The following is a 278,426-nucleotide window of genomic DNA, read 5'->3' on the forward strand; positions in this document are numbered from 1 at the left end:
TCAGTGTCCCCACACGCTCCCATGACCCTGTAGGAGTCCCCAGAGGTGACACCTGTGTCCCTGTTAAAGTTCCCAGGGATGTCCCCAGGTGTCCCCAAGCATTCCCATGACCCTGTAGGAGTCCCAGAGGTGACACCTGTGTCCCTGTTAAAGTTCCCAGGGGTGTCCCAAGGTGTCCCCACGCACACCAGAACCCTCATGGAAGTTCCCACAGGAGTTCTCCGTGTCCCCACATGCTCCCATGACCCTGTACAAGTCCCCAGAGGTGACACCTGTGTCCCCGTTAAAGTTCCCAGGGGTGTCCCAAAGTGTCCCCAAGGGCTCTCATGTCCTTGTACATGTTCCCAGGGGTGTCCCTGCAGTGTCCCCACACGTTCCCATGACCCTGTACAAGTCCCCAGAGGTGACACCTGTGGCCCTGTTAAAGTTCCCAAGGTCCCCACACACTCCATGTCCTTGTAAAGTCCCCAGGGATGTCCCCAGGTGCTCCCACGACCCAGTAGAAATCCCCAGAGGTGACACCTGTGTCCCTGTTAAAGTTCCCAGGGGTGTCCCAAGGTGTCCCCTGCACCCCTATATCCTTGTAAATGTTCCCAGGGGTGTCCCAAGGTGTCCCCAGGCATTGCCATGACCCTGTTAAAGTCCCCAGAGGTGACACCTGTGTCCCTGTTAAAGTTCCCAGGGGTGTCCCAAGGTGTCCCCACGCACACCAGAACCCTCATGGAAGCTCCCACAGGAGTTCTCCGTGTCCCTGCAGTGTCCCCAGGTGCTCCCATGACCCTGTACAAGTCCCCAGAGGTGACACCTGTGTCCCTGTTAAAGTTCCCAGGGGTGTCCCAAGGTGTCCTCAAGGGCTCTCATGTCCTTGTAAATGTTCCCAGGGGTGTCCCAAGGTGTCCCCAAGCATTCCATGACCCTGTTAAAGTCCCCAGAGGTGACACCTGTGTCCCTGTTAAAGTTCCCAGGGATGTCCCAAGGTGTCCCGATACACACCAGAACCCTAGTGGAAGCTCCCACAGGAGTTCTCAATGTCCCTGGAGTGTCCCCACGTGCTCCCATGACCCTGTAGAAGTCCCCAGAGGTGACACCTGTGTCCCTGTTATTTTTCCCAAGGGTGTCCCAAGGTGTCCCCAAGCATTCCCATGTCCCTGCAGAAGTCCCCAGAGGTGGCCCCTGTGTCCCCATTAAAGTTCCCAGGGGTGTTCCAGGGTGTCCCCACATGCTCCCATGTCCTTGTAAATGTTCCCAGGGGTGTCCCAAGGTGTCCCCAGGTGCTCGCATGTCCTTGTAGAAGTCCCCAGAGGTGACACCTGTGGCCCTGTTATTTTTCCCAGGGGTGTCCCAAGGTGTCCCCACGCACACCAGAACCCTCATGGAAGCTCCCACAGGAGTTCTCCGTGTCCCTGCAGTGTCCCCAGGTGCTCCCATGACCCTGTAGGAGCCCCCAGAGGTGACACCTGTGTCCCTGTTAAAGTTCCTAGGGGTGTCCCAAGGTGTCCCCAAGGGCTCTCATGTCCTTGTAAATGTTCCCAGGAGTGTCCCAAGGTGTCCCCATGCACACCAGAACCCTCATGGAAGTTCCCACAGGAGTTCTCCGTGTCCCTGCAGTGCTCCCATGACCCTGTACAAGTCCCCAGAGGTGACACCTGTGTCCCTGTCAAAGTTCCCAGGGGTGACCCCCGTGTCCCCTCATGTCCCCACAACAGTTCCTGCAGGTGCTCCACAGTGACACCCCCGTGTCACCCTGCAGCTGCCCATGTCCCCACACACCCCTGTGTCCCCACAGATGTCCCCACAGGTGCTCCATGATGTCCTGCACCCCACGACCCTGTACAAGTCCCCAGGGGTGTCCCCACACACCCCTTGTCCCCATAAAAGTTCCCAGGGGTGCCTCCCCATTCTCCCCCCCACACTTGTGTCCCCATAAATCTCCCGGGGGTGTCCCCACGGTGTCCCCACGTGTCCCTGTGCCAGTTCCCACAGCTGTCCCACAGTGTCCCCATGCGCCTCCACGTCCAGGAGGAGTTGCCAGGAGCGTCCCACGGTGTCCCCAGGCACCCGTGTGTCCCAGCAGAGGTTTCCACAGGTGACCACCCCTGTACCCCCGTGTCCCCAAGCACCCTCGTGCCCTCCTGGAAGTCCCCAGGGAATGTCCCCACACAGCCGTGCCCCAGTTTAAGCTCTCAGAATTGTCCCCTGTGTCCCCGCCATGTCCCTGCAAAAGTTTCCAGGGCTGTCCCCCCACACCCCACACCCAGTGCACGTTCCCAGGGGTGTCCCCATGTGTCCCCCTGTCCCCCTGGTGTCCCTGCAAGCGTTCCCAGGGGTGTCACCCCACGTCCCCACACACCCCAACATAAATTCTCAGAGTTTCTCCCCGTGTCCCTCTGTGTAAATGTTCCCGGGGTGTCCCCGTGTCACAGTCCTCAAACTCTGCGAGACCCCAGAGCTGTCCCCCGGTGTCCCTGTGCCCCTCCGTGTTCCCCGTGCCTCCCGTGTCCCTGCAGATGTTCCTGGGGGTGTCCCCCTGTCCCTGTACAAGCTCCCAGAGGTGTCCGTGTGTCCCAGTGCCAGTTCCCAGGGCTGTCCCGGTGTCCCGGTGCCATTTCCCAGTGGTGTCCCCTTGTCCCAGTGCCAGTTCCCAGGGGTGTCCCCCATTTCCCAGTGGTGTCCCCTTGTCCCAGTGCCAGTGGCCGAATATGTCCCGGTACAATCACTCGGGGCTGTCCCAGTGTTACAGTGCCAGTTTCCGGAGGTGTCCCCATGTCCCCGCACAAGTTCCCGGGGTGTCCCAGTGTCACTTCCCAGGGCTGTCCCGGTGCCCGTTCCCGGGGGTGTCCCAGTACAAGTTCCCGGGGTGTCCCCATGTCCCCGTGCCCGTTCCCAGCCATGTCCCGGTGTCCCAGTGCCAGTTCCCGGGAGTGTCCCAGTGCCATTTCCCAGCTGTGACCCAGTGTCCCAGTGCCATTTCCCAGCTGTGACCCAGTGTCCCCGTGTCCCAGTGCCAGTTCCCAGAGGTGTCCCCGTGTCCCTGTGCCGGTTCCTGGGGGTGTCCCACGTGTCCGTGTCCCAGTGCCACTTCTCAAGGGTGTCCCCCTGTCCCAGCGGCAGTTCTCGGGAATGTCCCCGTGTCCCTGTACAAGTTCCTGGGGGTGTCCCCCTGTCCTGGTGCCACTTCCCAGAGGTGTCCCCCTGTCCCAGCGCCAGTTCTCGGGAATGTCCCCGTGTCCCTGTAGGACTTCCCGGGGTGTCCCCGTGTCCCAGTGCCCGTTCCCGGGGGTGTCCCAGTGCCAGTTCCCGGGAGTGTCCCCATGTCCCTGTAGGAGTTCCCGGGGCTGTCCCGGTGTCATTCCCCAGCCGTGTCCTCGTGTCCCCGTGCCCGTTCCCGGATGTGTCCCGGTGTCCCAGTGCCATTCCCCAGCCGTGTCCCGGTGCCATCCCCAGCCGTGTCCCGGTGTCCCCGTGTCCCGGTGTCCCCGTGTCCCGGTGCCATCCCCAGCCGTGTCCCGGTGTCCCCGTGTCCCGGTGTCCCCGTGTCCCGGTGCCATCCCCAGCCGTGTCCCGGTACAAGTTCCCGGTGTCCCCGTGTCCCGGTGCCATCCCCAGCCGTGTCCCGGTGTCCCCATGTCCCGGTGCCATCCCCAGCCGTGTCCCGGTGCCATCCCCAGCCGTGTCCCGGTGTCCCCGTGTCCCGGTACAAGTTCCCGGTGTCCCGGTGTCCCGGTGCCATCCCCAGCCGTGTCCCGGTGTCCCCATGTCCCGGTGCCATCCCCAGCCGTGTCCCGGTGCCATCCCCAGCCGTGTCCCCATGTCCCGGTGCCATCCCCAGCCGTGTCCCGGTGCCATCCCCAGCCGTGTCCCGGTGTCCCCATGTCCCGGTACAAGTTCCCGGTGTCCCGGTGTCCCGGTGCCATCCCCAGCCGTGTCCCGGTGTCCCCATGTCCCGGTGCCATCCCCAGCCGTGTCCCGCCGTGTCCCCTTCCCCCCCCCCCCGTGTCCCCCGTCGGGCGCGCGCTGCGCGGCCCCGCCCCGCGGGCCGGGGGGGTCCCGGGGGGGGGCGGGGCGGTCCCGGGGCGGCGGCGCGGCCGGAGCGGAGCGGAGCGAGCGGGGCGAGCTCGGCGGGGCCGTGCGGCGATGGGGCGGCGGGGCCCGGCGGCGCTGCGGACCCTCCTGCTGCTGCTGCTGCTGCTGGGGAGCCTCGGGCCGGTGAGTGCGGCTGGGGGCGCCCGGGGACCCCGGACCGGGCTGGGGGGGCCCGGGGAGGAGCGGGGAGTTGGGGTCCCGCCGAGGAGTTGGGGAGATCTGAAGGATTTGGAGGGGTGTGAAAGGAGCCGGGGTCTCCACGCGCGGATTTGGGGGCTCTGAAAGGAGTTGGGGGCCCTTGCAGGAGTTGGGGTCTCCTCACACGGAGCTAAGATCCCCAAAGGAGTTGGGGGTTGGGGTCCCGCCAGGGAGTCGGGGAGATCTGAAGGATTTGGAGGGGTGTGAAAGGAGTCGGGGTCTCCACCCGCTGATTTGGGGGCTCGGAAAGGAGTTGGGGGTCTCCCCCTACGGAGCTGGGATCCCCAAAGGAGTTGGGGGTTGGGGTCCTCAACAGGGTCCCGCCGAGGAGTTGGGGAGATCTGAAGGATTTGGGGTGCCTGAAAGGAGCCGGGGTCTCCACCCGCGAATTTGGGGGCTCGGAAAGGAGCTTGGGGGCCCTTGCAGGAGTTGGGGGCCCTTGCAGGAGTTGGGGTCTCCTCACACGGAGCTGGGATCCCCGAAGGAGTTGGGGGTTGGGGTCCCGCCAAGGAGTTGGGGAGATCTAAAGGATTTGGGGTGCCTGAAAGGAGCCGGGGTCTCCACCCGCGGATTTGGGGGTTCTGAAAGGAGCTGAGGGCCCTTGCAGGAGCTGGAATGTCCCCATACAGAGCTGGGATCCCCAAAGGAGTCGGGGTCCCGAAAGCTGGAATTCCTATAGGAGTTGGGGTCCCCTACAGGAGTTGGGGTCCCCTACAGGAGTTGGGGTCCCCGGAGCGGGAGATCCATGGAGCAGTTGTGAGCCCTCTGTGGTTTTGGGGTGCCTTGAAGTATTTGGGGCCCTTATAGGAGTTGGGGTCCCGCCAAGGAGTTGGGGAGATCTAAAGGATTTGGGGTGCCTGAAGGGAGCCGGGGTCTCCACCCGCGGATTTGGGGGCTCTGAAAGGAGCTGGGGGCCCTTGCAGGAGTTGGGGTCTCCTCACACGGAACTGGGATCCCCAAATGAGTCGGGGTCCTGGGAGCTGGAATTCCCGTCCCCTACAGGAGTTGGGGTCCCCGGAGTGGGAGTTCCATGGAGCAGTTGTGAGCCCCCTGTGGTTTTGGGGTGCCTTGAAGTATTGGGGCCCTTAAAGGAGTTGGGGTCCCCACAGGATTTTGGGATCCCCTAAAGGATTTGGGTACCTCAGAGCTGAGGTCTCCTGAAGGAGTTGGGGTCCCCTGCAGGAGTTGGGGTCCCCTAGAGTAGTCAGGAACCCCTCTGGGAGTTGGGGATCCCTCTGGGAGTTGGGGTCCCTCACGGAGTTTGTGTCTCTCGAAGGACTTGAGGATCCTTGTGATCCCGGAATTGGGGTCCCCCAGGACACCAAGGAGATGTGGGGGTCCCTGTTCCTGAAGGGATTGGGGGTCCCCCCCTGTACCAGAGTCCCGTGGAGACCCCAGGGCCCACCCTGGGAATTGCAGTGTCCCCCCAAAGTATCGGGGGGTCCCTCTCCCCATGCCCTGCCCCATCTGGGCATGGGGGATTTGGGGTCCCCCTGCCTGTCCTCTATGGGGTGTGAGGTCCCCCATGGCCCGGGGGTGCATGGGGTCACCCACCCCATATCCCCGTGGGAGTGGGGTCCCCGTGACCCCCGTGTGAGGGCCCCAGTCTGGGTGGGGGGGCTCTGTCACCCCCCGTTCCTTCAGGGAATTGGGGTCCCCCACGACCCCGGAGTGGGGATGGTTCCCATCACCCCACAAACCCCCCCATGGCGGTCCAGCCCCCCTGTCCCCCCACCCCCTGCCCTGGCTAGGGGGGTCACCCCTAGGGACACTCCTGTCCTGCTTTTGGGGTCCCCCCCGTGCGCACCGCACCCCATCCCTCGCCCCGGCTAAATTTAAAGGGTGATGGTGGCGCCGCTCACCCTAAAAATAACCATCCCAAAATACCCCTGGGGGGCTCCCCACCGCGCTGGGGGCAGCGGGGCGGGGGTGGCACCTCGGGGTGGCACCGATGGGCGGGGGGGGGGTCCCGGTGGGTGCGGGCTGGGGGGCCCGGGGGCGGTTTGGGGTTGGGCGGGTGCCCGGCGTGGAGAACAGAGGGGGCCTTGTGCTCGGGGCCGGGCTGCCAGCGCGGCCCCCCCGCTCTCCGTGGGGCTCCCACCCACGCCCGGGGGGGCACAGAGGGGGGGGAGCCCCACTTTGCAACCCCCCACCCTTCATTCTGCTGAGAAACGGGGGGGGGTTTGGGGACGGAGCGGCCCCATGACCCCCCCTGGCCGCGATGCTGGCCCTACATCCACGTGGGGGGGGGGGTGTTCCCATTCCCACGCGGCCCACGGAGGGTGGGCGCCACCTGCACGGGCTGCGAAGGGTTAATGCGGTGGGGGGGGAAGGGGAGGGCGAAGCAGGAATGCGCGATAAGATCAGCGTGCCCCGGGGGGAAGGGCTGGGGAAAGGGGGGGACACCCCACGCACGCTCTGCACACGCGTGTGCCCGGGGCACGCACGGCCACGGCGCTGCTGGGGGGGGGCTCCTGGCACACCTGGGGGCGTTTGGGGACACCTGGGGGCATCTGGGGCCACTCGGGGACCCTGCGGGCCCGCGGCTCACATGGCCTCTCGCCTCCGGCTCGTTCCCATCGCCAAAGATGGCCCGGCTATGGGATGAGGAGGAGGAGGAGGAGGAGGAAGGCGGGGAGGAAGGTCAGCTCAGACGCTGGGTCCCTGCCAGGACTCCTGGGTTTCCCCTCTTGCCGTGAAAACCCGACACTGCCCCAAAAAGTCTCGTTATGTCACAAATGAACCTACTCCCCACCCAAAAAAATCCCTCCTGAATATCTGCCTATACCCCTGCCCCCCCAAAACCCATCTCCCCCCATACCCACCTCCCCCCCCAAAAAAAACCCCCATATCCCTTCCCCTAAAAATCCATTTCCCCCCCAAAAAAACCCTGCTGCCACTCATCTCCACCCTCCAAAAATCCATCTCCACTCTCCAAAACCCATCTCCCTGCCCAAAAACCCATCGCTCCCGCTGCCCAAAATCCCACCTCCCCCCCAAAAAATCCCCCCTAAAACCAAACTGTCCCCTCCAAACCCCATTCACCCCAAAGCCTCCCGTTCCTCCCCCCGCTATCCCGAGCCGTCCCGGGATAAATTAGGCAATGCCAGCCGGGAGGAATGCAGGGGGGAGGGGGCAGGGCAGGCGCATATTTGGGGCCCCCCTTTCTGCCCGGCCGTGCCGGTGACCCCGCAGCTGTTTCACCCCCAAATCCCGGGGGCGGATGGGGGGGACGGGGGGGGGGGTCAGAGCAGCTGTTTCTGTCCCCCCCCCCCCTTCCCTCGGGACCAGCATCCCACAGCTGTGCTGGCAGCCCCCCCAAACCCTGGGGTGACCCCAATGCCCCCCCCAGCCCTTGGGCACCCCCGGGAGTGGGGAGAGGGGAATTTTTTCATGGGGGAAGCACCTTTGAGCATGACCTTGGGGGGAACAATGAGCCAGGGGGGGACTGCTATTAATAACCCCCCCCCCCGGTTATTATTCTTGTGCTGCGTCACCTCCTCTTCCTCACCCGGATGAATTAACGGGGGGGGGGGGGCACATCCAGATTTGGGGGCCACTTGGACATTTGAGGGGCCACATCCAGATTTTAGTGCGGGAACACCCAAACTGCCGGGGAACACCGAAATAAGGGGGGGCGGGGAGGGGGGGTGAGGTTTTTTCCCCCCAATTTGGGGGCGGGGGGTTGGCAGCGTGGTGCTTCCTCACCCTCCTCTTCCTCGCCCCCCTTCCCCGCCGAGTTTTCCCCAGGGTGCGGGGCAGGATTTGGGCCGGGGAGTGGAAAATGTGAGCGGCGGCGGGGCCGTGGCGTCCGGCCGGGCGCGGTGCCCCGGCGGCAGCGGGGGGGTCCCGGGGCTGCGGGGCCGGGCAGCGGGAGAGGCTTCCGGTAACCGGAGAGGGGGGATCGGCCCCGACCCTGCGCCGACAGCGCCGGACACCCGGCCCGCGGCTGCGCTTCCTGCGGCCGGGATGGGGCTGGGGAGCGGGGCTGGGCAGTGGGGCACGCGTGGGGAGCGGGGCTGGGCAGTGGGACACGGGTGGGGAGCGAGGCCTGGCACCCACGGGCTCGGGGCACGAGTGGGGAGCGGGGCTGGGCAGTGGGGCACGCGTGGGGAGCGGGGCCTGGGCAGTGGGGCACGCGTGGGGAGCAGGACCTGTGCACCCACGGGCTCGAGGCACGAGTGGGGGAAATTCCAGGGGCTGGGGAGCAGGGGTGGCACCCAGGAGCTCAGTGCACGGGTGGGGAGCGGGGCTGGGCAGTGGGACACGAGTGGGGAGCAGGGCTGGGCAGTGGGGCACGGGTGGGGAGCGAGGCCTGGCACCCACGGGCTCGGGGCACGGGTGGGGAGCAGGGCTGGGGAGCAGGACCTGTGCACCCACGGGCTCGAGGCACGGGTGGGGAGCAGGGCCTGTGCACCCACGGGCTCGAGGCACGGGTGGGGAGCGGGGCCTGTGCACCCACGGGCTCGAGGCACGAGTGGGGGAAATTCCAGGGGCTGGGAAGCAGGGGTCTGGCACCCACAGGCTCAGGGCACGAGTGGGGCAGATTCCAGGGTAGCCAGGGGCTGAGGAACAGGGGTGGCACCCAGGAGCTCAGTGCACGAGTGGGGAGCGGGGCTGGGCAGTGGGGCACGAGTGGGGGGCGATTCAAGGGCATCCACGGGCTGGGGAGCAAGGGTGGCACCCACGGGCTGGGGCCACGAGTGGGGGCGATTTCAGGACACAACCAGGGCAGGGGCTGGGCAGCCAGGGGCCCAGGGCACGAGTCGGGGGCGATTCCAGGGGCTGGCGAGCAATGGTGGCACCCACGGGTTCGGGGCACGAGTGGGGAGCAGTGACTGACACCCACGGGCTTGGTGCATGAGTGGGGAGTGATTCCAGGAGCTGGGGAGCAGGGGTGGCACCCAGGGGCTTGGGGCACGAGTGGGGAGTGATTCCAGGACATCCAGGGGCTGGGGAGCAGGGGCTGGGAACTCACGGGCTTGGTGCACGCGTGGAGGGCAATTCCAGGACACCCACGGGCTCGGGGCACGAGTGGGGAGTGATTGCAGGAAACCCAGGGGCTGCGGCGCCCGGGCTGGGCACCCACTGGCTCAGTGCACGAGTGGGGGGTGATTCCAGGACACCCACGGGCTCGGGGCACGAGTGGGGGACACGGTGGCAGTGCCCCCGCACACTCCATGTGGGGACTGAGCAGCCACCCCCGCGGGGACAATGGCAGAGCCCCCACTCGCTGGAGACACGCGTGGGGATGTGGGGCGAGCACCCAATGCGCATCTGGGGAGCGGCAGAGCCACCCCAAGCACACGCGGCCCCGTGCCTCAGTTTCCCCTTGCACGGGGGCCGGGCTGGCACCCACGAGGGACCCCTTGGGGTGTTGAGTCCTCCGGTCCGTGTGACAGCGCGGCCCCCCCGTGTCCCCCCCGTGTTCCCCCCGTGTCCCGTCCCCCCCTTGTCCCGCCTAATCCCCCGGCGCTTGTTTGCACAGCAAAGTGCTGCAGCGACGGATTCCTGCCGGGGCCGGGGCGGGGGCACCGGGCTGGGGCACACCCGGCTGGGGCACACGCGTGTGCATGGCCCCGGGGCACCGGGCACACCCGGCTGGGGCACACGCGTGTGCATGGCCCCGGGGCACCGGGCACACCCGGGCACCGGGCTGGGGCACACCCGGCTGGGGCACACGAGTGTGCCAGGGCGCGGGTGTGGCAGTGCCAGCGTTCCCTGGCACCTGGAGGTGTTCACAGCCACCTGTGGGTGTGACTGTCGCCGTGTGTGCGCTGTCACACGCGTGGTGCTGCAAACACGCGCGTGTGCACGGCCGGCCGCGGGCGCGCCTCGGTGCTGGTGCAAACGCGCGTGCACGGCCACGTGTCAGCGTGCACGCGCGTCCCCGTGTCAGCGCACACGTGGAGCAGTGCAAACACGCGTGCACACGCTTCCCGTGTGGCTGCACACGCGTGTGCACACCGGGCTCCGGGCCACTCTCCCCAGGGCCTGCACATGCACGTCCCGGTGCCGGCGGTCCCGGTGATCCCGGTGTGGTCCCGGTAATCCCGGTGCAGTCCCGGTGATCCCGGTGCAGGCAGTCCCGGTGATCCCGGTGATCCCGGTGATCCCGGTGCAGTCCCGGTGATCCCGGTGCAGGCAGTCCTGGTGATCCCGGTGATCCCGGTGATCCCGGTGATCCCGGTGATCCCGGTGATCCCGGTGCCGGTCGGGGCAGGAATGCCGGGGGTGTGTGATGAGCTCATCCCGCTCCCTTCTCCCGGTGACGCCACCGCACAGCCACGCACCCCCACCCCCGTCCCCCCCGGGGTGACGTGTCGCATTCCATGGTGGCCCCATCCCGTGGTGGCCCCGTCCTATGGTGGCCCCGTCCTATGGTGGCCCCATCCCACGGTGGCCCCGTCCCATGGTGGCCCTGTTCCATGGTGGCCCCATCCCACGGTGGCCCCGTCCCATGGTGGCCCCGTCCCCTGGTGTCCCCATCCCATGATGGCCTCGTCCTATGGTGGCCCCGTCCCATGGTGGCCCTGTTCCATGGTGGCCCCGTCCCATGGTGGCCCCGTCCCATGGTGGCCCCGTCCCATGGTGGCCTCGTCCCATGGTGGCCCCGTCCCCTGGTGGCCCCATCCCATGACGGCCTCGTCCTATGGTGGCCCCATCCCATGGTGGCCCTGTTCCATGGTGGCCCCATCCCACGGTGGCCCCGTCCCATGGTGGCCCCGTCCCACGGTGGCCCCGTCCCATGGTGGCCCCGTCCCATGGTGGCCCTGTCCCCAGGTCACCAGCAGTGCCCGTGCCTGGGCCGACGCCTTCCCCGAGGACACGGTGGCCGATCACGTCGGGGACACGCAGGGACGGCGCTACTACCGACACCTGTCAGATGACGAGGACCTGGTGGCCTCTGGAGGTGAGGGGACAGCAGGGTGGGTGGGTGGGTGCTGATGCCACCCTGGGTGCCACTTGCACAGTGGATGGCACTGGGACCCTGTGGGAGTGGGAGTCACTTTGGCTGAATGTCACCGTGGATGGGTGTGACATACATGGGGGTTGTTACCATCAGCTGGTGCCACCACGGGTGCCACCTGTCCCCACTGCAGATGGGAAAGGGACCTGATGGCACCCAGCACCAAGGTGGCACTGGGTGTGTGGGTGCCACCCTGGGTGCTGCTTGCACTGTCCTCATTGTGCTTGATGCCACTGGGACTGGTGGCATCTGGTGATAAGGTGGCACTGGGTGGGTGGATGTCACAACGAGCGAGTGCCACTCGTGCTGCCCCAACAGAGATGCCACCAGAATTTGGTGGCAGACAGCGGCAGGGTGGCACTGAGGGGGTGAGCATCGCCGTGGGTGTCACCGTGGGTAGAACCACCCTGGGTGCTCCCATGTTGTCCCCATGGTGGATGGCACTGGTGTCATGTGGCAGTAAAATGTCACCAGGTGGTGGCTACCATGGATGTGTGGATGACCACATGGTCCCCATTGTGGGTGGCACTGGGATCTGGTGGCATCTGGCGGCAGTGGGTGCCACCATGGGTGGGTGGATGTCACCATGGGCAGGTGGATGTCACCGTGGGTGGGTGAGTGCCACCATGGGCGGGTGGATGTCACCATGGGCGGGTGGATGTCACCATGGGTGGATGGGTGTCACCGTGGGTGGGTGGGTGTCACTGTGGGTGGGTGAGTGCCACCATGGGCAGGTGGATGTCATCGTGGACGGGTGGGTGTCACCAAGGGCAGGTGGATGTCACCATGGGCGGGTGGGTGCCACCATGGGCGGGTGGATGTCACCATGGGTGGGTGGGTGCCACCGTGAGTGGGTGAGTGCCACCATGGGCGGGTGGATGTCACCATGAGCAGGTGGGTGCCACCATGGGAAGGTGGATGTCACCATGGATGGGTGGATGTCACCGTGGGTGGATGGGTGTCACTGTGGGTGGGCGCCCACGCATGGGGACCCCGCGGGCGGGTGCCACCCTCACGCTGTGCCCGTGGCAGATGGCAGCGGGGAGGATGGCAGCGGTGTCCCCTGGCCACCGAGCGTCAAGGCCCCGCCTCCCAGCAGCGGGCTGGCACCCACCGGTAAGGGGACACTGTGGATGGCACCTGGCCCCGGGCTGGGCCCCACTGCTGGCACCGCTCTCAACCTCTGTCTCCTCTTCATCCTCCTCCTCCTCTTCCTCCTCCTCCTCCTCCTCCTCCCCGGGGGCAGCGCCCGGGCCCCGCCCCGCGCCCGCGGGCATGGTGGTGGCCGAGCCCGAGGACGACCCCCCGATCAGTAAGTGACACTTTTTGGGGACCCCCCTTTTTGCTGCACCCCCACTTTTCCTCCTCCTGCGCTTTACTGGGTGGGATCTCAATCCCTGTGGGGATGGGGTGGACACAGCTGGGGATTACAAGGAACATCTGGATGGGGGGGGGTGTCACAGCTGGGCGGGGGTCACAGCTGGGCGAGGGGGATTTTTTGGGGGGTGCAGGTGTCACCCCCCCAAGTTTTGACACCCCATCCCCAACTTTTGCAACCCCCACCCCCAGTTTATTTCCGGGCTCTGGTGAACTTCACCCGCAGCATCGACTACAGCCCGCGGCTGGAGGACCCTGACTCCGAGGAGTTCCGCGAGATCTCCGAGGCCGTGGTGGACACGGTGAGCCCTGGGGGGGCCCTCGGGGATGGTGCAGGGGTGGGGGGCACCCGAGGGACCCTTTGGGGGAACCCGAGGGACCATCCTGAACCCTCATTCCCGACAGCTGGAGTCCGAGTATTACAAAGTGCCTGGGGACCAGGTGGTCAGCGTGGTCTTCATCAAGTGAGTGAGGGGGATTGGGGGGCTTTGGGGGGGCTTGGGGGAGTCCAGGGGGGTTCAAGGGGTTTGGGAGGTTGGGAAAAGGTGGGGCAGAGTGGCCTGGTGGAGCAAGGCATCATCTGGGGAGATTTTGGGGTGCAATGAGGAAGTTTTGGGGTGTAGAAGCAGCTTTTGGGCGTTTTGGGGATGATGGAGATGTTTGGAGGCCATGGGGCAGATTGGAGGTGAAGGGGATGTCTTGGGGTGCAATGAGGGGCTTTTGGGGTGCAATGAGGGGCCTTTGGGATGCAGTGAGGGCTTTTGGGGTGCAATGAGGAGATTTTGGGGTGCAACAAGGAAGTTTTGGGGGGTAGGAGGAGCTTTTGGGCGTTTTGGGGATGATGGAGATGTTTGGAGGCCATGGGGCAGATTGGAGGTGAAGGGGATGTTTTGGGGTGCAATGAGGGGCTTTTGGGGTGCAATGAGGGGCCTTTGGGATGCCGTGAGGGACTTTTGGGGTGCAATGAGGAAGTTTTGGGGTGTAGAAGGAGCTTTTGGGCGTTTTGAGGATGATGGAGATGTTTGGAGGCCATGGGGCAGATGGGAGGTGAAGGGGATGTTTTGGGGTGCAATGAGGGTCTTTTGGGGTGCAATGAGGAAGTTTTGGGGTGCAGCAAGGAGCTTTGGGAGTGCAGGGATTTTTGGGGTGACTGATGCATTTGGAGGTGACGGGGTGGATTGGAGGTGAAGGGGGTGTTCTGGGATGCAATGAGGGGCTTTTGGGGTGCAATGGGGGGATTTTGGGATGCAATGAGGAAGTTTTGGGGTGCAGCAAGGAACTTTTGAGTGTGCAGGGAGGTTTTGGGGAGGATGGAGATGTTTGGAGGTGATGGGGCAGGTTGGAGGGGAAGGGGATGTTTTAGGGTGCAATAAGAGGCTCTTGGGGTGCTATGAGGAGATTTTGGGGTGGAATGAGGAAGTTTTGGGATGCAATGAGGGGCTTTTGTGAGGACAGAGAGGTTTTGAGGGTGTTGGGGTGGCTTGGCAGGGATGGGGATGTTTTGGGGTACAAAGAGGGGCTCTTGGGTCACAGTGAGGACGTTTCAAGGCGCAGCGAAGAGCTGCTGGGGTTTTTGGGCTGACTGAAGCATTTGGAGGTGCTGGGGTGCATTGGAGGTGGCGAGCAATTCTCGGGGTGCAGTGTGGGCAGTTTGGGGGCTCAGGGCCGGTTTGGGGGTGCAGTGAGGCCGCTCTGGGATGCTGACCCGCCGTCCCCCAGGCAGCTGGACGGGGACGTGTTCGTGGAGCTGGACGTGGGCTCGGAGGGCAACGGGGACGAGGCGCAGCTCGGGGGGGTCCTGCGGGACCTGCTGGCCGGGGGCTCCATCGCCTCCTACCTCACCTCCCCCCTGGGCTTCCAGTTCCGCCGCCTGGGAGCCGGTGAGACTGGGGGGCTCTGGGGGGCTCTGGGGGGTTTTGGGGTGCTCCGCAGCAGTTTGGGGTTGGAAAGCTCAGAGCGGCGCATCCTCCCAACCTGTGTCGCTGTGCTGGCTGAATTATGGGGTGGGGGGGGGATGTTTTGGGGTGCCCCCCCTGACCCTGCGCCCCCTCCCTGGCCGCAGTGAGCCCCCAGCCTCGCGCCTGCACCGCCGGGGAGTTCTCCTGTGGCAGCGGGGAGTGCGTGGCCCTGGAGTATCGCTGCGACCGCCGGCCCGACTGCCACGACGCTTCTGACGAGGAGGGATGTGGTGAGGCAACGGGGCACCCCAGAACCTCCTCTGTCCCCTCCAACCCTCCCTGCCCTCATTGCCCACCCCATGGCTCTGATACTCCCCCTCTGCACCCCCCTTTCCTGCCTATAACCTTCCTGTTGTCTCCTCCTGCACCCCCAGTTCCCCCTTTAACCCCCTGCTCCTATTTTAGCCCTACACCCCCATAAATATTCCCTGCAATCCCTTTTTAGCATATACCCCCTTATACTCTACTGCCCCCTCATTTCCTCCCAGCCCTCCTGCACCCCATGAACTCTCCCCACACCCCTTTTGCCCCCTATACCCCTCTGCACCCCCATTTCTCACTTTAATTCCCCCCGCACCCCCATTTTACCCCTATGCCCCCATAAACACTCCTCACACCCCTTTTCCCCCCCATATAACCCCCCTGCACCCCATTTTGCCCCTACACCCTCCCATAAAGCCCCCCCTTGCACCCCTCGCACACCCCTTTTGCCCTTTATACCCCTCTGCACCCCCATTTCTCACTTTAATCCCCCTGCACCCCATTTTACCCCTATGCCCCCATAAACACTCCCCACACCCCTTTTTTCCCCCATATAACCCCCCTGCACTCCATGTTATCCCTATGCCACCATAAACACTCCCCACACCCCTTTTCCCCCCATATAACCCCCTGCACCCCATTTTACCCCTATGCCCCCATAAACATTCCTCACACCCCTTTTGCCCTTTATACCCCTCTGCACCCCCATTTCTCACTTAATTCCCGCTGCACCCCCATTTTACCCCTATGCCCCCATAAACACTCCTCACACCCCTTTTCCCCCCATATAACCCCCCTGCACCACATTTTATCCCCATGCCCCCATAAACACTCCTCACACCCCTTTTTTCCCCCATATAACCGCCCTGCACCCCATTTTATCCCTATTACCTCCATAAACACTCCTCACACCCCTTTTGCCCTTTATACCCCTCTGCACCCTCATTTCTCAATTCCCCCCGCACCCCCATTTTACCCCTATGCCCCCATAAACACTCCTCACACCCCTTTTTTTCCCCCATATAACCCCCCTACACCCCATTTTATCCCCATGGCCCCATAAACACTCCTCCCACCCCTTTTGCCCTTTATACCCCTCTGCACCCCCATTTCTCACTTTAATCCCCCTGCACCCCGTTTTACCCCTATGCCCCCATAAACACTCCCCACACCCCTTTTCCCCCCATATAACCCCCCTGCACCCCATTTTATCCCTATGCCCCTATAAGCACTCCTCACACCCCTTTTTTCCCCTTTATAACCCACCTGCACCCCGTTTTATCCCTATGCCCCCATAAACACTCCCCACACCCCTTTTTTCCCCATATAACCCCATTTTGCCCCTACAACCCCCCCATAAACCCCCCTTGCACCCCTCTCCTCCAGCCCTAAATCCCTCTTCCCCCCCTAAACCCCCCCCCTAACCCCACTTTTTCTGCCCCCAGAGCCGTCCCCGCGGCCGCCCCCCAGCACCGCCCGCCCGGCCACCACCACGCGCCCGCCGAGCACCGCGCCCGTGGGCACCACCCCGGCGTCCCCCCTGCGCCCCTTCACGCCCCGGCCCCCCAGACCCGCGCCCGGGGGGTGCCAGGGGGGCGAGGCCGCCTGCAGGGACGGGCGCTGCGTGCCCAGGGATTACCTGTGCGACGGAGAGCGCGACTGCGCCGACGGCTCCGACGAGGACGCCTGCGGTGGGTCTGGGGGTGCACAGGGGGTTTGGGGGGGCTCTAAATAGCTGGCAGGGCATGGCTCGGGGCTGGTGTGCTCTGTGCCAGGCTGGGAAGGGGTGGTGGGAGATGGGGCGGTCAGTGTTGCGTCAGATGTGTCCCTGTTGGGCCCAGTCGTGGTGAAGGGAAGTAAAAATCAGCTTTAATGATGGTCTGGGTGAGGGCGTTGAGGTCCACACCAAGCTGGGTGTGAGTGTGGATCTGCTGGAGGGTTGAGGGCCCTGGACAGGCTGGATCCAAGGGATGAATCCATTGATGTGAGGTTTAACAAGACCAAATCCCAGGTTCTGCACTTTGGCCACAACAACCCTGCAGTGTTACAGGCTGGGGACAGCAGCCAGGCAGAAAGGGACCTGGGGACACTGGTGGGCAGCAGGCTGGACATGAGCCAGCAGTGTGCCCAGGTGGCCAAGAAGGCCAACGGCTCCTGGCCTGGCTCAGGAATGGTGTGGCCAGCAGGAGCAGGGCAGGGATTCTTCCCCTGTGATGGGCAACACCTCCAGTGCTGTGTCCAGTTCTGGGCCCCCCAATTTAAGGAGGACGTGGAGGGGCTGGAGCATGTCCAGAGCAGGCCAACAAGGCTGGTGAGGGGTCTGGGACACAAGAGCTATGAGGAGCAGCTGAGTGAGCTGGTGGGCTCCTGACCCTGGAGAAAAGGAGGCTCAGGGGGGACCTTGTCACTCACTCTACAACTCCCTGAGAGGAAGGTGCAGCCCAGTGGGGATGAGCTCTGCTCCCAGAGAATGAGGAACAGGAGGAGAGGACACAGCCCTGAGGTGTGCAGAGAGGTTTAGGCTGCACATTAGGAAGAAGCTCCACACAGAAAGGGTGGCTGGGCACTGGAAGGGGCTGCCCAGGGAGGTGGTGGAGTCACCATCCCTGGGAGCGTTTGAGGAAAGCCTGGATGTGGCACTTAGTGCCACGGTCTGGGTGACAAGGCGGCGTTGGGTCATCAGTGATCTCCAAGGTGTTTTCCACCCTGGGGTTTTGGGGTTCTGGGTGCTGACCTGCCCCGTGCCCCCCCAGGCACGCCGTCCCCCTGCGAGCCCAACGAGTTCAAGTGTGCCAACGGGCACTGCGCCCTCAAGCTGTGGCGCTGCGACGGCGAGAACGACTGCGGCGACGGCTCCGACGAGAGCGACTGCCGTGAGTGCGGGGGCTCGGGGACACCGTGGGGACACCGTGGGGACACGGCTGACACCGCGTGTCACCCTCTGCAGCCACCAAGGCGCCCGGTGCAGCCTGTGGGCCGGCGGAGTTCCGGTGTGTGTCCAGCGGGACCTGCATCCGAGCCAGCTACCAGTGCGACAGGGAGCCCGACTGCCCCGACCGCAGCGACGAGGTTGGATGTGGTGAGTGACACCAGAGGGGACATGGGGACCACGGCTGGGCTGGGGATGATGTGCCAGGGATGCTGTGGCACCAGGATGGGGACACTGCCCGGGGGCCTCGTGCCACTGCAGAGGGCTGGGGACATTGCGTCATGGTGTCAGGCTGGTGGCACTGTGTTTAGGGACATTGTGCCATGGCACTGGGCTGGGGACTCTATGCCCAAGCCAGTGCCACAGGACCGTACTGGGGACACTGTGTTTGGTGGTGCCCGTGGTGGTGACAATGACTGGGTAGCAGTGGTGGCAGTGTCCCTGTCCCCCGGTGTGGGTGGTGCCCGTGGCAGTGACAGTGACAGGCAGTGGCAGTGTCCCTGTCCCCCAGTGGTGGCGGTGGCGGTGACAGTGACTGACTGGGTGCCAGTGGCAGTGTCCCTGTCCCCCGGTGGTGGCAGTGGCAGTGACAATGACTGACTGGGTGCCAGTGGCAGTGTCCCTGTCCCCCGGGCGGTGACAATGACAGACTGGGCGGCAGTGGCAGTGTCCCTGTCCCCCGGTGGTGGCAGTGGCAGTGACAATGACTGACTGGGTGGCGGTGGCAGTGTCCCTGTCCCCCGGTGGTGCCCGTGGCGGTGACAATGACTGACTGGGTGGCGGTGGCAGTGTCCCTGTCCCCCGTGGTGCCCGTGGCGGTGACAATGACAGACTGGGTGGCGGTGGCAGTGTCCCTGTCCCCCGGGCGGTGACAGTGACTGACTGGGCGGCGGTGGCAGTGCCCCCACAGGTGGTGACGCTGCCGCGGGAGTCGGTGAGGGCGGTGCCAGGCCAGACCGTCACCTTCACCTGTGTGGCCACCGGTGTCCCCACCCCCATCGTCACCTGGCGCCTGAACTGGGGACACACCCCCAGCAGCCACAGGTGGGCGGGGCCGGGGGCGGGGCCTAAGGGGTGCCTGTTGCTGATTGGAGGAGGGGGCGTGGCTTGTCATGGGAGGAACTTGTGATTGGCTGCGGTCTGTGAAGGGAGGAGCTTCTCTTTGGGGTGGGGTCTGTGTGGGTGGGGTTTGTTTGGGGGCTGAGGTGCTGGGGCCAGCCTGGGGGCGGGGCTCCTGTGCAGGGCGTGGTCTGAGTGGGCGGGGTTTGGCAAATGAGCGTGGTAATTATTGTGTGGGCGGGGCTTTTGAGGTGGGAGGAGCTTGAGATTGGGGCAGGGTCGGGGTGTAATCCGGTCATGCGGTGGGAATAGGCTGCTGGGCTTGGGCTGGGCATGGGGGTACTGGGTGTGCAGGGCACTGGGTGCCAGGTATGCAGGGCACTGGGTGTACTGGGTGTGTGGGGCACTGGGTATGCAGGGCACTGGGTATGTGGGGCACTGGGTGTGCGGGGCACTGGGTGTAATGGGTGTGTGGGGCACTGGGTATGCAGGGCACTGGGTGTACTGGGTGTGTGGGGCACCAGATGTGCCCAGTATCAGGTGGTGTGGGTGTGCAGGGCACTGGGTGTACTGGGTGTGTGGGGCACCAGATGTGCCCAGTATCAGGTAGTGTGGGTGTGCAGGGCACTGGGTGTGTGGGGCACCAGATGTGCCCAATATCAGGTGGTGTGGGTATACAGGGCACTGGGTGTGCAGGGCACCGGTTGTGCCCAGTATCAGGTGGTGTGGGTGTGCAGGGCACTGGGTGTACTGGGTTTGTGGGGCCCTGGGTGTGCAGGGCACTGGGTGTCCAGGCTATTGGGTATACTGGGTGTGCAGAGCTCCAGCTGTGCCAGGTGCTGCGTGTGCCGGGCACAGGGTGTGTGTGGCTCCTGGCTGTGCCGGGCTCCGCTTGTGCCAGGCTCTGGGTACCAAACGTGCCCCACAGGGTGTCGATCGTGAGCGAGGCTGGGCAGGGCACCCTGACAATCCGGGACGTGAAGGAGGCCGATCAAGGCGCCTACACCTGTGAGGCCATCAACACCCTGGGCATGGTGTTTGGCATCCCTGACAGCATCCTCACCGTCACCCGCCCCGGTGAGCCACCCCTCCCTGCTCCGTGCCACCAACCCCACCGTGGCACTGTCACCATCACCCGCTGTCTCATCTCCCACAGGGCCGTGTCCCGAGGGCCACTTCCAGGTGACAGGGACATCCCGCTGCCTGCCTTGCTTCTGCTTCGGTGTCACCACCTCCTGCCGTGCCACCACCCGGCACCGCCACCGCCTCCACCTGCGCTTCAACCGCCCCGACGACTTCAAGGGTGAGCTGTGGGGACAGGGGACAGGGGCTGGGCAAGGACGAGGGACGCAGCAGGGGCTGAGCGTTTTCCTTGCAGGTGTCAACGTGACGGTGCCAGCAGCGCCATCCGCACCGGTGCTCTCAGCCACCCAGCTCCACGTGGATGTGGGCGCTGAGGAATTCCAGCTGCTGGACCTGTCTCGCCGCTTCCTGGCGCTGGACGCCTTCTGGGCACTGCCAGAGCCCTTCCTTGGGGACAAGGTGATGCCGGGGCAGGGGCAGGGCTGGGCACACCGGTGGCACGGCCGCTGACAGCCCGCTGTGCTGGCAGGTGGACGCCTACGGGGGAGCGCTCAGCTACGGGGTGCGGTACCGGCTGGGCCGGGGGCCCCCCGAGCCCACCGCCCACCCCGACGTGCTGCTGCGGGGCCACGGGCGGCAGCTGCGGGCACGGGCTGGGGACACCCAGCCTGACGTCCTCAACCGGCGGCACGTGCCCCTCACCGAGGTGGGTGTGAGAAGGGGTGGTGGTGGGGAGGTGGTGTGGGTGGTGATGGGTGAGTGATGATGATGGTGGTGCTGATGGGTGGGTGATGCTGGGGTTGGGTGGGTGATGATGAGGGTGGGTGATGATGCTGGGGATGGGTGAGTGATGATGAGGATGGGTGGGTGATGATGGTGGTGGTGATGAATGAGCAATGGTGATGGTGGTGACGCAGAGAGGGGGTGGGTGACACTGGTTTTACTGGTGGGTGGCTGAATCCAGGCATGGGAAGGAGATAGTGATGAAGGGTGGGTGGTACTGGTGGCAAGTGGGTGATGCTGGTGGTGGTGACGGTGGTGATGAAGATAAAGGGTGGGTGGTGCTGGTTTTACTGGTGGGTGGATGAATCCAGGGAGAGGAAGGAGATATTGATGAAGAGTGGGTGATGCTGGTGGCGAGTGAGTGATGCTGGTAGCAGTGATGTTGATGATGGGCACTGATGCCGGTGGTGGCAGGTGGGTGATGCCAGCATTACCATCACCCTGCTGTGACACTGCTGTCACCGTCCTGTCAGGACCACTGGGAGGACGAGCAGGGTGCCCCTGTGAGCCGGGAGCTGCTGCTGCTGGTGCTGCAGGGGCTGGAGGGCATCTTCATCCGGGCGGTGTATGACGGGCGCATGGCCAGCGTGGGGCTCAGCGACGTGGCCATGGACATCACCAGCACTGCAGACACCAGCCTGGGGCCGGCTGGGGACGTCGAGGAGTGCAGGTGAGCACTGGCAGCACGGTCAGGGGCTCAGTGGCACTGCTGCTGTGATGCCACTGTCACACTGCTCTGTCCCCAGGTGCCCCGTGGGCTACACGGGGCTGTCGTGCCAGCGCTGTGCCGCCCGTTTTGAGCGGGTGACAAGGGGACCCTACCTGGGGACCTGCTCTGGCTGTGGCTGCCACGGCCACTCCAGCACCTGTGACCCCGTTTTTGGGCACTGCTTGGTAAGGATGAGGGGTTGATGAGGTGACAGGGACACAGCACAGGATCACCACTCCCCTCTGACCTGTGTCCCCCTCCCAGAACTGCCAGCACAACACGGAGGGTCCCCAGTGTGAGAAGTGCAAGCCTGGCTTCTTCGGCGATGCCACCAAGGGCACAGCCACCGCTTGTCACCCTTGTCCCTGTCCCTACACGGAGCCATCTCGCAGGTGGGTGCCGACCCCAGGGACCTGCCCCTGATGTCCCCGCCGTGGTGTCACCATCATTGTCACCCACAGGTTCTCGGAGTCCTGCTTTTTGGACACAGATGGCCAGGCCACCTGCGATGCCTGCGCCCCTGGATATGCCGGTCGCCGTTGTGAGAGGTGGGTTGGGGGTCCCTCCCCATGACCCCCCACCCGACACCCCCAGCCATCACCCACCCATCACCCACCTATCACCCCACCCATCCACAGGTGCGCCCCAGGCTACGAGGGAGACCCCATCCAGCCAGGTGGCAAGTGCACCCCGATCGGTGAGTGGAGGGTGCTGGTTGGGGGTTCCCTGCACCCTTGGGTGCCCCCCACCCTCACCCTCGCTGCCTGCAGGCCAGGAGCTCGTCAAGTGTGATGCCCGCGGGGGCCAGGACGAGGCGGGTGGCACTTGTCGCTGCAAGGTGAGGGCAGGGGGCTGGGGGACGGTGGGGCAATATTGGTGGGGACAATGAGGGGGAAAACAGGGGGCTGGGTGTTGCCATCCCCCACTGCACCAGCCTGGTCGCAGGTACCCAGTCCCTGCCCTAGCAGCCATCTTAACTCTACCCCATGGCACCCAGATTCCCTGAGGCAACCAGTCCTGTTCTCCCATGGTAGTGAGTCCCACCCCTATGGTGCCCAGTCCAATCCCTGTGGTGCCCAGTCCAATCCACCCAGCACCAATCCCATCCCCTGCCCCATGGCACCCAGCCCAACTTCCCCAGAAGGACCCTCTCGAATCCCCCATAACACCCAGTCCGATCCCTGGGGCACCCAGTCCGATCCCTGGGGCACCCAGTCCAATCCCCCCAGCACCAATGACAATGGCAACCCCCCCATGGCACCCAGTCCATCCCCCGTGTGACCCACTCCAATCCCCCGTAACACCCAGCGTGACCCCCATGGCACCCAGTCTGCTCCCTGGGGTACCCCATCCCACCCCCTGCCATGCCATGTTGTACCAGTCCCACCCATTTCCCTGCTCACCCGTGCCCACCCTGTGTCCCCAGCCCAACGTCCGTGGCCGCCTCTGTGACTCCTGTGCCGCTGGCACCTTCCACCTGAGCGCTGCCAACCCCGCGGGCTGCCTGCCCTGCTTCTGCATGGGGCTGTCCCGCTCCTGCGCCAGCTCCGCCTGGCACCGACACCAGGTACCCACGGGACAGGCCGGGACAGGCTGGGCCATCCTGGGCCATGGCCTGCCAGGTCTTGTCATTGTCTCGATGTGCCATTCCATGCCATGGCATGTCTTGTCATTGTCTTGATGTGCCATGCCATGCCATGGCGTGTCTTGTCATTATCTTGATGTGCCATTCCATGCCATGGAGTGTCTTGTCATTGTCTTGATGTGCCATGCCATGCCATGCCATGCCATGCCATGCCATGCCATGCCATGCCATGCCATGCCATGCCATGCCATGCCTTGTCATTGTCTCTGCGTGCCATTCCCTGCCATGGTGTGTCTTGTCATTGTCTCGATGTGCCATTCCATGCCATGGCGTGTCTTGTCATTGTCTTGATGTTCCATGCCAGGCTATCCTAAGCCTTGTCATTGTCTTGACACATCATTCCATGTATGCCATGTCTTGTCATTGTCTTGATGTGCCATGCCATGCCATGCCATGCCATGCCATGCCATGCCATGCCATGCCTTGTCATTGTCTCTACGTGCTATTCTATGGCATGGCGTGTCTTGTCATTGTCTTGATGTGCCATTTCATGCATGCCCTGCCTTGTCATTGTCTCAATGTGCCATTCCATGCCATGGTGTGTCTTGTCATTATCTTGATGTTCCATGCCATGCCATCCCATGCCTTGTCATTGTCATTGTCTTGATGTGCCATTTCATGTATGCCATGTCTTGTCATTGTCTTGACGTTCTATGCCATGCCATGCCATGCCATGCCATGCCATGCCATGCCATGCCATGCCATGCCATGCCATGCCATGCCATGCCTTGTCATTGTCCTAACATTCCATGCCATGGCATGCCATGCCTTGTCATTGTCTTGATGTACCATGCCATAGTAGTGCCATGCCATGTTGTGCCATGTTGTGCCATGTCTTGCCATGTCTTGCTGTGTTGTGCAGTGGCGTGCCATTATACGTTGCGCCATGCCATGCGGTGCCATGGCCATGCCATGCCCACCACAATCCCTTTGCCAGGTGCTGCTCAGCTCTGAGGACTCGGCCCCGCTGCCCCTGGCCAACCTGTCGGGGTCGCGGCTGGCGGGGGCAGTGCCACACTTCGTGTCCCCGCGGGAGCTGCGCTTCGACGCCTTCCGAGAGCTGCCACGGGGCGCTCACTACTGGGTGCTGCCCGCGCCCTTCACCGGGGACAAGGTGACACAGCCGCTCTGGGGACACCTCTGTGCCTCTCCGTGTCCCCACCGTGCAGCTCAGGGAGCGGGTGGCCCCGAGCCATGCTGAGTGTCCCCACAGGTGACAGCGTACGGCGGGGAGCTGCGCTACACGGTGACACACCGGGCCCCAGCTGGCGCTCCTCTGCCCTCTCGGCACCCTGATGTGCTGCTCCAGGGCAATGGCATCCTCCTGGAGCACTTCTCCAGTGCCACCCCCCCGGCTGGTGTCCCCACCACTGTCACTGTGCCCGTCCGTGAGGTGAGAGGGTCCCTGTGTGACACCCACAGAGGGGTCATGGACGGGTGCTGGGGATGGGTGGTCTGGGGGCCCCAGGGTCAGACTGGCTGCCATGGGGAGGTCACCCTGGATGCCCCAGGGTGCAGTGGGGGATGGCAGCCCCCATGTCACCCTGGTGTGTGGCACAGGCCGCCTGGCGCCGCGCAGATGGGCACGATGCCACCCGCGAGCACCTCCTGATGGCCCTGGCCGACGTGGACCTGTTCATGATCCGGGCATCCTACTCAGAGCAGCCAGAGGAGAGCAGGTGAGCTCCTGGTGGGGACAGGAGGGGACACAGCAGGGTGGCAGGGCAGTGCTGACAGCACATCCCCTCTGGCCCTGCAGACTGGCCGATGTCACCCTGGACGTGGCAGTGCCACACGCCACCGGCCGCCCGCCCGCGCTGGAGGTGGAGGATTGCGCCTGCCCCCCTGGGTACCGCGGGGCCTCGTGCCAGGTGAGACCCTCGGGTCCCCTCACTGCCACCGCGGGGATGCTGAGCCGTGTCCCACCCCCTGCCACTGTCCCCTCTAGGACTGTGACACCGGCTACACCCGCAGCAGCGCCGGGCTCTACCTGGGCACCTGCGAGCCGTGCCAGTGCCACGGCCATGCCAGCGAGTGCCACCCTGACACCGGCGTCTGCCAGGTCAGCTGGGGACACCCAGGGGACTGCCCAGGAGCTCCCATGGCAGGGACACCGGTGCCATCACCCCCTTTCTTTACAGGGCTGCCGGGACCACACGGAGGGTCCCCAGTGTGACAAGTGCCAGCCTGGCTACTATGGTGATGCCACCCGCGGTGACTGCCAGCCCTGTCCTTGCTATGGACCCCACGGGGACACCCAGTAGGTGCCATTCCCTGGTCTGTCCCATCCCTGAGGACACTGCCTGGGTGTCACTTGTCCCTTTGTCCCCTCCACAGGGTGACAAAGATCTGCTTTGAGGACACGGACGGGCAGCCCACGTGCAGTGCCTGTGCCCCAGGGCACAGCGGGCGCCTCTGCGAGAGGTGACAGGGACACTGGGCTGGGGCACGGGGTGTTTTTGGGGTCACTGCTCCTCTCACTGCCTCATTTGGGTTTGTCCCCCCATAGGTGCTTGCCCGGGTACGTGGGGGACCCGCTGCGGGGAGAGCCGTGCCGAGGTGAGTGTCACAGGGCAGGACAAAGTGGTGGCACTGTGGTGGCACTAAGAGGGGTTGCGGCTGACCGTGTGTCACCCCTCAGTGCCAGGTGTCCCCGGTGCACAATGCCAGTGCGACCCACGAGGCAGCACCGGCGAGGGCTGCGACGCCAACGGGCAGTGTCACTGCAAGGTGAGCCTTGTGCGTGTGTCCCCAACCCCGGGCAGGGTGACAGGGCAATGTCACCGCGCTGCCTTCCCCCGCAGGCCAACGTGGAAGGTCCCCAGTGTGCCACGTGCCGTCCCCACCACTTCCACCTGAGCGGGGATGAGCCAGCGGGGTGCCTGCCCTGCTTCTGCATGGGCATCGTTCAGCACTGCGCCAGCACTGCCTACGCCCGCGGCACTGTGAGTGAACCCTCCTGTCCCCACGCGTCCCCAGGGCGTCCCCACCTGTCCCTCACCCCTCTCACCCCTCGATCCCGCAGATCCGGACGTCCTTTGCCGCGGGGGATGCGCAGGGGTTCGCCCTGGTGAACCGCCAGCGCAGCACCCGCGTGGACGGCGGCTTTGGGGTGCAGCCGGGGCACCCCCAGCCCCACCTGAGCTACGAGCGCTTCGGGGAGCTGCCCCCTGACTCCTACTACTGGCAGCTGCCACCTCCCTACCAGGGGGACAAGGTAATAGGGTGACCCTGGGAGGACAGGGGTGCCCATGGGAGCCATGGGAATGCCCCACAGGGGCTGCACCCCATCCCCATGGGCACCCCGGGCACTGTCAGGGAAGAGGTTGGGCACAGCCTCCTTGTCTCTGACCTTCTCCTTTTTTTTCTTCCTTTTCCCCTTTCCCTTCCCTTTTTCCTATTTTTACCTTGTCTTTTTCCCCTTTGCCCCTTCTGTTTTCCCTTTTCCCATTTTCTCCTAATTTTTGCCTTTTTCATCCCTACCCTGTGCCATCCCCTGTCCCCATCATCATCCCCGTTCTATTCTTTCTCCTCTTTCCCCATCCCCTCCCCTCCCCCATCCTCTTCCCTTCCTCATCCCTACCCTCTCTCTTTCCCTTTTCCCCTTCCACTTTCCCCATCTCTTTTCCTTCTCCTCTTCCTCATCCCTATTTCATCTCATCACCTTCCCCATCCCCATCCCTGTCTCCATCATGCCCATTCTCTTCCCTTTGCCCATCCCATCCCATCCCATCCCATCCCATCCCATCCCATCCCATCCCATCCCATCCCATCCCATCCCATTCCATCCCAATATCCCATCCCATTCTCTTCCCTTTGCCCATCCCATCCCATAATCCCACCCCATTATCCCATCCCATCCCATTCCATCCCAATATCCCATCCCACAATCCCATTATCCCATCCCATTTTCCCATACTATTTTGTCTCATCCCATCCCCCCATCCTATCTTGTCTCATCCCATCCCTTAATCCCACCCCATTATCCCATCCCATCCTACCCCATAATCCCATCCCATTTTCCCATCTCATTTTCCCATCCCATCCCATTATCCCATCCCATTTTCCCACACTATCTTGTCTCATCCCATCCCCCCATCCTATCTTGTCTCATCCCATCCCATAATCCCACCCCATTATCCCATCCCATCCCATCCCATCCCATCCCATCCCATCCCATCCCATCCCATCCCATCCCATCCCATCCCATCCCATCCCATCCTACCCCATAATCCCATCCCATTTTCCCATCTCATTATCCCATCCCATCCCATCATCACATCCCATTATCCCATCCCATTATTCCATCCCATTATCCTACAATCCCATAATCTATAATCCCACTATCCCACTACCCCGTTATCCCGTTATCCCTGTGTTCCCAGGTGGGCTCCTACGGCGGTCGGCTGCGCTACACCCTGACCTTCACCCCGGGGGGACAGGGAGCGCCCCTGCCCGACGCCGACGTGCAGATCACAGTAAGGGGATGCTGGCTGGGGTGGCACAGGGGCACACCGGGTGACACCAGCACCCCCTGACCCCCTTGTCCCCATTGTCCCCCTTGTCCACAGGGCAATGACATCACGCTGGTGGCCTACCAGCCTGACCTGTCCCCGCGGACCCCCCAGGCCTTCGAGATCATTTTTCGGGAGGTAGGAGGTGCTGGGCAGCCTTTGTCCCCAATGTCCCCCTTTGCCACAGCGTGTCCCCTGCTCACCCCCTGTTCCTGCAGCAATACTGGCAGCGGCCAGACGGGCAGCCAGCAACACGGGAGCACCTGCTGATGGCACTGGCTGACCTGGATGAGATCCTGATCCGAGCCACCTACTCCACGAGCACGGCCGCGGCCGCCATCGCCGACGTGGCCATGGACACGGCCGTGCCCCCCCAGCCCGGCCTGCCCCCCGCCCCCGAGGTGGAGGAATGTCGCTGTCCCCCCGGGTACCACGGGCTGTCCTGCCAGGTAAGCCCAGCCCAGCCTCCCCAGTGTCACCCCGACACCCCCATCACCTCCCTACCCTCCTCCCCAGTGTCACCCCGACACCTCCATCACCTCCCTACCCTCCTCCCCAGTGTCACCCCGACACCCCCATCACCTCCCTACCCTCCTCCCCAGTGTCACCCCAACACCCCCATCACCTCCCTACCCTCCTCCCCAGTGTCACCCCAACACCCCCATCACCTCCCTACCCTCCTCCCCAGTGTCACCCCGACACCCCCATGACCTCCCTACCCTCCTCCCCACTATCTCCTCATCATCCCCCAGCAGCCCAGGGTGACCCTCCATCACCACCATCACTCCTTTCATCACTGTCCCCATCATCAACCCCAGCATTCCCCGATCATGGCCGGTATCACCCTCCATCCCCCCCATCCCTCCATCATCCCCCATCATCGCACCCCATCATCATCCCTCCACCCTCTCATCCCCCATCAAACCCACCATCACCCCACCAGCCTCACCCCTGTGACCCCTCCATTCTCCCCACAGTATCATCCCCTCATCACCTTCCATCACCCTCCATCATCCCTCCATCATTGCACCATCATCATCACCAGCAATCCCATCATTGCCCACCAGCCCCCAGCATCCCCCCAGCACCCCCTATCACTCTCCCATCACCCCCCATATCACACCACATCATCACCCCCCATGACTCCACATCATCCCCAGCATCAACCCTACATACTCCCACCCAGCACCACCCCCAGCACCCTCCATCAACCCCCCCACCCAGCCCACCCATCATCATCCATCTGCCCCCAGACCCCCCATCACCTCAGTATCACCCCCATCAGCCCCATCATCCCTCAATTCTCCCTTCAGCAGGGAGGATTTATCCCATCATTCTCCATCATCCCATCAGCCTCCCATCATCACCATCCTCCCCCCAGCATTGCTGCCATCACCCCCATCACTCTTCATCACCCCCAGCACCCCCACCATCATCCATCTGTCCCCCCAGCCCCCTCCCAGCCCTGCCCAGCCCCGTGCCCAGGCTGTGGGGGTGCCAGCTCTGTCCCTCCTGCAGGACTGTGCCCCCGGGTACACGCGCACGGGCGGGGGGCTCTACCTGGGCCACTGCGAGCTGTGCGAGTGCAACGGCCACTCCGAGAGCTGCCACCCCGAGAGCGGCGCCTGCTCCGTAAGTCCCCACACCCCAAACCTCCTGGGGGGAGCTGTGGTGTTGGCCCAGTCCTGACACCCCCGATCTGTGCCCCCACTGTCCCCCAGGGATGCTTGCACAACACGGCAGGGGACTTCTGTGACCAGTGCGCCCCCGGCTTCTACGGGGATGCCACCGCCGGGACCCCCGAGGACTGCCAGCCCTGCGCCTGTCCCCTCCCGTACCCCGAGAACCAGTGGGTGCCTGCACGGGGCTGGGGGAGCTGGGTGCCAGGGAAGGGAACTGCCCTCACCTTGGTCTGTCCCCGCAGGTTTTCCAGGACCTGTGAGAGCCTGGGCGGCGGCGGGTACCGCTGCACCGCCTGCGAGCCGGGCTACACCGGGCAGTACTGCGAGCGGTGAGGCTGCTGGCACCCCAAAACCTGCCCCACAAACCCACCCCGTGGGCTCACCCCCAAACCCCATCCCAATATACCCCTCACCAGAACCAACCCCAATATACCCCTCCAAAAACCTACTCCATGGGATCACCCCGATATACCCACCCCAAAACCCCATCCCAATATACCCATTGCCAGAACCAACCCCAATATACCCCTCCAAAAACCTACTCCATGGGATCACCCCCATATACCCACCCCAAACCCCCATCCCAATATACCCCTCACCAGAACCAACCCCAATATACCCCTCCAAAAACCACCCCATGGGATCACCCCCATATACCCACCCCAAAAACCCATCCCAATATACCCCTCGCCAGAACCAACACCAATATACCTTCCAAAAACCCACTTCATGGGCTCACCCCCATATACCCACTCTGCTCTACCTGCCCTGATGTGTTCACCCCCATATATCCACCCCAAAACCTCACTCTGATTGAGTCACCCTTATATACCTATCCCCAAAGCCCACCTTCATTGGCTCACCCTCACATACCCTGATGGGCTCACTCCCATTTATCCACCCACACGTTCCCACCCCAATGCACTCCTACTGTACCCACCCAATGTGCTCACCCCTACGAGCTCACCCCAATACATGCATCCTAAAGAACTTCTGTGTACTCACCCCGACATATGCACCCCAATTTATGCACCCCAATATACTCACCCTGACAGCCTTCCCCTTACAGACCCACCCCAAAGTGCTCCCCAATATACCCATCCTAATACACCCACCCCAATGTTCTCCTGCTTCACCTTCCTGATGTACTCACCCTTATGAGCTCACCCCAGATTTTTGCCTGACATAAGCACCCCAATACACAGCGCACCTACCCTGATGGCCTCACCCCAGTGGAGATATCCCAAAGTGCCCACCCTTATACCCACCTTGATGCACCACCACCCTGCTATACCCATCTTGATGTGCTCACCATGATGTGCTCACCCAAAATGCTCATCCCCATACACACCCCAAAGCACCCACCCCACCTTGAAGGCCTCACCCCAGTGGAGACACCCCAAGGTGCCCACTCTCATACCCACCTTGACACAGTCACCACCCCGCTATTCTCATCCTATGTGCTCACCGTGACGTGCTCATCCCGATATACCCACCCTGCATACCCCAAAATGCTCATCCCCAAAGCACCCATGCCAGCCCACCCACCCCATCTTGATGGCCTCACCCCAGTGGAGACACCCCAAAGTGTCCACCCTTATACCCGCCTTGACACAGTCACCACCCCACTATTCTCATCCTGATGTACTCACCTTGATGTGCTCACCCCAATATACCCACCCAAAATGCTCACCCCGATATACCCACCCAAAATGCTCATCCCCATACACATACAAAAGCACCCATCCCAGCCCACCCACCCCACCTTGATGGCCTCACCCAAGTGGAGATACCCCAAAGTACCCACCCTCATACCCACCTTGACACAGTCACCCACTATTCTCATCCTGATGTACTCACCTGGACGTGCTCATCCCATTATACCCACCGTGTGTACCCCAAAATGCCCATCCCCATACACACCCCAAAGCACCCACCCTGCCAGGCTCCCTCAAACCCCCATTGTTGCCCGCAGCTGCGCCCCCGGTTACACGGGTGACCCCACGGTGCGGGGCCAGGGCTGTGTCCCCGCGGGGCCGCCCCCGGCGCTGGCCGTGCGCGTTCACCCCCAGCGCACGGCGGTGCCGCAGGGCAGCGCTGTCACCCTGCGCTGCCACGCCGCCGGGGACCCGCCGCTCTACTACCACTGGGTGCGAGAGGACGGGCGGCCCCTGCCCGAGGGCGCCCAGAGCCGCCACCAAGGTACTGGGTGGCTCCCGGGGTGGGGGGACATCGGGGTGTCCCCAAGGTGTGGGGTGTCACCTGCGTGTCCCCCCAGGTGAGGAGCTGCACTTCCCCAGCATCCAGCCCTCTGAAGCCGGCGTCTATGTCTGCTCCTGCCGCAACCTCCGGCACAGCAACGCCAGCCGCGCCGAGGTCATTGTCACAGGTAGGTCGTTGTCACCGAGAGGGGGGGACATGCACGGAGGGGAGGCAGGAGCGGGGCTCACCTCTCTGTATGGGCGCAGAGACCCCCGACAAGCCCATCACCGTCACCGTGGAGGAGAAGCGGGTGCAGCGGGTGCAGCCCGGCGCCGATGTCACCTTCGTCTGCACCGCCAAGAGCAAGGTGAGGGGAAGGGGGCACAGCATGGCAGGGGGGCTGCAGGGCACCCCTGGGTGTGTGCAGGGATATTCAGGGTGTGGAGACGCCCCTGGGTGTCCGCCTGGTCCTACAGAGCAAAAGGACACCCAAGAATGTACTCATGGGGACATCCAGAGCACAGGAACCACTGTGCCCATATGGGCCTCCCAAGCCCTCTTGGATCCTTATGTAGCTCCATGGGACATCCTCTTCCCTTTGCCCATCCCATCCCATTATCCCATCCCACCCCATCCCATCCTCTTCCCTTTGCCTATCCCATCCCATTATCACATCCCATCCCATCCCATCCCATCCCATCCCATCCTCTTCCCTTTGCCCATCCCATTATCCCATCCCATCCCATCCCATCCTCTTCCCTTTGCCTATCCCATCCCATTATCCCATCCCAGGTGCCACCCGTCCCACAGCTGGGCGTGTGCCCTGCCATGTGCCCATCCCAGCAGCTTCAGACCTCCCCATCTTTGCCCCCCAGTCTCCTGCCTACACCCTGGTGTGGACACGGCAGAACCACGGCACGCTGCCGGCGGGCGCCGTGGACTTCAACGGGATCCTGACGCTGCGCAACGTGCGGCCCCAGGACGCCGGGGTCTACGTCTGCACCGGCTCCAACATGCTGGACATGGACCAGGGCACCGCCACGCTCTACGTGCAGGGTGAGCGCCCACACTGTGCCTCACCCCGTGCCCGTGGGGTGATGGGCAGCACCAGGGTGATGGGCGCACACAGTGCCAAGGCAAGGTGTGGTGGTCGCACTTGGCCCCCAGGTGCTGGGTTTGATGGGCACGCTTGCTGTTTGGAGGTTGATGCCCAGATGCCAGGGTGATGGACACAGTCAATGCCTGGATACCAGGCTGATGGGTTTGCTTGGTGCCCAGTCCTTCAGGTGATGGGCACACTCACCACCCTGGCTCTGTGGTGATGGTTCCCAGATGCTGGGGTGATGGGGACATTGAATGCCCAGACACTGGAGTGGTGGGCACACTTGGCGCCCAGACACTGGGGCAATGGGCAGGTTTGGTGCCTAGATGCCAAGGTGATGGGTAGATTTGGTGCCTGCATGCCAGGATGGTGGGCAGGTTTGAGGCCTGGACTCCAGGGTGATGGTCACACTCCCCTGAGACCCACTCCCTCCTGCAGCTGCCTCAAAGACTCAGATGTTCTATGGACCCGTTGAGTTCATGGAGGGGCACAGACCGGGTAAGTCGCCAGGGGACAGTTCCTGGGGGTCCGCATGCTCCCTCACCCACTGCATGCCAGGGCTCCACGTGCACCCTGCTGCTGGCTGTGCCACGCCGCCCCGCTTCCAACCGCCTGGGGACAGCACTGGGGGGCCTGGCCAGCCCTAAGCTCCCAACCCGGATCTCACCGCAGCTGGCACCGCCAGCGCTCCCACCGCCACCGTGGAGCCAGCCCAGCTGAGTGTGGCACCGGGGCAGCCGGCCGAGTTCCGCTGCGTGGGCACCGGCAGCCCCCAGCCCAGCCTTGAGTGGCTCGGTAGGTGCCCGCTGGGGACGGGGGGACACCGGGAGCGGGTGGGGGGACGCAGCGAGCAGGGGTGATGGCAGCCCGTGTCCCTGCAGGTGCGCTGCCACCACAGGCCGTGGTTCAGGGCGGGACGCTGCGGTTCCCGGCGGTGGAACCCGCCAATGCCGGGCAGTACGAGTGCCGGGCACGGAGCAGCGCCGGGCAGCACACGGCACGCGCCTTCCTCCACGTGCAAGGTGAGCGGCATCACCATCGCCCCTTTTATCCCCGTTATCTTCATCATCAGTCACCCCACTGTCCCCATCATCCCTGTCATCTCTGTCATCCTTGTCACCCCATTGTCCCCTGGTCACCCCCATCCCCATCACTTCCATCATCTCCATTACCCCAATCATTCCCATCACTGCTGTCATATGCATCACCCCTGTTGTCCCCATTGGCCCTGTCACCCCTCTTGCTCCCATCATCACCCACCATCTGTATCATCCCCATCATCCCCATTGTCCATCTACATTGTCTCCATGGCGTGCGTCATTCCTGTCATCCTCATCATCCCCATAACCCTCATCTCCCATTGTCCATCCCCACCATCCCATCATCTCATCACCCCATCATGACCACCATTGTCTGTGTCACCTCCCATTCACACCCTTCATTGTCCCCACCACCCCTGTTGCTCTCATTGTCCCCACTGTTCTCTTCTTCCCCTTCATCCCCCATTGTCCCCTCATCTCCATCATCCCTCATCATTCCGTTGTTCCCATCACCCTTATCATCTTCATCATCTCCATCATCTGTGTCCACCCCATTGCCCCCATTGCCCCCAACACTCCCATCACTCCCATAGTCTCTGTCATCACCATGATTCCACTGTTCCCATCACCCTTATCATCGTCATCATCTCCACCATCTCCATCACTCTCATTGCCCCCTATCGCCTCCATCATCCCCCGGTGCCCTTCACCCTCACCGCCTGCATCACTCATGTCACCCCCATTGTCCCCATCCCGCCACTGCCCCCAGCACCTCCCTGATCCCCCTCCCCACAGGAGCAGGCACCCCACAGGTGCAGGTGAGCCCGGAGCGGACGGAGGTGCAGGAGGGCTCCACAGTGCGGCTCTACTGCCGGGTCTCGGGGACCCCCACTGCCACCATCACCTGGGAGAAGCAGGGGGGCACTCTGCCGCCGCAGGTGAGCGGGGTGCTGCCACCCGTGGGTGCTCCAGGGGGTGTGGGTGCACCACAGGTGCCACTGACACCCACCCTCGTGCCACAGTCCCGCGCTGAGCACGGTGACATCGCCACGCTCGTCATCCCTGCTGTGACACTGGCTGATGGTGGCATCTACCTCTGCGTGGGCACCAGCGCTGCTGGCACGGCCCATGCTGCTATTGAGGTGGCTGTGGTGCCAGGTGAGGAGGGTGAGGGACACCAATGGTGTTTGGGGATGGTTTTCGGGGGCTACAACCCACCCTTGTTGCCCCTTTTGCTCCCCACAGGGGCGGCACCGCCTGTCCGCATCGAGTCCTCGTCCCCATCCGTCACCGAGGGACAGACCCTGGACCTGGACTGTGTGGTGGCAGGACCCAGCTCTGCCACCATGTCGTGGTACAAGCGTGGTGGCTCCCTGCCCGCTGGCCACCAGGTAGGGCACAGCAGGGTGGGCAGCACCCCAAACACTGCCCTGTCCCCTGCTGTGTGACACCAAAGCGTGATGTCCCCAACTGCAGGTTTCAGGGTCCCGGCTCCGTGTCCCCCACGTCACTGCAGCTGATTCAGGGGAGTACGTGTGCCGGGCCAGCTTGGGGACCGCTGTCCGGGAGGCATCTGTCATTGTCACTGTCGTGGCTGCGTCAGGCGCATCCTATGGTGAGACTGGGCTCAGCAGCACTGCAGGGAGCTGCTGGTTCCCAACAGACGGTCACAGCTCTGTCCTCCCCTGCAGGACCACCTGCTTCAGGTGTCCCTGTCCGGATCGAGGCATCCTCATCCACCGTGGCCGAGGGACAGACCCTGGACCTCAACTGCATTGTGGCCGGGCAGGGACAGGCCACTGTCACCTGGTACAAGCGCGGGGGGTCCCTCCCAGCCAAGCACCAGGTAGGGGACACAGAGGGTGATGATGTGAAGGGTGGCTGGGGTTGATGCAAGCCCTGTGCAAGCCCAGGTGTCTCTGGTGACCTCTGTGTCACCTCCCCACAGGTGTCTGGCTCCCGGCTGCGGCTGCTGCAGGTGACAGCGGCCGACTCGGGCGAGTACGTGTGCCGGGTGACCAGCGGGGCCACCAGCAAGGAGAGCGCGGTCATGGTGACCATCCAGCCCAGCAGTGCCAGCGCCTACTGTGAGTGGGGACAGGGGGTGGCAGTGCCAGCGGGAGGTCCTCATGTGTCACAGCACTGAGCCATGGCTCAGGTGTCCATACTGGTGAGGTCCTCATTGGTGTCACCTTCCTGTCTCCATCCCCAGCCCCGGGCAACACGACCCCTCTGCGCATCGACTCTCCATCCTCTGCCGTGGTCGAGGGACAGACCCTGGACCTCAACTGTGTCATTGCCAGCCCTGCACAGGCCACTGTCACCTGGTACAAGCGTGGGGGAACCCTCCCAGCCAAGCACCAGGTAGGGGACACGGAAAGGGGATGTCACCAAAGGGGGTGGGTGCAGTTGACCAACAGCTCTGGGCAAGCCGAGGTGGCCCATACAAATCCTGTTGGCCCATGCAAGGCCAGCTGGCCCTGGGCAAGCCTAGGTGACCTGTGTGAATGCAGATGGTCCTATGGAAACCCAGGTGGCCCCTATAAGGCCAAGTGACTCCATACAAGACCAGGAAACCCCATGCAAGTCCTGGTGGTCCATGAAAAGTTAGGTGACCTATGGAAGCCCAAGTAGCTCATGCAAGTCCAAGTAGCCCATGAAAGGTTCAGTGTCCCCATTCAAGCCCTGGTGGTCTCATTCAAGCCCACGTGGCCCCATGGAAGCCCAAGTGTCCCCTGTGACCGCCATGTCCCCTCCCCACAGGTGTCTGGCTCCCGGCTGCGGCTGCTGCAGGTGACAGCGGCCGACTCGGGCGAGTACGTGTGCCGGGTGACCACTGGGGCCACCAGCAAGGAAACCTCCATCATGGTGACCATCCAGCCCAGCAGTGCCAGTGCCTACTGTGAGTGGGGACAGGGAGCACGGGAGGTTACCCACGGGGGTGTGACACCGCTCCCAGTGTCCCTGGGAGGGTCACACACGTGGTGGTGGTCACGGTCTCTAACCCACCTCCTGTCCCCAGCCCCAGGCAGCACGACCCCACTGCGCATTGAGTCGTCATCCCTGTCATCCCCTGTGACTGAGGGACAGACCCTGGACCTCAACTGTGTCATTGCCAGCCCTGCACAGGCCACTGTCACCTGGTACAAGCGTGGGGGAACCCTCCCAGCCAAGCACCAGGTAGGGGACACGGAAAGGGGATGTCACCAAGTGGGGAAGATTGGGATGACATACAGCTCTGGGCAAGCCAAGGTGGCCCATCCAAGTCCTGGGGACCCCATCCAAGTCCTGATGACCCCATGCAAGGTTGGCTGGTCCAGGGCAGGCCCAGACGGCCCCATGGCTATGGAAGCCTGAGTGACCCCATGAAAGACCAAGGGACACCAAGGAAGCCCAAATGACCCCATATAAGCCCAGGTGGCCCGTGCAAGCCCAAAGTGGCCCTGTGCAATCCCAGATGACCCCTTGCCAGAGCTGATGGCCCCTGTGTCCCCTCCCCACAGGTGTCTGGCTCCCGGCTGCGGCTGCTGCAGGTGACAGCAGCTGACTCGGGTGAGTACGTGTGCCGGGTGACCAGCGGGACCGCCACCAAGGAGATCTCCATCATGGTGACCATCCAGCCCAGCAGTGCCAGCACCTACCGTGAGTGGGGACAGGAGGAGGTGACTGAGGACTGGGGGGCAGTGCTGCAGTCCTTGAGGTGACCCTGCTGTCTCTGTGTCCAGCTGTTGGTGTCACCCCTCCGGTGCGCATCGAGTCCTCGTCCTCCTCCGTGGCCGAGGGACAGACCCTGGACCTCAACTGCATCGTGGCCGGGCAGGGACAGGCCACTGTCACCTGGTACAAGCGCGGGGGAGCCCTCCCAGCCAAGCACCAGGTAGGGGACGCTGAGGAGCATTTTGGGGTGGAAAAGGGATTTTTGGTGGTGTTGAGGGGTTGATGTGCCCGTTCTCACGTGTGTCACCCCTCCAGGTGTCGGGCACCCGCCTGCGCATCCCCCAGGTGACAGCAGCTGATTCAGGGGAGTACGTGTGCCGGGTGACATCAGGCGGTGCCACACATGAGACGTCCCTTATTGTCACCATCCAGACTGGAGCTGGCTCCTCTTACGGTACTGGGATGGGTGAGGGGTGACATAGGGATGTGGTGAGGACACAGTGGTGACCCTATGGACCCCACTGCCACCCCCAGCTGTTGGTGTCACGCCACCAGTGAGGATCGAGACCTCCTCTGCTGCCGTCACCGAGGGACAGACGCTGGACCTCAACTGCATGGTGGCAGGACAAGGTCACCCCCAAGTCACCTGGTACCGGCGTGGGGGGGCTCTGCCTCCAAACAGCCAGGTGGGACATGGGGGAGGTGGCTTTGCCCTGCAGGCCACAACCCTGCATCAGGTGCTGATGTGTCCCCAACTTGTCACGTCCCCAGGTGTCAGGGACCCGCCTGCGCCTTGCCCAAGTGGCAGTGGCTGATTCAGGGGAGTATGTGTGCCGGGTGACCCTGGGGAGCGTCACCCAGGAGGCATCTGTCATTGTCACCGTGCCCAGCAGTGCCAACAGCTATTACAGTGAGTGTGAGAGAGGGCAGCGGCTTGGGGACAGTCAGGTGTCACCTTGGTGATGAACGTTCCCTTTCCCTGTCCTCCCCCAGCCTCTGGCATCTCCCAGCCCCTCCGCATCGAGTCCTTGTCCTCGGCCATCGCCGAGGGACAGACCCTGGACCTCAACTGTGTGGTGGCAGGGTCTGGCCCCACCACCGTGACGTGGTACAAGCGTGGTGGCTCCCTGCCTGTTGGCCACCAGGTAGGTGGCAGGGGAGGGTCACTCTGAATTTGTCCCATCTCCTGCTCTACGGTGCTGACTTGTCCCCTAACCATTCCCTCCAGGTGTCAGGCACTCGCCTGCGCATCCCCCAGGTGACAGCAGCTGACTCAGGGGAGTACGTGTGCCGGGTGACATCGGGTGGCATCACGCAGGAGACATCCCTCATTGTCACCATCGATGACGGAGACAACCCATCCCACTGTGAGTGCCACCCTCCTGGGGACAGGGTCCCACTGGTGTCAGGGACCACTGGGGCCATTCACCCTCAACCCTGCCCATGCAGCCACCGGCATCACGCCACCCATCCGCATCGAGTCCTCGGCATCCTCTGTCACCGAGGGACAGACTCTGGACCTGGACTGCATGGTGGCCGGCCAGGGACAGGCCACCATCACCTGGTACAAGCGTGGTGGGGCCCTGCCAGCCAAGCACCAGGTAGGTGGGGACACCGGTGGGGTGGGGGATGCTGGTTGCTGTGCGTGGCTGGGTGATGCCACCACCTTCTGCTATGATGTCCCCAGATCTCGGGGTCCCGGCTGCAGCTGTCCCAGCTCTCGGTGGCCGATTCAGGAGAGTACGTGTGCCGGGCTGACACGGGCAGTGTCTTCCGTGAGGCCAGTGTCTCTGTCACTGTCACCTCCCGTGACAGCTCCAGCTACCGTGAGTGCGGCCACAGGGTGAGGGAGGATGCTGAGGGGAGATGGGTGATGTGAGTGACCTCGTGGCCTCTCTGTGCCTTTGTCCCCCACAGGTTTGCAGAGCCCCATCATCTCCATCGACCCTCACAGCATGGCGGTGGCACCAGGTGAAGATGCCACCTTCAAGTGCCGCGTTCACGATGGCGCCCGGCCTGTCAACATCACCTGGCGTATGGGGCCTGGCCAACACCTCCAAGGTATGGCGGTCCCCAGGGTGGCCCTGGCGTGGTCCCCAGGGTGGCCCTGGTGCTGATGGCTCCTCCTTGCCCAGACAATGTGAAGATCAGTGCCAATGGCTCAGTCATCTCCATCAGCGGTGCCCATGTGGGCAACCAGGGCGCCTACCACTGCGTGGCCTCCAACCGCTTTGGCGTCGCCAGCAGCGTTGTCAACCTCGTGGTGCAAGGTATGAGGCGTCCAGGGTGGCCCTGTCCCTGTCTCCATGTGCTCCAGGTGTCCTCAGAGCACATGTGTCCCCATCCTCATGTCCTCCTTGTGCCCTCAGGGTGGTCTCCCTGTTACCATGCTGGTATCCTCCATGTCATCCATGGTGTCCCTGTCCCCCATCTCCTTTCCATGCTTCAGGTGCTCCTGGAGTGGTGGTGCCCATGTCCCCATGCTGGTGTCCTTCTAGGGGCCCCAGGAGTTGTGATGTCTCCATCCCCATGCAGATGTCCTCCATGGGCTTTGGAAGCTCCTGAGATGTTGTGTCCCCATCCCCACACTCGTGCTCATTTCCTCCCATGCTCCCAATGCTCCCAGGGTGATGGGTGCCCCTGTGGCCAGGCTCCTTCCAGCTGTCCTTGATGGTGGTGTCCCAATATCCACTCCAATGCTCTCCTTCTTCTCCAGGTGCCCCCACGGTGTCAGTGATGCCACCAGGCCCCGTGACAGTGAAGGAAGGAAAATCCCTGAGCCTGGAGTGCCTGGGCCGGGGTGAGCCACGGCCGCTGGTGCGCTGGAGCCGGCTGGGCTCCCGGCAGAAGGTGGAGCACCAGACGCTGCTGCACATGGACAGCCAGGCCATCCTGCAGGTGAGGGGGCACCCAGGGGCACCGTGGGGCACTGTCTTGGTTTGGAAAGACAGGAGTCTGCTAAGGAAGGCAGGAGCCTCCCCTGAAATGGAGAAAGTAAACCCTCCGCACCCCTCTGAATTGCTATAACTTCAATTAAGGGGCTCTCAGGCAAAAAATATGGGAGCAGGAAATAACAGTTTTTTAATAGGGAAAGGAAAAAAAAAAAAAGGATAAAATAAACAATGCAGTAAACCAAGACACTGACAGAGTCAGAACCCAACCTGACACCCTGTGGGTCAGAGTGTTGGTGGCAGTCCCATTGGAAATGTGGCTGCAGCCCTCCTGCAGTGTCAGGGGTGGTTCTGCTGGAGCAGGGATCCTGTAGAGAAGGATGTATTCTTCCTCCGAAGATCCAGTGGAAGAAGAGGCAGCTGCTGTTCCTCTGGGGAATCCTGGGGAGAAAGCTGTGCTGATGTCTCAAAAACCTCTGGATTATATCTGGGTAGCAATGCTTGGCTCCTCCCTCTGGGCGGAGCATCTCCCGATGGGATGTTATAGTTCTTATCAGTCATGCAGTGACATTCAATAGTCTGTTATCAGCAATGTCCCCTCCAGAGGGAGGTGTGATTGTGGTCACTCAAAGAGAGAGATACGGCAAACTGCCCACTTGACAAAGATAATCTGCCATACAGATGGTAATTGAAAACAACTTGCATTGCAATCTTCAACAGGCACCCAGGAGTGCCTGGTGCTCACCCCTACCCTGTTCCCCCCAGCTCTCACCAGCCAAGCCGGAGCACGCCGGCACCTACGTGTGCACAGCGCACAGTGCCCTGGGCTCGGCACAGGCACGGGTGGATGTCAGCGTGGAGTCAGCAGAGCGGCACCCTGGGGCCCCCAAGGTCGACGTGCCATCCGCCGTCGTCGTGGTGGCTGGGGACACCGCCATGCTGGTCTGCGTTGCCAGAGGTATGGGGAGCCTGGAGGGAAATGTACAGACATCCCTGGAGAGGGGATGTTCTGAGCAGTACCTGGCACCACGGTGATGGGCACGGTGTGGTCGTAGGTGACCCAGCGCCTCGGATCGAGTGGTCGAAGCTGCGGGCACCCCTGCCCTGGCAGCACCGCGTGGTGAATGGCAGCCTGGTCATCCCTCGTGCTGCACAGCAGGACTCGGGCCAGTACATCTGCAATGCCAGCAACCCCCTCGGCTCCACCGAAGCCTTCGTCACTCTCGATGTGATGAGTAAGAAGGGGACAGTCAAGGGTTGGGGTGCTCCTGGGCTCCTGCTGCCACCTCCGCTGTGGCCATCACCTGTCCTTCCCCCGCTTGTGGTCACCTCCATCACCACCTCCACCCTTACATCCAGCCCTTCCTCGTGGGACCATCCTGCTCCATTGCAGCACTCATCCTTCTCCTCCTCTCAAGTTCCTCTCAAGCTCCATCACCAACCCTTCCCATGGGTGTGTCCACCTGCCTGTCCTATCCCTGTGCATGTCCCTCTCCACTTCTGCACTCTCATCCATGCATCTATCCATTCATCATGGATCCATCCATGGCTCATCCCAGCTCAAACCCATCTCTCTATCTCTGTTCATATCTCTCCTTCCATCTTTTCCTCATGGATCCATCCATCTCATTCATCCCAGCACACACCCATCTCTCTGTCTCCTTACTCTAACATCCTTTGTTGTGGACTCACCCATCAGTCATCCATCACAGCTCATGTCCATCTCTCTATCTCTGCTCACACCTTTCCATCTATCTTTTTCTTGTGGATTCATCAATCCCAGCACACACACATCTCCCCACATCCTTTCTCTTCCATCCATTTTTTCCTCGTGAATTCACCCATCCCTTATCTGTCATAGCTCACATCCATCTCTCCATCTCCTCTCACACCCTCCATCCATCCCTTCCGGGTGGACTCACCCACTCCAGCTGACATTCCTCTCTCTGTTTCCTCTCACACCCCTCCATGCATCTCATCCTTGTGCATCCACCCATCTCTCATTCATCTTAGCACATGCCATCTCTCCATCTCCTCTCACACCCTTCCATCCATCCCTTCCTAGTGCATCATCCATCCCAGCACATGCCCAACTCACCATCTGCTCTCAAACTCTGCCAATCACTGACCCATCCACCCACATACCTACCTCTTCCTTGTGGATTCATCCATCACTCAACCATCCCAGCTCACATCCATCTCCTGACTCTTCTACCCATCTCTTCTTTGTGCATCCATCCATGTGATCCATCCCAGCATACACTAATTTCTCAATCTCCCCTCAAATTTATCCATCCTTCCTGGTGCATTCGTCCATCATTCAATCCTTCCATCTCACATCCAACTCTGCATTTCCTGACTCCTGCATCCATCTTTTCCTTGTGTATCATCTATCTCATCCATCTCAACACACACCCAACTTGCCATCTCCTCTCAAACTCTCAAATCATCCATCCATCCATCCATCCATGAATTCCATCCATGGTTTCCATCCATCCATCCATCCATCCATCCATCCATCCATCCATCCATCCATCCATCCATCCATCCATCCATCCCTTCCTTCCTGGTGGATTCGTCCATCACTCCTGCCGATCCCACCCATCCATATCTCTGTCTCCTCTCACTCCTCTATCCACCCTTTCTTCATGGATCCATCCAGCTCTCATCCACCCCAACACACGCCCACCTCCACACCCCCTACACCCCTCACCACCACCCTCCTTGCACCCTTCCACCATGGCTGACATCTTCCCTCATCCTGCAGCACCTCCGTATGCCACCATCCTCCCGGAGGACGCGGCGGTGCGGGCCGGTGACGCGGTGCAGGTGCAGTGCCTGGCCCACGGCACGCCCCCGCTGCACTACACCTGGGACAAGGTGAACGGCAGCCTCTCAGCACGCGTGGCCCACCGTGCCGGCCTCCTCCGCCTCAGCCCCGCCGCCCCTGCCGATGCTGGCACCTACCGCTGCCTCGTCACCAACAACTTCGGCACCGCCGAGGCCTTCGCCCGCCTGGCTGTTCATGGTGAGCCCATCCCAGCCTGGGTACTGGTTGTGCTCCACATTGGGTGCTGGCAATGCTGATGGGTGCCCTTGGAGCTCTGCATCCTGCCCAGGTGATCCCAGTGCTCTCCGGTACCACCGGGGCTCCACGTACCCCTGGGTGCTGCCGTTGGGTCTGCATCCCACCCCAGTTATCCTGGTGTTGCTGGGTACCACTGGGATTCTGCACCCCGCAGTGCTGCTGGGTACCACAGGGGCTCTGCATCCCTTCCAGGTGATGCTGGTGAAGGTGGGGACATCGCTGGTGGTCCCTTGGTGGTGCGAGTGACACCAGGGAGCCTCGTCAAGGGGGTGGGTGGCACTGCCGAATTCGCCTGCTCTGTCTCCGGGGACCCCCGTGCCCATGTGGAGTGGCTGAAGGAAGATGGGGAGCTGCCCCCCACCCACAGTGTGCGGGATGGGGTGTTGAGGTAAGGAACATGGGATAGGGAGATGGGGCCCCCTCGCTGGTCCCTCGTGGAGTCCCTCACCCTGGTTGTGTCCCCGCAGGATGCCGGAGCTGGCGCCGGGGTCACAGGGCGTGTACGTGTGCCGGGCCAGTGGCCCAGGCGGGCAGGCAGAGGACAGGGCCACCCTCACTGTCCAGGGTAGGAGCATCACCCCGGCACCAGGGGACACGTCTACCCCCTGATCTGCCCCACACCACCAAGGGCACCCCAGGACCCCCATGTCCCCCCACTGAGGGGCAACCCAGCACCTTCCATCTCTCTACACACACACAGGCACCCTGATAGCCCCCAATGCCCAGGGTGACCTGAAATCTCTCCTCAAGCCTACAGGCACCCCAGTACCCCCACCCTTCCCCATGCCTGTGGACACCCCGACACAATCAGTCTCCCTCCACACCCAGGTACACCCCAGTGCCCCCTATCTCTTACCACAGCCATGACCACCCTGGTACTCCCCAAGTCTCACATTCTTACAAGGACTCCCAACACCTCTGACCTCTCCCCATTCCCACAGCCACCCCAATTGTCCCACATCCCCACAGGAACCCCTTTTCTCCCTATCTCCCACTCTGTTGCCAGACTGCAGTGCTTCCCTGTGACAGGGGTTCACCCCAAATCCCCACTGTCCCCCAAGCTCTCCCCAGGGCCCTGATCAACATCCGGACCGCGGTGCAGACGGTGCTGGCAGGGACAACAGTGGAGCTGGAGTGCCTGGGCCTGGGGGAGCCCCGTCCCCACGTCACCTGGAGCAAAGTGGGGGGCCGCATCCGCCCCGGGGTGCTGATCCGTGCCGGAACCCTCACCATGGAGCAGGTGGAGCGGGCGGACGCGGGGCAGTACCGCTGCACCGCCACCAACGCCGTGGGCACCGTCCAGTCCCACGTCATCCTCCACGTGCAAGGTGAGCACGGGGACGCAGAGGTGGGGACACACAGCGTGTCCCTGCAGGTTGGTGACTCCTCTGTGTGTCCCCAGCCGCTCCTCAAATCGCCGGGCAGCCAGAGGTGAAGGAGGTGTCCCTTGGATCAGCAGCTGTTTTGCCGTGCTTGGCATCTGGCTTCCCAGTGCCAGAGATCACCTGGAGCAAGGTACGGTGGAGGGTGGGCCTGGCAGGGGTTGTGGGGGCTGTTTGGGGGTGCTGAACCCCTCTGTTGTGCCACAGCTGGATGGGGAGCTGCCAGCGGGTGCCAGGGTGCAGGGGAACGTGCTGACGCTGCCGGCCGTGCGCCCCGAGGACGCTGGTGTCTACACCTGCGTGGCTGCCAACCACCGCGGCCAGCAGACAGCCTACTACGTGCTGAAGGTCCAAGGTGAGGACAGAGGGATGGATGGATGGATGGATGGATGGATGGATGGATGGATGGATGGATGGATGGATGGATGGATGGATGGATGTTGGATGATGGATGGACGGATGGATGGATGATGGATGGATGGATGGATGGATGTTGGATGGATGTTGGATGATGGATGGATGGATGGATGTTGGATGATGGATGGATGGATGGATGGATGGATGGATGGATGGATGGATGGATGGATGGATGGATGGAGGCACACCACCCCTCCTTACCCTCCCATTCCTGCAGAGCACGTGGTCCCCTATTTTGGGCAGTCGCCCCGCTCCTTCCTCCCCCTGCCCACCATCAAGGACGCCTACAAGAGGTTTGAGATCCTCATCACCTTCCGACCTGATGCTGCTGATGGTGAGCCTGTGTGCCCCAAGTGTCCTCTGTGTCCTCCTTCATGTCCCCTCCATCATTTCCCCCTCCCTTCCCTGCCTTCATCCTCCCCTCCTTTCATACTCCACTTGCCCTGCTTATCTCCCATTCTCCATTCATCTGAGAGCCTTCAGTTTATGGCGGATTTCTGCTCCATTCTGGGAGGATTTCGGGGTCCCCTAGGATGTGTCCCCCATCTCAGGATGGGGACTGTCCCATCTGACCCCCTGCCACCCCTCAGGTCTTCTCCTGTACAACGGGCAGCGGAAAAACAGCGGCGCCGACTTCATCTCCTTCGGGTTGGTGGGTGGACGCCCCGAATTCAGGTAAGACCTATGAGACGGTGTAGGGGAGAGGTGGGAGATGGGTGCCAGCACATGCCCACACCCCTTGTACCCTCATAAAACCAGGTTTGATGCTGGTTCGGGCATGGCCACCATCCGGCACCCCACGGCGCTGCGGCTGGGCGAGTACCACACGGTGCGGCTGCTCCGCAACCTCACCTGGGGCTCGCTGGGCCTGGACGGGCACCCGGCCGTCAATGGCACCTCCCAGGTACCACTTTGGGCGGTGGGGAGGGGGTCAGGGGGCTGGAGCTGGTGCCCACCCTCGTGTGCCTGCAGGGGAAGTTTCGAGGGCTGGATCTGAATGAGGAGCTGTACCTGGGCGGGTACCCCGACATCGGCGCTGTGGCAAAGACGGGGCTCAGCCGGGGTTTCATGGGTGAGTGAGGGGTTTTGGGGGGCACCAGGGTGAGGGGGTGCTGGGCATCATGTGACAGTTCTGCCCATCTCCACCGCCCCACAGGCTGCGTGCGCCAGCTCCGCATCCAAGGCGAAGATGTGGCCTTTGGGGACATGGACCTGCAGGCACACGGTGTCACCAATTGTCCCACCTGCCAGGACCGGCCGTGCCAGGTGAGTTTGGAGGGGAGGAGGTGATGCCCACCCATCCCTGCCCATGCTGACACCCGTGTCACCCCTCACCCAGAACGGCGGCGTGTGCCAGGACGACGAGAGCGGCACCTACGTCTGCCGATGTCCCCACGGCTTCACTGGCAGCAACTGCGAGTACTCACAGGCCTTGCACTGTCACCCGGGTAGGTGACGCCACTCCCTCCATGGGGACATCATTCCAGGTCCCTTCAGGATGGGTGCTCATGGCTTCTCACCCCACAGAGGCGTGTGGGCCTGATGCCACCTGCGTCAACAGGCCGGACGGGCAGGGCTACACCTGCCGGTGCCACCTGGGCAAGACTGGGGAGAGGTGCACCGAGGGTGAGCAACACAGGGACACTGCTGGCACCATCCTGGGACATGGGGACATGGTGGGGACCACCCAGGGAAATGAGGACATGGCTAGGACCACCTTGGTGAAGTGGGTGTGGGATTGGGGACCACTCCAGGGAGATGGGGACATGGCTGGGACTGCCCTGGTGACATGGGGATGGCATGGGGCTGGGTACCACCTTGGGGACACTGGCAAGAGGTAAGGACCAGCCAGGAAAATGGGCACCATGGGGATGGAGGCTGGGGTCCCATCCTGGGGATGTAGGTTGGGTCTCACCATGGGGTTGGACGTTGGGTGACACTGTGGGGTTGGAGGTTGGGGATAGAGGCTGGGGAGGGATGGATGGATGGATGGATGGATGGATGGATGGATGGATGGATGGATGGATGGATGGATGGATGGATGGATGGATGGATGGATGGTGGATGGATGGTGGATGGATGGATGGATGGATGGATGGATGGATGGATGGATGATGGATGGATGGATGGATGGATCGTGGATGGATGGATGGATGGATGGATGGATGGATGGATGGATGGATGGTGGATGGGTGGATGGATGGATGGTGGATGGGTGGATGGATGGATGGATGGATGGTGGATGGATGGGTGGATGGATGGATGGATGGATGGATGGATGGTGGATGGGTGGATGGATGCATGGATGGATGGTGGATGGATGGGTGGATGGATGGATGGATGGATGGATGGATGGATGGATGGATGGATGGATGATGGATGGATGGATGGATCGTGGATGGATGGATGGATGGATGGATGGATGGATGGATGGATGGATGGATGGATGGATGGATGGATCCATGGATGGATGGATCCAAGGATCCATGGATGGATGGATGGATGGATGTTGTCCCACCCTGGGGATGAAGGCTGTGGATGGGTGTTGCTCTGAAGATGGGGCTGGAGGTCTCACCCTGGGGATGGTGAGGTCCTACACTGGGCGCTGACTGGGATGTGCAGGTGAGGTGGTGAACGTGCCGTCGTTCGATGAGGAGGGAGCCTTCGTCTCGTACCCGCCCCTCACCAACGTGCACCACGAGCTGCGGCTGGAGGTTGAGTTCCTGCCCCTGGCTCCCGACGGGCTCCTGCTCTTCAGCGCTGGCAAAGCCGCCCCTGTCGAGGACTACGTGGCCTTGGCCATGATCGGTGGCCACCTCGAGTTCCGCTACGAGCTGGGCTCAGGTGGGTGGCACGGGGCAGGGGACACTGGGGACAGGTGGCACCGAGGACTGGGGGAGTGAGGGGGTGATGTGAACGTGTTTACAGGGGTCTTAGGATGAGGGAAGAGATGAGGATCTGACTCCATGTTTCAGAAGGCTAATTTATTATTTTATGATATATATTGTATTAAAACTATACTAAAATAATAGAAGAAAGGATTTCATCAGCTGGCAGCTCAGAATAGAAAAAGAATGAATACCAAAGGCTTGTGGCTTGGACAGAAAGTCCAAGCCAGCTGACTGTGATTGGCCATTAATTAGAAACAATCATGAGACCAATCACAGATGCACCTGTTGAATTCCACAGCAGCAGATAATCAATGTTTACATTTTGTTGCTGAGGCCTCTCAGCTTCTCAGGAGGAAAAAATCCTAAGGAAAGGATTTTTCATAAAACGTGTCTGTGACAGGGTGACACAGCATTACCAGGGTTCATGAAAGAAGTCCCTGAGCCACAGAGGGGTCCCCTGGCACCATTGGGGTCCCCAAATGTCGCTGGGGCCCTTGGGAGTCATTCTGGTCCCCAAGCATCACCCAGGGCACATCTCAGGTCCATGAGTGTCCCTTGTCACCCCCCATAACAGTACCCCCTGTCCCCACAGGCCCGGCCGTGCTGCGGAGCACAGAGCCGGTGGCCCTGGGCCAGTGGCACTGGGTGACAGCTGAGCGGATCCACAAGGACGGGACACTGGTGGTGGACGATGCCGTCCCGGTGAAACGCTCCTCGCCCGGCAAGAGCCAGGGGCTCAACCTGCGCAGCCCCCTGTACCTGGGGGGCACCGAGCCCCCCCTGCGTCCCCCCACCAACGCCTCCTTCCGCGGCTGCATCGGAGAGGTGAGACCCCCTTGTGTCCCCTCGGAGGGCAGGGGAACCCTCAGGTGGGGAGGGGATTCCCCCATACTGGGGACATGATCCCCTTGGTGGGGAGGGAGGTGGCCCCCACTGATGTCCCCTTGTTGGGCTGATGACCCTGTGGGGAAGATGACCCTGTGGGGCAGATGACCCTGTTGGTGGTGTCCCTTTGGTTGGGTGGTGACCCCTTTGTTGGGGAGGTGACTTCCCTTCATGTCCCCTTGTTGGAGTTCCCTCACTGGGTTAGTGATGCCTCTCCTTGGTGTCCCCTTGGTTGGAAGTGACTCCCATGGCTGGGGGATGGTGCCGTTGGTGTCCCCTTGTTGATGTCCACTCATCGGGTTGGTGACACCTCTCCTTGGTGTCCCCTTGGTTGGAAGTGACTCCCATGGCTGGGGGATGGTGCCGTTGGTGTCCCCTTGTTGATGTCCACTCATCGGGTTGGTGACACCTCTCCTTGGTGTCCCCTTGGTTGGAAGTGACCCCCGTAGCTGGGTGACGGTGCCATTGGTGTCCCCTTGTTGGTGTCCCCTCATTGGAGTGGTGCCCCTCACTGGTGTCCCGGTCGGGCAGTGCTGCCGGCGGCAGGGCAGTGACAGTGACGGTGGCGGTGTCCCCGCGGTGTCCCCTCAGGTGTCGGTCAGCGGGAAGCGCCTGGAGCTGCGGGAGCGGTTCCTGCGCAGCCGGGGGGTGCGGCCCTGCGGCCACCGCGCCCCGTGCCGGCCGGGGAGCCGCGGTGAGAGCGGGGACACGGGGCTGGGCTGGGGGCGTTTGCACGCGGGTGTGCAGTGCATGTGCATTACTGCATGTGTGTGCTGCACGTGTGTGTGCGTGCGCTGCATGTGCATTACTGTGTGAGCTGTGTGTGCATTACTGCATGTGTGTGCTGCACGTGTGTGCATTACTGCGTGTGTGTGCTGTGTGTGCGTTACTGTATGTGTGCATTACTGCGTGTGTGTATGTGTCTGTGCAGTGTGTGTGCATTACTGCACGTGTGTGTGTTGCACGTGTGTGTGCTGCACGTGTGTATGTATGTGTTCAGTGTGTGTGCATTACTATGTGTGTGTGTGTGCACAGTGTGTGCATTACTGTGTGTGTGTGCTGTGTGTGCATTACTGTATGTGTGCATTACTGCGTGTGTGTATGTGTCTGTGCAGTGTGTGTGTGGTGTGTGTGCATTACTGCACGTGTGTGTTGCACGTGTGTGTGCTGCACATTTGTGTATGTATGTGTTCAGTGTGTGTGCATTACTATGTGTGTGCGTGTGCACAGTGTGTGCATTACTGCATGTGTGTTCTGCACATGTGTGTATGTATGTGTGCAGTGAGTGTGTGCAGTGTGTGCATTATTCTGTGTGTATGTGTGTGTGCATTACTGCATGTGTGCTGCACATGTGTGTATGTATGTGTGCAGTGCGTGTGCATTACTGCGTGTGCATTACTGCATGTGTGTGCTGCACATGTGTGTATGCATGTGTGCACTGCATCTGCATTACTGCATGTGTGTATGCGTGTGTGCAGTGTGTGTGTACTGCATGTGCATTTGTATGTGTGCACATGCACTGCACCTGTGTGTGTGTGCGCTGTGTGTACATTTTGTGTGTGTGCACACAGTTCACACCTGCTCACTGCACACACCTGGGCCATGTGCACATGCACATTTCACACTGCTCACTGCACACTCCTGTGCATTTGCACACAGTTCACACCTGTTCACTGCACACACCTGTGCCATGTGTGTGCACACTCAGTTCACACTGTTCACTGCACACGCCTGTGCCCAGCGTGCCCCATGGGCCGCGCCCATGTGTGCCGTGCACACTGACCTGTCACCTGCAGTGACCGTGTCCTGCTGTCCCCAGGCCCGCGCTGCGAGGATGAGGAGGAGGAGGAGGCCGAAGGCTGTCACCTGTCCCGGCCCTGCCTGCACGGTGGCTCCTGTGTCCATGGCTCCTGCCACTGCCCCCCGGGACACAGCGGGGCCCGCTGCCAGCACCGTGAGGGGACAGCACAGGGACAGGGGGGGACAACTTGGGGACACCTGGGGACACAGGGAGCATGCAGGGACACTGCCAGCACAGTGAGGGGGAACACATGGAGGGGCATGGGGGGACACCTGGGGACTCTTGAAGACACGGTGGGACATCTCAGGTCACTGGAGGACATGGGGGTGACAAAGGAAAGACATGGGGACACCCAGAGACACAAGGGACACAAGGGACACGCACACTTGGGGAATGCTTGGAAATATCTGGGGACACTTGGAGATGGTTTGGGACATGTGGGGAAACTTGGGGACAGGGGAAGACATCTGGGGACATGAAGGAGGTCACTTAGGGACATACATGGGGACACATGACAACATTTGGAAACACCTGGGGACATGGGGGGGACACCTGGGGATACCTGGAGACCCTTGGGGATTGACTGGGGACACAGAGGGACACCTGGGCACATGGCAGGGACACACGCTTGGGGAATACCTGGGAATAAGTGCAGCCACCTGGGGACATGGGGGACACCTGGGGACACTGCTGAGGATATACACTTGGGGGATACTTGGGGATGCCTGGAACAACTAGAGACACATGGGGACGTGTTGAGGGGGACACTTGGGGACACCAAGGTGATTCATGTCCCCCCTTTACCCCTTTTTCTCCTGCAGGCTCGGCGCTGGCAGAGCTGGAGCAGGACTGGCAGGAGGGCAGCGGGGGTGGCGGTGGGTCCCTGTTCCCATTTCCCCTTTTTCCCCCCAAAATGCAGGTGGGACCCCCTTCCTCCCATCCCCCCTGACCCCCCATCTCCCCGCAGACGCCCCCGGGCAGTTCAGCGCCGCATTCCAGGACGGCTCCTACCTGGCCCTCCCCGGGCACCTCTTCCCCCGTGGGTGAGTGACACAGGACACCCCGAGTGGGTGCTGCACCCCCCCCCCCTCATAGCACCCCCATTTTTGGGGTGCTGCGCTCCCCCCCACGGCACCACCCCCATTTTGGGTGCTGCCCCCCTCACCTCCTCCCCTTGCAGCCCCCCCGAGGCTCCCGAGACCATCGAGCTGGAGCTGCGGACGCGCAGCGCCCAGGGGCTGCTGCTGTGGCACGGCGTGGTGAGACAGGGGACAGGGGGACAGGGGGCACAGGGGGCACCACGTGTGGGACCCCTCGGGCTGGGGGTCCGTGTGCCCCCTTCTCACCCCCCTCTGTGCCCACAGGAGCCCGGTGAGGGCGGAAAAGCCAAAGATTTCCTTGGCCTAGGGCTGAAGGATGGGCACCTGGTGTTCAGGTGAGGGGGGACCATGGGGTGACGTGTGGCACCCCTGAGCCCACGGGGTGCCCCCCGAGGTGCCCTGCACACTGACACCGTGCACACTGACACCGTGCCACCCACAGCTACCAGCTGGGCAGCGGCGAGGCCACCATCACCTCTGAAGACCCCGTCAATGACGGCGAGTGGCACCGGGTTACGGTGACAAGGTGGGCAGGGGTCTGGGGGTGGCACGGGGCGGGGCAGGGGGTGCAGGTGCTGATGGTGACAAGGTGGGCAGGGGTCTGGGGGTGGCACGGGGTGAGGCAGGGGGTGCAGGTGCTGACGGTGCCCCGCAGGGAGGGCCGGCGTGGGCAGCTCCAGGTGGATGGAGAGGAGCCGGTGAGCGGGGAATCACCCGGATCCAACGTCATGGCCAACACCGAGGGCAGCGTCTACGTGGGTACGTGGGACTGGGGACACGGGGGGACATGGGGTGGCATGGGTTGGGGCACAAATGGACACGGGGTGGGTGTGGGATGGACGTGGGATGGACACGGGGTGGATGTGGGGTAGATGGGGTGAGGCGTGGGGTGGGACAGGGGATGGACATGGGGTGGGACGCAGGATGGACATGAAGTGGGATATGGCATGAGCACAGAATGGGACATGGGATAGACATGGGGTGGGACACGGGATGGACATGGGGTGGGACACAGATACAGGATGGGACACAGGATGGACACAGAATGGGACACAGGATGGACATGGGGTGGGACACAGATACGGGGTGGATATGGCATGGACATGGGGTGGGACATGGGATGGACATGGGAGGGGACACAGAAACAAGGTGGGATGTGGCATGGACACAGAATGGGACATGGGATGGGCATGGGGTGGGACAGGGGCTGGACATGGGGTGAGACACAGATACAGGGTAGATGTGGCATGGGGTGGGACATGGGAGGGACATGGAGTGGGACATGGGAAAGACGTGGGGGGGGACACAGATATGGGGTGGGATATGGGACACAGGATGGACATGGGGTGGGACACAGATACGGGGTAGATGTGGCATGGGCATGGGGTGGGACATGGGAGGGACATGGAGTGGGACACGGGAAAGATGGGGGGTGGGACACAGATATGGGGTGGGATATGGGACACAGAATGGACATGGGGTGGGACACAGGATGGGCATGGGATAGGACAGGGGCTGGACATGGGATGGGACACAGATACCGGGTGGGACACAGGATGGACACATGATGTGACACTGGATGGACATGGGGTGGGACAGGGGATGGACATGAAGTGGAACATGGGATGGACATGGGGTGGGACATGGATACAGGGTGGGATATGGGACACAGAATGGGACACGGTATGGACATGGGATGGGACATGGGATGGATGTGGGATAGATGGGGTGAGGCATGGGGTGGCACAGGGGATGGAGATGGAGTGGGACAGGGGATGGACATGCGATGACACTTGGGATAAGACACCAGTGGAACATGAGATGGGACACGGACTGGACACGGGGTGGAGCAGAGGATGGGGGGCAGGGAGAGGCTCAGGATGGGACACCTGGGTGGTGGCACATGGGGTGGGGACACCTGGCGGGACACAGGACAGACCTGGGCAGGTGTCCCGGCCCGGAGGGGGCCGGGCCCAGCCGTGCCTTCACCCATCGCCTCCCGTACCCGCAGGCGGCGCCCCCGACCCCCGCGCCCTGACCGGCGGCAAGTTCAGCTCCGGCATCTCGGGCTGCGTGCGGGGACTGGCGCTGGAGTCCGCCGGCATCCCCCGACACCCCATCGACCTCCGGCACGGCGCCCTGGGGGGCTCCCCCGTGCCCCCCTGCCCCTCCTAACCCCCCCGAAACAGGGTTTGGGGGGAATTTGGCCAAGTTTATTCTTTTCCAAAAACAAACCACCAGGAGGAAACGGTGCTTCGCTGCCCCGGGGTGACTCTGGGGGAGGGGGCCGGGACCCCCAATAATGTTTACACCCCCCTTCCACCGGCCCCCCGAAACTGTTTGCCGGGGCGGCCGGGCCGCCTGGGTGCCCCCCGGGGTGGCGGCGGGGTGGGGGCGCGAGGGACAATCGGGGTGCCGCGGGGACCCCCCCGCGGGGACAGCAATTAAAGGAGAGACAACCAGTGCGGCGGCCGTGTTTGGGGGGGCTGTGGGGGCGGTGTGGGGGTACGGGAGTGATGGGATGGGAGCGTGAGGGGTGGGGATGTAGGGGGGCTGTAGGGGCGTGGTGTGAGCGGGATGGTTTGGGGGGGCTGTGGGGGTGCAGGGGAGGGGTGCAGTGGGAGGATTTAGGGAGTGCAGGGGTGTACGAGCCCGGGAGGTTCTGGTACAGGGAGGATTACGGTATTGGGGTGCGGTATGGGGTGTGGGATATGGTTTGGGGGTGTGGGAGCTCAGGGGGTCCTATGGCGTGGGGGGCTGCGGGAGATGACACAGGTGCAAAGGGGTCTGGCAGGGGTGCAGGGCTGGGGGGCTCAGAGGGGTCTGGGGGGGTGCAGGGGGCTGGGGAACTCTGGGGGGGCTCTGGGGGCGCGGTGCGGGTGGTGGGACCCAGCGCGCCCCGCGTCACAGCCCCCACCCACATGACACAGGCCCCGCCCACAATGCATCGAGCTCCGCCCGCTGTGCAATAGGCCACGTCCGTCTGGCCACAGGCCACGCCCACACCGCATCAGTTTCGCCTCATTACAAGCGAGCCCCGCCCCCTACGCGCACAGGCCACACCCCCTCCGGCCGCGCATAACAGCCACGCCCCCTAGGGCTCAAGCCCCGCCCCTTGGGCCCGCACCTGGCGCGCCCAAGCCACGCCCCTATGGCGAGGCCCCGCCTCCAGCCCCGCGCGTCGCGGCCCGATATCGTCAGTGCCTCGCGCCGTCACCGCGTCGCGCTCGTGGCGTCAGCGGCCCTGACGGCGGCGGGAGGGGCCGGGCGGGACCGGGACCGGGCCGGGACCGGGGCGAGGAGCGGGACGAGGAGCGGGACGAGGAGCGCGCCGGGCCGGGGCAGCCCCGGGGCGCCGGCGGGAGCGATGGCGCCGCGGCTGCAGCTGGAGAAGGCGGCGTGGCGCTGGACCGAGACGGTGCCGCCCGAGGCGGTGGCGCAGGAGCACATCGAGGCGGCCTATCGCGTCCGGCTGGAGCCCTGCCAGCGCGGAGCCTGCCGGTACCGCGGGGCCGGGCCGGGCACACAACCCTCCGAGCCCCTGCTCCCTCCCGCCATGAGGCGCGGGGCGGTCCCCAACCCTGCCGGGCTCCCGCGGGGTCGGTGGAGGCTCCCCCGTGTTCTCTTCTGGGGGATCCCATCCCCGGGCTGGGCCCTCAGCGCCCTGTGTGTCCTTGTGGGGCTCCCTTGCCTGGGGGGGAACTTCTGTCTGTCTGCTCAGACACAGGGCACCGACCCTCCCCGGGCTGTGGGGAACCCCTCTCCTTCTCTGGCTCCTCTGATGTAGGGGAACTCCCCTGGGGTGGTGGGAGACCCTCATGCCAACCTGGCTCCCAGGCAGATCCAGGGCACCACCCTGGTGTTGTGGGGTGGGTTCTTCAGATTTAGGGGAGCTCCTATAGGGTGGTGGGGAGCCCCGCTCCTTGCTTGTCCCTCCCCATTTTTAGGATAACCTTGAGGTTGTAGGGAATCCTTCTTCTTACCTGGCTTCTCAGATGTAAGGAAATATTCCCACCCCAGGGTTGTAGGGACCCCTCTATGCCTGGCTCCCCATTTATGGGGGATCCCTGTGGGTTGAAGGGAACCCATCTCCTTGCCTGGAGTTGGGGCAAGCCCTGTCCCTGCCTGGCTTCCCTGATACAGCAGATCCCCTTGGTCCTGGCATCCCCTTTTTTTACCTAAAACCCCCTCTGGTTCTCCACCTCCTTCCTCACCCACGACCACTGTTTTTGGGGAGGGGGGGTTTTCCGTGTCTCATCCCATTCAACGTTAGGTGCTTCCCCATATCCCCCTCCACACTGTCACCGTGCCAGCCCTTGGGGGACATGGGGGTGACAGCTGGGGTCTGTAGGGGACATGGGGGTGACAGCTGGCGTCTGTCTCCCCAGGAGGAACTGCCGGGGGAACCCCAACTGCCTGGTGGGCATCGGGGAGCACGCGTGGCTGGGCGAGATCGATGAGAACAGCTTCCACAACATCGACGACCCCAACTGCGAGCGCCGCAAGAAGGTACCCGACCCCTGGCCACGGGGCCAGGGACACGCTGGGGACGGGGCAGGTGACCTCAGCTGGCTCTTTCTCTGTCCCCCCAGAACGCCTTTGTGGGCCTGACCAACCTGGGTGCCACGTGCTACGTCAACACCTTCCTGCAGATGTGGTTCCTGAACCTGGAGCTGCGGCAGGCGCTCTACCTGTGCCCCAGCGCCTGCGGGGACGGCGTGCCCAAGGACACGGGTGAGTGGCACCTGTGAGGGGTTTGTTGCCACCCTGAAACCCCACCTTGGCGTTAGGCTGGTCAGGAGGATTCGTGGGGGAAGCTGTGGCTGTCCCTGCACTGTTGGTTTGGAGCTATCATCTGGATTTTGGGGATGAACTGACCTTAATCCAGGTGATGTCCTGTGACCGTGTTTACAGGGGTCTGAGGATGAGGGAAGAGATGAGGATCTGACTCCAGGTTTCAGAAGGCTTGATTTGTTATTTTATGATATATATTACGTTAAAACTATACTAAAAGAATAGAAGAAAGGATTTCATCAGAAGGCTGGCTAAGAATAGAATAATAAAAAATGATAACAAAAGCTTCTGTCTCAGACAGTCTGGGTCAGCTGACTGTGATTGGCCATTAATTACAAACAACCAACATGAGACCAATCCCAGATGCACCTGTTGCATTCCTCAGCAGCAGATAATCAATGTTTACATTTTGTTCATGAGGCCTCTCAGCTTCTCAGGAGGAAAAACCCTAAGGAAAGGATTTTCCATAAAAGATGTCTACGACAGTGTCCTAGGTCAGAGTGATCTGAGCTGGTTGAAAATGGTTTGGTTTGGTCTTGCTTGCCAAGGCTGCTGGTGGTGCTGGGGGTGGAATGTGTGGGTCAGGGTTGGTCTGTGCTGTGGCAGGGCTGAAATTTGGGCCCCACACAGGATTAAGTCTCCTAGATTTTTCTGCTCTTGGAGATCTGGGTCAGCACAGCCACCTCAGCTCTTTCATGGTGGTTGTAAATGATGTTTCACCTTCTGGGGTAAATAAGAAGCTGTTTTTGGGGTAGTTGGTGCATGCTGTGTAAACCCTTCACTCATAGCTCATGCTGGGCACTGCAGGATGGAATCTTGGGATCCCTAAGGTTGGAGAACTCCTCCAAGATTATCAATCCAACCATTCCCTCAGCACTGCCAAGCCCACCATCAGCCCATCTACCCATTTGCCACACCCAGACAGGTTTTGAGCACTTCCAGGGATGGGAACTCCACCACTGCCCTGAGCAGCTTGTTCCAGTGCCTGACCACCCTTTCCATGGAGGAATTTTCCTTTAAACCCTACCTAGACCTCTCCTGCTGCAACTCAAGGTCATTTCCTCTCATCCTGTCCCTTGCTCCCTGGGAACAGAGCCTGGCTCCACCCTCCTATCTGAAAGTTGCAGAATGTAAATATTTACAGTTGGACTTGATGATCCTAAGGGTTTTTCCAACCTAAATTATTCTCTATTTAGCTTGTGCTGGGATGTGCTATCATCACCTACACGATCCACTTCAGTTTTCCTGACAACTCAAAACTACTTTCCCTTCCAAGCCCATCACTTTTACTGGTTGTGAAACACTTGGAGCGATCCCTTCTCCCCCTGAATTCCTGCTGTGCCTTGTGTTTTTTCCCAGACTATGAGCCCCAGACCATCTGTGAGCACCTGCAGTACCTGTTTGCTCTGCTGCAGAACAGCAAGCGGCGCTACATCGACCCCTCAGCCTTTGTCAAGGCGCTGGGGCTGGACACGGGGCAGCAGCAGGTGTGTGTGTGTGTGTGGGGGGATTCCTGGCACTTCCAGAAACTGGGAATCACCCCTGGGAATCATCCCAGCTGGGTCTGGCTGCAAACATGAAGGGGGAGGTGGGGCTGTGGGCCCCTGATAGAGTGCAGGGGGAAACAGGAGGGGACCAGGACATCAGAAAAGCCCAAGGAGGGATGGGATGGGGCCAGGGAGGTGAGGAGTTCAAGGGGTGATGTGATGGGGACAAGGAGATCAGGAGGAGAACAGGGAGCAATGGGATCAGGAGGGTGCCAAGGAGGAATGGGATGAGGACAGGGAGACAAGGAAGAGCCCCGGGGGTGATGGGATTAGGACATGGAACAATGGGATGATGATGCAGAGATAAGGAGGAGCCCAGGGGCAGTGGGATGGAGACAGGGAGATCAGGAGGAGTCCAAGGAGGGATGTGATGGAGAGAGAGAGATCAGAAGGGTCCCAAGGAGGAATGGGATGAGGACAGGGAGATGAGGAGTCCAAGGGGTGATGTGATGGGGACAAGGAAATCAGGAGGAGAACAGGGAGCAGTGGGATCAGGAGGGTCCCAAGGAGGAATGGGATGAGGACAGGGAGATGAGGAGTCCAAGGAGGGATGTGATGGGGACAGGGAGATCAGGAGGAGATCAGGGAGCAATGGGATCAGGAGGGTCCCAAGGAGGGATGATGGGATGAGGACAGGGAGATAGGAGTAACCCATGGAATGATAGGATGGGGCTAAAGAGCAATAGAATGAGGCCAGGGAGATCAGGAGGAGTCCAGGGAGTGAGGGAGTGAGAATGGGGAGTGATGGGATGGGGCCAGGAAGACAAGGAGGATAACAGGGAGCAATGGGATGGAGAGAGGGAGATGAGGAAGATCCCAAGGGAGGGATGAGGACAGGGAGATAGGAGGAACCCATGGAATGATGGGATGGGGCTAAGGAGCAATGGAATGAGGCCAGGGAGATCAGGAGGAGTCCAGGGAGTGAGGGAGTGAGAATGGGGAGTGATGGGATGAGGCCAGGGAGATGAGGAGTCCAGAGAGTGATGTGATGGGGACAGGGAGATCAGGAGGAGAGCAGGGAGCAATGGGACAGAGAGGGAGATCAGAAGGGTCCCAAAGAGGACTGGGGTGAGGACAGGGAGTTAGGAGGAACCCAGGAATGATGGGATGGGGCTAAGGAGCAATGGAATGTGGCCAAGGAGATCAGGAGGAGTCCAGAGAGTGAGAATGGGGAGTGATGGGATGAGGCCAGAGAGACAAGGAAGAGCCCTGGGAGTGATGGGATCAGGACCTGGAACAATGGGATGATGATGCAGAGATAAGGAGGGGCCCAGGGGCAATGGGGTGGAGACAGGGAGATCAGGAGGAGCCCAGGGAGTGATAGGATCACAACATGAAACAATGGGATGAATACAGGGATACAAGGAGGAGCCCAGGGAGCAATGGAATGAGGCTAGCAAGTGCTAAGTGCAGATCAGGAGGAGCCAGGGGAGTGGTGGGATGAACCCAGGAGGGATGGGATGGGGCCAGAGCTGCAGTGAGGGTCCCAGTGAGCTCCATGGGCTGCTCCTCCTGGGGGTTGGGTGGTGAGAGGGCCTCCCAAGGGTGAGGAGATCCTCAGGGGGAGGTGGATCACAGGAGCCAGCCAGAATTCCAGGGCAACATGTGGGAGCTGAGAGCTGCAGGGCCCTGTGGGGCTGCAGCTGGAGACAGCCTGGGAGAGGGGCAGGGCTGGGAAATCCACTTGGAGAGGTAATGGGAGGTTTTGGAGCAAGAGCAGAGCACTGGCAAGTGTTCCTTGGGAGGGTCAGGAGAGGAAGGAAGCTGACCAGGGACACCAAAGGGCAGCTGAGAGAGGCCAAAACGTGTTTATTTGTGGAAGAGAAGAACCAGGGCAGAAGAGAAAGGCCCTGGGCTGGGTGTGGGGAAGCTCTGGAGCATTGCTGGGATCACCCAAAGGACAGCTTCTCATTTTTGGGGTGTTTTTATTTCTCTTCTCAGCTCTGATCTGAGCAGGGACAGCTGCAAAGAGGAGGATCAAGGGGCTCGAAAGCTCCACAGGAGGGTTTTTATCCCTTCCAGAATCCTGGGAGGAGCAGGCCAGAAGTCAAAGCCCCCAGCAGGGCTGGCAGGGAGCCAGGGCAGCTCCTGCTGTGCTCCCACACCGAGGGCCTCACTCTCCTTTTAGCCAAATTCCTCTGTTTTCCTCAGTTCTCCTGCCTGTTCTTTATTTTCCATGCTGCTCACGGAGCCTCAGCTCAGCCTGTGTGGAGGGCTTGGGGTAATTAGCAGTGAATTAGTGACAGGGCTGGGATTGTGCTGTGGTGGATTGTTAATGAACTTGGTTTTCTCTTTCAGGATGCCCAGGAGTTTTCCAAGCTGTTCATGTCCCTGCTGGAAGATACTTTGTCCAAACAGAAAAACCCAGATGTCCGGAACATTGTGCAAAAGCAGTTCTGTGGAGAGTATGCCTATGTCACAGTGTAAGTAATAATTCTGGGAAGACCCTTTCTGTAAATATTTAAATTTTTAGATGGATTTAGGAGGAGACTATCCCTCCTAGCAACAGGAGCAGGCAGTGAAGCTGCAGCAGAAACACTTTCTGGGAAATATTTACCTTTTCCTTTCCTGTTCCTGTGTGTGTGGTGTCGCTGTGACAGTTCTGCAGCTGCTTTTACTCCTTTAATGAGAATTCACCAACTAAACCTGCAAGTGAGTTAATGGAATGGCAGGTCCTGCAGCCAGAAAACAGCACCATGGGTGTTGTATTTTCATTCCTGTCTTCTCAGAGCTGGGAATTTCACCTTAAAAATAAAATATAATGGTACATGCAAGTTGTGACAGGTCCTGGTAGGTGCTGTTAAGTTGTTTAAACCTTCTCCTGGAGTTTTTATGGTGTGGAGGTGTGAATCTCCTTAGCCCTGACTTCACTTTTTCTCCTGGTTTTACACAAGGAATGTTTTATTAAAGACTTGGGAGCCTCAATGCATAAGCCCTGACCTGTCCTCAGATATATTTTTGTCTTCTTTCCCATCCCAGCTGCAACCAGTGTGGCAGAGAATCTAAACTGGTGTCTAAATTTTACGAGCTGGAGTTAAACATCCAAGGACACAAGCAGTTGACAGACTGTATAACAGAATTCCTCAAGGTATGAGCTCGTTGGGGTTGGATTCCTGCTATTTTTAGCAAGGAATTTCAGTTCCTTCCTCCAATTCACAGCCTTCGAGGTCAGTGTTGGGGTGAAGCCACTGACTTGGCTCAGGGAGCTCCATCCAAGTGAAAATGTTTTTTCCTGCAGACCTAAAAAATGAGGATTGAGGCACAGAGCAAGGAATAACTCTGTGATATCACATGCTCCTGTTATGGCTTTAAAAAGCACTTGAAAATTGCATTTTTAGTTAAAATACTTTGCCAGGAAAGTTAGGGGAAAGTCTCTGCCTGCTTTGTCACGGATAGCACTGGGAGAACGGCTGCTTTCCATGTTTTCTGTGTCAGTGCTCATCTGCATAGCAACAGGAGACATTCCCTGCTGAAAAATGTGCTCTCAGAAGTACCAGGGAGTGCTGGGAATAGCTGCAGGAACAGCTGCAAGTGCCCTTGATTCAGCTTGAAAATTTCTCTGGATATGAAATTCAGCTCTGGCACACTAAGGTGTGGATTCCACTCCCAACTATTTAGGACAGAACTGACCTGAACCCCTTCCTTGAGCTCCTTGCTTGCTCTGGTGCACTCAGCAAACCAGTTGCTCTGCCTGGGAGGTCTGCTATGAAAAAAAACTGGTTTGGGTGCACAGATTGAATTCCTGAATTGGAGAACTTGACATTTGTCTGCTCCTCCTTCACACAGAACAACCCTGTGACGTTTTCAGAGGGGTTGGAATTTTCCTCTGGCCTAACCCTGCCCTTGGATCTGCTTAGGCAGTGAGTGACTCCTGCAGGGTGATTTTGGGTGGCTGAGCAGAGGGTTGTAGTTTCCAGGCTAAAATGTGGCTTTACATTAACTGGGTCCATGTGAACTCATAAAAGGGGTGATTTAATTATTTTCTTTGGTATAAACCAACTCAGCCAAGCAAGGAGCAAGAGTAAGAGATCTGAGAACTTGGAATGGGGCTTGATTCAGTCTAAACTTTGCCTTAAAGTGAGAGCAGCCTGCTGTGGCCATGGTGTAAAGTGCAGTCATTAGTGTGTCTTTAACTCAGAAAAATTCGGGCAGCAGCTGAGAAGAAACTTAAATAGTTAAAATAACTTTGGTGTGCTTCTCATTCTCCAGCTGTTGAGTAGCTCAATTGACTTTTCAGTGCTGACACGTTCTCACGACCTTTCCCTCTGCCTCTCCACACTCAGGAGGAAAAATTAGAAGGGGACAATCGTTATTTTTGTGAGACTTGTCAGAGCAAGCAGAATGCCACGAGGAAGATCCGGCTGCTCAGCCTGCCCTGCACCCTCAACCTGCAGCTCATGCGCTTTGTGTTTGACAGGTGAGTGAGAACACCCTGGAAGCTCTTGGGGAAGTCACCACCCTGCTCTTCCTGCTTTAATTTGAGGTGTCTGAGCCTCTCAGGGTGGTGTTTTGGGATGGGAGCTGTTGTTGCTGTGCCCTGAGCCACAGCTTTGCCTCCACACAGACAAACTGGCCACAAGAAGAAGCTGAACACCTACATTGGCTTCTCAGAGCTGCTGGACATGGAGCCTTTCATGGAGCAAAAAAGTGAGTTTGGGGCAGTTTTTTGTTATCTTTGCCCATTGCCTTTAGACAGATCTCTAATTCTATTTAGAAGGAAATTCCCTGTGAGGGTGATGATGCACAGGGTGCCCAGAGAAGCTGTGGCTGCCCCTGGATCCCTGGAAGTGTCCAAGGCCAGGCTGGACAGGGCTTGTAGCAGCCTGGGATAGTGGAAAATATCCCTGCCCATGGCAGAGAGGTGGAGCAAGATGAGCTTTAAAATCCCTTCCAACCCCAACCATTCTGGGATTCTGTGATTACTCTGAATTTTTGATGGAATTCCTCTCGAATTTTTGATGGAATTCCTCTCGAATTTTTGATGGAATTCCTCTCGAATTTTTGATGGAATTCCTCCCGAATTTTTGCTGGAATTCCTCTCGAATTTTTGCTGGAATTCCTCTCGAATTTTTGCTGGAATTCCTCTCGAATTTTTGACGGAATTCCTCTCGAATTTTTGCTGGAATTCCTCTCGAATTTTTGACGGAATTGCTCCCGAATTTTTGACAGAATTGCTCCCGAATTTTTGACGGAATTCCTCCCGAATTTTTGACGGAATTCCTCCCGAATTTTTGACGGAATTCCTCCCGAATTTTTGACGGAATTCCTCCCGAAATTTTGACGGAATTCCTCCCGAAATTTTGACGGAATTCCTCCCGAAATTTTGATTCAATTCCTCTCGGAATTTTGATTCAATTCCTCTCCAATTTTGATTCAAAATTCTGTCCAGACTTGTTTGAGGCCCGTATTTCAAACAACATCCCTGTTATTGAACCGCAACCCTCTTAGCAATGTCCTGAAGCGCTGTGAGTTCAAGTGCAGGCTTTGCTGCCTGGTGGAAACAGGAGGTTTTAGGGCAGGAAGGATGAATGCTGTTGGCTGCAGAGCTGTGTGTGAGTGCTGCCTGCCTTGCAGACGGGGTGTACGTGTACGAGCTGAGCGCTGTGCTCATACACCGTGGAGTAAGCGCCTACTCCGGGCACTACATCGCCCACGTGAAGGACCCACAGACAGGAGAGTGGTACAAGTTCAACGATGAGGACATCGAGAAGATGGAGGGGAAGAAACTCCAGCTGGGAATTGAGGAAGATTTAGGTAAAACCTTTCAGTTGTGAGTGCCTTTTTAAAGTAACTCTTTCTACCACAAGCACTGGCGTCCTGCTCCTCCTAACAGCAATCCTGGTGATTGCAGCCAGATTTGCTTGTTTCAGCCCCGTGTGAGTGTTTACACCTCGTGATCAGCTGCTCTAGTATTTTTCTGGCTGCCACATGGCAGATAAGATGCTGATAACACGGGCAGAGGGTTCCTATCAGGGAGCAACAGGCGGCTGCCATTTCCTTGGAACAGATAAGGAGAATGCTTTCAGTTTTCCTTAACACATTATGGTTCTGTTTCCACTGAGGTGTTTTACTTGGAGGCAGTAAAAAAGGTTTTTGATCCAAATAACAACTTGGAAGCTAAAACTGCCTTTTTACTCTGAGCTTTTTCCTTGGTTCTTTTCTGTTTTACTGGCTCATTGTGTGCTGCCCATATCACTGTGTTCCTGGATTGGAGAATTTCTTGGAGATTTCTTGGAAAGCTTGGGCTGAGGATGTGAATTTCTTACTCTGCAGTCAATAAATAAGAAAAGCTCGTTTTGGAGTTGAAATGGTTTTGTAGTGGCTCAGTGTTCTCTAGTGCAGGTGCTCACAGGGAAATGATGAAGAAATTCACTTGCAGTGCAAGCAATCCATTCCCAGGAATTGTTACCTACCAGGATGCTTTGCTGTGGTTAGAATTTATGGAATGTTGTTTTTCTTTAAGAGAAAAAAAAAAAATCTGCAGATTTAAGTGCTCTCTTAAGCCCTCTCCCATTTCCTTGTTCTCACCTCCTCGATGCTTCTTGAGGTGCTGGAATGTGTCCAGAGATGGACAGTGGAGCTGAGGAGGGGTCTGCAGCACAAGGAAAAGAGTCTGGAGAACTTCTGAGGAGCAGCTGGGGGAGCTGGGAAGGGGTTCAGCCTGGAGAAAAGGGGGATCAGGGGGCCCTTGTGGCTCTGCACAGCTCCTGACAGGAGGGGACAGCCAGGCGGGGTTGGGCTGTGCTCCAGGGAACAGGGACAGGAGCAGAGGAACAGCCTCAGGCTGGGCCAGGGGAGATTTAGGCTGGACATTGGGAAAAATCCTTCATGGAAGATGCAGTCAGGCATTGGAGGAGGCAGGGCAGTGGTAGAGTCACAATTCCTGGAGGTGCTCAGGAAGTGTGTGACCATGGCACCTGGGCACAGGGTCAGTGGTGAGCCTGGCACTGCTGGGTTAATGGTTGGCTTTGATCATCTTGGAGGGCTTTTCCAGCCTTAGTGAGTCCCTGATCCTGCCTGTGCCACCACTCTGTCCCATTCCTCTTGGAATGAGGACATTCCTTCCTCTGCTCAGAGCTGGCCCAGGCTGGAGCTGGCCGGACATCTAGTGGTGCACAGGGAAACTGAGCCCTGAACAGCACCAGGGCAGCTCAGCCTTTGTTTTTACCCTCCCCACTCACCCAGTGCAACAGATGAGATGCAAGTAAACTGCTGTGCCCCCAGTTTTATAAACTTTCATGACCTCAGTTTTATTAAGTTACATGCTTAACTGTAAATATTCTTATTTCTCGTATTTCAATTCAAGGCTGTTTAGAAAATAGAAGTAAAGTGTGTTTAGGAGCCTCTTTAAGCTTGGAGCTCAATATTTGTATCAAGTTTTGATGTAATTTGCCTGTTCCAGGCAAAACTGAGGCTTTTCTTTGTTACAAATACATGTAACAGCAGGAGAAGGTCAGTAACATAAACTGAAGGACTGTAGGGGGGAGAGTCTTGGCCATGCAGATGGGAACAATTCTGAAAATTCTTGGATAAAATGCAAATAAAGAGAGTCTGGGAAGTCCCCTAGATGGTGTTGGGGGAAAGGCACAAGATTTTTTTCAGAATTTGGGGGAAAGAAACTTAATAATTCAATGGCCCACTTAGAGTTCAATTTATGGAACGTTGTCCCTTTAATTTATTTCCTTCTTTTGAATGGTTTGATTTTTGAAGCTGCAGCTGTAGATAAGTGTTTTCCTTGCCTCAGAATCCATCTGGAAAGAGCAGCTCTTGCAACACAACTTTACATCCCCCAGCAGCTGCTCAAAAACAACCCTTTCCATGGCTCTTGGCTTCCTAAAAGCTTTGCTGTGTTTTTTTTCATATCCACCATCACCTGTAAATACCATTTTCTTCCCTGAGGATTTGACTCTTTTCTTTGGAGTCAGGACAGCAGAACAAGAGGCAAAAGGGAGAAATGATGTTTTTCCAAGAGTGGCTTTTGGCTCAGAGAAGTTCCACTGGGGAGAGAAGAAAGGCTCTTGAGAAGGGAGGTTCAGAACAGGCTCCTAAATTTAGTCCCTTTGATTTACCCAGAAAGGCTGGAGAGATTTGGGGCTTTCTTTGGGATACAATTTAGAGCCGTGCCAAGCCCAGAGCTTGGCACAGAGGCCTGGCACAGAGAAACTGGCTGGGTGGCACACTCATCCCGTTAATGGAGGGCCAGGGGAGGAGCTGGTGTGTTGCTGAGGCTGTGCCTTTTGTTCCCACAGCGGAGCCGTCGAAATCCCAGAGCCGCAAGCCCAAGTGCGGGAAGGGCACGCACTGCTCGCGCAACGCCTACATGCTGGTGTACAGGCTGCAGGCCCGGGAGAAATCCCTCTCTGTGCAGGTGCCAGGTGAGTCCTGGGGTCTTGTTTGTCCATCCCTCACTGTGCAGGTGCCAGGTGAGTCCTGGGTGCTGCTGCTCCATCCCTCACTGTGCAGGTGAGTCCCTGGGGTCCTCCTCTTCCATCCCTCACTGTGCAGGTGAGTCCTGGGGTGCTGCTGCTCCATCCCTCACTGTGCAGGTGCCAGGTGAGTCCTGGGGTCTTGTTTGTCCATCCCTCACTGTGCAGGTGAGTCCTGGGGTGCTGCTTGTCCATCCCTCACTGTCCAGGTGAGTCCTGGGGTCTTGTTTGTCCATCCCTCACTGTGCAGGTGCCAGGTGAGTCCTGGGGTGCTGCTCTTCCATCCCTCACTGTCCAGGTGAGTCCTGGGATCTTGTTTGTCCATCCCTCACTGTGCAGGTGAGTCCTGGGGTCCTCCTCTTCCATCTCTCACTATCCAGGTGAGTCTCTGGGGTGCTGCTTGTCCATCCCTCACTGTCCAGGTGAGTCCTGGGGTCTTGTTTGTCCATCCCCCACTGTCCAGGTGAGTCCTGGGGTCTTGTTTGTCCATCCCTCACTGTCCAGGTGAGTCCTGGGGTGCTGCTGCTCCATCCCTCACTGTGCAGGTGCCAGGTGAGTCCTGGGGTCTTGTTTGTCCATCCCTCACTGTGCAGGGGCCAGGTGAGTCCTGGGGTGCTGCTCTTCCATCTCTCACTGTGCAGGTGAGTCCTGGAGTGCTGCTCTTCCACCCCTCACAGTCCAGGTGAGTCCCTGGGATCTTGCTCTTCCACCTCTCACTGTCCAGGTGACAGGTGAGTCCTGGGGTCCTGCTCAGGCATCCCTCACTGTTAGGTGAGTCCTTGGGGTGCTGCTCATCCATCCCTCACAGTCCAGGTGAGTCCTTGGGGTCCTGTTCAGCCATCTCTCGCTGTCCAGGTGCCACCTTAGTCCCTGGGATCCACAGGGTCCATCCCTCACAGTGCAGGTGCCAGGTGAGTCCTGGGGTCTTGTTTGTCCATCCCTCACTGTGCAGGTGCCAGGTGAGTCTCCCAGGGGTCCTGCTCTTCTGTCTCTCAATGTCCAGGTGAGTCCCTGGGGTCCTGCTTGTCCATCCCTCGCTGTCCAGGTGAGTCCTGGGGTCCTGCTTGTCCATCCCTCACTGTCCAGGTGAGTCCCTGGGGTGCTGCTCTTCCATTCCTCACTGTCCAGGGGAGTCTTGAGGTCCTTGCTCAGCTATCCCCCACAGTCTAGGTGCCAGGTGAGTCCTGGGATGCTGCTCAACCATCCCTCACTGTGCAGGTGCCAGGTGAGTCCTGGGGTCTTGTTTGTCCATCCCTCACTGTCCAGGTGAGTCCTGGGGTCCTTCTTGTCTTCCTGACAAGGACCCCAAGTCCTGAGGTCTTCCATCCCTCACTGTCCAGGTGCCAGGTGAGTCTCTGCAATGCTCTAGGTGGACCAGGAGGCAGAATTTTGCTTGAAGACCCCTTTAGAGCTAGGAAGTTCCTGGAGCCCCTCTGCTGTGGTTTCAGGCTGGAGAAGGCCCCAGGGAGATCTCAGAGCCCTTTCCAGTGCCTAAAGGGGCTCCAGGAGAGCTGGAGAGGGAACTGGGACAGGAGATGGAGTGCCAGGATAAGAGGGAATGGCTTCCCACTGCCAGAGAGCAGGGTCAGATGGGATATTGGGAAGGAATTCCTGGCTCTGGAGGTGGGCAGGCCCTGGCACAGGGTGCCCAGAGAAGCTGTGGCTGCCCCTGGATCCCTGCAAGTGTCCAAGGCCAGGCTGGATGAGGCTTGAAACAACTGGGGATAGTGGAAGGTGTCCCTGGGTGAAAAAAACAAAAAAAGATCTTCAAGGTCCCTCCCAACCCACTCCAGGATTCCATGATTTTTCACTGTTTGCCATGAGCCCCAAAGGTGTTGTCAGCACCTTGGTGTCTTAACCAGTGAAACCCCTGGATTTTCCCAGCACTTAATTAACATTAAACTGCCAATCCCTCCCATGTGCCCACTCAGACATTGCTTTGTTACCCAGCTGGTCAAGCTGGGAAGGGGTCAGGAGGAGATCATCCCTCTGGGATTCACCATCCTGCCTTGATCCCAAAGGAGCAGGAGAGCAGTGTGGTTAAATGTCATCAGCAAGGCACGAGGAGGTGAATAATCCTGACAGATGTCAGGTTCCCTCTGTGACTGCTTCAGCTTTGCCACATCAGGAATAAATGACATGAAAATAAAGAGGCTCTGAGCCCCCAGTGGGAATTTGGGCCAAGTGCCTTCGTGTTGTGCTGTAGAATTATGGGGGTGCCAGAGCTCCCCGTGGGCTTTGCCCTGTGGGTTTCATGTTTCCTGTTAGGCTGCTCCTTGATTAGAAATACTAATTAGGCCCCTGGTGCTGAGGTGTGTTCCCCCTTCCCTCGTTTTCTGTGGAGTGGGGACAGCAGAGGTGGCAGGTCCCTTTGGGTCTCTGCAGAGGGGGTAAATCATACACCTAATTCCCCTCTAATAAACACCCCAAACCTTTCCCAGGCCCCCCCCCGTTTAAAGCACACCCTCCAAGACATAAAACTTCAGGAATTAGCACTAATTCCTGCCTGGATCTGTATTTTCAGCCTGTTTCCTGAGCTTTCTTGCTCTCCCTTTCCTCCTACCCCTCTGCCCAAAACAATAACTCAACAAAAACCTCCCCACCCAGCTCCAAATTCCTGCACAGCCCCGCGGTTGCCTTTGTTTCCCGTGGAATCCTGCCAGGGAACAGGGAGTGAAGGGCAGCAGTCGAGCTCTGTGGTTGTGGGGAGGTTTCATGGAACTGTAAATTTGAGGCATTTTGCTTTGATGCTGTTAAAAAGCTGCTTTTCCGGGACAGTGGAGAGACGTAACTTTGGCTCTGATCTCAAGGAGGTCAAGCTGGTTAGTTTGTAATATTGGATATTCTCCCAAGGTGGATATTTTGGTCAAGAATTAACCTTTTTGCAGCTATTTTAGCTCTTCAGAATAATTCTAAATAGGAAAAGGCCTCAGATAAGCAGAGCTTCCCTCACTGCTCCCTCACACCAGCCCTCTGAGGGAAGTGGTTTATCTTCTTTTTTCCTTGCTGAGGTTTGGTTTGCTTGGGGTTTTTCCATCAGTGGCAGCAAAAATCCCCATTCCCTTCACCTTTCTGTTGATCTGCCCTGGCTAATCTCCCATCTCCTGAGGGCTCTTTGCCCTTGGGTTTGCAGCATGCTGGATCGCAGGTCGTGACAGGCTTTGGGTGTATGCAGAGGGTGAAAATTTGTTTCCCTCTCAGAATGATGAGGAAGGACAGAGGAGCTGCACCTTAACATTGCAACCAACCCCAAGTAAATTATTTTCTTGGGTGCAAAACTTTGCTTTTAATAATTTGCAACCTTCAGTATCAGAGAGGGCAACACATCCACGTGCTTGGCTTGGGGAAAGACCTCGCCCAGCAAGGCTGCGGGAGGGAATTTTTAGGTTTGTTGTCCCCAGATAACCCATGGTAATTAACATAGCTGGCATTTTCCCTTCAATTCCTGTTTTTCTTGGTTTTTTTTTTTCTTTCCCAGCTTTTCTGCAGGAGCTGGTAGAGCGGGATAACTGCAAGTTTGAGGAGTGGTGCAACGAAATGGCCGAGATGCGCAAACAGAGCGTGGCCAGAGGCAAGATCAAGCACGAGGAGGTGAAGGAGCTCTACCAAAGGTTACCCGCCGAAGCTGGTCTGTAAGACATTGTGGAGTATTGCTGTAGTAGAGCTGTTAAGCTTAGCAATGATTTGTGATTAACCCCCAACTCCTGTGGCCGTGCTGGAAGGCGTTCCCGCAGCCTTCTGCAAGGGGAGAGCTTCATGCGTGCTTACATTTGTTTTCCTTTGCTTCTTCTCCTGCCTTAACCTATTTTTCTCCTTTCTTTGCTCATTCTCATGGCCTCTGGCATCGCTAATTCCCCTCCTGCTCCTTCCCCATCCGTCAGCCTCATGCTTTGTGACTCTTTTCTTCTGCCTGGTGAGCAGCTCAGCTCGTTAGGATCATCGAGGCGGAATAACTGCCTGCTCCCAAATTGCCAGCTCACAGCAGGTTTGGGAGCTGGTGAGCCCAATTCATCAGCAGGTAACAGGCTGAGAGAATGCCTGACCTCCAGCAGAAAATTACTGGATCCATCCCTGCCAGTGCTTCCCTGCTTCATGTCTCAGTTTTGTAGGGAGACTGGGGTTAAGCTTTTTCTCTTCTCCTTGTGTCTTGTTGCCTCAGCACACTGAGTTTTATTTCCCACTTTGTTTTTCTCACCCATCTCCCACAAAACTTGTTCTATCTATCCAGCCCTGAGAATTTGTCATCACTATATACCTCTCCTAAAAACTGCAGAATAATTACAATTGAAGACTTAAAAGTGGGTTTAATTGTGTGGCCTGTAAGAGAATTCACTGTTCAGCTTTTATTATTGGATGCTCAGAGTCCACCATGAGATTGGAGTAGCCCAGCAGCAACTCCTGTTCCTGTAAGCATCTGCCTCTCCAGTTTGGGAATGCAGGTGTCAGGAAGGTGTCACAGCTCCTTGTGAGCCCGAGCAGCACTCAGATGTCACTGTGAGATCAGAGTTGTGCTGGAGGGATGAACCTGCCCTGAGTCACCCGTGAAAAGGAGCAGCAGCACAGTTCCCGTGTGCTTTCCCTCAGCAGGAACAAAAGAGTTTGCTCTTGGCAGTTCTGATGTGACAGAGGAATAAATCTCAAAAAAATATGATTTTTACAAGTGCAGGTGAAGCTCTTCTGCCCCAATTTAGAGATGACAAGACCTGAAACTTTGCCCTGAGGCACCCTCTGCCTGCTGCTGGCACGTCATGGGCACAGCACTTCCAGCACAGCTGGAGGCAGCGTCATTCCAGCACTGCTCCGGGTCCTATCTCTGTGGAGCTTGGGGCTGTCTCTGCAGCTGTGCAGACACGTTTTCTGCCAGCTTTGTGGAGCCTGCCCCAGAAAACCCTCCTTTCTGGGGGAGGCAGTTTCATCCCAAACTAGCAAACCGGTTCTGACAGCGACGCAATTCTCTGGAGGTCACGGCTGCGGCGGGCATTGCGTAAGATGAAAACACCGTGGATTGAGGCTGTGGAGGAAAAGAGGCTTCACAGAGCTCCAGTGCAAGCTGCAGACACAGTGTTTTCCTGCCTTCTGTATTTTCCTCTTGCTTCTCTGTTGCTGCCTCCTAGGAAATGTAAAGGATTTTTGCTCAGTTGTAAATGTCACCGACGGGTGCATTTCCTCATGGTTTCAGAGCTGCCTTCATGGCAGCACAGAATGGGTTTGAAATCTTCCTAATTTCTTCCCAAATTCCCAGTCATCCACTGAAGAGTTGTGTAGTGATACTGTGCCTCAGTATTGAGATACCGGGGTTTCACCCCAACCTGCTCATACAAGCACTGACCTGCTCCTGAACCTTGGCTTTGTATTTCTTTTTCATCAAACAAGGGCAAACCTGCTGCACTGCTTCAGCAAAAAACCTAAGCAAGTTTCCATTTGCACTGTAAATTTTAGAATTTTCTCACCTAAAATTTTAAGAGACACTGAAAATTTATATGCTGAAAAGACAGGGGGAACACTGATTTCGTCTCTGCTGTTGTTGCCTTTAATTTTCAAATTACCCCAGTGAACTGTCTCTGTTGTAGAAAAAGCCTGGAATGTATGATCATGATTTAAATATTGTATCAGTCCCTTGATGGATGATAGGAAAACCTTCCTCTTTCCTCAACTGCTCTCCAGTAATCCCCAAAAGGTTTGAAAGCACTCCCATTCCTCCTTGGAGCTGTTGCATATTGATTGCTGAATCCAAAATGATCTGCACATCTTAATCTCACGAAGCTCCTGTCTTCCAAGTCTGTGACACTGAGATCAGAATGGGGTGGGAGTAGCTGGATCAGACCTTTGAAAACTTGTACCTCAGAGATTTAATCCACAGTGATTGCCTGTTAATTTTTAAGAGTAATTATAAAATACCCACCTGGTGTTGGAGCTGACATGTGTGGTCTTGTTTCTCTTTGTGTTTTCTCCCCTCCCAGGTTCTCCTTACGACTTCATCTCTCTGGAGTGGCTGCAGAAGTGGCTGGATGAGTCCACTCCTCCCAAACCTATTGATAACACAGCCTGCCTGTGCTCCCATGGCAAACTCCATCCTGATAAGATATCCCTGATGAAGAGGATATCAGAATACGTGGCCGATTTCTTCTACCGCCGATACGGAGGAGGGCCCCGGCTCAACGGTAACATCTCCTCCCAGTCACCTCCTGCCTTGTGGTCTGGAGCCTTGTTCTGCTCCCAGCCCTGTTTGGAGCCATCCTTCATCATCCTAACTTTATTTCAGTGCATGGCTTTAGTGCTGCCTTATTTCCAGGGGATTTTTTTTAATGCCACTTAATTCTGTTACCGTTTCCCAAACCTATTTAGGGTGATCACAGGGTCAGCTTTGGGCCTGGGCTGTTCCTGGAGGAATTGCTGTGGAGGAATGGGGCACTTGGCTTAGGAAACATAATACTTGGAAGGTTTGAAGGCGATTCTAGAAAATAAAACTTGCACATGCAACACTCCCAACTCTTGACAATTATTTTCTGAGCACCCACAGCTCCTGTGTGTGGGCTGGGTTTTACGAAATATTAGGCCAAAAATATCCCTTCCTGTCTGTCACCTCATCCAAGGAAGCACTTACCTGTTAGCCTGCTCCTGCATCTACCACCCATTCTGCATTTCAGGGTCAGCCCAGCCCCTCCAGGCTTTGGACATCCCCTCATCAAGCCCCAGGTTTCATTCCTTTTAGGAAGTTGCTCAGTAACTCCCACTGAGACCAAATTAGCTCAGCTCCTACTGGGAGCTTGTAGGGAAGAAACTGCTTGTGACGCAGGCAGCCTTTGTGGGGAAAAACAGGGCAAGGTTTATTAGTCAAGTGGAAGGATTGCCTGGAGGGTTGTGGGTTGAGTATGGCTGGCAGGGAGGGAGGGATGGATAAAAGGATGGATGGACACGCTGCTTCACTTCTCCTCTTGCTCCAGGATGCAAATCTAAATCCACACCCAGCTAAAGGATTTCCACTCCCTTGGTCCTCCAGCCTTGCAGGAGGGTGGATTTTCTGGATTGAGCTGTCAAAAGTGCCACAATGCAGGTGTTGGTTTGTTTTCCTGGCATTTCCTGCCTCCTGTGGCTGGGTGCTGGGCTGCCCTGGCTCCCTGTGACTGCAGGAGCTGGGAGAGCAGATCTGTGAAGCAGTGGAACAGATCACAGCTCATTTGAAGTATTTTATGCTTCTTTAAGCTTCAAACGTGGCCTGATGGGGCTGTAACCCCCAGGATTTCCTCATTTACACATGAAATCACCCATCCTCAGGCAGGATAGTTGGTACACACCTATCTGAGGGCCTTCAAACCAGCAGGAAACGACCTGTGCAATAAACCATGCAATTAATAATGTAAAAACCTGTTTTTCTTTTCCCTCCCACCCCAGTCAAAGCACTTTGCAAGGACTGTGTGGTGGAAAGGTGTCGAATCCTGAGGCTGAAGAACCAGCTGAACGAGGACTACAAAACAGTCACCAACCTGCTGAAGATGACAGTCAAAGGGTATGGAAGTCCCAAACATGCTTTTTAGAAGTGTTTAAACAGCTTTTTCCTAAAAAAATTCCCTGTTTGGGCTCTGAAGAAGGGAGCTGTGGTTTTGGGGTGCCACACATTTGCTTGTCTCCCTGCAGGACCGATGGGTTTTGGGTTGGCAAAGCCTCCTTGAGGAGCTGGCGTCAGCTGGCTCTGGAGCAATTAAATGAGCAAGATGAAGATGCAGAGCACAGTAATGGAAAAATGAATGGAAATGCACAAAACAAAGGTACTTACTCCTGATTTCCTCCTAATTTCTGCTGCTGTAGAGAGCTACCAGCTCTGCCTTATCCCTGCTAACAAATAAACACGTCGGAGGTTTCTGTAGCTGTTTTGTTCCCCTTGTATGAGTAGGGAGGAAATGATAATAAATTAAAAAAAGGCCTTCATTTAAGGAGCTTTTTCTTTGCTAATCTTGAAAACTGCGGGGTGATCTTCATGCTGGAGAGGGAGATGAGGTGATAAGTGGTTTTACAAAGCTGTGTGAAATTACCACCCCAGACACATGATCTTTTTATCCACTTTTCTCTTGAATGAGAGAGCACGGGGAAGGAAGAAACGTGAAAATTACCTTGGGGAAGGGATGATGATGATGTTTATTGTGAAGGTTGAGGGATAAAACAGCACAGCTGATGCAGCAGCACTGGGAAAACACAGCCTGGGATCAAAAATCATGAAGTGCACTCCATTCTGTGCCCATATCATGAGAGTAGATGGAGGTTTTATTTGCCTTCTGCTCTTTAAATCGTTGAAAATCGTATTTTCTTGAGCTCCTTTGAACTGGGTAAGAAGCTTGCTGGAATGGAAGTGGGAATGATGGCTCAGGGCATTGATCTTGGACTGGAGGGCACCTCAGCCCCCCTGATAAGGAGCACTCATGGAGAAAAGGGCATTTCTGAGTTACCACTCATCCTTCCTCGGGGTGACTTCGATTCACAACAGGTTGCAACTCCCGGTAGTGCATTTGAATTACTCACAAGCCAAGTTGCTCATTAGGCAGCTCGTTAGAGGCTCTTGCTGACACGTCATTGTCTCGATGATGCTCCATTCAGTGGCCAACGCTTGACTTTAACTAATTTAGAGACTGATGTAGGGCTTGTCAGCCCCCTGGCAGGCTCCCCCTCAGTTTGTCAGGCAGCATCTGGTTTAGATCAGGAATTTTGCCAGGAATTCTGCTCCTTTTGCTCTTACCTAGGCTCGTGTTTAGGTTAAACTCGGAGATGTCTGGGAGCAGGGAACCCCTGCGGTGTTCCAGCCCTAACAAATGCATCCTTTGTAATCTCACAAAGGCCTGGCTTGTGCTCCGTGCACTTCAAAGCCCTCCTACGTGACCTGGGGGCTGTAATCCCGCCTGCCCACAGGCCAAGACATCGGAGAATAACAAATTTCCTTCCAAATTTTCCCTTGGGTGAGGGGGTTTGCTGTAATTTGAAAGGCGACCGTGCTCCTTTCCCTGTAAGAATTCTTTTCCTTGGGAGAGCAGCTCTGTGCAATCCTCTTGTATTATTTTTTTTTTTTAATTAGATGAATCAAATGAAGAGAAGAGGGAGGAGGAAGAGGAGTTAAATTTTAATGAAGACATCGTTTGCCCTCATGGTGAGTCTCTCCGGGGGATGGAGCTGAATATCCCCGTTGTTGCCCACTGCTGCCCACATTAACCTTGTAGCCTTTGCTCCATCTCTGGCCAGCTTGAGGAATCACTGCCCAAGAGTGCTTAATTCTCATTTTCCTGGTGTTTCTTGCCTCAAAAGTTTTCCTTGCAGGCAGACTCTGTAAGGACTCAGCCAAGCAGAGCTGTCAGATGCTGAGTTCCCATCCTTGCATGGGCAGCACCGAAGCTCTAAAAACAGTAAGAGAAGAAGAGGGGATGTAAATCAGTGCAGGTGGGAGCTGAGAGTATCTGTTTAACATCCTGGTTTACATTAAATCGGGAGCACTCACCCAGCACCTGGGCCAGGACCACTCCTGGATATCGATTTCCCAACCTGCTGTGCTTTGGTGTTTGTTTACAGAAGCTTTTGACCTCCTGTAAGTTGTTTTGTAAGTGATGCCTCATTAGCTGCATCCTTGGCTACCCCGTTGTTTTAATCTCACTTTATTCCCAGCCATAAAACCCAGTTTTACTTAAACTCCTGTTGGCAGGCATCAGTTTGTGGAGAGGCTCCATCTTACCTCAGACTGAAGGAAAAATGGCATAAATTAGCCACACATCTCCTGTCATCAGAGGTAGTCAAGAACCTGGAGTAAGGCTTGAGAAATCTCATTTTCAAGCAGAGTGTTTGAGCACTTGTCACGATTTTAGCTGTTACTCAGTGCCTTGAACGCTGCATTTCCCTTTGCCTCGGGGCTGCTGCTGTTCAATAAAAGCATGGAGCGTGGGGATGGAACATTTAGGGAGCCAGACACGATAAAAAAATAGGCCAACAGGCCTTTGGAAAATGTATGGTGTTAAATTGCTGGTTGATCTGTGACTTGGGGTCATAGCAGAATAAATAATACTAAATAAGGGGGCTGCTGGCAGGGCAGGATTTGTTGTCTTGAGTTAACCTCTGATTACTCATGGAAAACAAGCTTTCCACCTTGAAAAACTCCCTCTGCAGCGGATCAGCAAATCTCTAGTCTTGTTCCTACGGCCTTAATTTTGTGGTGGAGGAGGTTCCTGCCTCCATGGAGGCTTTGGAAAAGGCTGTGCTGGATCTGGGAGGGCTGGCTGGCCTCCAGGAATGCCACCCGGGCGTTCCCTTCACAGCTCCCTCTGCATCCCTGCTGCAATGCCTCGCTCTCCAGTAGCTGCCTGATCCCAGGGAATTTTTTCCAGATACCAAGTTAAGCCTTCTTTGATGTCAGTGCCCAAAACATGTCCCTGTGGGATGGTGGGAGTGGGAAGCAGGGTCAGCAGTGGTTGAGTTCGTCTTCCAGATGGCAAAACACTTGTGCCCTGCAGACCCAGAGCTGATTTCTCCACCTCTTTCACTCACCATATTAATCTGTTTCCATTAATCATGTGGTGTCAAGGCTCTTATTTGTACAAGCTCCTTTCTTTGCCCATCCTTGCTGGCTCTGGGCAGCATCCTGGGCCAGCCTCTGGAGCCATTTGGCCTCGTTGGATGAAACTCAAGTGGCCAAGTGCTGCATGGAGGCCTGACCTTTGTTTATTAGAGGAAAAGCAGGAGGGGAGCATTGCTATTTTCTCCTCCTCAGGGCTGGCCAAATTCCAGGCACGGCTGGAGGGAGTCGTGGGCCTGAGGAGCTGCTTGTCATGTTAAAGAGCTGCCTGAGGGTGGGGAGGAAGGAGTTCCTCTCCTGTCTCTGCAGCTCTCCAGGCCATAGAAAAGCAGATAATAAGGGATTGTGCCCTTTGGACAGCACAGTTGCTGTTTTCCTTCCCTCTTCATTGATATTCCCAAATCCTCTTCGCATCCCGGTGTCGCAATGGCTGCTCCCCGTGTTCCTCCCTGCACAGAGACTTCCCAGCTGCTGTCTCCAAGGGAGATGAGCTTGTGTTTTTTCCCCTTGGCCATCAGCAGCCCTGTGAGTGGGCAGCTGGTCAGATCCCAGAGCCTTCTCCCGTTTTTCCAAGCCTTGTTTATCCGGCCAGCACGTGTCGTCCTTGTGCACGTGGTGTCCCAGTGCCTGAGTGTGCCTTCTGCTCCCACCCCTGAGACTGCAGGCACAAATGGCTCCTGGAAATCCTTCTTGGGCTCCTGGAGCTGCCTGAGCAACAGGAAAGATAATCCTGATATCAGGATGGATAAATAAGTGTTCTGTGGGGGGTAGCTGGTAAATCTTGCTTGGTATCTTCACATCCGTTCATTCCCCAGAGCAGATTTAGGGTGCAAAATCTTCCCTTTTTGGGAATGTGCTTGGATGGGGCACATGGAACTGTGTTGAGGTTCTGCAGTGGGAGTTTGGGGTTTTCAAGGATGTGGAAGGCACCTGGTTTCATGGAACTCAGAGTTATTATCCTGGGGCTCAGCAATGGTGTCACCATGAGGATGTAGCTGTGGATAGCCAGGATCAGAAAACAGAAACCCTTTGCCTTTTCCCCACATCCCTCCTTGTGTTTGATCAGCTGCTTAGGCCATGGTCTTGGAAATCTAGAGAGCATTTTTGTAAATTAAAGTCATATTATTATTATTTTTTTAATTCTCTGTCTAAAGGAAGCAAGGAAGGAGTTGAAGGTGACTTTACTGGTTTTTGCTGACGTGGTGTGGATTTCTTCCCCACATTTGTTCCTTGTAATCTCTTCAATCAAGGGCTGCAAAAACATTCCTGAGCATGTTGTGATCAAAGCTTTTCCTTGATTCTCTCCCTGCAGGTGACCTGTGCATCTCTGAGAATGAACGGAGGGTGGTTTCCAAGGAAGCCTGGGAGAAACTCAAGCAATATTTTCCAAAAGCCCCTGAATTCCCAAACAACAAAGAGTGCTGTTCCCAGTGCAAGGTATTTGCCAAATACTCCCTTTTTGTTGACTGTAAATACTGCTTGTATTTCTGGTTTTCCTTTTTCACACAACCCTGTGCCATGGAGGAGGATAAAGTCACCTTTAGTGGGAGCTGGGGTGTAATTCACTGTTTCCTGCAGATTTTGGAGCGTGAAGGGGAGGAAAATGAAGCTCTGCATAAGATGATGGCCAGTGAGCAGAAGACTTCTCTGCAGAACCTGTTCCATGATAAATGCAGGCCTTGCCTGGGCAGCTGGCCTCAGGTAGGGATCAGGAGGGGGATCAGGGGATGCAGACAAGCTTGGGAGAGGTTTTTGTTGGCTTTAATCCCTCTCCTGCCCAGAGCAGCTGTGGCTGCCCCATCCCTGGAGGTGCCCAGGGCCAGGTTGGACGGGCTTGGAGCACCTGGGATGATGGAAGGAGATCCCAAACCAGGAGATCCCAAACCATTCACTCTGTGCATGCCAACAGAGCTCTCAGGGGTGCTGTGCTGAGGTGTGACTGGCCTGGATTAGCTGTGCTGGCACAAAGCCCTGCAGAGCCAGGGGGATGAGGAGCTGTGGCTGGCCCACAGTCAGGGAGATGTCAGTGACATGGTTGTATCCATCCCTGGAAAGAGGAAACAGCACAGCCACTTCCCACAGCTCTCCCATGAGCAGGAGGGTGCTGGAACACACCTGAACTTCACCCCACCACCACCTTTTGCTGCTGCTTGGGCAAAATTCAGGTGTGCTCCAGCATCATCCTGTGTCTCAAAAGCTCAGGGAGCTTCCCAAAATGCTGAAGCCCTCCAAAGAGCAGCAATGGCTGTACAAACCCTCTCCTAGCAGCTTCTCCAGGAATTTTTGGAGGTTTGAGGTGCTCAGAATGAGCTGTTGGCTCCAGTCCTTGGCTCCTGGGAGTGGTGCTGATTAATGGCTGACTCTAAAACCCTGCCAAGGTGCATTGGCAGGTGTCTGCCTCCATCCCTCACTGCTCCAGCTGGGAATAAAAACTGGGGCAACACAGATCCATGGCTCAAAACCAAGGAGACCCAGAATGGTTTAAAAGGAGTTTTCCTTTCATGCTGAGCTGGAGAGCTCCAGGTCCTGCCAGTGTAGGTGGTTAAGGTTGTATGTGATTGGATTTGCTTTTGGAGCTGGAGAAAGTTGGAGCTCATCACTGTGGGTCAGACATAGAAGGGTCTCCACAAGCAGGGTTAGATCCTCCTTTCCCTTTTTATCCTCCTTTCCCTTTTTATCCTCCTTTCCCTTTTAATTTCCCAAGGCAGCCTCATAGAAGAGAGCTGAGGATTTTCCCCTCAAGCCTTTGGAGTTCTCCTGATCCAAAGAAGTTGAGGTTTGGGGGGGAAAACCAGCAGAAATCAAGAGATGAAGGGAAATTAAGAAGTGTATATATATGTTTGTGTGTATAAATATTCCTTGGGTGTGCTGAGTTTTCCTACAGAAAGATGGAGCAAGTCCTTAAATCTGCCTTTGGGAAAGGGGTGAGGATAAATTAGAGCATGGAAATAATTTTGTCACCCAGCTCTTGGGGGCAGGGTGCTTTCTTGTCCAGGAGCAAACAATTTAAGGAAAGATTGGGACAAAACCCCACAGATTACCCCCAAAACGCTGTCTCATTTGGTGCACAGCTGTGATTTTGCACCCCTGCTGCTACCAAAAGGAAAAACTTATGAATTTTGATGTTGGAAGCAATTGAGGGATGTTGGGGTGGACTCACCCTGTGGGAGTGAGGGGTTCACCAGCTCTGAACACTGAGCCCCCAGCAAGAGGAACCACACTGGGGAGTCCTGGCTGCTCCAGGGAAATGCCCTTTCCCACTGGGAATTGAAAGTAATTGGATCAAAAGCTCAAGTAACTTCATAATAAACACAGGATTAGCAATGGCAGTGCTTAGTACCTGATCCCAAATTATTTTGCTTGGCTTTCTCAGCCCACTTGGATGGAGTTGTCATGGTAAAGCAGCACTGAGGTCTCGAAGGGAGCGAGCGCTGCCGAAAAACCCAACAGTCATTTTTGGGTTCATTAAAAAGATCCTTTTCCCTCCTCTTTTCCCCCAGGAGACTGATGAGCTGTATATTGTTTCGCAGTTCTTTGTAGAAGAATGGAGGAAATTTGTCAGGTAACTTGGCTGGAGGGTTTTGGTGCTTTTTATCTCTCATTTTGGGGGCTGTAGATGTTTTGCTTCTGACTGGCAGCACAGTGAGCTCATGGAAAGAGTGAAGCTGGTTTTTGCAGGACTTGTATCAGTTGTAATGCAGTGTAAGACTCTGAATTTCCTTGTTTGCTGTGTGTTAACCAGATGGTCAGATAAGCTGGTAACCTGATTAGTTTTTTCATCTGTCTGGAGCTGTATCCCAGAGGTCACCGCTGGGGCTGGAGATGGAAATCTCTGCTGGTCAGAGTCATTCTGCACCACAGAGGAACGCAGATCTGATTTCCTCATCACTCATAGCTACTATTCCTTGTTGGAATGCCTTGTGTAAATACTCACCTGTGTTTTCTTCCTGTTTTCCTGAAGAACTGTGGGGGTTTTGGTGGGATAACCTGATCCAGCTTTCCAAACCTCCTCCCTTTTGCAGGAGGCCGACGCGCTGCAGCCCCGTGTCCTCCATAGCAAACAGTGTCCTGCTCTGTCCCCACGGGGGGCTCATGTTCACCTTTGCTTCCATGACCAAAGAAGACTCCAAACAGTGAGTTCCTTCCCTTCACACACTCTCCTTTTGGATAGGAATGAGCTCTTCCCCTCAGTGCTGGTGAGACAATGAACGTGGAGATGATTCTCAGGATCCCCTGAAGCCGTGAATTTTGCTTTTACTGGTCTTAAGTGTCAGGATCAGCTTTAGAACTGGTTTTCCAAGTACCCAAAGCTGGTTCTGTTAAACCCCCCTCTTTAGGGCTCTTAAGAAGGGAGCCAAGGGTGGGCAAGCTCAGATGAAAACAATCTTTTTCACCTTTGGAGTGTGGGGTGGGTTTTTTTGACCTTTCCTTGAGCCTCGGGAGAACATTCCCAAAGGAACGCTCCTGCTGCTGAGCCACAGCAAGATGAGGAGTAATCCTTTCCCTCAGAGCCACCCCAGCCTTCCTGCAAGGCAAGACTTGTCCAAGGATGCAGGGTCAGGAAAATAGAGCTTCCTTCAGCTTGGTTTGTTCCTGACAATAACCACTCTAGATTTGGCCAGGATGCAGAAACATTCTGCTTCCTTACAATTTGCTTTCCGTGAGCCTTTCCCCCCTGGAGTGCTGGCTGCAGGGCTGGACTTCATGCTCCACAGCTTTGCTTCTGCAGTGATGCAGCACTAAAAGTAGGAAATCTTCCACTCCTTTCCTCCTCCATCCCTCCCTCTGGCACGACAGGAGCACAGCAGTGTCACTAATCACAGGCTGCTGTTATCTGGCTGTGCAGCCCTCCCGTGGAGCTGCGTTTTGGGCGGATTTTGCAGTTTTTCTTTCATTGACAGATCAACAAGCCAAAAGAGGGGAGGGATTTTTTTGTGAGTTTAGGGCTTGGCTTTTCCAATGTCCTAAAGCACCTGCCTGTTCCTTTGCACAGTATAGCTCTGATATGGCCCAGTGAGTGGGAGAGGATCCAAAAGCTCTTTGTCGTGGATCACGTCATCAAAATCACCCGGAGCCAGACGGCCGAGGGCGCCCGCTACGCCTCCGAGCCCCGTGAGTGACCCCTGGCAAGGGCTCCCAGGGCTGGAAACTTCTGTCCCAGGGGGGCACTGGGACACACAGAGCTTGGCAGGGTCCCCCCTGCAATGCTGTGTCCAGTTCTGGAGTTTTAAGCACAGGAAGGATGTGGAGCCATTGGAGCAAGTCCACAGGCTGGAGCCTCTCTGCTCTGGAGCCAGGCTGGGAGAGCTGGGGGGTGCTCAGTCTGGAGAAGAGAAGGCTCCAGGGAGGCCTCAGAGCCCCTTCCTGGGTGTAAAGGGGCTCCAGGAGAGCTGCAGAGGGATGTGGGATGAGGGCCTGGAGGGAGAGTGCACAGGAAATGTCTTCCCACAGCCAGAGGATGGGGTTAGATGGGGTATTGCAGTGAAATTCTTTGCTGTGAGAGTGGGCAGTCCCTGGCACAGGGTGCCCAGAGCAGCTGTGGCTGCCCCTGGATCCCTGGAAGTGTCCAAGGCCTGGAGCAATCTGGGCTAGTGGAAGGTGTCCCTGCCCCTGGCAGGGGGTGAAGGAGATCCTGAAGGTCTCTCCCACCCCAACCACTCTGGGATTTGGTGTAGCTACTCTCAGTTAGCACTGAGGGCTCTGAGGAGCTGCAGCAGTGAGATGTTGTCTGTTTTGTCCTTGGTGTTTGCCCAGAGCTGTGCCCCGAGTGCCGGGAGGGGCTCCTGTGCCAGCAGCAGCGGGACCTGCGCGAGTACACCCAGGCCACCATCTACATCCACAAGGTGGTGGACAACAAAAAGGTAGGGAGGGATTGTCCCTCATCCCTGCTCAGCCAGGCTCCAGGAATGTCCCCAGGGGGCTGGCACAGCTCCTGTGTCCCCAGGGATGCTGCTGCTCTGTGGTGGTGGTGGTGAGGGCAGAATCTCCAGCTCTGCAGCTCCAGGCAGCTTTGGCAAAACCAGCAAACTGGGAAAACCAGCAAATTGTGACTCTGAAAATTCCATCTCCTCGAGGCTGCCTTTTGCCAAACCAAATCCTTTGTGTTTTCAGGGATGCTCCCAGCTGTTTTCTCTGTCTTAGCTGTGTCCCCAAGCTGTACCTGCTCTCCTCCCCCTCCAATATTTGTCATTTCCTTTCTTCTTGCTCAAGTGACATTTTAATTCCTGGATAGAAATGAGCTCTTCCCCTCAGTGCTGGTGAGACAATGAACTTGGAGATGATTCTCAGGATCCCCTGAAGCTGTAAATTTTGCTTTTACTGGTCTTAAGTGTCAGGATCAGCTCTAGAACTGGTTTTCCAAGTACCCAAAGCTGGTTCTGGTAAACCCCATTCCTTAGGGCTCTTAAGAAGGGAGCCAAGGGTGGGCAAGCTCAGATGAAAACCATCTTTTTTACCTTTTCCTTGATTTCCCCCTCACTGGCAATCCCAGGGAAGCACAGGGAGCTGGGGGCTGGATGAGCTCCTGCCTTGGATGTGAGATGTGGATCACGCAGCACCGTGTGGAGCCCTCAGCCTTGGGCTTTCAGCCTCAATCCCCAGCCTGAATCCTCTTGGCTCTGCTGCACGAGAGGGTTGGGTGTTGTATTTTTCTGGCACTGGACAGGGCTGTGCTCACACGTGGGGCTGGCAGAAGAACAGGCAGCTATTCTTTATGGAGCAGCTGGAGCTGGAGAGAGGGGGTGAGAACGTGCCCACGAGATCCCCCAGTAACAGGGCAGCCTCAGCAGGATGGGAAGCAGCAGGAATGCTGGCCAGCATCACTCTCAGCAGCACTGGGAGCCTCTGTGCCCTTCCTGCTGGCTTTGCAAAATCAGGGAGTGTTTCCCAGCCCCTCACCCCTTTTCCTCCCTCCTCTGCACCACCTGGTTCTTCCTTGGGGTGAATGGTGCTGCAGAGGGAAGCCTCATCCAGATCAAATCGTTGTAGGGTGGCATTGCTGGAATTCAGAGGGCTCTGGGGAATGTTTGGAACTGGAATTGCATCGTTAATTGCAAATACATTGATGGAGAAAAGAGCTCTTGGCATCCACATCTCCTGCAAAAGCCCAGTTCCAGCTACAGCATAGCTGGGAATTTACATCCAGGCAAATCTATGCCTGGAGTGACTTTCACTGACCTGAGCAACCTTTTTATTTTTGTATTTGTGTAAATTATTTAGATTTCATTTACTTACAGCCTCCAGCCCCATAAGTAATGGTGCTGTGTGTCCCTGCCAGGCTGCTGCAGGAGCAGATAAATGCCTTAATTCACAGAAAATACTTTCTCCATGCTGAGGCTTTTGTAATACACTTGGATCAGGCAGCTGATGGGAAAGGAATCAGTCAGGGGCTCAGGAGAATTTGCTTTGCCTGGAAAAGAGGACAGGAAGCACCTGCAATTCCACAGAGGGGGATTCCTGAGCTGAATCCCCCTGAGCTTCCACACAGCTGGGGAGGGTGGAGGAGTCTCTGCAGAGCTCTTGGAGCAGCTCCCAGGGTTGTTCTGGGCTCTCTGGATGGAGGTGGCACCCAGAGGTGTCCAGGAGCTGTTTGCCAGGGTGGGACAGGCCATGTGGGTGCTGTTGGTTGCTGTTGGAGAATGATTTTTGTGACTCCAGGTAATGAAGGACGCGGCTCCAGAGCTGAACGTGAGCAGCTCGGAAGCTGAAGAGGAAAGGGAGGAAAACAAGCCAGAGGGGGAGCAAGATCCTGATTTTAACCAGGTAGAGATGAAAAATCCCATCAGGTTCCTTGGTTTTTGCATCATCCTCTTGAGTCAGCACGATGGGATCACCACCCTCCTCCTCTGCATCTCACTGGCAGTGAAAAAGTGTCTTAAAAAATGTCTTAAATTGTCATTTGAGTGGTCAAACCACACCAGTGCTGGGTTTGGAGAGATGAAATATGGATAAGGATTCATGTGCATGTGGAAATCTGCCCCACACTGGCATCAGGACTAGGAACTGAGGTTTGAAAGCAAATCCTTTGGTCATCTCCACACTTGCACGCTTCAATTGGCTTTCAGGGGGTTTTCCATCGCTTCTGCCTTCCCTTGCATGACCAGTTGGCCCAAAACACTCTCTGGGATCTGGGAAGGTTCTGTTGATCCCCAAACACCTCAATCTCCTCGTTTTTTGCCTCATCTCCAGGCCAATGGTGGCACAAAACGCCAGAAGCTGTCCCACCAGAGCTACATCACCTACCAAAAGCAGGGAATCAGGAGAAGCACACGGCACCGCAAGGTGCGGGGCGAGAAAGCGCTGCTCGTGTCAGCCAGCCAGACCCTGAAAGAGCTGAAAATCCAGGTGAGGCCAGCCCTCAGGGAGGCAAAAACACACAGGGAGGAGTGTGGGGGAGCAGGGAAGGGTCTGAGTGCCCCAGGAGCTGGGCATGGCTCGGGTTTTGGTTGTTAATTGCTGCCCCAAGATGTGCAGGATGTCTCTGAGGAACGAGTCTGGACTCTTCACTTTTCTGTCTTGAGGTTGTTTATTAATTCTCACCTATAAAATTTTCTTTCTGCTCAGCAGGGCAGCCACAGGCAGTCTTTGTGTTGTCCTTTTATGCTACAAACTATATATAACATATTTACACTTAATTCCCAATACCCATCACCTATGTTAGACAGTGCACCTCTACTCTAAACCAATCCCAAAGTGCCAACATCACTGCAGAAAATGGAGAGCAAGAAGAAGAAAGGCTGGACACGCCCTAATTCCTCCATCTTAACTATAACCTCCACACCAAAAATCCTAAAATCTACATTTTCACCCTGTGATAAATTTATTATTATAATATTTAAACTTCTGTGGCTTTCAGATCCTCATACAAAGTTGGCCACTTGCTCCAGGGGTCAAAATCAAATCCTGCTCTGGGTGCTCTGGGCAGCATGCCAGGGTCTCTGAGCTCCCCAATGGGGTCCTTGGCAACTCTGGACACCCAGAGGGATGCACTGAGTCCTGACAGGGGTGGGAGGTGCAGCAGCTCCAGGGTGGGGTGTCCCTGTGTCCCCAGATCATGCACGCCTTCTCCGTGGCCCCCTTCGACCAGAACCTGTCCCTGGATGGGAAGATCCTGAGTGATGACACGGCCACGCTGGGCAGCCTGGGAGTCATCCCTGAGTCTGTCATCCTGCTCAAGGTACCACAGGGGTGTGGAAATGGGGACAAGGGAGCCAGCTCCTTGGAGGAGGAGGAGAATCCTTAATTTTTTTTGTCCTACGGGAGGAAAATCCCTATTGTTTTTTGTTTTAGAGAAGAAAAATCTTTATTTTGTCTTAGAGGAGAAATATCCTTGGGTGTTTGAGGAGTTTTTATTTTGGTTTTTTGTTCTGGAGGAGGAAGATCCTTAATTTTTTTGTTTTAGGGAAGAAAAATTCTTCATTTTTTTTTAACAATAAGGAAAATCCCTATTGGTTTTTGTTTTGGAGAAGAAAAAATCATTATTTTGTTTCAGAGGAGGAATATCCTTTCAGAGCAGGAATATCCTTGTTTGAGGGTTTTTTGGTTTGGTTTTTTGTTCTGGAGGAGGAAGATCCTTGATTTTTTTTTGTTTTGTTTTGGAAGAGGAATATCCTTTTGTTTTGTTTTGGAGGAGGAGGAAAAGCCTTAACTTTTTTGAGTTAGGGGAGGAAAATCCTCATTATTCTTGTTTTGGAGGAGGAGTATCCTTAATTTCAATTGGTTTTGAGGAGGCAAATCCTTTTTATCTTTGTTTTGGAGGAGAAAACCCTCCTTCTTTTATTTCCAAGAGTACTTTGTAGCTGATACATCTGCTAAGCCCAAAACACAACTGAATTGGGGAGTGAGTCTTTGCATGGAGCTCCCAGTGTTTGGGCAGCAGAGCTGTTCCCTGATTTCTGTCCTGCTTCATTCCCTGCTCCCTGTGTTGGTTCATTCCCTGTTTTCTGTTCTGATCCATTCCTTGATTTCTGTGCTGGTTCATTCCTTGGTTTCTGTGCTGGTTCATTCTCTGATTTCTGTCCTGGTTCATTCCCTGTCCTGAGCAGGGCTGTGATTCCCTGGATTCCAGTGCTGGTTCATTCCCTGCTCCCTGTGCTGGTTCATTCCCTGGTTTTTGAGCTGGTTCATTCCCTGATTTGTGTCCTGGTTCATTCCCTGATTTCTGTCCCGGTTCATTCCCTGGTTCCTGTCCTGGTTCATTCCCTGATTTCTGTGTGGGTTCATTCCCTGCTCCACTCCTGAGCAGGGCTGTGATTCCCTGGTTCATTCCCTGCTCCCTGTGCTGGTCCATTCCCTGACCTGAGCAGAACTGTGATTCCCTGATTTCTGTCCTGGTTCATTCCCTGATTTCTGTCCTGGTTCATTCCCTGGTTTATTCCCTGTCCTTGTCCTGGTCCATTCCCTTGTCCATTCCCTGGTTCATTCCCTGTCCTGGTTCATTCCCTGTCCCTGTCCTGGTCCATTCCCTGGTTCATTCCCTGTCCCTGTCCTGGTTCATTCCCTGGTTCATTCCCTGCTCCCTGTCCTGGTTCATTCCCTGGTTCCTGTCCTGGTTCATTCCCTGATTTCTGTCCTGGTTCATTCCCTGCTCCCTGTCCTGGTTCATTCCCTGGTTCCTGTCCTGTTCCATTCCCTGGTCCATTCCCTGCTCCCTGTCCTGTTCCATTCCCTGGTCCATTCCCTGCTCCCTGTCCTGTTCCATTCCCTGATTCCTGTCCTGGTTCATTCCCTGATTCCTGTCCTGGTTCATTCCCTGATTCCTGTCCTGGTCCATTCCCTGCTCCCTGTCCTGTTCCATTCCCTGGTTCATTCCCTGATTTCTGTCCTGGTTCATTCCCTGTCCCTGTCCTGGTTCATTCCCTGTCCTGTCCTTTCCTCCCCAGGCTGACGAGCCCATCGCGGATTACGCGGCCATGGACGACGTTATGCAAGGTGAGCGGGGTGGGCAAGGGCTGCCCAAGGACTGGGTTTGGGAAGGTGGAACGTGGGGATTGTGCCACTTCTAATGCCTTCCTTCCCTTTCCCTCCAGTTTGTATGCCTGAAGAGGGATTTAAAGGTGAGTCCAGGTGTTTTTCCCCTTTGTGTCCCCTCACATAAATCTCACCCCATCCCCTTCCCCTCCTCATCTGCTGGTGCTGTCTTTCCTTCCCAGGGACTGGTTTACTTGGCCACTGATGGTTTTCCAAGAGGAGCCACCAGAAGGGAGGAGGATTTGTCACATGGTAGGGCATTAAAAGAATAAAACCAGGTGGATACAGTACTTTTTGACTCTTCCAGAAGGCAAAAATCCATCGTGAGACGTTTGCTCCCCAAAAAGAAAAAAAACAAAACAAATGCCTTATGTCAAAGCAGATTGCACTGAAGGACATCCTGCTTCAGGACAACGTTCCCGGGTTTATTTAACAAAGAACAGGAAGGTTGGGAAGTTGAGCAGCAGCAGTTGGTGTGTGTGGCACAGGGATGGTGCTGCAGTAGCTCCAGCCCACCCTGATCCCTCTGCAGGAACTCTTTAGGATAATCCTGTCTTTGATCCACTCCCACCCTTTCAGTCCAGCATGGAAGTACAGGAATTGTGACTTCATGAGGAATGCCTAGAGAGCTCTCAGACAGCAAAACTTCATTTTCTTAACCCAGAATGGAAGCTGGGATCTGCCTCCCAAAGCCCTGCCAGGCCTGGGAGCCGCCCCCTCTCCGCATCCTTCGCTGTCACTTCCACGCCTTGGACAATCCAGTAACCACCTGGGCTCTGGGGACTGTGGGGTTTTTTTTAGAAATTTGGGATATTTTAAAGATTCTGGAGAACATTTTCCTCCAGTCTGGCGCTGCTGGGAGCGTTCCTGGCTCAGGGCAGGCAGAGCTGGCCAGGGGCTGCGGGTGGGTGCCGGGTTTCCCATGGGAAGAGGTTTTGTTACTCCTCTCTCCTCGTTTTTTTCAGCAATGCACTAATTTCTTTTCTTTTTTTTTTTTTTTTCTTTTTTTTTTTTTTTTTTTTTTTTCTTTTTTTAACATCTCCCAGAAAACTTTTCTCCACATTAATATTTAGCAGGAAATAGTATCCCACTTCCAGACTGATCCACACTGGGCACTGCCAAGAGATCTCTTCATTAGAGATCCTCTTCCTTTCCAAGCTTTTCCTTTGTTTCTGCAGAAAAATACAATGCAGAGATCACATCAGCTTTATTTTTTCAAGGTTTGCAGGAATTTGGGCTGCAAGAAGAGGATGTGGGCCACAAATTCCATGCCCAAAACCCCACTAGCTTTGATTTCCAGTGTTCTATTTCCAGTGTTATATGCAAAGAATTCCATCTGCTCTTTGCCCAGCGCCTTCCTCCCTTGTCCCTGCTAGGTTTGAGGGTGAAACAGCAGCATTTGAGGGGCTCTAAATTTCCTAAAAAGTGCTATTTTGGGGCAGTTTGAACCCGTGGATTCTTTCCCAAGCTACAGACATGGCAAATCCCATGCCAAAGCCACAGGAGGCTTTTCTTCCCAACCTGAAGCACTCGCTTGTGTACATATTCCTTGGAAATTCCATCTTTTCAAGTTGCTGTTAATTTTTTTAATGTTATATATAAAAAAAAGTCTCTTCCTTGAGCTTACTCTGTGGTGGGAAGGAGCCCCGTGGGGCGCTGAGGGCTGTGGCGGTTCCGGCAGCGCCGGATCCTGCAGAGGATGCAGGTGCAAGGTGTGAGCCAAGGCCCCGTTCCTGGTTTGTCTGTTATTTGCAAATATTATCGGATTAAAGTTGTCATTGGAGCTGTGGCAGCCTCGTTGCAGTGCAGACACGTGGGCCCAAGGTGCCGGAGCAAGGTGGAGGTGATTAATCCCATAAATCCCACTTGGAGCTGCAAGAGGGACCCTGCTGGAGCAGGAATCCCCCCCCCCCTCCTTTGCAATGGGTTTTATGGAGCTTGGGGACAGCATTTGGTGGCTCTGGCTGTGTCACATCAACCCCTGTCCCCACCTGGGGGGGTCCCTGAGCCCCTGGGGGAGGCAAATGGGTGCTGGAGGTGGGGGGCGAAGAGAGGCCCTGGGGTCTGGGGATGGGAATTAAGAAATGGGGTGGGAGTTGGGGGGCTGTGGGTGTGGGGGGGTTATGGGTGGGGGTCCCAGGTAGGGATGGGGCCACCCTGCTTGTGGGAGAGGAGGGGTTAAGGTTGGGGGGTACTCTGGGTGCCAGGAATGGGGAATTATGGATGGGGGTGTTCCTGGGGTGCCAGGGAGGGAGAGGAGGGGTTTGGGCCCCGGGGATGGACATGGGGGTCCCTGAGCCCCAGGGAGGGGGGTACAGATGCGCGGGGTCAGGGCTGGGAAGAGGCAAAGGGGGGAAACCAACTCTGGGTGCTGGGGAGAGACGCGGGGGGAGCCCCATGAGCCGAATTTGGGGGGGGATGTGGGTGATGGGCAGAGGGGTACCCGGGTACCAACCGCGGGCAGGGGGGATGGAGATGGATCCGGGGGAACAGGGACACGTTTGGGGGGACAGGGACACGCTTAGGGGTCCCCCGGTGTGCGGGGCCCGGGGCGCTGGGGAAGGAGGGGACACCCCGGGGGTGACATCAGGGATGGAGCGGGGGATCCCCGGCTCCGGGTCTCAGTGCCCGGTGCCGTTTTCCCGGTGCCCGTGGCCGGCGGTCCGTTCCCCGGTGCGGTGCCGGTTCCCGGTACCGGCTCCCGGTCCCGCCGCCCCCGGAGGGGCCGCCCCGCCCCGCCGCACGTGACGCTGCGCGGTGGCAGCGAGCGCCGGGGCCCCGCTCGGCTCCGCTCGGTACCGGCCCCGCTCCGGGACCGCCCGGCCCCGCCGCCCCCGGTAAGTGCCGCCCTGCGGGGCGCGGGCAGCGCGGTGCCCCCGGGGATCCCCAATGGGGATGTCCCCCCATCCCCGCCGCCGCACCGGGGGCTCCGTCCCCGTGACCTTCAGCGCTGCCGGTACCGGGGGAGGGGATGGGGGGGAACGCTCCGGGCCTGGGGGAAAAGAGCCGGGCTGGGGGCGGGGGCGGCGGGAGGAGCCCCCCATTGAGCCCCCCAAATGTCCCCTCCATAATTACACCCCACAACTTGCCCCCCGCCCAACCTGCCCCCCCTCCCGGGCACCCCAAATCCTGCCCCCCCTCTTTGCCCCCCATCGCCTCCTCCCCCTGTTCCAGTCTCCCCGTTCTGCCTCCCGTGTCCCCCCAACCCAAATCCCGCCCCCCCGGTCTGGCCCCCACATCTCGAACATCTCCCCCCCCCTCCTGCCGGGCCAGACCCCCCCGTGGGTGGGGGGGGAGCGATGGGGGAGCCCCCCCAGGGTCGCCCCCAGCCCGGCGGGGTCACGCAGCGGCGCGGGGGGCGCACGGGGCCGGGTGGCGATGTCGCATTGGCACGGGGACAGCGGGTCACACCTTGCACGGGGCCGGGTCCCACCTGCGCCGGGCCGGGCTTGGCTGCGGGCGTGTTTGCACAGGGACGGGTCACACCTGCTGGGCTGGGGCTGCCTGGGGACGGGGACATTGGCACCGATGTCCTGTTTGCACGGGGACGGTGACACTCGCACCAATGTCCTGTTTGCACGGGGACGGTGACACTCGCACCAATGTCCTGTTTGCACGGGGTCGGTGACACTCGCACGAGGGTCCCTTTCGCACCAGGGACGCGCTTGCACGTCATTGTGTTTGCACAGGGCCGGGTCACACTTGCACCGGGGCTGTGTTTGATGGGGACAGTGCCATTTGCGATGGGGACAGTGCCATTTGCACGGGGCCGGTGGCGTTTGCACGACAGCGGTCACATTGCCACGGGGACAGCGACATTTGCACGGGGCCGGTGACACCGGCACGGGAATGACCACACCTGCACCGGGAGAGAGCCTGGGCAGGGGGTCGGTGGCACTGGCACGACAATGACCGTGCTTGCACCGCGCCAGGGACAGTTCCACGAGGGTTGGTGGCACTGGCTCGGGGTCAGTGACACTGGCGCGGGCGCGATCACATCTCACGGGGTCGGTGCCACCTCCCGGGGTTGGTACCACCTCACGGTGTCAGTGCCACTGTCGCGGGGTCGGTGCCGCCTCCAGGGGCCGGTGCCATCTCCTGGGGTCGGTGCCACTTTCTCGGGGTCGGGGCCATCTCACAGTGTCAGTACCGCTGTCGCGGTATCGGTGCCACCTCCTGGGGTCGGTGCCACTGTCGTGGGGTCGGTGCCACCTCCCGGGCTCGGTGCCACTTTCTCGGTGTCGGTGCCACCCCCCGGTGTCGGTGCCACTGTCGCGGGGTCCCGGCGCTGTCCGTGGTGCTGCCCCGCGCCGCCGCCTCCCGCCGGCAGAGGGCGCCCTCCGGGGGCGGGGGGGTGGGGCTGGGGGTGTCCGGGGGTCCCCACGCGGTGACCTCGCCCCGCCGCCCCCGCCCCGCCGGCCCCGGCACCCGCAGGGTGGCACTCGGCTCGCTGCCATCAGCAGTTGGCTCCAGGGGTAGCGCTGCTGGCCGGGCGTCCCGGAGAGGGGCTCTGGGGGAGCTCTCGTGTCCCCAGGAAGCGCCATGGGACCCCCTGGACGCCCTCACACCACCTAGACTCGTCTCCAGCCAGCAGCACCTCCCGACCCCCAGGTAACACCCGAGGGTGCCCCCCGCCCGTGGGTGCCCACCCAAGGTGGGCAGACAGGTACCCAGAGCCCCTCTCTCGGCAGGGCAGCAGGATGGCCCAGCAGCGCCATGCCATCCCCCCGCCTCTCAAGGTAGGTGTTGTTGGCATGGGGGGCACACAGCCAGCAGCACCCTGGGGTGCCACCATGGGCATCACCCATGCCAGTGCCCACGGTGGCCGTCACCGCTCCGTGTCTTGCAGACGGAGGAGGATTACATCCCCTACCCCAGCGTGCACGAGGTAGGGCAGGGGCTGAGGGGCAGTGCCAGGCCGGGCTGGGCTGGGCTGGTGGGGTGCCCAAAGCACCCACCAGGGCTGTGGGCGCAGGTGCTGGGCCGGGAGGGGCCGTTCCCCCTCATCCTCCTGCCGCAGTTCGGGGGTTACTGGATTGAGGGCACCAACCACCAGCTGAGCGGGGCCCCCGACTCGCCCCCCACGCCCGTGCCCGGCACCCGGGCAAAGCTGGAGGGCAACCACACGGCCAAGATCTACCGCAAGCACTTCCTGGGCAAGGTGAGGCCCTGGGGGCTGCAGGTGTGGGGCTGGGCTGGAGGATGGCCCATGGGTGTGGATGGGCAGCAGCTTGGAGACCCCATAAGTTCGGGTGTTCCTGGACGTGGGTGTGGTGTCCACGGGGGTGGGAGCCCCGTGGGCCATGGACAGGGGGGCTCGTGGATGTGGGTATGGCAATGGTGCTTGGGGTGGGCTCTCCGTGGGAATGGAAGGACATGGAGACCTCGTGAACAAAGCAGCTTTGACATATGGCTGCTTGTGGACATGGGTCCTCCATGGGGTGGATGGAAGGAGGTGAGCATTGGGTCTCCATGGGTGGGAGAGCCCCTGGCACAGGTGCCCATGGAATGGGTTTCCCACAGGTTTGCATGGGCATGGGGGCTCCATAAGTTTGTGTGTCCATAGGAGCTGGATGCCCCAAGGGCTGTGAGGCTCACTGAGTGCAGGTGCCCCATAGGTGGTACCTGAGCTGTGGGTACAGGTGCTCATGGACACAGTGCTCCATGGAGATGGGATGGGTGCTTTTGGATGTGGGGATCCCGTGGACACGGGTGTCCCATAGGTGCTCAAGGGCCTGGGTGTCCTATGGGTGGACGTGGATATGGGTGTCCCATGGGTGTTCATGGGCCTGGGTGTGCCATGGGTGTGGGTGCTCATGGACATGGGTGCTCCATGGGGATGGGATGGGTGCTTTGGGTGTGGGGATCCCGTGGACATGGGTGTCCCATGGGTGGTCACGGACATGGGTGTCCTACGGATTTGGATGCTTATGGACACGGATGGACACAGATGTCCCATAGGTGTGGGTGCTCATGGACATGGATGTCCCACGGGTGTGAGTGCTCATTCATGGACGTGGATGTCCCACAGATGTGGGTGCTCACGGGCATGGGTGTCCCAAGAACTTGGATGCTTATGGAAATAGATTTCCCACAGATTTGGGTGGTCGTGGGCACGGCTGTCCTACAGATATGGATGCTCATGGACATGGGTATCCCATGGATGTGGGTGCTCATGGATGTCCCACAGATGTGGGTGCTCATGGACACGGGTGTCCCATGGGTGTGGGTGCTCATGGACATGGGTATCCCACAGATGTGGGTGTCCCATGGCCGAGTGCCCCCATCCTAAGCACCTTTGGCTCCTTCCCCCAGGAGCACTTCAACTACTACTCCCTGGACCCGGCGCTGGGACACCTGGTGTTCTCGCTCAAGTACGATGAGCAGGAGCAGCTCCACCTGCTGCTGCGGTGAGCGGGGCTGGGGAGGCCCCCATGGGAGCTGCTGGGCCTGGGGAGACACCCATGGGAGCTGCCGGGCCTGGGGAGGCACCCATGGGAGCTGCCGGGCCTGGGGGCTGCCCTGACGCCCTCCTCGCCCCGCAGCACCCGTGCCCGCACCCTGCACGACGTGGTGCCCATCTCCTGCCTGGCCGAGTTCCCCAACGTGGTGCAGATGGCCAAGGTGGGTGCGCCCCTCCTGCCCCCCCAAGGCAGCACCCATGGGTGCCCCCCAAGTGAGCTCCCCTCCCTCCTTTCCACAGCTGGTGTGCGAGGACGTCAACGTGGATCGCTTCTACCCCGTGCTCTATCCCAAGGTGAGCGGGCTGCAGGGAGGGGGCACCCGGGCACCCCTGGGTGCCCCTCCCCACCTTCTGAGCCCTCCCCACCCCGCAGGCATCCCGCCTCATCCTCGCCTTCGATGAGCACGTGCTCAGCAACCACTTCAAATTCGGGGTCATCTACCAAAAACTGGGGCAGGTACGGGGCGGGGTGGGCGGGGGTCGGGGTGGGGGGAGTCCCTGGGTGGGCGCTGGCGCCCATCCCCACCCCCTGCAGACCTCCGAGGAGGAGCTTTTCGGCACCACGGAGGAGAGCCCGGCCTTCGCCGAATTCCTGGACGTGCTGGGTCAGCGGGTGCAGCTGCGGGACTTCAAGGGGTGCGTGAGGGGATGCCAGGGGAAGGGAGGGACCCTCGGGGTCAGGGCGCTGTCTCACCCACCCACCCACTCACCCACGCAGGTTCCGAGGGGGGCTGGATGTGACCCACGGACAGACGGGCAGCGAGTCGGTCTATTGCCACTTCCGTGACAAGGAGATCATGTTCCACGTCTCCACCAAGCTGCCCTACACCGAGGGGGACGCCCAGCAGGTGGGCACCCATGGGGGGTGAAAGGAGGGGGGGACACTTGGGTGCTTGAGAGCAGGGGTGAGAGGTGGTCCTGGGCACTTCCATGGGGTGGAGGGGACTCGTGGGTCACCATGGGTGGTGTGGGCATCTGCGGGGCCCAGCAGATGGCAGGGCACTCATGGGTGTGGGGAAACATCTTTGGGATGCAGAGGGCTGTTAAGGCACCCATGGGTGCCAGGGGGGAGCTGTGGGATGCAGGGGGCTGGTGGAGCACCCATGGGGGCTCGGGAGCATCTACGGGGCACAGGGGCTTTCATTCCTTTGATGCCCCCGGTGTGACCACCCTCTGTCCCTCCTGTCCTGCTGTGTCCCCCCGTGTCCCTCCGCACCCCACCTGTCCCCACAGCTGCAGCGGAAGCGCCACATCGGCAACGACATCGTGGCCATCGTCTTCCAGGACGAGAACACCCCGTTCGTCCCCGACATGATCGCCTCCAACTTCCTGCACGCCTTCGTGGTGGTGCAGCTGGAGCAGGGCGGCGCCCAGGGCACCTTCTACAAGGTACCCCCCGTGCCTCAGTGTCCCCGTGCCCGTGGGGACCCGCGGGGTGTCCCCGTCACGCCCTCACCCGCCGCAGGTCTCCGTCACCGCCCGTGACGATGTGCCCTTCTTCGGCCCGCCGCTGCCCGACCCCGCTGTCTTCAGGAAGGTGAGAGCCCGTGGGTGCCACCGGGGAGCCCCTGGGGACCCCCACCCACCCACGCACCCACCCACGGTGCCCCCGGGCCGCCCGCACCCCGCAGGGCCCCGAGTTCCAGGAGTTCCTGCTGACCAAGCTCATCAACGCCGAGTACGCCTGCTACCGCGCCGAGAAGTTCGCCAAGCTGGAGGTGCGGGCACGGGGCTGAGGGCACGGGGATGAGGGCACGGGGATGAGGGCATGGGGCTGAGGGCATGGGGATGAGGGCACGGGGATGAGGGCACGGGGATGAGGGCACGGGGCTGCGGGCATGGGGATGAGGGCACGGGGATGAGGGCACGGGGCTGCGGGCACGGGGCTGCGGGCACGGGGCTGCGGGCATGGGGCTGAGGGCATGGGGATGAGGGCATGGGGATGAGGGCACGGGGATGAGGGCATGGGGCTGAGGGCACGGGGATGAGGGCACGGGGATGAGGGCACGGGGATGAGGGCACGGGGCTGCGGGCACGGGGCTGCGGGCACGGGGCTGCGGGCATGGGGCTGAGGGCATGGGGATGAGGGCATGGGGATGAGGGCACGGGGATGAGGGCACGGGGATGAGGGCATGGGGATGAGGGCACGGGGCTGCGGGCATGGGGCTGAGGGCACGGGGCTGTGGGCACGGGGCTGCAGGCATGGGGATGAGGGCACGGGGATGAGGGCACGGGGCTGCGGGCACTGGGGGCACCCAGAGGGGCTGGGCACGCCGTGGGGCAGCACGAGGCTGTGGATGTGGGTGCTGTGGGTGCCGTGCCCGCTGTGGGGCCCGCACGCAGCGTGGGTGGGCAGGGGCTGGGTGGGTCCCCGTCTGGGCAGGACGGTGGTGCCCGGGTAGGGGGTGTCTCACGGGGGGCGGCAGAGCGGTGGGGAAGGGGTTGTGAGGGGCGGCCCCGCGTGGGTGCAGCGCTGGGCTGGGCGTGCCTGGCGTGGGTGCAGCCGTGCGGCGTGGGACGAGCTCGCGTGGGTGCAGCGGGCAGGGGTGGGTGGCAGCGGTGGGTGCGGGGCGCTGCGGGCGGCGTCGCGTGGGTGCAGCAGGGCGGGGGCTGGTCCTGCGTGGGTGGAGGCTGAGTGGTGCGGGGGTGGGTGTCTGGAACGACACGGCAGTGCGGGCTGGGTACGGGGGTGGATGCGGGGCTGGGTGCGGGCTGGGTGCAGGGGTGGATGCGGGTTTTGTGCGGGCCGGGTGGTCTCGCGTGGGCGCAGCAGTGCGGGGCTGGGTGCTGGTTGGGTGCGGAGGTGGGTGCAGGGCTGTGTGCGGGGATGGATGCGGGCTGGGTGCGGGGATGGATGCGGGGCTGTGTGCGGAGTTGGATGCGTGGTGGATGCGGGCGGGGTGCGGGTTTTGTGCGGGCCGGGTGGTCTCGCGTGGGCGCAGCAGTGCGGGGCTGGCGCGCAGGAGCGGACGCGGGCGGCGCTGCTGGAGACGCTGCACGAGGAGCTGCAGGCGCGCAGCCAGGCCATGCTGGGGCTCAGCCCCGACGATGAGCGCCCCGACAACGGCGGCACCGCCCCGGGCTTCTTCGAGTCCTTCAAGGTGGGGCGCGGGGGTCCCGCAGTGCCTCACGCAGCGCTGCGGGGCCGGGTTCCCTCCCCAGGTCCCCACCCGGGACACGCCCCCGTATTGACCACGCCCCTGCACTGACCACGCCCCTGCTGTGACCACGCCCTGGGCCTTGGCCCCGCCCCCTGCGCGCGCAGCCGATCTGCGGGGGTGTGGCTGCGGCCACGCCCACCCCGGGTCCCGCCCCCTCACGGACCAGAACGGCCCCGTGCCCGCAAACCCCGCCCCGTTCCTGTAGAAACCACGCCCATGGAGACCACGCCCCTTCATCGGCACAAGCCCCGCCCAAATTGCTGATCGCGCCCCGCGTCTTAAGCCCCGCCCCTTACTACAGGCCCCTCCTATATCGCCTTTGGCTCCGCCCCCCAGTACCCGGTTCTCCTCCCGGTACCCGGTTCCATCTCGGTACCCGGCTTCCCCCGGTGACTGATACCCCCCGGTGCTCAGTTTCCCCCAGTACCTGGTTCCCCTCCCGGTGCCCGGTTACCCCCCCGGTGCCCAGTGCCCCCCAGTACCCGGTTCCCCTCCCGGTACTCGGTTCAGCCCCCGGGTCCCGGGTGCCCCTCAGTACCCAGTTTCCCCTCCCGGTACCCGGTTCCCCCCCCGGTACCCGGTTCCCCGTGTCCCCGGTCTCTGACCCGCTGCCCCCTCAGTCGCTGCTGGTGCCCGGGAGCCGCCGGGGACGCCGCGGCAGCGCCATCGGGCTGGGCTCGGTGGAAGAGGTGGGTACCGGTACCTCGCCGTCCCCCCGCGGTGTCCCCCCGGTCCCCGGTGTCCCCCCGGCTAACGGCGCCCCGCAGGCGCTGCTGGTGCCCGGGAAGAGCCCGTCACGGCGGCGGCCCGGCCCCCTCGGCTCCCGCCGCTCCAGCGCCATCGGCATCGAGAGCATCCAGGAGGCGCCGGCCGGCAGGTGAGCCCGCTGCCGGCCCCGCCGCTGTCCCCTCCCGATGTCCCCTCCCGGTGTCGCCTCACTGCCGTCGCCTCCCCGCAGGGACGGCCCCGCAGCCGCCGACGGCTCCAGCTCCACACACAGCTCCCCCGAGAGCCGCCGGAACCCCGACAGGTCCCGCGGCTGGCACCGGGATGGGGACACGGGGACAGGAGGGCACTGGGGGGGGAATGTTTGGGGACCGGAGGACGCTGGGGTGGTGTGGCAACGGGACAGGGTGGCACCAGGATGGGGTGGCACAGGGATGGGCACTGGGGCAAGTGAAGGTGACACAGGGACCGGAGGGATGGGACAGCAAAGGAATGCAGAGGGACAGAGTGGCGGCGGGGTGGGGTGGCACAGGGACAAGGTGGCACCAAGATGGGTGGCACAGGGACAAGGTGGCACCAGGATGGCTGGCACATGGCAGCATGGAGACACCAGAGGGACAGGGTGTCACAGGGACAGGCTCACCCAGAGGCTGAGTGGCACCGGGTCCGTATGTCCCAGGGGGCTGTGGGGTGGCACTCGGGTGGCTTGCATGCAGGTTGGCATGAAGGTGGGTGGCACAGGGACACATGGCACGGGGATAGGTTGGTGTGATGACAAGGGACATGGGGACAGGGTGGCACAGGACTGGGACCTCCCAGGGCTGGGATGGGCTGGGGTGGGGACAGGGTGCCACAGGGATGGGACATGCCGGGGCCAGGGTGACACGAGGATGCAGCGTCCCGGCCGGGGTGGTGTGGGGACAGGGTGTCCCGGGGCCAGCACAGCATCGCAGCGGGGCCACGGTGGTGGCCGCGAGGCGCGGTGCCAGCCTGTTGTGGCCTTGGGGACCGTCCCTGGCCTTGGGGACTGTCCCTGGCAGGGCCGAGAAGCCGGAGCCGCCGGATTTCTCCCGCTCCTCCTCCAGCGCCAGCAGCTTCGGCAGCGCCGCGGAGGAGCCCGGCGAGCCGGGACGGGTACGGGGAGCCCGGGGTGGGGTCCTGGGGGGGCACTTTGGGGTGGGCAGCGCCCCCTGACCCCTCTGTGCCCCCTCAGGAGAGCCGCTCGCCCTCGGGGAGCCACCGCGACGCCTTCACGGACACCCCCTGGCCGGATGAGCCCCCCGGGACCCCCCCAGGTAGCCCAGCACCCCCAGATCGGGGCACTGCAGGGCTGGGGGGCTCCTCGGGGTGCTCACGGTCCCCCCCCTTTGCCCCAGGCCGCCGCCCGCCTGACTCCCCCTGCCCTGAGATCAAAATCCAGCTGGAGCAGCCCTCCCAGAACCCGGTGAGGCTTTGCCCCCCTCCACCAGCACAGAGTGGGGGTGCCCACCGTGGGGTGCCCCCACTGATGTCCCTCCCACAGGGCTCATAGTCACCCCCCGACCTGCGGGGGTGTCACTGCTTCACCCCCCTCTGTGTGCCACCCCCGTGCCAGGAGCTGAAGCCATCGTCCCCGGTGCAGGATTTGGGGGGGGGGGGAAACCCCCAACAAAAATGGGGATGTGCCCCCCTTCCCCTCCAGACAATCTCTGTCACCCCAAAAACCCTTTGGGTGAGGGGGTGATGCACCACAAAGGGGCCTCCCCTCTGCCGTGACCCCAAAATGAGGAGTGGGTCCAACCCCAGCATCATCCCCTCCCCTAAAAAAACCAGAGGGGACTCAAATCCAGGGTAACCCCAAAGTGGAGCTCCCTCTCCCCCCCTTTATTTTAAGGGACAAAAGTTCCGGAATGTGCCGGAGGCTGGAACTGGGAGGGGAGGGGGAGGAATATTTTTTCACACCCTCCCAAAACTGTGTTTGTGTTTCCCGTGAGTCCTGTATAAAATAAAGGTTTATTTATCGCTACGCTGGGGGGGCGTCACCAATATCCCCAAAACCCCAAACACCAGCGGGGGGGGGCTGTAAAAACAATCATTTTGGGGCAAATGTTGGGGTTTCACCGAGCAAAGCCTTCCTTTGATTGGTGCCTATTTTTGGGGTGCTGTGAGTACCCCAAAATGTGCCAGGCAGTGCCCTCAGCCCCCCTCCCCGGTGCCTCTTTCAGCTCTGCCGGTCAGCCCGGCGTCAGGAGCGGCTTTTGGCCACGGCCCCGTGGCCGGCGGCGCCCTGCCAACCCCCCGGCCAAGGCAGAGTGGTTCCCACCCCCCCGAACCCCCAAAAACCACGCGGCACCCCGGGAGTGGTTAAACATAGCCCGGCTTCTGGGAAGGGCCAGCAGCCGGCCCTGCTCGGGAGCTGGCACTGCCTGGGGGGCAAAGCGGGGAGCAGAGACCCCCAAATCCTGTTCTGTTGGGGTCAGAGCCCCCCAAATCCTGCCCTGATGGGGTCAGAGCCCCCCAAATCCTGTTCTGATGGGGTCAGAGCCCCCCAAATCCTGCCCTGATGGGGTCAGAGCCCCCCAAATCCTGTTCTGATGGGGTTAGAGCCCCCCAAATCCTGCCCTGTTGGGGTCAGAGCCCCCCAAATCCTGCCCCGCTGAGGTGAGAGCCCCCCAAATCCAGCCTGCCACAGTCAGAGCCCCCAAATTCTGCCCTGCAAGGGTTAAAGACCCCCAAATCCAGCCCCGCTGAGGTCAGAGCCCCCCAAATCCAGTCCTGACAAGGTCAGAGCCCCCCCAAATCCACCCCTGCTGGGATTAAAGCCCCCCAAATCCTGCCCTGCTGAGGTGAGAGCCCCCCAAATCCTGTTCTGATGGGGTTAGAGCCCCCCAAGTCCAGCCCTACTGGGGTCAGAGCCCCCCAAATCCTGCCCTGCTGGGATCAGAGCCTCCCAAATCCAGCCCTGCCAGGGTGAGAGCCCCTCAAATCCTGCTCTGCTGGAGTCAGAGCCCCCCAAATGCAGTCTTGCCAAGGTCAGAGCCCCCCCAAATCCAGCCCTGCTGGGGTCAGCACCTCCACCCGCTCTGCAGGATCCTGGTTAATGAGGAACTGAGCCTTTAATTATAAAACTGGTGAATGAATGAAAAACGAGGGAGGGGTTCAGGGGCTTTGGGGGGATTTGGGGGAGGCAGGGCAGTGTTTTCCCAGCCATCTGCACAAGCACAGGAGCTCAGAGGCACCGTGGGACCTCTGCCCATGCCAGGGGTCATTTGCACAAGCCCAGGGACTCGGGCACGTGTTTGCACTGCACATTTTCACTGTGTGTCACTCACAGTGACAGCCACACGTGCACGGTGCCTTTTGTACGTGGTGACATCTGCACGTGTGCAGGGCACTAGGCACAGTGACATCTCGGTGGCATTTGCACACACAGGGCACCTTCTGCTCGGCTCAGGCAGTGTCTGCAAGTGCACAGTGGCACTGGCACAGGGACATTTGTGTGTGCAAGGCACTGTTACCCACTCGCACGGTGACATTGGCACAAGCACAGTGACATTTGCCCGCTCCCAGCACCCCTCCAGCTGCACAAGCCCTTTCCCCCTGCGACCCCACCCACTAATTATCCCCCTAATTACCTCACCCCAAAGAAGAGGGCATGCCCAAGGGCGTCCCACCCCTCACATCCAGCTTTGCTGCCTTTACCCCTCTTTCCACAATCCCAGCCCCTCCCAAATCCCTCCCGGGGCAGCAAATTGCTTTAACCCGAAGAATTTTAAAACAAAATAAATCACTGAGCAGACAACAAAACCCAAGTTTAGGGACAAATTAACCCGATGAGTTAATTTTTTTTCCCATCTTCGTGTGGTCCCTGGCTCCTCCACGCATGTGACGAGTTGGGCACCAGGGTCAGTCCTCAGCCAAGGGACCACAGAGGCATTTTGGGACCCAGCCCCACGGCGTTTCGCTCAAAGAGGGGGTTTTATCCGCCGAGGCTCCAGCTGCCATCCCAAATCCCGCAGTGGCTTTGGGATAGGCCAGGGAACGCTGCTAATTATAGGGAAGGAACCATGTATTTACAGAGGCAGCTCCCAGCACCAAACCACCGGCGGCTGCTTTTGCTCCGCTGAGTCTCTCTGTTCTCTCTCTCTCTCCTCTTTCCCGGGCGCTGCTGTCCACAGAAAAAAAATAAAAAGGGGGGATGAATTAAAAATAAATCCCCCCTCGGTGATTTGCGAGAGGCACTTTAGCAGAGGAGGAGGAGGAGGAGGAGGCCGAGGAAGGGCAGGAGGAGCGGGGTGGCGGCGCGGGCGGCGGCGTTGCAGTGGCCTCGGTTGGAGCCGATGCAGGCGGCGTAGGCCATGGCGTGGGGGATGTAGTTCTGCTCGTGCACGCCGTGCAGCAGGTGGGCCATGGGCCCGCGGGCGAACACGGCCACGTCCTCGCCGCCGTGGGTCTCCTGCCGCAGCGGCACGGCCGACTGCGCCTGGTAGTCGGCGTGGGCTGGGGGCAGAAGCGAGAATCATCGTTTAAGAACCCAGCAGAAGTGAGAATCGTTTGAGAACCCAGCTCGTCTTGGCCGAGCTGGGCTGATTTTCAAGGGGTTTTGGTCCGAAACGCACGCACCGAAATCCACGGCAGAGACGTTTTCTCGCTCGCCCGCCACGATTTTATAGCCGGGGCCGTTGCCGTAGAGGATGGAGGTGAAGGGTTTGCGATCCACGTCGCTCTGCATCGGGGCCAGACCTGGCGGTGGGGCACGGTCAGCAGGACGGGATCCCTCCATGAGGTCCCTGAGCTGTCCCCAGGGTGTCCCCACGATGTCCCGAGCTGTGCCCGGGGTGTCCCCCAGCTGTCCTAACAGTGTCCCTCAGCAGTCCCCACGGTGTCCCCAAGCTGTCCCCAAGGTGTCCCCAGCCTGTCCTTAGGGTATCTCCAGGCTGCTCCCAGGGTCTTCCCAAGCTGTCCCCAGGGTGTCCCCCCCAGCTGTCTCTGGGCTGTCCCCACGCTGTCCCCATGGTGTCCCCAGGGTGTCCCTCAGGGTGTACCTGGGCTGTCCCTGGGGTGTCCCTGAGCAGTCCCCAGGGTGTCCCCCAGCTGTCCCTGGCCTGTCCCCCAGCTATCCCCAGGGTGTCCCCAAGCTGTCCCTAGGCTGTTCCCATGGTGTCTCCAGGCTGTCCCTCAGCTGTTCCTGGGGTGTCCCCACGATGTCCTCAAGCTGTCTCTGGGCTGTCCCCCAGCTGTAGCCATGGTGTCCCTGGGGTGGCCCCAGTGTGTCCCAGGGTGTCTCTGAGGTGTCCCCAGGCTGTCCCCAGCCTGTTCCCCAGCTGTCCCCACGGTGTCCCTGAGCTGTCCCCCAGCTGTCCCCAGCACCCTGGCCGGGCAGGGCTCACCAAAGATGGGGTTCCCTCGGGGGGTGTAGCCTCCAAAGGTGAACACGTGCGAGTGGTCGGCGGTGACGACGCTGAGCGTGTCCTGGGTGGACGTGAGGCGCGTGGCCAGCCCGATGGCCCTGTCCAGCTCCACGGCCTCGTGCAGCGCCTGCTTCGCCTTCCCCTCGTGGTGCCCGTGGTCGATGCGGCCGCCTGCGGAACCGGGCACCGCTCGGCCTTGCCCTCCTCTTCCCAGCCTTGCAAACCCCTTTATTCCCTTCCTGTGTCCTCCCCTCACCCCATTTATCCTCCCTCTTGCACCCCAGCCCCTTGATGCCTCCTTCTCATCCCCCTACCCTCTATCTGTTTTAGCACTCCACCTTCACCCCTTTTATCCCTCCCTTTTTTGCACCTTCATTGCCCCTGTTACCCCTCTTTTTGCAGCCCCCCATATCCCCTTTATCTGTCACTTGTGTATCCCCCACCACCCCTTTATCCTTCCTCCCTGTCATCCCCTTTTTCTGCACTCTCATCTCACCATTATCCTCCCTTTATGCACCATCACCTTAAATCCCTGTTTTTGTTCTTTCATCACGCCCTTTATCATCCTTGTCCATCTTCCCATCCTCACTTTTTGTACCTCCCCTTCATCCAATTCCCCACCTTTTTGCACCCTCTTTTGCACCCCATCACCCCCTTTTCCCTCTCCTTTCTGTATCCCTATCACCCATTTTCTTCTCCTCTTGCACTCTTCTTTTATAGAATCCCTCCCTTTTTGCACCCCCATTGTGCCCCATTTCTGCACCCCCACGAACTCCCCCACCTTCAACCAGGAGGAAGAACCCTCGGGGGTTTTTCTGGAGCATCCTGATGGCCACGGACACCATCTCGCTGAGGGACGGGTCTGTATCATTGTTCCTGTCCAGCTCGTACATCATGTCCCCTGGCTCGAAGAGGCCTGGGGACAGGGACACTGCTGGAGACATCCTTTTCCACCAAAAGAAAAAGGGGGGGCCAAATCCTGCTCCTTGTGCTGACTCGAGTGTTTCACACACCGCTGGATCCAGGAAGATTAGATAGAAGCCGGACAATCCCAGCCCTTCCTTCCTCCTGCCCTGCTGGATTCCACATTCCAGTTGGGATGGGAATTTCACTGCTGACAAAAGAACTGCATCCCTAGGAGGGAGATGTGCCCCAGGGTGGGAGCAGCAGCATCCTTGGGGGTGTTACATTGTCCTTGGTGGGCAGCACATCCTTGAGGGCACACCAGGATGGGGCACCAGCATTTCCAGGGAAATTGCAGCCTCTTTGGGAGGTGGCAGCAGGAGCACCACCCTTGGGGGTGTAACAGCATCCCTTTGGGGTACCAGCATCCCCAGGGAGTTAACAGGATCGTTTGGGGGGGTACCAGCATCCCCAAGGGAATAGAACCATGTTTGGGAGCTACCAGCACATCCAGGACAGGGCACCACCATCCCTTGGAGGATAACTGGCCACTGCAGCTGCCCCAGCAGCCCAGGGCAGGACAGGGGTACCCATAAAGCACCCAGCTGATGCCAGGGCACCCGTGGGTGCAGGGACTCACCCAGCAGGAAGTCAACACGGGTGAGGTTGAGCGCCAGCAGCCCTCGCCGGTGCCACACGTACTCAGCAACCTGGGGACAGGGGACAGGCATTGCCACCTCTCCATTGCTTCTGCCATCCCTGGTGTGCTCCCCAGGATATTCCAGCCCTAGGAATGGCTCTGCAGGGTTACGGGGGGGTGATGTGTGTGCACCCCAACCCCAGAATCCCTGTCACCTTGCCGCGGGGCTTGGCCTCCCGCCACGCCTGCACCAGGTTCCGGCCGTCCAGGCGGGTGCCCCGCTGCTTCTCCTCGTGGGGATACTCCACATCACTGGCATTTCTGGGGTACATGTATTTCCGCCCTCCACCCAGGATCACCTGCAAAAGAGGGGTGGAAATGTAGTTTTAAATACTTTAAAATTGTTTTTAATCTCCCCCTCCAGCTGGAGTTTAATAGAGGAAGACCCCAAAGGGGCGGAGCGGGATGTCCAGGAAAGCCCTGGAGTTGTGGGCAAAAACACCCGAGGAATTTCACCTCGCTCAAAATAACTCCGAATATCTCCCTATTAATTAAAACCCAGGACAAAAATAACCGTTTCCAGCAGGGATTTGGCTTTTTGAATATTTTTTTCCCCAATCTGTGGGAAGGATGCTCCACATCGGGATCCCCACATGAACCCGCTGGGATGGAGCCCCATCCCGCGGCTCTCCCTGTTTGCTTTGGAGCCTGATTTATTTGGCCTCTGTTATTTATAACCAAGCAGAGATTTTATGGTTTTTTTGTATTTTTTCCCCCTTTCTCTGAGTAGAAGGTGAATTATAAAGCTGCAAAACACCAACGCCAAAATTATTAACAAAAAAGAAGGGAAAAAAATTCTTTTCCCCACTATATAATTATTTCCAGCCTGGGACAGAGTTAAAATTATATTAAAGGGAAAAAAAACACAGCAAAAGAGGCTATTAAAGAGCTAAATAACAGGCTGGGATGTTTTGCTTTGGGGCTATTTTGAAGGACAGAAGAAGATTTATTTACAGTGCTGAATTTCTGCATAAATCCACAGTAAGGAGCAGAACTTGGGGAAAAGGGAAGAATTTTGGGTCTGGGAAGTACGGGAAGGGAGGAGGCTAAGATGGATTTGTGGGGCTTGATCCTACAGGTGCTTGTGGTGCAAGATCTGTGTTTGAATTTCCTGGTCCCATGTCCACCTGAAAGTGCTGGTACCTCATCTATGGTGGTCCTGGTCCTATTTTTGGTGAGGGCCCCAACTCTGTACCCATGGGTGGTCCTGGTTCTGCACCCATGGGTGGTCCCAGCCCATCATTGCATTGGGGTCCCAACTCTGCACCCATTTGTGGTCCTGGCCCCATATCCACCCACAACCCTGGTTCTGCACCCGTGGCTGGTCTCAGCCTCACGTTTGCAGGGGTGGTGCTTGTCTTGTACCCACTCACAGTCCTGACCCTGCACCCCTTGGTGGTTCCAGCCCAGAATCTCCTGGGAATCCTGGCTCTTCAACCACTGATGGTTCCAGCCCAACATCTCCTGGGAGTCCTGGCTCTTCAACCACTGATGGTTTCAACCCAGCATCTCCTGGGAGTCCTGGCTCTTCAACCAGTGGTAGCTCCAACCCAACATCTCCTGGGAATCCTGGCTCTTCAACCACTGGTGGTCCTGGTCCCACATCTACCCACAGCCCTGTCCCCACCCTTGGGTGGCTCCAACCCGCACCCCAGGCTGTCCTGGTCCCATCCCCCTGCCTGTAGGGCACATTCCTGGTGTCCTGATCCCTACCTCGATGTCAGGGATGTTCTCCACCAGCTGCCGGGCGATGTCCTTGCAGCCGCCCTCCAGGGCGTCGGGGGGCATCTCCCCATCCGAGTACCAGTCGCGGTTGGCAGAGTGGGCGTAGGCGGCGCTGGGCGTGGCGTGGGTCACGCGCGTGGTGGTGACGATGCCCACGGCCTTGCCTGCGCCACCAGTTCAGGGGACAACGGTGAGAACAGCCCTAAACCGCCCGCTGGAGCTGCTGCCCGGGAGTCTCTCCATCCCTCACCTGCCTCCTTGGCCCAGCGGAGGATGGAGGTCACCTCCTGGCCCTTGGTGGTGTTGCAGCGGTCCCGGGTGACGCCGGCGCTGACCCCCAGTGTCCCCTCGTTGGCTTTGACCCCGCAGAGGTAGGCGGTGGCCGTGCCCGCGCTGTCGGGCACCTGGGCGTTGGTGTTGTAGGTCTGGAAGGTGGGAGATGGGTGAACCCCATCGTTATCACCACCACCATTGTGTTCAACACCCCCAGTGCCACTGACAGCACCATTCCCACCCTGGGGCTTCCCCCCCGAGCTGTTTGGCTGCACCAGACCCCCATCCCACCTGTGTCCCCTCTCTTTTGCCCTTTGCCCCCCATTTCACCCCCTGCTCCCTCCACCGTGGGGGCACATCCCTCCCTCACTGCATTTTGCTGCTTTTAGCCTTTTTTCAGTCCATCTTTTGGCAGGGAGACGGAAGCCACTGCCACGGGCATCCCCGCGGGGTGAGCTGAGGTGGCTGCTGGCTTCCAATTTAATTATTATTTTAAAATGTTTTGTTCAGCAAAACGAGCCCGGCGAGAAGCAGGGGGGTCCCGTGGTGGCGTCCCGCAGCCGGCGGGCTCCTCCTGTCCCCTCCCCGTTCCCACGGCCGGCCCCTGGCACGGCCAGCGGGCACCGGAGCCAGCTGCCTTCGCCCGCCCCTGACCTAATTTCAGCTCGGTCGATGCCTCCCGCCCGTGGCCTTGCGGTGGGTGCCGCGTCCCCGCGGGGGCTCACCTTGGCCAGGGCCACGAAGGGGAACTTGTCCATCTCCAGCAGGCTCTCCTCGCCCTGCCCGTGCAGCTGCCCTTTGAGGATGCGGGCGGCCGTGACCGTGGAGACGCCCATTCCTGCGGGACAGTGTCAGCCGCGCCAACCCCGCACAGACCCCGCTCATCTCCCCTTAGCCCGATGTCCAGTTTATCCCATCGCTCAGCTCATCGCAGCAACCGATTTTTGCAAGCCCAGTTTATTGTGCAGCCAGTTTATCCCAGCTCCCAGTTTATCCCAGTAGCCACTTCTCATTGCAAAGCAAGTTTATCCCAGCTCCCAGTTTATTGCAACACTCGACTTTTTGCCAATCCAATTCACTCCAGCACATGGTTTATCCCAGCACCCACTTCATTGCAATCCCAGTTTATGCCAGCATTCAAATGATGGCAAAACCAATTTACCTGAGCACCCAATTCTTTGCTAGTTCAGTTTATCCCTACACCAGGTTACTGCAATCCCAGTTCATTGCAGAACCCAATTTTTTGCAACCCAGTTCACCCTGGCACCCAATATTCATTGCAAACCCAACTTATTGCAGCACTCAACTTACTCTAAATCCAATTCATACCAGCACCCAGTTTACCCCAGCACCCACCTTAACACGAACCCAAACTGATTGCAGCAACCAATATTTTTTGCAAATCCAGTTTCTCCAGCACCCACAAAATAAATTGAGTTTACTGTAAACTCAATTTACCATAGCACCCATTTTTTTTGTAAATCCAGTTCGTTGCAGCACCCAGTTTACCCCAGAACAGATCTTTTTGCAAACCCTGTTCACACCAGCACCCAACTTAACTGGAACCCCAGTTTATCCCAGAACACAACTCACCACAGCAACGATTTTTCCACAACAATGTGTCAAAGCCCCAGTTTATCCCAGCACCCACTTTATCACCCCACTTCATGCACCGCCCTGGGGTGGGTGCTCCCTCCCATCTCACCGTCCCCCAGGAACAGGATGAGGTTCTTGGCCACATTCTGGTTGAGGCGCTGGAGCCGCAGCGCGTTCCTCAGGGTCTCCTGCGCTTGCCGCCGCCAGTACTCGGGGTCCTTCTCCCTCTCTGTGGGGGAACGGGCTCATAGCACCCCACAGCACAGCTTTTGGGGCGCTGCCCCTCCAAACATCACCTACCCGGGACCAGCGATGCCGAGCAGAGCTGGGCGAGGAGGAGGAGGACGAGCAGAGCCTTCATCCTGAGTGGGTGCTGCCTGGAGAGAGCTGCAAAGAGGGTGGCACCTGCTCGTGCCTCAGTTTCCCCAATGAGAACTTTGCCCTGGGGTCAGCCAAGCGAGGACGGAAAGAAATGTCCCCTCCGATGTGACCCCCGTGGGGACATGCCAGCTGCCCCCCCCACCACCCTGCCTCCCTGGCCATCAGTCCCATGGGGTGTCACCTCACTGTCACCAACGGATGGCCCCTGTGGCACAGTGAGGTCCCCATCACATGGCCATGTCCCCATCACATGTGTGCTCCCCTTCCATGCCCATGTCCCCATCATGTGCTTGCGCACCTCTCGTGTGTCCCCATCATGTGTCCCTGTCACCCCTGTGTTCCCATCCCACATCCATGTCTCCACATCACATCTCCAGTCCCATCACACACCCGTGTCCCCACCACGTCCCCTGTGTGTGCAATGTCCCAAATGTCCCCACCACCCACCCCGTCCCCATCCCTATCACACACCTGCGTCCCTGTTGCATTTCTGTCCCTGCTGCGCGCCCACGTCCCCACATGACCACATCCCATGACACATCCATGTCCTCGCTGCACGCCCGTGTCCCCATCCCGTGCCTGTGTGCCCGCCACACGCTCATGTCCCCACTGCATGTCTGTGTCCCTGTTGCACACCCGGGTCCCTGTAGCATCTCCGTGTCCCCACCACACTGCCGTGTCCCCTGGCACTCTCCTGTCCCCATCACCCGCACATCCCCTCCCCTCCGCCGCACGCCCCCTCCCCGGAGAGCCTCCCTGCGTGCCCCGGGATGGCAGCGGTGCCCCCGGGGGTCCTTACCGGGGGTGGGGGCTGTCACACTCGTAACCGCACTAACTTGGGTCCCTACACCCACGTCCCTCTGGGCGGCGGGAGGAGGCCGGGCCGGGGGGACCGCGAGCCCTTAAATCCCCCCGCACCCGGCCTTCGCCTCCTCCTCCTCCTCCCCTTCCTCCACCCTCCCCCTGCTGCCAGCGAGGGGGGGCGGGAGGAGAAAAGGCCACAACTGGGCTTACTGGTGCCCTCTGCCGGGTTATACTGGGAGGACTGGGAGGACTGGGGAGCACCAAGCCTGGCTACAAGTGCTGAGCAACCCTCCCCCTCTTCACACGCGGGAGTTTGGGGTGCCTCTTGGCGGGGTAGATGTGTGTTTTGCCCGATTTTGCATTATTTTCACCCAAACTATGCTAGCTGCACCAGCGAGGCGTTGGGGTGGGGGTGATGGAGATGAGTGGGGTCTTCCTGCCTCAGTTTCCCCGCACGGGCTCCTGCAGCAGCCCACGAGAGATCCCCGGTGGGATCCCGCGGCATTGCTGTCGGTCCCACAATAAACACGGCGTCGTGACGAGCGCGGGGGGACGGGGTGACCCAGCCTTGCCTCAGTTTCCCCGTGCCGTGGGCGCGGGGGGCTCCGTGACCCGCGGAGCCGTCCGTGACCTCCCAGAAGGTGGCGGTCTCAGCCCAAAAATCCGCTCCCCGTGAGCCTCGGGGTGCAACGGGGGGAGCCCCGATACGGCCGCGATGCCAGGGGACGGGCACGGCGCCTTGCGGACCCTCTCCCCTTACCCCTTCCCACCCTCTCTTCACCCCTCAGCACCCCCCGGCCTTTTGGCAGCCCAGCAGAAGCGATTTGCAGCCCCGTGGGTGCGATGAGCGCGTCAGTGCTCAGCGCAGGGGGCGGAGGTGGCACCGCGTGTCCCCATCCCTGTCCCCACGGCCGGGCAGCCCCCGGTGCTTTTCGGCGTGGGGAAAGCTGCACCCACCCGTGCTTTCCAGCCGCGGGCGTGCACCAGTGGCTGCAGCCGCGGGCGTGCAAGCAGCACACGCGCGCTCCTGCACGACCGCGCGCGTGCCCGTCGGTGGCCCCGCTCGCTCGGCCACGCGCGTTCGCAGGGGCGCGCTCCCGCGGCCGGAGCCCCGAGCGCTCTCCCCGCGGCCCCGAGCGCTCTGCCCGCGGCCCCACGTGCTTTCTTTCGCCCTTGCACAAGCGGCCGCCGCCGGGATCGCGCCTTGCACGCTCGCCCCAGGACGCCACATCCCCTCCGGCCATGGAGCCGGGGCTGCCTCTGGGGGATGCTGCCGGCAGCGCCGGGGCACGCCGGGCCCCCCAAACGGGGCTCGGGGCCCCCCGAAAGAGTTAAAGGAGGCGTGCGGGAAGCCCGTCCCTCCGCGGCCCCATTGGTTTCCCATCCCAGGTACATCCTTTGCTCGTCACCCTCGCCACCCTCGCTAGGCCGCGGCGGCGTCACGAGCGGTGCCGGGGCTCAACGGGCGCTCGCCCCATCGGGGCCGGGGCCGGCGGGAGTGGGGTGACGGCCATGGTGAGTGGGGGGGCCCAGCGACACCCCCAGATCTGGGGGTGGCTGAGTGGCGGCCGCTCGGCCGAGGCGGGGCGCCGGGTGATGCATCTCCCGTGAGATGCTCTTTGTAACCCCATAGGATCCCCCCCGTTGCATCGCGGGGGACCCCCCGGCATCCCCGCGGGACCCCCTTTGGATCCCCGAGGAACTCCGTGAGACCTTCATTGGACCCTTAAGGGATCCCCCATTGCATCCCAAGGGACCCCCCCCAAGACACCCCCAGGGACCCCCGGTGCACCCCCGAGCACCCCTGGGTGCCCCGCTCGGGCCCCCCCGCCGCTTTTTCTTTGTGGCCAGGGGGGTCACCAGTGGAGACCCCAAAGTGGGCGCCCCCCTCTGGGTGCCCCCTCAACTCCCCCGCCGCCCCCAAATCCACTCTTGACCCAAACTCGCGGGGGTTTGCTCCGTGTTTCCCTCTGCAAAGAGAGGGGGGCGCCCCCCACCCAACTGAACCCACTTTTGTGGGGCTGTTTGCGAACACCCCCAAACTGGGTTGTACTCCTCCCTATTTTTTTTATTTTTTAAGTTTAACCCCTTTTTTGCTGCTTTTTAAGCTTTTCTCAAAAAAATTTATTTTATCTGCACTCGGGGCTCCCTACAAAACAGGGGGCTCCCCCAAAACACTTTCCCTGATTAACACCGACACCCCAGGAGTTGCTAATTACCCCCGGACATCCTAAGTGGCAAAGCTGAGCCTCGCTGGGCGCTGGCTGCGGGCTGCAGAGGTGCGGGGGCACCCATGGGTGCCGGGGGTGGGGCGGGTGGGCACCGCTTTGCCAGGCGGGGCTTTGGGGGCGCGGGGGTGGCTTGGGGGGCTCAGAGGGCTCAGGGGGGGAGTTGGGGAGCTGGAGGGGCTGGAAGGAGGCGAGGAATCGCCATGGCGATCGTGGCCGCGCTTGCTCCGAAATGGCGCCCGGACGGGAATTGAAAGCGGCCGGCGGAGGCTCGGGGTGCCCGGTACCGGAGCGGGGCTCCCCCGGCGGGGCAGAACCGGGCGATGGGGGCCCCCCGGGCCTTCCTGGGGGTGTGCGGGCTCCGAGCACGTGGGGCTTATTGTTTATAGAGCGGAGGAGCGATCTGGGGTAAAACCATTATTTAATGCTGATTTTTATAAGATTTTTATAAGTTGTAAAGAGAGTGAAAATCCCCCGCGCGGGGGGTAAAGCGTGGGTGTCCCCCACCCTGTTGGAGCGGGGAGAATGGGTTTTTATTCGGATTGAAGCAAATAAAGGCTTGGAGGGGGGAGGTGTATGGTAAAATCTACCCCACAAAAAGGGGTGCTCCTGCTTCACCTGCTGGAGTGGATGAGGAGCACCCCGAGGTGCTGCTATGGCCACAATATGAAGGATATGGGTGTTAAAAATACCTCCCGGGCCCGATTTCCCCTCAAATTAAGGATGCTGGGGGTCGACCCTAGTGCCTCTCGGGGGTGTTTTGGGGAACTCGGGCTCAGTTTTGATTCTCTGATGGCTGGTACAGGGTTGAGCCAGCACATCTCTTGTGAAAGAAGAACAGAAAGGGATTCTTGTTTTGGTCTTTCTCCTTGTTTTCAGGCTGGGGTAGGCGGGGTGGGGGATCGCTGAGGGGAAAAAAAGATTGCATTTCCTCAGGAAATGGAGTGAAAGCTGGGATTCCAGGAATTTGGTGTTGCAGAGCCGTGGGGGCTTCATGGATCCCCCCCCCTCCTCTGCGTGAGCGGGGATTTGTGCCCGGAGCTGCCAATTCCAGCCATGTGCGAAGAACTAAAATAGGTGGAAAAAAGTGAAAGGGGTGGGAAAAAATAGGATCTAAACAGAGATTTTCCCCACGATAAAATCTTGCAGTTGAGGCTCTTTTGCCTCACGGTTCTCAGGCTCCAGGCGGGCGCCCAGGGGAGATTTTGGGGCTGCAAACGGAGATTTCCGTACAACCGAGGAGGGAAACCACCTCTTTGTTTTAACCCTTTTTCTTCCCCAGGTGGGTTTTGTGGTTAATTAAACTGAGGCTGGGATTTGGGATTCGGGGAGAGGATTAGACTTGTTATTAAGTGTGCAAAGGGAGGTTTGGGAATGCTGCTGTTGGAAACAAGGCTGAGAACCGGTGCTTTCATTCTGCCTGGAGAAACTGAGGCACGGCTGTGCGGGGTTTGGATCAGCTCATCCCTTTGGGATTGATGGCAGCGGGATGGGGACATCCAGAGGGGTTTAAATCCCCTCCCTGCGCTGATTGCGGGTGAAGGGTTGTGAGTGGTGCCACTCGGGCTATCGGTGGCAGGGTCAGGGTGGATTTTGGGGTGCCCAGCGCCTGGGTGGGGAGTGGAGCGTTGTTTGCTCCATCGGGAGACAATCTGGCTGGATGGCAGGGCAGTGCCAGGGGGAAGGAAACAGCGGCGGCGGCACGATAAGGGCCGGCTGCCAACCCGTGAGGTTTTCCTTGTTTTTCTGCCGGGGATGAGATAAGAGCCGGGCACAGGCACAAGATAATGCCCGGGGGACACGGCGCCGGGAGGGAGCCAGTCCGCAGCTGAAATTCCTGGTGCTGTCGCTTTTGGGTGCTCGCAGGGAGACGTGTCCGGGTGTTTTGCGGTGCGCGGGGTTCGCAGAGCCGGGAGTGTCGGGGAGAAAAGCCATTTTCCCTGCTGCCAGCCTTGCCCAGGTGCCTGGCACTCCGGGGTGCCCTGGCACAGGGGGGTCGCGCTCCCCGCTGCAGGGCGGAGGTGGATCCGGATTTATTCCAGGCCGAAGGGGAGGTTGCACAACGCGGCCCCGGGGGAAAGTGAGGCGGGTTCGGGCTTTGCTCAGCTCTTGGCTCCGGCCCTCTTTGCTTTCCATAACCATCCTCCGGCGTTTGTGTAGTGCTTTACTACCTCTGAGCCATTCGGGATTTTGTTCCCTGAAGGAGGAGGTGGCTTTGGAAGGTGTGTAAACCTTCCTTCTCCTTCATCTTTTCCTCATTCCAAGGCCACTGAGCACCTCTGTTGCTGATCTCCTGTGCAGATGTCGACCTACAAGCGGGCAACGCTGGATGATGAGGACCCCCTGGAGTCTCTTGGTGACAGTGATGGATACCCCAATGGCTTTCAGGTATGGCTTCATGTGTCTTTTCAGGGAGGAAAAAGGGGATTTTGTGTCCTGGCAAGCAGCAAAGGGGGTGCAGAAGGGTTTTCTACCTTTGACCAATATCTGGGGAGTAAAGTCCAGTGTGGGCAGAGCCATGTTGGCTCCTGCCACTGCTGCCCTTCGCTCCCCTTTTGGCACAGGGAGCCAGCAGGGCCATATCCTGCCTGCACTGTTTCAACACTCCACCTCCCAGCTTTTCTGCTGCCAAACCCCTTCCCAGTATGGCTGGGGTGAGCAATTATCCAAGCACTGGGAGTTTTGTCCCCACACAAAAGGGGATTAGGTTAATTCCTCCCTGAGCAGTGGGAAAGCAGCTTAAAGAGGGCTGAGGGTGGCAAGAAAAAGCTCCACCAGTGCCAGTGTCCAGCCTCACCAGGAAAGGTTCAGGTCTGGAGAGACCCTCTCTGTCCTGGCCCCAATCCCAGCTCCATCAGTCTCTAGAATTGTGTTTCTGCCCCAAATGTGTTTTTAGTTTTCCCGGCGGGGCCGTCTCCGCTTGCCGTCACATCGAGATGTTTCCTGGGGATGTTTTTGGCTGAGTGGGAGTATCCTGTTGAGGCATTTTGTGATGCAGCCCCCACCCTGTCCCAGTGCTGGCAGTGGGGACGGGGACAGCCTTGGGGTTACGCTGTGCTCGAGGAGGGGTTCAGGGTGGCACGGGACAGCAGGTGAGCCCTCCAAAGCGCTCGTCCCGCTCCCTTTCCTGCCATTGTGCCGCCCTTCCTGCCCTGTTTCTGGAAGGCAGCTGCTGCCTTTCCCAGCCCAATCCATGACGGATCCCTCGCCGGGGCTAAATTTCTGCTGTGGGCTGTGGGGAGCAAAATGGGGGCTGCGTCAGCGAGTTTTTCTGCCAGCGGGGAGACGACGCTGCTGTTCCCGCAGGTGAACTTCCGCGGCTCGCGCGGCAGCCGGGGCTGCTGGGCCGAGCGCACGCGTGCCGAGAAGCAGCTGCTGGTGCTGCTGGGGGTGCTGGCCGTGCTGCTCGTGGCCTGTCTGCTGGGACTCATCTTCCAGTACAGAGCCAGTAAGTCCTTTGCTCATTTTTTGGGGGCCAGAACGCCCAGGAAAGGGAGGATCTTGGGTTCGGTCTCTGCCTGTGAACACCGAGGCGGAGCAGCTTGTCGGAGTAACAGCAGGGATGGTTTGTTCAAGCTTTGAGCAAACAGCTGTGCAGGGATCCTGCTTTCTTGACCAGAGTGGGTTGCTGGGGAGTTCCCAGAATATGTTATTTGGTGCAAAGGTGGGATGCTTAGCTGCACTCCTCAGCTCAGGACAGGATTCTTGGGTATCAAACAGGATGTTCAGGTGTGGGGTGGGATCTTTGGGCTCAAGACAGCATGGCACCACTTCACCCCAGGGCGAGATGCTCAGATGCAGGATAAGGTGTTTCTCTGATCCTTTATCCTGGAACTTGATGGCTGAGCACAGGATGGACTGTTTCTCTGTTGCTTTGATTTTTTAAGATTTTCTAAGCCTTCTGATGTTGACATCTTGTAGCGAACTTTCTCACACACTTTCTGTAAATAACGCACTGTTTTGCATTCCTTTATAAAAGAAGAGAAAGTTGACAGACTAACAGTCTGTCCAGTGTCATTGGAGAGGTGGCACTGTCACCTTCCAATCCACTGTCACTCTTGGAAAACTATAAATGTTGATGTCAGAAAATAAACTTCCCTTTTTTCTTCATCTTGAGGACAGCAGTGTGCACTTGTGTTCTTTCATGTCCTATAACAATATTTCTCTGCATCCTTCACCCCAGGGTGGATGACTGAGCACTGGGCAGGATCTTTGGGCATAAGATGAGATGCTTGCCCTGGGATAGGATGATAGGGCAGGATGCTCAGACATAGATCAGCATGCTAGTCCATATTGCTTGCCATAGAGCATGGTGGTAAAGGTCCAAGGTGGGATGCTCAGGAACCAGGTGGGATATTTGCCTGCATCCTTCAGCTCAGGGCAGGATGCTCTGTGGTGCTGCTCATTTTGCTCAGCAGAGGAGCTGACCCTGTCCCTGTCCCCCAGGGCCACCTGCCATGTGCCTGTCAGAAGCCTGCATCTCCATCACCAGCTCCATCCTCAGCTCGCTGGACCGCACGGTGAATCCCTGCGAGGATTTCTTCAGCTACGCCTGCGGGGGCTGGATCAAGGCCAACCCCCTCCCCGATGGTCACTCACGCTGGGGCACCTTCAACAACCTCTGGGAGCACAACCAGGCCATCATGAAGCACCTGCTGGGTGAGTGTGTGGGAGCAGTGGGACCCCACAATGCTCAGGGGCCTCAGTGGGTCCCGGGGATGCCAAAAACATCTGCATGCAAATTCAAGTTTGGAACTGAACTCCAGCATCAAACCAGTCTGTGACATGTGTGCTGTGAGGACATTAAGAAAGGGATCCTGGCTGTGTTTGCTCTCCTAGATGGTCCTGAGATTTTTGACTGTGGTGTTGCTAGTCTGTGGTGCTGAGTAGGGAAAAGGCCTCTGTGCTGTAAACCCCATGGTGGCATTCCCAGGAGCTCTGAAATTCAGGATGTGCATTCCAGACTGCGTCCAGAGGCTGTAGTGCCCCAGTATCACCCCAAGGATATGTGTTTTTCCTGTGCTATAACTTCCAGCCTTTGTGAGTAGCCTTTTAGGGGACTGGCTGCTAGTTTGGCCGTTTTGGGGGGCCAAAACTCCCCCAGCAAAAGGAGGGTCCTGGCTCAGGCTCTGCGTGCGAACGCCGAAGCAGAGCGGCTTATCCCAGCAACCGGCGGGGACGGTTTGTTCAAGCTTTGAGCAAACAACTGGCTCCTTATCAGCACTTTCCACTGCGCCAGGGCTGATTATCTGGAAAGAGAAGGTTTGGGAAGAGTGTTGTCTTTTGAGAGAAAGGGGGTGGCGCGGGAACAGCTTCGTCCCTGGCTTTTCCCGCAGAAATCTGGCGCTGGTTTTACCGGGAGAAGAGACTGGGCCTCCAGCCAAGTGGTCGCGGTCGGCATTTCCTTGAATTCCTTGGAGCTGAGGGACCTTTAGTTAATAAAACCACACAGCTGGGAAGCCAAAGGTGCAAGCTGTGTCATCAGGAAAATAAATTAAAAAAACCCCAAAATCCCTCTGGGAAAGTAGAATTTTAGCTGGGGAGATGAAAGGAAGGTTTTGGAGGCAGAGGAGAAAAATGGGTTTATTGTTCCTTTTTGCAGGAATAAATAATATAGGTCTGGGGGGCACCAGCACAGAGGCAAGGGCAGCACCCAGGGCTGGATGATGCTGGGAATATCAGAGCTGCTGGAAAAATAAAAATGCTCTTTGTTTTTTCTTTCTTTATCTTTTGTCCCCAAAGAGTTGGAGCAGTCACTGTGGGTGGGAAAGGAGAGGGGGGGCAGGAGGCCAGGAAGGGATGGGGCCAATGGGATGCCTTGGGGGCATGATGGGGACTACTGGGACAATCCTTGGCGCCCTTCTGGAGCCTGGCCTTGCCCAGAATGGAGCTGAATCCTTCTGGGTCCAGCAGATGCCCATCCCTGGAGCCCCATGTGATTCTCCCTGGGTACCTCCCACAGAAAACACCACGGCCAATGTGTCCAGCGAGGCAGAGCGCAAGGCACAGCGCTATTACCAGGCCTGCATGAATGAGAGCAAGATCGAGGAGCTGCGGGCCACCCCGCTCATGGAACTCATCCAAAAGGTTTGTCCTTGTGGAAAAGCCATCTTCCCTCTGCAAAATGGGGGGAAAAGCTCAGTCATGGGCAGTCCCAGCACCCTCCATACTCCATTCTTGGTGCTTCCTGCAGAAGAGCATATCCAGGTCAGACAGGCAGAGATTTATAATCCTATAGTGGGGCTTTTTAGCCCCCTTGCAAGATGTTTCCCCCCAGGATGGATATTGAAGCAATTTCAGGTGGTTGTTTCTTACTCAGAAGTTGTTTGCTGTCTGTCCCCAGCTGGGTGGCTGGAACATCACAGGTACCTGTGCTGGTGACAATTTCAACGAGACGCTGCGGGAGGTGACGGCGCACTATCGCACCTCGCCCTTCTTTTCCGTCTACGTCAGCGCCGACTCCAAGAACTCCAACAGCAACGTCATCCAGGTGGATCAGTCAGGGCTGGGCCTGCCATCACGGGATTACTACCTGAACAAGACTGAGAACGAGAAGGTGAGGGGTGTCAGGGGAAATGTGGGTTGGCTGGGGGATGCCGTGGGTGGGTGAACCTGCTGTGCTGATCCCACCTGTCTGACCATGCAGGTGCTCGCCGGGTACCTGAATTACATGGTGCAGCTGGGGATGTTCCTGGGAGGCACCGATGAGGAGTCAACACGGCAGCAGATGCAGCAGATCCTGGATTTTGAGACGGCCTTGGCCAACATCACCATCCCGCAGGAGAAGCACCGGGATGAGGAGGTCATCTACCATAAAATGACAGCAGGAGAACTAAAGGTAGGGATGGAGCTGGTGAGCTTCCCCATTCTGCTGTGGTTGTGTGGTTCCCCATTCTGGGGTGGATGGGTGGAGGTGACGCAGCTCCTCTGGGAATCCTGACACCAGCTGACACAGCCTGGGAAGCTCTTGTGCAATAGCTTGGCCCACGTCCTCCTTGGGGAAATCCTACCCTGACCCTTCCTCCCAGCCTCTGGACCACCCCTGGGGCCAGCAGCTGTCTGACTGCAGCACTTATGTCCTCCTGGGACTGCTGCCCTTGGACGTCAGCCTGGTCACCTCCCAGTGTCCCCAGAGGGGCTGTAACTTGTGTCAACAATCTCTGACACCCACCCCACTTTCTTTTCCTTCTTTGTGGGAGGAAATTGTTTACTCCCCTTCAACCTTTCAAGGATGCTGCTGTTATAGGAACTGACCTTTGCAAAATCAGCTGAATTCATCAAATGGAGATTGATGCAGCCACTTCCAGCTCAAGAAGCAGCTGCCACCCCCTGTGATGGTTTTTTAGGTCCATAGCAGCGCTGTGGCTTTTGCAGGAGCTGGCACCAGCTGTGGATTGGATGCCCTTCCTCTCCACGGTCTTCTACCCTGTGGAGCTCAACGAGTCAGAGCCCGTTGTGGTCTATGCCAAGGAGTACCTGGAGCAGGTCTCTGACCTCATCCTGGCCACGGATAAGTGGTGAGAACCCCCAGCCTGTACAGAGACCTGGGTACCCAGGGTGGGCAGGAATGTGCTGCTGCCTACTCACCCCCTCTCACCATAGTCTCCTCAACAACTACATGATCTGGAACCTGGTGAGGAAAACCAGCCCTCTCCTTGACCAGCGCTTCCGGGACGCCGAGGAAAAATTCATGGAAGTGATGTATGGGACGAAGAAGGTGAGGGTGAAGTCCTCAGTGCCCCTGAATCACCATTAAAATGGTGATGGCTTTTTATCCCGAGGCCCTCTCATGTGGCATCCAAACAGTAGAGATGTGGGGCAGCTTTTGGGGTGGCAGAGGGTTGGATGGGCCAGGTGGTGCGAGGAGTGGGAATGTAGAGGGCTTTGTTCTGTGCCACCGCTGATGACCACCTCCTGTCCCATGCAGAGCTGCCTCCCACGCTGGAAGTTTTGCATCAGTGACACGGACAACAACCTGGGCTTCGCTCTGGGGGCCATGTTTGTCAAGGCCACCTTTGCTGAGGACAGCAAGCAGGTGGTACGTCCCCAAGGCAGCAGCATGCGAGTCCCAGTGCTGGGAAGGTCTCTACAGTGGTGGAACTGTCGGGGCAGACAATGTTTCTCTGTCCACTGTGGGTGGGAAAGGAGTTTCTCTGTCCGCTGTGTTGCATTCACTGTGCATCTCCGCGTGCCGGGCTTTTCACCATGTGTTGTCTTGGCCTCCCAGCCACTTCTTCCCTGTGGTGTGAAGGTCCTTGACCTCTCTGGGACAGGAAGCCAGCTCTTTGGACTGACGCTGTGCTGCCTTGTTTTGTCTAGGCGGAGGAAATGATCGCGGAGATTAAAACTGCCTTCGAGGAAAGCCTGGAGACCCTGCAGTGGATGGATGAGGAGACAAGGAAATCAGCCAAAGAGAAGGTGAGGCACTGGTGGCTGCGCTGGGGAGAGGATGAAGGTGGAGGATGGCATAACAGGGCGAGCCTGTCCTCTATCTTTGGCACTGAGAGCACTCTGGTCCTTGTCACCCTCCAGGCAGATGCCATCTACAACATGATTGGCTATCCCAAATTCATCATGGACCCCAAGGAGCTGGATAAAGTGTTTAATGACGTGAGTAGGTCAGATATGTCCCCTGGGTTTTCTGTAGGAGGTACAGGATGTGTCTGTATCACCATGGCCTCAGGGCAGCCTTGAACCCCAGGTTTCCTCCTGAAGAGTCTCGCTGATGTCCTTGGCCCTTCTCTTGGGATTTCTCAGAGAGCTGTGGGCCAGTCCTGGGGTGGCTGGGGCTCTTGGGATCCCTGCCTGGGAAAAGGAGGAGCTGTTTTCCGTAATGGTGATTCATTTCCCTCCAGAGACTCTACAGATGTGGAGAAACAGGAGAAGCCATAGCTCTGCTGGCTCTGGAGGCTCAGACATGACTGTGAAGGGAGGAGTGGGGCTGGGCGATCACCTCACGCCTTGTTCTTTTGCAGTACGAGGCCATGTCCGACCTCTATTTTGAGAATGTCATGCAGTTTTACAACTTCTCAGCCAGGGTCACGGCTGACCAGCTCCGGAAACCGCCAAACCGGGACCAGTAAGTCCTCTGCTCCACTTCCCTCTTGTACTCAGTGGGGAATATCAGCATATCTGGAGCACTGGGATTTAGTGTCCACCAGCCTGTGCTGGTTTTGAGGAGATACATTTAGGACAATGGCTTTGCAACAAAAGTGGATGTTGTTGGAGCAAACACTGGTGATGGCTTGTGTTGCCATGTTGGCCATGTTTTGTTCCTGCAGGTGGAGCATGACACCTCCGACGGTCAACGCGTATTACTCTCCCACCAAGAATGAGATTGTCTTCCCTGCTGGCATCCTCCAGGCCCCCTTTTACACCCGTGCATCCCCCAAGTAAGAGCCATGGCAAAACAGAGAGGGCAGGATTCCCAGCTTTCCTCCTGCATCTAAATCTCTGGCTAAGTTTCATGGCTGTGGAGAGCAAAAGCTGCTCTGTTAATCTCTGCATTACCCTCCTGCAGGTCCCTGAACTTTGGTGGGATTGGCGTGGTGGTGGGCCATGAGTTGACACATGCCTTCGATGACCAAGGTACGACCATGGCCAGGTGGGTGGGCAGCTGGAGGGGTGGCCAGTATGAGATGAAGAATCCACTGTGTTTTTGCAGGCCGGGAATATGACAAAGATGGCAACCTGCGTCCCTGGTGGAAGAATTCCTCTGTGGAGGCCTTCAAGCATCAGACAGCGTGCATGGTGGAGCAGTATGGCAACTACACTGTCAACGGTGAGGCGGTCAATGGCAAGCACACCCTCGGAGAGAACATCGCCGACAACGGGGGCCTCAAGGCTGCCTACCGGGTAGGACCACGGGGCTGGGGGAGATTCAAAGGGGGACATGGTGTGGTGGGATTTGTGCTGTCTCCTGAGCCCGCTGTGCTCCCTGGTTTTCAGGCATATCAGAACTGGCTGAAAAAGAATGGAGATGAAGAAACACTCCCAACTCTCGGCCTCACCAACTACCAGCTCTTCTTCGTTGGCTTTGCACAGGTACATGTGGTGGCCTTGGGAGGGTGAGCACACAGATTTTTGGAGGTGGAGTATGCCCAGATGGGATTGGGAGGGTGTGATGGCAAAACAGAGTCCTTCATGTAGTGGATGGAGAATGAGATTGGGGTGGTGCTGGTTACAAAGGAAGAGAGAGCTGCAGCTCGAGCTGCCTAGGCCCCTGTCACGCAGGCCGAGAGGTTGGATTCAGCACTGGACCGGCCCCATGGTGATGGGTGTCAGTACTCAGCCCCCTTGCCCTCCATTTGCAGGTGTGGTGCTCAGTTCGCACCCCCGAGAGCTCGCACGAGGGGCTCATCACCGACCCCCACAGCCCCTCGCGCTTCCGCGTCATCGGCACCGTCTCCAACTCGCGGGAGTTCGCCGAGCACTTCAGCTGCCCCCCGGGCTCCCCCATGAACCCCCTCAAGAAGTGTGAAGTCTGGTGATGGGCGAGTGCCCCAGGGAGCCGGCGGCTGGTTGCTTTGTCCTCTGCCAACAGCTGGGCTTCCCCCGTCCTTTGAGGCTCAAACCACTTCTCCATGCCACGGAGAGCCCGACTCTTCAGCCGGAGCAGTGTCTGTGCCCCGGCTTTGTCCGAGGTTCAACCCACTGTGAAAACTCCTCATCCCCTGCTTGTTGGTGACATGACTTCGGTTTGGGGGTCTCTTCTTTGCCACCATGACCGGGCCAAGTGCCGAGGCACAGGCATCTGTGGGCACTGCCTGTATTTACACACACAGCGCTCCAGCCTGACCCACCACATGGAAAACCCCTCTGTTTTGGAGGTGATAAAGGGAACCCCCAGCAGTGGCAGGTTTGTCTGCGTGTCTAAATACACCTGCTATACCACCTTCTCTCCAAAGATGCGCACACGAGGGTGGAAAGTATTTTAAGATATATTTTTTTGGGGGAGGGGGGGAAATACATATATTTTTTTCATGTGTTGTTGAATACACTGGAAATTTTCAGGGAAAATGCATTTAAAAGCCTTTTTTTTAGTAAAAGATTAGTATATTTATTAATTTTTTTTTTTACTTAGTGCAGTAGGTGCAGTACCCTGTGGTGACAGTCCCTTGGCAAGGGAAGCTGGGTAGGGCTGTGGATATCTTTCCAGTCTTGGATCCTGTGTTTCTCTGGGAGGGACTATCCTTAGAGGTTGCTGATGGGAAAATTAGGGACAGCAGGCCTGGGGACAAGGCTGGAGGATGCTGCGAGTCAGAGAGGCTGTGCCGAGATGCTGCAGCTCCTGGGATTAGCTTTAATTTCAGAGCGTAAAGGGAAAAATTGACGTAACCAAAGATGTAACCAAGGTGGTGATGGGGTGGATGAAGCATCCTGTTCTCCCTCCTCTCTCCTCTGAAGCCAGGCCAGCCAGGATTTCCTGGCCCTAAAGCTTCCCAGACAAGTGCAGGCGGTTCCTGCCGCTGTTTCTCTCATGCCGAGCCTGCCCTCTGCCTGGGAAACTGCAAGCCCCAAAAGCACCACGTGCCCCCAGAGCTCTGTCCCTCCACAGCTGCTTTGGCACCAGTGGGAGAAGTGATCAGGATGGGGCTGAGGGACTTTTTTAAGGGATGTTTTTATTACCTGTTTTGAGGGGAAAGCACTGACAGGAGCTCAGGTGCTGTGTGTTGTCTTCTTGCTCTAGACAAAGCAGAGACCTAGAGGGATTTTTAATATTTATATGTAAAGGGAGGGATGGAAGGGGCTGGGTTTTTGTAACTATTTTTTCACCCTACGCGTGAGGCTTATTGTAATTGAAATAATAAATACTTTTTACTGGATATGGAGCTGATCATGACTTGAATTTTCTTACAGCAGGAGGGTCTGCATCCATTTATTTGTGCTCTTCTCCCTGTCTACACCACCGAGACTGTCCTGTGCTGACAAAACTGAGCCGTTGAGCCTTTTCCTAGCCTGGGCTTGGTGACCTATGCCTCTCTTGGAGGCTAAATCCAGGGGATTTTTGCCCAAAAACCTCACTCTCACTGCAGGTGGCTCTTTGCTTTCCATCTCTATGGCATGGCCCCACACAGCTCCCTGGCAGGGAGGTCTTTCCCAGATGCTTTTCCTTCCTCCTGGGTGAGTTTTTGGCTGGCTGGGCTGCGGTTGGATCCAGCGGCACAGGCCCTGTGCAGGTTTTCCTCCAAACTCCCTTATTTATGGCTTGGTGATGCTGGTGGGATGCTGCCAGCTCCATAACAGGCCAACATCCACTCTGAGCAGATGCTCCATGGCTTCAGCAGGCTTGCCCAAAAAATGCAAGGCAGGACCTGGACTGCAGGCTCCCTGCAAGCCTCACCCCTGGGCTGATGGTTATTACCACACCAAGTGCTGGGTACTCCTTTGCTGTTTAACCTAGGAATTGTTGGTACTTTGGTACTGGTTATAGTTTATTTAGGGGGGATTTTGGTAGTGTTTGTTTATTCAGTGTCATTGGTGGTGAATCCTTATCTGGAAGCTTGGGGTAGGTGGGGTGTTGTTGGTTATGGTCTTGGGATAGGGTTGGTTGTGGTGGTGGGACTTGTTATGGGGGGAGTGTTGGGGTTATTAGCAGATGAGGGGATGGGTTTGTTATTGGGGGCTGGATTTGGGGCAAAACTAGGAGGCTGCAGCCCACTGGTAGCAAACTTTTGGGGCTACAGAGTGCTTCTGCTGCTGGCACGGGCAGGACTGAGCCAGCAGTGAGCTGGGGCCATGGGTGTTGCATAAATAAGACATTAAAATACATCTCTGACTGTTTTTACCGTGTTTTCTCGCCCAGATGGAATGGAAATGTAGTAAATAGCCCTCACTCTCTGCTTGCTCACTCGGTGTGAGGCCCTGGGCTTCCTGCAGCGCTGAGAGCGGCCGTGGCCGCCGTTGTTTTCCCCGAGATCCGCCTGGAAATGGCGCAAACCCGCAGAGGGCGGTGGAGCCGAGAGAATCGCTGCTGCACATCCAGGGCTGGGCTGGGCAGGAACCAGCGAGGTTACCCGAGCCCTGGCTGGGTCTGGATGTGGCCCCACATGTTTGAATTGTAGTGGAATACCTGCATTCCTAGGGAAAGAGAGGAACAGCGTGGGTGTAAGGCAAAGAGGAATAGAGTGGGGCTGGGTGAGAGGGTGTTTTCCCAGCTGCAAAGCAGCAAGGAAGGGAGCACAGGCGTCAGTCACATGGAGATGCTGTTAGAAGTGGTTTAACCATCCAAACAGGAAACACTTTGGCTCTCTGGGATTTAGTTGCAGGGAGGGACCAGGCAGGTGATGGGTTAGGAAGGACTCTGAAGGTGACCATGAGCTGTGTTGTGGTGGGGGACACTGTGGTCAGGGACAGCCCCAGGGCAGGAAGGGCTTTGAGGGTCACCATGAGCTGTGTTGTGGTGGGGGACACCGTGGTCAGGGACAGCCCCAGGGCAGGAAGGACTCTGAAGGTGACCATGAGCTGTGTTGTGGTGGGGGTCACTGTGGTCAGGGACAGCCCCAGGGCAGGAAGGGCTTTGAGGGTCACCATGAGCTGTGTTGTGGTGGGGGACACCGTGGTCAGGGACAGCCCCAGGGCAGGAAGGACTCTGAAGGTGACCATGAGCTGTGTTGTGGTGGGGGTCACTGTGGTCAAGGCTGCCCGTGCTGGGTGCAGGTAGGAGGAGTTTTCCTCCCTGGGAGGCTGTGGGCACAGGGAGAGCGAGCAGGAGTGAATCATCCCGCTCTGTGCCAGCTCCTGGTGTGGGCTTGCCTGGTCCTGGGTGGTATTCGCTTTATTGTGCACTCAGCTGTGCCCTGGAGGGCTGAGTCGTTTTTTGCCGAGGGCTGAGCCCGGGCAGGGGGAAGAATGGGGAAAGCTCCAAGCAGGACCTTTTTGTTTTTCTTTTTTCTTTTTTTTCTTTTTTTTTATGTTGGGTGGTTTTTTTTTTTTTTTGTCTGGAGGGTGTTGGAAGAGGAACAGTGGGGGAAAATCAGGAGAAGTGAAAAGAGGGAGGTGCTGCTGTGCTGTGCTGGGTGAAAGCAGGCACCTGGAGCATGCTGGAGCCTACAAACAGAGCTGGAGATGAGGGCTGTTCACAGGTTCGGTGGGGCCAAGAAGGCTGGTGAGAGGCTGAACCCAGCCATCTGAACTGCCCCTCTCCTTCCTGCTTTGTTCCCTGCAGGTAGGATCTGACCCCTGACACATCACAACAGTACTGAGGTCACCTAGTGGAACAAGCAGATTATACAGCCAAAATCTCCCCTGAACAAGCCATACATTCCTGAAGGCAGGAGGATGGGGAGTGGGAGGTGAGGAGCAGGTTCTAAATCCCACCTTGCAGCTGGGACCTGCTCATTTCACTCAGAGCCAAGGCTGCATCTCCTCACTCACTCCCAGGCTTTGTGCTTTACTCTTTTCTCACTTTATGCTCTTCTCTTCACGAGCATCCCTTCAGGGGATACCCCACTCCTGTGTTTTCTGAAGTTCACCAACAGCTCCAGCATTCCCACTGCACTCTGTGCTGTGGGGCTGTGTCTCTGCTGTGGCAGGTACAGGAGACACTGTGGGGCTGGAAAAAGGGCTGGGGATGCTCTGAAACAGGAGCTCAGCACTGTAGGTTCCAGCTGCCCACGGTGACACATCAGTTCCCAGGTGCTAACAGAGCTAGCAGGAAAAAGAGGAGGAAAAACAAAATGGAGAGGCGGCAAGAAGGGTGTGAATCCAGCTGGAACTCGCTCAGGCTCCAAAATCTGCAGGATTTGTTGGCCAAGTCATCCTACATAAGGTAGAAGGGAGACATATCTGCTTTTTCTTCTCAGGAAAAAAATAAAAAGAAGGGGGAAACATGGCTGGGGAGAGACTTTGACTCTGGAAGGGCTTTGAGGCAGAACTGGGAGCATGGCTCCTTCCCCTGGCCAGCACATTTTGGGAGCTTCAGCAGACAATATGGTGAAAATGCCATTTTTTTCCTTTCTAAACAGGCAAAAAGTGTTAAATGCAAAGATCCTGGAGTTGGGAAGCTCTTTCGCAGCTGTGTTTACAGGCAGCTATTTCTGTAGAACAGAGGCAGCCATGGATGTCAATTTGCTTTTGAGATGAATTTCCTTCCATGCAAAGGGGGGTGGCTGGAGAGGGGCTGTGCCAGGAGGTGGTCATGGAATGGCACCAGCCCCCCAGAACACACAGCTCTGCTTGTACCCTCCAAATAATAACAGCCAAATCTTTACCAGAATTGTCTCCCCAGCAGGAGAGGTATTCTGTGAACACAGCAGCTCTCTGGGATGCTGGGAGATCTATTGGTACCTGGGCAAATCCCCTATCATGAGAGAAGTTCCTCCTTTGACTCCCATTTTTGGGGAGTGGAGGAGTATTTGGCCTTTCTTTTTGGTGCTCCTTATTTCTCTCTTCAGTTTTCCTGGTGGGGAATTATTTAATGTGGCAGGCTGAAGGCTGCTGAGGAAAACTGACTCAGAAAAAACAGCCACAGCCCCCCTCTAAATATTTGTTCCTGGGTTCAGATAGAAATATTCTGAAGTCAGGATTTCTTTACAGGCTGGCAGGTCTTGGTTGGGCTCTTTCCCCTCAAAAAGAAATCTGAGTGTTTGCTATTTCCCCCCCATTTCCCACAGGCAGTGTGAGGTATGTATGAGCTCACTGCTCCCAGGTATTTCCCTTACCCCACGCTGAACAAAGAGCACAGAAAGGGACACAGAGCAGCACATCACCTTCCCCTGCTGCACTAATGCCTGCTGGCACTGCAGGAGGTGGCTGTGCCCTCCGGGTAGCATGTGAGTAAATGATAAAGTATTCTAGTTGCAGGGCTACTTTTAATGGAGACCTGTGTGGCAGCTCCCAGCTTTCCTCCTGAGAACACACCTCAGAGGAGGGAGAGTTTTTGGACTCACTGCAATCCTTGGGTGTCCTAAACCTGTCCTGCACAACCCCATTGTGATTTATATTTAATATTCAAAATTACTTCTCTGCGTATAAACAGGACCATTGCACAGACAAGGACGGATGAGGCTTCTCAGGTTTTCTTTAGTGCACAAGACCTCTTCTCTCAGCTTGTGGTTGTACCAGCTACTCTCCAGGTGCCTGAATACACCACCACGAGAGCTGTTCACTTCAGTAAAAGAAGCTTTTCACGTTTAAGGCTTTATTTGTAATTGAAATAAATCAGCTGCTCAGAATTTGCAGCAGACGGGACACAAATAAGCGCTGGGAAGGTTTCCTAGAGCAGCACCCCAGGCTGGTGGCTGGGGCAGCAATACCTGTGGGCACAGGGAAGGCGCTGGGAGCATCTCCCTGGGACGTGCAGCGTGGCAGGAACGCTGGAAGGTGCCAGCGGGTTGGAATGAGCCCTCGGCAAGGCAGGACAAGTCGGGACAATCTGGCAGCTGCTGGAATCTGTTCTGAGGTGCGTTTTATCTCCCTGAGATGGTACAAACTGCCTTGGTCGCTGCCAAGCTCAGGTGGTGGCCGTGAGGAGGATTCTGCAGGTTAGGTGTGAAATGGTGAGCGTGGTAGTGGGAGGGTGATGGCTTGGTGTGACCCTGGGGTTAGGTGGACACGTCTGCCCACAAGGGCAGGTCTGGAGGGGCCCCATTGCCACAGGTGGGCTGTGTCCCTCACAGCCACCCTGTCACCCTCAGGACTCTCTGCCCTCATGAGGGGCCCCAGTCAGCTGCCCCAGGAGCTCGGAATTGGGCCTGCGAGCTGTAGGGCTGGTAACAGAGCTGGGGGTGAGGTTTTTTAGCTAAGTCCCTTCCTCGAGCCCGCAGTAGGGTGGACACTGTGGGGCTCCTCACAGCCAAGGGGGTCCCAGGCTTCCATGTTGCATTCAAGGCTGCTGGCCCTCACGATACCTGCGGTGCTGCCCCTTCCAGCCCCTTCAGACGCCAGGAATTGGGGCTGGGGGTGAGTTTTGAGGCAGGAGAAGCCCTCAGTGGGGTGGCTGCTGAGAGCCCCTGACAGCCTCGGGCCAACCCCTAACCCTCCAAGCACTGCCGAAGTCTCTCCGAGCAGAGCCGAGTGTGCCCGAAGCTGTGCCTGCGCCGATCCCGAGGGATTCCGAAAATCGCCGAGAATCTCCGAAGAGCTACGAGCGGGGCGGGATTCCCTCTTCCGAGTCCCTCCGAAGCCTCCCGACCTGTCTCACGCCCTCGCCTTCCGGAAATAGCCGAAGTTTACCGAACGCGGGGGTCACGGGAGGTGCTGGGCCGAGAGGGGAGGGAGGGGGTACGGGGCAAGGCGCTTGCGCGCGCGAAAGCTTCTCCGGAAGAACCCGAGGTTTGCCGAGCGGCGCTAGCTGACGAGCGATTCCGGAAAGAGCCGAAGGTTGCCGATCAGAGGTGGGCCGAGCGATTCCGGAAAGAGCCGAAGGTCGCCGATCGGCTCTGGGCCGAGCGGCTCCGGAGCGGCCCGAAGGCGCCCGAGCGCCCGCCCGGCCGGACAGCTGGAGGCGGCCGCAGCGCCATGTTTGATGCTCCGCTACTCCAGTGAGGAAAATCCGCCGGCATCGCCCCCGAGCCGCCGCCGCGAACGGCTCCGCTGCCCCCGGCGAGGGCGACCGCGACCCCCCGCCGCCGCCGGCTCATGAGCAGCGCGGCCTGAGCCGCCCCCCCTTCCCTCCCTCCCTCCCCTCCCTCCCTCCCTCCCCGCCGGCCCCTCTCCCGAGCCCTCCGGGAGGCGCGTTGTCACGGAGACCGGCGCCGGTGCCGGCCCGCCGCGCTGCCCCGGCTCTCCCCCGGCCCGCTCCGCGGCTCCCCCCGGCCCCGCTCCCCGCCGCGGGGTGGTGGCTGCGCTTGGCCATGAGTTTACCGCAGAAGGCGGCTTTGAAACCCGGCGCGGCGGCGGCGGCGGGGACCGGCCCCGGGAGCGGGGCGGCGGCGGGGCCGCCTCCCCCCCCGGCTCCCCCTCACCCGGCGCCGGCGCCTCACCCCAACATCAGGGCCTTGCCGCCACAGCCGCCCCAACAGTATCCTTTGCCCCGGGGGCTCGGGGGTGACTCCCCCTGCCCACAGCGAGCGGAGCCGGGGGGGTGAGGGCTGCGGGGAGCCCCAGGCCTGGGGGCGGAGGGGGGTGAGGGGTCGCGGGGCCCCCCAGACCGAGGGAGGGTTGGGGGTCGCGGGGCCCCCCGGAGCCGGGGGGGGGTGTATGAGGTGGGGGTTGTTGAGGGGTCCCGGCTCTTTTTTGTGTGGCTGTTTGTGTGTGGGGCCCCCTGCGAAGGGGGGCTGCACCTGCTGGGATGGCGCCGGGGAAGGGGGGCCGTGCGCCTCCCCTGTGGGCTGGTTTGGAGGGTCAGCCCTTTCCAGGGGGTCCCTTTTCCCCCTCCCCCAAAGCAGCGGTGACCCCAAGGGTAAACTTTTAATTATAAATCGTTCTTCAGTTTTGCTTCTGGTCCTGCCCAGGTAAGTGCTTTGGTTTTGTTGTTTTTCCAGGGCGAATTTAAACCCAGTTTTTTTTTTTTATTTATTATTATTATTTACATCTGTGGACGATTTTCATATGATTTATTTTATTTTATTTCATTTTTCCTACTCGGCCGCTGGGATTAAATCTCAGGTGGAACGTTTCGCTGAGCAGCTTTCCCTGGCAGGCCACGCGTGATGGGGAGGAAGAGGAGGAGGCTCCCACTCCCCAAAATCCCCCCAGCAAAAGCGGCCGCTGCTACAAAGAGAGGCCGGCGGGGGCTGCGAGTGTTTTTTAAAGGTCTTGGGTTCTGTGCTGCGAGTAGGCCCCGAGTCAGGAGGGAAATACTGCAGGGATCAGCAGGAAAGTGCCTGCCGGCCTGAGGTTTTGTTTGCAGCGTCCGACAGCATCCCGTGGCAAACTGGCTGTTCTCTCCCTGGAGTTTTTTTGGGGGGAGTGTGACGTGAAAAACACACTTTGTGAAATATCCCCGTGCTGTGTTCGCCGGGAATGGTGCAGGGACGGCCGGGAGTGTGTTTTGCTATTAATGTTTGGCGGTGTGTTGGATTTTAAGGTGGAAGCGCCAGGGTGGTTTTCTGTGCTCTCAGAACTGTGTTCCCTGTGTGTGAGCATTTTCCTGCTCTCACTTTCATTTTGGAGGTGGGAAAAGCCAGCTCTTTTATAACCAGTTTAGGTCCATTGTTTTCTTGAACTTCCGGCAAGAATCACCCCTGCCATGACAACAAATTCGTTGCTTAAATCATGAGACTGTTGACGTTAGGGATTTGTTTGGGTCAAGTGAAAACCCCTGGACGTTCTCTTTGCTGGCTGATTTTTGCCTGATTCGTGGCATTCCTTAATTCCAGCCGGTGCTTTAGGAAATATAAAAAGTAGAAAGGTGCTGTCAGCAGAGTCAGCAGGGTCGTGGTGAGTAAAACTGTTGCTCAGGGAGAATTTGCTTCGGTTTTGAGGGATGTTCCAAGAGTTGGAGTGGGAATGCCGTGCACGGGCTGTGCCCAGCAAGGTGCTGGTTTGGCTGGGAAGGGGCTTTTTTCTCGGGGAGGTGGCACTTGGGTGCCCTGACAGGTGGAGTTTGCAGTTTGCCTGGGCTGTCCGGAGCGTTTTATTCTCCGTGTGTTGCTGGGGGGACCCTGCTGGGTCCAACGGGGGCTGTGCTGCCGTGGCTGCTCCTTTTGGTGAACGTTGCATGGAGCACATGAGGGATGAAGTTTGGGTTTATTCTGAGCACAGCCCAAAAACAAAAGGGCTTGGAAAGGCTGGATAAGCTCCTAGAGGAGTGGGGCTGCTGTGTGTCCTGTCCTGGGGACCCAACTGACCAGCAGGGACAGAGAGAGGGAGAAGTGTTAGATGGAAATCACAAGTTGGTGTTATAAAAGTGGGGAGGTTCAAATGACACAGTTTCATTTTTATTTCTAGACATGCCTGTTTTGAAAACATTGTGTTTGACCGATATCTCTCTCCTTAACTCCTGAACTACTGATCTGTGCTTGCAATAGATCCAAACACTTTATTTTTGCTGCTTATTCTGGTGCCCTGGCTGGTTTTATCCTCCACCAAAACCTGTGTTTGATTATAAACAAAAGCTGTTACCTCTCAGTGCTGCTCTGACTGAGGCTGGGAGAGGAGGGTTCATCCCTGATTTACTGGAGTGCAGGGGGTCATCTGAGTTCAGCCTTATTTTTAGCCCTCTTTGGTTTCTTTTTTTTTCCTCTGTGTTTTGATACAACTGTTGAGCCACTGTTACCTCACGGCAGATAAAAGAGTTGCAGGTTTCTCTCTGACTTGGGCTTTTTAAACCAAAGCAGTTTCTTACTGGTGAACTTTGTAACTTTGGAAATACCTGTGGTTTCAGACTTAATGTATCATGAAATTAAACGATATCTGTGTAATTGGAAAAAAATCAAAATTGTGTGAGAGAGAAGTGTTCAGCCTGTGCATGTAACAAGGCATGAGGGAGGGAAAATTAAAATACAGGGGGAAAAAAGATTTTTTTTTTAGAAAATAATATTTTTTGAGAGAAAGAGAAGCTGGAAAGTGATGGACATGAAGAGCAGAAATGTCTGGATGTGAGATTCATTCTGTTTCCGGCTAAATAGGAAGTTATTGGAGCTGCTGTAAGACAAGACAGACTTGTGAGGAATTTCCTTAACACAGTGGCTTTAAGAAGTTAAATTTCCTGTGTAAAAGTAAGTTGGGATAATTCTGTGGCTCTGGTGGTGGCGAGTACTCAGCCAAACCTGATTTCAGGCAGAAACTGTGCTCAGAAGTTGTCAGTATGGATAAACCCTTCAGCTGGAGTCTGACCCTCATTTGGGTGGAAAGGACAAGCGAGGGTGAAGTGACACACAGAAGGGATTTTATAAAAAGTAAATCCCAGTCTGCCCTCCTTGGCTTTGACTGCCAGACTGCCTCTGCAGGAGAAGTTCCAGTGAAGTTGGAGTGAGACTTCTTCCATAAAAAGGTGCAGGAACAAAGGTGCTGCAAGGGCTCTGTGGGTCTTTGTGGTTTTACCTCAGTGGCACGTCTGACACATGTCACACTCCACCCTGTTCTTTACTCTCCCACTTAGGAGTGGAGTATTTTTGTGTGTCTTACATTAAGCTGTTCTTTTAAAAGTCCCTGTGCTGTGAATAAATGTTGTGGATCAATATAATCAGGTCACCAGTTTCTTCCCAGCCTAGACCTGGGCAAACATTGGCTGGTAAGGGACAGCCAGGTTGATGGATGGCACTTGGGGTGACATCTCCAGCTGCTGGTTAATGTGACACTGGTTAATGGTTCAGTCAGGGCCAGCTCAGGGCTGTCTGCAGCTCAGGGCTGCTGTCAGGAGGGTTTTGTTTTCTTTTCCCAACTTCCTCACGTTTTAAGGGAGTTCCTCGTTGTTGATGCAGGCACCAGTAAACTTGACTTTAATCTGGCTGCTTCCATATGGGATTGGGCATCTCTGAAAAACTGGGTGTTCCTCAGGCCATTGCAGGTTGTGGCAGGCTCAGGGTGGGTGTCAACAGACTGTTACTAATTATTTTTTTTCTCTTCTTCCTCCTTGTTAATTCCTTTTCCGAGAAGCAGAGAGGAAGGATTGGTGTTTGGGGGACTGACCTCTCTGAGTTCCATCATTGCTGTGCAAGGAAATGTGTATTTTACTCACATTGCCTCAGTCATTTAGTTTCAGTTTTTCCTGCATTGTTCAGCTAACTGTGCTGTAGTCCCTTTCAGAAGTGCTGTGCTGGTTTCTGCTGTGTTGGGTGGCATCTTCTGGATGCAAGGAGCTTCCCCAAGGGCCAGGAGGAGAGCAGAAAATGCAGTATGGCACTGAGGAATGGCTGAGGCTGTGTGGGAAGTCAGGGTGAGTTCCTGGCAGTGCTTGCCCAGTCTTGGGATGCCAGGCCTGCCTTGGAGATGTGGTTAAATCAAGATTTTGGTGGAGGACTGGGTGCATGGGGTTCTCTGTTGTCTCTCCATGACCCAAGAGCTGAGCTGGAGGAGAAAGTGCCCAGTAATTTTGCCCAGCAGAGAATCTGCAGTGTGCACTGAAGGGTTGGGGTCTCTGAGAGTTGCTGTGATCCCCTCTGGAAGTTTGGAACCAATGCCATCCTCCCTCCTTTACTTCCATTTTGAGTGGTGTTTTCCCACTCAAAGGGAAGTGGGAGCAGCTCTGTGCTCTCTGGAGTTTGTCTGTGGATGAGTTTGGATTGAGAACAAGGGATTTGGGCACAAAAATCAGCTTGAGGAGCATGGTGGTGGCTCTGGTGTGGAGCACTCCCTGGACAGCTTTGACACCAGCCAGAGCACAGCTGGAAACCTCTGCCAGATGCCAGTGGCAGCCACGTATAGTAGGAGTCCTAGTAAAATGTATGTATTGTATGAGTGGCCTATGAGTTTCAGTAAAATATATGTATGGTATAAGTGGCCTTGCCCCAATCCTAGTTGTTCTAGATGGGCTGCAGCTGTGATGTTGTTAATTGGGTGGCAGCTGTGGCTAATGAAGATAACTGGGATAAAAGGGGGTGGGCTGGCTGGTCAGGGAGAGCCTTGGAGGAGCCCTGAGGAAGCAGCAGGAGCAATGCTGTTGTGAAGAGCTGTCTGTGAGGAAACCACTCAGAAGGTATGGGGCTCTAGAAATATGATAACAACAATATGAATACAACAGCCATGTGTGAGGAAAGTGTCAGGAGCATTATGGTTCCCAAAGGGAAGGAGAGGTGAAAGGAGGGACCGGGCTGAGATCAGGGGTATCCCTTGCTCTCTGTTTCTGAGTTGAGGAGGGAATGTTCTGAGATCTCAGCTGGATGAAGGGAAGGGGGCAGAGGTGTTGCCTGGGAAGTGTTTCTGTTTGGAAGTGTTGAAGCTGTGGAGATCAAACATCTTGGGAGGGTTGGAGCAGGAGAGTTGGAGAAGAGACTTCCCTGCTCCTCTGCAGGGGAGGAACGAGCACGGACTGGGGAGTGAGTTGCCAAAAAATAAAGTGCCTTAAGCCCTCTCTGCCATCTCCCCTGTTGATGTTCCCCAGCCTTGGCACATTTCAGTGTTCTTTCAAGCAGCAATAGCTTTAATTTATTTAATGACAAAAGTTAATCATGTTAGAGCGCAGATATGTCACTTTACCAGCTTTGTAAGATTTTTGTGGTGAAATCTCTTGGAGAAAACCATTCTAAAAATGTGATTTCAAGTGGCTTGTTTTCTTCTCATATCCAGGGACATGATTTTGTATATTCTCTGGCAGAAGTCTGGGTGAGGGTTACTTTATCCATTTAAATATATGTGTATTTAATGAGCAGCTCTGATTTGGGAGCAGAGTTTGTGCAAGAAGTTGTTGAGAGAGTAACAGGAGACTCAGAATAAATAACTTTCCTTTTAGATGTTGGGATGTAGAAGGATTTTAATCTGGTTTTTATTTTATCTGTGATGGATTTTGTCCATCATTTTCAGGCTGAAAGGCTTTTCTGTTAGAAGACATTGGGATGTGTTGAGCTGGTGCATTTGCTTTACTTTTGTTTAGCAGTAGGAGTTAGCAGTGAAGATCTCCCTTTAGAAGGCAGGGGTAACCTATATTTTCTTTTTCTCCTAATCCAGCAATTTCAGGGCTAGTCAACTGTCAACTTTAGTTGTGTGTAAATCCACTAATATGATTAGAGTTGCTGGAATTTTTACTCTGGGGAATTACAGATGGGGTATCACTGGTTTACAGGCATTGCTTTGGTAGGAAACTTTATCTGTGACTTGAATGTGGTTGCTGGCAATTGCAAAAGCTTTTCTGGAATGAATGGGGAAGAGAAAACTGGTGTTTGTTCCAAGGCATGAACATGTAGGGGGAGGAGTTGTGTGCCCTGTGCTCTGGAGGAACCAGGGGAAATGAATTTTTCTTGTTTTTTTTATGGGAATGCAGTTGATGACACTCTCACAGTGCTGTGTTTTACACTTGCTGCAGTTTCAAGCACTTCTCTGTACAACTTTTCCTTCCCAAACCCTGGACTCCCAAACAGGAGCTGATGATGTGGAACAGCTGGAAGAAGAAAATAGAATGTGTTCTTAAAAAAGAAAAGGATCAAAGGGAGGAGAGCAAAATCAGCTTTTAGGCTAGTGAAGTTTTCTGGTGCATGTTATTGCTCTGGTTTATTCTTTACCTTTGGAAGGTGTCCCAGGGCGCACTCCCTCTTTTTGGAATAGGTGATGGCACGCTGTTGCTGATGGGACTTGAGTCAAATTGCTGCTGGGCATGGAACTAGGTTAATGGGACAGCATGATTATTTTTTTTTTCTTTCCTGAAAGGAAAATTACATGCTCTGTATTTCAGTTGTACCTGAGGAGTTGTTTTTTACCTTTGTTTGCTGTGTAGCTGAGAAAAGGACAAGTTTCCCCACACCAAGATTGTATCAGGTTTAAATCAATTCTGCCACCAAAAATAAGATATTTTGGTTGTTGGTTGTAACAACGTGATGTTTCCTTTATCTACATGAGAGTTGAAATATTTGTAGAGCTTTAGATAGGCTTGAAAAAAAAAATCCAAGTGGCTTCCAGAATGTCTTGGAAATAAAACTTATCCCATCCTCAGCCGGTCCTGGGAGCCCTCTCTGAGTCTCTTGGAGTGTTGAATGGGTTAGGACTTGTTGAGGTGCACGAGCAGCTGCTCCTTTCCAAGTGCTTGAGCTCAGCAGGAATGAGGCTCCCATGCTCTGGAGTGAGAGTGTCTGCACAGGAATAGCTGGAAAAGTTGGGAGCACAAAGCTTGTAGCAGGGGAGGGGACTGAATGTGGTGGGAACAGAAATTTCCCTGGAGTTTGCTCTTGTTACTGTGAAAACACTAAGCAAGGAGGAATTAATGCAGTTAAAGGTCTTACATAACACAGATTTTCCTAAGTTTGGGAAGCTTTTGGAAGGTGGAAACTGATAAATGTTGCAGGGCTGCTCTGTTTGGGGTTGTCAGATGATGATTATGTGGTTTGGTTTACACGTGAGGGTGACTGTGAGTTACTGAGTTGGAGCAGTCAGAGGAGTCTGATTGCAGTGTCTGTGTCACTGGTGATGGGTGAAAATCCATTTCAGCTGGTGCTATGGCTTTGCTAATGGTGGTCTGAAAACTGATTTCCCTCTTTTATGTGTTATTAATAAGTCATAGAAGTTACTGTGCCTTGAAACTGGCTTTTCCTGGGCTTAGTTTGTTCTCTTGCCAAAAGGCAAAAATGAGAGAAGTCTTTGGTCTTTCAAACCAAGCAGGAGGATCTTTCTATGTGCATCAAAGGAAAAGAGTTTTTTTTTAGTGATGCTCCTTTCAGCTTTGTTTTTTTAGTCACCTCTGTTCTTGGGAAGGCTCCTGAGGATCCTGAGGAAAGGACCTTGTAAAAAACACCCAGTGCATTTCTACTGAGGGGTGAGACCCAGCCCTTCTGTCTTGGAGCTGCCACGAGCTCTTCCACACAACTGTCAGGTCTGATGTGAAATTCAGACTGAAATCTGGTGTGGAGACTTTTTGGGAGTCTTGAATTCCTGTTTGGGGTGATGTACAGGCTCCATAGTGGACACTGAGTTTTGCAATGTGCAGCTGAATCACTGGGCTGACTCAATGTTTTATGTTGGAAAGGGAACTCAGCAGGGTTCTTGGAGTTGAGGGTGAGCAACCTATGCCAGTTGTTTGGGGGGAATTCAAGAACTGAAACCAAAGAAACATTTAAAGCCTGCTTCTTGTGACTTTTAATGTGCAATTCATGGTGCACCTTGAACTCTGGAGTGTGCTGGGAAGGGGATTTCAGCAGCTTTAGCATGGCTCATTTGGAAGGTGCTTTTGGATGTAGTATTTCTTGAGCTGGTGAGACATCTTGAGTTCTACTTGCTCTGTATAATATGAAACCAGCTTCAATTTGCTTTCTCAGTAGTGCTCATACAGTTATAAATACTTGTCACTGGACAGTCTTTTTCCAAATAATCAGTCTTTCTGGGCTCTGTGCTTTGTATTTTAGAGTTGTGAATGCAAATAATTCAGCTGTCAACCTGTCCAGCTTGAGCTTTATGTTTTTCTTCAGTGTTGTGTTTTAAAATTGATTTCAAAGTGCCTTTATGTCTGTCTCTTCAAAAAGAAAAAAAAGACCTAATTTGTGCTGATATGCAAATATCACAAAGCCTAAGTTTCAATGAGTTTAAGCTGTTTGCCTTAATTCCATTGATTACCTTTCCAAAACACTTTGTCAATTTTGAAAAAGTTCATCTGCTCAGATAAACTCCTCTATATTTTGATATTGGGTTGTGAGGTTGTGCACCATAAAAAATAATTCCCATTTTGCCCCAGATACCCCATCTCATGGAGGTGCCAGCAGTACCTGGCATTGCCAGCAGTCTCCAAAACAATTGGCCCTTGGCACAGCCCCTCCCTGCCTTGCTGCAGCCAAAGCACACTTCATCCACTCACACTGATGTTAGGAGCATTAAATAAACGAATGAATTGTACTGTCACCAAATTCCCATCCTGGCAGCTGAAGAAATGAGAGTTTTATAGCCAGGACCCCTGTCCAGAATGTCATCTAGGATGTCAGGGGTGGGAACAGTCAGCAAAAAGCTTTCTGGTGAAATGTGTGAGCCTTACAGAGAGTGATGGTGTGGAGTGCTGTAAAAGCTTGAATTACCAGACATCTGATGCTCCAGGATGAGTATTAATCAACCTAGGAAGGGTGTGGAGAAAGGAGCTGGAGCACAGCAATAAAAAATAAAACAAGGGAGCAGGACAGACACAGAGAGTGGGGAGAGCTGGGTCTCTGCTGTCAGGTCAGCTCTGTCTTGTTGTTTGAAAGGAGTTTTTGGGGGAAGAATGCAGCCAGGCTTGGAAGTGTTGAAAGCAGGGATGGCTCTTGGCCTCCATCAGGGAGTTTGAGGTCTCACTGGTTGAGCTAAAACTCCTAAAGGTCACTGATGCTTTGGAAGCTCTTGGAAAAGTCTGCTGAGCTTCCACCACTGGGAGGAGAGTTGCAAATATTCCCTCAAAGGAGGAGAATTCACTCCTCAGGCTTGGATTGCTTTTTCTTGTGGTCTAGCTCCATCCTTGCTTTTATGATGTTGTGCTTAGGAATGGGAGACAAAATATCTGTATCATCCACACTGGCTGCGAGTGGGTCTGAAATGTCTCTGGGTTGTGGGGATAAAGGAGGGAGATGAAATGTGTTCCAACCAGTTTGGGGAGCCAAATTGCACTGCAGCCCCTGATAATGTCCAAGGTGCTAGGGATATCCAAAATGTTTGATTTGATCCATTCCTGTTCTGCAGTGTTCCAAAACATCAGCATTTAAGGGAAAAATACTTCTGTTACTCTTCCCATCCACAGTGTTGGTCTTAACTATGGTTAATTTAAAAAAAGGCTGCTAAAATGGCACTGGGATTGTTTGGGGCCAGTTCTCAGGGCTTCCCTGTCCGTGCTTAAGGTGGTGATAGCACTTGTGGCCATGGTGGTGATGAAATCCAAATGTTTGTAGGTGGAAAGCTCAGTCTTAAAGCCCTGCTGTGGCTGTAGAGGTACTGCAGTCTGCAATCAGCACAGCTGGGGTTTGTGTCCTCAGAAAAGGAGCTGAGGTGGTGCAGATGGGCCCCAGCAGCCAGGCAGGGACAGGTCCTGCAGTTTCCTTTCCTTTGCCATGTGGGACAGTGCATCAGGTACATCTTCACTGACTGTTGGTTCTGTGTGTGGCATCACATCAGCAGCTGCAGACTTCCCTCTGTGTTCTGTCCCTGTTTGTGGCCTGAATCTATAGAATCCCAGAATGGTTTGGGTTGGGAGGGACCCTAAAGCTCAGCCCCTAAAGCTCATCCTGTTCCACAGGGACAGCTTTCACTGGACCAGGTTGCTCCAAGCCCCATCTGACCTGGGTGAGCCAATGGAAGTAAAGCAGGATTTCTTTGAATGGGAAATGCTCAGAAACTAATTTACTGCTCATCTCCAGAGCCAGGTGGGGTGAATATGTCATTGCTGTTTCTCTTTCTTGGCTTGCCCTGCACAGGTGTGTGTGAAGTGTGCACCTCAGATTCCTTAGGAGGGGAAGTTGGAGGTGCAGAGGGTTGAACTGAGGAGACTCAGGGCTCTCATCCTACCAACAGCCCTCTGTGAATTTGGTTTTTGTGCAGCTGTGTAGGATGCTCTGCCCTCCCTGGATGCCAGCTTTCCCTGGATTTCATTTTGTATGACACAGAATTTTATTTCAGGGGAAGTCATAAGCTCTGCATGTGGCAAGAAGGGACTTAAGGTTTTATTTCATGTTGATAAACTGCTGAAATGAAGATTATGGGCCAAAACCCACAAGGAATTACAGCACTGGGAATGGAAATGAGCATCAACATTCTGGAGAATCATTCTTCCAGGATTCCTTGCTCAGCTGATGAGATGACCATCATTCTGGGTGCCAACACTGCTGTCACCACAACAGAGTGACCAGCAGAGCATTGCATTTCCCCATGAGGTCACAGTGTGAAGTGTTGGAGACACCACAGGAAGCACAGCTGAGTGAATGAGACAGTAAAATACCAGGCTGTTTGATATTCCTGCTTATCATCCACATGGAGAGCCTGGCTCAGAAATAGATGGATGCTGCTGCAGGGTCCCCAACCCTCAGCACACAAGCAGGGGCTGTCCCCGTGGAGCAGAGGGGGGTAAAGCCTGCAAAGCTGGAGTGATTTATTTGTGTTATTGGGGCACAGAGTTTGAGGTGAGTGGGCAGGGCCAGTTCTGTGGTAATGGCATGCACAGGAAACAAAAAGGTGGTTTTTAGTGCTTCACAGCAATTCAGACTCCTGGTGAAAGTTGCCATGAATGAGCTCTGCAGTGCTCATGTCTGGGTGGGAACTTTCTTTTCTGTGGTGTAACAAGGTGCCCCAGCTGCAGGAACTGCTGGCACTGAGGGGAAGCCAGAGCTGGGAGGTTTTACTTTGTGAGTTCAGCATGAGGGAAGGTAGGATGTCATACCCACACAGGTTTATTCCAGGCTGTAACCTGAATAAAAGCTTGTGAATCTTTCTCTGCAATGGGATCCTGTTCCTCCTGCTCTGCCTTCCCCTGCTTGTGCCTTTTCAGTTATGTCACCTGTCTGCTTTGGCCCTTGTGGTTTTAATGCTCTTACCTGGTTATTTGTGCACAGGGCAAACTTGGTATAGAAATAACTCTGTGTGTGTGTGTTAAGTAACTGCTCTGAAGGAAGCAGCCCCAAACAATCTCAATTTTCTCTTCCTGGTGGGGCTGTTGGGACTGGGGTGTTCCCCAGTTTGTGTCCCGTGCTGTAGTGGCAGTGGCTCTGTGCTGCCCAGCCCAGAGCAGTGTGTGGTTATCAGCTTGCCTCCCTCTCCCTGAGCTGCTATCAGGCCAGAAACTGCTGTTTCAGCTGCTGCTCAGGGGACAGCTACACTGAATTGGGGCACCTTTGTTTTCATTGGATTTGTGTGAGATAGTGCCTGGTTTGGCTGTTTGATGTGAATTTCTTTAAGCTCAATGATTGAAATTCGGGAGTATTTGAAAATAACTGTTGTATCTGCAGTTGCATTTCAGAGTGGGAAAGGAGGAGGATGGGTGTGGCTTCAGCTGTGTTGTCTGCTCTGTGGCATTTTATTTAAAAACCTCTTTTTTCCTGCCAGACTAGATGTGCACAAGCATCTGATGCAGCCAAAAGTGCAGAGAACAGCTGAGGAACCATTCCTGTTCCTTTTGGAATAGACCAAAAGCCAAAGTTACTCCAGAAAGGAGTGGGCTGGTGTGTGTGTCTGGCCAGACAGGAGATCAGAGCCTTCTCCTCCCTGGCTGTCTCCTCCCAGTCACTCCTTGTCATCTCCATCAAGGCAGCTTGCTCACAGCCTTGCTTTGGATATTTTTACAGCATCTACCAGGAGGTTTGCTCAGTCTTAGCCTTGTTTAGCTGCTGTTCAGTGTGAGACTACTACTGTTGCTTTTTTTTTCCTGCTTGAAGATTCAATAAAGGAAATTATCATCACAAGTTGTGGCTCTGACATTGTCTCATGTCAGATCTGCCTCTGTCTCCCCTGGCCCTTCCTTGGCTCTGCCTGGGAGTTTGGTGTGTGTGATGTGTTTTTTTGAATGCATGTCTCCTGTTGGAGATTCCTACTTTCCCCTCATTTCTTGAACAATGTGGTTTCTTCACTCTGAAAACTCCTTCTCATTCTCTAGGAGTGATGGTTCTGACCAACATCTGGGATGAGGATCTTCCATTTTCCCCAGGGATGGTTGAAATTAATTTGGTTGGTGCCTTTGCTTGGAAAAGTGACCCAGGAATTTTTCCAAGCACATCTCTTTTTCTCCCAACCCTTCTGCAGTGCCCAGAGCAGCTGTGGCTGCCCCTGGATCCCTGGCAGTGTCCAAGGCCAGGCTGGATGGGGCTTGGAGCACTCTGGGATAATGGAGAGTGTGGAATGGGGGTGGAATGAGCTTTAGGGCTGCTTCCCACTCAGACCATTCTGGGATTCCCTGATTCACTTCCACATTTAACTGTTTCCAGCAAGGATCATTTTACTGTCACAGCTCAGGGAGGACTCTTGAGCTGCCAGGCCAGGGTGGGTGTGGTTGTCTTTGTGGGGAGTGTTATCAGCTGGGGCAGAAATGCCTTCCTGAGCAGCTGGAGGGCTTTTGGCAGCCCCTTTGCATTCCATGGTCTGCAGAAGGAGGTTTGCAGTGTGCAGAGGTGCCTCCATGTGTGCTCAGGGCTCTGGCAGCTGGCACACCATTCCCCTGCTGGACTGTTCCATACAGAAATATGGTTTTTATCACTTTCCAAATGCTTGGAAGCCAAAAAAAGTCTCCTCTTTCTAGGAGAGCTCCACCAAGGAAAGCAGTGCAAAGATACCTCTCTGTTAGGTAGTGGATTTATTTTCCCTTCTGTTGTAGTTAATCACAAAAATAAATGCAGTTAAAAGGATCCAAAGGGCTTATTTTTTACTGCACCATGCCTTGTTCAGAATGCTTTCTTTCCTCTGAGTTTGGATCCTTTTTAAATGCTGAAGGGCATTTTTGAGACTTTGTTTTAACTTCGTTTTACATCGTGTTTATATGAAACAGACAAAAAAAAACCCCAGTGCTTTGCCAAATATTTTTGGAAAGAACAAGCTTTGTGGATAATCATTTTCATGTTCTACCTGCTCCTTGGTGTGTTCAGATGGTGGAAGAATCTTCTCTCCCCTGAAAAAAAAAGGCTTTGAGAGATTAACCTTAAGGTAGGCACTCGAGGCAAGTTGATTAAGAAATATACTGAACGTTAGATTTAATCAAGATTGAGTAATGGAGTTAGAATTGACTGTCACTCCTGGAATGCAGTTATTTTTAGGTGGGGATGGGGATGTGCTGCTCCCCAGGTTTTCCATACCATGGCTCTGAAGGCAAACTGATCCAAAGGATGTTGGACAGAGAGGATCTGCTGCAGTTTGGTACTGGCAGCTTCATCCTGTTAACACATCCCATAATAAACGTGTTGTGACAAAGTTTGGCAAATCAGAGCAAGGGGATTCCACTGCAGCACTGAGTGTTGTCACCCAAAATACACCTCAGCTATATCAGTAAAAACATTGAGCTGCTATTGATGGAGGGACTTTATCTCCTTTTGTATTTGCCTTCCTCCCAAGGGCAGTGGAGCACAGCTCCAGTCTCTGCTCTGTGAGCAGGGACAGCACCCAGGGAAGGGCTGGGGCTGGCCCAGGGGAGTTTGGGTTTTTGGGCTGGAGATCAGCAAAGGCTCTTCCCCAGAGGGTGCTGGCACTGCCCAGGCTGCCCAGGGAATGGGCACAGCCCTGCCAGAGCTCCAGGACAGGCTGGGATTGTTGGGGTGTCTGTGCAGGGCCAGGGGTTGGCCCTTGTGGGTCCTTTCCAGCTCAGGGTGTTCCATGATTGTCAGAAACACTTGGTGAGGCACTAAACCTCACATTTTGATCACTTAGTTCAGGCTCTGCCCTTGTTGCCACTGGTGTCATAGCGTGAGGTCCTGAACCTTTTCCCCATGTTGGTTTTTTTTGGTGGTGCCACAAGGATCTTGTCCAGCTCGAGGCCTTGGCCCTCTGTGGTGCCTCCTTTGTCACCTTGCAGGGTGCTGTAACTGAGCTTTGGGTGTTTTATTTTCCCTTGCTTAAAGGTGAGAACAAAGCTGTTTCTTTGCTGTAACTTTCTATCTTCAGCTCAGGAAAGCAGGAAGTTTATCTGGATTAAATGAGACAGTGATAGGCTGGGAGAGGTGGAAACATAACTCTGGGGAGTTGGGACTGGGTTGTTTTTAAGGTCCCTCCCAACCCAAAGCAGTCTGTGGTTCTGTGAAGCTGCTGAGGCTGTTTGCTGTTTGTTGCTGTTCCAGAGAAGCCAGGCTGCAGAAGGATTGAGTGGAAGAAAGTGGGGTCACTTGCATGGGAGCTGAATGAATCAGGATTATTTTAAAGGAGCTTCCTCACTTTCTTGACACGTCCTGACTCCAGAGAGAATCAGAGCAGCTGTCTTGCTAAATTTGTCTTAGATACAAGGGAATTGTGACACAATAGTGTTTCCAGGGACTGAAAAGTAAAGATCAGCTTGCAGGTGTTGCATGATATTGTCATTTTGCTTGTGTCTAGTAATAATATCGATTTCCCTTTGCAACCTTCAGTGGCAGTGGGCAGAAAAGGCCAAAGCTTGCATGGTTCATCACATGGTGCCCTCAAGCAAGCAGTTGTTCATCTGTCAGCTGGAATTGTGACTTTTTTCTGCATTATTCCCAGGCTGGCCTTGCCTTTGCAATGCCCAGGATGTCCATTTGTAGGTTTGGGTTTGTGGGTCAGTGTAATCACAGTGAAGTTCCCCATGAGGGAAAGGCCCCTCAAGAGGCCTCAGGTGTGCTGCCTGTTGTGAGCTTTAGGAGCAGTAGGATCAGAGGGCAGGCTTGGATTTCCATGGGAAAAGCACAATTTCTGGAGTCACTTTGCATGGTGCCAGGGGACAGGACAATATTTTAACATCATCCCAATCTCAGAGTTTACTCAGACACCTGAGAAATGGGGTGAGATCAGTGAACAGAGATTGTGGTATCTCTATACCCAAAACACACATCACCCTCTTTGCAGTTCACCACCAGTGAAAGCAAGGAACATAAAACCAGGAAATCTCTTCAGATGATGCTTTGAAGAAGCTCATTTGGTTCACACATTTTGCTTGTGTCCCTTTAAGCCTGTTTGTGCCTGGAGTGTTGGCTGCAATGTTTGTACTGAAAGCAGGAAAGCCCAACAGTTGGGATTTAAATCCACCTGCTCAGTGCCATCTACACTTGGAGCTCTTCTAGTGGCCCTAATAACCTTAATGAGGTTTTTGTGTGGCTTTTCTTAAGTCCTAATTTTGTTCCACATGAATTTTCAGGTATAAGCAGCATCTTGGAGTTCTCCTGTGCAATGTAGTGTATTTGAGAACTGTTTTTTTTTTTTCTTTTGGTTGTTATATTAACTTTTATCATAGATTGATTTTAAATGCTGGTGTTTCATAATTGCATCTCAAAACTTGTGTTATCTGGACTGTACAGAGCAGAATTAAGTTGAACAAATGCATCTTGCTTTATCTGGATACAGGGTGTACTTTGCTACACATTATTGATGTTCTCTTATCTATGGTGCAAACGCTGAAGCTTTGGAGTAAGGAGTTGTTATTTAATGTTATTTAATGCTGTGTGGTGCATGTAGTGATTGGAAATATAAATAAGTACAACTGACTCTCTGGGTTTGCTCTCAATGACCAGCACAGCAGCTCTACCTAAGGAAGGTGAAAAGGAATTTCCTATTTGTATCCCACCACTGTTCATCATGCCAGAGCTGCCAGTGGAAGCCCAGGTCATTGCCAATCAGCACTAGGTGTTTTAGTTTGTTCTCTATTTCCACATTTCTTTAGGCTTTGGTTCCAGGCTTGTGTATTGTAGCAGCTGCTGCCTTCATGGGAGTTTTGAGTGCACAAAGAATTACCTGATTTCATGCCAGATCATCATGGAATATCCTGAGTTTGAAGGGCCTCACAAGGATCATCAAGTCCAACTCCTGACCCTGCACAAGACAAGCACAGGAATCACTTTTTTTCTACCCCAAGGATAACTTTCTATTTTTTCTCTGCTCCTTTATTCTTTCTCACCTTTGAGGGTATTCTGAGAATTGGACTTGAGAGTATTGGACTTGACCAAAAAAAAGGGAAAAATAAAAGATGTGCTGCCAGAGCAGCTGTAAATTCTCACTTCTGCAGCAGCCATGGGTCCATGGCTGTTCACTGTGCAAGGGACTTGGTTTGTCAGTTCTTCTTCCCCTCTTTACAAGATGCCTACCCTATATTGCCATTCTCACCTGTAAGGAAACAAAGGAGGCAAAAAATATTCCTGCAGTGGAGGAGGAGAGAGTGCAGGAGTGTGTGTGTGTGAGTGTGAGCATGTGTGTGTGTGAAATGCCTCTTTGTGCTGCCAGGGGTGTGTTTGGATATGACTCCAGGCTTGGTCCCTCTGAGTGGATTTCCCAGAACAGTAACTTTTTTTGCACAGCTGGCTGTTTTTAATGAGTTATTCCTTCTTTTTCCAATGAAGCAACAGATGAGCACCTTTAAAAGATCTTTATCTCAATGAGGAAGAGCAGGAGGCTTCTCTATATTGAAAAATCCTGAAAGGAAAAGGCATCCTGAGCGAGCTGTGACCCGTGTGAATGGGCTGTCAATCAGTTTAATTAAAACTCTGCTTATGGTGGGGTTTTCCTCCTTTTTAGTTCAGCTGCAACACAGGGAGAAGAAAGTTTTAATCTTTACAAGCTATTCTTGCAGAAGTTGTTCCTGTGATTGCAATTAAGAAACCCTTGTGTTTTAGGCAAAAATAAATTGGCTTGTTTCTTTGTATAAAGAAATATCCTGCCCCTTAGCCATCTCCAAAAATAAATGTGGAGTCCCTGAAAGTGAAATGTTTAAAGGCAGCATATGGATTAGCTCATGGGGTGGTGCAAAAGGACAGGATTTAGCCAGCTTTGCCTTTTGTGTGGTTATCCCAAGACAGGCTGCTGAGGGGAAATGGAGCCAGCTTGTGTGTGCTGTGTGTGGAACATGCAGGAGCTCCCTGGTTAGGGCAGGATGAGCCTGGTCTGGAGAGATGGATAAATATTAAAGCAGTGGAAATAGACACTTTGTTGGTTTTGCTCACTTAAATGTTTCTTTTGAACATGGGTGAGACTCCTTGCAGAAATCTCTTCCTAGAGTCTGTGTTTGTGTCAAAACCTTGGCTCTGCTGAAGCACAGAGGGTTCAAACTTTGCTTTTTTTCTCAGAGGCTCCCATGTGCAGCAAGAGCCCAGTTTGGGAGAGAAGAGGAGCAGCCCAGCATGAATTCATGGCTTTGGGTTTTTACAGTAGAGTATTTGTGTTCCTTGGGACATGTGGGCCACAAAAAGGTTCGTGATGGCCACATCTTCCCCCACATGGAAGATCTTGCCTTATGGACCTTGTGGTGCTGGTGGCTGTGTGGCCAAGGTGAGGAGTGTGTGTATCCCTCTTGCAACATCTGTGAGGAGAAACATGCCCAGCAAGCATCAGACCCTTGGAGCTGGTGCTCACCTTTATCACTCTGCATTTCAGACTGGTGGTCACATGTGTCCATGTTTAAATGGGACACCAGTGCCAACTGGGTCCCTCCTCCTTTGACCATTTCTAGATATTTTGGTTTGCTGCTGAACTCTGCTGAGTTTTATGGTAGCATTAAGAAAATGAGGAAGGGGGTGTTAGTTCTGTTTGGTGGAGTCAATACTGGATGTGTTTTCTCTTGAACTGTGAAAGGCCAGGTTCTTTTAGCCCAGTGGGGAATGATGCTGAAACGAGGAGCAGGTCTCTAAATGTAAAGGACTCAGAGAAGGAGCACAAACATTTCCTCAGTCCCAGGAGTGGAACAATAGCTCATTGTTGGGAGGAAGGGATTGCAGAAAAGCCAGCAGACTCAGAAACAGGGGGTTATTTTCTATAGCTTACTATTTATATTGCACTTGGAGGCTTTTTGGGGACTAGCTGTCCAGTTGCTGGAACGTGTGTCCCTTGGTGGAGGAAGGTTGGGTGTGAGCAGAGCATGCCCTCAGTGGGCACTTGGTGTGCCCAGTGCCAGGCTTGTGGGTGCTTGGAGCTCCATGCAAGTCCCTGCTCTGCCTCACAGCCTGGCAGCTGAGGAGACGTCCCCTAAAGAGACAGAACTCTTCTTCCTCCCACCCTCACTTTCTTTCTGCTGTCTATGGGCTGCTGAATGGCTTTGCATTGACCAGAGAGACAAAGGAGCCTTTCAGGCCGGGCTTTGGGCACAGCCAGCGCTCTCTGGGCTTTTGTTAATGCCTCAGTCCCCCCTTTCTCTCCAGGCTGCCTCATGCTCATTGTTAATGCAGCTCCGGAGCAGCACTGATAGTTCTGAATTCATTTTGTTTGCTCAGTTTGCAGGAAAAGTTGCAGAAAGCTGCAGAGAGAACATGTTGCCTCTTAGATTCTCCGCAGAGTATTTTCTTTCATGCCTTTCGCAGGGAAAAGTGGATTGTGTAAACAGATCCTGACAAATCCGTGCCCGAGCGTGGCGGGGCAGCGCCTGTTCCAGCCCTGGGAGCACTAACTGGCTTTCCCCCACCCTGCTGGATTAGGCTCCATGTTGTCCTGGTTAATTTTGTTACTGCATTAGGCAGCTGAAGACGTAAGCCCTTACTGAAACAGCTGCTCTGCTAAGCGGCAGTGCTGAGTTGGGAAGTGCTGTGCAACAGTTGGGAACTCACTTAGCATCACCCCAGACTGACTCTGATTTTAGTGGCTTTAAGGCTTGAAGATCCAGAGTCTTAAATAAATTAAACCAGCTTCAGATAGATGCAGCTACATGGGCATGGAAGGTGGGAGAATCTCCTAGGTCAGCATTTCCTACCAGTGCATGGAGAAGACCAAAAGCAAAGCTACTTTTCCAATTCCATGTTAATAAACCTGAAAGGTGCTGCTAGGTAATCTCTATGAGACATCACTATGGAATTGATTCCTGGAAATAAACTGCTAGGAAGCAGCTGATGGAGAGGACTGATGTGCAGCAGGCATGCAAAAATCCAAATGCTGCTGGGGGTAAGAATGAAGGGAAAATGGTTGCTTCTTATCCTTAAGGTGAGCAGGTTTTGGAGGAGTTGTGCCCCAAAATCAAATGCACTGTTGGGTGAAACAAACTGGGAGAACAGGACAGGGATGAGTTTGATTGTGCAAGTGAGGTAGTGTCAGCAGTTGAGAGGTGACCACAAAGGCTGTTGCAGGATTCAAAGCACCTCAGTGAAGCTGGTTTTTCTAGAAGTAGTTGGGATTTTGGTGTTCTGAACCAATTTTTAATAGTATGTAAAGCTGTGTCATCTTTGGTTACCATTGCCCTGACTGGAACATGAATTGTGGAGCAGGGAGAAGTGAGGCTGTATCTCTGCACCTTTTAAAGGACACCAGAACCCTCCATAGTGAATATGTGATAAATGGGGTGAAAACCAATGTTCAGACACATGGAGGGGCCTGAGTCAGTCATGGAGGAAATCTTTATCAAGAGAGCATGACTGATTTTTTTTCTTCACCAAATGGAGAATGGCTTAAACTTTTCAATAGATGGATGCTGAGCACACTGGAAAAAGTAACCCCAGACATGACTGCTCATCCCTCCCCCTCAGCCAGCTCGTGCCTCACCAATAGAAAGTACCCATCCTTGAGTGCACTTATTTTTAACAACTTGAAGGCTTGAAGATCCATAGTTTTAAATAAATTAAACCAACTTAGATACAGCAATGTGGGGATGGAAGGTGGGAGAGCCCCCCTAGGTTGGTGTTTCTTTGCCACCTGTCTGGAGGGATGTGGGTCTGTCTGATTGCAGTGTCTCCATCCTGGAGTGAATTCCCTGGATCCCTGGCAGTGCCCAAGGCCAGGTGGGACAGGGCTTGGAGCAGCCTGGGACAGTGGGAGCTGTTCCTGCCCATGGCAGGGGTGGAACAGGATGAGTTTGAAAAGCCCTTCCAACCCACACTGTTCTGGGATTCTGTGACCAAAAAAGGCACTAATATTTCATTAATTACTCAGAAGGGATTATTTATGCAGAAACAACTTCACAACCGGTCGACCACGCAGTGCAAACACTCCTCATGCCTTGGTGAGCATTGTCTTAATTCTGTTATTCTTGTCAGGGAGCCTGGTTCTGGTTTTTTTGGGTTTTTTAGCTTTGGAAGTCATGCCTGGGGTAAAATCCCTGTGTGGCAGTGGAGCCCAATAGGGGGAGTGTGAACTTTAGCTGAAGCCTTGTCTGAATTCTTTCCAGTTGCCTGTATGAAGGATGGGCCTCACCCCATGTCCAGAAGGCTAATAAATGTAGGGGCTTGTAAATCAAAAGGGAAATGAATCTGAAGCCCTTGGGGCCTTTGCTTTGCTTTAAAAGTGTGAGATGTGTCCATGAGCCGACACTCAAATTGTCCTTTCTTAATAGTTTATTTAAAATTTATGCCCAAACTTACCCAACGAAGTAAAAATAAGTTGTGTCCTTGGCATCTTCAGTGAATAAAACACTTCTTGGCTCAGTGGAAGAGGGTTTAGACCTCGGGACTGGACCAATGAGCTGGGCTTTGGCACATACATAGCCCTGACTGAAGCAAGGAATGCTCTTCTAATCCCCTCTACTCCCAAAGCCACCCAAGCCACAGTGTGGTTCAGCATCACCTGTGGCACAAATCCACCCAATGCCCTTGTTCTGCCTGCTGAAATGCAGGTTTTCAGATCTTGGGTTTCTTTCTTGGGAGGAAATCTGCTACCCTCCTCTGCAAGTCTTTCAGGAAGGTTTCTTCTAATAAAAACCTTGGGTTTAGCAGCCCTGGTGTTGGCTTTGACCTTGGGTGCCCTTTTTACTGCTCATCTTTTCCTGTCTTTGATGCTGGAGTGCTGCATGTTTGTGGTGATTTCCACAGGCATGTGCTGTGCTCAGGCAGACGTGGCTGTGCTTCCAGACTTAAAACACCAGAGCTCAGCCTCAGTGTGATTAGGTTGGAGTAAAGAGAGATTTTTGTAATGCAGAACCATCAGGCTGGAACTCTTAAATCAGATAATTAATTACAGTGGGAGTGTTAGAGTGCAGAGGTAGGAGGCAGCTCTGGGATGGGATTGATGCAGCTGAGTTAGGAGGGGTCTTGACCACACTTGTGTGGTGCTTGATCCTCTGAGCTGTGAGTTTGTCCTTCTGTCAGCCATGGGAAGGCACAGTCCCTATTTTAGTCCCTTAAGCCTTTGCTGTCCACAAACACAAAATCCCATTGCATGCCTGTTACAGTGGCTCAGCTGCCCTGGCACAAGAACCCGGTGTGTTCAATGTGTCTGATTGACTGGGGGGCAGTGAAAACACCACGGGAGCTGGGGCAGTGATCCCTTTCTGATCTTGGAGGAAGCTTTGCTGTTTCCCTGACATGGAATGTAGGAGATGAGTCAGACTGTGACAAGAGGAGCTGCTCCTTTGTTTTACTGTGTGGTTAGTACTGAGCATGGCCACATTCACACACTGCTGGGCTTTGAAGGAATTGGATCGACTCCTTTTTGTTTGGGTCCTTCCATTCTCTTCCTTAACTTCCCTTCCCTTCAGTGAGTTTTCAGCTCCAGCTCTTCTATTCTACTAGGCAATAAGCACTAACCTGCTTTTTCACACTTTCTTACTAATTGTCACAGTACTTTCCATGCACATGGTTCTGTTTCAGGTATTTGTCCTCTTGAGGTCTGTTTACATTGTTGGTTTTTTTTCCTTTGAAAGTTTGCACATCACTGGAAATAGGAACATGGAGATTTAATCTGTGGGGGTACAGATGATTTGTCACGACCTCATACCAAAATCAGTGCAGGGAGTGGGGTAGGGAACCACAACTCAGGAATATCTGGCAGCTAAGTAGCTACTGGATTTCAAAAGCTTTTGGGGGGTTTAGAACCCCACATTTTTTTTTTCTTCCCAAATGCCATAAATATCCATTTCTTATGCTCTGCCATCACCCCCATCTCTCCAGAGAAAGAGCGAGTCAGCTGTCCCTGCTCAATGGAGGCATTGAGAGCCCCGGAAGCTGGGTCAGGAGTGCCTCATTCAGCTGCTGGGAGGCCCCAGGCCATGAGGGGAAGGCAGGCAGGATCCCACTGGGCTCTTCTGCCCCTGGGGATGAGCAAAGAGTCGTTAGTGCTGCTGGTTATTCACCCTGCAAAGTGTGTAAGTGCCAGGCTCAGAGCTGAGGTTTTTAATTCGGGATACAAAGCATTGCCACGTCCCATGGGATTGCTCCCAAATCCCTGAACACACCTCATCCTTGGAGGCTGAGCAGTGTTAGGAGGAGATCCCTAAAGGATTTTTATTTTTCAGGACTCTTTTCTCTGCCATAAGAGGGAATTTATTCTTTAGTAAATAGCAGAAGGTGACTCCCTGCTGTCTGTGGGATCATGCATGGGTTGCTTTGGGATTTGCCACGGTACATATCAGCCAGTGTTTATAGGTGTTGGCTTTTCCTTGGGTGCCATGGCAGCAGCTCAGCTCACCTCACCTGTGGCAGAGATGTCCTTCAGTGTCACCTCACCTGTGGCAGAGATGTCCTTCAGTGTCACCTCACCTGTGGCAGGGATGTCCTTCAAGCAGTGCCATGAGGGCTTTTCCCCCTGCCCTACAAACCATGATGTGCTTCCCACTGCCACAGGGCTCTGTCACTGCAAGGTACAGATCAGGATTACATTTACCCACTGGGCTGAGCAACTCCTCCTGCTTGGAGAGCAGCCTTCTGTGCCCTTTATCTGTGCACAGATCCTCACTTGCCCTCCCTAAAGCTTTTTGATTTCTTGTTTTTACACAAGGCCTCGTGTCAGGTCACCGTGGTGGTTCAGGAGTGTGTCTGGGCACGTTGGGTGTGAATCAACCCAAATGGAAGTGTCCACTTCAACAGCCTTTTTATGTAGCCAAGGCTGGGCACTTCAGGCTACAGCAAGTGTGATTAAATGAATTGGAATTCAAGATGTGGAGCTCCTGCTGGGGATTTCCAGTTGGGTTTCCCCTTGAAGAGCGCCGTTGGTTGTATCGGAATAGGGGAAGGATTAATAACCCATGGGATGAAAGGGAAAAAAGCGTTAGGTAAAAGTGAGATGGCTGATGAAATAGCTGACCTTGCAAAATGCTTTCTCTTGGCTCTGTGCTCTGAAATATGGAGGAACACATTACAGGACATGGATGCAAACACTTGGTTCTATTTAAAATATGGAGAGGCAGCATAAGTAATATTCCACTTAACTGGAGAAGCAACTTCTCAAGCAAACTCTGATCCATGACCCTAAGAAACCTCACACAAATCCACAGGTAGTGTGTGTGGTTTATAAAAATTCAGACATTTACTTAAATGAATCTTGAAATCACACGTGTATTCACTATAAATGATTCTGTCATTGTCTGTATTGCAATTAATCCATTTAGTGAAGGTGTGTGAGAAGCTGTGAACAGCTCAGCACACTTGAATTAATGGGGATGGTCTCTGAAGAGCTCTGTGGGTTAGCTGGGCTTGGATGCTTTGGAATTTTACAGCATCTGTTTTCTCTTTTTCCTGAAAGGAAAACTCAGTTATCTCTGCAGTTTTGCAAACTACTTGTCTATGGGGCCTTAAAAATTCCTTTTTAAAGTAAACAAACTCAGCCAAAGAGACACCAAAGTGCTTTAGATTAAATGTGACTTTGCCTGGCTTTGAGGGAGTTAGTTTTTGGGGACTTTTCTGCATTCTGATAATTTGTTGCTAAAAATGTGATGATTTTGGGGGATTGGAGCATTCAGGGGTGCAGGTCTGACTGTGCCCATACTCAGCACCAATTGCAGGAAATGTCAGCTGTTGTTACATAACAGGTACAGAATTGCACATCAATCCCAGGATATGGTTAGTGAGACTTCTGCTGGCAGAACTGGGGCAAAACTACTGCAGGTATTCGTGATTAGCCCCTATTTTATTCTTTTAAAGGAATATTGGATTTTAATCACAGATGGAAAATTCATAAATCCATCCCTTTCATTGGTTATAATGCAAATATACAGGTAGGACTTTGTCCAAACTTGGATTCAAACCTTATAAATGCACTACAATATTTAAGGAATATACTTCAGCAATGTCTAGGGAGGTGGAAAGTGACTTTACTGGTACAGCAGCATAACTGCTGTTCCTGTACAATATTTAAAGAATATACTTCAGCAGTGGCTAGGGAGTGGAAAGTTGCTTTACTGGTAGCAGCTGCACTGGAAATGGGGGGGCACTGGGCTGCTGTGTGATCCAGAGAAGCTTTTCCTGCCCTGGAACATCAGGGCTGTGTTTGTGCTGCCCAGGTGAGCGCTGACCTCGGATACTCCTGGCTTACGTTAAAGCCACTCGCTTGCGTAAGCGCTTCTTCCACCTCACTTCTTGTGCCATCAAATGACACTGCTTGCCCAGGAAAATCTCAGTGACCTTGGCATTTGCTGGGAAAATAGAGGAGCATGAGGAGTGAGATGACTCAGGAGAAAAGGGAAGGGCAGGATACTTTTGGTCTTGAAGCATTATGGAGGATTAGAGAACGAGAGCTCTTTATGCTGATAGGGATGTGATAACTGTTGGAAAAGCCACACGTGGTGCTTGGGGCATCCAGGAAGATTGTTTTCAGTTAAATCTGCTTAAAAATCTACATCACTCTGTAGTTTTTGCTGTGCAGCATGGGGATTCTTTAATTGTTCCTGAATTTAAGAGGCTTTAATATCTCCAATAGAATAGGTATAAACCTTCCACCTCCAGCATGGAGATTTCCAGTGATGCTGGAAATACCTGTGTGCCTGACCCCTCTAGTGATGGATATGGTTACTGAGGACAAACAGCCCAGAATGCTTCCTGGAGATCTTTATCTCTGTTTCTGTGGCTCTGTGAGGGAGTCCTGGCGTAATTCACCCTGTCCTGGCAGCTTTCCTGATGGCTGCCCCTGTGTTAGTGCTGCTCCTTGGGATCATGGGCCTTAGAGCTGGCTCCCACCTCGAGGGACCCCCTCAGCATGGGCCCAGTGTCCCAGGTAACACCAGCACTTCATCAGTTTAGAGCAGAGTGCAGCCACTTGCACAAGCTGCTGCTAAATTGCTCTTTCTCAAGCTGTGCCAGAAAATTTCCTGCACTGAAGTAGCACAAGCTGGAAACTCCTTCCTTAATAAGCAGCTTGTCCTCCAATACCAGCATTGCTTCCTCCGAGGACCTTCATGTGAAATTAACACAAAAAAGAGGAAGCTGGCTGAGTAGCAGCCACATATATCTGCTATTATGGGATATTTTAAAAACTCTGATCCCCTTGGCCACTCTTATTATATAGGTAGATTATATATGGATTTATGTTGGACTCGAGCTTGGGAGCAGCCACAGGTTTGGTGGTGTGGACATTCAGCAGCTTCTGGGCATAATTCTCATATGGAGGAAGGCTAAATGACAATTATCTCCTGGTTTCCTTGTACAGGGATGAGGGAGGGCTTCAGCCTTCTGTCTCAAGTTCCATTAGGCTAAAACCTTCATGAATTTTTGTCAAAGAACTTGATAGTTAAGCAGAAGTGGTCACCTCCTCCCTCCCCTCCCTTCTGCTTTGAAGTCTCTAGATGGCTGGAGGGACCTGCCTACATAGGGACAAGTGCCCTGTAGCTCCTTGTGCCTGCTGGAAATGTCCCACATCTTGAATTACAATACCTTCAAGCATAGATTTCAATGGTAGATTCCTTGATTTAACTTTTTTTCTACTCTTGACTGGTTTTTGCTTGTAGTGTCCATTGAAAAGATTCCCTGGATGTGAATTAGTGCTCAGTGCTCCATTTAGTGTCACTTGCTATAAATACTGAGAGGTGGGAGCTGGGATAAATCATGAGCTCCAGGCTGGACCCTGTCTGTGATCTCTCTTCCCTCCCTGTTCCAGTGCTGATCTCCTTCCCCACAGTGCTGAATCCCTAAACCAGAAAAAGGAACCTTTTAAAGCCCCTCATCTGGCAGATGATGTGGAATTGCAGCCTGACCCCTGCATAAACTTGTCTTCCCTGGGAATTCTCCCTTCCAAACCCCCTCCTGTGTTTTCAGTCATCACTTGTGTCATCCTGCACTGCTGTTTGGTCAGGGGCTGTGCAGGGACAGATCTCAAATACCCATGGCAGCTTGGCTTGTGGTTTTAAACAATACTGGGGCATTTGCAGGAGTGGAGCTGCAGGGTTTGGACCCATTCCACAGACAGGGATGGGGCTGTGCACTGCTGGACACAGCTCCAGATGTAAGGGTGCCCTTCCCAAAGTGTGTTTCCAGAGGAGGCAAGAGATGACACGTTCAAGGTGGTATGTGAAACATCTGAGAGCTTTAGTGTGCTAATGAACTAATGGCACTGAAATGAACTGCTTGTTGAGGAATTAAAGATTTCAAATCAGGTGGTAGCATAGAGACCAGTCTCAGTGCTGAAGGGAAGCAGTGGGAAATGTGTACTCAGATACTAAGTGTTGCTTTCTCCATGTCCTTATCTGTTCTTTGGTAAATGCACAAGTTTTGTGTCCTGTCCTGAGGCCTGAATTGCCTTGAGGCTCAAGTGGTCTTTGTGGTGTCTGTGCTGGTTCTTGCTCATTTGCTCTGCACCACTTCCCTTCACCTAGACAGACCCCATTCCTCAGGAATAAGCCACATCCTGCAAGATTCACCTCCCTGCCATCTCACATGAAGGACTAAAATAATCCTGCAGAATCACAGGGCTCCTTGTGACTCCAGCTGCTGTGAACATGCCCATTGCTTTACTTCCTTTTCTCATAGACTCAGAATCTGCTTTGGCCCCTCAGGGCAGTGTCCTGGCTCCAGCAGGAGTGTAGTGGAGGTGAGGAAACACAGGAGAAGGGAAGAGCTGGTGTGTAGGAAGGGCCTGGTGTGCAGCCATAGCCAGTCCCTCCATTGGAATGCAAAGAAGGCAAAGCCCCAGAGCAGGACAGGGAGCTCTGCCCAGCTGAGAAAGGCCCCAGCCTCTGGTTCACAGGGTGGGTTTGGGATCTTCTTGAGGTGCTTTCATGGATGTGGTTTCATGTTGGGATCAGAGATGTCCCCTGAGTGCAGTGGGAAGGGTGGATCTGCCTTTGCTGACTGGGCTGGCTGCACCCTGGTCTCAGATGTGATGATCATGTGAGCGTTTGGTGATTTAAATCAGCTCACAGAATCCATGGAAAACTTCACCCAGCCAAGGAAAAAAATAGTCTTCTCTTGAATCACCAGGCTGAGCTGGTTCACCAAGGAATCTTGTGATCTTTACTCCTTTGTGAGGAACTTTCCCTGCTGAGGGAGCTGGCAGAAGCTGTGGGTGCCAGTGTTTGGCAGTGAGGTAGGTTTAGGATCCCATGGAAGCCTTGGTCTCCTTCCCTTTCCCCAGGGACACTGGGGCTACCCCATGACCTGGAATCATTCCCCCTTGCCCCTCTAATTAACAGGGCTCCAGAAGGTTTCTAAACCCTCCATGGAGGTGCAGGGTGCAAGGGGAAGCTTTTAGACCCACAGCTGGCAGCACCTTGGAAGTTTCTGTTTCTTTCCCTACCTGGCCACCCAGGCATGGATGGATGGAGGAATTGCAGGATGGAGGACTTGGGCTTTTTGCAGCTTTTTCTGGTTCTGATCCAGGATTGTCCCTTGTGTTTTGAAAGCATGAGATGTGCAGTGTAAGAACCATATAAAATAGTAACAGACACTGACTTCAGTCACTTGCACAATAAATTATTATTGTTGTTGTTGTTGTTATTAGAATTAATATTATTTATTACATTTGTTTTACTTGAGTAGACAGATGAGAATTTTTTGTGTTGGAAGGGCAGCAGGGTGAGGTGATGTTGTAGATAGGCAGTCTGTTGGCTGACACTAAAAGGGTTTTTATTTTTGTCAGGGCCACAAAATAAGTATTTCAGTGGCAGGGGAGCTTCAGAGCTTTGTCTCATTTCAGGGAATAGCAGGGGTGCAATAGTTGCATAAAAATCTTCTAATTAAAAGAAGCAGCTGAGCTATTTAGGCTTGTGAACTGCTACTAAAATACTAATTATTTTGGGATGTGAGAAGGTCTGGAAAAGCTTATTCATCAGGAATCATGAAGGTTTCTCCTGTTTAAATCAAGTTCATGGGTTATATAGAAGCCCAGAATAGTTTGGGCTGGGAGGGACCTTAAATCTCATCCAGTGCCACCTCCTGCCACAGGCAGGGACACCTTGCACTGTCCCAGGTTGCTCCAAGCCCTGTCTGGAGCAGCTGAGCCAGGAACTGCTGCCCCTCCAACATTTCCTATAGGAGCCCTCCTGCCTTTGTGGGAATGTGCAGATGTTTGGGTCGTCTCAGAGCACAGAAAGTGATTTAGCAGCTGCTGCCAACCATGAGAATAATTTTAGAAGAAATGTCACTGTCTCTGGTCAGCTGAAAGCCTGATACTTACTCAGTTTGGATGATTTTAACATTTGTATCTGTATTTGCAGCCTTCAGATTGTTCATTGCTAGTGTGGTCAGGTGCACCAGGGATGGCTTGGTGGCTCTTCTGAAATTGGGAAGGGCAAAACTAAAAGCTGTTTGTTATTACCTTTATCTTGCTGAGGTCTTTTTATCCCTTGTGCTTCCAGATGAGTGAGCTGCTGCTAGAAGAGATGCACATGGGTGTGGGGAGCAGCATCTTCAAAAACCCCCTTGTGGCTCGAGTCAGAGCATTGCTTGGGTACATACATGGTTATGGTACAGCACAGCCCTGCTCAGCTCCTTCCTGAGGGTGTGTGCTGCTCCTCCTTCCCCAGTCTCATCAAACCTCTGATTAAATCCTTTCCCTGCTTTATATGCCTGTGAATCACCTGTAAAGGTGCATTTACACAATGTAGGATCCTTACAAACACACTCTGACTGTGTTTTGATCACTTGGTACTTGTTTTAAGAAGTAAAGAAATGATATCTTGGTGTAGACCTTAAAATGACCAACAGAAATCCAGGTTTGTCTTTAAAATATGGATGTAAAAAGCAGCAGCACCAAAATCCTTCATTCCCATGCCTTGGCTCTCTCCTTGGGCAGAAAGCAAAGAAAAGCTTCATCACTGCTGAGAGCAGCACAGCTCCAGCAGAGATCCACAGTCATTCCATGAAATTTTAGGAGGTATTTAGCCCTGTATCACATAGCATGAGCCCAGCTTCCTGGCATTGCCCTGCCTGGGACTTTGGGGCTGTTTTTGTGGCCAGGCTGTTGTGAGCTGGCTGGGTGTGTGTGCTGCTGGTGGAACACAGCTCTGCTGCCAATTTACTGGGTGCATTTTGGAGTTCAGGCCTCATCTGGAATTTCTCCATGGGATGTTGGCCCATCATAGTCCTCTGTAACTTAGAGACAATTCTCCAGAATTCAGCTGGAGTCTCCAGAGCTCACCTTGTTGAGTCTTTTTCCTTCACCTTAACATTTTGGGCTCTTTATAAGGTGCCTGTCCTGGGGTTGTGGCTAGAGATCTGTGAGGAATCACTCAGAGTAGCAGGGTCTGTTGGAGGACAAATAGGGCTGCTCCAGGCTCCTGAGCATTGCCTGTTTTCTGCAGCCTAATGGGAGTTTCAATTAACATGGACAAGTACAATCATAAATAACCCTCCTAAAATTAATGCAATTTTAAGGCTTTATTGGCACATTCCCTGTGATGCTGTTGCCTCTCCTTGGCAATGCCATGATTTCCAGCTGAAAGGAGCTGATGAGATGTATTGACTTTCTCATTTCTTAGAAGAGTCCATGTATTTTGAGAATAAAATGTGAATTGAATGTGAATTGAAAGAAAGAGGACAAGTCAGCTGGTGAGAAGTTGTCTATAGCTGAGCAAGAGATGCTCTCCTGGCACATCATTCACTTTGTTACCTGAGCTGGCACAGGCACAACCCAGGGAGCCTCCATGGCTTTATTTTGGTAATTACTAATATTTCACAGCTGGGTTGAAATGTTAATTTAACTTTTTTCAGGCTGTGTTGTGAACACTTCTGGGAGCCTTGAAAATACACCTCAAAGTTCAGAGTTACAGAACTATTCCATGCATCACCTCCAGACCCGTCCCCCACCCACCCCAAGGAGAATCCCAGGGTTTGGACACAGTTTCTTCCACCCCAAACAACCTCTCCAGGGTCTCAGCTGAAAATTGCCACTTTGCCTCCATGCTGAGGTTGCAAGAGATGCTCTCCTGGCACATCATTCACTTTGTTACCTGAGCTGGCACAGGCACAACCCACGGAGCCTCCATGGCTTTATTTTGGTAATTACTAATATTTCACAGCTGGGTTGAAAGCTGGATTTAACCTTATTCAGGCTGTGCTGTGAACACTTCTGGGAGTGTTGAAAACACACCTCAAAGTTCAGAGTTACAGAAATATTCCATGCATCACCTCCAGACCTGTCCCTTACCCACCAACCCTGCTTCAAGGAGAATCCCAGCAGGATTAGCAGGGTTTAGACACAATTTCTTCCACCCCAAACAACCTCTCCAGATCTCAGCTGAAAATTGCCACTTTGCCTCCATGCTGAGGTTGCAGTGGAGGGAGACTGAGATGAACTAACAAAATCAGGTTGCCCTTAGAAACACATTTGTATCGGGCAGGAGAATTGATTGGGGTTTGTGCCTGGCTCGAGGACGGGTCCTGCCAGCCCCCGGGGTGAGGCCAGGTCTGGGGTGATTTAGTGCCACTGAGCTGTCTCTCTGCTGGTAATTTAGAGATGCAAAACTGAGCCTGGAAGTAATGAGCTCTGGCTAATTAGGTGCTTGTCTGCAGGTGGAACTATTGCAGCTGGTGCTCCCAGTATTGCTGGTTTGTGTTTGAAAGCATCGTGGAGTCAGTGGGATGCTGGGAATACAGATAATTTGCAACAAAGGGATTTTTTTTTTCCTGTTACCTTCCCCCTAGCCCCCAGCTTTCCTTTGGCATTCCCATTTGGTTTGACTGTGAGATTATCACACATGGACCAAAGATGGAAGGGAAGGGATGAGGGGAAAGGGGCTTTTTATACAGGACAAAGGGGAATGGCTTCCCACTGCCAGAGGGCAGGGATAGATGGATACTGGGCAGAAACTCTTCCTTGTGTGTCGGTTTCTCGGCTGTTTGGGTGACCTGGAAAGGCCCGGGGTGGCCCTGGACAGCCCGCGCTTCAAAGGACGAGGAGAGACTTCTGATCTTTTCTTGGTCTCGGTGTTTATTAATTGTTTATCTAAAAGATTTTCTCTGGGCCCAACAGAGTCTGCACAGCAGCCAGCCATGAGCACACTGAGAGCCCCCGGGGCGGTCACCTATCTTTATACTCGAAATTACGTATACAATATTTATCATTTTCCCCCAATACCTTTTACCCTTATTAACCGGTGCACTTTTAGTAATAACCAATCCCAAAGTGCCAACATCACCACAGAAGATGGAGGCCAAGAAGAAGAAGAACAGGACACGCCCCAATTCCTCCATCTTACTTCTCTAGACCCCCCTGTACAGAAATCCTAAACCCTGTGTTTCACACTCTAATTAACTTATCCCTTCACCATTCACCCAGTGAAACCCTCCCATCCTCATACAGGTGTTGTCTCCTGTGCAGGATCAAAGTGCAGCCACCAGACACTGCTGGCAACATTCCAGGACTCCCGAGCCCCCCAAGGGTGGTCTCAGCCACTCTGCACCTCAGGACTGAGGGGCTGAGATCCCACACTTGTGAGGGTGGGCAGGGTGCCCAGAACAGCTGTGGCTGCTTCATCCCTGGAGTGTCCAAGGCCAGGCTGGACAGTGGGAGTGACCTGGGGTAGTGGGAGGTGTCCATGCCCGTGGCAGGGGTGGGACTGGATGGGCTGTGAGGACCCTCAGAACCCAAACCACTCTGGCATCCTGGGCTGTTCTGTGGAGTGTGCATTTAAAGGGATGTGAGTTGGAGGATTTGGAGACGTGCTGGGGTGCAAACAGGACGTGCACTGTGGCTGTGGCTGCTCTGACAGAAGGGCTGGGGATGTGCCAGGTGGGCTCTGCCTGACCTGGGCGTGCCAACACCCGCGTCCACAGATTCCCAAAATGTGGTGGGACTCCCAGAGGGAGAGGAGCAGGACTCTGAGCAGCAGCAGATGCTGGGGGCAGGAGAGGGACAGCACGCTGTTCAGTCAGCTTTGGAATGTCACATTTTCCTTTCAAGCTGCAGTTTTCAGCCCTGGAAAGCTTTTCCAGCAGGCTTTGAGGTTCATGGGGATTTGTGTGCCCATTCTCTTTGGAAAGCCTTCCTGTTCCTATTCAGCTCTGTGCACTGTGGGGCAGACTGCAGGGAAAGGCAGTGCTTGGGATTATTTGGAAGCTGATGCTGAGATTAATGATACATAATTAGGTAAAAAGCTCAAGATGTGTTTTGAGGCAAGTTTTGTTACGAGGAGAGTGTTCATTTAGAGCATGGAATTAGCTGGGATAAGCAGGGAAAGCCTCACTGTAACATTTGGATCCAGCCAGAGCTTGGGGAAGATGATTTAATGAGGAGCACTTAATGCAGAGGGATGGCCAGGATGATAACTTCCAGTTATCATCTCAGAGTTCAGTTGGGGAGCAAGAAACAGGTCCTGCAGTCAGGGATTTTGAATGGGGCAATAAAGGAGTGGTGAAACATCAACAATATTTATGTAAGGACATTTCTGATACAAAAGGAGAAGATAAATACCTTATTTAAGGTTTTGTTCCAAGTATAAAATAGCCCATAAACAGGAATTTAAAGAGAGTTCAGTGATGCAGTTTAATACACAAAACACATGAAGGATTAAAGAGGTTGTTTGTACAAACACTTCATTGATCCACTTAAAATTTATATGTCTGATAAATGGCAGCTGGGCTGTGAACATTGACTACACATGTGGCACTAAGGAGCTTTATACTGGGCCATAAAATGTTGAAACAAGCTTAATAATGGCTCTTGCCATCAGATCCCTCTGGGGATAAGTCGTTCTGGAAAGTGGCAGACCCTGAAGGTTTGCATCTCTTGACAGGGGTGATGTACTGCTCTATTAAAAATCTTGGTACTTTTTAACCATGAACCCCATTTTTGCCACTTTGCAAACAATTTTTATTGCATTCCTTTGTTTTTAAAACATTTGACTTGCCAGAAATAGTCCTTAGATCAGAATTAATTATTGGTGTAAAGCTGCCGTGGGCTTTTAAGGAATTCCTCACCTGCAGCTCTTAACTGTGACCATATTCCTGAGTGCTTGTGCCAGCAAAAGTTGTATTTGTTTTTCCCTGGTATAGTAACAAGAAACACCAAACATTGAAACACCAGTGCCCCACTGGAGCTTGACCTGTGGTACAGTCAGGGCTCAGAATTGTGCTTTGTTTTGACATCCCATCACATTGTGCAAGAGCAGTTGCATCCAGCTGAGAAAACGGAAATAAAAGCACTTTTCATACAGAGGCCACCTCATTCCTTCAGACTCAGCCTGATCCCCTTGTCGGGAATCCACTAGCAAAAAAACCCCTGAGCAGACAAAAAACCCCACCCAAACACATCCTAAAGTAAAACATGATCTCTGCAAGGAAGGGAGATGGGATATGTCATTGGATGGAAGCAGGGAATGGTTAGGGAGGGTCAGCATTTTATTAGGCGGGGTCTTCAAATGTTTTCCTTGAGTTATGTTGGTCTTGATTTTTGTAATGTGAATTATCTTTCATCTGTTATGAGCAAGAGCAGCTCAGCTGTGAAGGGTCAGGGTGCTGGAGTCCTGTAAGAGCTGAAAGTGTGGAGGTGACAGGAAACAGGGGAAAAATCAGTGTGGGACTCTACAATAAGGGGCTGGATTCTGCAGATGCACAGGAGGATTGAATTATGGTCACCCAGGCAACATCAATCCTGCCTTTCCCTAAATTTGGAGTTACTTGCTTTGTAACCTGAATTTTATTTTTCCTTGGAAGAAGTCAGTTTGTCACATTTCAGCATGGAGAGATGATGACACTGTTTTGATGTTATAGATTTTAATTTTTCCCAGGTAATGTGTCACTTGGTGGAGTTTGCTTTGGGATTTTGTTGTTGTTTTGTCTTCTAAAGGCTGTAGTTTGCTTTGCCAGCATTCCTTCCTCAGGCTTCTGAAACGTGATCTGTCAAAAGAAGGATTGATTTTGAAGGGAAAATTGATTGCTGAAGTAGTTGCTAAGTAAAGGAGTTTGTGGTGCTACATTTGGGAGTAGCAAGATGAAAGCTGAGGGAAAACAAGCTGCAAAATTTCCTGCTGAGGAGTTTGTGCTGAGATTTAATTCTTCTGATAGGGAGCACCGATGCTTTCTGAGCTCCTCATTCATTGCCGTGCAGCTTTCCAAACCACTCTGTGCTGTGGGGGAGTTCATCTTTCTCCTTTACCCTTTCCTTTACAAGCTTGGCTTGATTATTATCCCCCATCAGCTTGCTGAGAGGAGCAGGATGCTGCTCCCATCCCTGCTCCTCGGGGATCAGGGTGCTGCTCCCATCCCTGCTCCTCGCGGATCAGGGTGCTGCTCCCATCCCTGCTCCTCGGGGATCAGGGTGCTGCTCCCATCCCTGCTCCTCGGGGATCAGGGTGCTGCTCCCATCCCTGCTCCTCGGGGATCAGGGTGCTGCTCCCATCCCTGCTCCTCGGGGATCAGGGTGCTGCTCCCATCCCTGCTCCTCGTGGATCAGGGTGCTGCTCCCATCCCTGCTCCTCGGGGATCAGGGTGCTGCTCCCATCCCTGCTCCTCGGGGATCAGGGTGCTGCTCCCATCCCTGCTCCTCATGGCACAGCCCGGAGCTCGGGGAGCAGCGATGGCAGCGCTCGGTACCGAACCCGCGGAGCTCCCCCGGCGCTGCCGCTTTAAGAGCTCGGGCGGGGACGGGCAGGGAGAGCTCCGGAGCCAGCCCGGCGTGGCACGGAGGGGACGCTGAGGCTGTGAGTGAGGGGACGCTGAGGCTGTGAGTGAGGGGACGCTGAGGCTGTGAGTGAGGGGACGCTGAGGCTGTGAGTTAGGGGATGCAGCCACGGGCTTCGCTGATGGATGCAGGGAGAGGACGCGGCGCTGAGCCGGCTCACGGGCAGAGCTCTCTGGGATCTTACTGCCAGAGCTCTCCAGGATCTCATTGCTAGAGCTCTCTGGGATTTCACTGCCAGAGCTCTCTGGATCTCACTAACAGAGCTACAGAGCTCCCTGGATCTCACTGTCAGAGCTCTCTGGGATTTCACTGCCACACCTCACTGACAGGGCTCTCCAGGATCTCACTGCCAGAGCTCTCCAGAATCTCTCTGACAGCACTCTCTGGGATCTCACTGCCAGAGCTTTCCAGGATCTCCCTGACAGGGCTCGCCAAGATCTCCCTGACAGAGCTCTCAGGATCTCATTGATAGAGCTCTCTACAGGATCTCCCTGCCGGAGCTCTCTGGGATCTCATTGATAGAGCTTTTTGGGATCTCCCTGCTGGAGCTCTCTGGAATCTCACTGACAGGACTCTCTGGGATTTCACTGCTGGAGCTCTCTGGGATCTCCTTGCCAGAGCTCCCTGGATCTCCCTGCCAGGTAGGACTGAGCACTCCATACAAAGTCTTGGCCCTGCAAGTGGAGGATGGTGGAGCTGGGAAGGATGGGGTGATGCCAGGGAAGTTCCAGACAAAGCTTTTCCCTTTGAACCTTTTCAGAGCTTTGATTACCCTGCTGGCTCAATGAAGTGTTGCTGGTGTTGGGATGTTCACCTCCTGCATTTTAATTGTATGGGGAATAGAGAAGAGGCTGCAGAGGAGAAACACACTCCTGGAAAGCTCCCTGCTGTCACATCCATGCATGCTTGGATTTTATAGATTCCTTGCTCCAAAAAGCTGAAAGAAATGCTCAGATTCTTTGTGGTTTCTTGCCCTTCTGTAATCTTGCTTGACAGTTTTTCCTTGGGATTTTTAATGCACACTTTCAGTACAACTGGGGATACGTGTGGGGATTACATAACCCTGGGGATATCAGTGGGAGACTGGCTGCATTTCTGGGCAGGGATGAAAATCAGGAGTTCTGGAATTGTTTGTGCAAGGTGTTTGCATAGGTGCCTGTGAGTACTGTGGGTGTTTCTATTCCTGGGAAGAGGTGCTTCCTCAGCTGTGAGCTGGAAGGGGGAGGAGAGGTCAGTGGAGCTTGGGGTAAAATGGTTGCTGGCTGCTGAAATGAGCTTAGGTGAAAAGCACCATTGGAGGGAAAATGAATCCATTTTGGGAGCAAATGGAATAATGTTCTCACTGCCTTCCTGCAATCTCGGTGGAGCAGAGCAAGCTGTACCAATTCCTGCTGGTTTTGGTGTGTAACAGCACAGAAATCTCGCAGAATCGCAGTTCTGTAGTGTGATTGGAACAAGCAGAGAAATGTGATAGAAGGAGGAGATTTCTGCAAGGAATTCCTGCTGACTGTCATTTCACTCAGCATTTGGCAGTGTCACTGATTGCTCCAGCAGCTCCAGGCTGGATTTTTTTTCCTTAATCACTTTACAGAGCAGTCACATATTCCCCTCTCCTCAGAGTGTGGCCGTGGCTGTCTAATTAACAGAGATCCTCCTCTTTTTAGGGAGATTTTTGGTTTCCAGAAAAATTCTGTGTGGTTTCCAGCCAGCATTCCTTCTCCCACTGGGTCTTTAATAGCTCCTGAAATTCCCCAGCTTGTAATCACTGCTGCAGCCAGATGGGGACTAGGTGGAACACCCATTGCATCTGTGCCTGCATTTATGAATCTGCCAGAAGTATCTCACTTAGGTGAAATTTTAGATCTGTATTTCATGAGTTAATGAGCCCTGCACAGCGATGAGGAGGATCCAGCGCTGGTACTGGCAGGGTTTCCATCCCTCTCCAGATCCTGGAGTGATGCTGATGGAGCAGGGAGAGCTCTGAGGACTCATTCAGCCTGACACCAGCAGAGCAGAGGCTGCAGCTCCACTTTACCAGCTGATGGTGCTTTAAGAGGTTCTTGGATTGAACAGGCTCTTCTTGCTCCTGCTTTTCTGCTTCATTGCTCTCCTCGTCTCTTCTCCCTGTGGAAGGAGCTGTGAAAACTGTGTGAGGTTTGGATTTTCTTTGCTTTTCCTCCACTCCCTCTCCCTTCCCACCCTCCTGGGTGATTTTGGAGCAGAGTTGCCCAAATCAGTGATGTGGGTGGCAGGATATAGAGGGGGAGGAAGGGCACAGGATGCTCCTGAATTGGATCTCAGCACAGCAGGGTAGTAACACAAAAGAGCTGCCTGAATTACTCAGGGCTGTTCCTGGTGCTCCTGGCTGTGCTGAATCCAGCACTGCAGCAAGGCTGGGCTCTCCCTCCTGCACTCACCTGCCTCTGCTGGGGCAGCCTGAGGGCAGCAATCCCAAGGCTTGTGCTGCATTTTGGGATGTGCAGCCCCAGCAGCACCAAAATCTCTGTGAGTGCCCTGGGGGTGCTGTGGGTGTGGATGGAATGATGCTGCTGGATGAGGCTCTGCTTCCCACCTGCCTGCCCTGACCTGTTCACCTCCCTTGCTGGAGTATCCATGCTGTCACTTAACCCTTTCCTGGAAGAGCCTCATCAGCACAAGTTGTGATGAGCTTTGGTGTCACCCTGGCTCACTTCTCCCCCAGCAACAGCAGCTGTGGTCCCAGAACAGGCTCCTTTGGCAGCTGGAGGGAGAGGGAAGGGGGTGATTTCCACTGGGGAGCAGGAACAAGCTCCAAGAGCCTTTCTACTTGCCCAGCTCCTGTCAGGGAAGCTGGAATCTCTCACTGGTCCAGCTCCTCTCAGGAAGCAGGAGCCTTTCCACTTGCTCAGCTTCTTGCAGAGATTCAGTCTGTGGATGCCACAAGTAAGATGCTGGAAATAATCACTTTCTCCAACCATTATTTCATTAAGGCTTACTGGAATTGGAGGCATTTTGTTCCTACCAGTCTTGTGTCCTTTTGCAAAAAGGGCTTAAAAGGTTTCTTCTGGATCTGATGAGAATCTTCCCTTCCTAGGAGTGATCTTAAACATTGACTCCAAACTCTGCAAATCCATCCAAACTGCTCCTTCCTTCAGGCAGCTCTTCCTGGGTGCAAAAAGAGCAGTTGCTCTGCTCAAAGGAGATTATTTCCTCCTGACTTATATAAGTTCTAAAATAAGAAAATAAATCCCAACCTTGTCAGGGATGAAACCGTTTTTCCAAACTCGGGAATGATCCCTTTTGAAGCAGAGATTGCTTCAGTGAATTGTCAGGAGTGCCTGGAGAAGGGAAATCTCAGCTGTGACACAAGGGGGGCAGCTCCATCCTGGGCCTTGGGCTGTCATCCCTGTCATAGGGATGTTCTGGGGAAGAGGGACAGCAGGCAATTTGAGTTTTCATTCCATCTTCCAGTGTGGTTTAATCCTTCTGTCCCAGATTTTGGCTTTTTTGTTGTTGGTTTCCAAAGATTGGGTGTGAGTGCAAGATCCTTGGCATGAAGGCTGGGAGTGATTCTGTTGAAATTTGTGACAAATCTTATGTTGTTTGGCTGAGTCAGGGTTTTAAATCCCATTTGGTTGTTAAAAACCTCTCTGTTTATCAAATGACACCACTTGGGCCTGAGCTGGTAAGTGCAGATGAGCTTTAGACCCTGCTAATGAATTCTTGCCATCATTAAAAAAAGGCAAAGAGAGCTGTAGGGTGAATGAGCAGCCTGGGCACCAGAGGGACCAGATTCTGTTGCTGGTTCTGCTGCCCTGGAGGTGGCCCTGGCTGTCCCCTGTCCCCTGCCGCAGTCACAGCCCAGGGCCTCCCTGCTGAGGTGTTGTGAGGGTCAGGGCTGGGCTCTTCCCAGCATAATCCCATCAAGCAGCTTTTTACTGTCTTTGGTGCTCAAACATTGAATCTGTAACAAAACTGAGAAGTTTCAGAGTGACTTCTGAGCCTGTTTGGTGAGGAGGAGCTTTTTAGTGACGAGTTCAGAGCCAGAGCAGAGCAAGGCTGTAAATTTAACTCTGTCTGTGTGTGTCTGGTGCTGTAAATTTGCTTTAGCCCTGCTGGAGGAGGAGCTGAACCAGCTGGGATGTGCTGTGGGCAGGGGCAGAGCAGGTTGTGTCTGAACAGTCTTTACTTCAGCCTTAACATTTGGTCCATTTTTAGGGGACTAGTTGGCATTGTGGAGCTTGGGGTGGCTGTTGAGTTGTGTCAGCACCAGCAGGGTCTGTCCTGTCACTGTGGTCCCTGCAAAGCTTTGGGCAGCAGCTTTAATGTGGGGATCAAACTTGGGGTGCAAAGAGTCTCTAGAAATCTTGACCTAAACTCAAACTTAGCAATGTGCTTTTCCATGTTAGAATAAAACTAAAAAGTGTTTTAATGACTCTATTTTCTTTTTAAGTATATTAACATGTGAAGTCTGTGTCCTTCCATGTGTACAAGAACCTCAGTCAATCCAGCTGTTCTCATTTCCCATGAGATTTTGGTGTGTAAAATACAAACAGCAAAAAGGTGAAATAGATTTTGGCATTTAGGAAAACTTTTCAGCAAGTGCCTTTTCTGTGACAGCAGGCATCAGGTATTGTCTGGATCAGTGTGAGGCCACAAGGTGTTACCCAAGTCAGGCTTTTTTATTCTTTTGGATCCCTGCATCCCTGTTTTATTCCACAAATAAACCAGATTCTGTTCTGTGGGTTTTTTGTGCAGAGGATTTTTCCCTTTTTTCCCCCCTGCCTTTACAATTAAGAAAACTCTTGCAATTTGCCTTTGAGTCACCCTGCAGCAGCTCCTGGAAACCTCCCATCCCTCTGCCTGCCCTTCTGGTGGGTGGATGAGGAAAGGAGTCACTGGGTGAGGAGAGGCAAACAAGGGAACAATTGCAGCAGGATTGCTGCGTGCTTGGCAGAACAGGAGCTGCCATTGTCCACAGCGCCCTGCTGATCTGTGGGGTTTGCTCTGAATGCTCAGGGCTTGTGGCTCGGGGGCTTTTTCCCTTTCAAACAGAAGCAGAGCTTGGGGGGGACGCTGTGGACAGGCCCCAAGGGTTTTGTGGATTGTTGGAGAGTTTGCCCCAAGGGTTTTGTGGATTGTTGGAGAGTTTGCCCCAAGGGTTTTGTGGATTGTTGGAGAGTTTGCCCCAAGGGTTTTGTGGATTGTTGGAGTGTTTGCCCCAAGGGTTTTGTGGATTGTTGGAGAGTTTGCCCCAAGGGTTTTGTGGATTGTTGGAGAGTTTGCCCCAAGGGTTTTGTGGATTGTTGGAGTTTGCCCCAAGGGTTTTGTGGATTGTTGGAGTTTGCCCCAAGGGTTTTGTGGATTGTTGGAGAGTTTGCCCCAAGGGTTTTGTGGATTGTTGGAGAGTTTGCCCCAAGGGTTTTGTGGATTGTTGGAGAGTTTGCCCCAAGGGTTTTGTGGATTGTTGGAGAGTTTGCCCCAAGGGTTTTGTGGATTGTTGGAGAGTTTGCCCCAAGGGTTTTGTGGATTGTTGGAGAGTTTGCCCCAAGGGTTTTGTGGATTGTTGGAGAGTTTGCCCCAAGGGTTTTGTGGATTATTGGAGAGTTTGCCCCAAGGGTTTTGTGGATTGTTGGAGTTTGCCCCAAGGGTTTTGTGGATTGTTGGAGAGTTTGCCCCAAGGGTTTTGTGGATTGTTGGAGAGTTTGCCCCAAGGGTTTTGTGGATTGTTGGAGAGTTTGCCCCAAGGGTTTTGTGGATTATTGGAGTTTACGTTGCTTCCCTCGTTGCCAGGGTGGGACAGCTGCCTCTGGAGCCTGGCACATCCCGAGGGGCTGGAGCTGCCAGGCTGTGCCCCCAGGGTGGGGTGTCCCTGGAGGGGTCCCGTGCCTGCCACCCTGCTTTCCTTGACTGGCTGTGTTGCAGAATCCCCCGAGGTCCTGTCCAGCAGCCCCTGGAGGATCGGATCTTCACTCCGACCGTCTCGGCTGTGTACAGCACTGTGAGTACCCACGGGGCTGGGCAGGGTGGGCTCGGGGCTGGGCACAACCCCAGGGCAGCCAGAAATCAGCCAGCAGAGAAAATGCAGCCTCCTCTGCCCCTGAAATAAATGGAGCTCAAATTTTGGTGGCATGTGAGTAGGGAAAGAAGGGGGGACCCTGTGGCTCTCCACAGTGCAGCCGGGGGGAAGTTGGGCTCTGCTCCAGGGAACAAGGACAGGACAAGGGGACACAGCCTCAAGTTGTGCCATGGGAACCTCTCACGCTGGATGTTGGGAAAATCTCTTTGCTGAAAGCATGCTCAGACATTGGCACAGGCTGCCCAGGGCAGTGGTGGGGTCACATCCCTTAAAGTGCTCAAAAGATGGGTGGATGTGGCACCTGTGGGCATTGGGATAGTGGGGGAACCTTGGGCTTGATCTTGGAGGTCTTTTCCGACCTTAATAATTCTATCATTTTATGAAGAACCTTTTTAGTTGCATAGGAGCAAGATGGGAGAAATCTTTGAAAGACTTGTGGGTCCATTGCTATTTTTAAGTGTCTAGTTTTATTCAGCATATTGGAGAGTGTCACTGGAATGACAGTTTTGGCCATATTTTCACTTGGGTGACTCCATCTCTTTCCCTTCCCATGCATCTCACAGACTGATTTTTTTGTATACTAGTGGTTTCACATTTCTAACACCTTCTTATGAGAAAAATAATCAAGAAAGATTTGTTTTCACGTGAAAAAATCCATTGCATAGAGGAAGAAATATTTTGATAGTAAATAGAATATTTGGGATAGGTGCCTTTGGCTTGCTGTCCTAGATGATTGCTAATGTATAATATTGATTATTGTAGAAATTTAGCTTAGAAACAGTTATGTTTGTTTGTGAATATGATGGTCTTTTCCTTTTATGTATTTCTTTTTTTCCAATGGCAATAGCTGGAAGCCCAGGGTTATAAATAAGCTTTGCTTAATCAGCACAGCCCTGGGAAAGTCATATTTTGCTGTTCTGGTTGGGATAGTGCAAATATTTTTAATGCCAAAAAACCCTGCTTTTAAGCTGCTCTTTTAATTATTTGGAAAACAGGAAGAAAAGCTGTAGATGGGATAAATTCACCACATTTTATACAGAAACATAAGCTGCTTATAGAAAAACATAAGCTGCTGTGCAAGGTTTTCTCCTTCTCTGTTTGCAGGAGTGACTGGGGATGGGGTTCTTGGCTTGGGCACCTGGGGCTGGAGCTGTGGGTGCCCCTGGGTCCCTGGCAGTGCCCAAGGCCAGGCTGGGCAGGGTTTGGAGCAGCCTGGCACAGTGGAAGGTGTCCCTGCCATGGCAGGGGTGGAACAGGAGGAGGAGGATTCCCGTCCCTCCCAACCCAAACCATTCCATGATGGTTCAGTGATAATGATGATATTTAGCTCTTCCCTTTTTTGGGTTTTAGAGGAGTTTTGTGCTGCCTCCTCTGCTGGGGCTGTCGGGGGTGCTGAGCTGGGCTCTGGGCAGGATTAAGGGTGAAAGTGCTGCCATTGGTCTGGAAATGCAGCAGCTCAGGTGGCTGTAGGGGCACAGGGACTCAGGGGTGTTTGTTTATGAACATTTGGGGGCTCTGGTGGCCATGGATTCCCATCCAGGGAAGGTGGAGTGGGTGGGACACGGCTCACAAGGGTTGAAGATTCTGAGGTTTGAGGCACTGACAGCAGTGAATCCACAAACCCCAGCTGCAGCCTTTGGGCAGCCTCTGCTCCCATACCTGATACAGAAATGTTTGTGTGCAGAAAAGCAAAACCAGAGGAACAAATTCTGAATAAATCCTTCCCTGTGAGGGTGGGCAGGCCCTGGCACAGGTGCCCAAAGCAGCTGTGGCTGCCCCTGTACCCCTGGCAGTGCCCAAGGCCAGGCTGGGCAGGGTTTGGAGCAGCCTGGACAGGTTAAGGTGTCCCTGCCATGGAACAAGATGAACTTTTAAAGTCCCTTCCAACCCAAACCATTCTGTGAACATAAATGTACAAACACTTCTAATAAATAATTCAGTTTGTATTATCTTTTATATACCCCATACAACACTTAAAAAACACTTTAAAAATATCTGATGTCCTTTAAAGAAGGTTATTTTTTTCATTTCTTTCCTCCCAAGATATAATGCAGATGCCTGTGGGGAAAATATGACTCTGAAAATTCAAATTAATGTAAAAAAGAAAAGTAACTGTGAAGAATGACCTAAAATAGCTTTTCAGTGTGGAAAAATATCACTCCTTGCTATGTTACAGGAATAGAAGACAGGGCTGGAAATATCTCAGTTCAGGATCTGAGAATGCAAAAGTTTGAGAGAAAATTTCATGTTTTGGGGAAAGGAGAGAAATTTCTCGGCTGGGTTCTTTTCAGGCTTCCATTTGAAGCCCCAGGCAGATTTCAGATTCAGAGGGAGTCCAGGGAAAAATGAATTGGGGTGGAAAAAACACATGATGGGAGTGCCTTGACAAATTCATTCATGAAAGGTCTCAGTGGTTTGTTACACAAGGAGCAGCACCATGTGTTTGAGGCCTGGCTCTGCATTAAACAGACTTTTTGAAGAGCACTGTGAGATCACAGAATCCTGAAGGTTGGAAAAAGCCTCCAAGATCTTCAAGTGCATCCTCAGTACCCAGGGGCTGCTTTTCCCATCAGCATTTTATTTGCTTGCACATCCTCTGTGGGATTCCACGTGGATTATGGATCATCACTCCCAGAGATGTTTTTCCAGAGCATGGCTGGTGTGGGAAGGGTTTTGGGGTCCAGAAGCACCACGTGGTGACTCTGAGCTGCCCCCACGTTGTTCCTCTATGTTGTGTGTGGGGTGGGAGCAGAAATCACTTGAGGTATGGGCAACCCACAGATGTGCCCCCAATTTTTCATTAGATAAAGAGGAAAAAATAGTTCAATTATCCTTTCAGTGCCTTTCCACATGCATTATCAGGACCTTGGTTGCACATTCCAGAGCTCTTTTTTCCCCACAGCTACAAAAATGGGAATGGAAAATCATGTGGCTTCCACTGTGAGCCCCAATAATAAACCTAAATCTGAGGAACAAATTTTCCTGTAGGACAGAGGTAGGAGGTGAGGAAGAGGCCCAGTGGGATGAAGTGTCTGAGAACTTGGAGATGCTCAAACTTCACAACAAGGCTTTGGTAGAACCTCTTTATCAAGGAAATCATGCTGGTATTAAATCCAAACCCACCTAAATTCATAAGTCATTTTTATTTATTTATTGTGACATGTTACACTGAATGGGTTGTTGGTTTGGGTTTTTTAATTAATAAATCCAGCAGTAAAATTATATGAAAGCAAACCACAGTTGGAAATAATTATTTCCATGAACTAACCTTGTAATAGTAATTTTCCCTCATCAATAATGGAGAATGCTCTATTGCAGAGCTACTTGTGGACATAAAGGTTTGGGGTTGTCCTGTAAACTGCTTCTTGCCTGCTGTTTCCAAATCCTCCACACTGCAAGAAATTAGGGTGGCTACTTGTGTGACCTCTGAAAGATCCAAAACCTGCAGAGTTTAGAAGGGGCATAAGAGTGAAATTCTGATTTTGTTGTAAATTATTTCAAAGAAATATATCCAAGGGAGCTTTTAAAAAAGATGTAGACCTCTAACAGGAAGGGAACTGCACAAAAGGTGAGTGTAAATCCCACCAGGCACCCCTGTCCTGTGCCCAGGGGAATGGGGCTGAATCTGGAAAATGAGATTAAGGAGCAGAAGCAGAAATGCTCTTCAGATTCAGCACAAGGAACTGGATAAGAAGAATAATGGTGCTCATGGACATCCTGTCTTTGCACAAATAACTGGTTTTGGCAGGTCATGGTGGAGGTTTGTAACTGCTTTGGTAGCATGTTGTGATTGGAAGTGCTGAAGCTTGGACCAAAACCACTCTGGGATAAATTCTCACGAGCTGAGGAGCAGCACTGAGGCTGCCTCCAGTGGAAGGTGCTCCTGCCCATGGAACAATGGGATGAGTTAAAGGTCCCTTCCAACCCAAACCATTCTGTGCTTCTTTGAATGACTTGTGGATGAGAGCTGATTGGGAGTGAGTGTTAACAACACAAGGTGTGTTTGTGTGGGGAGAAGTCACCTGGCAGGTGCAGGGTCCAGCACTCATTGAAGGCACTGGTTAGTGACTGTCCTCATGTGCCTTTGGAGCAGGGCCCTGTCCTGTCAGGGTGCCCAGTTCACTCCAGCTGGGGACACAGAAGGCAGTGGGGCAGTGGGGTGCTGGAGAGCCCCTGTTGGGGAAGATGAAACAGGAAAGCCTTATAAATATGATTGCCTGGAAAAGATTTTGAGAATATAGAAAGTATAAGTGAGATTGAAATGAAAGCAAGCTTTGAGATCCCTCAGTTACTGAACAACTGGAAAACAATGGTGTGGCCAGCTGAAGGTGATCCCCTTTTGTTGGAACAACACCCTCTGCTTGCAGACAGGCCCAAGGCTCAGAGCAGACCCTACAGCTTGGCAGAAGGGCCCAAAGAGGAGTTTTTAGGGTTTAAAATGTAACACAGTGTGTAATGTAATGATTCTTATAGGCTGTATGGAAATGCTGTAGGATTTGGATGTTGTGCTAGATTAGTTAGTGAGAATCAGAATATTCAACACAGAAGATTTGTGGTATTGGAATGGGAACTCTCGTATGCTTTTGCTCTCTCACACTCTCATCCTCTTTCCCCCTCTCTCCTCTCACTCCTGCTCCAGCTGTGTTTGGCAGCTCCCAGCAGGGCCCTGCACTTGGCCCCTTGCAATAAACCCCAAGTTCCAGACCTGGCTGCAGAGATTTCTCATCTCCATCTGTCCCATCTGTCCTACCCCCCCGACCCTCCTTGTCCCAGATTTTCAAGGACTAAGGGTTGACTCCCATTGGTTCTTGGGGTGTTTGGTTGTTTCTGTCCTGGGGTGCCCCTTGGTCCCCCCGAGTGTTTCACAGCCAGCAGAGGTTCCATGGTTCGTGTCCTTTGAAGGGATCTTCCTGCAGTGAAGAGAATCCTGTAGAAAAGGGATTAGGGGGGATTAGCTGCTGCAGCCTCCCTGTGCTCAAAGGAGGGATCTGGGTCAGGAGGCCGAGGCTGTGGGATGTGCAGGAGGGAAGCTCAGTGCCTCATCCTGCTCCAGCCTGGAATCATGGAATGGTTTGGGTTGGAAAGGTCCTTAAAGCCACCCAGTGCCACCCATGGCAGGGACACCTTCCATTATCCCAGATGCTCCAAGCCCTGTCCAGCCTGGCCTTGGACACTTCACAGATGGGGCAGCCACAGGGAAACCAGGGTGAAGAGTAATCCCAAACTTGTATGAGGTGCTAAACCCAAAAGGTGTAAAAGAGCTCAGAAAGAAAAGAAGAATTCCAGACTGAGTTTTTATTTTGTATTTCATTACCTTTTTCCTTTAAAATACAGGATTAAGGCTTCTGGAAAACTAAAATTAGCTCTTGCTACTCAGGGAAAATAGAAGGTGATGCCCTAACAAATTAATATGTAATTTTGAACATCCATTTTTAGGAGAGCAACTTAACCTATAGATTTAAGGAGGATATTTGCTTCCATAGCAATCTCAGACCATTAAGAAACAGCAAACCACACCCTGGGCTCTATGGGGGCAGATACCCCAGGAGTGATGAGCTTAGACAGTCTCTACCTTTTACCTTTGTTAAAAATTACTGAAGAAAACACACAAATTCAGCAAGTTTGTCTTCCTTTACTACCTGTTTACATTAAAATCAGTGTCTTAAAATTCAGTTTATTTTAAATATTTTGTTGTAGGAAGAGGAAGGTGTGGAAATACCAACATTGCTGTAGCTGCTGAGAAAGGCTCTCTGTGCTTTTCCTTCTGGAACAAACATCAGTCCTTGGTTTGGGTGCACTGAGCTAGACTTGGCTAAACTTAGGAGGTCCTGGAAAATCAGTGTGAGGCTCCTATGGGATACTCTCCAAGTGAGCTGTTGCCAAACTATCAAGCTGGTACAATTTTATAATTGTTCTGCTGCCTTCATTAGGCTTTCAAGCCAATTTTAGTAGGTCCAGACCTGTGTCTGTCATGTGTCTGCTGCACTGCACCAGGGTATCTCATGGACTCATTCAAGCAGCTGCAGTTTTCCTCTCAGTTCAGCTTCCAGATTTCAGATTTTCAGATTTCAGCTTCCAGATTTCATATTTCCACATTTCACCTTCCAGATTTCAGATCCAATCACGGGAGCATTTCTTGATGTCTTTCAGTAACCTGCACCTTAGGTTATTTTCCCCAAGGCAGTGCTGGAGTCACCACCTCTGGAAGTGTTCAGGGGATGGTGTGGGGATTTGGCACCTGGGGAATGTTGTTTAGGGGTGGACCTGGCAGTGCTGGGTTTATGGTTGAACTAGATTGGATTAGGTAATGGAGAGCTTTCCAACCTTGGTGATTCTGGGATTCTATTCCACAACTCTATTTGCATGTTGTAATTTCTGAGGAGGAGGAGGAGGAGAACTGCTGGGTGCTCACAGTGACCTGGGGTATTGGTAGTGCCCCTGTCCCCATTGGCAAAGCCCTGTGTGGGCTTGGCTGCTGTTGGGTCAGAGAATTTTGGATGGCTCAGTGCTTGCACTGCTGAGAGCAGGGAGGTGAAAACGGGCAGTGGTTCAAGTCCCACAGCTGTCACAAAATAACCTCTATAACCAAAATAACCAAAGTTTCCCCCAAGAAGTGCCATTGGAGGAGAATGGTGAAGAGCAGGGGCACAGCCTGCCTCTGGGGCTGTTGATAGGAATGATTTCCTTTTATTTCTTTGTGTTTTGGGTTGTCTGTGCTTCCTTCCCCTCCTGGCTGCATTATTTGATTTCCATCACAGCCCAGAGTCCCTCCCCAGCACCGAGGGCTGCATGGCTGACACGCCAGCTCTCTCAGGGTTGACACAGGAGTCATGGGACAGACTTTCATTTTCTCGGGGATGGGCTGTGGAAAGTTTTCTGGAGCTCTGTGTGAGGCTGGCTCTGATCCAGCTGGGGCTGCGTGCGCACACCTGCCAAGAGAGATCAGCCCGAAAAAGAGATGATTCATCCCTGGCAAAGGGAAGGATCCAGTTGGGGACACAGGATGAGGTTCTGTGCCTGACCCACCCTTTCCTCTGATGAGCACTCAGGGGCTGTAAATCTTCCCTCAGTGAAGGCTCCTGGCCCATTCCCAAGCCCTGGAGCTGTTGCATGTTGTGATTTCCTGGGATTTCGGGGCTGGCACAGCTGCTGTGGTGCTTTAGGAGCTGGAACGACACTCTGGGTGCAATAAAGTGACTTGGAAAAAGCACTTAAGTGGTGAACTCTGTGACTTCTGCTCTCTTGGAGCTAATACTCATTAAAGAGCCAGGAATTTCCTTCTGCCGCCTTTACCCTGCTGGGGACATTCGTGCACACATTGGGCTGTGCAGTGCCAGTGACCTGTGTGGGCTTTAGCTGCCTTCAGCTCACACTGGGCAATGTTAGATGGGATATTGGGATAAATCCTCCCCTGTGAGAGAGCCCAGAGCAGCTGTGGCTGCCCCTGGATCCCTGGCAGTGCCCAAGGCCAGGCTGGGCAGGGCTGGGAGCAGCCTGGGACAGTGGGAGGTGGCACTGCCCATGCCAGGGGTGGCACTGGATGGATTTAAGGTCCCTTCCAACCCAAGCCATTCCATTATTAAGTGGTGCTTTTCAGCAAACAAATAAATGAGAAAAGGCCAGTGAGAAGCAAATGCTGAATTTCAGTAGTGTGGGTTTTAACCCAATCTGCCAGAATTTAATTGTGTTGAACAGCTGGAGGTGTCACCCAATAGTTGTGTAACTCTTTTTTTTCCTTTGATTCCCCTTTTTTTTCACCATAGCCACTCTCTAAATTATATTTAAAACTGTTCCATAGTGGAGATAGTAAAGTGGAGCAAATATTTATGTGCCATGAAAACATTTTTCTAATATTTTGCCTAATGTGTTTTGTTGAGCTTTTTAATAGAAATTGAGAAAGGAGATAAACATATGCAAATTTGCTTTGCTGTTTGATTCTTTGCTTGTGGCAAGCCCTGCAGATACCATGGCCTCTTTGCAGTAATTTATTTTTCCTTTTTGGAGGGGAATATGAAAATTTCTCCCTTACTTTGTTGCTGGTAATGTGTATCAAACCAAGACAATCTCCTTGCAAAATCCCAGTGTTTTTTTATATGGCTTCTCATGGAGGGAATAAAGGTTCCAGGCTTAAAGGCAGAGGGATCTCACACATTTCCATCAGTGCAGCTGGTGCTCTGCTTTTTTGATCCTTCCACATTTTCCTGAATCACATAAACAGTTAAATAACTTGTGCAGTGCTTCACTTAGACAAGTCAATATTATTTTGTCTCTCTAGATATGTACAACGGAGTCTCTGCAGACTGATTACTAATGGAATGTTTTACTAACAGTTTATCTCCACACAGGTAACACAAGTAGCAAGACAACCGGGTCCTCCTGCCCCATCCCCTTACACTGCACATGAAATAAATAAGGGACACCCAAATCTTGCTGCAACGCCACCGGGACATGCATCGTCCCCTGGGCTCTCACAGGTAAGACCTGGCGTTGGAGCAGAGCATTGCCAGCCTGCCCTCCCCTCCTGTGCCATCCTCAGCTTCTCTGCTCAGCAAAAAACTCATTTATGATGTCTGGGACCAGTGGAGAAACAAAGTGAATAAAGGGTGTGGCTTGAACCTTGCAGTGACCTATCAGCGACACTTAGATTAGCACACCAACACCATCAATTGCTATCTATAAATTAAATTTAAATTGGTGAATTTATTCCAATTTATTTCTATTTATACCAATATCAATTTATAAATTAAATTGATATTGGTGTTTATAAATTAAATACAAAATTACAGGCATTACTTGTATTTTCATTTATATTCTGAATTTTTTTTTGTACAGGCATTAGTTCCTCCTAGAATCTGTAATAGAAACTAAAAGCAACTTGAAAAATTAGAGAAAATAACCATGAATGAGGAGGAATGTGTTTTGCTGTTGGATCAGGCAGTGACCAGTGTAGAAGGTGTGGCTTGAACCTTGCAGTGACCTATCAGCAGCACTTAGATTGGTACATCAATACCATCAATTGGTATTTATAAATTAAATTTATATTGGTAAATTTAGACCAATTTATTTCTATTTCTACCAATTTATAAATTAAATTTATATTGGGATTTAAATTGGTATTTATAAATGAAATACAAGTTTACAGGCATTACTTGTATTTTTATTTATATTCTGAATATTTTTTGTGTAGGCATTAGTTCCTTCTAGAGTTTGTAACAGAAACTAAAAACAACTTGAAAAATTAGAGAAAATAACCATGGATGAGGAGGAGTGTGTTTTCTGTTGGATCAGGCAGTTTGGGGCATGGCCTGACTTCCAGGTTAAACACCCCAAAAGTGCCCTGTCTTCTGACTTCTGGATTTTCCAAGGGGATATCAAGATGTTGCAGTTTTGTACAAGATGGTGCAGTTCTGTAATTCTGAGAAATGGGGCAGGAAAATGAGTTGCACAAATGATTTCTTATAAAAGAGATGAGACAAAGGGCTGCTTACAGAAAAGTCCAGGACAGGAGATAAATGGGAGTTCTAATAAGAATGGAGAAATAGAATTTAGTGAGATATGTGGAATAAATTGATCTCTTTGTAGCCTCTATTAGATAAATATTCTGCAGTGCTGACTTGAGAGTGGAGAAGCTTATCTGAAAAAGGAGGGGGCAAAAGAGGCAGGTAATGGGCTGAGAAAAAAGGGAGATCAAAGGTACTGGGATGGGGAAAGTGGGATGTGTAAGGAATGAGGTGTGAGCTAGGGGAAAGCCTGGTGTTCCCTCTGCTCTTGATGGATTTATATCACAATAACTTGTGTGGATCAAGCAGGAAGGCCTGAGCAGCTCAGCTGTTAAGGACAGTGGGTTTGTTCTGAGGAAGAGGAGCAGGATGAGAGGCTGAGGGTGGGTTAGGAATGGGGAGATGATGGGGAGAGCCTCAGGTGGATCTGAACCCCCAAAACATTGAACTGCAGCTGCCCTCCCAGAGCAGGAGATGCCTGGAAACATCAGGAAAGGAACATTTCACTGAGTGATGCACACTCCAGATAAAGCATGATGGGGCACAAACTCAGGTTGTGTTTGGGGTGTGCAGCTGCTCATGCTCCATGGCTGGCACATCAGAGGCTGCATTGGTGCTGTTGGGGCTGCTCTTGCACTCCAGCTGCAGGGAGTAAAGGTTCTGGGCTGAGGGAACAGGGAGGGCACAGCAGGATTGCAGAGCAAACCCTCAGGTGCTGCCTGGCTTTTGTCACGGATCAAGACATTCCTTCCTGGTAAACCTCATCAGCACAGGAAACTACTCATGTGGCAGAGGAGAGGGGAAGAAGAGAACATTCTGGGCAGCCTCTTTAAATCTACTGTAATCAAGGGATTTCTCTTCTTCTCTTAATATTTTGCATGGAGTCAGTGCATCCACAGAGAGTGGGCTCTGTGCCAGATCTCCAGGCAGGTGGATAATGTGAAGAGCCAAATGCTCTTGGGACACCAAGAGTCTGCACTTGGGACACCAGTGAAAGGGGATCAAAGCTTTATAGAATAATCTGTTCCCAGGGACAGTTTTCTGTACCTCTAAACTATTAGAGATTTGGGTAAATTTATATTCTGAATGTTTTTCTGTGTATCTCACTTGGACCCCTGTCAGGAGTTGAGTTTCTGTGTTTTGTTATGGTAAGAAATTCCCAAGTTAAAGGGAGATTTGGGTGGAAGTTTAACCTGTTCATTGCATGTGTGATTTGTCTCCCGGGCTTCAAGGAACAGCCTGGTGCTTGTGTTAAGGACCAGGTGAATGGAAGTTTGCTATTTCCACACCCCTTGTAGTTTGTGAATTTCCATCATGTTTTCATTCATTACTTTCTTTTAGAAAGCGATGAGAGAGTAATTTTTGAGTAATTTTGTCTGATTCTTGGGCACCTTCAATCCTGCTGTTTCCCTTTAGAGATAAAGGGACCCAGGCTGACATTGGATTCAGATGAATGTGTTATTATTAATTCCTTTAACAGCAATAAAGCACAAATAACTGTATTTTACCCACCCATGCTGTGTTGATGATTGGACACTGAACACAGGTTGTCTTTGCCTTTGTCCAGTCATGCCTAACATAGCAAGGGGGTGTTTGTGCATAAAAGATAAGGACAAGACCACTCTGTTTGAATTAGAGTCTGATTAAGGGTCATTGATTTCTCCATCAGACTCCTGAGTTAATAAATACTCACCAAAGTGAGTCTTTGCAAGGTAGGGACTGCTCTTGAGGCAGTAGTGAGTGACAATACTGGTGAGTGTTTGAGGCTTTGGATGTCACCTGGTGCTAAATGGAGTTTGGGCAGAGATGGCATTTGTGTCACTGTGGTGGGGCAGCTCTGAGTGCTCAGCAGAGTCTGTCCTTGCTGTTCCCAGCTGGGATCTCAGTATATCCTCAGGCTCTAGAGCTTCTTGAGGGGATCTCACAGAACCATGGAGTGTCCTGAGCTGGAAGGGGCTCACAGGGATCAAATCCAACCCCTGGCCCTGCACAGACACCCCAACAATCCCAGCCTGTCCTGGAGCTCTGGCAGGGCTGTGCCCATTCCCTGGGCAGCCTGGGCAGTGCCAGCACCCTCTGGGGAAGAGCCTTTGCTGATCTCCAGCTCAAAAACCCAAACCCCCCTGGGCCAGCCCCAGCCCTTCCCTGGGTGCTCTCCCTGCTCACAGGCAGGGATCAGAGCTGCCCCCAGTGAGGGCTCCCCTGTGGCTCCTCCAGACACTGCAGCCTGAGCAGAAGCCATGCTCTGAAGGAGAAGGTGATTTAACAAATGCTTTGGTTCCACCAGTGACCCCTGACTGTCCTGGCTGCTCCAGAGCTGCCTGTCCCTACACATCAGGTGCAGTAATATCTTGAATTCTAGTAAGTTATAAAAGGAATTCCTGTCACTTGCTGGAGCTCCAGAAAGAAGTTTATGTGTGATGAGATGACAGCATTGTGCCCAGTGGTCTGAAAGGGAGGGTTTGGGAACAAGGATCAGGGAATGTATAGGGTTGAGAAGTCAGGTACCAGTGAAGGTTGGAGCTTTGTTTGCTTTCCTTTAGCTTTATCTAAACAGACAGAAGCAGCTGGGTCTGTGGTGCTGTGGTTGTGTGGCCCTTTCTCTTCCTCCTGCACCATTTCCATCTGAGGCGGCCACAACAAGAGCAGGGCTCCTGCTCCACCTCCTCTGAGGCTTTCCCAAGGGACACCTCCAGCACTTTGCTGCCCTTCAGGATTAGTTTGTGCAGCACAGTGAGGAGGCCTTGGCAGCCACGTGCAGCAGTCCCACACCCCCATCTTTGCAGCATCTCTGCTTCCCAAATTCCAGGGCCTTGAAGTCATAGTGCTGAGCTCTGGCACAGGGGAGTGTGCAGCACATGCTGCTGCAGTGATGTTATGGCCAGATGTGGCCCCAAGCACATAAAATTTCATATTCCTGGTGGGTTTTGCGTGTTTTTCCCTCATTCTGACAGGGAGAGGAGGGGCACAGCCCCTCTGCCTCTGCTCCTGGCTGGAGGCTGCAGAAGGGGCTGGGTTGACTCAATTGGGGAGGAAAGGAGAAGCCATTGGGAAAGGAGCAGAGCAGCTCCTCCTTGGATGTGGCTCCCAGAGCTCAGGTAGGGCCTGGATTGACAGTCAGGCCCCATCCCATGATGGATGGAGAATCCAGAGCAGGCTGAGCATTCCCAGAGCCCCTCACAGAGCAGCTGAAATGCTGTGAATCTGCCCCATTCCAGTGCCTGGCACTGATGGATGGGGCAGCCGTGGCAGGATGGGATAATGGGAAAGCAGAGCAGTGCCAGGGCAGCTGGGCTGGGAGCAGCAGGAAGGAGCTTCCCTCTGTCCATGGGGTGAACAGAGGAGGAGAGGGCTCCTGCAGAGGCAATGTGCAGAGCTCAGGGCACCAGGAGAAGGCAGTTTCACCCCTCTATGACCTGGGGGTGTTTTGCAGGATCCCAAGGAACAAGTGCAGTGGGTGCTGGCATGTGAGGGTGAATGGTTTGGAAAAGACTCTTGGCTTTCTCTGCCTCAGCTCCAGGGGGGTGCTGAGGGATTCTCCTAGTCCAGGGCCACAGTTTGGAAGCATCAAGTGACCACACTTGGAACAAATTGCCAGGAATTTCCTTTCTAGTCAGGGACAGCTCCAGCTCTCATTAGGAACACGCTGTGCACTGAGCAGATTGGTGCTGCCTGCCCACGGCTGCCTCTTGGGATGGGCTGGAATGCTGGAGCTCCAGGGAGCAGAGGATCCCACAGCACTGCTGGGGACCTTCCTGTGGAGCTGCTGTGGTTGTGGACATCCCTCACCTGCTCCTGAAAAGGTGGAGATACACCCAAACGAACAAAAGTGCAGGAGGGCTGAATTCTCTGCATCTTAGTGCGTGGAGACCTTGACTTTTAGGTGGCTGATTGAAATCCAGAACAGATTGTACCAGCTGAAACTTGTTACCATCTGGTTCTGTGCCTGAAGTGAAGAGAGTTTTGTGGTCTCATTCTGCTCCTCAAAAATGTCACCATCGTTGAATTAGTGTTTGTAATAGCAGGGAGACATTCCTTAGTACCTTCAGGTCTGGGAATGTGTGCCAGGAAGCAAGTCTGCCTGCCATCTGTGGCATGTTTATTAGGCAATCCCCAAGCCCCTCTTTTATGATCTTGGATCCTTTCTACAGGAGCTGGAATAATCCTGTTAGAACCATGATGTTTATTCACTGCTTGCATCTTCTGCAGCCCAATTTGAGATGCTTTTAATTAAGGAATGTTTATTATGGGATTGTAACAGAAGGAGGGATGTAATTTAATTGTAACCTCACCCATTGGTACCCTGGGGTCAGTCAGGTGCCCTGGGACGTGGGGATTGTTACTCCTTGTTCTCTTCTTGTGTTGGAGGCAGCTGCCTGTGGAGTCTGGTTGTTACACATTGAACTCAATGAGCAGGGACAGGACCCCAGGGAGGGGCTGGAGCTGTGTCAGGCTGGATGGAGATCAGCAAAGGCTCTTCCCCAGAGGGTGCTGGCACTGCCCAGGCTGCCCAGGGAATGGGCACAGCCCTGCCAGAGCTCCAGGACAGGCTGGGATTGTTGGGGTGTCTGTGCAGGGCCAGGGGTTGGATCTGATCCCTGTGGGTCTCTTCCATGATTCCTCATTATTTGGGTCCACATGTGCTTTGCTAGAAGGAAATAGCATAAAACCAGGTAATAAACTTCCTCTGCCCCTGGGGCACAAGGGGCTCCCAGTTTTATTGGCTCATTCAGATAAACTCCCTGTCCATCATTTTCTGTGCTCAGGAGCATCTCTGTGGATCCCTTGATCCGAGTGGATCTCTAAGCTTTGCAGGGAGCTCTTCCCCCAGAGAATTTCCCTGTGTAGGAACCTCCTTGATCTGTGTAAGGAGCTGTTATCACCAATTCCCTTCTGGTTAAACCCACCCAGAATCCCAGAATTCTTATGGTGGTCAGTCAGGGAGTTTATTTGTGATGTGGATACAATGAAAGGTTGAACTCTCCTTGTATAAATGAAGAAGTTGGTGCTGGACCAGCTGAGGGAAAATGTTTCCTGTTTGCGCTGCTCCCCCAAGCAGCAGATTGCAGTTTCTTGGATCTGCTGTCCATTCCAGGTAATGAGAATAAGGCAAATTTAAACAACTCCTGATAGTGTGAACAGTAAACCTACCTAAAAAAAAAAAAAACCAGATTAATATCTAGCAATGGATTTTTTTCTGACCAGTCAAGAGTTTGACTAGTCAGAAAAAAATTTTTCTTTTTCTTTTCACTTCTTCCCTTGTGCTTCCTTCTGTACATCTGGGTCAGGCTCCATCCCAGCACAATTCCAATGCATTTTGCAAATTCCAAGCTTGCAGGAATATGTGACTGCAGGTGGAGATTTGAAACTGTGAGTTATTTAATAGCTGATAAATCCAGAAGTGTAATCTCCTTTTGGCCTTTGTGTTCAAGACCTGCTGGAAGTGCAGCTGAACCCTCTGGTTTGTAATAGGATTAGGAGGTTTTTGATTGGGTTAATAATGCTGGGAATATTTCCTCTGAGAATGTATTTCATTATTTTTGGTTCATTACTGTGCTTTTTAACTCATTAAGTTAAGTCTGGCTGGAAACATCAAACATGGCTTGTGTCTCAGTGCCTTTGGTCTTCAGGGGGCTTTTGTGTGGGGATGCTGGGCTTCATGGGTGTTTTCTAATTTGGGACAGCATCTGGGGGTGAGAGCTGCAGGAAGGGAGAGTTGGGAAGGCATAATGCAGCTTCACGTGCAGATTAACTCTATTTATTTTAATTATTTAACCTTGGAAGCAGTTGGCTTTCATGAGGTGCAACGTAGGGGGGATGTATGAATTAGTTGTAGTATTTGTGCACTTATGAAGGACAGGAAGAGCTTTAATTTATTTTTTTCTAGCTAGGAAAGGAAAGAAAGGAAGAGCCATCACAATTTTATCGTGCACATGTGCAAAGAAAAGATTACAGCACAAATACTGAGTCTAGCTGGGACTAGGTTGTTGTCACCTCATTGTAAATCTTCCGTGCCTCCTGGGTGAGTTCTATTGGGTATCTCCTCACAGCACTGACTCCTTCTCCTTCACAGCACAGCCAACAAACTCCAACTCTCCACCCCTGGCTAACCCTCTCTTTTGGTCACTCCTCTCCTTATTGGACACAGCTGTGGTGTATTAAGGGCAGGGCTGTTCCTGATCTGTAGTGATTGGTACAGCTGCAACTCCTCAGGTGTGAGACCTTCTGCACTATTCTCTTACATTCCATCCCTTCTCACTAGGTCTGGCTTTAGACCAACCCCTCATCTGCCTCATAGAATGCTGTTATAGGATCCCAGGATGGTTTGAGTTGGGAAGGATTTGAATCTCATCCCATCCCACCTCTGCCACGGCAGGGACACCTTCCACCATCCCAGGGCGTTCCCAGCCCTGTCCAGCCTGGCCGTGGGCACCTCCAGGGATCCAGAGCTGCTCTGGGCACCCTGTGCCAGGGCTGCCCACCCTCCCAGGGAAGGATTCCATTCTAACCCCCCATCCATCCCTTCCTCTGGCAGTGGAAGCCTTTCCCTTGCCCTGGCACTGTGAGGAATTCCTGCTCTCAGAGGTGTTTAATCCCTCTCCAGGCGCTCTGCTTTGCCCAGTGGGGAGGGAAATGTTTTTCTGCTGCTGTTTGAGCTTTTCCTCTCTGGAGCAGCCGTGCCCTGGCTCTGAGTGCTCCTGGCCCTTCCAGCCTGGCCAGGCAGGGCTTTGGAAGGGAAATCTCTCTGCGGGTGTCTTGGCCCCACGGCCCCTCCTGGCTGCTGCGCGAGCGGAAGCGCCTTTGTTTGGCCTGTCAGATTATTGGGAATCAAAAGCTCTTCTGAACTTGCCAGTAACTTGATTTGGGGTGGAATAAAACAGCATTTTTAATAGGAAATTGAGCTTCTCTGTAGCTGTTTCAAAATTCTCCAGATCCCTTTTTTCAGGACTCCTCCACATGTATTTTCTATTCTCACAGTCACGTGCCCTGAGCTTTTTTTTTTGGTGCTTTTCAGACTTAGCCACTTGTTGAGCCACATTTTTATTCATAATATAAGAAGACAAAACAATACGAGGCAATTTGCCATTTTCTTGCATTTAATAACTTCAATTCTGGAATTCCTTGTGTAACAGTACCTTCTGTTCCATGCAATTTAATGGATGTTTTCTTGCATGCTCCAGAAAATACAGAGTTTTTAAACAAACACCATGTGTTCAGTGAAGCACCAGAGTCAGCACAAAAGTCAGGGCTTTACACAGCCTGTGTTTTGTGAGCATAGAGGGCATAAAATACCCCTGCAGCCAGAGAAACCAGGGAGATGGAGCCCTGTTAGCTGTGGTGTCAGACTGGGAAACAGAGGAATAACCTCTGGAGCCATTGAAGAAGCAGCAGGGAGGCCACATTGCAGAGGTGAGGCTTTGAATCCATGAACAGCCTGGTTCTCCTGCCAGCTGAACTCTCTGTGCTGCTTTCCATTGAACCAACAGAGGTGTTGGAGCCTTAATTCCACTGTGCAGCCTGGAAGGGCTGTGCCCATGTTCTCCACAGATCCCTCCTTGTGGTGCCATTAGAAACACAGAATTTATTAACTTGTTTTAACTTGGTGCAAATTCAGACACTTTATGTGGAGGGTGTTTCTGGGCTTCAGTGGAATTGAGGAAAACTTTGGTATTTTATCTGATTGCTGCCCTCACAGAGCTGAAGGTTGGGAGACCTGGGATCACCAGGTGCCTGCTCTGAGCTGGATCAGCTGGAGAGAGAACTCTGAGATATCAGAGGACACATTTTTGGAGTTGCTTGTTGGCTTTTGGAAGAAAAAGAGAGGAAAGCTGCAAAGCTACTGATGTGGAATAGGGTCTTGGCTGGTTGGGGTTGTGTTCCTGGGAACAAGTGTTGTCCTCAGAGTCTGTTTTAAAAATGGAGGCAGTTTTATAGACCAGGTGAGAGGCACTCTGTGAGCTCAAGGGTGTTTCTGCAGACAGTCCCAGCTCTGCTTTCAGCAGTGGGGATGTTGGAATTCCTGCCCTCAGCACACACATGCACTCCATAGTTTTGAGTACCTTTATTACAGAAAATGCCAATTTGCTTAATTTACATAATGGTCATTAGCAGATCACCCCAGGCTGTGAGCCAGGGCAGAGTCTGGAAGTTCAGCCTCAGGAAGGAGCCCCAGGAAGCCATGGCAGAGTTTCCAGATATTCTGGAATGTTTTCCTGTGACATTATCCTGGCCTCACACCTTCAGTAGCAGCAGATTCCATGCTGATGGATTTAAAAATGGCTTTGGGAGGGAGCAGCCACCAGCAGGACCCCTGTCCACCCCCATGGCTCAGAATCACTGCTTTGGGCTTGCACTGCAGGTCCTCAGTGTGGGCTCACAGGCTGGAGCAGTGCCTGGGAAGGGGAGGAGGATCCTGTCCTCCTTCAGGCTGGGGGTTCTGTTTGTCCTTGCACTGCTGAGGGACACAAACAGCCAGGGGAGCTGAGGAGAAAATCACTGAAACCCAGAATGGTTTGGGCTGGAGGGACCTTAAAGGGACCTTAAAGCTCATCCTGTCCCACCCCTCCCACTGTCCCAGGTGCTCCAACCCCAGTGTCCAGCCAGGGATCCAGGGGCAGCCACGGCTGTGCCAGGGCCTGCCCACCCTCACAGGAACAATTCCTAATTCCCAATATCCCATCTGACCCTGCTCTCTGGCACTGGGAGCCATTCCCTGTGTCCTGTCCCTCCATCCTTGTCCCCAGTCCCTCTCCAGCTCTCCTGGAGCCCCTTCAGGCCCTGGAAAGGCTCTGAGCTCTCCCTGGAGCCTCTCCAGGTGAACACCCCCAGCTCTCCCAGCCTGGCTCCAGCCCTGGGGTGTCTCCATGGGCTCCTCAGGACTTTCTCCAACAGGTCAAGAATGTGCATTTTGTGTCCCTGTGGTCCCTTGTCCAGGGAACAGCAGACTGTGTTCCTTCACCATCTTGCCTTGGAGACAATCCCATTATCCACATTGAAGAAGAAGTGCCTGTAGCTCTGTGGGTGTTCCTGGGGCTCAGTTTCCCTGTGCCTTCCTCCTTTGCCCACTCAGATGTGTGGGGGGGAAAAGATGGAAAGCCATAAAAAAGATTGTTACAAATTTGGCTGTGCAGGTAATGACACTGGTGATGTACCCTGAGAGAAACTCCTGCAGAGGAAAAAGGGGAGACAGAGCAGTAATTCCTCCTGGCTCAGGATATTTGTATCCTTTCAAAGGCTGAGCTTAATCACAGAATCCCAGACTGGGTTTGGTTGGGAGGGACCTTAAAGCTCATCTTGTTCCACGCCCTGCCATGGGCATGGACACCTTCCACTAAAATGTTATTATTTACCAATAAGAGGAATTCCCTGATGGCTGGGCTTATGGAAAAAGAGGGAATAAAGCTGTACTTTTCAGGAGAAGGGCAGTGAGGGTCCCAGCTACTTCTCTGCATTTTCTGCTTGTCTGCAATTTGTTAAAGTCCTAAAATCAGGCAAAACACCTGGAGCTGTCCTGGCATTCTGAGGAAATAGCTTTAGAAAAAGCCTACATATTTAAATAAACTCACTGAACACTCACAGTTCCTGTTCATTATGTGCCTCCACCCAAACCTCAAAACTCCCCAGTAAATCCAAAGTGCAGAGATTTGGAGCAAGTCCCACCCTGGTGCCATCCCAGCCCCTCATCAGGAGCAGTGTTTGCACTGGAGTTGTGTTCATTCTGGTTTTTATGTGGAACTCTTCATCTGCACAATTTGTTTGGTGTCAGAGAAGAGCTCTAGTCCTTATGTCAGTGATTTTAAAGGGGTTTTGAATATTCCAGGTATTATAAGCAGGAAAAAAGTGTTTCTCAGGTGCTGCTGCACCCTGCAGGGGAGCAGCACTGGCTTGGAGAGGCAGCAGAGTAGAACTGCTGCATATTTTTGTTTTGCAGCATTATCCTGGTGAGGATGAGCTGATTTCAGTAATTCTGGATAATTTGCAAATGAGCTGCTTAAAAAATGTGGCATCCCTGGTGTGATGGGTACCTAAAACTGCATATTTGAACACATGGCTGTGAGTGGGGAACTTGTGTTCGAGCAGAGGCATCTGAGAGTGTGTGTGATGATCATTGAAATATCATTGTAATAATGAAAGGCAAACTGGGAGCATTTAGAGGGGAATTGTCCTTGTTTAGTGGTTTAATCATTTGTTGTGCTATTTTTAAAGCTGGAATAGTTCACAGGAATAGTGGGAGAATATGCTTTATGCATTACTTGAGGGGATGCTGTAGGAAAAAAAGGCTGAAATGAATAAATTTAATAATTCAGATTTCTCCACCATCATCTGTAATATTTGCAGATGTTTATGTTACAGATACTCTTTTTCCTGCCAGCAGCTTCCAAGCCTGTTCTGCTGAGTGCAGAGCACACCAGGGAGGAAAAAAAGTGAGGTTATGGTGATAATGGTGAGAGTCAGGTGTGTGCAGGAGTGAGCAGTGCCCTGTTTGTGGTCAGATGCTGGAGCTACCTGAGATCCTGGCATCTCCAGAGCTCAGTGACATAGTACAGAGTGGTTTATTTTGTCCCTAAATATTGATTTTAGGTCAAAAGCTGCTCTGCCCTGTGCTCAGTGATCCCTGCTGCAGCCCCTGGGAGTGTGGCAGGGGGACAAGGAGAGCAGGAACTTCCCTGGATGCTGCTGGAGCTCCCAAGGCAGCCCCTGGATGGGAGAGGAGCCTCCTGCCATTGGCCATGTGGGAGGAGGAGATTTGGGCTCTGCTGGGATGCTCTGGCTCAGGCTGGTCTCTCTGCCCTCACTAACACAGCTTTTCACATCAGATAAAAAGTGAAACCTCTCTGTAACCTTCAGTTTTCAGAGGTTCTGTGCATTTTGGCAGGAAGGGGAGCAGCTGCCAGAGGAAAGCTCTTCCCCTGGCACTGAGCTTGTGCTGATGCACCTTTCTCAGAACCCAGGGCATGCAGAACCCAAAGCTTGGGGGAAATGAAGGTGCTGGGTGTGAGTGAGGAGGAGCAGCCTGAGGAGCTGCTGTTCCAGCCTGCAGTGCCTGCAGGGAGTTCATTAGGGAGAAATGAAGAGCCAGGGTTTAAATTATAATCCTCTTACTTTCCCAGAGCTGAATGCCCAGAGATTTCCCTCGTTGGAGGGTTGCAGTTGTTTGGGTTGCAGTGATTGAGTTGTCACAGTGATTGGATTTGGGGCTGTGGGAGGGCAGAGCCTGCCCATCTCCACAAAGAAATGATGATTCACAATTAAAAGCCACATCCTTGCTGTCACCATCAGTCCACACTTGGGACTGAAGTGAGGTTTCTGCTGCTGGGGGGGATTTCTTCACCTGTGTCTGAGGCCAAATTCCTGCTGTCCAGGCCAGGGACCCAGGGGAAAACTCTGCCTAGAGGGCTGAGCATCAATACAGCTGCTCTGCTCCCTTTGTGGTTTTCCTCAATGAAAGTTTTTCAGCAGCTGGAAGGAAAACCAAGTCTGGTTGTTAAAAAAGGGGATAAGAGGAGATTCTCCCTCCTGAGCAATGACCTCCCCCTCCTGTATTGGCTCCAGGGGCAGCTGCCTTTGGTCTGAGGGGCTGTGTGAATAAGAATTTATAAATCTAGGGCCAGAGCCCTTCTAAGGTACAGTATGAAGAACACTGACTGTGCTTCTGAGTGCCCAGCTGGGGGGTTTCAATCAATATTTAGCATTTAAACAGATCAGGGAGTGGCTTGGGAACAGACCAGTGCAGGTTTTATGCAGGAGAGATGGGGGTGGGCTGGGGGTGTTGTGTTGTTTGGGGAAAGAGTTGGATCTCATAGCAGTTTTATTCTCTTTCCAGACAGGGAATGTTTTTGGTACTTTACGTGTTGACGTTAAATAATAAGAAGATATTTTGAAAATGTGTGTGGTGGCACTTGGGTGAGTTTTTAGCTAGGTGCTTTCCATCAGCAGTGCAGTGATACATGAGATGTAAGAGATGTAAAACCACCTGGGCAAGGGCCCTGCAGCTCCTCTTTGTTCTGTGGCCATGCAGAAAAGCCTTTGGGGCTGCCCATGGCCCTGGCAAACCCTGGGTTCTTCTGAGCTGTTGTGATTGCTCTGTGCCATTCCTCACAAGAGATGTAAGCTCAGTGCTGGTATCCAGGGGAGCTGGAGCCGTGGCCATGGGGCTGGGAAGTGGCTGGGAATGTGAAGGTTTGGGACTGGAAGTGACTGGGAATGCAAAGGTTTGGGACTGGAAATTCAGGGGTTTGGAACTTGGAAGTGACTAGGAATTCAGGGGTTTGAAACTGGGAATTTGAAGGTTTGGAACTGGGAATTCAGAGCTTTGGAACTGGGAATTCAGAGTCCATTCACAGTCCCAGTTCCATTTTGGAACTGGGAGATGACTGGAAATTCAGGGGTTTGGATCTGGGAGATGCTGGGAATCCAGAGGTTTGGGACTGGGAATTCAGAGGTTTGGAGCTGGGAATTTGAAGGTTTGGGACTGGGAATTGAGAGTTTTGGAACTGTGAATTTGAGGATTTGGGACTGAGAATGCAGATGTTTGGAGCTGGGAATTCAGAGGTTTAGGACTGGGAATTTGAAGGTTTGGAACTGGGAATTTGAAGGCGTGGAACAGGGAATTCAGAGGTTTGAAGCTGGGAATTTGAATGTTTGGAACTGGGAATTGAGAAGTTTTGGACCAGGAATTGAGAGGTTTGGGACTGGGAATTCAGAGGTTTGGAGCTGGGAATTTGAAGGTTTGGGACTGGGAATTGAGAGTTTTGGAACTGTGAATTTGAGGATTTGGGACTGAGAATGCAGATGTTTGGAGCTGGGAATTCAGAGGTTTAGGATTGGGAATTCAGAGGTTTGAAACTGGGAATTTGAATGTTTGGGACTGGGAATTGATAGGTTTGGGACTGGGAATTGAGAGGTTTGGAGCTGGGAATTAAGAGGTTTGGGACTGGGAATTTGAGGATTTGGGACTGAGAATGCAGATGTTTGGAGCTGGGAATTCAGAGGTTTAGGATTGGGAATTTGAAGGTTTGGAACTGGGAATTCAGAGGTTTGAAGCTGGGAATTTGAATGTTTGGAACTGGGAATTGAGAAGTTTTGGACCAGGAATTGAGAGGTTTGGGACTGGGAATTGAGAGGTTTGAAGCTGGGAATTGGAAGGTTTTGGACCAGGAATGGAGAGGTTTGGGACTGGGAATTGAGAGGTTTGGAGCTGGGAATTGGAAGGTTTTGGACCAGGAATGGAGAGGTTTCCTGCCAAGGTCACGGCGCTGGCAGCTCCTGAGTCACGGTCATGTGCTGGAGCTGCGGGTCCAGTTCTCCTCCTCTCCTCGTGTGTAACTTCAGTAAATTTAGACCCAGCAGCCTTCCCTGAGCCGGGAGGATTCGGGAATCTGCCCCAGGGATTAACCCCTTCCCAGCCAAGTCAGACACAGCTCAGCAAGTGACACTTTCCTGCCTGGGGCTGGAAGGGTTTTGTTCCCAAAAGATTTTTCCAGAGGCAGAGCTGGGTGACTCAGCTCTTTTGAGCCTGATGTGTGTACTTTGCCTGTTTATTCCCAGGACAGGCAGTCCCAAGGGAGTCATGTTACACTGCAGGCTCAGTGTTTATTAACCAACTCGGGCCTGAGCTAAGAATAACTTTTTTTTCAGTTGTTTTGTTGATAGTGATTATTTTTCCTCGCTTAGCACAGGCAGCAGCTTGAGGTGGAAACAGTCCAGGGAAAGGATTTTCCCAGCAAGTTGTGGGAATACATAAACACTCAGCTATTATCACCTTCCTCCCCTGAACAGCCACAGCTGAAACATAAAATCAGGAAGGTGAGAGCTTTAAGGGAAGCAAATTGCTCAGTCTGGAAGTGGAGCAGCCCAGCAGTGCTCTGTCCTCTCCCAGCAGCTATTTGAACTTCAGGGATTCAATCCAGCCTTTAGATGCTTCAGAACCAACATTTGTCTGCAGAGCAGTACTTGCTTCCCTGCTTTCCCCTCCGTGGGGGTTTATTTAGGGGATTTTTGGAGCATTTCCTCACTGATCTCTTCATTCCCTCAGTCCAGCCCTGGTGCACTGTGTGGCTGCACATGACCACGTCACTCTCTGTACCCATTTAGCTGCTTGGCACAGAAAAAAGTCCTTTGGCAGAGGAAGAGATGCAATGCTTTAATCAGCTGATGTGTATGAAAAGCAGCAGAGTGCTGTGATTTATTCTCTTGGATCTTTGATAGTTTATTTAGGCTCCCACAGCCGATGTGAAGTTAATACCTGCAGAAATTTATAAACCACTTTTCCCTCCCTTTTCTTCCCCCTTTTATGGTTTTAACACAAATACCAGTTAAGGCAGCATCCCTCTGGTTGGAAATGTGGAGCAGAGACATTTGTTGTTGTGCAATAGTTGTAAAACATATTTATTTAGCTGATGTTTGTGGTCTTCAGTGGGGTTTGTGTTGCACTTGTTCCTCACTTGTGACCTCCCACTCATGGGGATCACCTGTCCAAACCTGCCTTGGTTGATGACACCTTCATAGCAGAAACCCTTCTCTGGCCTCTAGTTAAGCCTTTGTATGTTATTTTCTTTATTTATACCGTCATGCTCTGCTCATTCTGATAGGGTTTAAATGCTCAAGCAAGTTTAACCCTGGATTGTGTCACCAGTGAAATGCCTTTGGCACTGTGTTTCCACATACCTGTTTTATAGTTTTGCTGCTAAAACTCAGAGGATTTTTAAGCTTAGTGACAGCTGTTCTCCCTTTCTCTCACATCTCCTTTGGCTTGGCTGATTGAAAGAAAGTGGGGGCTGTTTTGGAGGTGGGTACAGACTTTGGGGCAGGATCAGATACCTGACTCACCTTTGGGAGTGATAGCAGAGCTCTGCTCTGTCACATGCAGTTTAAGCCTGAAGAAAATGTTTTCATGAGCCTAAAGATGGGGAAGAATAGGAGATATTTCCTTCTCTTGTTGCTGAGGTGCTGTGGGAGCAGCAGTTTGGGATGAGGTCTCATCTCCTGTGGAGCTGGAGGCACAAGGAGCCAGTGATAACTGGTGCATTTATTGCTATAATTTATTTTTAATATTTCCCAGCACTGTCACCTGTAATAAAAGCAAGTGACCTCCGTGGCAGGGAGAAATGTCACATCTGACCCCACTGATAATCAGAAGGCTAATTAATTACTTTATTACACTATATTACACTACATTTAACTGAACTTGTTTAAGCATTTAATTTAACTTTAGTGTACAGAATTTCCTGACTTAGCTGATAGTTCTGACACATACATGGATTTAATTGCTTAGGGAATTAAAACACACTAGAATTTAATTAAGTAAATTCTTTTAGGTAAATAATTTTCTTCAATGTATTTTATTTGTTTTAAAACACAGGGGCTGTAAATGAGATGAGAATTGGGGTTTTTTTCTCTGAGGTTGAGAAAATCTTTGGGAAGTTGTGCCTTGCTTTTCTCTGTGAAGAGAAATGCAGAGAAATCCCCAGCCCTGTGTGCTCACTGCTGGCTGGTGGGAGAGATACAAGGGAGAATGGCTTTAAACTAAAAGAGAGTAGGTCTAGGTTGGATATTAGGAGGAAATGCCCTGGCACAGGGTGCCCAGAGCAGCTGGGGCTGCCCCTGGATCCCTGGAGGTGCCCAAGGCCAGGCTGGGCAGGGCTTGGAGCAGCCTGGGACAGTGGAAAGTGTCCCTGCCATGGCAGGGGTGGGACTGGATAGGTTAAAATCCCTCCCATCCCAAACCCTTCCATGATTCCATGATAGGAACAGCAACATCTGGACCTGTGGAAGAAGCTTTAACCTCACATTGGGCAGAGATCCCGATGCAGAAAGTCAGCAGCAGGATGCTACAAAGGCAGGAGAACTTCTCCAGGTTGTGGATGAAAAGAATTTCCCCACTTCTCTTTAGCTTTGAGTTATTCATTTTGAAATGACACTGACACCACCAGCTCCAGCAGAATCACTCATCAAATAAAAGGGGAAAAGAGTTGATGATCTGACATCTCAAAAAGCAAAAATGGAAGGCTTCTTTCCATTTAGTTGTTTACATTAATTAGGTTTTGGCAGTGGTGAAAAGGGAGGGAAGGGCTGGCTGGAGTGGATTGGATCAGGGAGCTCCTGGAGAGGAGGGATAGGACAAAGCATTTGAGAGGAGGGAGCTGAACAAAGCATTTCACTGCTCTTGAAGCAGAGGCTGTGCTGCTGCATTGGTGTGAACTCCTCCAGAACAGCATTGCCCAGCTAAACACCCTGCCCAGTGTGTTTGGTGTCCTGGATCACAGTAAAGACCTGGTGATGTACTTGGAGACTCACATTTTATCATCATTTTAACCCAAAAAGCTGTGAAAATGAGGCAGAAGCTAACAGAGGGTCCTGCCTGGTTAAGTTGTGTGGTAGGAGCAGTGTCCTCATGTGTCTGTGGAGTTGTGTCTAAGTTTTGCTTTTTAAACAGCAGTTCCACTGTGGTCCCAGAGTAGGAATAGAAGGTGTTGCAGCAGTTCAGTTTTGGGATGGGGCTATTTTTGGGCTGTGTTTGTTCCCCTCATCCCCTCTACCATGTTTTTGGAAGGGGTGTTTGTGTTATTTGTTGTATTTTTCCTTTTTTTTTTTTTTTTTCTCCTTGACACCAGGGAATTCCTGGTTGGATTGTTTCTGAGCTATATTTTCATTTACATTGTGTTGCACTTTAATCAGCAGGTGATTAGTCCAGGGATGGAAAAGCAGAAAAAAAAGACACAATGCAAACTGTGCCCCTGTGCTGGCACTCCTGGGGCAGCTCTGGGAGCCTCAGGACAGGAAGGACCTGGAGGAGCTGAGCATGTCCAGGGGTGGGAATGGAGTTTGGAAGGGGCTGGAGCACCAGGAGAGGCTGAGGGAGCTGGGAAGGGGCTGAGCCTGGAGCAAAGGAGGCTCAGGGGAGCCCTTGTGGCTCTGCACAGCTCCTGACAGGAGGGGACAGCCAGGGGGGTCAGGCTGTGCTCCAGGGAACAGGGACAGGAGCGGAGAGAACGGGATCAGAGTTACATTATTGGGATATTGGGAAAATTCCTGCATGGAAGGGGTTATCCAGTCCACAGACTGCCCAGGGCAGTGGTGGAGTCCCCATCCCTGGGGGGATTTGGAAGATGTGTAGCTGTGGCCCTTGGGGACATTGTTTAGTGGTGGCACTGCTGGGGAACAGCTGGACTTGAAGATCTCAGAGAGCTTTTCCAACATTACCAATTCCACCATCCTATGGCTCTTGAGAGCAAAGGCTGTTGCAGGCTGGTGGCTGGTTTTTGTGCCATTACAATAATAAACGATTTTTTTAAATTGTAATGTAAATTATAATGGTTTTGTTCAAAAAGAATAAAGAAAAAGGCGCACTGAAAAGTTATTTCTAAATGTCTCATTAAAATGCGTCATCAGCAGAGCTCCAGAGCTTCAGTTTATTGTTACTTTGGGCAAATAACACTTGGGGAGAGCATCTGGTGGGATAAATTGTTACAGCCCGTGGAAATGGGTGGAAGTAGGAAAAATGTGCAGAGCTGTAGCCACGGCCTGCCTCCCATCTGGGATGGTTTTGGGCTGTTCCATTGCACTGGAAATGCTTTAATGCAGCAGCAGCTTCTGTTAAACACACTCAGGGTTGTTTCTTGCTGTTTGCCTGATTTTGGAGGATTTATTGGCATTGTCTACAGATCTGGCTGTCCTTGGAAGCTGGTTTGGGAGAGGCTTTTGGAAACAGGTGGCCAGGCCTTTGGACACACAGGGTTTTGGTGACTCCTTCAGCACTTGGGGAGCTCAGGTGATAAATAGCAGCAAACTCTGAATAAAATAGGAGTAAACTCTGACTAATAATTACTAATGGAGCTGTTACTTACAAGTAGAGCTACTAGTGGATCTACAAGCTGCTCCCATGAGAGGCAGTGTTGATGAATTGCTCCTCGACAGAGATGGTTTCTCTCTCACAATCTTTTCATCTTTATCTCCATGTCAGTCCCTCCAGTTCTGTTCCTGGTTTTTGGGATGAATCATTGGATCCACTCACTTGGCTTTTCTTGTTCCCTGGCAGGCTCCTTATCCCTCAGGACAGAATGCAGCTCCCACCACGCTGGTGTACCCTCAAGCCCCTCAAACAATGAACACTCAGCCTCAGACCCGCTCGCCGGTAAGGAGCCCACGCTGCCCCATCCTGCTCTCTCCTCCTTGCTCTGTGTTTCTCTGTCTGTGTGTGTCTGTAGCACGGGGCTGGTTCTCTGCAAAGCCCATTTTACTCACCTGGAAGCACATCCTGAATGGCAAACCTTGGTTGAGTTTTTCAGACACTGTCCTGGTAGGATAATTTTCCTTCTGAAGTTCCTAAAGAAGCGATGGAGGGATCCTCATCTACCTTCAAATAACACCATTTATTTTTAGCCTAGGTGCTTTCAGGTTCACTTCATTATAGAGTTCAGGTTCATTGCCAGAATCTTTCTCTTTTCTTCTTTTTTTTTTCTTTTTATTTTTTCTTTAAGGATGTGTTTTGTGCAGGGATAGACCAGAGATCAAACACAAGCAGTTCTCTGCAGCAGCGTTCGCTCTCCAGTGGCCTCTGGGCTTTGCTCCCAAATCAGTGCCACTGACCAGTTCTAACCCTGGAGGTGCTCACCTGTAACCTAGAGCTTCTGTGCACTCAGATCTTTTTGTGCTGAGCCCCTTTTTCATCCAACTTCAGGTCTGATTATCCTTCACAGTCTGTTTTTTGGGGGTGGGTGTTTATTGTGATACTGCTCTGCTGTTGTAGGACTTCAGTTCCCCACACCTGGGGATTCTCTGCTTGTAGCACAGCTCCACATGATGTTAGAGGACCCTCCTAGGGCATCAGAGGCTTTGCCCAGCTTCTGGAGGCATGGTGGTTTCCCATCAGCACATCTCAGGGCTCTGTCAGCTGAGGAGCAGCAATCCTGCCCCTCCTGCCCCTCTGTGTCAGGACACCTTCAGGCTGCCCATAACCCCTGGTGCCTTCCCAGCACTCTTCTCTCTTTAGAGTGAGACAAATGCTCCTGGAGCCAACTGAAGCCTCTGAGACAGAGGAATTTGTCCAAAAAAGAGATATAAATACAGATAAACCCAGGGCAAGGATCCCCAAACCTGCAACATCACTGGGCACTTGCCCAGCTCTGGAGGTTTCCTCTCCAGGACATACCAGGGTTTGTTCTGAGGCCCCTCAACCTCTGCTGATGAAGGAGCCAGGTAATGCTGACTTTGAAGTTCTTTGATGTGCCCAGCTGGGAATTTGTCCTCAGTGCCCCATTCTGATCAGTAATGCAGGACACTGCTGCTAAAGCTCTTTCCTCAGTAAGTATAATCATCTTTCTCTTTAATTGTTGCAAAGCACAGCTAAGCTGGTATGGTTAGAACTGGAGCAAAAACTTGACTGAAGAGCTGCATCTCTAAACCAGTTTTTTTGACAGCCCAGCAGAACAGTGCCAATACATTGCACAGAAAACTGGAAGAGGAGGAAGGTTTTGGAACAGAGTCCGGTTTACAGGTCCCTGGCTGGAAGAGGCTGGATAAAATACTGCATTGTAAGCAATATAACAAACTGTACTCCTTCTTGCAGGCAATTGTGCCCACGGCACTGTTTTTATTTCTTCTTCCTTTCTTTATTATATATATTTTTTTTACCACATCCCTTTTTTTGTTGGCTACAGAAATGCACTGGTTTTGCTTCTTTGCTGAAAGCACGAGCTGCCGTGGCAGCCTCTGCCAGGTGAGGTGGTGCCACAAGGGCCCAAAGCTGAATTACAGAGGGGTCTGACCTGGGGTAGGACAGACACAGGGCCCCCTGGGCTGTGTCACTCAGCAGAGAGAGAAATTTGGCCAGTAAATGTCAAATTTTTAGTGTTTTGGCCCCATAACTGAGGAGGTCCCGAGGAAGAATTTATCTGCACCTCGTTTGTGTTGCTCTGAGCTCTCCTGTGTGCAGGTTTTGCCATGTGCTCTGCTAGTGCCCATCTCACCCCATGACTAAAAACTGCTCCCACCCATCACATCTCATTCCACCTCCCACCCCAAAGCAAATGCAAGACTAGCCCAGGTCTGAGCTACTCCTGCATTTGGATCTTCGCTTGATTTATTTCTTTGTAATTTAATTATTCTTTTGTTCAGTTTCTTTTTTAACCCATTTGGTGGTGAGGGGAGGGTGAGGAGGGGATGAGGAGGGTGGCTGTGCCATCCCTGGGTTCCTGCTGTGCTCTGGCACAGCTGAGTGGGCAGGCAGGGCTGATCCAGAGCCAGAGCTTCCTGCATCCAGGAGCCTTTGGGAGTGCAGAGCTCAGGATTTTGGGGTTCAGAGCTCAAGCTTTTGGGAGTGCAGAGCTCAGGATTTTGGGGTTCAGAGCTCAGGCTTTTGGGGGTGCAGAGCTCAGGATTTTTGAGTGCAAAGCTCAGGCTTTTCTGTCCCCCCAGCACAGCTGCCTTTGCAATCCGTGTTTGCTCCCACAGCCAGAATTGCAAAGCTCCAGCTGGGCAAGGAAAACAAAATCCGGGTCCTTCAGCACTGCTGAAAATTCCCCAGTAGCTCTTGGCCATACCAGCCCCCATCTCAACACAAACTGTCCAATTTTAAGACTTCTGCCAAAAAAATGATAGCTCCAGGAGGGGTGTGAGGTGTGCCAGCCCAACATCTGCAGGGAGAGAACATTCTGAGTCCATGGAGCAGGACTGTAGGGAGGGGGCCATGGGGCAGGGAGGTTGGACCCAGGATTTATAAGGTTTTCCTATCTACTGTCTTCATCAAACAGAGAAAAAACAACCCCGTGTCTCTTTTAAGCCAGCAGTGACTACTACAGTTTGTTCTGTTGCTTACAGCTATTAACAGGAATAATTCCTATCAAACAGAATTATTTCTAAAAAAATTTCAAATCAAGAGCCAGTGGTGACCAGTGCAAAATAGATGAGGGCATTTTTCACTAACTTGGAGCTTTTATTTTATTTCTTGTAACACACATTACTTTCCACCATGGAATAAACTTTGGCTTCTTCAGATACAAACTTCCAGCTCTTGTTTTAGGTGCAGTGAGAACAAATCTTTTCTGTGCAATAGGGATCAGAGAGGTGCCTTGGCCCTGAAGTGGAGCAGTTCAAGGTTTCTGCATCCCAGCATTCTCTTTTTGGCCGTTTTCTTTCATTGGTGTCTAACACAGAACATGCAGCCCTATGGAAAGGCTCAGCCCTCCCAGGGTACCTTTAGTCCCTTCTCCCAAACACAAGATACTTGAGCTGGTTTAGGGAAAGTTCTTTGGGAAAATAAGGACTTGAAGTGCTTTTATCTCTGGAGACTCATCCAGTACCTGTTTCTCCTCATCCACAGAGCCACTGGGAGAATGCCAAGAGGCTCTGAGTTCTTCTGATTCATTAAAATAGCAATTACAGCTTTTTAGTTCCACAAGGTGACCATGCTTTGCTTTTTTACTCTTCATTGTAAGGCTTAGGGTGAGAAAACTATTTGGTGAACCAGTGCAGGTCATTCTTAATAAACTCTTGTCCCAGGATCAGTCTGTGTGTCCATATTTACTAATTTCTGAAGGTTTCTATGACTTTCATCCAAGTGTCACCAAGTGCCACCATGAGGTGAAGGTAGAAGGAATGTATAAACACCAGGATTAGCAGAGTAGTTCTTGGAAATCTTGAAATCTAGGCAATTTAAGTGTTTATAAAGGAAAAGATCAGATGGACCAGTCAATATTTATGCTTTGCTTCATGTTTGATGGCATTAGAGGAACTGTAAGGGCTGCAAGTGAACCCAGGCCCACTTTTCCATATAGAAAATAAACTTATTAAGAAAGTCACTAATTATTACCCAGTTCTGATCACTGTTTTGAGGCAGAAAGTAAAGCACAATGAGCCCCTGAGTGAGCAGAGGTGGCTGTGCTGAGCCATCCCAGCACATGGTGGCCAAAATCCCCTGTGGATATAGCTGTGGTCACTGCAGATAATTATTGGAGATCTTTTCAGTAGAATTATCTGCTCTAACACTGAGAATTATGGGTTTCAACACCTAACTCAGCTCTGGAAGTGGGTACCTTGTCATCTTTATTTATATTTTCCATTTCTTGCATTCATTTTTATTTCTATTTTAACAATCAGTTCCTTCTTGGGAAATGCTTTTAATGTCAGCTGAGCATGTTAAGTTGGGGTTATTTTCCTCTGAGTGTGGCCCAAGTGAGTGGGAGATTATTCAGTGGCCTGAGCTCAGGGCTGGGACCCAGGCCCTGCTGTTCTCCAGCCAGGCTGCCCTGCCTGGCATGGGCTGGGCCTTGGCTCTCAGAGAGGTGACACATGCCACTCCTTACAGGGACTTTGCTGTGACCCCAGTGGAGGAGTTAGCTGGAAATGCAGTGGTAGGGGTGGCCGTGCCAGGAGTGGCTGCTCTTTGCCTCTCAGGGGTGTCCCTGTGCTGGGGTGTCCCCATGCAGAGATGTCCCTTTGCAGATTTGTCCCTGTGCTGGGATGTCCCTGTGCAGAGGTGTCCCTTACGCAGAGATGTTCCCGTGCAGAGATGTCCCTGGTCAGGATGTCCCTTTGCAGATTTGTCCCTTTGCAGAGATGTCCCCATGCAGAGATGTCCCTGTGCAGGGATGTCCCTGTGCAGAGATGTCCCTCTCCAGGGATGTCCCTTTGCCGATTTGTCCCCGTGCAGATTTGTCCCTGTGCTGGGATGTCCCTGTGCAGAGGTGTCCCTTATGCAGAGATGTCCCTTTGCAGGGATGTCCCTGTACAGAGATGTCCCTGTCCCTGTGAAGGGATGTCCCTGTGCAGATTTGTCCCTGTGCTGGGATGTCCCTGTGCAGAGGTGTCCGTTTACAGGGATGTCCCTTTGCAGGGATGTCCCTGTCCCTGTGCAGATTTGTCCTTGTCCCTGTGCTGGGATATCCCTGTGCAGGATGTCCCTGTGCAGAGGTGTCCCCTTACAGGGATGTCCCTTTGCAGGGATGTCCCCGTGCAGATTTGTCCCTTTGCAGGGATGTCCCCATGCAGATTTGTCCCTTTGCAGGGATGTCCCTGTCCCTCCCTGGCTCCTCCCAGCCATGGGGCTCCATCCTCTGCTCCAGCCCAGCTGCTCTGACCATTGCCCTCCACCTCAACCAGCTCCGAATCTCCTCTGCTGCTGGTTCTCAGTTGGTTTTTGGTTTGGTGTGTTCCTCCCAGGCAGGATAAGGATTGCCAGCATCCCTGAGTGCCTTTAGGATCCAGGGCAGCCTTGGCTGTTTGTCCAGCTGCCAGCACAGTGTCCCCAGCAATGTCCATCGTGACACCTCAGCCCCTGTGTGTCGCTGTCCTGCAGCAAAGCTTTTGACTGTGTCGTTGTTCTTTTATTTTCTGTGGGTTTATTTTTGCATAGAGTGTGACATTTTGGTTCGTTGTGGTGTTTCTGACTCTTTGTGCCTTTCCTTTTGTGTTTGTTTCTCCCGCCTTCCCTCAGTTTGCAGCGGGGCCTCGACCTGCCCATCACCAGGTACAGTACCTGCCCCTTGTTATCACCCTGCACTAATTGCCTGGGGGGTGGGGGTGGAGGTGTCTCACTCACTAACTCAGAGGAGGAAGCAGCCCTGCAGTAGCTCCTGGCACGTGCCTAACCCTGCTAACAGCCACCTGCACCCTGGTGACACCGACCTCCCCTGCGTCACCGCTGCCACCAACCACCCGCACCCCAGGGCAGGAGAACCTCTGGGAGCCATTGCCAGGGGTGTGTGAGCTTCCCTTGCCTTCTCACATCACTAAAAACACGTTCTGAGTGTTCCCCACACGAGTCAGTGGTTTCAGTTTCCTGAAGATGTCACCTTGGAGCAAAGCAAACAACTTCCCTGCCTTTGTTGTGTGATACACCTGGTTATCTGTCACCATTGCATTGCTCAGTGTCCTTCTCACTTAGCCCACAAAAGCCAGACCTGTAGGAAACTTTTAGTGTTCCTGTTGCACCACTTGGACTTTGTGAGGAACCACCTCGTTATTCAGAAGGAGATTTAGGAATGGCTGTGGCTTATGGAACTCAGGAGTGGCAGAGCTGGAAATTCTCCAATGCCAGGACAGATGCACAGGTCTGTCTGTCCTAGTCAGGGTGTCTGGAATTGTCTTTTCTTCAGCTCCTACACTCCTCTTTGACAAAACACATCCTTGGGAACTGATTTTGATGCTTTTTGTAGGTTTTGAGGGAGCAGAGGTGATACTGCTGGTGGGAAAGAGGAGGAGAGGCAGGACAAGAGCTCTCCCAGAGCTCTTTGGGAGAAAAATCCCATTAATCCTGTGCTGTCAAGGGCCTTGAGGCATGGAAGGTTTATTCCAGGGAATTATTTTGTTCTCACTTCAGTCGTGTTCCTGAGCAGTTGAACACTGGGATGAGCAGTGTGGGGTAAGTGTTGGGTGGGCACAGCCCCAAAATCCCCATGATCCTTGTTCCTCCCAGCTCAGGGGAGCTGGAACCTTCCACAGCAGGGCAGCAGAAGGAGTGTAAGGAGTAGAATGGGCCATTGCAGCTGTGGGCTCACAGGCAAAGGTGGCATGGCACCTGTGGGACAGTGATTCTGTGACAGAGGAATGTTTGCAGGGCCAGCCTGGGCATCAGTGGGGGCATCAGGATCTTGTTTAGATGCTCTTGTTGTTGACCTTAGCTTCAGGTCAGTGTTTGCACTGCACAATGCAGAGTGCATTGCTGCTCTGCAGCTCCTTGGTTCCTTCATGGGTCATTCCTAAGGGATGGATTCACTGGGAGCCATTTCATGTTCTCCTAAAATTTGCTGAGCTTTCTTTAAGCAGGTTTTGGCCCATGAGTGTTGAGGCAGCACAGCCTTGGAGGAAAGATTCCCATGAATTCCCATGACTGGGGCTGTACTGGTGGGACTTGGCCACCATTCTGACAGGAATGGGATCCAAAACTTTCCTTTGGACCCAGTTATGGCTCTGCCCTTGCTGTGCTTGTAAATTCCAAGTGTTTCCCTGATTTTATCACAGTTAGATTTTTGTCTCTGTTACATTTGAATCTGCTTATAATGATCTGTGAGAAGCTGTCACCATTAGAAAATATTCCAGGCTTTATTCCCAGTTGCATCTGTCATGTGCTGCACCAGGAGAGGCACAGAGACACCTGGGCTGTGGATGAGCTGTTTGTTTCCTTTAACCCAAAACACCCATGGTGTGGACTGGGGGTGCAGACAGGGATTTTGGCCCCTGCCATGTGCAGGAGAGTCACAGCTGTGGGAGAATTTCATCCTAAACCCAGCACTCACAAGGTGCTCGAGACCAACAGAAATAATTATCCTCACAGGACAGTTTTTAAACTTGGTTAAACTGTGTAACACAAGCTGAGAGCTTTGAGACTGAGATTCCTAAGCTAGAAAATGCTAAATAAGTAAATTGGCCTCAGCAGGGCTAATATTTACTGCTGCAACTCCACCTTCCCTTTGAAGGCAGCAGCAGCACTGTGGGGTTTGCAATTCCCTGTGTCCATCCCTGCTTTTATTAACATGTGCCTTGTATTGATTCTGGGTCTCCTTCAGGCAAATAATGGATTGTTCTTCAGTGTTACTGCCTGTAATTATTAGATCTTTAAGGTCCTCAAATGAGCATGATTTAAGCACCTGAAGTTGAATGCCAGCTTTATGAGCAGGGTTTTTTCCTTGGATGGAAATGCCTGGAGTTGGACAGTGACAGTGGGAGTTGCAGCCAGTTAATGCTGAGGGAAATGTGACCCCACTGTGAGAGAGAAAATAGCAGAGATTTGGGGTGTTACCAACAGTGGCTGAAGGGAAATGAAATCATTGCAGCAGTTCTGACTGGAAGTTAAGTGTGCATCAGTAATTCCTGATTCTGAGACCACACACTGAGAATCTGCAGGAAAACCTCACTTCACAGGAGGCAGAAAACAGCCCCTCAAAGTGTTTTGGGCAGTATTTTGGAATACACTGTCAGCTTGTGCTTTTCCCCCAAATGCTGTGGCACATGGAGCTATTCCCTGCTGGAATTGCTGCTCCATTTCCCACTTCCTGCACAGGTTTTCTGTTTTTTCTTTCTGAGTGAGCCTGTGGAGTCACTTTGTTGCTTCTGATCCTCACAAAGCACAGCGGAGAACAGCAGTTTTCTTCTAACCTGAGCTCCAAAATGCAAATTTTTGTTACATTTGAATCTGCTTAAAACCCCTTCACTTATGAAGTGACTTGAGGAGTGTGGGGTTTATTTTAGAAATGGGTGCTCAGAAGAGGCTGGTGTGATTAAAAACAGAAATCAGAAATCCAAATTGAAATGTAATTGTTTAATTTTGACTTGAACTGTGTTTGAGATGGGTTTGCTGCTCATGGCTCAGCTCTCACTTGAGGTTGCTGGTGGAGTTTATTCCAGTTTTAGTTTGCTTGAGTTCTCTGGGTGTAACTGGTACAGGAGAATGGGCTTGGCTGGATGCTGCTGTGGAAAAGCTTTGGGACTTGGAGAGGTTGGGAGTTCACTCCCTGAACTGACTCAGGTGAGCATTTTGTAGCTTTTTTGGGGTATTTTAAGTCAGAAAGTGATAGGGAAACTGCTGCAGTCACTTCACTGTCTGCATCCCTGAATGTGTGAAGGAGCTGCCACATCTAAATACCAAAAGGGGCTTTTCCCCTTCATTTTATGATTTAGTAAATAATAAAACAGAGGGAGTCAGAGGGGATGGAAACAAAGCTTTGCCTTGAGCCAGCCAAAAGAGCTGGGGAAGCAGGACCTGGGGGTTTGTGCTGCAGCTCCAGCTCCTGGAGGAGGCACAGCACAAGAGGAAGTGGCCTCAAGCTGCACCAAGGGAGCTTTTGGGATATTGGGAAAATCTCTTCATGGAGAGGGTGCTCAGGCACTGGAAGAGGTGGAGTCAGCATCACTGCAAGTGTTCAAACAATGTGTGCATGTTGGGACATGGGTTAGGGATGGACTCAGTGATCTTAGAGGGTTTTTCCAACCTAAATAATTCCACAGTTCTCTGATCTTCGCATCTCAGGGCTGCAGCTTCTCAGTTCCTGCTGCTCTGTCCATGCAGGCACCTCCTCCTCCCTGCCCCAGGCACCACAAAGACTAAAAATCAATAGCAGGGGCATGAGAAGCTTGAGTGAAGTGCAGAGCTTGGGTGACAACTTGAACTTTCCTTTTGCTTCCATTCTTCAAACCTCCCCCCAGGCTCCATGGACCCATCACAGCATCCAAAAATAGGAAAAAAATAGATCAATGCTCATGTTTGCCAGGCTGAGCTTAGCATAGGTTTGTTCTCAGGCTCTTAGCCCAAATTTTTATTTTGGTGCAGATTTGGGGTCCAAGGGAGCACTCCTGGCACTGGGAGCCATGGCCTGGAAATACAGAGCTCGTGGCAAAGCCATGAAAAGCAGAGCTGGGAGATCAGAGGGGGCTGGGGCTGCCCTGGATTGTGATGGTGTCACAGGGGTCTGAGGATGAGGGAAGAGATGAGGATCTCACTCCATGTTTTAGAAGGCTTGATTTATTATTTTATGATATATATTATATTAAAACTATACTAAAAGCACAGAAGAAAGGATTTCTTCAGAAGCTTAGCTAAGAATAGAGTAAGAAGGAATGATAACAAAGGCTTGTGGCTCAGACAGAGAGTCTGAGCTGACTGTGATTGGCCATTAATTAGAAACAACCCCATGAGACCAATCACAGATGCACCTGTTGCATTCCACAGCAGCAGATAACCATTGTTTACATTTTGTTCCTGAGGCCTCTCAGCTTCTCAGGAGGAAAAATCCTAAGGAAAGGATTTTTCATAAAAGATGTCTGTGACACTGGATCTCTGCTTTTCCTTGGTGGCACGTTGATCATTGATTTTATAACTGTGGGCATGGAGTGATTGGGGAAGAAAATGAAGATGATGGTAAATGAAAGGATTTGGCAGGGTTGGGGTGTGTGAGCAGTGACTAAAGGGAAGATGGAAGGAAGGGCAGAGGGGTGGCAGGAGGTTTGCAGTGGAAGGGCCCAGGGCTCTGTCCCTTGGGAGCCTTAGGAGCAGCTGCCCTTGCCCAAGGGGCTCCCAGTGCTGGCAGTGTCCCCTGGGTGCTCCCTGCAGGTTCTGTGGGGGCAGCAGCAGCCTGAGGAGCACATTCCATGGGTGCAGTGTCCCCATCTCTGGCACTGGGGGTTCCCTGCACTGCCCTGTGGATGGAGGTGCTGTTGATAGAGAGAGGTCTCACTTCTGCCTCCAGCCCTTCTCACTCTGCATAAACACACACCTGTGTGGGGCTTATTCAATTTTTCCAACCCTCCCTCAGTGAGACATATCTGCAACCAACATGCTTGCAGCTTAAAAATGACCATTAGTCAGTGAATTACAGTGAAAAAAAAAAAAAAACTTTTACACTTTTTGGTGTCTTTGGTTATGGAAAAATCACAAACTCTGGTAATTCTCACCATAAATTCAGCACCTGTACTTGGTTCATGGCACACTCCTGCATCTCCCCCACATCTCACACACAGGTTTTACCACAGCAGGATCATGGTGGGCTCTTGTTCTTCTCATTTGCTTTCTCCACCCTCACTTCCAAACTTTTCTCCCCAAACAGTTCTCTCCTCCTGGTTCAGGTCACCCTTCCAGCTCTTCATCCAGGCTCACAGGGCTGGACATAAATCATTGTGCTCACCTTAACAACATCTGCTTATCTGAAAGGGTCACCCAGGGCTTCCCTGGAGAGATTGTTGGCTGTGGGGAGCAGCTCAGGTGCCAGGAAAGCTTCAGCAGCACCAGAATGGCCATTTTAAGCTCATTGTCATGTTGAGGACAGAGACATCACAACTTCCTTCCCAAACCTGGGGTGGATATCCCAGCTCATCCCTTCATTCCCCTCTCTTCTTTTCTCACTCCTCCTGGCACAGTTACTGCCTGTAGCACATCACTGCACAGCAGCCAGCAGGATTCAGTGGGATGTGTGCTGGCCTAATTATTATAATTACTTTTTACTGAACAGTTAAATATGTGGCATTTCTTCCCCTCCCAGTCTTGGTGCAGAAAAGGAAAGAAATCCATGATTGGAGCTGGGGTTTCTGCTTTATCTGCTCTCTCTGTACCACTGAAAGAGACCAGAAGGAGAAATATTTGATGTTTTAGGAACAGAGTAAACACAAAGTCCTTCTGTAGTGTCACATTTCATGCAGTAAATCATGGTTTGATTGGGTTTTATGGTTGTTGTTGTTTTTTTTTTTTTTTAACTTTTATACTTGGATGTGAAACTTTCCTAGGAGAGTTCTGGCAGCAGAGTCCATGGTGCCACTCAGGGTCTTTTCCTGGCTGTTTCTGAAGGGATGAGTGAGAGCAGGGCAGAATCTGCCTGCAGCTGTGTGCATTTAGGGTGCATGTGTATCCTATTCCTTCCTGTTGATCTGTAAGCTGTTCCATTGGCTTTCTTTCTGTTTCCTGCTGCTTTCTTGCTTCGTTATTGAAGGGAGGATTCAGACCTATACAGGTAACTCCAACTCCTGGTTCTGCATGGCATCAGTGTCTCTCACCTGGTTACTCCTCTGTCAGTGAATGCCTCAGTGTGCAGTGCTCCCCTCACCTCCTGAGCTGTGAGCCCAGAGCCAGGGCCTGCCCTGTGCCCATCCCTGGGGCAGAGCCAGCCCTGTGCCCATCCTGGGTGCAGAGCCAGCCCTGTGCCCATCCCTGGGGCAGAGCCAGCCCAGTGCCCATCCCGGGGTCAGAGCCAGCCCTGTGCCCATCCTGGGACAGAGCCAGAGCCAGCCCCGTGCCCATCCTGGGGGCAGAGCCAGCCCCGTGCCCATCCAGGATGCAGAGCCAGCCCAGTGCCCATCCTGGGACAGAGCCAGCCCTGTGCCCAATCCCAGGATGCAGAGCCAGCCCCGTGCCCATCCTGGGGGCAGAGCCAGCCCCGTGCCCATCCTGGGGGCAGAGCCAGCCCTGTGCCCATCCCTGGGGCAGAGCCAGGGCTGCAGCCCTGTGCCCATCCCTGGGGCAGAGCCAGCCTTATGCCCATCCTGGGGGCAGAGCCAGCCCAGTGCCCATCCCAGGATGCAGAGCCAGCCTTATGCCCATCCTGGGGGCAGAGCCAGCCCTGTGCCCATCCCTGGGGCAGAGCCAGCCCTGTGCCCATCCTGGGGGCAGAGCCAGCCCTGTGCCCATCCCTGGGGCAGAGCCAGGGCTGCAGCCCTGTGCCCATCCCTGGAACAGATCCAGCCCAGTGCCCATCCTGGGATGCAGAGCCAGCCCTGTGCCCATGCCAGGGAGCAGAGCCAGGGCTGCAGCCCAGTGCCCATCCCAGGGGCAGAGCCAGCCCTGTGCCCATCCTGGGTGCAGATGCAGAGCCAGCCCCGTGCCCATCCCAGGGGAAGAGCCAGCCCTGTGCCCATCCCAGGGGCAGAGCCAGATCTGTGCCCATCCCAGAGAGCAGAATCAGCCCAGTGCCCATCCCAGGGCTGCTCCCAGCACAGGAGGGTGGGCATGGGTCTCTGCCAGGGCTTGCTTGGCTGCCTGGGCCTGGCCCATTTGCCAGGGCAGCACCTTATGCCAGTGTGGTGCCAGGCTTTGGGACCACCCTGGTTGCCACCCTTTGGAAAACAGGGCAAAACAGGTGACCTGGATGTGAAGGACAGGCACGAGGTTCCTCTGTGAAATTCAGGATTTTTAGCTCTTCTGGAGATAAATTGGAACAGTTGCCTTGATGTTTTATTTCCCTGGGGCATTTATAAAGGTGGGTTTTTTAGCAGCCAGCCCACCTTATAAAAAGGAAATTAGACAATTTCATTTTTCTAAAGTTGGCTCTGAAGGTTCAGCTGTAAAATTCAGGGCATACAAACTAATAATTCTTAGTTTGTAAAGTTCCTTGTCTGTTTGTACCTTGTAAAATAGAAAGCCAGAGATGGCCCTGCTGTTCACAGAGAAACAAGGACTGTCCTGCAGTTTTCTGCAAGTGTGGCAACCCCTGGAAACTAACACCATAACTCTAACATTGTCAGCATATTTCCAATTATACCCCAGGAAGTCTGACCAGTTCTTTGTTTTCTCTCCTCTCTCCCTTCCCTCTCCTAGTTTTTTCAGAGGCCTCAGATCCAGCCTCCAAGAGCCACCATCCAGAACAGCAACCCCTCCATCCGTCCCGGAGCGCAGACCCCGACTGCCGTGTACCAAACCAACCAGCACATCATGATGGTGAACCACCTGCCAATGCCCTACCCCATGCCTCAGGGCCCCCAGTACTGTATCCCACAGGTAAACCCAACATCAGGCACCTGAGGAGCTGCAGAGCAGTGTTTGATCCATGGGGTTGTCTCAGGAGGGTGTGGGATGTGTCTGTGAAATCAGGCTGGTAGTTGAATATCATGTGCCAGGGCAGGTCTAGATTAGGTATTGGGAAAAGTTCCTTCATGGAGAGGATGATGGGGCATTGCAGAGGCTGCCCAGGTGGAGCCAGCATCCATGGAAGTGTGGAAGAAATGTGTGGATGTGGCATCTGGGGACGAGGTTTAGGGGTGGACTTGGCAGTGCTGGGGGAACAGTTGGACTTGGTGGTTGTAGGGGCTTTTCCAGCCTAAGTGATTCCAGGATTCTGTGGTTCAGCCTCTGTCCTTTCTCTGTATGGAGTGTTTGTTCTTCTGTATGGAGGCAGTAGGAACCACTCACCTCTTTCAGGCCTCCCTCAGACACAGTAGGAAACCAATATCTTGGACTTTTAAATATTGGACTAAATAGTTAGTGCTTTAAAAACACCTAATTTGACTTAATCTAGACCTGAGGAGCTGCAGAGCAGTGTTTGATCCATGGGGTTGTCTCAGGAGGATGTGGGATGTGTCTGTGAAATCAGGCTGGTAGTTGAATATCATGTGCCAGGGCAGGTCTAGATTAGGTATTGGGAAAAGTTCCTCCATGGAGAGGATGATGGGGCATTGCAGAGGCTGCCCAGGTGGAGCCAGCATCCCTGGAAGTGTTGAAGAAATGTGTGGATGTGGCATCTGGGGTCAAGGTTTAGGGGTGGGCTTGGCAGTGCTGGGGGAATAGTTGGAATAGTTGGTTGTTGGGGGAAATAGTTGGAAATGGTGGTTGTTGGGGGCTTTTCCAGCCTAAGTGATTCCAGGATTCTGTGGTTCAGCCTCTGTCCTTTCTCTGTATCAAGTATTTGTTCTGTGCATGGAAGCAGTAGGAACCACTCACCTCTTTCAGGCCTCCCTCAGACACAGTAGGAAACCAATGTCTTGGACTTTTAAATATTGGATTAAATATTTAGTGCTTGAAAAATACCTAACTTGACTTAATCAAGACCTGAGGAGCTGCAGAGCAGTGTTTGATCCATGGGGTTGTCTCAGGAGCCACCAGGAGGGTGTGGGATGTGTCTGTGAAATCAGGCTGGTAGTTGCATGTCATGTGCCAGGGCAGCTCTAGGTGAGGTATTGAGAAAGGTTCTTTCATGATGGGGAATTGCAGAGGCTGCCCAGGTGGAGCCAGCACCCCTGGAAGAGTTGAAGAAATGTGTGGATGTGGCATCTGGGGTCAGGGTTTAGGGGTGGGCTTGGCAGTGCTGGGGGAATAGTTGGACTTGGTGATTGTAGGGGCTTTTCCAGCCTAAACAATTCCAGGATTCTGTGGTTCAGCCTCTGTCCTTTCTCTGTATGAAGTATTTGTTCTTCTGTATGGAGGCAGTGGGAACCACTCACCTCTTTCAGGCCTCCCTCAAACACAGTAGGAAACCAATGTCTTGGACATTGGACTAAATGTAGTCCAATACTGGACTAAATATTTAATATTTAGTGCTTTAATAATACCTAATTTGACTTAATAGATCTAGTACCTAATTTGACTTAATGAATCCATAGGCACTCCAGAACCTTGAGCCACATAACAGGGTGTTGCAATCAGGGCAGGGGCTCTGTTCTACCTCAGCTCCTGTGTCCTCCCTGCCTTGGCTTTACCCTACTTTTGGCACTAACATTTGGAGATGTTTAGGTGGATATTAGGGAAAATTCCTTCATGGAAAAGGTGGTCAGGCACTGGCAGAGGATGTTTGGGGCAGTGCTGGAGTCCCCATCCCTGGGGACGTGGGGACATGGTCAATGCTGACCTTGGTGCTGCTGGTTATGGTTGGACTCAGTGATCTTAAAGATCTTTTCCAACTTTAACAATCCATAATTCTGTGCTGCCCAAAGCTGTCATTAACCAGATGCCTGTTGGTCAGGGGGGCTCAGTGACTTGTGCAGCTTGCCCCAGTGCTTGTGCAGTGACTGATGGCTGTTTCTGTCCCCCCAGTCCTTGTGCAGTGACTGATGGCTCTTTCTGTCCCCCCAGTCCTTGTGCAGTGACTGATGGCTGTTTCTGTCCCCCCCAGTCCCTGTGCAGTGACTGATGGCTGTTTCTGTCCCCCCAATCCTTGTGCAGTGACTGATGGCTGTTTCTGTCCCCCCAGTGCTTGTGCAGTGACTGATGGCTGTTTCTGTCCCCCCAATCCTTGTGCAGTGATTGATTGATGGCTGTTTCTGTCCCCCCAGTGCTTGTGCAGTCACTGATGGCTGTTTCTGTCCCCCCAGTCCCTGTGCAGTGACTGATGGCTGTTTCTGTCCCCCCAGTATCGTCACAGTGGCCCTCCCTACGTCGGGCCACCACAGCAATATCCTGTGCAGCCACCAGGACCAGGACCCTTCTACCCAGGCCCAGGTCCTGGAGAATTCCCCAATGCCTACGGTGAGTTCTGCTTGGAGACTGCTTACAGTCTGTTCTTGCTGTGTTTTTCTGTTGTCAAGCTGAAGATTTAGAATAACAAGCTGGATTAGCATTTGTTTGAACTTCGAATAGCTGCTAAATTTGGTGGTGTCACAGCTCTGATTATTCACTCCTGAAAAATCCCAGAGTGTTGTTTGTGTGAGTGTGTCAGGAGAAGCTGCAGCTGCCCAGGATCACCTGTGGCCAGCACTGGGGCTGGTTCTTAGTCCCTGCTCAATCATTGTTATTTGTTCAGGTGCTGTGGGTACATTTGCAGTCCTGGTTTTCACTGTGCCATGCCTGGCATTGCCAGTTAACTGCAGTTAACAGTTCTTAGCCTGGTGCTTCTTGTTGGGTGTGTGCTGGGGGATAAGAACAAGCCATGTGGGTTTTTCCCTCGATTGATGCTGCCAAGATAATTTAGTCCAGTCTGTAACTCCTGCAGAGACCAAAACTTGGCCTTTTCATGCATTTGGTCACTCACTGCTCCCTGCCCACTCACATTCTGCAGCCTGGTGGGGGCAGAGATATTCTCAGGCTCCCATGGGAATTCTCTGTTGGAATTTTGGAGCCTTGGAGTGACTGATTCCCTTCAGGCTGCCCAGTAACAGCCCTGCTCCCTTGGCAGAATTGCAGTTTGCTCTTCACACACAGAGATCCCTTTGGAGGGAGAGAAAAACCCAGTAGCATCATTCAGAAAGGTCTCTTATATTTCCTCTTTTCCTTCTCTTATTTATCTGATCTCTGTGGAACTCATGGGAATTATTGAAAGGTTGTCATGAAGTCCTTGAACCTGGTAATGCAATTTCAGAATAGGAGAGAGGGTAATTACAGGGCAGCTGCTTCCTGGTGGTTGATCCTAGAGAAAATAGAAGAAATATTGTAATTCTTCTTCAAATCTGATCCACTAGATGAGGAAATTGCCCAGTATTCCTCATTTTTTGTCCTGTTACAGGTCTGCTTTCTTACTTCCTGCTTGCTTGGTGCCATTTATCTGTCTTCACTCCTGTAATTAGGACAAGGTTCATTTCCAGCTCCTTTCCTCTCCTGGAAGCACCTGGGTTTTTGCAGAAAATCTTGGAATCTTGGAATCTTTCAGTCCCAGCTTTAGGTTGCTGCAGCTGTGGAGCATCAGTGGGTGAAGCCAGAGCTCTCTGTCCTGCAGAGTTTTCCAGGCAGGGAAGGTTTCACCAGGGATTTCCCTGCACTTTCCCACCTTTCCCTGCTGTCACTCCCTTGCTGTGTTTGGGACTGGGAATGCTCAGGTGCTGCCAGGTTTGGGGAGCAGCTAAATCTGCATTCCAGGCATGGATAATGCTGCTGGCAGTGCCCTGTGCCTCAAGCACAGGACTATTAGCCAGTGTGGCTGCTGGACATCAAAATCATTGCAGCTGGCAACACCTAAAGAAGGTGGTCAGGGAAAATAGAGTGGAAGGCAAAATTTGTGAAGATGAACAGTGCAGTTTTATAACTCGGTTTTGCAGGGAAGGTTTCACCAGGGATTTCCCTGCACTTACCCACCTTTCCCTCCTGTCACTCACTTGCTGTGTACAGGGACTGGGAATGCTCAGGTGCTGCCAGGTTTGGGGAGCAGCTAAATCTGCATTCCAGGCATGGATAATGCTGCTGGAAGTGCCTTTTCCATCAAGCACAGGACTTGTAGCCAGTGTGGCTGCTGGACATCAAAATCATTGCAGCTGGCAAGACCTAAAGAAGGTGATGAGGGAAAATACAGAGGAAGGCAAAACTTGTGAAAATGGACAGTGCAATTTTATAACTCAGTTTTGCATTCTCTGATGTCAGGGAGTTTCTGTACAAAACAGGGAAAGACCTTGAAGTGGTCAGTGGGTAGGAGAGAGAATAAAAGTTGGGTGCTGAAGAAGTGGAAGGGATCAAAGGCAGAGAGCAGAGCAGAGAGTGTGGCCCTGGCAAATGCATTTGGCTTGTCACAGAAGCTGTTTCTTCCCTGAAGATACTTTTTTCAGGATTTAGGTTTTAAAAATGCTTTTCATAAAGGGAGAGTCATTCCCTGAGTTCTGCTGGAGCTGCCTCTCCAGCAGGGATCACATTGCAGGTGATGTGGTTGGATCTGGTTTCTAGGAGGTGCCAGTGAGGGGAATTCACACCTTGCAGGATCCCAGGCTCCTCCTGTTCCCTCACCTTGGCCAGGCTCTGCTTGGACACCTGCTCATCAGCAGGGTTCACAGAATCACCAAATCCCAGGATGGTTTAGCTTGGAAGGACCTTAAATCCCATCCAGTGCCACCCCCTGCCATGGCAGGGACAGTTTCCACAGCTTCCACTATCCCAGGCTGCTCCCAGCCCTGCCCAGCTTGGCCTTGGACATATCCAGGGATCCAGGGGCTGCCACAGCTGCTCTGGGCAGTAATTTCTGATTCCCAGCCTGCAGAGATGCAGATAGAGACTTTGAGGCCAGACCTGAAGTGGCTCTGCTGACCCTGGCATTCAAAATGAGAATTTCCCCATTTCTTGAGTGACTCAGCCCAGCCAGGAGTGTCACTTTGAGCTCCTTGATGCCAACTCTTGCACAAGAAGAGTTCCCTCTCTGAGGATGCAGACAGGGAGCCTGCTCTGAGCTGGGCTTTCCAGCTCTCAGCAGCAGGAATGCATCCTTGGAGCTGCAAATCAGGCTGTGCTGGGCTGGTTTCATTTGCTTTCTTGGATTTCACCCTTTGCCTGAAATCCAGCGACCTCCTGGTTGGGTTACAGGCACAATCCAGATTTTCATGCCCAGTTAGAGGTTAGTCCAGCTGAAGAATGGATCAGATTGGGTTACAGGCACAATCCAGATTTTCATGCCCAGTTAGAGGTTAGTTCAGCTGAAGAATAGATGAGATTGTGCCAGAGGCAAGTGCAAGCCCTCAGTTCATCCAGCATCCATGCCTGGAAGGGAGAACACCCAGCAGCACCTTACACATTCCCCTGACACCTGATCCATGGGCAGGAGGCAGCTCTGCTCTGCCACCCTCATCTCTGGTGTGGTCTTAAAGCACTTGGTTATTCACTGAGCCACTCTCATTCCACTGAGAAAACCATAATGAGCCACCACTGGCTGCTAGGAATGTGACCAGTGGTGTAATTCTGCACTCATCACCGTGGTCGTGCTTTTTGTGTGTTGCAGCATGAGAGGAACATTGCTCATAATTAAATTTTCTGGTTGTGCTTCCAAATAGGTTGCAGTTGACCTCACAAATTGTTTGTATTGGTTAGACAGAATTTCTCTACAAAGGCAGAAAACCCCTGATAAACCAGCAGCAAATCCAGCAGAAAACCTTCCTGTTTGGCAGGCAGAGGAGCCCAGGGATGCTCTTGCAGTGCCTCTGTGGTGTCCACAGCCTGTCAGACATAGCTCAGAATAACAAAGCTACTCCCCACACCCAGCTAAAGCATTTACTGGTCCCAGTATAGGCAATAGAAAAGACACCATTGGCACCATAGAGGGAAAGATGAAATAATAATGAAAACTAAGCTACAGACAGCAAAGATCAACCCTTGTACCTTTTGCATCATGGTCTGGCAAGAAAAACCAAGCAAAATGAATTTAAATTTGCCATCCCAAAACCCAATGATGTACATGGCCAATTTGGGGTCATGGAAATCAAATAAGAAATGGTGCCTGAACCTCTTGTCTTGATGCAGCATCAGCTTCTGTTCAGTGGCTGTGGAGCTGGGATGCTGGAAGTTGTGCCCAGCTGCACCTCTGGCGTTGGTTGTGTGTCCTGAGCTGACCTTGTCCCTCTGGTTTGTGTCCTTGGTGCCCCAGGAACACCCTTCTACCCCAGCCAGCCCGTGTACCAGTCTGCACCCATCATTGTGCCTACGCAGCAGCAGCAGCCGCCGCCTGCCAAGAGAGAGAAGAAAACGGTGAGTGAGGGACCCTGTCCTGGGGGGAGCTGCAAGGACATGAGAAATGTTCTTTATCTTCACTGGAGGCCGTGGCACAGGGTGCCCAGAGCAGCAGGGGCTGCCCCTGGATCCCTGGCAGTGCCCAAGGCCAGGCTGGCAGGGCTTGGAGCAGCCTGGCACAGTGGGAGGTGTCCTGCCCATGCTCTAAGATGAACTTTAAGGTCTCTCCCACCCCAAACCAATTTGTCATTCCCAAAGAGATGAAGTGTAATTAAACATTGCACAGTGCTGGTTTCCATTTTTCCATGGGCACTGTCCACTCTGATTTGTGACATCTCAGCCATTTGAAAAGAAAAATAATTTTGCTGGTTTTCAATAAACAGGAACAAAAGCAGCATGGTCTGCCCAAGCCTGGAATCCTCACCTGTGCTGCTGCTTAGAGGGGTTCACTCATTCCCACCTGGCTCCCACCAAAAAGCCAGGTGGGAATGAGTGAACTCAGCAGTTTGGGAGAATATGAAGAATTAGTTCAAAGTGACAAATCAGAAATTATTGAATATTAGGCCTTGAAAAAGTGGAAAACCAGGAGGTTGTGGATGTATTTGCAGGCTTGAAAGAGCCTGACCACATCATCAAAGTGGATATGGGTTTGGAGAGCACATTCCCTCTCTTTCTAGTTCAAGGGGGGAATTTGAGAGAGGCAGATGAATGGAATTTAAACCCATCTACAGGTGGGGAACAGTGGAAGTGTGTGGGGTGAATGTGAAGTTGAACCAGGAAAATATGATGTGGGCTTGAACTTGTGAATGAATCGTTTGTAAAGGACTGAAAAGGAAATTACAGCAGTGTTTGTGTGAGAGTGTTTTGGAAACATTAAAAGAACAGTTTCCTGGGGGTAGAAAAGAATAAAAGGACTTAGACATGTCTCAAAATGCAGAATATTTGCATCTCTGGAGTTTTGAGGGTGATCTGGGGTGACACTTGATTTGGGAGACCGGAAGAACTGAACAATGTGTGAGCTGTGCCTGCAGGAAAGGCCTTTTTGGTGGCTGCTCTCAGCAGCTTTTTTGTCACCTCTTCAGTCCCCAGGAGTCTCCTTTCAGCATCCCAAACACGACATGCCCAGATCCCCGATGCCATTGAAATGCAGAGCTGATCAGACACGCTCAGCTGGGATTAAGGCAGTTCCATGCCAGCCAAGCTGAGTTCTTTGAGGCAGAAAAGGCATTTTAAATGCCCAAGATGCTTCTCTCTGAATGTGCTGTTTCAGTTTGGTAATTGGTGTTGCAACTGGAGAAATGAGAAAAATTAAATGCATTAATGTGCACATGCCCACATCCACCATGAGTTGAGTATTTGAGTACTACAAATTTCCCTTGCAGGCAGGGAAATCTTGTTTTTAATGCCATTGACTGTGTCAAGCAGAGGAGAGGGCCAACTCTCAGGTTGTTTTTGTAGTTAATGAAATATTTTAGCAAAAAAATATATTTTTGCTAAAATATTTCATTTATCCTTGTTTTATCAAAAATAAGAGAAGCCCAGACTGAACACCCTGAGTACAGTGTGTGTGTGTGTGTGTTTGTGTGCTCCCAAACAGAGTGAAGCCACCATCCCACCAAACTGAGTTTGACAAATCACAAAGCCCTTCTGCAGTTCCAGTTTTATATCCCAGAATCCCAGAAGGGCTTGGAAGGTCCTGCAGGACCATTCCCACCCCTGCCATGGCACAATTTATTACAGAGTGGTTTCCAGCAGAGCCCCTGCCCTGGGAAGGGTGATGGTGTCTCTTGGTTTGCTTGGAGTTGTTTGCTTGGATTTCTGCATGGAATTAATCTCAAGTTCAGCCAAGAGCTTTGGAGAAGGTGGGCAGATAGACAGAGCTCTGTCTTTAGGGTTTTCAGGTTCTACTGGAGATGAAAAGCATTTCACATTATCCCAGACATGCTGGCTCTTCCCCCTGCTCAGGGACATGGATTGGCTCAAGTGTCAGTTGAGGATTCACTATGTGTTCTGGAGTGGTTTATTTTGGAAAATATTTTTTTCTTCCCATTCTGGTGCTGTGAAGAGACTCAAAAGTCCCACTTTTTTCCTAAATGCTGCAGAGTTCTAAGGACTTGAGTTTGTTCTTTCAGTTTCCCTTTCCTCCACTCAGTATTTTTGTTTGATTCCCTCTGTTTTGGTGGAACTGGGAACTGATTTGCTTTCCCCCTTTCCCAGAAGCTGGGCTGGCAAGGTCAGGGAGTTTCCTGCAGGGTAAAAATCAGCCTTTTCTCCATTCCTGCCCTTTCCACTGCTGGGCAAGCTTAGCTTGTACCTGAACTGTCTCCCACTTGTTCTCAGCTGCAGGAAACTCACGTTCCCCCTGCATTTTACATTACAGGGTGCACATATTTAGACTGAACTTGGTGTGGTTGATGATTCAATTAGATTTTGATTAAATTAGGTGTTGATGAAGAGATGACATGCCCTGCATTCCAAGCCATAGAAACAAGGCACATCCCAGTGCTGCTGCTGAGCACCAGCTCATCCCAAAGCATCTCCTGCTGGCTGTGGTGGGAGATTTTGGTGTACACCAGGACAGCAGTAACAGAACACTTGTGGGAGTTATTCCTTTGTTCTAATTGCAATTCTTTCAATCCTGCAGATCCGAATCCGGGATCCAAACCAGGGGGGCAAAGACATAACAGAAGAAATCATGTCTGGAGGGGGCAGCAGGAACCCCACGCCCCCCATCGTCAGACCCACCTCCACCCCAACTCCACCTCAGGTAAGGAAAGACTCTGCTCCTCCTCTCCCTCACACCTGCAGCCTCACCTCTGACCATCCCAGAGACCTGCATGCTCCCAAATGATCAATATTCTTCAGCCATGATGTTTTCCCAAGTTGGATCATTGGAGCCCCAGTGCTGCTGTACTTTCCCCTCCCTGGTTTTCTATCAACAGTAGATTTCCAGTGTTAAAGGAGGAGCCAAAATATCTGTGGGAAAGGAGGTGTCTCTGTGAAGTCTTGTGCACCTGAGGAAAGTCCATGTCACACAGTGATTGATCACAGATCTTCAGTTGCTTCACTTTTCTTTCTGCCTCTGTGCAGCTGTTTTAGAGTCACCAGAAGATCTGGAGCTCAGGAATTTTCTCACAGAACTGTAATAAGTTATCACACAAATGTTCTCTGGGTGTTCAGACTTAACAATGCATTTTGCTAATGAGAGAAAAATGATAAATAATTTTTTATAATTATAAGGACAAAAATTTAATTTATTATTATTAATAATAAATATAATTATAAAAATCTTATAATTATAAATATAAAAAATACTCCTAATCATTTTCTGTAGGTCTTAAATCCCTTCTTGTCATGCACCTTTGAGTCTGACTCCTTTAAGTCCCTGGTTAGAGATCAGGAAGGTTCTCCAGCTGAAGGCTGGGCTGTGGAGCAGAGCTGGTGCTGGGATGTGATTTCTTCTTCTTCCACCTTCTTCCCTGTTTGATGTCACCAGCTTTTGGCAGGTTTTAAGGTGAAACAGCTTTTCCTGAGCTCAAACCTTCCTTTCCTCTCTGTGTGGGAGTAGATTTTCTGCTGAAAGTCCTGTGCAGGAGCTCAGCCCTGGGAGCACTGCTTGTGCTGGAGTGGGAGCTGGGGATTGCAGGGAGATGTAACTGAGGTGAAGTGAGAGAGATCCCTGGAGATCCCTCCCTGGGACCAGCAGGGTTTCATCTTTCCCAGCTGAGCCCAATCCTTGTGTCCCTGAAGGTACCACCTTGTGCTTTGTCACTGGTTTTCTCCTCTGGTCCCCACCCAGGACAAGCAGCAGCAAGGCACCAGGTAAACTTCTTTCCATCAGAGATGCCAAACCTGGGAACCTTGGTGAGATCATCTCCCCATTTCTTCTTCCTACCCATCCTTCCCCATTGGAAGTGGGAAGAGCTGGAACCAGCCAGGATTTCCTGTGGTATTCCTGCACAGTGCAGTGAATCCAGGCACTTACCTGATCATTCCTATATTCTGAAATCTATTTTAAGGCACTACAATTAAGTCAAACAGAAGGAAATAAATGTATTTCAAGAGGAGGTTACTAGGCCTGAATTGTGATCAGCTGCAATTTAGATGCAGAGCACAGCAGTGATGTCCAATCATCTCCTCCAAGGTATGCAAATATTCCATTGTTTAATATCCAGCCTTCTTTTTGATGAGGTGCTTAGAACCACTTTTGGTAATCACAGAAGAGCTCTGAAATTGGGCTCACCAGAATAAGTTCATTAGTGTAACATAACTGAAAATTTAAGCCCACTTAAGCCAGGAAATTCAACATTATTGTCCCAACAGCTTCTCTAAATCAAGTCTTGGGAGCACATTTAATATCTTGGGTGAAATTAAATAGTGCCTTAATAACTGCACAGGAATTGCACTGGTGGGGGTGGGACTGTTCTGAACAGGCTCCAGTCAGTAAATTCTCAATATTCAGCCATAACTTCTCAGATGCTCCTGACTTGGAGCAGCTCTTGGACAATGCAGGGGGAGCAGAGCTGCTGTTGTTTGTTCTACCCCCTGGAAAAAACCCTGCTCACCCCAAACAGTGCTGACCCCCTGAACCAAACCCTGCTGAACCCAAACCCTGCTGAACCCAAACCCTGCTGAACTCAAACCCTGCTCACTCCCCTGGACCAAACCCTGCTCACCCCAAACCTTGCTCACCCCAAACCCTGCTTGCTCAGCTCCCTGGACAAAACCTTGCTCATCCCAAGCCCTGCTCACCCCCTGGATCAAACCCTGCTCATCCCAAATCCTGCTCACCCCAAACCCTGCTCACCCTCTGGACCAAACCCTGCTGAACCCAAACCCTGCTGACCCCTGAACCCAAACCTTGCTCACCCCAGATCCTGCTCACTCCCCTGAACCAAACCCTGCTCACCCCAAACCCTGTTCACCCCCTAAACCAAACCCTGCACACCCCAAACCCTGCTGACCCCTGGATCAAACCCTTCTCACCCCAAACCCTGCTCATCCCAAACCCTGCTCACCCCCTGGATCAAACCCAGCTCACCTCAAACCCTGCTGACCCCCGAAACCAAACCCTGCTCACCCCAAACCCTGCTCACTCCCCTGGACCAAACCCTGCTCACCCCAAATCCTCCTCACCCCAAACCCTGCTGAACCTAAACCCTGCACATCCCCTGGATCAAACCCTGCTCATCCCAAACCTTGCTTACCCCAAACCCTGCTTGCTCAGCCCCCTGGATCAAACCCTGCTCATCCCAAGCCCTGCTGACCCCTGAACCCAAACCTTGCTCACTCCAAACCTTGCTCACCCCAAACCCTGCTCACCCCCTAAACCAAACCCCAAACCCTGCTGAACCCAAACCCTTGCACACCCCAAACCCTGCTGACCCCCTAAACCAAACCCTGCTCACCCCAAACCCTGCTCACCCCCTGGATCAAACCCTGCTCACCCCAAACCCTGCTGACCCCTGAACCCAAACCCTGCTCACCCCAAACCCTGCTCACTCCTCTGGACCAAACCCTGCTCACCAGGGTGCTCATGGAGATTTCACTGCTTGAGCATTAAAAATGTGAATGTGCAGCATCAGGGCTTGACAAGGCAGCACCAAAGTGACTCCCAGTCCAATGAGATTTTTAGAATTATAGCAAATTCTAATAAAACCTCTTTCTCTGAATCTGCTATCTCATTATTTAAATGGCAGAAACACAGAGGAAGAAACATCCTCAGGAAGTGCTGGAGACCACTCCCTGTCCCAAATTCTGCATTTGAAAAAGAAACCGTTTTATAATAGTAATAGTTTCCAAATTTTTTTCTTTAGATTTGAATTACTCTATTAACAGACTCAAATAAACCAAAACTTAGCTAACACAAGCCCAAAGCACCCCCTTCTCTCAGTAGATTAAGTGCTAAACATCAAAAAATTGTTGGAACTGTGGTTAACATCAGAAAGTTACTGGAATTGTGCAGAAGATGAGCATTGCCAGGATGAGCTGCGTGGTTTGAGCCATTCCTTTACCTTTTACTCAGCAGCACTGACCAAAAAGTGCTTTAGGTGGAGTTTCCCAGTGCCTCTGCAGTGTGTTTTAATTGCTTTTGAGCAAGTGAAGAGCTTTAAAGCTCCTGCAAGAGAAGCTGGAGGTACATGGAGATATGATTTATCCATTTCTAGCCAGACGCTGTTTTCACTCTGGTTTTTGCTGGGAAGAGAAAGAAAACCCAGGGCCAGAATCTGGTTATGGTATTGCCTCAACATTGGCTTCCACAGGAGATCACTTTTTAAAGAGTCACTGCTCTTATTTCCCTGGCCAAACTCTTCCAAGCCTCAGTGAGTTTTTCAGAGTTGTGTTTGCTCACTGTCCAGGAGCAAAATAACCCAGAGCAACCCTTGGAGCATCATAAATCAGGGGAGCAATTTTCAGTGGGATTTTTTGCATAAAAACTCTCTAAATGCTCCATTTTGCAGCTGCAAGGCTCAGTGCATAAGGACCATTTATTCATTTGTAATATCATTCCTACAAAAGAAATGTTTTCCACATTTCTTAAGGAAATACATTTCCTGACCCAAGAAATTTCTGGCCTCACAGGTTTCTTCTTCACTGCTCTGCTTAGGTTGGTTCTTATCACAGTTTCCTTTCTCCACACTGATTTCATCCATAAATTTTCTTATAAAAGGAAAGTTCTGATCACTGAGGGTGAGGGGAAAATGTTCTTGAAACCTTCTCTTTTGTAAAGCTGGGTTTTCTTTGACTTCTTCCCTTTGGCTGCAGGCTGGGCTGCAGTTTTTCATTCATTCATTCTCCAGTCAATCTGTCAGGCTCATTCCTGAAAGAGGAGCAATCCCAAAGAAAACTTCAACCCTTCACGCCCACTTAAATCTTCATTCTTATTTTTCCAGATGTGCTTTTTCCTGGTCTTCTTGAAATGGTGAAAAATAGTGCAAATTCTTGGAGAGAATTCCCTCTTTATCCTGCACTGTTCAGATGAAATAGGCAAAAAGGTGGAGATGGGAGGAAAAAACAGAGTTCCAGGAAGAGAAGCAGGTTGCCAGAGCATTTCCTTTTATAAGGAAATAAGTTTTGCATGGATTTCTCAGAGCCTGTCTGCAATCAGGGGTGATTGAAAAGTCCTTTTCCTGTAGCTGCTCAGAGGAGTTCATGGATGTGGAGCTGGGTGAGAGTAGACAGCTGCAGGAAGCTGCCTGCCTTTCCACTTGGGATTAGGAAATTAAAATTTAGCCCCATTTTCTTCTGTTCCTGGTCCCCAATGTGTATTGAAGGGGAATTTGTGACCTGTCTGTGGTCACTCCAGCAGCTGCCTCACCTTTCATTCTGGGGCACTAACTTGGTCTTCTTAAATTCTGAGACTAAATACAAAGGATTTTAGCAAACTTTCTGGAGCACAAGTGAGTATTTGGTGGGAGACCACTGAAATATGTGTGTCTGCCACAGGCTGGAGCTCCTTCAGTTCTTTGCAGGCCTTTTGGACTTGTTCTTCCATACATAAATCCCAGTCCATGTTCTTGGGAAATCTGCTCCTCCTGCTCTCCCTCAGATTTCTGCCCAGCTGGTTTTATTCTTCCCTTGCCCTGCAGATCTGCAGGTCCCACCCCAGGCTGCTCATAGGGGATGCTGGGGATGTTTTTCATCCCAGCACTGCCAGGCTGGAATGATTTTCCCCCTGGGATCAGGAGTGCTGTGTGTGCAGACACATCTGTGCACTGTTCATCCCACCCTGCACACAGCAGCTCTGATAAGTACACAGAGGAGCAAATCAATAGATCTGAATCTCTCAGGGGGTTGAAATGTGGATCAGTGGAGAAAGGAGTCAAGTCCCAGAGGTGAACTGAAGTCACAGAGGGATGCAGGAGCCCTGGTGTGTGTCCTACATGGGGGAGCTCCTGAGAGGTGTTGGGAGGGCAAAGCACATTGACATCAGGGCTGTGCTGTCCCTTCCTTGCTGTTCTTAACAGGGAGCATCTCCTTCCCCTTTCCCTGCTGCCTTTCCCTCCCTTTCCCTCCCTTTCCCATGAACTGTTTGGATTTATTATTGACCTGTGTACCTTTTCTCTATTTTTTCTCTTTATTCTCCCCACCTTTGCTTTCTCCTCTCCATCCCCCCTGCCTCACCTGCCCCTTGCCTTTGCTGCCTGTTTTGTGTTCCCAGGCTCATGGTGCTGTCCCTGTCCCCCAGCAGGTGCCCAGCCAGGTCCCCGAGCCCGTTCCCACGGCGTTGGCAGCCCTGGAGAGCTCCCACCCCTCCAGCAGCACTGCACCCCCTGCCTCCAAACAAGGTCAGTTCATGGAGATTTCCTCCCTCAGTATTTGCAATCATTTATTTTTTTTTCCCCTCTTTTCTTGTTTTAGTTGGAATATTTTTGGCAGGGAGACCAGCAGGCAGCAGAAATAGGAGGGGAGGAACTTCTCTTCCTCCAGTGGAACATTTTAAGTGTGTTGCTAAGGCAATTAATTGGAATTTGCTAATGTGGAACTGGTTAAAAATAATTGTCTTCAATCTTCTGTGTCCTAAATGTTGTTTCAGAGCACACAGAAGGAAGAAACTCCTCTCACCCAAGTGCCATCCTCCAGAAGCCAGCGTGTTGTCAGGGTAACACTGTAGCCAGAGAGGCTTTGGATCATTTGGATAATTAGCCCCAGCAGTGGCACAGATCCAGAGGATCATATGGCTTCCCCAGAGCTGCCTGTGTGTCCAGCCCTGTAGGAATGGGCAACATTAACTAAGAAAAATCCCATTAGTGTGCCAAGTGCCTTATAAAGCCCACAGCAGATTTTGCTGACTTTGGTAAAAATGGCACAGATGGAAAGAGTTTCTGAAAATTCCATTTCCTTGGACAAGGCTCTGAGGCACAGGATGGGATCCTTGGGGTCCCTGCACAGGGCCAAGAGTTGGACTCAGTGATCCTGATGGGTCCCTGCCAGCTCAGGATATCCCATAATATACATTGGAAGGGAGATTTTTTAAAGCTGTTCAAGGAAATTGTCCCAGGAGGCAACAGAGCAGGGCCAGGCTGTTCCCACACTGGAATTTTTACTTCAGAGTACCCAGAGTATCATGGAGGGCTGGGATTTTTATTTCAGAGTATCATGGGGTGCTGGGATTTTTATTTCAGGGCATCCAGAGTATCAAGGAGTCCTGGGATTTTTATTTCAGAGTATCATGGAGTGCTGGAATTTTTATTTTAAAGTATCATAGAGTGCTGGGATTTTTATTTCAGAGTATTATGGAGTGCTGGGATTTTTATTTCAGATTACCCAGAGTATCATGGAGTGCTGGGATTTTTGTTTCAAGGTATCCAGAGTATCATGGAGTGCTGGGATTTTTATTTCAGAGTATCATGAGGTGCTGGGATTTTTATTTCAGAGTATCATAGAGTGCTGGGATTTTTATTTCAGGGTGTACAGAGTATCATGGGATGCTGGGATTTTTATTTCAGAGTATCATGGAGTCAGAACATCTCCAGCCACAAGGGTCCTGTCAGGATCACCAAGTCCAACCCCCTGCTTCTTACAGGGTCACCTACCACTAAATAATATGACCAGGAGCTCCTTGAACTCTGATCTCTGAAAATGCAGCACTTTCCATCACACTATTTCATCTCTCTGTATGAAAATGTGGATTGCCACAAATGGGTCTTATCCCTCTTCTCTCTCTCTTTAACTTAATCTCTTTGTAGGCAGCTGTGAGTAAACTGGAAGTAAGTGTTTGCTTAGTTACACAGCTCTGACAGTGCTGGTTTAAACAAAGCAGGGCTTGACTGGGGTTTAACACTGATGAGCTTCCCTGGGTTTATCTCTGTTCCATCCCAGAAAGAGTCAAACATTTGTTCCAGTCCAAAAATTGCTAAAGAGCACATTTATGTAAGCACTGCAGGGAAAGCCCTGGAATAACACCCAGCCATGGCTGGGGGGGCAGAGCAGTGCAGGGGTTGGTGTCAGTAATTAACAGAGCCTGTTAATGATATTTAAACTGAACTAGTGACTTTTGGGGGGCACATCTGTTCAGAAATACATGCCATGGTATCGAAATGATTTTTCACTTTGATATTGGGGGATTTTTGTTTCCAAACCAAGAGCAGTGACAGAGTGCTGTGTGGCTGAAGTGCTCATTCAAACCAGTGCTGTTGTTTCTCCAAAGAAAACAGAGTACCTGTCCTGTCCATCCTCATATTGGATCTCCTCATGCCCTTCCTCTCCTGTGCCCTCCTGTGCTGGCAGCTGTTGAAGTTTGGAATCAGCTTTGATTGTGATTCTGTCACAGCCAGGGCTGCTTGTGCAGCTGCTTCTGACAGTGAGCAGCATCTGGCAGCATCTGGCTGGTGCTGGGCTCAGGGTTGGGATCAGGGTCAGGATCAGAGCTGTGTGCTCTGCTGGCAGACCAGGACCTGCAGTCCCCGCTGGCTTGGTCTGCAACTCATTCCCAAGGCTGGATTTGGGATTGCCTTGTTTAAATCTGTGGTTGGGGTTTTTTTAAAGACAAACCTTTGGCATTTCATAGAATCCCAGAATGATTTGGGTTGGAGGGACCTTAAAGGTCCTTTCATTCTGACCCCACTGCCATGGCAGGGGCACTTCCAGTGACCAAGTACAGGAATTGCTACTGTAATGCCTTGAAGAATCACAATATTTAGGTGCAGGTTGTGTTCCTGGAGATGCCCCTGGTGTGTCCATACCAGCCAGGCTGGCAGAGGGGAGGATTCTGCTGCAGAATCCAGGTCAGGCCAGGCTGGTGCAGGAGCTGCAGTGGGATATAGAACTGCATGGAATCAGAGCTGCCCACATTTTTTCCACTTTTTCCACTCAGAGGGATGTTTGGAGTAGTATTATCCTCTTCTAAAACCTCTTTCCAAATCTTGCAATGTATCAGACATGGAGAATGTTCAACATAGTTGGTGGAAAACAGATGAATGTCAGAGCCTGGAGTTTGGAAAGCTCCAAAGCCCCTGTGCTGACACTGAGTCAGTCCTGGTGCCACCTCGTGAGTGTTTGCATGGGACAAAAGATGGAAAAATGGCAGAGAGCCCAGCAGTTATTGTCAGATAAACACCACAGAGCAGGAACAAATTCCTGTATCCAGTGAACTCCTCCTTGTGCACTGCCCTGGGACCACCCAGCAGCCCAGCAGTGGCTCTTCCATGAAGCAGGCAGTGGGGTCTGTCCCACTGGGTATGTGAAAGAATCTTTAAGGAAAAATAATTTTGCAAAAATTGTATTTATCAGGAAATTTTAAAAAATATATCTTGATATTTCCCCTGGAATAGCCAGCACTGCCTATAAATACTTTCTAAATATAACATGAGGAATGATCTCAGTGTGTTTAGGAAGAGGGATTTGATCCAGTTGGATGAATTGTGTTGATTTTTGTTTTCCCTCCCCAGCTGTGAGTTGTCCATGTGACTCTGTAACAGTTGGCAGGGATGAGTCCCCTTCTGCCAGAACTTGGAGATTTCTTCTCTGGGATGGGGGTTCAAGTTCAGATTTGCTTCTCATTAGCCAAATCTGCTCCTCATTCTCTGAAATCCCTCCTCAAATCACTTTTCTCTGGGATTTTGCACACACAACCTGTATCCATGTAACATTGGCCAGACAAGGTGTGGTTTGAAGGAAGGGAGTTAAACCTCTGGTTTCAAATGCAGCTGTGGATTTTTGCTGGTTTTATCTCTCAGAATTATTTCCTTAACATTTCAAATGTGTTTGGTTGGGTTTGTTGGGTTTTTTTTGAGCATTCTCCTTTGACTTGGGGAGAGAATATCCAGGCAGTTGTTTATAGCAAGCTGTAAATGTCAGGAATGCTCCAGGAATTCCTGCAGAGGATGTTCCAGAAATCAGAGGTGACATGTTTTCTTTTTCCAAACCACTTCCTGCATCCTTTTCCTTCCATGGGGCCTCCAGAATCAAAATCAGCTGTTGGGATACTCTTTCCCATCTCTTTCCTCACTTGTCATCCTCCTCCAAAGCCACGTCCCTGGGTGCCTCATTAGCTTGATAAACTACTGCTTTGGCCACGGGCCTCTGGAGTGCAGCTGGGGCTGCTGAGGGCTGCAAGCTGAGCTCCAGTTATTCCTAAAGGTAGGATTTGGAGCTCCAGGCAGTTTCAAGTGGGTTCTCCTTCAAAAACCCCTTTGGTTCTCCTTCAAAAACCCCTTTGGTTCTCCTTCAAAAACCCTTTCCCTTCAGCTGAGCTGTTGAATAAGTCCCAAATGGAAATCCAGCAGAGCCAAACCTGTTCCATTCTACCCGAATTTTGATGATTTGCAGTTGGTTGTGGCCTTTGACTCCTAATCTGAAGAGCAGGTTTGTGCCTCTGGCTTCTCCAGAATTATTTTTGCTGGTGTAACCGTGTCCTGAAGGAGTCCAGTGTTCCTTGAAGATCCTAAACAATAATGGCCCATACTTCTGGAGCAAAGGAGTGGGAGGCAGCAGAGCTGCAGCAGAGCTTTGGGAGCTGTGTCATGGTCATGGTCTGATGCTAATCATGGGACAAGTACAGGGAATTCTTTCTGCACAAGATTTGGGGGGTTGTGTTGATACATTTCTTCCAAATATCTAATCTAAACCTCTCCTCTTTCAGTTTAACCCATTCCCTGTTGTCCTGCAAGGTTTTGTCCCTGTAAAAAGTTGCCCTCCTTGCTTTATAAGCCCCCTTTAGGTGCTGGAAGGGTGCAGTGAGTCTCTCCAGATCCTTCTCTTCTCAGGATGGCAGAGGTTGTATTTTCAAATTTAGATTCCCAGTGAGGTGCAGGGGCAGAATGCAGGAACAGGAACCAAGGCACCAGGCAGGACATGGGGTTGCCTTGCTGTTGATAATGGTTTTTTTTCTCCTTTCCCAGAAGAGAAGCCAAAACCAGATCCAGTATTAAAACCACCTTCTCCAGTCCTCAGAGCGGAACCTGCTGGGGAGAAGAAAGATCAAGCAGGGCAGACGGCTGAGATCCCTCCCTCAGTGGAAGCCCCAGCCCCAGAAGTTCCTCGGGCTCCATCACCGGCCCCGGCCGCTCCGGTCCCCGCTGTCCCCGCGCCCAGCAGAGCCGAGCCGGAGGACAAATGTGACAAATGTGAACTGGCCTTCCCCAGAGAGGAGGCGCTGCCTTCCCCCAGTGCCGCAGCCTGCCCGGAGCCTGCGGCCGCTCCTCCTGAGGAGGGTGCTGAGGCGTGCCCGGAGCCCGGCAGTGCAGTAGCATCCCCCGGGGACGCCCCGGCGGCACTGCCGGCCGTGCCCGCTGTCCCCGGCGACACGGGCAGCGCCGAGCCCGCGGCAGAGGCGGCCCAGGAGGAGGCTGCGGCGGTGACTGTGGAGGTGGAGCCCAGCGAGGCCGCCCCAGCCGAGGTGGAGAGCGCTCCATCGCCTGCCGGTGCTGCCGCCGCCGCCGCTCCCTCTCCGCCGCCCACCCCGCCGCCCACCCCGCCGCCCCCGTCCCCTCCGCTGCCCCCCAGCGCTGCTGTCACCACTACAACTCCTTCTCCACCTCCTCTCCCGTCTCCCAGTGCCCTCCCTGTTGTCCAGGGGGATTTAGAAGGAGAGGAGAGCACAAGAACTACTCTTAGTGAAGAGGTAAAAGAAACTGAAAAGAAGGAAGAGACAGAAGCAGATGGGCAACTGGAGGAGAGCCGGGAGGCTCTGGGTGTGAACTCAAGCAAGAGTCCTGTCCCAGGTAAGCCTTGGCCTCTGGGGGTTCATGTTGGGAACTGCAGGATGAAGGAAAGAGGCTTTTTCTTCTTCCAATAGATATTTCTGTTTTCATTTGCAAAAGAAAAAGCCTGGTGGTGCTGTGTGGCTGCTGTGACTGTGAAATGCTGATCTTCCTTGGCAGGGATAGAAATCCCTCCTGGTTGTTGATAACTGGTCACTGACTTGCATTGGTGTCCCAGGCTGGGCTGGGCTCGTGCTGTCATGGCAGCCCAGGGCTGGTGGAGGGGAGTGCAGAGCACACTGCCCTTCATGGAATCCATGGTTTGGATTGGAGTGGCCTTAAATCCCATCCAGTGCCATCCCCTGCCAGGGCAGGAGCACCTTTCACTGTGCCAGGGTGCTGCAAGCCCCAGTGTCCAACCTGGCCTTGGACACTTCCAGGGAAGTGTCTGCACTTCCCACAGCTGCTCTTGCCCCCAAGGTGAGTGGTCGGTCCAAGGGCCAGTGGCTCTGGATTTGGGACCATGAAACTCTTGGGATGAAGCCCCAGAGCTGCTGGAGTGGGGTGTTTTCCAGCTGAAAAAATGTGTCATGGTGCTCCCAGATGTGGGAAAATGAAATGGACCATTCACACTCACCCACACTGACAAAGTCACACCAGGGTCACCCACCAGGGTCACCCACCTCTACCTGCCCACCCTTCACTTGTGATGCTTCTGGTTTTCTTTTGCAAAAGTCACATGTAAGCAAAATGTACAATTTACAATTTTAAATTTAAATGTACAATTTACAATTTTAAATTTAAATTCTGCAGTTAACAGTTTAAAGTTCACTAAAATCACAATTTCTGCAACTGCCTTTTAAAATGCAGCCTGTTTCTCCAGTGTTGTTGCCTGCCTTTGGTTTCAGCCCTGCCACATCTCTGCTTTGGCACTGTGGTTTTAACACTCTGTGTTTCCTATGGAAAATGGCTTTTTTTGCAGGACTTCCTGGAGATCACACTGTGGAAAAGAAGTGAAATGATCAATTCCTTGTATTTGCTGCTGGAGGGGTGCAATGGGGGCTGTTCTTCACACCAAGTAGTGTTAAAACATCTCACGTGTCACATTTTCTGCATCCTGTTCTGCAGTTATTTCAATTCCTTGGAACTTGGTGAAGCTTGGACAAAGAGGACAAACAGTCAGTTGTCATTTGGATCATGTTGGTTTCATTTTTTTAAAGTAACATGTCATTTAGGGTTTTTTTGGTTTTTGCTGTGATAGATAGATAGCAATCTCAGGCTCTGCTCTTAAATGCATTGAAAGGCTGAGGTTGGCCCTGTTCCATGTTTGTGTGATGCTCAATATGTGATGCTGATTTTAAAATCCAGTATCTACAGATAGATGAGAAGAAAGATCCCTTTACTACACCAACCATGAGGATTTTTTCTTGTTAATCTTCTTCTATTTTTATTTCACTTGGGTCATTTCACTGCTGTGGCACTTGTTGTTCTTTCAGTCTGAGCTACTTCATAACCCAAATTAATTTCCTTAAAAAGGAGAGGAGAAATGGGACTCTGTAAATAAGGTTTTGCACAGGCAGGTTCCAGTTTGTGGTGTTATTGCTGGCTTTGTAATGGCCTGTAGTTTAAATTAAAAAAAAATTAACTTACAGTGTTTGGGCTTTTAATTATGCAGAAGATTAATTTTAATGCTGTAATGTCATTATGCTCCAGAGCACACATTAGCCAAGCCATTGGCTTTGGCAACATGGAAACAAGGAGTTCTCAAGTCATGTAAAAGATGACTTGAAACTCAGATTTCTATTAAAAGCTCAGGGCTTCAAAGAAAGCACAAAGCTCTCCAAGTGGTTCTTTGTGCTCTACCCCTGATTTAATGATCCTGAACTATTGCATTTCTCTGCCAGCCTTCTTTTCAGAAATAATTTTCCAGTTCTTTCTTGGAGAGAGGAAGGAAGATTGAAATAACATCATCTGAGGCTGCCTGCTAATTCAGGAACAAGGAGCAGCATGTCTGCCATATACATTGGAAAATCCAGCTGCTGACCCTCAGGAGCAAGGAGAAAGGGTTATATTGTTGTGTTTTTCTTGGACTAAAGGCTGAGAGATTTTTTTATGATCTCTGGAGTTAGGATTAAACCTGGGATAAGGGAAACTGCTCGAGCACATGGTGGTAGCTGTGAGCTCTGTGACTTTGTGCAATATTTCTTTGGGGTTTTCAGCAGAATGGTGTTTTTATTGCAGAGCTTGGCCACAAATCATGCCCCTGCTTTCCCTTTAAAGGGAGCTGAGCTGGGATAATCTCATTGCTGCAGCAGCTCCTCCTGCCTGTCCTTTTCATAGCTATGACCTGGCCTGCCTGATGTTGGGAATGAGACCTTCATCCCCTCCTCCCTGAGCTGCTGGGGCAGCATTGCCAAGGCTGGATCCTGTATTTTGGGAGGTGGCAGCTTTCTGGGGATGAGCAAAGGGATTTGCCTGTTCCTGCAGAGTTGTACAAGACACAGCTTCTGTCCAACAGTCAGGGAAACCAGACTTGGATTTTTTGCTCTGTCAAGCTCTGTGGCAAGAAAGAAAATACATTCAGACTCTTAAACATCTTTATGCTGCAGCAGTTCTTTTTTCACAGCTCCACAAAAGGACTTGGTCAGTGTTTGCAGGGAGAGGCTGGAGCTGAGTTAATCCTGAGGGGATCCAGGGGAGCCTCCATTCCTCCTTTTCCATTGGCATCAGGTCTCCACCACATTTCCAAGGTCAGGGGATTCTGCTGGAGCACTGGGAGTGCTGTCCAGGGCAGTCTGAAACTAAAGGTTTGCTCCTCTTTCCAGTCCTAAAGTAAATCTGTGCTGTCACTCCTGTTATCTCCCTTGGCTTTGGAAGCTGTGATAAGAGCTCAGAGTGTTGGTTGGCTTTCTGGTGTCCCTTCTTCAAAGGAATGAAATGAGCTGAAAACAAGGTCTGGAAGTGTGAATAGTGGCAAAAATGAACCTGCATTTGGGCAGGACTTAAACTATTGGAGAGGACATGAAGTTGCTCAACTTGGGGACAGGAAAATGGAAAAGAAGAGCAGAAGTGTCTGGAGTTGTCCCTTTCCAAGAGCCAAACTGGACACATTACTTTGTATTTCCCTACAGCCTCCCAGATGAAACTCCATCTTCAGATGAATAACACCAATATCTATTGTTGGATTTGGGGTTTGGGAATGTTGGTACCCAAACTCACATCAGTGCAAATTCTCCTTTGAGTTCCTGCAGCAGAAATGTGAACTTGACAGAAGAAAAAAAGAAATCTGGTGTCTGCTATTTTACACTGGTTCTGCCTGCTCTGAGCACCCTCACAGCAAAGTTGGCAGCTTTGGTGTTCAGTCTCTGTCTGTGAGTGACTGGATCACCATTCCCTGCTCATCAGCATCACTGGTTGTGTGTCCTGGTGAAAAGGGGAAGATTTGGTGGTTTCAGAGCACTAAAGCCCTGAGCAGGGCAGGGTGTTGTACCCAGGGCTGGTTCCTTGCTGCTGACCCTGTTCCTGCTCTGAGCATCCACAGGGAACACGTTCCCCCATTCCCAGGGCACAGGTTGTGTTCCTGCCTCCTCAGGAATTCTTGCCTGAAGATTTTAGGACAGGCAGAGCTGTATCTGCAAGGGGTAAGAACACATGCTTTTTATTTAATTCCTACTCCTCTGCTCTACTGCTCTACAAGGAGAAAAGTAGCTTATCAAGAGAGGATCTGGGAGCTCCAATCTGCACTAAAAACATCACCCTGGCTAAAAGTCATCAACAAGAGTTGCTTTTTATTAAACTCTGGGATTTCCATAGCTACAGTGAGGGACCAGCACTTTCCAGGCAACAAAACAGGATAAATGTTGTTGGTGGAGTGGAATTTCTGCAGAAGGTGCTACCACAGACCTGAGGCCTTTGATGTCCCCATTCTATCATGGCTATTAAAAGCAGCAAAGAAGAAAACAAGAGACTGATGTGTGTCCCAGACAGAGCTCCTTGGGACACAAGAAGCTGAAAGAACTTAAAACAAGGAATTCAAAGGGCTGTTTTTTGCAGAGCTCATTTATGAGATATATTTCTGGATTAAATAGCCCAGCAAAGAAGAAAACAAGAGACTGATGTGTGTCCCAGACAGAGCTCCTTGGGACACAAGAAGCTGAAAGAACTTAAAACACAAGGAATTTAAAGGGCTGTTTCTTGCAGAGCTCATTTATGAGATATATTTCTGGATTAAATAGCCCAGCTGTGGCGAGCCCTGGAGTTTCTGAGCTGAGGAGTCTCTAACGAGCAGCTTGGGCTGTAATTGGAAATTCCTTGGAGAAATTTCTCCAGCACTGAAACCTGCAGAGGCAGAAACATAAATCAGGTGTCGCCTTCTTCTTGATTTGCTGCCATAACCACTGGAATATATTTTCTTTTCCATGAGCTGGAAGGCGATGGTGAATCTTTGCTTTGGTCTTTCATGGCATGTTGGATAATAAAATAAAAATGCAAGAGCTGGTATTAATTTAGGCTTAACAGTTGGCACCACATCAGAGGGGAGAGGCCTCGTGCCCTGCTGGATGGGTGTGAGCTTGTGGGTGGGTAAATCTGTGGGAAGATGTTCCACAGGGAACGTGACACAGCTGGAGAAATGGCTGAGGGAGCACTGGGCCTGCTGAACAGATCCTGCAGGGCTGGGAGTGCTGTCCAGGGCAGTCTGAAATTCAGGGTTTGCTCCTCTTTCCAGTCCTAAAGTAAATCTGTGCTGTCACTCCTGTTATCTCCCTTGGCTTTGGAAGCTGTGATAAGAGCTCAGAGTGTTGGTTGGGTTTCTGGTGTCCTTTTTCAAAGGAATTAAATGAGCTGAAAACAAGGTCTGGAAGTGTGAACAGTGGCAAAAATGAACCTGCATTTGGGCAGGATTTAAACTATTGGAGAGGACATGAAGTTGCTCAACTTGGGGACAGGAAAATGGAAAAGAAGAGCAGAAGTGTCTGGAGTTGTCCCTTTCCAAGAGCCAAACTGGACACATTACTTTGTATTTCCCTGGACACATTACTTTGTATTTCCCTACAGCCTCCCAGATGAAACTCCATCTTCAGATGAATAACACCAATATCCATTGTTGGATTTGGGGTTTGGAAAGGTTGGCACCCAGACTCACAGCAGTGCAAATTCTCCTTTGAGTTCCTGCAGCAGAAATGTGAACTTGACAGAAGAAAAAAAGAAATCTGGTGTCTGCTATTTTAAAAGGAGGGAATACTGAGCAATGTCTCCAGAGATCTCTGGAGATCCACCCCAGGCAGCTCCACAGCACAAACCCCCAGGCTGATGGAAGTCGTGGGATTTAAGGCAAGAATCATTCAGGAGGCTTGGCAGGATTGCAGCCTCTACAGAGCTCACTTTTGCCAAAAAAAGCTGGAAAAAATGTATACTTGAGCAGCAGTAATGTTCACATCCTGACAGCTGAGGAAGGAAACACCCCAGACCTTTGCCAGCCCCAAATCCGTGACCCCTGAGTTTATTTCTGTGTGGTTAAAAATGAAATGTTATTTTACACCATGGATCGTTTCCATGGTTTGGGTTTGAGGGCAGTGGAGTTCTGTCAGATTAAAAACTTTGGGATTGACCAGTTAAATTACTTGGCTGGGGCAAAATTGAGGTTATTGCTTTGCAGCCTAATCCCTTCTTGGAGAAACCCCTGGGGAGTGTTTGGTGACATCCCCAAACAAGGCTGGAAACAGCTCTTGGAAAAGGGCTCAGCTTTCACTGAATTTAGCAGATTTTGTGATGGAGGGAACTGGGGAAGCCTGTCTTAGATGTGAGCTTTGCTGAATTCCAGGAATTACCACGTGCATGGACACTGACCATCCCCAGCCTTGGTTTTGCCCCTGGACACTGGGAACAATAATTGGGCTGTTCCTGCCAAGGGAGCTGCCTGGAGCAGCAGCAAAGGCTGATCCCTGCTGGGGGAGACAAAGCTGTGCTGCAGTCTGGGCCTGCTTGGCCCTTCCTCTCCCCTCCTTTGAGCCCCAGGAAATTCAGGATTTGTGCTGGGGCTCTGCCCTGCCCTTAGAGCCTCTCCATAGGGAGACACAATGGATGGGATGGGCAGGACCTGGAGCTTGGGAGATCTGAGGGATTTTTCCAGCTGTTGGTTCTGTGAACAAGGAGATGATGTTTCAATACTTAAATAAGACTTTCCTTTTTTAATTGAATTTGCTTTTGGGGTGTTCAGCCTGAAGATAAAAGTCTTCCATCAGCGCTGGTAGCTCCTGTTGCTCTTTGGGTGGGCCTGGATGTGGTGATTCCCCTGGGAATCTGCAGGTCCATGGTCACCCTCCAAACAGGGAGACACCCTGGAGAAGCACAGAAACTCCTGTGAATTCTTTGGGGAATGCAGCAAATCCCATTTGCTCCATGCCCTCAGGAACAGAGCTGGCTGTTACTAACTCTTCTTATTTATAGAGAAGAACCTTTCAAAATTCTGGTTTATTGTGATAAAGGAAATGCACACTGGGTTTTTCCACAGTATCTGCTGGAAACCAAAAGCCAGAGCTGGAAATCTGTTTGCAGTAATCTTCAGTCACAAAATCAATCCCATTTACACTCTGTTAACTGGGCATGTGTGCCTGGGATCCGAATTTAAACTGGGAGCATTTGCCACAAATTAGGAGCAGATTGGATTAATGGGTTTGTCTCCTCTTAATATATTGTGTGGTTTCTTCTACCCTTTAGGGGGAAAACACGATTGGAGTAGATCAGTGCTGATCTTGGGAATACTCTGTGGTGTTTCCTTTGACTCAGTTGGCCAGGGAGATCATTAATGCTGGAGTTACAACCTGCTTTTGAATTGAAATATAAATCCAGCTCAAAGCAGTGCTGCAGGATTGAAGGAGTTTTCCTTTTGGATGAGATACTGGAAGTTTCTGCTTGCTTATGGTTAATATTATAATGATGATAATTCTTGAGAAAATATGTTGAGAACGGCCTTCTCTCCCAGCCAGTACCTGGTCTGTCCAAAAACTTGACTTCCTGAAGGTTTTTTTCCCTGCATGATCCTTGTCCTGTTGGCAGTGACCTCCTTTGCTACCCCAAGTGCCATTTGAGGCTTGAATGAACAACTTGTAGAGCAATTCCTGTGTTTTCATGTATTTCTAGTGATTCTTATTGCTGCATTGAAAGCCCAAGTGGTTGAATCAAGCTGAATCCTCACAAGGCTGAGCTGCTTTGTTGTTCTGTGCCTCAGAGCAGCCCCTGGGAGGGAAGTTCCTCCCCCCAGCCCCACCAGCCCTGTGCATTCAGGGCTGTAACAGATGCACGTTTCCATTGCAGCCCAAACCGCTGTAACTGCACCAAAGACCTGGAAGAAACCAAAAGAGCGGCCCCAAGGCACTGAGGAGGTGACAGAGGCAGAAACAGAGGTGAGAGGGAGCCAAAGTCCTGCTCTACCCACGTTTAAAGATGCTGTTCCTCTCTGGGAATTGTACTTTAGAGACATTGCTTCCTGATTGTCCCACAGGATCCAGGGCAGTTTTGGGGAGGAACTCTGCTATTCCTCAGCATCCTTTAGATAACAGGTGTCAGTCTGCTCCCTTTAAAGCTCTTCAGTTTTCTTTGGGTTTGCCTAATTTAATGATTATTACAGTCATAGAATCACAAACTGATTTGGGTTGGAAGGGCCCTTAAAGACTCACCTCATTCCAACCCCTGCCATGGCAAGGGACACCTTCCACTGGAAGGTTCCACTAAACTTCCACCAGCCTCCAGCACTGAGGAACCCCTTTCAGTGAAGGGTGAGGGAAAAGTGGCTTTGGATCCCTCAGCACTGCCCCATTTTGGTCCCAGGCCACCATCCTGACACTTGGCACAGGGACATCATGGCCAAGGATAGTTTTCCTGGTGACCAACTAGTGAAGAAGCTGATAAAGGAAAATGCTGAAGTTTTCAGGCAAAACCACCTCAAGAGTGATTAGATGAGTAAAGAAAAACTCCCTTGCTGCTGTTCTGGTAGAGATATTGCAGCAGGAGGCTGTGCTTAATATCCTGGGTCAGTATGGGGTTAGAATCAATCAGAAAAGGAGCAAGAGAGTAAAAATGTGGAAGTTCAGACTGCCCAGTGTGTGGATAAAAGCTGAGGTTGGCCAGATGTGGTGCAGAGCAGGAGAGCAAAGGGGCTGCAGCAGCAGCTTCAGCCTCCACACTTTCCTCATCCTCCCCTGGAGGAGTTGTGTCTCCTGCACCACCTGGCAGTTCCACTGGGGAATTCTTCAGAGAATTCCCTTGAAAAACCTGCAAGAGGCGTTTTAGGATGTGGTGCAGTCAGGTAGGGAGGCAGAGGATCAGGAGCCTCCTCCACAGCATCCTCAGTGAAGTTTCTCCTTTGTTCAGTGCTGAGAGGGGCTGGGATTTCTCCCGGGAGAAGCGATTCCGACGCCTCCTCGTCTGAATGCACAATCAGGCTGTGTCCTTGGAGAGCTCTAAAATTAACAGCCAGGGATACTATTAATGCTTTTCCCTGAAACTGAGATGCTGGCATTGTGGCTGGATCTCACACTGCCTTCCTTAGTGGCATCTGCTCCAGTTGGCAGCAGGCATTTAAAGGAAGAACCCCCAAAACAAGCCCCACGTGCCCTTTACCACCCCTTTCTCATGGCTGGTAGGAGAGGAGGAAAGCAGAGTTGTGTTTCCAGGCTGGGATTGCTCATGGCTTAACAGTTCCCTCTCTCCAATCCCGTGGGGATTTCATGGGCAATGCTGAGTCTCTCCAGCTGCACCATTAATTATCAGTGGGTTATCCATGGGAATGAGCTGATAAATCACCTAGTGGCTCAGTGTGCTGTTCCATATCCCTGTGTAAGATGCATTTGTATTCCTGCTGCTCCCAAAAATGCCGTGTGAATCCATGAAGAGCCATTCCACGTGCACTGAATTTGTCAGGGTGTTTGTAACAAAACCTCTGCTCTGTCCCTGCTCCAGCCGAAGGAGGAGGAGGAACCTTCAGGGGACAAAGTACTTGAATCTGACCAGGAGAAAACGAGCCATGGGCTTGAGGCAGAGAGGGAACCCTCAGAGCTGAAAGCAGTGAAAGCCGTGGAGGAGAACGGGGAGCAGGAGGCAGAGCCGGTGCGGAACGGAGCCGAGAGCGTCTCGGAGGGCGAGGGCGCCGACGGCACCTCCGGCTGCACCGAGAGCTCCGCGGAGGGGACCCTGTACCAGTACAAACCAGGTAGGTGCTGCTGCTCTGCCTGCCCCTGCCAGGGCTGCTGCCACCCCGAGTGCCAGCCCTATGGATTTGGTGTGCACTGTGTCAGCTCTGCCGAGATCTGCAACCCAGCAGGCCCTCAGAGATCTTCCGTGGGGAAAAGGGTGTCCTGGTTTAGGGCAGACTTGGGATAAAACCTCCAAAAGGGGGGACCTCCAGAAAGCAAATCCACACAGCCCCTCCCTCCAACTGGTTCAGGAAGGATTCTTTGGAGAGAAGTAGAAAGAACCTGTTTATTTAACAGGCACAGCACCCCCCAGCACACAAAATGAACAATACCAGGTGCCACCACTCTGTCACTGCTCTGAAAAAAAGATGACAAATTCAGAAAGTCTCTCTTGGGGGTGGTCACTCTGTTATCAGTCCCTCCAGCACTGGGGATGGCTGCTGCACAAGGTGCAAACTCTCAGTGTTCCCAGATCCCAGTCCAGAGCAGGTTTGAGTAGGTCCAAAAAAAGGAAAGGAGAAACAGTCCAGGGAAAAATCAGACTGTTTAGCTAAACTAACTAATGAGCAGAAGCAAAAAGCAAGAGTAAAGCAAAAATCCAAGCAAAAAGCAAAAGCAGCACCATGTACTGCCCCATCTCTGTGTCCCACCAGCTGTGGGGGAGCAGCGGATAACAAAACCAAACCAAACCATTCGCTCTTCAGAGCCAGTCTTGAAGGCACAGAACATATCCAGCATCAACAGAACACACAAATGGGGATACAAGCATCATAACATCACCCTAGGACAAGGGCAAAATGGTTTTTGTCTCGCTGAGAAGAGAAAATCATGAATTCCTTGACATTTTTGTGCATTTGGATGCTGGCTACAGCACCGTGGAAATGACAGAGAGTTGATTCCTGTGTGATTGACAGCTGGAAACTATCCAAAAAATTTCACAGAAACCAATATACTTCTGAAATAAGAGGTGGTTAAATAAGAAATGAAAGTGCTCATTGGGTCCTAAATACAAATGTGTGTGTTCATAAAGATTTAATTTCCTGGCTAAACAATTGCATGGATCTTTGGATTTCTACAAAAGTAAGGAAAAGAAAAAGTTTGTGGTTTTGGATCCAGGCACTGCCCAGCTCAGTCCCATTGATTAGGGTATAGGATATCTATAGAGCATTTTTGTTATTTATGAAGACCTAACCTTTTTGTTATTTATGAAGATTTTGTAATTTATAGACCTGAACCTCAATTAATCCACCTCATTTGGAGAGAACTTGAGACCAATTTCTCAGTTGCTCCCGATTTTTAAGCAATTTCTTATTTAAGTGAAGCTCCCTCCAAATAAAGTAGTCATTTTTTAGGAGCCCAGAAATTAAAGAGAATAATAATAATACAGAAGGACCTGGAGGACCTGGTGGACAAGGAGCACCACCATTAAGGGACTCCACTGCAGTGGTTATTTGTGCACCACTTTGTTCTGACAAAGACCTCAATTGCTTTGGTTTTATTAATTCAGCACAGTTATATTGCAAGGGGAAAACACAGAGGCCTCTTGATAGCTCATCACACTCAGGGTACCTGAGCAGTTCATTGGCCACTCCTGAAGTTAATCCATAATTCATCAGCTGGTGCAGTCAGAACAATCCCAGTTGTGTCCAGCTGTCCTTTCACTCAGCTGGAAGGGTTGGATGGATCCCTGGGAAAGCATCATACATCAGACTTGTGCAACAGTCCTCAATTTCAGCTCTACTCTTCTGAGAAAGGGGAATTTCTGCCTTTGGAGGAATTGTGTGTTTCATCCCTGTCTCTTCCTGCATGGGGGATCCTTCCTGTGATGCTGCCCAGCTGCTGTTCACATTCAAACAGCTCATTGAGAGCTTTCCAGGAGAAGGAAACTACACCTAAACTTGTTGTTGTGGTGGAGCTTTTCCATGGTAAATGACAGGTACAGTGGGCAGGCCAGGAATTGCAGCCAGGATCCAGCTAAGCCATTTCTGCACCCCTGGATCCTGAAGCTCTGTGGAGATAAAACTGCATGAAGAGCTAAAGTTTGCACTCACTTCTGTGTATTTTCATTCCCAGTTTTTAAAACCCATCATTGGAGTAAGTCCCTGCTTGTGGCCTCTGCAGGGGTGCAGATGGTGAGATCCCAGAGATCCAAAGCCAGGGCTCAGGGAATGAAAAAAGGGAATAATAAATACCTGAAGGGCTGATGAGTGCTGAGTAATGCAGTCTGGCATGAAGGAGCTCCAAAGGTAGCATCTCATACAGATGTTTTCCTTCAGATAAAACATGTTTTCTTCCCTAATTTCAAACAAACTGTGTGGCCAGTGCTGAAAATCCCATCTCCAGACCACCAGAGGCTGACTTACCTTGTGCTAAAGTGGCTGGAGGTTTATGCTGTGATTTGCACCAGGCAGGATCCTCCACACCCAAAAAGCTCAATGTAAAACAGGTGGAAAGTTGTAGTTCCCAGATCATGGCCTGTGTTGTGGCTTCTCCTGTTTCTGCTTGTTATTTCCAGCCAGGATTGTTCACAGTTCATGGTTTCACATTTTCAGAGGGTGTTTTTGTTCCATGCTCTGCTCTCCTTGACTTCATGTTTATGACTTCCTTTTACACCAGACAAACCCCTTTAACTTCTGCATTTTCACACAGAAACAGGGAATTGTCCCCATTCTACCATATCCCACAGGAGAGCAGAAGTCAAAGTTACATACATGGGTTAGAACTGGAATTAGTGCCCTGACCTGGGTGGAGTTGGACCTGGCTCTTGTTCATGTCCCTTTAATGTTTCACGTGTTGCCCTCCTCTCTCCCTTCAAAATGAAAATCAAATTAAATTGAAACATCCCAGGCTGGTGCAGCACCCTCATCCCTTTGGGTTTACCAGGACCACATCTGGGTGAGCAGGGGGTTTGTTTGCTGTGACTCTCAGGGATTTCTCTCCCTATAGAGCAGTGGAAGCCCCTGGACCCCGAGGGGAAGAAGCAATACGACCGGGAGTTCCTGCTGGACATCCAGTTCATGCCTGCCTGCATCCAGAAACCCGAGGGGCTGCCTCCCATCAGCGACGTGGTGCTCGACAAGGTGAGAGGAGAGCCCATAAAACAGGTATGTGCAGGGTTTTGATAGAAATAAAGATCCATAGTGCCTCATTCCTGATCCATTTCCATGCCAGGTTTTAGTGGGAAGTGGGAATAGTTGGTCTCATCTCAAAATTCTACATATAGAGGTGTTGGTGCCTGATGAATGTGCACAGATGATTAAAAACTGAAGCATTTTTGATAGTCTTTATCTAGATTAAGTTATACCAGGATGTTATTAAAATTTAAAATTACCCAGCCATGAAGAGCTGAGGATCCAAGCAAGGCTGGATGGAGAGGCAGTGGCTTCTGTTAGATCAGTTAATTGATCTATTAGATCAATTAAAAAGCAGAGAGAAGCTTTTGGGCAAACTGTTTTTGATCTGAAGCAGTTTCTTCACTATTTGTAAGCTGATCTAATAAAAGATCTTTAAGAACTCCATTCTGGGGCAGTTTTGGGATTTTTCTCCAGCTTCATCTCAGAGCTGGAGGTCTGGGCTTAGTGAAACACTTGGGATTTCTGAGTGCTGACACCAAGGCCTCGTTCTGCTCTCACAGAGAGCTGGAGAGTTCCTTGGCTTTGATGGAGCCACGACAGCCTCACTCTTGAGACTCAGGGATGTGGGTGTGCAGAAACATTTCCACTCTGGGTTTCATACCCAGGCAAATTGTAAAATGCAGCTTTATTGCCAAAATTATTTCATCTACGTTCTGCTTTCCCATGATTGTTTCTCACTGTTCTGTGTTTGAGCTTCCTGGGCTCAGTTGCCCATCTCTCATGTTGGCACAAAAGCCATTGCTTTGAGGGAAGGTGGCAGTTTCATGCTCCTGAACCAAGACAGGCCTGTGTTACTATGATTTTATCCTCCATAATCCTTTAAATATTTCTGAGCTCCACCTGTTTCCTCAATAGTCTCCTAAAGATATGTTTTAAATTAATATATTTTATGAATGAATGATGTTTTAAATTAAATACTTATTTTTAGCACGAGTGCGGATGCCTAAAACTTGAGCAGTTTGTTAATTTGGCTGTTAGGAATGACTGCCATGCTTTAGCAGATGCTGTGTGTGGATTGCATGGGCTGAGCATTCCTGTGTGTGTGCTCTGCTCGTGGCACAGGTCAGTCAGCCCAAGCTGCCGCTGAGGACTCTGGACCCCCGGATCCTGCCACGAGGCCCCGACTTCACGCCAGCCTTTGCTGATTTTGGGAGGCAAGCCCCCGGGGGAAGAAACGTGTCTGGAAGTGTGAGTTTACCCCAACTTGCTCATTTCAAAGCTGGCCCTAACACTGATGAAGTCCCTCCTCAGTGGGGCTCATGTTTGCTTTTGGGCCTCTTGCAATGCGCCGGTGGTTCTGGTTCTGTCGGGATGAATGCAGGGGTGATGTTTGCTTGGTGGACAAAATGTGGGGGAATTGGGAACGGTTGTGGATGTTTGTCACGGGGAGCTGTTGTTTGGGAAGGGTTTGTCTCCTTCCTGTTTCCCTGTGGGAGAGGTGGAAGCGTTTCCACACCAGGACCCGGCAGTTGCGTGCGCGGTCGTGCGTTCGTCGTACAACAGACCCGGCGTCAGCGTCACAACCCTGGGGGCTGTGCTGCAAAACACCCCCAGAGCAAAGAGATTTTACTAACAAACTAAATCCAGCCAGCACCTGTGTGTTCCTGCTTTCTCTGTGCTTCCACATGTTGCTTTGGTCACTTCATTCCTTGTTTTTCCACTTTTCTGCTGCTTTTCTTCCATTTTCCCTTCTTCTCCCTGTGTCTGGCTTTGTCCACCCTCTGAAATCCCCCTGTGAGTTCTTCACTCATGCCTCTGCCATGTCTTTTCCTGGGGCACAGGTGCCCCCAGTCAATGCTACTGGAGGAGGACGCTGCCACCATTAGGGACAATCACTTATTTTCAGCTGTTGAGCTGCTTCTGCTGTGTCCATCTGGATGTGTCTAACGACACAGCCATCGTGGAGCTTTCAAATCTGCTGGTTCCAGAAGAGTTCCCCGAATCACCCCAACTTCCAAGTGTGCAGATTTCCAGGAGTCAAACCCAGCGCTTTTGGGTCAATGCAATAGCTCTGGTTTGGAAGCAGCCTCGTGGCCAGTGCCTCAGTTCGGGGGTGCACCCCTGTGTCCTGGAGTTGCCTGGGTGCCACAGTTTCTCTTGGAGCACCACCTGGTCTGCAGAACCCGGCGAGGTCGCGGTGTTGGCCGCGTTTGGGCCGCACTGTGGTGCCTCCCTCCTGTCCCGTCAGCGCTGAGTGTCCCGAGCCCTGCGGCGCCCGCGTAACGCCGCTGTCGCTCTTTGTCTCTCCGCAGGCCTGCAAAGTGCAGAGCACCCCTGGATTGCCCTCCCTGGCTCGGTGCGGGCCCCCATCATGCCCTCTCTTGGTCTCGCCTCACCCACCATTGAGGAACCTGCCGATAGGGGTAAGCCAAATCCCCCCCTCTCCCCCCAGCCTTTGCACCTTTTTGTAGAGTTGCCTTTTTTCCCCAACACCCACCGTTGATAAAGAACGACTGGCAGAAAACTTTACAAAAAGGTGCAACCTTGTTTAAAAAAAAAACGAAACAAGACTTGCGTTGTACCCCTCTAGGCAGTCTTCAGTGGTGGGTGGGACATCACCAGCTGAGGGCATGCTGGGACGTTGGCCCGAGCGGGATCCGCGAGGGTCTGCACTTTGCAGACCTGTGGAAAGGGGGAGAAAAGGTAAGTCCCGCTTACCCCGTTCATTTGGAGCATTCAGCACGTAACATACATCTTACATTTGCGCCTTTGCAGAGCAGAGCCTCTCCTTGCCTTGTTCTGGAGGAGGGCTGGAAGGTGCCGTGGTTTAACCAGCCTGTCCTCGACGCCGGCGGTTGTAGGATCAGAGGGTTCTGAGCCCAGCAGTGGCAGACGTTCCCTCTCGTGAGCATGGCCACCCCTGCGTGTGCTGCCTGTCCCCAGCCATCCCACCTGTGCACAGGCCATGCCATCAACCATCCATCCACTGCCTCTTCCTTGCCCCAGTAACGTGGAGCAGCTCAGCGCTAACCGCTTCCGGCACGTTGAGCGTCTTTTGTTTCGCTTCTTTGGCTTTTGTCTTTGTTTCCCTCTTTTTGCTTGAACGTGTTTTTTATGACTGTCTCTGCCACTAACCAGTGTTGTGTCAGACAGCGGGGTGGAGCTGCACAGGACAGGGTGCAGCTGGGAAGGCTCTGTGGTGTAGGCAGGGTTAGGTGAGCGTGGCAGGTGAGGAGATGCAAACTCAGAGATGTGGGGCTGGAGCAGACGGGTCCGTCGGTGCACAGGCTGCGTTGGCTTTGTCCTTCCTGAGAGGTGATGGAAACTGAAATCGCCTCAGTTCCTGTTCCTGGGAGGAACAACCCCTCCCACCATGGAAGATCAATTTCACTGTCTGCATTCAAAGCCTCTTATAGAGAGAGAAGCACTTCCTTAATTCCTTGGATGGTTTCTAAAGTATTTCCATGACTTGCAGCCTGGGTGGGAGCACCAGGCCAGTCTGTGCTGCTGTGAGCCTTTGGCTCCTCTGCAGGAGTTTGTACCTTTGTCTTCCTGCTTTCCTTCCCTGTGTCTTCCTCTGGAAAAGAGGTCATTCAGATTAATGCAGGAGCACCTGGTACTTGTCCCATGCTCCAGAACCATCATTATTTACAGGAAGCCAGGCCTGAGCTCAGGCACCTCTTGAAGTTGCTGTAGAAATCTGGAGCCAAAAACCCCAGACCCCTAGACCATTTCTCTTAAAAGTTAGATCCTTCTAATTTGTTATTACATCTTCAAAGGAAGCTTCTATTCACTGATTAAAAACCTAATCACACAGTTTGAACTGAGTTTATTCACAGATATTAAAAACATACCATATCAAAGAAAGTCGTCGTTGTGTTGATGCTTGAAAGGGCTCAAAGGCAGCTGGATGTGAGGAGGTGACAGGTGACACACTGGGGCTCTGTGCACCCCTCAGTTGTCCAAGGGAGTCACCTCCCTCAGGGGTGGGTGGGTGTTTGCTGCACAGGAACCTTTGCATGGACCCGTGCCCGAGGAAGCGCCGCCTCTGCGACTCCGTGCCCGTGTGTCACAGCCTGGAGTGTCTGGGGGGTCCTTCACACCAGAGCTGCCTCTGTGCAGGACATGGGGTGGCTGCAGGTCACTTCTCCTTGGCTTTGCCCCTGTTCTGGGGGGGATGAGCTCAAAGGTTTGGGGTTTCAGGGCACGCTGCAGCCTGGCTCTGATTCCAGAGCTGTCTGTGGGCAGGAGGTGTGTGCTGAGCTCTGGCACACGTGGCTGTGCCCAGTCAGTTTCTGTGGCACCATTGTCTGCTCCTTCAGCTGGAGGGAAGTCTCTTCTCTGCACGTGGGCAGCGTGGTCAGAGCCTGGGCAGCAGAGCTGTGTAACACCAGAGGTGCTGGGTGAAGGCAGGGCTGCTGCCAGGCCTTGCTGAGCCACACTGGTGTCACTCAGGGCTCAGGGTGGGACACAGGAGGGATCAGTGTCTGCTTTAGGAAGGTGTCTGACACACAGAAACTCCTGAAGGCTCCCTGTTCCACTGTTGACTCCTCAGGAGTGATCAGTGAGGAGTCAACAATGAGCAGCTGGTGTGGTTGTGCTACAAGTGGTTGGACTTGATGATCTTGGAGCTCTTTTCCAAGATAAATGATTCTGTGATTACAGCATTCATGGGCCTTGTGCCCTGTGCAGTTGGAATAATCTGCTGGGCTATTTCTGTGCGTGGCAGGGGATGTGAACAGGGGTCTTTGTAAGCTGGGGGGAGCCCAGTGACACCCTGGCCCTTGGAGCCCTCTCCCAGGCACCATGGGAGCAGTCACTCCTCAGGGTGAGGTGTTGTCTTCTGACAACATCTTCCTCTGCTGCTGTTATCCCAAACCAGAGCTCCAGCCCTGCTGGTGATCCTGCTCATTTGCACACATTTACCTTGTCAAAGGCAAGTGGTTCAACTCCCTCCTGCCTTTGAGAAGAATTTTGCCTTTCAATAACTACAAATCCGGGTTTGTGGCTGATGTATGACATAAGAGGCACCAGCCAAGAGCTCTTTCCTCCTATTCACTGAGGCTCTTCAAGTAACTGCAGTGGCCTTTTTGATGCTTGTTGAATCCCTTTGTTGAACAAAGCAGTCTTTGAAATGGCCCATCTTCCATGAGTGGCTGCTGAGCAGATTAATTACTGCTGTGGGAAGGACCAGGTTTGATAATGGAGTTTTGCTGCTTTAATTTGTACTTGAGGTTGACAATTTGTGATAAATGAGTTCAGACCAGTGAAGGAGCATGGGGGAAGAGCAGCCTCCCAATAGCACCTGGTACCTTTAGTCCTTAATCAGATGGTGAAGAGGAGGTTTGGGGGTGTCTTGTGCCCCACCACTTGTACATGTGGTGAAAAACTCCCCAGCTGTGGCAGGTCTTGTGCCTGTTCAGGAGGAGCATCACAGCACACAGGATTGCAGAGGTGCTCAGGAAGTTCCAAAGCACCCTGATTCCCTTTCTTCTGTGAAACCACCCAGAGTTTGTCCCATATCTGTTAGGATCCATATTTTTCATGTCCAGGAGTTGCAGTGATACTCCTTCACTGTGTTTTATGTAATTCCCATCTCAAAATGGCTTTGTTGGAAGCAGTCCCCAGTAAAACAACATTTCTGGCAGAGCTGCCAGTTTCTCATCGTCTAAGTGCTTGGGATGGCATGAAATACACCTGTAAGGGCTGAATTCTTGCACACCTTGCTGTGATGCCTCAGTTATGCAGTTTCTGATCCCAAAAAGCATTTTTGGCCAGTTGGAGTCAGTTCTGCCCCCTGTAGCAGCACCCAGAGCACAGCTGGGTTATGTAGGTTGTGTAGGCAGAGTCAAACCCAATCTCCCTGCTGGGAGGAGCTGCCCAGAGGAATGTGTTGGGTGTCTCCATGTTCCCTGTGAGCAGCCTGGAGCAGTGCTGGGTCACAGGGACTCCTGGTGTCCCAGCAGGACGTGCTGGTGGTCAGCACTGCCGTCAGTGGGTGTTGGTGCTTGCCCTGGATGTGTTACCCAGCCTCAAGTGGGATATAATAAGGAATGTTTTTGTCCTAGTTGTTGAATGTTGGACCGAGGAGATCTCAGCCTGGCCAGAGGAGGGAGCCCAGGAAGATCATCACTGTGTGTGTGAAGGAGGATGTGCACCTGAAGAAGGCAGAGAACGCCTGGAAGCCGAGCTTGAAGAGGGAAAACCAAACTGAGGACCCAGAAAATGTCAAAACCCAGGTGAGAGCATCAGCAGGTCTGAGGTGCATCAGCTGCCCCAGGTAATGAAAAGTTGTCTTCCCTTTTGTATCAGACAGTGAAAAAGGGCAATCCCAGTTTTCCCCTATCTGATGGTATTTTTGTATGTTTATTCTTGTTTAAATGCCAGTCCTGTATATTAAGCAGAGAACACCACCCAAGCTCCTGTCTCTCTTGCAGGATTGCTTCCCTACTGCTGTTTTACTGGAATATTTCTGTCTCTGTTCTAAAGCAAAGAGCATTACATTCCCAGCACAGAACTTAGTTTTCATCTCCTTTTAGACCACATTTCTTCCCTGAATCCTCAGCAAGACTGAGGTTCCTCTGTGAAATCCCTCAGTTGGTCCTGCCCAGCCCAACAGTGCTGTCTGGAGCTGCCTCTGTCCTTCTCCCCCTCCTCTCCTCCACGGGGCACTTGCTCTGGGAGGAGGTGTTTGTCTGGTGGCCAAGCTTGTAATTTGTAGGACAAGTTGGAATGGTCTTGAAGGACACTGGAATTCTGTTCTTGGAGCTAATGGTGGCATTGTTGGCCTCATTATCATCCTGGATAGGGAAAAATAAATACCTTCAAGTGAATTATAGCAGAGGTTGGTTACCTCTGGCTGAAGGAGATAGAGGCCACTCCCTGTTAATTTATATCTCATGGATTAAACTGATGTAAAGAAGAGTATTTCTGAGAGGAAGGGATTTGTTGCACTTGACAAAAGCCCTTGGGTGTTCCCAGAACTCCTCCCTGTAGTCTTGGTCTTTGGTAGCCAAGTGAGGAGTGGGGTTGGGCTGTGCAGAAACCTGTGGTGTGTCACTCAGCTTCCCAGACATTCCTCCAGGGTGTCTCCATTCCCCTGTGGGAAGCATCCAGGCTCCTTCCTGAGCTCCACCTGCACCAGCTGTGCTGAGCCTGCGGCGTTTGTGTCCCTCAGGAGCTGTTCCGCAAGGTACGAAGCATCTTGAACAAGCTGACACCCCAGATGTTCAACCAGCTGATGAAGCAGGTGACAGACCTGACGGTGGACACGGAGGAGAGGCTGAAGGGAGTCATTGACCTGGTCTTTGAGAAGGCCATCGACGAGCCCAGCTTCTCCGTGGCCTACGCCAACATGTGCCGCTGCCTGGTGACGGTAAGAGGGGACAGCAGCTGCCCTGGGCTCAGGGGCAGCCACAGAAACTGCAGAGAGCAGAGTGGTAGCTCCTGAGTGTGAGTGGGAATAATTAATGTGGAGTTTTTATGTTGGCCAGGCCCAAGGGAGAGGGATTTGGAGCAGTTGTTGGGAGTTGAGGACTCCTTGCTCCACCTGGTTGCAAGATGAGTCTGGGAAGTTCATGGAGTCACAGAAGCATGGAACAGCATAGGCAGGAAAGGGAGCTTAGAGCTCTTCTCATTCCACCCCCTGCCATGGGCAGGGACAACTTCCACCATCCCAGGTTGATCCAAGCCTCATCCAACCTGGCCTTGGACACTTCTGGGGTGGGCAACCACAGCTGCTCTGGGCACCCTGTGCCAGGGCCTGCCCACCCTTCTGTGTCTGTCAGTTCCAAGGGAGCCCAGGATGAGCCAGGCTTTGCACAGATAATTCTCAGATGGTGAATTTGGGACAAAAGAGCCCCTTTTTCCCTCCTTCCCTAGGGAAGGAATATGGCTTAAGCCCCCAGCACAGAACAGGAGTGTTTTCAAGCAGAGGGTGTTTTTAAGGGATCATACGGATGGAAATGTAATTCATCCCCGGGCAGAGGTGGTGTCAGCCAAGTTTGGAGTGTGACTTTACATCTGCAATGTGAAACTCCACTGGAAATCCTGATGTGAGGCTTTACTTTCACAGCCTTGCAGAGCCATGCAGCTCAACATGAAGAGCAAAATAAATTGTTGTGGATGACCCCTCCTCTGTGGAGTTTATCCCTATTTCTGCTGATGTTTTTTTCCTTCTCACTCCAGCTGAAAGTGCCCATGGCAGACAAACCTGGGAGCACAGTAAATTTCCGTAAGTTGCTGTTAAATCGCTGCCAGAAGGAATTTGAAAAGGACAAGGCTGACGATGATGTCTTTGAAAAGAAGCAGAAAGAACTCGAAGCTGCCACCACTGTAAGTGGTGTTTTTCTCCCTAAGTTCTCAGAGCTCCCTCAGAAAATTATTTCCTTTTGAAACAGCAGTTAATTTGGGGGGATTTTGGAGTTGAGACTTTCATTCTGTCACTTTGTCTGAGCATAATAAAAAATACTTGCCTTGACAGTGGGTTTATGTCACAGACATTTTTATGAAAAATCCTTTCCTTAGGATTTTTCCTCCTGAGAAGCTGAGAGGCCTCAGGAACAAAATGTAAACATTGATTATCTGCTGCTGTGGAATGCAACAGGTGCATCTGTGATTGGCCCATGTTGGTTGTTTCTAATTAATGGCCAATCACAGTCAGCTGGCTGAGACTCTGTCAGAGACACAAGCCTTTGTTATGATTCCTTCTTTTTCTATTCTTAGCTAGCCTTGTGATGAAATCCTTTCTTCTATTCTTTTAGTATGTTTTAATGTAATATATATCATAAAATAATAAATCAAGCCTTCTGAAACGGAGTCAGATCCTCATCTCTTCCCTCAACCTGAGACCCCTGTGACACCGTCACAGGTTTATCCCAGCATCTTTCTGGGCTTTAGGAGTAAAAGAGAGAACAGTGTCTATGAAAGCAGAAGGGAGGGGAGGGAGGAGGTGACCACTTGTGCTTAACTGCAAAGTTCTTCAACAAAAATTCATGAAGGTTTTAGCCTAATGGAACTTGAGACAGAGGGCTGAAGCCCTCCCTCATCCCTGTACAAGGAAACCAGGAGATAATTGTCATTTAGCCTTCCTCCATATGAGAATTATGCCCAGAAGCTGCTGAACATCCCCACCACCAAACCTGTGGCTGCTCCCAAGCTTGAGTCCAACATAAATCCATATATAATCTACCTTTGTAATAAAAGTGACCAAGGGATGAGAGTTTTTAAAATATCTCATAATACCAAATATATGTGACTGCTACTCAGTCAGCTTCCTCTTTTTTGTGTCAATTTCATATGAAGGTCCTCTTCATAAAACTGGATCTTTCACAGAGTTCTGTGCACTGGGAACGTGGTTTTGCAGAGCTGTTTTCCTGTTTTGCAGCCAGAGGAGAAGACACGGCTCCACGACGAGCTGGAGGAGGCCAAGGACAAAGCCCGGCGGAGATCCATCGGGAACATCAAATTCATTGGTGAACTCTTCAAGCTGAAGATGCTGACTGAGGCCATCATGCACGACTGCGTGGTGAAGCTGCTGAAGAACCACGACGAGGAGTCCCTCGAGTGCCTTTGCCGCCTGCTCACGACCATTGGCAAGGACCTGGACTTTGAGAAGGCAAAGGTGGGGCAGGAATGGGAGCGAGGGATGAGGTTCTCTGGGAGAGCAGAGCTGGAAAAATGGGTGTGGAGTGTTTTTGTTTGAAGATTTGTTTTTTTTCTTCAGGAATTTCCATATGGCATGAGGAAATCATCCACTCCTCTGTGGATGTTTCGTCATGACCTGGCCTCGCTCCCTGCTCTGTCATAGATTCTGTATCATTTTCAGCTGTGTTCTACAGTTGTTATTTCCAAAGATTTTATCCAAACACACAGCCCAGAAATGCTCAACGTTTCCTTTTTCCAAGTTGAATGTCCCTCTTCCTTTGTAGCTCCCAAAACATTATTTCCAGGTCAAGGTTTATGTTACCTACAAAAGCCACCGTGAAATGTGTTGTTCAGGTTAAATCTGCAACACCCTCATTAACCAGTCCAAACCCCACCTGAGCCTTGGGGGTGCCTGTGTTTTGTGTCATCCTTGCCTCCAGATGTGCTGGGATGTGGCAGCTGTTCTGCATCCTCCTTCTCCCTTTTCCAGCAAATATATCTGCAGCACAGAGCACTCCAAGAGCTTCTCTTGGCACAGACACTCTGCTGCTCCTTCACAAAAACCAGCCTTGGGATGAACAACTCGAGGCTTTTGCCAGGAATCAGTGGGACTGGGCTCTGGAAACAAACAGAGCTAATTGTGTTCAGCTGCCCTGGGCAGGGAGTTCCCTCTGCACTCAGCATCTCAGGGATTGCAGCAGATCAGTCCTGAGCCTCAGGGGAAGGAATTTCCCAGGCTGTTCTGTGAGCAGTGACCAAACCAGCAGGGTTTATCAGCAGTCCCTGTGCTGTGAGTGAGATTCAGTTTCTCTGTGTGCTTTGGGAGGAAAACCAGGTCTGACTTCCAGGCTGGATGAGGCCTGGGTGCTGGTTTGGATTTTTGGAGCACTCTAAAAGCAACATTTTGGTGTTCTGCTGGTTCTGCCCCCTCGAGCTGGGGCATGGCAGGGCAAGGGAGCAATTCCAGAGGTCTCTGTCCTGCCCTTGGGATTGGTTATTTCTGTCAGTACTGACAGAATCCTTCTTAATGGGGTAGACATTTTATTATGTGTTTTTATTGAAACTGAACTGTTAGTCATAGTTTTAATTAAAACTTCTAAACAAAGTCCATTGGAAATATTTCCCCATCATGCCTAACTTTGGAAATAACAACTGGAAGTTTCCAAGGCAAGGCCAGACACAAATTTTAATGGATTTTTTCTTGTTTCTTTAACTACAAGAACAAGGATTTAGCTGGTTTTCAGTGAAGAGAGTTGGAAACATGGTAGAAAACTGCTCTGAAACTCTTGTTTGAAACAACAAAATTAAGAAGGCTTAATTTGAGAAAAAGCCTTTTTAGAGCTTGGTGAGCCAAATTTAGACCTAACAGGAGCTTCTCTGCTGATCCCAATTCATGTCTTAGTGTGAACCTATTGGGATTCCACCACATCACAATTTTCTGGATGAGGAGTTTGTGGGGTTTTTCCCCCAGCCAAGCCCATTAAACTGTTCTTGCAGAGAGACCCAGAGCTGCTGCTCAGTCTGGCCTGGCTCAGCTCAGGGAATAAACCATGGAATGATGTGTCTTAGGCTGGTTTTGTACCCATTTTGTTTCCTGAGCCAGTTTTTCTTGGGCTGAGGTGAGCACACAGCTGATTTGGATCTTCCAAATTTGAGATATTTGATTGATATATCAATCTGGAAGCTCAGATTGAGATATATTTTTAATGGATATAATGTTTATGATGTACGTGCAGAGGGTGTAGATGGTTTGTGTAATTAAAAACGCAGAGAAAATGTAATTAAAAACCCAGAGAAGTGTGTGCCTGCAGAATTGTGCCTCATCTCCTGCAGGTGCTGCCCTGTGCACCCTCAAATCCACCCTGGAAGAGTGTACAGGACCCAGCACTCTCCTCTCTGGGGAGCAGCCCTGATGTTTCCAGCACAGAAATCCCAGAGTGCAGAACCTGCTGGGTGCCTCTCCAGGGAATGTTTTCATTTTCCTCCACAACTGATGATGCTGCTGATGTTTTTTCTTGTCTAGCCCCGCATGGACCAGTATTTTAATCAGATGGAGAAGATTGTGAAAGAGAGGAAAACCTCCTCAAGGATTCGGTTCATGCTTCAGGATGTAATAGACCTAAGGCTGGTAGGTGCCAGCTCCAGTGAGTAGAAGTGTGAAATCATGGGTGGCTGGTCTGGCTTGGAAGGAACCTCAAGGATCATCTCATTCCACTCCCTGCCATGGCAAGGACACTTCCACTGCCCCAGCCCTGTCCAGCCTGGCCTTGGGCACTGCCAGGGATCCAGGGGCAGCCACAGCTGCCAGGGCTGCCCATCCTCACAGGGAACAATTCCTAATTCTCAAAATCCCATCTGACCCTGCCCTCTTGCAGTGGGAAGCCATTCCCTGTGTCCCCAGCCCCTCTCCAGCTCTCCTGGAGCCCCTTTAGGCCCTGGAAGGGCTCTGAGCTCTTCCTGGGGCTCTCTGTCCTGCAGCTCCCATGCCAGTCTGTCACGTTCCCTTCCACATCCAGGCTGGATAAGCTCTCATGCAAGAGCAGGGATTCACAGCTCTAGTGGGGTGTAAGGGGGAGATCTGTTCCCTTCTCCCCCAGGTCTGGCTGTCCAAAGCCAGGAGATGTCTCCATGTTTTCCTGGTGCCATGGTCAGCACACCTGGGGTGCTGGGGGTCCCCACACTGTGCAGGTGAAGATGTGACCATGGGTGGAACAAACCTTCCCAGCAGCTGTAATTCCCCTCCAGGGGAGCTGGTCTGGGTTGTGTGGAGGCTGAAGTGACCATCTTGGCTGCAGGTAGAGGTAATTACCCCAAGAGCTGCAGCAAGATAAGGGACAGTGTGGTCATTCCAGGGCTGGAGGGGTCTGGGCACTTCATGGCTGAAAAGACACATCAAGCAAGGAAAGTGTTTTTGGAGTGACAGCTGCTCCTCTCTGCAGGATCCCTGTGTCAGCCATCACCATTCGTGGAGTGCAGAGCACTGTCTCCACTTAAAAATCAGTCACTTCTTTTTTTTTTTATTTTCATTTCTTCCCTCCAGCTTGGAGGAGAGGCTCCCACAAAGACTATCAGTCATAAACAGAGAGTGGTAGCTCTTCTCTTTCCTCTGAGCCTTGAAAGAGAAGCTGGGAATGTGCAGGCTGGGGATTAATGAATTCAGTCAGGTCTTGGCTGCAGTCCCTGTACCTGAGTGCAAGGCTCTGCTCTGGGGTGCTGGGATAACCAAGTCCATAATGTGTCCGTAACCATGTCCATAACCATGTCCATCATGTGTCCATAACCAAGTCCATAACCATGTCCATAACCATGTCCATAATGTGTCCATAACCCAATTCCATAACCATGTCCATAACGTGTCCATAACCATGTCCATCATGTGTCCATAACCATGTCCTGTGTCCATAACCCAATTCCATAACCATATCCAAAACCATGTCCAAAGCCATGTCCATAATGTGTCCATCATGTGTCCATACCCATGTCCATAACCATGTCCATAATGTGTCCATAACCATGTCCATAACCATAACCAAGTCCATACCCATGTCCATAATGTGTCCATAACCGTGTCCATGTGTCCATGACCATGCCCATAACCATGTCCATAATGTGTCCATAACCATGTCCATGTGTCCATAACCATGCCCATAACCATGTCCCTAATGTGTCCATACCCATGTCCATACCCATGTCCATGTATCCATACCCATGTCCATAATGTGTCCATACCCATGTCCATGTGTCCATAACCACGTCCATGTGTCCATAACCATGCCCATAACCATGTCCATAATGTGTCCCAGCTCCACAGGGTTTTCTCCAGCCCTCTAAGGCATGACAAGGGTGAGAGGATGAGGCCTTGTTCCTAATATTCAGACTCCTCATGTTTGATGCTCCTCTGGAAGTTTCCCTGAGCACATTTGGGTTTTTTGTTTCTTCCCCAGTGCAACTGGGTGTCACGGAGAGCAGACCAGGGCCCCAAGACCATCGAGCAGATCCATAAAGAAGCCAAGATTGAAGAGCAGGAAGAACAGAGGAAGGTGCAACAACTCATGACCAAAGACAAGAGGAGACCAGGTAAAGTAAAAGCCAAGTTGGCTGCTCATTTCACATCCAGTGTCCTTAGAGGGAATCCACATAAAAGGAAAAAAATTTGTGAGGTTTTTTTGCTATGTATAATGAGCAAAGGAAATTGGGGCCTGGTATGTCAGAGGCTGGAAAAGGAGCAGATCTGCCATGGAGTGGCTGTGGGGATTTTCAGGGGCAAATCTCATGGGTGACAATAACCAACCACAGGCCAACAGTGCTTACACATTCCATTCCACAAACCATGTTGGATTTTGTGACAGGCTGCCAGAAATCTGTTCTAACAAGTTATTATATGGAAGTCAGATTTGCCATCCATTCTCATGCACTGCAGAGTCTCATTCCAAGAGAAAAACATCTCATTTCAAGAGAAAAACATCTCATTTCAGGAGTAACCATGTTGTCTTCAGTTGTTAAAGCCATGAGGTGCTGACTCTGTATGAGGGAATGTCTTGGTGGCACCTTAAACTGCTCCTGGCCCTCAGGGCACTGTCTGAAGATGAAGTTGAAGTGACTGGGAAAATGAAGAGTGGGACAGAGCAGGGCAAGGAGAGAGTAATTATAGGGATTCTTTCGGGATTGGGAAATTCTCTAAGGATTGTCAAATGAAAGTGCTTTGAAAACAGGATGGGAAAAAAATCCATGTAGACTTTAATTATCCTAAAAGTGACACCAGGAGAAGGTGAGGGACCTGGGAGTGCCTGAGGGGCTCTGTGTCAGACCAGCCAAGTGCTGCAGGAATTGTGGGGTGAGTGAGGCTCTGGTCAGGGGAGGCTCTCACCTCACCTGCTCCTGTGAGCTCCTGAATGCAGAGAAATCCTGCCAGGAGCCATCCCTTCCAAAAACAGCCCCTGCAGGAGCGAGAGCTGTTCTGTGCAGGCTGGGGTGTGAGGGCACAGGCAGGCAGGGGGAGGGAGGCTCCCAAGCAGGACCCAGCAATGGGCTGGGCTGGGCTGAGCTGAGCTGAGCTGAGCTGGGCTGAGCTGAGCTGAGCCAAACATGGCTCTGTTTGTCCCCTCAGGTGTCCCACGGGTCGACGAAGGCGGCTGGAACACTGTGCAGGGGGCAAAGAACAGCAGAGTGCTGGACCCCACCAAGTTCCTTAAAATCACCAAGGTAGGTGCCAACACAGCCTCCTTCAGGGCAATAAAACATCTGTTAGTCCAGGAAGAACCAGGATGGTGTGTGCAGGTCAAAACTTCAATCCTCAGAGTTAATACTGGGTGTAAATCAAGCTGCTTTTTCTTCTGGATGTTCCTGTTTTGTCCTGAGGGAAAGGAGTGTGCAGACCTTCTTTCTCAGGTTCACAGTGTCCTTTTGAGCTCCAGAAGCTCTCACAATCAAAAAATCTGCATTTTATTCAGTGATGAAAATGTGAGCCAAGGTATTGTGTGACAGCAGCACAGCCCCCATGTTCCACAGGTCTCAAACACATCCCCTGGGGGTCTCAAACACCTGCTGGAAATCCTTGGCTGCCCCAAGTTCTTGAGACCCTCATCTGATGCTGCTCCTCAGTAAAACAGGGAGGCCACATCCATTTTGATGTGTCACAAACAGCAGCACTCCAGACTTAGGGTGCTCCAGTAGAATGGAGAGAGCTGTGTCTGCTTTAGAGGTTTCTCAACTTTGTGGCATGGTTGCATCCCCCAGTATGTGATAAACTCTCGTGGTCATCCTCCAGATTAATATCCTCCTGTTATTTCTCCATTAAACTGGTGAATTTGGGACAATTTTCCAGGCTGCAGGTTGGGCAAGTTGGAGATTTCTCCTTTGTTGAAGTTCAGAACAGCTCTGGGTTTTCTTGCTGAGGAGAAGTCTGGCCTTTGCATAAATCATTGACTCCTAAATATTCCCTTGTCCCACTTAATGTCACTTGCCCTGGATTTTTACACTCAGTGCCTGGATTCTTGGAGAGCTGTACAGCAGGACCTGGACAGACTGCAGCCCCTCTGCAAATCCAATCAGTTTGTTCCTTCTGAAAGTCATAAAAAAACTTCCAAAACTTCATTAGCAGGAGAGGTTCAGCCTCCCTCTGCCTGGGCTTACAGCTCACCTGGGAAAAGCCCTCCTCCTCTGCTCCATACAAATGGAGCTGGTTCCACAGCAGCTGCTTTGGAATGAGACAGGAGCTCCCCTGAGATCTGCGAGGTCACAACCTCCTTGTCAATAAACTCTCCCACTGAACATTGTAAAATCAATATTCTCTTCTTGCCAGACACCACTTCCTCCAAGTTCTGCCACCTGTTGTCATCCTTTGCCCTCTGGATTGTTTGGTGTCCTGCAGATCCCCCCAAAGCCAAGACTGGAGAGTTGATGGACAGTGAATCTGGTTTAAACATCAGAAACAAACTGAACATCTTTCAAATATGGATTTACTGAGCTTTTCCACTTTGCTGAGCTTCAGAATTTCCAATAAAAAGAAGCTCCTGCTCACTGTCAATGTCTCATTGACATTTGGAAGAGATCACATCATCTTTGTGATGCCCTTTGCTGTTTGTGTCCCCTGTCTTGGGCCACAGTTTAGTCTTCCAGAAATATGTGAAGTGTATTTTGCTGTTCACAAGACTGGGATTATTGCCAAGAAATCTCCCATTTATCATTACACTGTAGGATTTGCCCTTGTAACTGTACCTCTTGGTGTGTTCTACAGCCCACAATAGATGAGAAGATTCAGCTCGTGCCTAAAGCCCAGTTGGGCAGCTGGGGGAAGGGCAGCAGTGGTGGAGCCAAGGCAAGCGAGATGGGTAAGTGAGGATGGACCCTCACCCTGGGTTTGCTGCTAAAGAGCAGCTTTGGGTGGGATTCACAGAGCACCTTTGGGTGGGATTCACAGAGATTCACAGAGCACCTTTGGGTGGGGTTCACAGAGATTCACAGAGCAGCTTTGGGTGGGGTTCACAGAGTCATGGAGTGTCCTGGGCAGGAAGGGACCCACAGGGATCAAACCCAACCCCTGGCCCTGCACAGACACCCCAACAATCCCAGCCTGTCCTGGAGCTCTGGCAGGGCTGTGCCCATTCCCTGGGCAGCCTGGGCAGTGCCAGCACCCTCTGGGGAAGAGCCTTTGCTGATCTCCAGCCCAAACCCCCCTGGGCCAGCCCCAGCCCTTCCCTGGGTGCTGTCCCTGCTCACAGGCAGGGATCAGAGCTGTCCCCAGTGAGGGCTCCCCTCTGTCCCCTCTGTGTGACCTCCTGGCAGGAAGGGTTGAGGTGGGGCAGGCCCAGCCTTTCCCTGCAGTTCTGTCCCTGTGGCTGGGCTGAGCTGCTCTGTGGTGCTGAGCTCTCTCTCAGCAGCTCCTGACCTTGTTGCTCTGCTCTGTGTTGTCTCCACCATCTCCAGACTCCTTGCGACCAAGTGCCACAAGTCTGAACAGATTTTCTGCCCTGCAGCCTCCAGTGTCCCCAGTATCTGCCTCATCTGCATCTTCAGAACTAGAATCTCGCAGGGCCTTAACGAGGTGAGTGTCACTCCATCACTCCTCATGCTGCCCTTTGCACCAGCACTCAGAAAAAAGAGAATTCCTTGCTTTTCCAGGAATGGCTGGGTCCTTTTCCCACTCTGAGTTAGCTTCCAACATGCCTGTATTTTATAATATCATAGGAGAGAGAGGTGGAATTAATTTTTAAAACCGTTTTGATTAATGTTTTAGTTTCCACTTCACCCTTCAGCCAAGGGTGGTTGTGTTTAACATTTTAAAAACTCTTCAGATAAAATGTAGTAATAAATAGGTTGGATTTAATGGCTGTGAATTCAGCCAGGTCAGTAGGTTTATTTATCCAGATAAACACACCTAAAACCTGGCAGAAATGCAGCATTAAACCATGTCTGACCCTTCCCAGCAGCTGTGACCTGCCCATGCTCCCACATCCAACAAAAAACTCCAGAGCCTCTCTCTCACTCCAGCTCCTTCAGGGCTGCAGCCACTCCAGCGTGGAGCATGAAACATGTATTAACCCTCAATAATTTATTGACTCTAGACGTGGTTTATAAATGTACAGTTCATTTAAAATGTCACTGGGTCTTCCTTTCAGTGCACACAAGCTGCTGAAGTGTTTTCCTGGGTTGTGCCTCCAATGTTTTCCCTCCTATTTCAAGTAAAGCTCGGGTTTATTCCATTATGGTTTCAATTTGCCCATCTTACTCATTAACACAGTAATTAATAGGACAGAAAATTGTCACCTGTTACTGGGAGTCTTCACTCTTTGGGGGAGGTATTTTTTAATTTATGGGTAAAATATACAACTCTCATGGAATCACAAAATGTTTTGGGGTGGAGAGAGTTGAGAGATCACCCGTTCCCACCCCCTGCCATGGCAGGGACACCTTCCAGTGTCCCAGCCCTGTCCAGCCTGGCCTTGGGCACTGCCAGGGATCCAGGGGCAGCCCCAGCTGCTCTGGGCACCCTGTGCCAGGGCCTGCCCACTCTGCCAGGGAGGAATTCCTTTGTTGCATCTAATTTAAAGCTCCCACACCATTTCAAAGGGAAACAGAGTCCATGTGTTATAAAATTCACTATTCCATTACAAAATGGGTGCTGTAGAGCTGTGCTTTTCCATATATTCTCTAGGAAGCATTGGCTGTTCCTGTCCACTCTGGGTATTTGTGTTCGTGCATCTCTGAAATTGAGTTCATTTTGGTTGTGGCTACAGCTGTAAGAAACAGAGCCAACAATCCAGCAATCCTGCAAATTCTCTGTAAGAAACAGAGCCAGCAACCCTGCAGGGCTTGGGAGGTGTTTTTCCCTGCAGTGAAGCCCTGGAGTCCCTGTCCTCACCCCTGAGCTGCATTTTGTGTTTTTGTTTGGCAGTCGTGGGAGCACGGGCAGGGAGAAGAATGACAAAGCTCTGCCACCCTCCCTGGCCCGGCCCAACACCTTCCTGAGGGGCAGCAGCAGCAAGGAGCTGCTGCTGGACAACCAGGCCCAGGAGGAGCAGCGCAGGGAGATGCTGGAGACGGTGAAGCAGCTGACAGGAGCCATGGAGATGGACAGGAACAGCACCGAGGCCGAGAGGAACAAAGCCAAGGAACCTGGTGAGGGCTCCTCTGCATGTGTGGATGGCACAAGGAGAAACTGTCAGGAGCAGGGACAGGTGTCTGTCTGTGCAGGGCAGTGACAGATGCACCTCCCAGAGCTGGGTGACCCAGCTGAGCCAGGCAGGCCTGGGCCTCACCCCTCTCTGCAGCTCCTCTGTGGGATCCAGCAGGGCTGAGAGGCTGCAGGTGCCAGCACAGCACCACCCATGGCATTGACTGCCCTGTTTGATCCTGTCACTGTCCCCAAATCAGTGTCAGTTCTTCAGGAATGCCATATCTGCCCTTTTCAAGGATTCCCCAGGGCAGGGATTTGGGTCAGATGGTGCACAGCAGCTTTTTAGCACCTTGTTGTTGCCAGCCCTCCTTCCAGCCAGCCCTGGTGCAGCAGGAGGGTGGCACCCACCAGGGTGACTTGTCTGTCACCTTGTCAGCCCTGCAGCTCCTGCTTTTCCCTCCTGCCAGCCTGGGCTGCTCTGTTAGTTGGAAAATGTGACACTTAAGGGGACAGAACCTTTACAGTAAGGACAACACTCAGCTCCTTCCCTGGGAAACATCTGGAAACTGCTGCAGTGAGGGAAACACCTCAACTGCCACAGCACAGGCTTGTCCTGAAGCTGTGGGATGTTCTAGACAGTCCATGGGGTTTTGGGATGTGTTTGGGAGATTGCCTTGAGCTGCTGCCCATCTCAGTCAGCACATTTTAACTTTGCTGCAGCAGCTCCCATTTAATTATTTAATGTTTGTGCAGAGCTTTGAAGGTGTTTGACCTGTGCCACTGCCAGCTGTGATCCTGCAAGGTCAACTTACAGAAATACTGGGAGTTCATATGAGGGGAAAGTAGCCAGGAAAGAATCCCAGAATCCCAGAATGGTTTGAGTTGGAAGGAACCTTAAAGCTCATCCAGTTCCAGCCCCTGCTGTGGGCAGGGACACCTTTCATCTATCCCAGGTTGCTCCAAGCCCCATCAAAGAACCTGAGGATGGGACAGGGGACACACCTGCCCTAGGGACTTCAGTTCTCAGAATGTCATCTCTGAAATGCTGATTTTCCTTTTCCAAACATTTTTTTGTTGTTGTATTTCCACCAGCCAAGCCAGAAGTTCCCCCAGCTCCAGTGCAGGAAAAGCCTTCACTATCAGAAGAGGAAATAGAGAGAAAATGCAAATCTATCATTGATGAGTTCTTGCATATTAATGATTTTAAGGTAAGCAAGATGAAAACCTCACTTAACAGACATCTCTGAGGGGCTGCAGTGGTTTCTGTCCAAGATGTGTCTCTGTGAGCACCCAGCCCACAGACAGAACCCAGCAGCAGCTCCAGGGGCACTTTCAGGACACTTGTCTGTCTCCCAAGCTTGTTTTGTGCCCTGCTGGAAATAGGAAGAACAGCCCAGGCTGTGTGTTTTAAGTAGCAGGATGGATGTGTATCTGTCATGAATCACTGAGCAGCTCCATAATACCAGCAATTTTGGAAGCAGAAAAGCTAGTGGGAAAATAAACAGAGGTTTTCATTTAGTTATAAAAGCATGTGCTGTTCTGATCTGGAGGCAGATAAAGCAATACTAAATATTGAACAAACCACTCCAGAGGATTTTTAATAAACATTGGAAATTACTGAGCAGCTGTCATCACTTCCTAGTTAAAAGGTTGAAATTTTGTTTCCCTTTTAAATGGGGTTGTTAGCTCGTCCAGGGAGTTTGCAAGAAGTGTTACATTGGCTGCAAGGCTGCTTCATTTGATCTTTCACTGAAATAAATTTTAAAACCTGCCAAGTTTGAAATGGCAGCCCTTGAGAGTTGCTGGTTTGGCACCTTAAAAGCAGAGTTGCTGCTTCCATTTCATTGAACTTCCAATTAATAATTGGAAAGAGGAATATTCTCATGATGGATTGTTCAGAGTTCACATCTAGTTAATGGGATTAATTATTAAATACTTGGTTTGGAGAGGAAGAACCTTGCTCTGATTGGCAGTGAGCTGGCCTGGGACCCAGGGGCTGGTGAGCCAAGGAGTCTCTGCTCTTTTCCTGCTTATGATGGACTCCAAAGGCTGCCCTGGATGCCTGTGATGAAGGGGCTCTTCAAGTCCCTGTTTGCAAATGCAGCAATTTGGGTATTTCTGTATTTCTGTGGCCTGCTGGAAGTGGAGCTGAATTGCATTAGGCAGGGCAGGGCTGGTTCAAAGTCCATGGAATCAAAGCAGTTTGTTTGCATCAGGAATTACTTGGTACTGGGGGATTCTTGGTGCCCTCAGGTGCAGCAAAACTCTGACTGCTTAAGGAAGCAGGAACACCTTTGAGATCTCTGGGCTGGACCCAGAAGGTCACTGGAAGGTCCTTGTGATGGTAATGGAGATTTTTGATGTGGGACTTTGAGAGCTGCTCTCAAAGTCTCTGAGTGTTTCTTTGTTTAGGTTGCAAAATGCTCAAGTCAGAAAGTGGGAGCTTTAGAAAGGGGAAATCTTCTCCAAGTGCTCCCCAGCTATTTTCTGCTCCTTGATGGGCTGTGAGTTTGTAACACAGGCATTTGTGCCTGGTCAGATCAGTAACAAATCTGGTCTGATACCTTTTTTTTGACTTGATATTTGATATAGTAATCAGTGTTTTGGTGGCATCCAGAAGATAACTCCTGCCATCCAAGCAGCCCTGGAATGTGATTTGTTATCTGAGGGGTATAAATTCCATTATTGCTATTACTGTTGGTTTTGTTACTATTATGTGATGAAGTTCCACAGCCTAATTCAGTGAGGCTGTGGAACCTCAGTGAATTAGGAACCACTTTGCCTGGCAGCCTCACTAAATCCTCATTTCACCAAAAATCCTTGGTGTTACAGTAGGAAATTCTCTTGTGCCACGTGTTTGCTGCTTTCAGAGGAGGGTGTGTGTGCTGCTTTCAGAGGAGGGTGTGTGTGCTGCTTTCAGAGGAGGGTGTTTGCTGCTTTCAGAGGAGGGTGACTCTGTGTGTTGTTCCACAGGAGGCCATGCAGTGTGTGGAGGAGCTCAGTGCCCAGAGCCTGCTGCCCGTGTTCGTGCGTGTGGGCGTGGAGTCCACGCTGGAGCGGAGCCAGATCACCAGGGATCACATGGGCCAGTTGTTACATCAGCTGGTGCACTCAGGAAAGCTGAGCAAGCAGGAGTTCTTCAAGGGGTTGGTATTCTGCTCAGAGAATCCACAGATTCTTTTCTGCAGTGTTTCTTGCAAATGGATGCTGTGCTGCAGAGAAATCTCCCACCTTGTTTTGGTACCCTGCCCTCTCCACACGTTCTTATGGAAGGACTGTGTCATTTGGGTGTATTTATAAGGAATATTATTGCTGTAATATATTTTAAAGTGTTTCAGATGCCTTAGTGAACATAAATATGTTCATATTTATATCAGCTTGCATTTTGAAGCAGATCTGTAGGTGTCTGTTTAAATGTGTGTGCTCAGATCCCTGTTTGTGCTGCATTTCTCCCTGTTTGACTTTTGCAAATCCCTGAGTCTAAGTGGAACAGGAGGAAATCAGAATCCTTCACACAACAGGCACTGTCCCACTGGGATGAAGGCTTCACCCACACCCTGCCATTTCCAGGACAGCTCAGCTCAAGGGGCTGAGGAGGAGAACACACAGCAGAGGGGTTGGACCTGCCAAGAGAGACCCAAGTTTCGGCTGCTGGCTCATTTCAGCTCCCTGAGATTTGTGTTCCCAGCCTGCTGTCCAGTCCTAAAACAATCCCTGCTCCCATGGAGGTCCCTGGTGGCTCTCAGTCCTCACTGGAGTACAGAACAGGAGGGATAAAACAGGAATAAAACACAAATGCAGCAGTGAAGGAGTAGATGAAATATTCTGAGTTGCTGAAGAACAGTTGGCTCTGTCTGGCTTTAATCTGAGTCCCTGTCATTGTGGTACCACTGATCATTCCAACAGGAAACTCCCTGCACCTTTGTCTGCCCCTCAACTTCATCCAGCTCACAGGAAAGGTTTTGGCAGCCTGAGTTCAAAATCATATGGAACTGCTGAAAAAAATCTAAATCCACAGGGAATACTCTGTGTCCTCACAGCGCTGATGGTCAGAGGGACTCGTTTGAGGTGATACACACCCAAAATTTATTCTGATGAAAGTTGTTCCTGAGCTTCCTGGAGTTTGGATAAGTGGATCTTGGTGAAATATTGGGATCTGTGCTCTGAATGTGACATAAACAATGTGAAACAGCTCCTGAAGATGATGGAAAGGGCAAGTGGTGTTCAGAGGGTTTGAGGAGAACACCAGAAACCACCTCACTGCTGACACAGGAGAAGTGACCGTGTAATGAGGGATCACAGGGTGAACACTGGTCCCACCCTATGGCTGGGGAGATGCACAACAGGAAAATAATTTCTACCAGAAAGGCTGGAGGAGCAGCAGAGGTTGCAAAGAATAAAGCAAAGGAAATGGTTCCTGGTTTGAAACACAAGAAAAAATGTGGATTTATAGTCACTAAACAGGACACTGGGCTTCTCAAGGTTTTCAAGGAAAAACAAACCATGATAGAAACTGGCAGGAGAGCAGAAAAATTGCCATCTCCCAGGCATGGGAAGTGAAGCCACCTGCAAGGGTTTCATGGGAAAGGAGAGTTTTGAGCCATTCTGGAAAGTTTATCACTGGGGAGCAGCCCTATAATTCCTGTTGCAGATAGAAACTGCTGAACTGAGCTCTGACAGACATTTCACTGCTTACCTTACATTTGGAATTCTGTTAGGATTCACCCCCTTCTCTAAATGTTTGGATATTTTTAAGGTTTTATTTACTTCATAGTTTATATATACAGATAAGAAAGCTTTTTAGTTTTATAGATGTTACTGTTTAGCAAGTGATTTGGTACTGGATATAAGAATTATTATAACAGGAGTTTTCCTGGGTGTATCTGTTGGATCTACCAAAGGTGGTGTCTTTTCCACATATTCTCCTTGTTACTGCATGGAGAAATTCAGTCTTGGCAGTTTGGAAGTACCAAAGGCATAAAATGTCAATAGGTTTTTTGTTATCTTTGTGATTCTCCTCCCTCCTCTCTCTCTTCACTCCTCTTATGTTAAAAAATATTTTTAAAGCACAGATTTCTTTGATGGAAATGTCTCCAATTAAATTTGATTTAACACTTGATGTTTTTTTCCTCTTTCTGAAGTTTCTCTGAGACCCTGGAGATGGCAGATGACATGGCCATAGATATACCCCATATCTGGCTGTACCTGGCTGAGTTGGTGACCCCCATGTTAAAAGAAGGAGGAATCTCTATGAGAGAACTTATACAGTAAGTGATGCTTTCCCAGCTGTGCCTGTAGTGATTTCTCTGTATTATTTCCATCAGTGGTGGAGGATGAGCAGTGCTGGAGGCTCAGGAGAGCTGTTGCACATCCTTGGGGGCCCACAGCAGCCTGAGAGCTCTGCTGGGAAGGGAGCTTGGTGTTTTCACCCTTGGAGAAGGGTTTTATCCATAAATCTGCTGTTGGTTCCAGCTAAAAATACCCCAGTGCTGTAGAGTGGGGTGATTTGGGAGCACAGAGGCTCTGGGAATTGCACTTGCAGAGAGTGAGGCATTTTAGAAGGTCAGAGGGTAACTGAAGGAGGGCTGGGCTGGGTGGGATGTTGGAATAAATTCCCCTCTCTGTGAGGGTGAGGAGGCCCTGGCATAGCTTGCCCAGAGCAGCTGTGTCTGCCTCATCCCTGGAAGGGTTCAAGGCCAGGCTGGATGGGCTTGGAGCAGCCTGGGACAGTGGAAGGTGTCCCTGCCCAAACTGGGATTCCATGTCTCTACCACCTGGGCACTGCCTTAAACGGGCACAAAACCTTGTCTGCAAGACCAGAAACCATTTCCTGGACCAGAGTTCCAGTATTTTCTGTATGTCCTTACATATCTGGGGATTAACTGTGAACCAGTTCAATGGTTCCCATTTCTCTTGGTTCCAGCTGAGCTTAAAAATACCCCCGTGCTGTTGAGTGGAGTGATTTGGGAGCACAGTATGTTAAGAAAATAGCAGTCTTTTCCCTCTGTCCAAGTGTAGCATCCCACAAAAATGAGTGGATTTGACATAAATATAAAATTTTTTTTGATGTAAAATTCAAGTCTTTGTAATTAGCCCTGTAGTGACAAGGTCACTGCATCACTAAATGTTTTATCAGCAGTGCTGGATTAATCAAATCCTTCCTCCCTGGCAGAAGTTTAAAGATGATTTCCTGCTTCAGTTTGGTCACTGGTTTTCTGGATTTGCATCCCAAAATTATAACAGAAAATTATAACAGAAATCCCAAATTATAACAGAAAAACACCTGTTTTTTTCTTTCATTCTAGAGAATTTAGCAAACCCTTGCTTCCTGTGGGAAGAGCCGGCGTCTTGCTTGCTGAAATCTTGCACCTTCTATGCAAACAAATGGTGAGTGCCTGGTGCTGTGTCCTCCTCCAGAGGGAGGAGTGGATGCAGCGCTCGTGTTCATGCATGAAACCTTCACCATTCCCACCTGAGGACATGTAGGGATGGGCCAGCCAGTCCAGCTAACTTAGGAACTCTGCCTCGCACCCCCAGTTTCCAAGCAACCCTTAGGAGGTTCCAAAAAGTTGAGTTAACTTTTTGTTTTCTCATCACTTTTCCCTTTTGCAGGTACCTTTGCACCTGGCTTCTCCCAGAAGCTAAGAGTGCTGAAATACTGCAAGAGGGACATGCTCAAGGGATTTCTGGGCTGAGCAGAAGCAGCAAGTGCCGGGAATCTTGCGAGAGAACTGTTCTTGCAGACCGGAGAGGTTCTCAGGGTTCGGATAAGCTGCGATGGCCTCAGACTGCTGTGTGCTTATCCAAACTAAAGCTGCGACTCTCGAGGTTCACCCAGCACTGGGGTAGTGACACCTCCTCACCCCGGGACTCCCAGAGCTCTCTTTCACACCTCACAGCTGCGTGTCCAACCAGTTTGGTGGTTTCCCTATAACTCATCTCCATTTTTTTGTCTTTTTTTTTTTTTTTTTTTTTTGGGTTTTTTTTGTGATTCAGCTGAATCCTGCACTTTGGATAGTGTCTATTTTCCAACCCTGTAAAATCCCTCACTTGCCTTTTTTTTTTTTTTTTTTTTTTTTCAAGCATGCATTCAAGTAAGGTTGAATGTTCCAGGAGCATTTCAGTCCAACAGTGCAAAGAGTGACTTTTTATTTATTTATTTTAGTCTTGTGCTTGTTTGGACAGTCAATTTCCTTTTTTTTTTTTTAACTATTCTGTGAAAGAAAAGCTGCTGTGCTCTGGGTGTGGAAGCACAGCCTTGGGTCTCTGTTTCTGCCACAGCTTTCTGATCAGATCTTGTCCAGTCCAAGACTTGGACTCGGGTATTTCAGCGTAACATCAGCCATCTAACCCAGATCTTGGTGGATCAGAGCAGGAACTATGCACAGTTGGCTCTTAACAACCTGTATTGTAAACTGAAAGTTGTAATCTGCTTTGTAAACTGAAAAGCAGGCAGCATTTCTCAGCTTGGCTTAGGCTACCCAGTGATCTCCTGTGAGCAGGTGCTGTAAGGTGAAACTTTGGCAAAGCATTTGGGTGAAAAGAGCTGGTTGTGCTCAGCATTTTTATTCTTGTCAGAACTGTGTATGTCAGAACTGTGCTCTCTGAGGCAGGAGGCTCAAAGGTCAGTGTGACATTAGAGGCTGCAAAAGGCTGAACTGTCTGTGCTCAAGGGCACTGCTCTCAAGGTTTGCATAAACTCAAGGAACTGAAGAGAGGATTTGGGATTCTGTGCCTGAATTTGAGGCTGAAAACAGCTGAGTAAATGAGGAGTTTTCTCAAAGGAGCAAATTGCCAGAGCCTTACTGTCAAGGCAAGGGAGTGTGTGATGGAGTAATTTAGGAGAAGGGTTTGAATCAGGTGTGGAAGGTGCCCTGTCCCAGTGTCACTGCTCAGGGTGACCTCGGCGCTCGCTGCGACCCCCCCATGTCACTCCTGCCTTGCCCGCCTGACCAGATGTGCATTCCTGGGGACTGCACATGTGGTTCCTCTGCAGCACATGTGGTTCCTCCTGCACGGGCTCTCCAGATGTTCTCACTCGTTGCTGGGTGTTTGTTGGGTGGCTGAAGTGTCCTTTATTCCTCCTGACACAGCTGCACCACTCCGGCCCCTGTGAGCTGCCAGGTGTCCCTCAGCTCTTTAAAGGGACAAACTCTTGTGTTTCAGAGCCATAAGAAAGTGGGAGCCTTATGGAGGGAGTCTGGCCTCAGTTGGAAGGACTACTTGCCCGAAGGGGAGGATGTACATACCTTTCTCATGGAACAGGTGAGTTCAGATCAAACCCATTTGTTCATCCTCTTCCATCCCGTTCTTATGTGCAGTTGGAATTTGGGGTGAAGTGTGTCCAAGTTGGGATAGATGATTTCAGCACCACAATGTGAAGCACAGGGAGGACAAGCCTGTCCTGGGAAAAAAAACATTCAATAATGAGTTTTAGAGCAAGGACAGACAACCTGCAGAAGGGCCACAATTAATGGCAGCAGTTATTCACTCATCCCACCTTGGGTTATGGTCCTGGAGGGAGCCAGGACTGATGGAGGCACCTCACCTCCTGCTGGTGCTGCTCCTCAGGGAGTCACTGCCTCCCTTTGGAGCTTTGAGTGATCCACTGCCCTGTTGTGGCACTTTGGAAGTGCTGCAGGAAATGAAATTATTACCGTGGACTGGGCCTTGCTGAGGGGACTGCAACTCTTCTGTCACAGTTCTCAAGGAATTGGGGCACTGGCTGCAATTCCTTTGAGCCAGTGCCAGCTGTGGGTGTTGCATTCCAGCCCCTATAGCTCCAGCCAGGCAATGCTCACTGGATTTTGTGCTGGAGCTGCCTGAGGTGCCTCCTTGTCTTTGCTGGATAATGGAGTTCCCATGTGTAAAATGCTTCCTAACCTTTGGAACAGGGAAAGTTGATATTGTAACAATAACTGAGCAGGTGAGAGATGCCAGGAAGCAGAATTAAATGTAATTTCCTATTTCAATCTGATGTAATTCAGCTTAGGAAAGTGCATTTCACTAATTGCCATCATCCCATGTGGTGTTGCAGAAGTTGGAGTTCACGGAGTCTGACTGTTCCAGTTCCTCAGAAGCACTTTCAGAGAAAGAACTGTCTGCAGAAGAGCTGAACAAGCAGCTGGAAAAACTCATTGTTGAGGACAAGGCGAATGATGAACAAATCTTTGACTGGGTAGAGGTACAAAGAGATTTTCACCCTCCCTGCAGACTGTTTTACTGCTTTTGTAAATGTGTTCTGATCTGAACATCTCAGGCTATGGGACACTGCGAGGATTTGGTTTGTGCAATCAACACTTCCAAAGAATTAAAATCTAAAATATAATCAGTATTTAAGGGTCAGTTTCAGGAAGGAAGGCTTTTAGCCATATTAACTGTGTAATCTTTTATGTACTCTAGACTTTCTGACACTGAATATCCTGCTTCTGCCACTTAGTATATTTAAGATGTGCACTGCTACATCGTTTCTTCATAAAATAGGGAATTCACTATTTTTTTCCAACATGACCTCTCCAAATTTCCTGCTGAAAAACATCCTGGGCAGTCACTGAGAGCACCTTTTCCCAGTGCACTGGGCCAGACACTGGAAGAGAAAATAAAAATAAAGAAAAATGGAAAAGGCCTATCAACCCATGGTCTTTGCTCTCAGTCTCTGGCTGGCTTTAACTCAGATATTTATTGTCTGTAATTATACCCAACCTCTGCATTTATATCTATGCTTGTACTAAATCTTGGTCAGGTTCAGTTCAGTTATTTCTGTGGCAGAGCAATGTGTTAGAAATGTCATTTTTCCACTGCTGTTAGAGGAGTTGAGAGTGGAATGAAAGCAGCACTGAAAATCTGGGATCACCCACAGGCTCTTTGGAGCCTTGGACAGTTTCCACAGCCATTCCCTGAATTTCTTTTACAAAACAAACAATCTCCACCCAAGGAGCACGCTGTAAAGTTTGTTGGAAAAGCCCAAAACTCTTTGAGACTGTTGTGAGGGCGTTGCAGGAGTGTGGTGGGTTTGGTTCTGCACACAAACAGCTCCTTGAGGGAGGTGCTCAGTGGCACAGGGATCCCAAGGGATGGGATCTTGCTGCTGATGTCCCTGAGGGAGCTCCAGGGGGTGAGTGGGGAGCTGAGGGTTGCAGGGCTGAGCTGGGTTTGTGCCACAGCAGCAGCTGAGCCTGGACTTGCTGCCAGGCTCAGCTCTGGAGTTTTGCAGTCCTGCAGTGTTTTTAACTGCTCCATTTCCTCTTGATTGCAGGCTAATCTAGATGAAAGCCAGATGAGTTCACCTACATTCCTTAGAGCTTTAATGACAGCAGTTTGTAAAGCAGCTATTATAGGTGAGTAACTTGCAGTGTAAACACCACACAAACCAAACCTGCAAAGAGTTATTTGGTATTTTTGAGGTTTATATCACATTTCCCTGGCCAAGGCTGTATTTTGTCACACACTAAGGCTTTTCCATCATTTGGGATTGTGCCTGAGAGTAGGGTGTCCCTTCCCTTCTTTGCTGGGTATGGTGTTCCTGAGGTGCCCCTGGTGTGAGCAGGGGTCTCAGACAGCTCTGGGTAGTGCCAGGTTGTTCATTGATTTTCTTAATGAAGGTGGAAATGACTGAGATCACCATCCAGGCAATGAACATTTCCACTCCTGTGCCAGCAAAGATGTGTGGGCAGCCAGTGTGGGCAGTGGGAGAGAAGCCAGGCTGGGGCTCAGGCTTGTGAGAGTTTTATATCCAAAGTTTCACTTTTGGAAAGATGGTTTCTGTGCATTTTCCAGCTGGAAGCACAGGGAAGGAAAGGCTCCCAAGCCAGACATGTGAGCCTCAAGCCCTCAGTGGGGGTTGAGTAAAGCACTGCAGGCAGAAACATCTGCTCAGTTCACTTGGTTTTCTTTAACTTTACTGTTGGCATCTGGCACAGCAAAAAGTGGTGCTTGTAAAGGGTCTGGTTCTGCTCTGAGCTGTGATTTAGGGGAGGACAGGCTGGATTCCACCAGTGAGGGAGGGGAGGGACAGCCCAGCTCCTTCCTCTCTCTGGGAACACAGCCTTGCTCGTGCCACCTAGTGTTAACAGAGACACGACACAGGACTTCATTTCCAAGGCTGTTGTGTAAGGAAAATCATCCTCTGGTTCAAATTTTGGCCTTGCCTCTGAGTTTTTTTTTTCTTTTGTTTTCAAAATATCACTTAATTGGGTTGCATGATCTACTTGAAAGCTGCTGAATAATTTGTTCTTGTGGCTGATGGACTTCTAATGCGTATTTTAATACATTTACTATTTCCTATATCATGTGCAAATTATGATTTCTGTTTCTGCCCTGGTATTTTTAGAAAAAAAATTTCTAAAAACCTTTTTAATGCAGTTGCCTCTGGAGACACCATTTGCACTGCAAAGTGAGGTTGTGCTGCTGCTGCTTGTGTTAGAGCTGGGGTCACTGCAGGCAGTGAATGTGGGGAGCTGTAAGGACCAAGACTTCCAGAAACAGCCATTAATCAAAAATACTTGCTGTTTCTTCTCATCCTCCTTTTCTCTCCACTCCAAACTGTGTTTGTGGTTGCTGTTTGCATTAGTAAAGGCAGTCAAAGAGCTGTCCCTGTTGCCATGTGGTAGCTGACCCTGCTTTCTCCTCCTCCCCTCAGCGGACTCTTCCAGCTTCCGAGTGGACACTGCTGTTATCAAACAGAGAGTGCCCATCCTGCTCAAGTACCTGGACTCAGACACAGAGAAGGAACTACAAGCACTTTATGCACTACAAGCATCAATAGTAAAACTTGATCAACCTCCTAGTAAGTGTTGCCTCTGTGCTGGGGATTTGAGCCTGGATAAGGGCAGGGGGGTTCTGTGGGAGATGGGAAGAGGATGAGGATGTATTTTCCTTACCTTTGTAGGTAGCTGATGAGAGAAGCTGGTGAGGGTGGGTTCAGCTTGTCCAGATCCCAGATTTTTAGAGCAGCTCAAGTTCCAAATGCTTGGCCAGAGGCTGGCTCTTCTTCTGGTTGTTCTGTGAGCAGCTACACAGAAGGAAGGACAAAGCTCTGTTGATAAAAAGAGAGCAAAAAAGAGCAGTAAAAAAATAATCTGCAGAGTTTTCAGTACCTGGGATGCAATGAGAACTGCATTGCTACTCCACAGATGTCTGTGGGCTTGGAGGGAATAAATGAGTTGGTCAACTGATGAGTTTTGTCCCAGAGATGCTACAGAAAACCCTTGTGGGACAAGAGGCAAGGGAGTAGCCAAAGAAGCAGGGATTCCCAGGGAATCTGCAGCACAAAATCCAGGAATGCCTCAAAACATCCAACATGATCATCCTTAGTGCCCTTTATGACATTAGTTGGGCATTATCTCTCCTGATGAGCCACAAAAATCCAGGGCTGGAGGGAATCCAGCCATGTGGTGCAGAGGAGATCCTGCTTGCAGGCAGTCTCTAGATAACATATTGATAACAGAATCCCACAGCTGCTTTCCCAGCTTCCCCTCTCCTCTGACAGTGTCAAGGGGTCAGTTTTCCCCCTCACCTGAGTGTGAGCAGCCAAAGCAATAACTGAGTGAGAGCTCTGTGTTTCCCTTGTCTCTCCCATCATCTCCCGTGCCAAGAGGTCGCGTTAATCCCTTTATGTGCAGCCAGGGCTGACAGATGTTGGTGCCTTTATCCCATTACTGCAGATTTGTTGCGGATGTTTTTCGATTGCCTGTATGACGAGGAGGTCATTTCAGAGGATGCCTTCTACAAGTGGGAGAGCAGCAAGGACCCGGCGGAGCAGAACGGGAAAGGAGTAGCGCTCAAATCCGTCACGGCGTTCTTCACGTGGCTACGGGAGGCCGAAGAGGAGTCAGAGGATAATTAAAACTTAAAAAAAAATACAGATTTAAAACAAACAAACAAAAAAAAAAAAAAGAAACAATTTAAGTATTTTTTTAAAAAGTTTCACGTCTTCGCCAATCACAGTGCAGCAAGGCCAATTCTCTCTCGCAGACCCCCCTTGCCCCACACACGCACGAGTGGGAGAGGTAAAACCCGATAAACACCGAGGTGATCATGGAGGCAAAAAGGTACTTGAAAACAAACCCACAAAAAGTAAACTTCAAACCTGAGGGCGGGAGCACTAAACCAAAATACATGTATTATTTATAGAAAATATTTTCTGTTTTAATCTTTTTCTTTTCTTTTTAAACAAGGACTCATACTTAGGAAAACACACAGCGAAACAAATCTGTTTAGCAAAAACAAGTTGAAAACTTTTAATTTATTATTTTAAGGACTGCAAATGCCAGTGTAATTTTTAAATTTGCAGTTTCTGTAAACAAATTGTATAATAGAACAAAAGCAAAGAAATAAATTTCCCTCCCCTTCATACGCACCTCAGTTTTGTTTCAAAGCATGATAAATCAACAAAACTTTGAAGGGGGTTGGGGTGAGCTAGATGAGGACAAGATCAATTTTTTTTTTATTGTCATCAGATTTTTCTGCCTGCCTCTCAGCTTGCTTCAGAAATTTAAAAAGAAAATAGTAATCAAACCATACATAACCTTGGATCGGAAGAAAAATGCATTTGAGAAAACCGCTGCGGACCAGAGTGCTCCGAAAATAACTCATTGAAAACCGTGCTACCCCGGGGAAAAAAGTACTAGTGATACTTTGAGAACCTTTAGAGCAACTTTAAGGCTTGTAAATACATAGAACAAATATTTAAAAAAAAAAAAAAAAAAAAAAAAGAAAGAAATTGACTCAATACTATTTCTTTTCACTTTCAAAATATAAAGAACAAAATAAAGACAAACATTGCAAGTTTAAAAGAAATTAAAACGACTTCTCCTTTGACAGCTGCTGAATGTGTGCACCATCCTGAGCGGTGCTGGCTTCCTTGGCATGCTGTAGGTCCTCGGGCCCAAATTGTGTAAATATAGTGTGTGTCTGTGTGTGACTACCAAAAATGAAGGGTGAGAGCAATTGTTAAAAAAAGGAAAATACAAAACAAGGGGATGCTGTTGTGCCGAGAAGGCCCCTGGCCAAGGAGCAGCCAGTGGTGGCTGCGGGGCCGAGCGGGAGCGGTTGGTTCCCGAGGCTGGGACATGGTGACCTCAGGGCGGACGTGCCCGAGCCCAGCTGGGTCTCTGTGACGTGGATCAGTGGGGACTGTGACCCTGGCAGCTCTGGAGGCCGCAGCTGTGAGAGCCGAGATCCGACAGCCCACGCCAGGAGGGTGCAGGATGGAGGAGCAGCGTTGCCCACCTGGCACTACCCAAGTGCCAACATGGCCAGGGCACAGCCACAGCCATGGGAGCCCTTCCCGTGCCCAGAGGGACCCAGGCTGCTGCTCCAGACCCAGCTGCTGCCACCCAAGATGACCTCACTGAGAGAATCACCTGCCATCAAGGACTCTGCAGTGTGGTTTGTGAACTGTGGGCCATGGACCGTGAGTAACCTGTGGAGCATTTGCTGGGGGTGTCTGCAGCACTGACTGCTCACATGATGCTGTCTTTTTCTTTCCAGCTGCTAAATCACTTCTTTAAAAAAAAAAAACAAAAACAACAACAAAAAGAAACAAAAAAAAAAAAAAAAAGGGAAGAAAGCCTACAAATACATTACTTTCCTAATCTTACTTTTACATGTAAACAATTGCTGTACTTGCCTGAGGATGTGATTTGATCACCACGGGGAAGGGAGGAGGTGCCTGGTTGTGGCCAGAGGGGAGAGGTCCATGAGACACTTTCCCTGTTAATGTTCCACCCCATGAATCTGAGCTAGAGAATCCATGGCCTAAAACACTAGAGCATTGTTTGGTTATTTTTTTTTTTTTTAGTAACAATAAAACACTTTTCTCTGATGTTTTGTTAAAAAAAAAGAAAAAAAAGAAAAAATATTCTCACCGTTACTGTATGCTCATGTATCTGCCTGTACCACATCCACGGCCTCGCCGTTGGGCCCAGAGGTTTGGATGGGCTCTGAAGGTCTCCAAAAGGTCTGTCCCCATGGAACCCCCACCCAGCAGGGCTCCAGGGGTGTCTGTCACAGCTTTGCAGAAGGTGGTGTGGGTGCTCTTCTTCCAAAAAGCTTTTTTTGAGCACATGGTGGTTTGTAGCAGTTAAAGAGTTGAATTAAATGGATGCCAGTTTGTATGGAAATGAGGGTAAATATTGCCAAGTTGGTGTGGGCAAATGATGGAATTCCTCTCAGGGTGGGCAGTGTCAGAGCCTGCTGGGAATGTGAGTGTGCAACAGCTGTGCAAAGACTGATTTCTCTCTCATTGCCTTGGATTGGAAAGGACAGACTTGCTGCAGAGCCTTTGAACAGCCCTGTGGATCCCTGAGTGTGTCAGGGCTGGGGAATCTGTCTGGGGAGCTGGAACCTTCTGGCTGAAAGAGTTGGAAAAGCACTGCCTGGAGGGAATGGGAATTGCCAGCAGGTGGGTACAGGTGAGGTGAGAAAATTTTTCCCCTTTTTGTTAGAGCATTTAATGATGTTCCAGGGGGTGAGAACTTACCCTATTAGTGTCTTGCAAAGGCCTGGAAGGGACTTCTCAGAGATTTTCACAAGAGGTTTTTCAGAATT

The 278,426-nt window shown here is 52.7% G+C and overlaps 6 protein-coding genes across 23 annotated transcripts; 5 read left to right on the forward strand and 1 right to left on the reverse strand.

The window, feature by feature from the left end:
- The first annotated feature begins 4,134 nt into the window (after positions 1-4,134).
- On the forward strand, positions 4,135-54,110 carry HSPG2 (heparan sulfate proteoglycan 2). 3 transcript variants are annotated; one of them, XM_063177186.1, is made up of 93 exons: positions 4,135-4,206; positions 11,065-11,194; positions 12,284-12,367; positions 12,821-12,930; positions 13,034-13,092; positions 14,348-14,508; positions 14,691-14,816; positions 16,293-16,538; positions 17,601-17,720; positions 17,795-17,926; positions 18,676-18,820; positions 19,764-19,912; positions 19,992-20,138; positions 20,214-20,377; positions 20,448-20,624; positions 21,175-21,371; positions 21,448-21,595; positions 21,675-21,802; positions 21,872-21,958; positions 22,049-22,107; positions 22,181-22,248; positions 22,837-22,977; positions 23,993-24,169; positions 24,269-24,448; positions 24,616-24,734; positions 24,815-24,926; positions 25,004-25,117; positions 25,197-25,315; positions 25,393-25,479; positions 25,565-25,614; positions 25,697-25,785; positions 25,860-26,000; positions 26,081-26,272; positions 27,441-27,533; positions 27,627-27,707; positions 27,788-28,018; positions 29,088-29,201; positions 29,291-29,418; positions 29,494-29,580; positions 31,227-31,453; positions 31,530-31,640; positions 31,720-31,820; positions 32,329-32,509; positions 32,994-33,053; positions 33,228-33,350; positions 33,437-33,577; positions 34,391-34,533; positions 34,618-34,753; positions 34,841-34,986; positions 35,072-35,210; positions 35,287-35,441; positions 35,544-35,682; positions 35,808-35,959; positions 36,359-36,497; positions 36,618-36,775; positions 37,099-37,237; positions 37,321-37,472; positions 37,568-37,706; positions 37,787-37,938; positions 38,024-38,162; positions 38,246-38,397; positions 38,481-38,619; positions 38,702-38,853; positions 38,940-39,078; positions 39,170-39,313; positions 39,388-39,522; positions 39,969-40,150; positions 40,909-41,101; positions 41,199-41,378; positions 42,911-43,171; positions 43,424-43,619; positions 43,699-43,796; positions 44,293-44,559; positions 44,634-44,746; positions 44,821-44,968; positions 45,248-45,364; positions 45,621-45,705; positions 45,790-45,934; positions 46,003-46,102; positions 46,187-46,296; positions 46,370-46,478; positions 46,558-46,656; positions 47,653-47,874; positions 48,514-48,746; positions 49,398-49,500; positions 50,626-50,760; positions 51,429-51,482; positions 51,575-51,650; positions 51,788-51,866; positions 51,972-52,042; positions 52,150-52,233; positions 52,363-52,466; positions 53,719-54,110. In XM_063177186.1, the coding sequence occupies exons 1-93, from the start codon at positions 4,135-4,137 to the stop codon at positions 53,880-53,882; spliced, it is 12,525 nt and encodes a 4,174-aa protein (XP_063033256.1). In that variant the 3' UTR covers positions 53,883-54,110. The 3 variants fall into 3 exon arrangements, with proteins under 3 accessions (XP_063033256.1, XP_063033257.1, XP_063033259.1); XM_063177187.1 differs by lacking the exon at positions 33,228-33,350; XM_063177189.1 differs by lacking the exons at positions 37,568-37,706; positions 37,787-37,938; positions 38,024-38,162; ... (1 more) ...; positions 38,481-38,619; positions 38,702-38,853.
- Positions 54,111-55,051: 941 nt separating this feature from the next.
- On the forward strand, positions 55,052-89,768 carry USP48 (ubiquitin specific peptidase 48). Of its 3 annotated transcripts, XM_063176973.1 has the most exons (27): positions 55,052-55,208; positions 56,096-56,216; positions 56,300-56,441; positions 57,861-57,988; positions 60,347-60,471; positions 61,028-61,136; positions 62,332-62,465; positions 62,613-62,695; positions 63,623-63,802; positions 66,298-66,423; positions 69,953-70,102; positions 72,435-72,635; positions 73,867-73,981; positions 74,110-74,240; positions 75,536-75,607; positions 78,330-78,454; positions 78,596-78,718; positions 80,518-80,579; positions 81,040-81,150; positions 82,011-82,129; positions 82,772-82,878; positions 84,674-84,778; positions 85,205-85,360; positions 86,067-86,192; positions 87,898-87,946; positions 88,045-88,071; positions 88,168-89,768. In XM_063176973.1, the coding sequence occupies exons 1-27, from the start codon at positions 55,075-55,077 to the stop codon at positions 88,188-88,190; spliced, it is 3,084 nt and encodes a 1,027-aa protein (XP_063033043.1). In that variant the 5' UTR covers positions 55,052-55,074; the 3' UTR covers positions 88,191-89,768. The 3 variants fall into 3 exon arrangements, with proteins under 3 accessions (XP_063033043.1, XP_063033044.1, XP_063033045.1); XM_063176974.1 differs by lacking the exon at positions 84,674-84,778; XM_063176975.1 differs by lacking the exons at positions 55,052-55,208; positions 56,096-56,216; positions 56,300-56,441; positions 57,861-57,988 and adding an exon at positions 59,893-60,269.
- A 981-nt stretch (positions 89,769-90,749) lies between these two features.
- RAP1GAP (RAP1 GTPase activating protein) lies at positions 90,750-100,340 on the forward strand. Of its 4 annotated transcripts, none has more exons than XM_063176979.1 (22): positions 90,750-90,822; positions 92,520-92,596; positions 92,682-92,724; positions 92,835-92,873; positions 92,961-93,146; positions 94,301-94,395; positions 94,531-94,609; positions 94,689-94,742; positions 94,822-94,905; positions 94,984-95,084; positions 95,167-95,296; positions 95,682-95,837; positions 95,914-95,985; positions 96,080-96,166; positions 97,412-97,549; positions 98,230-98,298; positions 98,377-98,486; positions 98,568-98,639; positions 99,376-99,469; positions 99,549-99,630; positions 99,712-99,779; positions 99,858-100,340. In XM_063176979.1, exons 3-22 carry the CDS (start codon positions 92,686-92,688, stop codon positions 99,864-99,866), a joined length of 1,764 nt encoding a protein of 587 aa, XP_063033049.1. In that variant the 5' UTR covers positions 90,750-90,822; positions 92,520-92,596; positions 92,682-92,685; the 3' UTR covers positions 99,867-100,340. The 4 variants fall into 4 exon arrangements, with proteins under 4 accessions (XP_063033049.1, XP_063033047.1, XP_063033048.1 ...); XM_063176977.1 differs by having other exon boundaries at positions 90,752-90,822; positions 92,420-92,596; XM_063176978.1 differs by having other exon boundaries at positions 90,769-90,822; positions 92,449-92,596.
- A 1,787-nt stretch (positions 100,341-102,127) lies between these two features.
- Positions 102,128-110,248, reverse strand: ALPL (alkaline phosphatase, biomineralization associated). Its single transcript, XM_063176926.1, has 12 exons — positions 110,103-110,248; positions 109,223-109,309; positions 109,032-109,151; positions 108,052-108,164; positions 107,304-107,478; positions 107,042-107,217; positions 105,484-105,627; positions 105,269-105,338; positions 104,507-104,641; positions 103,705-103,896; positions 102,938-103,057; positions 102,128-102,814 (listed from the first exon to the last, which is right to left on the reverse strand). The coding sequence occupies exons 2-12, from the start codon at positions 109,281-109,283 to the stop codon at positions 102,558-102,560; spliced, it is 1,563 nt and encodes a 520-aa protein (XP_063032996.1). The 5' UTR covers positions 109,284-109,309; positions 110,103-110,248; the 3' UTR covers positions 102,128-102,557.
- A 1,313-nt stretch (positions 110,249-111,561) lies between these two features.
- ECE1 (endothelin converting enzyme 1) lies at positions 111,562-124,160 on the forward strand. 10 transcript variants are annotated; one of them, XM_063176786.1, is made up of 18 exons: positions 111,562-111,622; positions 114,601-114,723; positions 115,642-115,783; positions 116,782-116,994; positions 118,298-118,422; positions 118,679-118,891; positions 118,982-119,173; positions 119,710-119,852; positions 119,938-120,052; positions 120,263-120,373; positions 120,655-120,753; positions 120,868-120,945; positions 121,311-121,414; positions 121,617-121,727; positions 121,856-121,923; positions 122,000-122,190; positions 122,284-122,379; positions 122,649-124,160. In XM_063176786.1, the coding sequence occupies exons 2-18, from the start codon at positions 114,637-114,639 to the stop codon at positions 122,823-122,825; spliced, it is 2,265 nt and encodes a 754-aa protein (XP_063032856.1). In that variant the 5' UTR covers positions 111,562-111,622; positions 114,601-114,636; the 3' UTR covers positions 122,826-124,160. The 10 variants fall into 10 exon arrangements, with proteins under 10 accessions (XP_063032856.1, XP_063032850.1, XP_063032858.1 ...); XM_063176780.1 differs by having other exon boundaries at positions 111,564-111,622; positions 114,637-114,723; XM_063176788.1 differs by lacking the exon at positions 111,562-111,622 and adding an exon at positions 113,487-113,617 and having other exon boundaries at positions 114,637-114,723.
- Positions 124,161-130,216: 6,056 nt separating this feature from the next.
- Positions 130,217-277,754, forward strand: EIF4G3 (eukaryotic translation initiation factor 4 gamma 3). Of its 2 annotated transcripts, XM_063176922.1 has the most exons (37): positions 130,217-130,297; positions 171,019-171,094; positions 179,503-179,646; positions 198,710-198,805; positions 200,091-200,204; positions 204,104-204,136; positions 210,084-210,104; positions 211,685-211,864; positions 214,210-214,324; positions 218,127-218,227; positions 220,854-220,976; positions 226,398-226,497; positions 231,052-231,873; positions 239,167-239,255; positions 240,811-241,060; positions 243,990-244,147; positions 245,240-245,365; positions 246,430-246,540; positions 250,186-250,356; positions 251,295-251,492; positions 252,305-252,451; positions 253,503-253,739; positions 255,786-255,890; positions 257,707-257,839; positions 258,870-258,964; positions 260,499-260,592; positions 261,188-261,305; positions 262,656-262,879; positions 263,970-264,085; positions 265,851-266,023; positions 268,019-268,144; positions 269,183-269,264; positions 271,044-271,142; positions 271,915-272,061; positions 273,133-273,214; positions 274,516-274,662; positions 275,540-277,754. In XM_063176922.1, exons 4-37 carry the CDS (start codon positions 198,776-198,778, stop codon positions 275,719-275,721), a joined length of 5,049 nt encoding a protein of 1,682 aa, XP_063032992.1. In that variant the 5' UTR covers positions 130,217-130,297; positions 171,019-171,094; positions 179,503-179,646; positions 198,710-198,775; the 3' UTR covers positions 275,722-277,754. The 2 variants fall into 2 exon arrangements, with proteins under 2 accessions (XP_063032992.1, XP_063032993.1); XM_063176923.1 differs by lacking the exon at positions 200,091-200,204.
- Positions 277,755-278,426: the final 672 nt, after the last annotated feature.

Source organism: Melospiza melodia, chromosome 26 (genome assembly GCF_035770615.1).
Source record: "Melospiza melodia melodia isolate bMelMel2 chromosome 26, bMelMel2.pri, whole genome shotgun sequence".
NCBI lineage: Eukaryota > Metazoa > Chordata > Aves > Passeriformes > Passerellidae > Melospiza > Melospiza melodia.

Excerpts from the sequence above, each read along its gene's own strand:
- HSPG2 (XM_063177186.1), top strand. The coding sequence starts at position 4,135 with ATGGGGCGGCGGGGCCCGGCGGCGCTGCGGACCCTCCTGCTGCTGCTG. Across the intron at positions 37,473-37,567 it reads CCCTCCCAGCCAAGCACCAG|GTGTCGGGCACCCGCCTGCG; the intron begins GTAGGGGACGCT and ends TCACCCCTCCAG. Across the intron at positions 39,314-39,387 it reads GCCTGGCCAACACCTCCAAG|ACAATGTGAAGATCAGTGCC; the intron begins GTATGGCGGTCC and ends CTCCTTGCCCAG.
- USP48 (XM_063176973.1), top strand. The coding sequence starts at position 55,075 with ATGGCGCCGCGGCTGCAGCTGGAGAAGGCGGCGTGGCGCTGGACCGAG. Across the intron at positions 80,580-81,039 it reads GAATGGAGGAAATTTGTCAG|GAGGCCGACGCGCTGCAGCC; the intron begins GTAACTTGGCTG and ends TCCCTTTTGCAG. Across the intron at positions 85,361-86,066 it reads TGAAAGAGCTGAAAATCCAG|ATCATGCACGCCTTCTCCGT; the intron begins GTGAGGCCAGCC and ends CTGTGTCCCCAG.
- RAP1GAP (XM_063176979.1), top strand. The coding sequence starts at position 92,686 with ATGGCCCAGCAGCGCCATGCCATCCCCCCGCCTCTCAAG. Across the intron at positions 94,396-94,530 it reads CAGCTCCACCTGCTGCTGCG|CACCCGTGCCCGCACCCTGC; the intron begins GTGAGCGGGGCT and ends CTCGCCCCGCAG. Across the intron at positions 99,470-99,548 it reads AGCCCGGCGAGCCGGGACGG|GAGAGCCGCTCGCCCTCGGG; the intron begins GTACGGGGAGCC and ends GTGCCCCCTCAG.
- ALPL (XM_063176926.1), bottom strand. The coding sequence starts at position 109,283 with ATGAAGGCTCTGCTCGTCCTCCTCCTCCTCGCCCAGCTCTGCTCGGCA. Across the intron at positions 104,642-105,268 it reads CCGTGTTGACTTCCTGCTGG|GCCTCTTCGAGCCAGGGGAC; the intron begins GTGAGTCCCTGC and ends CCCTGTCCCCAG. Across the intron at positions 103,058-103,704 it reads CCGAGGGAACCCCATCTTTG|GTCTGGCCCCGATGCAGAGC; the intron begins GTGAGCCCTGCC and ends CCCCACCGCCAG.
- ECE1 (XM_063176780.1), top strand. Across the intron at positions 118,423-118,678 it reads TCATGGAACTCATCCAAAAG|CTGGGTGGCTGGAACATCAC; the intron begins GTTTGTCCTTGT and ends GTCTGTCCCCAG. Across the intron at positions 120,946-121,310 it reads TGGATAAAGTGTTTAATGAC|TACGAGGCCATGTCCGACCT; the intron begins GTGAGTAGGTCA and ends GTTCTTTTGCAG.
- EIF4G3 (XM_063176922.1), top strand. The coding sequence starts at position 198,776 with ATGAACACTCAGCCTCAGACCCGCTCGCCG. Across the intron at positions 244,148-245,239 it reads GAGGAGAGCCCATAAAACAG|GTCAGTCAGCCCAAGCTGCC; the intron begins GTATGTGCAGGG and ends CTCGTGGCACAG. Across the intron at positions 274,663-275,539 it reads AAAACTTGATCAACCTCCTA|ATTTGTTGCGGATGTTTTTC; the intron begins GTAAGTGTTGCC and ends CCATTACTGCAG.